General features: G+C 39.0%; 3 protein-coding genes and 1 long non-coding RNA gene across 9 annotated transcripts; 1 reads left to right on the forward strand and 3 right to left on the reverse strand.

Moving 5' to 3' along the window:
* The first annotated feature begins 44,809 nt into the window (after window positions 1–44,809).
* tmem175 (transmembrane protein 175) lies at window positions 44,810–51,155 on the forward strand. The gene is made up of 10 exons (XM_038288112.1): window positions 44,810–45,016; window positions 47,291–47,329; window positions 47,485–47,582; window positions 47,659–47,710; window positions 47,872–47,907; window positions 47,985–48,068; window positions 48,176–48,340; window positions 48,628–48,706; window positions 49,599–49,734; window positions 49,816–51,155. The coding sequence occupies exons 1-10, from the start codon at window positions 44,810–44,812 to the stop codon at window positions 50,486–50,488; spliced, it is 1,569 nt and encodes a 522-aa protein (XP_038144040.1). The 3' UTR covers window positions 50,489–51,155.
* A 3,295-nt stretch (window positions 51,156–54,450) lies between these two features.
* On the reverse strand, window positions 54,451–91,894 carry cds1 (CDP-diacylglycerol synthase (phosphatidate cytidylyltransferase) 1). The gene is made up of 13 exons (XM_038288113.1): window positions 91,551–91,894; window positions 76,910–77,067; window positions 72,437–72,533; window positions 72,186–72,283; window positions 69,366–69,505; window positions 67,495–67,553; window positions 65,527–65,609; window positions 65,166–65,253; window positions 62,655–62,723; window positions 61,080–61,232; window positions 60,793–60,912; window positions 57,658–57,761; window positions 54,451–56,316 (listed from the first exon to the last, which is right to left on the reverse strand). Exons 1-13 carry the CDS (start codon window positions 91,623–91,625, stop codon window positions 56,181–56,183), a joined length of 1,380 nt encoding a protein of 459 aa, XP_038144041.1. The 5' UTR covers window positions 91,626–91,894; the 3' UTR covers window positions 54,451–56,180.
* LOC119785433 lies at window positions 83,994–84,621 on the reverse strand. Its single transcript, XR_005281035.1, has 2 exons — window positions 84,563–84,621; window positions 83,994–84,103 (listed from the first exon to the last, which is right to left on the reverse strand). It is a non-coding gene; the product is annotated as an uncharacterized LOC119785433 (long non-coding RNA).
* A 6,254-nt stretch (window positions 91,895–98,148) lies between the features above and the next one.
* wdfy3 (WD repeat and FYVE domain containing 3) lies at window positions 98,149–237,761 on the reverse strand. Of its 6 annotated transcripts, none has more exons than XM_038288121.1 (68): window positions 237,519–237,761; window positions 202,990–203,200; window positions 202,196–202,319; window positions 200,795–200,904; window positions 194,814–195,035; window positions 194,208–194,400; window positions 192,627–192,813; window positions 192,354–192,520; window positions 184,299–184,778; window positions 181,517–181,627; window positions 180,320–180,513; window positions 177,441–177,712; window positions 175,848–176,045; window positions 174,409–174,492; window positions 170,965–171,154; window positions 170,665–170,879; window positions 170,180–170,292; window positions 166,507–166,744; window positions 160,165–160,265; window positions 152,136–152,354; window positions 151,832–152,013; window positions 146,746–146,977; window positions 146,498–146,658; window positions 145,208–145,319; window positions 144,917–145,107; window positions 143,013–143,165; window positions 142,810–142,883; window positions 142,569–142,730; window positions 141,226–141,320; window positions 140,997–141,117; window positions 140,581–140,798; window positions 139,730–139,926; window positions 139,028–139,162; window positions 136,752–136,931; window positions 136,271–136,504; window positions 136,091–136,190; window positions 134,628–134,788; window positions 127,609–127,838; window positions 127,160–127,269; window positions 126,692–126,874; window positions 125,781–125,938; window positions 125,627–125,704; window positions 125,268–125,498; window positions 123,358–123,399; window positions 122,753–122,921; window positions 122,460–122,623; window positions 121,899–122,047; window positions 118,437–118,557; window positions 117,997–118,082; window positions 117,244–117,324; window positions 116,890–116,944; window positions 116,686–116,805; window positions 116,441–116,558; window positions 112,539–112,645; window positions 111,669–111,822; window positions 111,493–111,584; window positions 111,199–111,411; window positions 110,932–111,073; window positions 108,451–108,605; window positions 106,796–106,954; window positions 106,515–106,694; window positions 106,258–106,440; window positions 106,072–106,165; window positions 105,724–105,855; window positions 105,397–105,630; window positions 105,185–105,296; window positions 100,516–100,713; window positions 98,149–99,410 (listed from the first exon to the last, which is right to left on the reverse strand). In XM_038288121.1, the coding sequence occupies exons 2-68, from the start codon at window positions 203,167–203,169 to the stop codon at window positions 99,290–99,292; spliced, it is 10,677 nt and encodes a 3,558-aa protein (XP_038144049.1). In that variant the 5' UTR covers window positions 203,170–203,200; window positions 237,519–237,761; the 3' UTR covers window positions 98,149–99,289. The 6 variants fall into 6 exon arrangements, with proteins under 6 accessions (XP_038144049.1, XP_038144050.1, XP_038144048.1 ...); XM_038288122.1 differs by having other exon boundaries at window positions 139,736–139,926; window positions 151,832–152,016; XM_038288120.1 differs by having other exon boundaries at window positions 151,832–152,016.
* Between the last annotated feature and the right edge of the window lie 6,032 nt (window positions 237,762–243,793).

The raw sequence follows: 243,793 nt of genomic DNA on the forward strand, positions 1-243,793 counted from the left end.
AGGCGATGTGCAACACTTAATAATTAGAATAAAGGACCAAAGGCTGCTCTTCAGGGTTTCATCCAACCAAATTACTACTCTCAATATGCTCACTCAGGTGATTCTGAAGATGAACTCTATTTTAAGTTTTTATGTAAAAAGCTAAAATCATGAAAAATAATTTCTATAATGTTCATAATGATAATTTGATAGTGTTAAATTGTACTGAAGAAATATAAATGAATATATTAATGCAATATATAAATTAATTTTATTAATTATTATTAAACTTAAGGATAAAAAAAAAAGCTCCTGTGTTGCTGTCAAGCTCTCAGCTTAACGGTTTCTGCCTTGTCTTCTTAATCATTTTCAAGAAATGCCCAATTTTTGTTGTCTCACATCCTTCTCCTATCAGAGACTGTTAGATTTCTGCCATTTTATTTTAAAGATTGGAGGTATACTGGGTACAGTTATATTTTCTGCTTGTCTTCCAACATTCCTCATCTCCCTACATCTGTCTGCTAATAGTTCATACTATTTAAATATGATCACATGGGACAGATGTTTTAAAATATTTATTGAAAAAGTCCATTCTATTTCACAATTTAACGTTTGCGTTAATTTTCATTTTGAGAATTTGCATGATTCTGCCCTTTTCTTGACTTTTGGTTCTGTTTACGTTTTCTTTTCTAATTTTCAGTTACACTTTGATTTATGTCATTCTAGTTGTTTTCTGGTGGTATTTGAGCACCTATATATTTCTTGTTTACTCTCTGTTGTGCCAGTCTCCTTGCCCCTAGCTCCCTTCTAGATTCTTCTGTCTACACCTGCTCCCAATCGGTTGATTACTACATTGATCGTTCTGTTCAGTGTAAATACAGTACCCCCCCCCCCCTGCAGCTTAATGTTGGCTGGATTATCTTCATTCCTTAATTTCCTCATTCCCTTGCTTTATACTTCCCTAATTTCTCCTACTTTTTGGTTTGTGGGTTTCTTTTCGATCAGTTCTGGATTATGGATTCTGTATTTTCACTTCATTATATTTGCTAGAAATAATGTCTGCCCCTTCATCTCTGCATTTCAGTCCTCAACAAGTATGCACTAATCCTGACATTATAAAACTCAACCTGTTGACTGTCACGTTCCCTCTTCCAGACATGTGTTGATTCTGAATTTGCAAGTTGTCGCTCCTTCACAGGGTTTAATTACTTTAGTAGAAATAAATCCATCCAAACAGCTAGGGCAGTATAACAAATATACATCTCATGAAGAAAAGTACTTTCACACCTCAAAAAGAGTTTTTTTTGTTTGTTTTTTACAATACCCTTAGAACATGATCTTGAATGGTTCTTCTGCGCTGCTGGTGAGCATGTGCAGTATCAATGTCATCATATTGAAGGATTATTGGAAACGTCCCTTGATGCAGTTGTTGTGGAAGTCTTGAAAATCAGACTACGACAAATGAACTTTATTTCAGTTGCATTTAATTTGACATAATTGATGGCAGGTAAGAACCAAGCATGACTGAATGTTAAAAGTTAGTTAGGAGGAGCTTCACCTCATTGTCACTCTGGAGGCTCACATTTGTTTAACCAAGTTATTACTGTACACCTTAATGTTTTCACACAGTTTATCGGTTAATTTAAAGGTAATTAAATTAGTATTTTATGTGAGACATGGTCTTTTTCCATTTTCACTTGATGGATTTAACATTACTCTGGGGAGTAAAAATCTTGTTATACTGTTCTAAGCTCAGCTTAATGAGAATACATTACATATTCAATATTGTAGGCACTAAACAAGCATTCCCTGCAGCTTTAGCCATGTTTGACAGGCACAAAGGGAATATGAGGTAAAACAAATTAATGCCTGGAGTGATGCAACAGCAGTAAAGCAACCTGCTGAGTTTGGAAAGCTGCAGCGCGCTGACAGTACAGGCGAAGAGTAATGGCGCTAATGAAAATCTGAATTTATTAAAGCGGGACAGGTGTCTATGCAGAGAGTAATGGCAGCCAACGGAGCAGATAAAACATTCTCCTCTGCAGCTCCAATAACGACCTGACAGTAAGAAAAGAGAGAGATCAGAAGCAGGAGTCTCATATTCTTTCAAAGAAAAACACGTTTTTTATGTTTTTACTCAGGATATTGGAAGAGAAAATATAGGGGGGGTTTTTATGCAGACTTTCAGATGTGGATGCAAAAAAGAGTTTTTACAGATAATTCAAATTCACTTTAGATATTTAAAAAAATGTATTTATACCACTTAAAATAAATTTACAGATGAAACAACATAAAAATGTTCATTTATTTATAGCTAAGGTTACCTGTCCCACGTTCCAAAGTCTGGCTGAGCATTCACTCCACTTTAATCACCACAAACTGAGGCCTGCTGGGGATTTATGAGCGCAGCCCTGCTGTTACATGCTGCTGCATAACATGGGTCTGTTATACAACTGAAATCAGCGTCACACAGAAACAGGAAATCAATGGAAAAAGGTCTTTTTCATGCACATCCAGTATTAATTTTCTGTGTCTAACAAAAGAGGACCACAAATCTGCCTCTGTATATGTTTATTATATAAATAACAATATAGCATGAAAGCATTTTAATGTATAGAGAAAATCCTCTAGGCGTATAGTTTGGGGGGAAAAGGATTAAATCCTAGAAGCTGTGAGCTGAAAGAGCATCATGGGGTTAAAGGATCAGGAGATAAACTCATATTTTTCAAATTGTGTATAGCCAGGTTTTGGCTGCAAAGATATAACCGATTTCTGAAATTAAACAGCTCAGATTTTCAGACACAATTTAAAAGATAAATATGTTCCTGCCTCTATGTGGGTTCTTAGACTACCTCCTGCTTTTTGAACCTGATATTTTATCCCAGCATGACTAGTAAATACCACTTTTCTTTTTACTCTGAACTGTGCCAGTGAGCTAATTGTTCCCTGAATCTGTTTATCTATATTAGTTATTTAAACTGACTCAGGCAGATTTCCATGAATGATTTATGAACTAAAGCACAGACTAATTGAAAAGAAAGAACAGATTGTGGTAAAGGTCTTTGGCTCACTCTGCTTTTTAGAATTAGTCAGACAGAAAGCTACAAGGGGTGTTGAAATAACAATCATAGGTTGATTTCGTAACACCAGCTGAATTGGCAAAAATAATCTGAATATTTATAATTCCTACCTTAGTACAGCATTCTAGAGATTGCTGTATAAGGTTTGATGAACAATGTTGGGATAAATTTTTTTCATTGTGCCCCTACTAATTGCAAATTTTTGCAACATTTTTCAAGTGAAAAATTACATTATAGGAGAAATATATATTTTTAGACTTAGACTTAGACAGATTTGTCATTTTGTTTGCACAAGTGTAAAACAAAAAGAAATTTCGTATAGAACAACTGTCTGGACAATTTCATTTTTTTAAAGGACAGCCTTGAAAAATAGTAATATATAAATAAAAACAGTACCGTAATATAAATATATGACTGTAAATTTACAGTTCTAACATTTCAGTTTTTTTATATATTTTTATATACAAAATAAAATATAATAAAATACAATACAATAACCCATTTTACAAAACATTAAGCAGACTAATGGCAGTGAGGAAGAAAATGTTGTGGAATCTGCTGGACCTGCAGCGGATGCTTCGAAGTCTCTTCCCAGAGGGCAGCAGGGAGAACAGTCTATAGTGGAGGTGTGAGGGGTCATTGATGATATTACGGGCTTGGGACCATCAGCGCTGGGATGAAATGTCTTTAATGGAGGGAATAGGAGCCCTGATCATCTTCTCTGCTGTTTGCACCACTATTCTCACTTTCTTTCAGTCTGAGGCGCTGCAGCCTCCACACCACACAGTGAGACAGCTGGTCAGAACGCTCTCTATGGTGCTTCTGTTTATGCTGGTTCTTCCTGAAGTAAACGATGATCTCCTTTGTCTTGTCCATGTTCAGGATCAGGCTGTTATCTCTGCACCAGCCCACCAGCTGGTCCACCTCTTCTCTGCAGTCCTAGTTGTTGTCGTCTCTGATGAGGCCCACCACCATGGTGTCGTCTGCGAACCTCACTATGTGATTGGTGGTGAACCTGGGGACGCAGTCATGTGTCATCAGGGTGAACAGCAGGGGGTTCAGAACACAGCCCTGAGGGAAGCCTGTGCTTAAAATAATGACATCAGAGGTGTTCCGTCCAACTGACTGCGGTTTGTTGGTGAGGAAGTCTAGCAGCCAATTGCAGAGGGGTGTATTGAATCCCAGCTGTTCCAAGTTTGCCCATCAGATGCTGTGAGATGATGGTGTTGAAAGCTGAACTGAAGTCCAGGAACAGCATCTGCAACTGGGTGTTCTTCTCCTCCAGGTGTGCCAGGCTCAGGTGGAGAGCAGCAGAGATGGTGTCCTCAGTGAAGGGGTTAAAAATGTGTGTGGCCTTTTTAACACCTCGCTGATTCCTACCTCAAATACTCCGAGCAAGATTCAAAGCTTGTAAAAGGCCTTTTACTTGGTCCTTTAATGTATTTATTTCTTCTTGCCTGTTTTTATTATTTTCCTCCTTCCTCCCTTTGCCTTAACATATTTTAAACAAGGCTCAGTATTTCCTTCATCAGATCTCAGTCTGATTTTAACCCCTAGCAATTCTCTTCACATGTCTTTTTTGAATAGACCAAGATGCAATCTGAGAGAACACTGAAGGATTAATATATTTTTTTAACAGAACTGGGGATGAATTTTAAAAAAGTTGGTCAATGTTTATGTAACTTCTGCATAGTTGCCCAGTTCAACAGGCCATCTCTTCACATCATTCTCAGAATCCAGGTCATGAATGAATCAGGCCATGGTCCAGCCAAGTGATTGTGCATCTATAATCTGAGATCAACCCCTGAATGTTTAGCTGCCATGTGGGCTGGATTTTCTGAACTCTAAAGAGGCTACATGGATGTGAAAAATTGCTTGTACCATTCCAGATTTTTCTAGTGGGTTTTTTTTTTGTTTTGTTTTGTTTTTTTTTTATGTCACCTCTCGGTGATTCAAATTATTTCATATTATACAGGGCATATACATTGCCCCAGGCAAGACCCAGTCCAGGTGAAATGAGAGATGAAAATTACTGCTGAATATATTTTTGTATGGTCATGTACCTTTGCAATATGTTTCAAATCAACCTGCCAATAGAACTTAGTTGACCTGACTAATGTGGACCTAATGTTTAAAACAAGAACAGATCCAAATAAATATCAGTGGTACTTTTAGTGTTATTCTCTTGAAGAAATTCAGACGGATGGACGTCTAAACCCTCCCTTAACCATTTTCATCTTAGCAAATATAACTAGACTGGCTTTTCTTGACTAATCTACCCCTGAAAATAATAAAACTTTAAATTTCACCCATCTTACTAAGTTAAAGATTTCTGCTGTTCAAAATTACTTTTAAGTTTCAGCTCAGTGGCTTCATGTGACCTCGAACAGAAGCAGCCAACCGGTCAGTGCACTCAACAGAAGCCAGGCAATGTGACAGTCAATCTGACATTTGAAGTGTAATACCTCATTATATCACATGGAAGAAAAAGAACATTATCTGTCCATAAAGTCCCCTGTGATGTGGAAGCCTCAGATGGCCACAGACAGTGAGATGATGAGACCATGTGATGTTTTCAGCTACAGGAGTCATTTATAGTGAACTCTGGGCTGTGTTTGGCACAGTCAGCTGCGGAAGGACATCTTGTTCTTTAAAGCGTTGAAAACATGGGATACAAAAACAATTATGTTAAGTCACATAAGGTTTCAAGTGTTTACTAAGCTGCAGAGTGGAGGAAAGGCTGAGTCCTTGATAGGGTGGATGGCTGCACTTCAGGGAGGAGAGAAAAGCATCATGAAGTTGAACTTGAAACGCACTGTGCATATACTTGGCAAAGAGGTGCTTTAGCATAAAAAGACTAAAAAGAATAAATGCATTTTAAAGAGAAACTACAAGTGTTGTGTTCCTAAAAGATAAAGAATCATTTTAAATGTATACCATAACACTTATTCTTTAAGATCAGAGAATAGAAGAAACACCTTATATTTATGGTAGGTATGTGTTTGCCTTGATGAAAAAAAATTAACTTAGAAAACATCTTGCCTTAATTTCTCCCTGACTTAATGAAAAGCTTAACATGAGTGTAATTGTGGCAAACAAGACTGGGCATCAGCTGTAGAGGAGGTGAAAACATCAACCATGAGAGAACTGCAGCAAATAGCTGCATATTGGAGTCACTGGGTCTTCATTACCATGGTGACTATCCTACTATCACAAACATAAACATGTAAAGACGGCTGAAGTCCACTGAAACTCTCTGCTTTGTTTAGCAGGTACAGAGATACAAGTATTAGTGTCAACCAAGTAGTGTCATTATAAAACACTCAGAGCACATCAGAGATTGTTCACATGTGATTTTCTTGTTGAAGGTCCAAGTCGATTCTCAAATCTTTGTGATGGAATTCTGTCTCTAATGGAGAAAGTAAACATTTTTTCCAATCCATGACATCTTGTCACCTTTGACTCTGCATCACTGTCATTCAGAAACCAAAACTTCTACCATTTATACCCAGAACCAAATGACCATATGAACATTTTAAAAATGTACAAAATAAGTCTTTGGAATGGCACAGCTAACTTCACACCAGCAACATTATTTTAAAGTACAATGTGATAATTTTGCTCAGAGGTTATCCAATAGCATTTAATAAAGCTTCCAAATGGAGAGACATTTAAGTGGACATTATTATGAAATTGTTAGGAGCTATTCACCATATTTTTCTGTTCATTCCTGCGGTACGCAGCTCAGACATCTCTACTTCCAGCATAGTACTAGATGGTGAATCAATGCTGCTGTTTATGTAGTGTCCTTTAGGTTCTCCAATAATGATTCACAGTAAGTTGCAACAAATGACTGACTCTCAAACTTGGCTGGAAGTGATGCTGTGTCACTCACTTGTTTACTGAAACAATGGGGAAGTGATTCATTGGTGCTGTCACTGTCATAGCAGGGAATTCTTTCTATGAAGAATCTTTCAAATCAGGCTTTGACATTCACTTACCTGCATTACAAATGAGGAGTAGTATATAAATAAGTAGTATTCAGAATATGATGTGTTTGCATCAGTTTTCACTGACACTGTACTGTATATATGACATTCAGTAGTTGAGGGACAGTGGCATTTCCAGCTCAAAACTAGTTTCTGAATCACTCCTAAGCAGCAGTTCAGGATTGGTACTGTAAAGGCCTGAAGATGTTGGACACAATTTAGTGCCCGGTCCAAAGGAAAATCAGATTCAATGAGGTTATGGCACTTACATCTTATAGCAAATATCTTGGGATGGTCTGACACTAGGCAGCTTGCAAAGCCCTAACTGAGGTTAGACCCCTGATTTATTTTGGTCAGACCTACACAGGAATTTGGTGGCAATGTCATGATTATAACAGGAAGGAAGGCATGGTGGCAAAAACAAATCAGCTTTGGGGAAAATACAAGGAAAACTCTAAATGGCAAGGTAAACCAGCCTATATGGCCCAGTCTGGAAACACATTATATGAATACAAGACAAATACATACAGGTGCTGGTCATAAAATTAGAATATCATGAAAAAGTAGATTGATTTCAGTAATTCCATTTAAAAAGTGAAACTTGTATATTATATTCATACATTACATACAAACTCATATATTTCAGATGTTTATTTTGTTTAATTTTGATGATTACAAATGACAACAAATGAAAATCTCAAATTCATCATATCAGAAAATTAGAATATTGTGAAAAGGTTCAAAATTGATGGCCCCTGGTGCCACACTCTAATCAGCTAATTAACTCAAACCACCTGCAAAAGCCTTTAAATGGTCTTTCAGTCTAGTTCTATAGGCTACACAATCATGGGGAAGACTGCTGACTTGACAGTTGTCCAAAAGACGACCATCGACACCTTGCACAAGGAGGGCAAGACACAAAAGGTCATCGCTAAAGAGGCTGGCTGTTCACAGAGCTCAGTGTCCAAGCACATTAATAGAGAGGCGAAGGGAAGGAAAAGATGTGGTCGAAAAAAGTGTACAAGCAAGAGAGATATTCAAGAGAGACATTCAAAAATGTGGGGGAGATTCACAAAGAGTGGACTGCAGCTGGAGTGAGTGCTTCAAGAACCACCACACACAGACGTATGAAAGACATGGGTTTCTGCTGTCGCATTCCTTGTGTCAAGCCACTCTTGAACCACAGACAGCGTCAGAAGCGTCTTGCCTGGGCTAAAGAGAAACAGGACTGGACTGCTGGTGAGTGGTCCAAAGTCATGTTCTCTGATGAAAGTAAATTTTGCATTTCCTTTGGAAATCAAGGTCCCAGAGTCTGGAGGAAAAGAAGAGAGGCACTTCATCCACGTTGCTTGAAGTCCAGTGTAAAGTTTCCACAGTCAGTGATGGTTTGGGGTGCCATGTCATCTGCTGGTGTTGGTCCATTGTGTTTTCTGAGGTCCAGGGTCAACGCAGCCACATACCAGGAAGTTTTAGAGCACTTCATGCTTCCTGCAGCTGACCAACTTTTTGGAGATGCAGATTTCATTTTCCAACAGGACTTGGCACCTGCACACAGTGCCAAAGCTACCAGTACCTGGTTGAAGGACCATGGTATCCCTGTTCTTAATTGGCCAGCAAACTCTCCTGACCTTAACCCCATAGAAAATCTATGGGGTATTGTGAAGAAGAAGATGCAATACACCAGACCCAACAATTCAGAAGAGCTAAAAGCCACTATTAGAGCAACCTGGGCTATCATAACACCTGAGCAGTGCCACAGACTGATCGACTCCATGCCACGCCGCATTGCTGCAGTAATACAGGCCAAAGGAGGCCCAACTAAATACTGAGTGCTGTACATGCTCATACTTTTCATGTTCATACTTTTCAGTTGGCCAACATTTCTATAAATCTTTTGTTTTTATTGGTCTTCAGTAATATTCAAATTTTCTGATATGATGAATTTGAGATTTTCATTTGTTGTCATTTGTAATCATCAAAATTAAACAAAATAAACATCTGAAATATATGAGTTTGTATGTAATGTATGAATATAATATACAAGTTTCACTTTTTAAATGGAATTACTGAAATCAATCTACTTTTTCATGATATTCTAATTTTATGACCAGCACCTGTACTAAATCTGTAAAACATTTCAAAAACACCGGATTTTAGTCACCGTAGGAGCTCAGAAAAACAGAAAATAGATAAATTAAAATACTCTTTGAGCTGCAAAACAACAAATGTGGAGGAAAGGGAATGTTTACAGTGGAGGCTGGCCACCAGGGGGCGCTAAGGCGCTGCCCATCCCCCCCAATAAGCTTGATTAAGACATTAAAAAAACTAATAATAATGAAATTTGAAATATATTGATATATATATTTTTTTTATGTGCAAGATAAATATTTAATCTTTAATGACTTTTACTTTTTCATCGGATTGGTGACATATTTCTGCCCTAAGGTGCCAAAATCTTTGCACATTGACCCCCGTTAAAAGTTGTACACGTACAGTAGCTCCTCTGCAATCCAGAAGTTTAGGAGAGCTCACCTTGAGGTACAGGAGATCTGCACCCTGAGCTGACAGGAACTGTCGTCATAGTCGTAGTGGAGCTGATTGACAGGTTGAGTTGTGAGAGTGAAATCCTTTATAGCAAACTTACCAAGAGAAGCTGCATGTGAAACGGTTTGAACCTGATCAGCCGAACATCAGAATTAATCAGCAGTCCAAACACAGATGGAGACGGTACACTCTGTCTTTTTCGAGAACCTGGTTAAGCTACAAGGCTTGGCTAACTGCATGCAGTGAGTCTAACACTTTATTCTGCTGCCTTCACTGCCTGCCTCCATTTTCAAATGTCTGGATCTGACCCAGCATGGATTAAGACTTTCAGGACTGATTTAAAGCACTTTTTAGAAAAGGCAAAGAATTGGAATTCAAATTGAACATAATATTATATAGTGTAGCTTTTTAAATATGTTTGTTAATTTGCATACTTGCTCATAAATTAAAACATTCTCAGAAAAAAAATTGTTTTTATATATTAAAATAATATAAAGCTGAGTAATAGCTTCTCCATTATAAAACTGGTACATTATCTTTTTAGGTCTGTGACACAATATTGGAGCATGTAAAGCAGAGATCATGATGGGGGATGCTGCATTTATATTTTGATTGATAACCAGCACAATTCTGTGACCCCGGCTCTGTTTCATTTAGATTTAAGTAAAGCAAGTGAAAACATGGCACAGTGACACACAAATCGCAACATCAGGTTACCCTCTGCAACTGGGAACCTCTTGAGATTGAGTTTAAATTTGAGTAACACAAAGCAGAACATTTTACTCACAGACATACACTTGAGTAGACCTTAAATGAACAGAGAAAGGAACAAATGACTTTGTTCACTCAAATGATTCGCTAGCCTGGACCAATCATTCAAGAACCATGCAATGCTAATTGACATTACAGAAAACAATTTACAAAAAGCAGCTACTGCAGAGACATCATCTTGATGAAGACTTGCCAACACTTGCCTTGAACACCTAAACCAGTTATTAAATATCTCTGCATATTGCTTTGTAAACGAAAGACAGAATTTTTACCTAGATCTCTAGCAAAAAGCTTTTTAAGCATTTAGATATCATTGCCGCATGATAACAAAGTCTTGCCTTTTGGTCAGTTTAGAAGCAGAACCAATAAATTGTAAACAGCAAAAAATAAATGTTAATCAACAATTTTTGATGGTTGACATTCAACTTGTTGTTCCCTCATTATTATTGGATGTTTCACTGATCATGAGGATAAATCCTTACAAACATGACAAGCAACAAAACAAACAACCATTGACAGATGACACAATTGTCTCACATAATGTGTGATGAAGAAAAAGATTTCTCCATTAAAGAAAAATCCTTTAAGCTGCTGGATGCCCCACGGACAGAGAGCTACATGCAGCAAATGCAAATGACAAATAAACTGCAGGCAGTCAGACATTCAAAGTAAACAATGTCTGACATTTTATTAGAAGCAATATCGGAGCAATGAATCCTAATGAATGTTTAAAAGGCAGAACAAGAGGCTCCCAATGGAGCTTTTTACCATGAAAAACAAAACTGATGAGCAAATAAACTGCAACATGGAGAAAACACACCGAGATATGATACACCCTGAACGCCAACATAACATCATTTTAGCTACACAATGAGATCTTAATGTGCCACCTACAGCCATAAACTGACAATGACACACACCGTTTGCAGAGCGGAAAAGATGATTTAAAACAAGCAATGTTCTCTCTCTGCAGGGACCTGCGACAGACCTCTAAGCCTACAGAGATGTGATTTTATCCAGAAGAGGCAAGAAACAAGCAGAAAAACTCCACAAGTAACCTGGCTTTCCTTTTACAAACTGTATCATCAGGAAGCTTTAAGGTGCAAATTTAAGGTAAAACCTCTAAACCCACTTTTGCTCCACAATAATGAAAGATTTATTAACTCTAAATAATTCATTAATGTGTTTTATTTTTAATTTTCACTCATAGTGGCAACATAAGGGAACATGTCTCCAAAAGCCACCATGTCCCCTGTTATACAGTACCAGAAATATCAAACAACTTGAGAAGCCATTTAATTTTTCAGCTAAGGTCTGATATTATTGATATAGTTTCAAAGTACTGATTTTATGTTGCCAACTTTATGTTGATAGTTGTCAATATCCATCAACATTGTTCATCACTGGCTAGATTTTCTCCCATCACTGCACATGTAATTCCTTAATATTGCACCAACAGAAACCTTTCCTTGCATCAAATGAGATGCATCAATTTTATATGACTCTGTTTTACAGAAATGGGAAGGGTTGTTTTTTTATTATTTGTGTTCTCCATGTTTTGAATGTGGCCCTGCTTGATGAATGACACAACCCAACTCAACTGGATGAACTGAGAAAGCTGGGATGTAGAAGATATATATATATATATATATATATATATATATATATATATATATATATATATATATACACTATATTGCCAAAAGTATTTGCTCACCCATCCAAATTATTGGAATCAGGTGTTCCAATCACTTCCATGGCCACAGGTGTATAAATTCAAGCACCTAGGCATGCAGACTGTTTTTACAAACATTTGTGAAAGAATGGGTCGCTCTCAGGAGCTCAGTGAATTCCAGCGTGGAACTGTGATAGGATGCCACCTGTGCAACAAATCCAGTCGTGAAATTTCCTCGCTCCTAAATATTCCACGGTCAACTGTCAGCTGTATTATAAGAAAATGGAAGTGTTTGGGAACGACAGCAACTCAGCCACGAAGTGGTAGGCCACGTAAACTGACGGAGCGGGGTCAGCGGATGCTGACGCGCATAGTGCGAAGAGGTCGCCAACTTTCTGCAGAGTCAATCACTACAGACCTCCAAACTTCATGTGGCCTTCAGATTAGCTCAAGAACAGTGCGCAGAGAGCTTCATGGAATGGGTTTCCATGGTCGAGCAGCTGCATCCAAGCCATACATCACCAAGTGCAATGCAAAGCGTCGGATGCGGTGGTGTAAAGCACGCCGCCACTGGACTCTAGAGCAGTGGAGACGCGTTCTCTGGAGTGACGAATCGCGCTTCTCCATCTGGCAATCTGATGGACGGGTCTGGGTTTGGCGGTTGCCAGGAGAACGGTACTTGTCTGACTGCATTGTGCCAAGTGTAAAGTTTGGTGGAGGGGGGATTATGGTGTGGGGTTGTTTTTCAGGAGCTGGGCTTGGCCCCTTAGTTCCAGTGAAAGGAACTCTGAATGCTTCAGCATACCAAGACATTTTGGACAATTCCATGCTCCCAACTTTGTGGGAACAGTTTGGAGCTGGCCCCTTCCTCTTCCAACATGACTGTGCACCAGTGCACAAAGCAAGGTCCATAAAGACATGGATGACAGAGTCTGGTGTGGATGAACTTGACTGGCCTGCACAGAGTCCTGACCTCAACCCGATAGAACACCTTTGGGATGAATTAGAGCGGAGACTGAGAGCCAGGCCTTCTCGTCCAACATCAGTGTGCGACCTCACAAATGCGCTTCTGGAAGAATGGTCAAAAATTCCCATAAACACACTCCTAAACCTTGTGGACAGCCTTCCCAGAAGAGTTGAAGCTGTTCTAGCTGCAAAGGGTGGACCGACGTCATATTGAACCCTATGGATTAGGAACGGGATGTCACTTAAGCTCATATGTGAGTCAAGGCAGGTGAGCAAATACTTTTGGCAATATAGTGTATATATATACATACACGTTTTAGGATTTAATGCAAAACAGGAGAATTCATAGAGTCTGAAGAATCTAAACAAAGAGCCGGATTAAGGAATGACGAGAAAGGAGTATTTACAGTGCTTTGAACAAGTGATTACTTACTTACTGCTTTCCTATTTCTTTTATGTATTGTGTTTGTTGAACAGTGTTTTTAACCACAAAAAATATTTAATATAGGAGAAAGATAAGACCGGAGAAAAAAGCAACAGTTTTTAAATGAAAATGTTATTAGTTTCATTTATTAGGGGAGAAGGAATACAAACAAACCTCGCTTTATTAAAAAGATCACTGCCTCCCCAATACCCTAATAACTTGTGGTGTCACTCTTGGGCAACAACTGACTGTGACAGATTCAATTCAACCCCAATGGAGGGTTTTCAAGCATGAACAGCTGCTAAAAGTCGCTCCTCTGCATCTCAGTCTGATTTAATTCTGTGCTTTGAGTAGAACACTCTAAAACTGTATTTTTTTGTCATTTAAAGGTGAATTTTCGAATACTTTTGATGATTTTTACAATTATACTTGTGAGCATCCTAAGAGCACCTTTCCTTAAAGTCATGGTAGAATATTCTCCTTCCTGAAAAATGAATGCTTCTACAAGTTATTGAAGATAGTGATCCTAATGAAGGAAAGAAGAACCTTTATTATTATTATTTATTTTCATTTATTTTTCTTACATAAGGCCACTTTGGTTTCGATAAAAATTTCCTTTAAAAAATGAAATAATCCTTTAAAAACTACTTTTGTACTTAGATGATCTGTTTCTGATAAAGAATTTGTTTGATTATGTTAAATATTCAACTCAGACCACGATGAAAAAGAAACTGTAAGGGAGCAGACACATTTCATTACACTAAAAAAAATTTGTCAAAAATGTGACACATCAATTTATAAACAATACTGATGAGCTGTTCTAAAATGAATAATTTGTCACGTGGACTCTTCAAAGCCCTGGGGTAATTTGGTTAACCTGATTGAAAGAAAATTATTACATGTTTTAAAAAATGAGGTTCAAATATATTTTTAAGTCTGAAAATAATGAGCGAATCCTGAAACTGATGCTAAACTTGAATCCGCACATCCTGGCTGAAACACTGAACGCTGCATTTTGATGGACTGATTCAACTCTGGGTCTAAACTAAAGTGTTGGAAAAAACAATCATCTTCCAAAGGACATGTCGTCTATTTTCTCTTTTCAGTCCTGCTCACCTTCCTGAATCAAAACATACAGCACCAACCTTTATTTTTACTGCTAACGAGTGAATGAGTCTATTTCCACAGATAGGGGCAGCAATGAAAAGGTAGCAGGTAACATTTCCAGGGCAGATGAAAATAAATAAAAGAAATGCTGCAAGTATTTGCTCTGTGTTTGGTTTATTGCTGCAGATGATGGCTTTGACCTTTGGATGAAGATTACATTGCATGGGAGAACGTCTTCAGAGAACTCCTGACTGAATGTATCCTTAATGGTAGATGAGGAGACATTTCAGAAAATGAGTGCCGGAGGAGAACAAAGGGACACACTGCCTGGTGTCACTTCCATCAGATAGAGAACACAGCGGGGAACTTTGGAACCCATATAGGGTCTTCACAAGATTGCCAATCCGGCGACAGTGATCCATCCATCCATCCATGCATGCATTTTCTGACACGCTTTATCCAAAGTGGGGTCGCAAAGGGGGCTGGTCCCTATCTCCAGTTGTCTACGGGTGAGAGGGGGGTACACAACACAGGTTGCCAGTCCATCGCAGGGCAACACAGAGACAAACAGGACAAACAACCATCCACACACAAACTCACACCGAAGGAGAATTTAGAGGAGCCAATTAACCTAACAGTCATGTTTTTGGACTTTGGGAGGAAGCCAGAGAACCCAGAGATGGTGATATTGTTAGTAAATACCCCCCCAGTATTTTTTCCTCAGTTGCCTGTGAGTCCTTAATTAAATCAGCAAAACTCATATCTGCCGACTCATCTTTGCATTTGGGTCCTCAAAAATATCTAAACAACCTTGGGTGTCATTCAAGTGTTCATTTTTATATTATGATAAATAACTTTAAAAAAATGTAGGGTAGCTTTTTGGGTTAATAACGCAACTTGAGCAGCCCTAAGATTAAGACTGCAATAGGTCAGTGCTTCAGTTAATTACAAATTTAATGATAAAGCAATTTAGAAAAAATAAAACAAGATCATTTCATCATTATATGTCCAAGGAAGCCAAGCTTATTTTTTAATTTTGTGGTAAAACATGTGTTGACAGTGGAAAGAAAGGATTCTTTTTAATAAAAACAAAGATCTAGAGAGTTAATCACCCCAAATAACTTTTTATGAAGAGAACAGTGCGAATTAGGCCTATTTTAGATATAAAATAAGTGTCTAAAAACAATCTTATTGTTGCCCTAAGAATTTGAACAGACTCTATTGCAGGTAAAATTTCATGTTACATGTTGGTACAGGCTTTGGTCACTCATAAAAGTCCTTAGAATCACAAGTCTTCATTTGTTTTTTAAGGAAATCTGATATAAAAGATATATTAAATGTTTGCAGGAAAAAATTAATGTCTTTCTACACAAAGAGCTTAAAAAAAAATCTGCTCCAGCTCGCAAACAGGGACAAGACACACTGTTACCAGAAATAGGAAGGTTATTACAAAACATTAAATAACTGATTGTAGGTTGCTCTCCTTGGTCTCCATCAGGCTGTTTGTTTTTTACATTAGTAAAATAAAAAACCCTTATTAAGACATTATAAAAACAGATGTTTATATTGAGATTAAATTGTATCTCTCTAGTTCTCAGGAAAATGTTTCTGATGTTAAATTGGACCCTACGTTAGTTTTACTATCAGAGCATTTTAGATGAGCTATGTTTGGCTTTTCCTTTGCTGTTCAAATATTTTTCAAAAGACAGGCATGTTTGGAGAAAACTAAACTTTTTGACATATCCTCGTTATTTCAAATAAAACTCAAAATTACAGCATTGCTTCAGCTCTCCCACTTTCATGGATTCTAAAATGGAAAAGAAAACCTATTAAGTCTGTTTTGAGCAATATTCACTAGGATGTTGTTTACCTTGTAATAAACTACATTGAAATTCAGATAGCAACACAACCTGCCCGGGCTTATTCTAAGGGGAAGTAAGGATCGTCCTGATGTGTAGAAGGTTGTAGCTCAGGTATCCCCAAAGTCGGTCCTCGAGGGCCGGTGTCCTACAGGTTTTAGACGTTTTCCTGTTCCAGCACAGCTGATTTACATAGATAGTTGATTAACAGGCTTTTGATGAACTGCAATTATCAGAATCAGCTGTGCTAAAGCAGAGAAACCTCTGACACCTGCAGGACAGCGGCCCTCTAGGACCGACTTTGGGGATGCCTGTGATAGCTGGACCCAAAATGGCAGAGGCAGAGATGGTTTCTTGTAAATTTACTGATGAAGGCAGTAGTAGAATAAATCCAAAATTAATCAGGCAAGGAACCAAAACAGAGTATAAAGGAGGTGGCTGACAGGAACCGAAAGACAAACTGTACAGGAGGGCTATATATACACCGATGAAGACATTAGCAGGGAAACGATGGGAGTTATGGTCTGAGTGGGAACAGATGTGCCAAGAAAGAACTTGAAGAAAACCAATGGTAAGGAAGGTGACTCTAGGGGACAGTAACTGAAAAGTAAATAGGAAACATAACCTAAAGATAGTTGAAAACAATGAATGGCAAAATAAAACTAGAGCAAAGACTAAGGACTGCTGAACAGGAGATAACTGAAAAACCACAAACAGGAGGTAGAAGTAATTCAAAAAAGATAAAGCTCTTAACAATAAAACAGAATAACATAAATCCAAGCCTAACTGAAAGTATAAAAGGGAAAACTAAACAGAACCAAAAATCCAAAAATGGCAGATCATAACAGGAATACGTTAGTTTATTTAGTAAATGGCAGAATATTTGTGAGTCAGATGGGGTTGGCATGTGAGGCCAATGCAGGAGACACTGCTGGGTGCATGTGAACAGCAGGGAAAAGCCCTCCCTCTGGTTCTGAATCTTATTGCTGTTCATGTGGATAGGCCTCCTGGAATCATGCAGCAGCCAGAGCATACTTACACAAAGTTTCAATGCATTCTTAAAATCTACCAGGGTTCTTTTGAAATGAAATATTCCTCACTGCATTATGCTGCCAAATGCGTCCAATGCATTTATTAAAAGGTGTAGAAGGCTCCTTTGAATAAATTGTAATTTTAGCTTTAAATGCCGATTTCTTTTTTCTTCCTCAAACTTAACTGCTGTATTTTAAAAGTCAGCTGCAGACTGTTGAATGATTTCAAACACATTGTTTCTGTTTCTGCAGGTTTGTATGCTGATTGTCCTGCAAGCATACAGTATATGAGTTATATTGATCCATTTTTGGAGAATCCAAACAATCCAGGCTGTTCTTAATGTTTGCAGAAAGCTAACATACAATGCATTATCTAATTTGAAAATAATATATTCTTTGATCATTCTGCAATGGTTAAGTATCAAAAAAATGTATTTTTACATTTCTAGGGGGTGTGTTTGCATCATACACATACAGTATAGACTTTTATTTTTATTAAGAGAGACAGCAAAACATTCTATGTACTTTGCTCTTCATCCTTTACATACTCAATGGTAGGAGGTGCTGTAGCCATTATATGCTCCACTAATAACCAATTTAAATATATTCATTGACTTAAGTTTAAATTGGATATCATTTAATAACTTCTCTTAAATATTTTAAGCCATACTTAATGCCAAATATATCCTCTGGAAACATTCCTCTTTTTTAATCACCCAAAAGGCTCATCAATTTCTTTCTTTTATTGCCAATAAATTTCTGTGCTGCTGATGCTGCACCTTTTACCCAAATCTACTTTAAATTGCTTTAATTTAGTCCTATTAAGAGCTCCTGTTTTCATCTTTATTAAAAAGAGTCATCATGACATTTCGCAATGTTTGCATTTTTAGTGCCAGAGAAGCCACTGTTGTTTTGAGCTAGACACCTCCCCCTAGTGGACACATATCAACTGATTATAATTATAATTAACAATTGGGATTTTAGTTTTTAACCTAAAGTTCAGGTATTCTGCTTCACTAGAGCAACCATCTTAACTCCTATTTACTACTATTGGGATCCCCTATGTTTCAGTTTCTAGTTTTTTAATATTCATATGCTTGCTTGTCTATGTGTACCAATTAATAGACAAAACAAATTCCCCATATGTGAAAAACACTGCTAGGCAATAAGGGATTTTCTGAATCTAATCAACTACATTTGTATGTTTAATGTCTTGTTGTATGTTCAAGTTTTCATGACAGGACAACGACTGTTAGGTAAAGAAATGTGTAAAGTCAGAGATCTTTGATACTATAAAGCTGTTTTCTGCCATCAATGACGCAATGAGTTTCAAATTTGCCAAAAGATGTTCAATTAAGTCCAAAAAGCTGCATTCTGTAAGAACATTTTCTTGTACTTTCCTAATATAGGTCTCATTGACTTCAGTTTCTATGAGCCAAAGACAAGCTGCCGCTTCCAGAGGAGATTCATAATGGTGGCCGTCACTTGATCACAAATAGCTGTGAATGACATGAAAGCTTCGGTCCCATGTTTGGCACATTTGAATAGGGCACAGCTGCTGATCATGAGAGGAAATGAGGCTTCTCATAATCATCTTCTCTGATTATAATAATTTCTCTGCCAATGAGAAAAAAAAAAAAAAACCTTCTGACAACCCTTGAACGGAACAAGCTGCCCGGCCATCTCTCCAACCTGCCTGGCCAATGAGAGATTTCAAAGCCCAGTTTTCCTTGTTTCTGATGTAAAGGGGTATTTTTGATGTCTAGATCGGACCTGATACGAGTCGCTGCTAGTAGGACGGCAGCTACTCACTGGTTGGAAAACTGATTTGAGGTATTGAAATTTAAAAGATCAGACATTTAAAACAGATTGTCTGGATAAAAACTTGCAGCCAGCTTTAATATTAGCTTTCATGCATTTAGAAACATCACACTGCTGGTAACATTTTAAATAGCAGCTTTCTTTTTATTCTGCTTTGAAGCATCCAGGCTGTCTTTTTATAACCTTTGATATAAATTTAAATCCATATTCTGCTTAGAGGGAAAATATTAAATATTTCAATATTAGAGCTGCAGATCCCTCTTCAGTTATTTGAGCATCAAAAGTTTAACCACCAATCTTTTAACATATTTTCACTCTGTGATGCATCACCAAATGGCATGCCCTTTGATTCAGAGTTTGATTTGGGTATAAAAGAAATCAGACACAGGTTAGAGACCTGTTTGTTGGCACAGATATGTAGATTATCTTTTTATGTCTTTATTCTTTCTCTGGCATTTTTAAGCTTCTAAACTGATGCATATATTTTTGGTAATAGATTAATTAAAATAGTACTTGTACAATAAATTATGGGCCTCAGATTAAAAAGAATATACAGTAGGCAAATAGATCTGCAGACCTCTAACAGTTTTTTTTGTTGTTATTCTTTTTTTTTGCTTTGTTTTTTGTTTTATTTTCTTGAAACCAGTTCCAGCACTAAACTAAGACGGGGGCTGGTTCTCAGTTGGTTTTATGACAGTTATTGCACCATCAGAATTTATATTTCTGAATTTAAACTTAAACTGCTGCAGATCCGACCAGTAGCTTCCTGATCAACCTTTACCAGCAGGAGAAAATCGTCTGCCTTTGCAGCAGGACTTCATAAAACAAGACAAAAATAATAAAAGTCATCATAAAATGTTACCATCAGAGGGTTGAATATTATTGTCCTTTAAAAAAATTTTTCTCAATCTAATTCATACCTGAAACCACAATCTTCAGACTCCTGATCTTCCACAGATTCATGGTTTAAGTTGGACTTACCACCTTATGTAATTACTATTGCATCTAATCTCTGAGTAAACAGTAAATCTGACGTGGAAGTCGTTAACATTTTTGTTTACGCAATGACCTCAGCGACGATAGAAATAAATCCTGATGGACTCACAATCACTCGGTGCTGGTGGATTATAACACATGATTGTGTGTAAATCTAGAGTCTATCATCTGGTGTTACACAGTCAAGGGTCGGGCCTAGTTTTCCAAATATAACTGCTGCTCATGTTCTTATGGGGTTTTGCCAAAGTTTTAATACTTCTTAAATGTGATGTAACATTGCAACCTTAAGATTTGTGTCAGATTTATGTCATTTTCCACCAAAATCTGGGTCAGCCTTCAGTTGCTATCATCAGTAAATAAAATGTGCAGCTTATTTCAATTGATTCAAATTGATTTAAGTGGTGAATATAGTCCACCTTTCTGCAACTTGATGTCAGTGTAAATCCAGCTGTTTTGAAAAACTCCAGAGGTTTGCTTGACAACATTAGAAAACAAAGAGATCATGAAAACCAAGGAGAGAAGGCAAGTTTGGTCAAAAATCTAAAGTTTTGACCTTCCCCACAAACCATGTAGGGAACAATATATATATTTTTTTTTTTAAACAACAAGAAAGTCCTTTAGACTTAAAATGCACCTTTTGGTCCACGTACAAAAACCTTATCTGTGGATGAAAGGCAATAAAACACGACATAAATGGAGCTAAAAACAGAACAATGATGTAGACATGTGCTACAGAAGACTCAAAGCCAGATTCAAGTTTCACCTTTAGGGAGGGCAGAGGAATTGGAAAAAATCTGATAAAATCATACACTGCTCAAAAAAAAAAAAATGGAATATAAATGGAATGTGAAAACAACACAACATAACCACTCAAATCATACTTATCTGAAATCAATTTGTCCTCTTAGGAGGCAACACTGATTGACATGCAATTTCACATTTTTTGCAAATGGAACAGACAACAGGTGGAAATTATTGCCAATTAGCAAGATAGACTCAAAAAAGTATTGTATTTCACACTCATCGTAGCACGAATCTGACTCAACAACCCACACAAGTGGCTCAGGTAGTGCAATCATCCAGGATAGCACATAAATGCAAGCTATGGTAAGAATATTGTCCAGTGTTAAGTCTGCAGGAATTTTTGCAGGGTTTTTTATTCAGTGGTGGAGCTCTCAGGCATGCTGGAACTAGTGATGGTAATTTCGAGGCCCCTTGAACCAATGGACACATTTCTAATAGTTTTAATGCAAAATGGTAAATTGATCTAACCTTATTGTTAGTCATTTACCCATTCACACACTAATGGTGGAGATCTGCACTGTGGACACAGCTCTCCTGGGGCACACTGATAGAAGCAGGGTTGCCATACACAGGTGACTACCACCAATATGCAATGCGGTTGGAGTGTCTTGCCCAAGGTCATGATGATTGAAAGAGACTCAGCTAGGATTCTAACCGGCAACGCAGTTGCAGGACAAATTTCTGCATCCTCTGCCATGAAATCCATGATAAAATGAATACTTCTGAACCATAATGCCAAATATGGCTATTGTTGTTAGCACATGTGTTTTAAGAGAGAGGTGGGAAGGTTAACTTAGCTCCGGTAGACAACAGACTATAAGTAGCCAACTTGCTTATAGCAGTCCATTAAAAAGTTACTTGTAATATACTTGCTCTCAATGCTCTAGCATAATGAAAGTTAAGTTCATTTAATATTTTGTGCATTACTTGAAAGTTTTCCTGGGGCATCGCATATTAACACATTAAGGTCCTGGATTCACATGGTTGCTGGGTGTAATTTATAGATTATAGATGGAAATTTAAATGGCAATGAAAAACTTTTTTCAAAAGCACAAGCAGCCCACAACATGTTTGCTTTATATATTTGACAACTGAATTACTGGATGAAACCTTAACTTCACAGGTTATTATTTGAGTGTGCGTATTTGAAACTTTTTCTTTCTTTTAGTTTTTTTCTTAAGACAGCCAATTATGCAATCCAAACAGCAAGTGAGTTTGAGACAATTGAACAAGACAGACAAGTAAAATAAAACATAAACAGGTGAATAGCTATTATAAAAATGAAGTTTTTCTCTGATTTATAGCTTTCATCAGATACCAGATTCACTGATGCACTGCAGTGACAGGAGTGCAGTAGCAGCATGTCTGAGACAAGTAATGTGTGGCACACTGACCCAAATACCAGAAGCTCTTTGACTCTTGGCCATTTCCTACTTGATGCCACTTTCTGGCAACACAGGCAGTACATTCATCATCAGGATGCTTTTAAGCTCGGAAGCTTACCAAAAAAAGGAACTTATCTGTCTGCAAGACCTTGAAATTAAAGGTTAGATTGATTTATACAGAACACATAAACTAATAATTATCTCTAACTGGATATTATGCATAAAATGGGGTGGGATGGATTTTGCATGCAGGCTGTGGGATTTTAAAAAAAACTCTGATGTTGCAGCAGCTTCTTTACCTTCCCTTTGTTGTGCTGTAAATCTATCAGTGCTGCTCTTTTTTCTGCTGTCTGCTTCAATAGTTGGGTCCAAACATTTTTACAATGTTGGGGCCAAAGCTGCTCCATAATAGTTGCTGGTTTTTTCTTCTTATCTGCTCAGGAGCAACTTAAATATTTAACTCTTAAAGGAACGATGTAAAAAAAAAAGTGTGTAAAGAAAAAAAAATCAAGGCGACATGATGCAAGGCATTGTTTTTTGTTGTTTTTTTTGTTTTTAATGGCAGTAGTGGATAGTTTTTTTGAAAGTAGGCTGACAGGAAAAGGGGTGTGAGAGAGGGGGAGAGACATGCAGTAAAGGACTACAGGTAGGATTCGAATCCTGGTCGGCCACGTCAAGGACTAAGGCATAGTACATTCATACATTACTTTACATTCAAAACAGTTACCAAATGTTTTTCTGCTTTTTTTCGTTGTTTTTTTTTACCATTTTATAATGCTGTACAAAATTTATCCAAGGTCTGTAAATAACCCCCAGTGGACCTGTATTTCATTTCCAGCCATTCATGGTATAGTCTTCTGCCCATAATTACCTCAAATGTTGCCATGAAACCTTTTCCAGCCTATGTTATGGTTGGTGTTCCATCCATTAGTTTTCTTGGACCCACATCTTGGATTTTCTCTGATCTGATAGATCTCAGCATCTATTGCTCTTGTGCTCAGAGCTTATTCCTGTGCTGCAATTGTTAGTGCATCTGTCCCTCAGTCCAGCCATTCTTTTGTCATTTGTAATACTTCTCTGTTCCAGTCATTTCCTCAGTCTGCTGATGGTTCATGCTTTGCAGAAGCTCATCTTTTCAGATTGGTTCCTCATGATCTTCATTCTGCTGCTGAGGTGTTTATTCTGCAGTTCCCTCTAATGTTATTTGCTGCGTAATCCCTGATGGTGACTGTGATGTCCAGTTTTGAGGTGCTGCACTTTGAGTGAAACTGTATACTCATTGTGAGAAGCTTCTTTAATGATAGTAGCCTTTATATCTTTTATTAAGGCTATTGCTGAAGCTGTGTGTAAAATAACTGGCAAGGTAAATATGTTGAGGTCCTGGACTGTCATGGTTGGACGGAGGTTTTTGAGGACACAAATGCAGAGATGAGGAGGCAGAGGTGAATCTTGCAGATTTAATGACAGAACTGAGGCAAAATCCAAAAATACAAGAACTAAAAGACCGGAAAACATCAGGAAAAAAAAAACATGGGAAGCCAGAGATGAGAAAGGACTAAACAACAACAAGGAACCAGCACTGACTGACTGCAGAGGTGGAGTATATAAGGGGAACAGAACAAAGGATGGACTAATGCACTCAATAAGGAGCAGGTGTGAGTGGAACTAAGTAGAAGGAAGCTAAGATGAAAGGAAACAAGCACAAGGAGGCAACAGAGAGTAACTAAATACTGCTTAAATAAATGGAAAATAAACCAAAGATCAACTAAATAGAACTAATAACTGAAAATTTAAAACTCAGAGTCCCAAAAGGGGAGAACATGGACTTGTTTTTTTTTTTTTTTTTTTTCAAGCTAGCTGTTTTTTTTAAGGTCTTTCTGTTTAACTCACTGTAATTACTATGTCCTGGCTGTCATCCTTGCAGACTCACTAAGATTTGTAGCTGTCTTGAACATCTGCCAGAACCGAGAGCAAAAATAACGATAATGAAGCAGGAGGAGCCTTTTTTGATATGTAAACACACATCAACTATGTCCTTATTCTGTCAGCCGTACAGTGTTTCTGTTCTCCTCCTCAAATCCGCTTCATTTTAGCATTTCTGTATTTTATTGCTTTTGAAAAAAGAGACAGATTTTTTTTGGGGGGGTTGGTTTAGTTTTTTCCTAAACAGAAGCTAATCTAGGTTGATGTAAATTGTTTTCTTAGGATTTTTTTAGAGCAGGGGTCTCAAACCATGGCTCGCAAGATCTACTGTCCTGCAGATTTTAAGTGGAGCCCTGCTCTAACAGCTAACTCAGAAAACTGAATACCTCCTCAGCATGTCATCAAGTTTGACAAAACCCTGGAATGGAGCTGTTTCTTTTATTCAGCTGTGTTGGAGCAGGGATGCAACTAAAACTTTGAGGATAGTTGATCACTAGGAGCAAGGATGGAGACCACCACTCTAGAGATTTACTTCAAATCTTTGTGATTTTGATCACACATGTGTTCTGATCATTTCTGAATGATTTCTCTCCTAGTTTTGAGTATTTTGGATAATGTTTGAGCTTCGTTTCCATCTCAATATGACCTTTCTTTGTCATTTTTACTTCGCTTCACTTCTTATTTGCAATTAATTAACTAATTGGTCTTGTGGACTACCAAGGGATTTTAGTTTACTATGCATTATATAATACATATAAACAGCAGTCACAAAATGTTTCTGCAGTGGTACGAATTTTGAGGATTCTATTTTTTTCAGTGCAAAGTTATCAGCTGCAGATTAATTAATTGCCTCTGCCAAGGAGGTTACATTTTTAGTCGAGGTTGTGTGTGTGTGTTTATCTTTCTGTTCATCTGTGTACAGGATAACTTGAAAAGTTATGAACAGATTGTAATAAATCTTTACCCAAGGAACAATCCGTAACATTTTAGAACATTTTTATTTATTTATTTATTTATCTGGACACACAATGTCACTGTTTTTAAGACAAAAACACAATGGCAAAAACTAAGTCAAAACACAAAAACCATTTTTAAAATACAAAAGCTGAAACAGGGAAATTGATATTAAAGAGAATAGGCAATCTTAAACAGATGAGTTTTCTAGTTGGGATTTGAAATGTAGGGGTGGTAGAGAGTTCCAGAGACAGAGGGCACAGCGGCTGAATGCTCTGCTCCCAATGGTGGTGAGATGAGCAGAAGGGACAGACAAACAGATGAGGATGAGGGGTGGGAGTTTTGGTAATGTTCCAGATCATGTGTGATTTTCAGCTGTAGGTGCAAGTTACACTTTATTACTCGGCGGATGTCTTTATCCTCTGAGTGCGTTCCTAGTTTAAAATTGCTTCCCACCCAGATAAAATGAAAGGTGCTAGAAATCATTGTGTAATTGTGTTTAAGAAACCAATGTGGTCATCATGACTGCGCTTCAAATTGTAACTGGAACAACAGACGTCAAGAAGTTTAGGTGCTCCTCTGCAATGTTTCCACCAGTGCAGAGCAGATCCAATCAGTGTATTGGGTTCTTTTCCAATTCTACCTATAATACTGGGTAGGGTTGGAAACAAAAACATCCTCTGACACTGACTACTAGGATCGCATGTGTGATTCTCTGCATATTTTCCTGTAAGATTCTGCAACAAGGTTAAAGTAATACAGTTGTTCAAAGTTCAGAGTTTAGTTTTGAACCTGCAGTCTGGAGACTCCCTAGATTTCAAACCAGTTTGAAACCTGTGGTCAGTTTAATGAAGGCTGATGAAAACCCCGGCAGACTGCTCTACTACCAGCACAGGCTGCAGGATTTGACTCAGAGCTTTTGGTCTTAAATATAAACAAAACTGATTGCATTTGAATTCCCAAACTGTGTTCAGTTCTTTAGTCACAGGCTTTACAGATCAGATTTTCAAGGGATATTCCTAAAACATTTAATTTGTAGAGATGGAAGGAGGGAGACCTGAACTGATTGGCCCTAAATGAGCTGTTAAACAAAAACTAAACAAAATGTCATTATAACACATAAGTTTTGCTCTGCAGATCCTATAATAGGAGCAAATTTAGGTCAAACGCTCTGCGACTCATTACGTTAAAAACGCCTTTTCTGTCCCATATTAAGCTCCCTCTATTCACTGCAGCAGCTGCCTAATGTTGCATCAAAGCCCTGGCCATTCACAACCGCATCTCTGATGGAGAGTGTTTCCTTTTTTTATTACACTCCACGGCTCTGATGGAACTTCACTACCAGTCAAGCCTCCCCTCCATCATCTGTCCCATAAACTGTTTCACAGCTCCTGAGAGTCAGACATAGAGACAGAAAGAGAGAGAGTGGGGAAATAAGTGAGATTAAATAAAGGAAGAGATAGCAGAGAGCAGCCACTGTGACCGGCTGTGCTCTCTCTGCACTGCAGCACAGCGGTGCCAGTGATTTATCCATCAGCTGGCTCTGGGAGAAGCTGAGTTTCACCATTAGTAAATGAGCCCTAACTCATCTAGACAGCAGAAAGCATATTTCCAACAGCCTTGTGGAGCTCGGCGCTGCTTTCTCTGAAGCTGACCTCACAGCGGAAGATCAGACCTTCCTTCACATATAAGAAGCAGACTTGTTTTGTACTGCGAATGCATCAAAGCAGATTTACATTTGAAAGGCAGGCCCTCCTGTGGATTCTCCTGACAGAAAAATAGGAAAACTAGTGAGAGCATCATAGAAGGAATTTCAAACAGTGAAATATCAGTTCTAGAGCCAACATCCAGTCAGAGAAAGATTTTTTTTTATTATAATAGGTATTAAAATAATGAGTAATTACTTTTAGGCAGGATGCATAATTTTAGTTCAGGAGCTCCATCAGGCTTTTTGACCTCAGCTCCTGAACAAACGTTTAGTGAAGCAACATTTTGAGATGATCACTGAAATCAGGTGTTTTCTGTAACATTCATGAAATGTTCAGTCAGACTTCAGCACCTGTTGAAAAGTATGACCAAACTGAAAAAAGTTTAGTTTGGTGTTATTCAAATTACTTGTGTGAATTTATCATTTTCTTAGATGGGCGTATTTATCAGCCTCCAAGCACAACTGTACATATTTATATAATTATTTAATTTCCCTTTGTGATTAATAAAGTTTTTTTGAATTGTATATAACTGAACTGATTTGATCTTATCTGATCAGAAATGAATTGAACTGAAATGAGCTGGTTTTAAACTGAAAATGCCTCTATTGGTTTCCTCACATGAATGTTACAATGTCTGGAATATGTTTGTGTGGGGTTGCTTTAAGATCTCGGACTCCAGCTGTAGTTCATGCCTTGTGAATATTCCCTTAAATGCTTGAAAAGTCTTTGCTTGGGAATCTTCTAAAGACCTGTTATCCATTTTTTACCACATCTTTTCCTTCCCCTTAACTTTTCATGTTTGTCTTTTAATACAGTAGTCTGTCCATTTAGCTTCATTTGACGTTTTGTTTACATATGATTAAAAGATGACCAGCAGAACACCTGGGAGAGAAAAGCACATTTGTTCAGCTATAAAAAGTTGAACAGAGTAAGAACAATAAGACAATGCTATACTATAAGGATGAGTCTATCATTGGTTTTATGCAGACAAAGACTCTACAGAAAACAGTGAGACAGGCGACAATTCCATCCCATTAGGATGTTTTTGTGCTCTTTTGTCTGGTGTGCACTGATGTTTGTGTTAATTTTAATCAAAATTTGTCTGATAAAGAAACATGGAATATGTTTATATATATATATATATATATATATATATATATATATATATATATATATATATTATAGATAGATAGATAGATAGATAGATAGATAGATAGATAGATAGATAGATAGATATATATAAGGCATTAACTCTAGAAACCAGAAATATTTTCCATTAAATATTTCATAACAACTGTTATTCTTACGATCCACCTCAAGAAATGCTTTCTTGAAATAATAATGTGGATAATGTTGAGATAACTTTGAGTCTCATGTTTTCTCCTTTAAAAATTCTTCATAGCCGTTATCTTTCTAATTGATGCCCCGCTGTCGGCTCGGTCTCTTTTCACTTTTATCTCTCTCATTTCCACTTTGAGCACAGCCAACCAATTAACTCTGGAATAGGTTATAAAAGACGAAGATCATTTCCACTGCTATCACATTGGTCCTGATAATAATAAATAAAATAACAGCTCATAACTTCTGGAAGGATTTATCCCACATTTCTCGGCCTCAGGGTTGGCACCCAACTGATGTAAAAAAGTTTAGCTTTTTTTTTATTGGGATTTGCGCTAACTACTTGTGAGCAATCAGTGTCCAGAGGTGGGTAGAATACCCCAAACTCTACTCATTTTGGAGTAAATCTACTTTAACTTTTTTTTGGCCCCCATGGTGGGAGAGTTGCTTTGAAAGAGGTTTATCATCTTTGGTTATGCAACTGAAAGTATGTGGACCTACCATACATTGCCTTTGGTCAGTACTGCGCAGGCATTACCTTCTAACGCCTTGGACACTGCAGTGTACATAATAATAGTTTGCTACCTTTTGTTTCTTTGTGGATTTTTGCTTTAGTGAAATGATAAATAATTGTGAAACAAAATCATGACAACTCTGAGATGCCATTACAGCACGTTATCACTACTACACAACTGCACAGCTGATCCAAGTGTGACTCAAACATAGGTAAATACTATTTCACTTCCTGCTACACAGTGCAGAAACTCTGCATAGATGAACATTGACTAGATTCTGAATGTTTGGATCTGTTTAAACACAATGGAGTCAATGCTTTCTAATTAGTTTTCAATCTTTTCTATGTGGGAATTGAATCAAAATCAGATCACAAACGACTTTGTGATTATATGAAACATTGTATTGTCTTCTTAACAAGTTTATGATGAAGGTGGTGATGTACTCCTCCAATAACTAACGTACACAGTATATTAAGAAACCATTTATGTGAAAAGTGGTCTGGGACTGAGTTCAGTGGTTTTCAGTTTCAGTGTTAATAATGGTAACTTGTTGACACCACACATTAAAAAATTGATCATTTGCTATCACTGATCATGTGATTCAGTTTATTTCAATAAAGTTCAATGAAATAAAACCAAATCACAACAAAGATCAGCTCAAGGCCTCTAGTGAGTAATAGTGAGCAATGCACGCCATCCCTGCAATGCACCACATTTTACTTTCTACTTGGATTTTGGACTAAAGTATCAAACTGACCAAATTTACAAACGTCACCTTTGTATACTTTAATCCACTTATGTAATTGTTGTACATCGAGTCATTAGATCTGCCCACTGCATGTTTTGAAGTATTCAAGGTTCTTTCTCCTTTATTTTCTCGTGATTGAGTCTTAACCCAGATATAATTTTGTGTCCTCCTGAATTCAATAGACATCATTTTGCATTTTGTCACTGTTCTACTGACTATGAATAAAATCCTGCTCCAATACTCTATATTTATAACATCTTCAATGCTTCTTATCCTGTCTTACCCCACTGGCGCTGTCCTTTTCTGCAGTCTGTTCCCCAGCTGTCCCTTGCCACTCAGCTGATCACATCTTATGCACCAGATGAGAGAGCAAAACCCGGATATCGGGCAGCGATTTACCTTCCATTAATGAGGCCTGCTTCAAATGGCTTAGAGGCTGCATGTGCAGCACATACACATCACACTCAACCAGCCACTCAAGTGGAGTTAAGATTAAAGCGCAATTACAGTACTAACTAGTCCACAAATCATAGATTGGAACGGGTGTCAAAGTGTAGTTGACCTACTTCAATTAGAGGGAGCATAGAAAAAAATTATTGTACTTTTCTGTAACAATTGAAGTAAAAAAAAATTTAAATTGGCGTATATGTCAGCTACCTGTGAGCAGTTAGTATCAAGGGGTGGTGTTACTCATTTAGGAGTAACAATAATTAAAAAAATGTATTCAAGTAAAACTAGACAGTACTCATCCAAGAAATTACTCAGGTAAGAATAAGGTGGTACTTGGTAAAAGTGAACCTGTTTGTTGGCGCATGGCGGTGATACAGGAGTTTAGCATGTGACCATAAACAGAGGCTTTGGTTCTGAACATGGTTGCTACAGGTTCAAGTCTGGGTCCTCTTCCCTCTCTCTCTTATCCGATTTCCTGTCTGCCTACTATCAAAAACTAGATAAAGGCTACTATTGCCTAAATTATCTTTAAATAAAAGACTATATTGTCGGCTGGTAACATTTGATTTAATGTTTAAAACTAGAAAAGCACTCCACCAAGAGACAAATTTTGCCTAATATGCCCCTTTTCCAAAAAAACTGTTTAAATCAGCGAAAAATCAGCTTTTAGTGGCATTGGAACCGCTCACTGAAGCGTGTCTACCCGGTGTTCTGTCAGATTAGCATACCCCGTCAGATCAGCATACCCATAGTCAATATGGGTATCAGATGGACATCAGATTTGAGTTTATCCCTTTAGGTTTGTATGAAAAATAGACTTTAAAGTACCTCAACAGGCATGTAGCCCTTCAGTCATGTACAAAAAAAAAACTATTTAATTACTTACTGTATGGATCTTGGGATGTAGGAGCCTTCCACCACACCTGAGACGCATCTACTCATCAGGAGACCTTCCCTTCATAAGCAGCTGCCAGACCTTCCTTCAACGCCGCAGTGTTGACCTTAGTTTGGTTAGCAACCTGAGCCTCTGTTACCTGAAAGAATCTAAGTTGTCTCTAAGTGAGAAAACTGGTTCTAACCTTCCTCTGTCTTTGCTCACAGGAAACCTGTTTCAAGCCTGAAGCTCTGGGTGAGCTTAACCTGCCTTCCAGCCCTGGTGAGCCAAACCTGAAGATTCCTATTTGGATTTCCCCTGCTGCTCTCTGTGAAGAGCCGGAAACTCTGATCAAGGTCTGCCATTCAAAGTCAGAAGCTAGATGCTGCAGCTGCTTGTATACTCTGCTGAACCAACAGTCTCTGGACCCAACGGTTCCCTCTCTCACAAGAGAAGCCTGGACCCCGTCAAGGTAGAATCAGAATTATCTAAAAGGACTCATTAATCATCTGCCTGCCCAGCTAATCAAACTATCATCTCTGCAGACTTCAGTGAACCCAACCCGGACCTGTTCCAGATCCAGTTCATGTTTTTGTGTGTCGACATCTTAAATAAATTCTGTTAAACTTTTACCCACCCTCCGTTGTGTTCTGCATGTGGGTTTGATATAAAACCAATCATGACACTTACTTTTTGGTGTTTTTTAAGCGTATGGAGATCTCACCTTAAATAGTTTTTTTTGTACATGACTAAAGGGATGCACGGCCGTCGAGGAAGTTTAGTCTATTTTTCGCACAAAACTAAAGTGATAAACGCAACTCAGAAGTCTTGCGCATTCATATTGAATATGGGTATGCTGGTCTGACAAAACACCTTGTAAATAAATATACATGGCACAGCACTGGTAAGAGGGATTCGAACAGATAATAGAGCGAAACAATAAAGCACACTTACTACTACTACTTAAACATGGCTTCCTTGCATGTTTCTCTCCATCGTTTAATTTCCTGATTTCTGTCATACTGCTGACATCACCAAAGTTAACCCAGCGTGCTGTCGTCACCAGACACAGTGAGGGGTCAAAGGAAACGCAGCAGCCAGCAAGGGATCAGACCCATCTTTTTTTGTCAGTGGGAAGGGAGCCAAATGCTGATTGTTAGTGGGTCGACCCATGTTTGAAAAACACACGTTAACGAGTAATTTTCAGTGGGAAAGATGCTTTGAACAACAACTATAGCTAAGAATTTCATGTCTGGATCATGACTTTTTGAGTCCGACACTGAGGCTGTCAATACTCATTGCTGCCACCCTCTGGTTAAGAGGGGGAGACTGCTTGCTTCCTCCATAAATCACTATCTTACAACGTTAAAGAATTGTTTTGTTTTTTTTTAAACCCTGTATTTGGATTATGATCTGGATCACATTTTTTATGGATTGTTACTTGGCATTAGGAAAACCTCTGGTAAAAATGTCATTAAAATCTGTTCTAAACATTTGAAGCTATCCTGCACACAAGACAGACAAACATACACACACAAAGTCTCCTAAATACATAACCTCCTTGGCGGAGTAATCAGACAGTCATGTGCAAATTTTTCAAAGTATAGAAATTATGTGAAAAAAAACCACAATAGAAGTTAACATAAAGTCAGGCTAAAGAAACACTTTTCCAAATTAATTTAGAAAAGTTGAAATCTAAATATTTTTTTCTTTAAAAGGGTGCATTTTTTCTTGAATTGAGACACTTTGCCAAAGGAACAAGACAATTTACATTTAAAATGAGAAAAAAATATTTGAGGTCCATATTATCTAAATAGTTTAATTTTAAGAGTTAAAATACCGATTCCATTGGCAAACAATGTTATTAACCTGCTCAAATTAAGGATAAAAACACTAAACTTAAGAATATCTTTTACATATTTCTAGTTATACTTATTTGTTTATTTCTTCTCCTTAATTCTTATTTCTAGATAATTTTTGCGGTGTACCCGTGGTGATCATAGTAACCACAATTGCTACTAGACTAGTGATAATCATAATCATTATTACTTAAGGAAATGTAAAAAAGTATATTTTAATACTTATGAAAACTTTTTTGTAAAAGTTACTTAAGTAAATGTAACTAGTTACTACTCACCTCTGTGAGTATCTCATGTCGTTGTGGTTTTATTGACAGAATGTGAAGAATTACAGAAAAAGATCTGTTCTGTAAGTGATGTCCTCATGTTTGAAAAAGTAATCAGAAATGTTATTATAAAACTAAATTATGTTAGTCAGAGTAAGTAATATTTTTAACTTTGTGAAATTTGAATCAGGAACACAATACTTTGTAAAAACAAAAAGTAGGCTACAACATAAGGAATCTATCTTTGTATGAAGAAATTCTAATTAAAGCTACAGTGTGTAATAATTATAGGGATATACAGTCAGAAATGTAATATATTATACATAACTATGTTATTCATCATCATCTACGAGCTCAGCCTCTTAACCTTAATATTTGCGTTGCCTTAGAATTCGTTATTTATAATTACATAGGAGCGGGTCTCGCAGCCATGGAGGCAGACATCTTTGCGCTACGGCAGCGCAGAGCCAACAAACTAGCGATTGCGAGATCGCCCATTACGCTCGATATTTATTATCTTAAGTCTACATGAAATCTATACCCTACACAGACTAATGAAATACTATCTGTAAAATTATCTATGTAAACAAACCTCATCACTTGAGAAGGTAGGTGATGCTGACGTCGTGGAAGACATTTTGTCCCGTAACGCTCGCCGTACTGTTGGGGGGGAGAAGCGGTGGGGGGGAGATGTTCATGTTGCTGCGGTCTGTAGTCTGGACGTTAGATGTTGCTGAAAATTACACACTGTAGCTGCCAATGTTTACCAAACATATTAGAATCACACACATCTTTTGATACTAGACAATTAGTGCAAAATCTTTCTTTTCGTAGATTTTTTTTCTCTTTAAAGAAACTATTTCTCCTAGGATTGAATTGTGCAGATCATTAGGCACAAACAGCATGACATGTTTTACTTTCCCCCATAAAGAAACCAAAATCAAGCTGCATCAGCCAGCAGGCCGTTGCATAACATTCATGCAGTAGATTGCAGATTTGAAGGCTTAAGTCTGAACTCCAGACAGCAGATTAATTCAGGTTTATTTTAGCAACAGTGGGAACAACATCCATGCTGCTAAGCATCCTATCTGTGAGAAAATCCTTGTGCACGTCACATCATTCTGTTGTTTTCGCAATTTGTATCACATTCAAGGTTAACAACACATGTTAATAATCCATTTCTCTGATAATAAATACTGCAGTGCAGTTTACCTTATACAGACCTATGAAAACGCAGTATCTACTGAAGAAAAATTCTAAAATCTTGCGGAAGACTGAGTTGTGGTTTGGTGATACCTTTGGGGGAAAAACTGCAAAATCCGATGAAAACAGCATAAAAATGCATCATTAAAAGAAGATCATACCGACAGTAAAAATGGTGGAGCTAGCATTATGTTTCTAGGGCTGCTTTTCTTTAAAATGCTGAGGTTTTTTGGAAATGATGGATAGAACTATGAAGAGTTTAATATCAATAGATACTATGCATCAGGCAATTTTATAGTGCAGGGATGTCACAGAGTTTGACCAAAAGGCTGAAAGCCCAAGCGGATTTGAGATGTGCTTTAACTAAGTAATAGTTTAACAATATTTTAACCCATGCAATAAAGTAAAGATGTAGATTTGGAAGACTTTTTATGTTTTTCTCCAGATTCATTTTCCCTCAAAATAAAACAGCACATAAAATCAGCTACAGTCAATTGCAAAGGGCTGCAGATCCACCATAAAACAGTTTCTCTAGAGAAATCCATGTGTTGGCGGACCCAGCCTGCCCAGCAGTCGTCCCACGGCCCGTTTTGAAGAAACGTCTGCATCTGTCTGACCCCTGCCCTGCTTAGAGATTGCTTTTCACCCCATCATAGTGTCACTCCTGATTCTCTGATATTGTTGTCCTCAGACAGCCTACACTCTCTTCTATAGACATGACACCTGCTGTCTTAATCAGATGTGACAGGAGAGGAGACTGCCATCACAGCCTTGCTGTCTGGATTTGCAACTCATCACCACAGGGTAATAATTCCTGTCAGACGTTACAAGCCTGCTCACTGCAGCCCCAGTCTTCATTCACCTGAGGAAACAGCTTCATTCAGCATCTTTTGAACTTTTGCTTTAGACCCTGATGTCCAAGAATTAGAACTTTGCTTAAGTAAAAACAACAACAGCACTAAATTGCTATACATCTTTAGTGAATCTATGTGCAGGAATAGAGTAAAACTCAAAGATCCTAAGAAGATTATAACTGGTTAACAAAATAAATGTATTTCACCTGGGGAGGGGTTTGGTTTGAAAAAAAATGGTGACCCAAATTATGTTGTTACTTAGGAGAATAATATATCTAAAGGTATTTGATTTTATATTTAACTTCCATTGCTAGAATATTTAGATTTTTAATTGAATGAATAACCTCTATACTTTTACTCCCTCTTCAAAACAAAGTTACATTATAGCATTAAGTACTTTGCTACTAATAAATTATCCAAAGCATAAAACATTTTGAGAAAAAGAAAATTACAACCCATAAACTCTCTCTGCTAGAGGGTAATAAATAAATAAAAAAAGCCAAAGCTTAAAGGTAAATTAAATGAGGTTTGGCTCCAGGACTCTGTCTATATCGGTAGGTGCTGCCATTCCTGCGTCTGTCCTCCTTGTGTCCCTGTACTCTGCGGTGCCTTTGGATAACTAGGGCTCTGGTTTCCTCTGTGTCAGCCCTTAGCACTTTGGGGCAGAGCTGGGGCCCCTCACACCTGCTATTGAACCCATTATCCTCCTGCTGAAGAAGCCTCATAAACCTTATATACATAGGCATACTAGCCTATACACAACCTTGGATGCAGGTTTTCATAGATACACATGTATGCAAAATGCTGAAACTTTCTATACCTTCTCTTCTTCTTATGTTTTATCCTGGATAATGGGCAATGTTTTTTCTTGAATTAGTACCACCAACTGAATTTGCTGTTGATGAATAATATCAATATTTGCAATAGCACCATAAATATCATGCTTCTATGCTGAAAATTATTTTTTTTTTTACCATTAATATCAACTCAGTACAATGTTGTTGTTGTTTTTTTGGACAACAAGCATGAACTGTCTTTTTTATAGTGTTGGCTTCAATATAATTTTTTTTTTTTATATTTTTAAGGGGTATCTCTCACTGGTTTCTTTTCCATCTCATTTTTTATTTTAGAAACTTATTTGTGAGCTGGCCTGAAGTTACGTGCCTTAAGTTGCCCGGGAAGCACTAGGTCAATACTTGAGCAGGTGTAGACAAATGAGAGAGCTAACTAGGAAACAAAAAAAGGGTAAATCTTGGTTTAAAATGGAGCTTAAATACTCTGCCATTCCTTGTTACCAGCGAGAATAAATTGCACTGTCTGCAGATATCACTTATATTAAATCAACTGCTTTTCCTTAGATAGAAAACTTTGAATCAATTTGACTGTATGATCTGGTTAAACTGTAAAGTGCCTTGAGATGACATGTGTTGTTAATTTGCGCTATATAAATAAACTGAATTGAATTCACTTAGTTATATATATATATATATATATATATATATATATATATATATATATACATACATACTGTATATATTTTTTTATATAAAATGTCAGTTATCGATATTTGATTAATAATTCCTGTCACTAATGATAAACTAAAAGGTGAAAGTTCTAGTTTAAGAAAAAGATTTTAAGATTGGAAGATTTATTTCTCCCAAAGGCAGGGTGGACATGAGAGCAGCTTGTAGTCTCACAAATTTGAATTAAAATAATCCTAATTGGAGACATAAAGTAGTGATTAAAAAGATGTTCCTGCCACATACATAACTGATAAGAATAATAAGTATGATAAATGTAGCCACAGCCCATAGATTACCATCTAATATCCCTCACAGACAATCATATAGAGTTTCTCTATCCAGCTAAAAAAAATATAGAAATGTAAAAACAGGTGAAGGCTCTGCTGCACTGTAGTTTTCAGTCTGTTGAGTTTACAGTTTGTGCTACAGCAGCCCAGCGGAGGCAAATGTTATTGATGTGTCTATCTGCGATCTGGCAGAGTTGGCAACTGAGGTCAATCCCATTACACCTGACGTGTTCTGTGTCAACACATCTCAGGCAGGGCTGAGGATGGGGGCGGGGGGGATGAGCATGATTGCTCTGAGATAAGATGAGAAAGCTTTGCTGTCTTTTGGTTCATTACTTTGACCTGCATCTAGCCACGTCTCAGATATTAGGATGTACCTCAGAGAAACTTCAGCTTTCTATGCTCAGCGCCTTTTTTAGAGTCATATAAATGCATGCTGTCACCGTCTCTTTTCAGATATTGAATTTTATGCAAACTTTATAGATTTATTTTAGGGATCTGATGCCATCTGTATTCACTGCCATATTTCAGGAAAAAATAAATAAATAAACATACTTTCCCTCATGAAAAGGTAATGCTTCCCAGTTTTTTTCTCTGGAAAACCAACCCTTTCTAGACAGGAAGTCAATGACTTTATTAGCTTTTCCAGAGTTTCTGCTCAGAAACTCTTGGACTGATTCTATAGAACTGTCTCCTTTATTTGTGGCTGCCAGGTGTTTAATCTGAACAAAAGTTGCAGAAATAGATCAAAATTGATCACCTTACCCATGTCTTTGCTGTGACACTTCCCACCCGCCACCCTGCTCTTTGTATGAATAGAAAATGATAGTTGACATTTATCTTCTTTGTACCTTATAAAAACTGAGAAAAATGTTACACAATAATATTCTAGGAGCCATAATTCATTAGGGGCAGAGATGGGAAGTAACGAAGTACAAATACTTCGTTACTGTACTCAAGTAGATTTTTTTGATATTTTTACTTTACTTTACTACTTATTTTTATGGCGACTTTTTACTTCTACTCCTTACATTTTTACACAAATATCTGTACTTTCTACTCCTTACATTTAAAAAAAATTGGCTCGTTACTTTAATTTTGAATCATTTCAATGGAGTTACCGTTATTATTTTTCACGTCATCAATACCAAATTCAATCTAATTGGATGGGAATCTACGTTGCATTTGACGCACCACTACAAGATGAATTGACAGGGTGCAGACCAGGAAGCAGAGTTGTAGTTTAACACACATCTCTGCAGCTCTACTGTTACCCACTCTTTACTCCATCCAGACAGTGTCTTGCCCACGACCAAAATCTAATAAATTAGCAAAGATTCCCAAAGGAGTAAATCATGATAATCTAATTAAAATCAAAATAACTCCAATTGGGGAAAAAGTTAAAACAATTAAATGCGGTCTGTTTAACATAAGATCTCTTTCCTCTAAAAGTCTACTAGTTAATGACTTGATTTGTGATAATCACATTGACTTGTTTTGCCTTACAGAAACCTGGCTGCAGCAAGAGGATTATGTGAGCATAAATGAGGCAACTCCTTCAAGCTATTTAAATTTTCACATACCCAGAAGTTCTGGGCGAGGAGGAGGAGTAGCAACAATCTTCCAGTCTGACTTACTCATTACTCCAAAAACAGTTAATACCTACAACTCTTTTGAACATTTAACCCTTAATTTCCCTGATCCAAATTTCAAGGCAAGAAAACCTCTTCTTTTTGTAACTTTGTATTGTCCACCAGGTCCTTACTCTGAATTTTTAGATGAGTTTTCAGAGTTCCTTTCTGATTTGGTATTAAATACTGACAGGGTCATCATAGTGGGAGATTTTAACATCCATGCTGACATTGAAGGCGATAGTTTAAGAGCAGTCTTTAATGCTATCTTAGACACTATTGGCTCTGTTCAAAATGTGAATAGTCCCACACATTCTCATCTTCATACTTTGGATCTTGTGCTGACATACGGCATAGAATGTGAAGAAATAACAGTATTTCCTCACAACCCTGTCCTCTCTGACCACTTTCTAATAACCTTCAGGATTACTTTAACAGAGTTCTCCTCCCCCAAAAGAAGGTTCAATTTTAGTAGATCTTTATCAGATAGTGCAGTTATAAATTTTAAAGAATCTGCTTCACTTTCTCTCTCCTCTGTGTCGCTGAGCAGTGCTGCAGAGTGCAAAAGCATAGCTTATTCCCCTTCACAGGTTGATGATTTTGTTGATGGGGTTGCTAGTTCTCTGCGTACTGCCTTAGACAACGCAGCTCCTTTGAAAATGAAAACCGTTAAAAATAGAAAGCTTGCTCCTTGGTTTAATGCAGAGCTGCGTACTTTGAAGCAAAATGCTAGGAAACTGGAGAGAAAATATCGCTCCACAGGCCTGCGGGAGTCCTTCCAAGTCTGGAAAATGGTTTACTGCTGTATAAGAGGACCCTTTGTAAAGCAAGAGCAGCATACTTCTCCTCATTAATAGAGGAGAATAAGAATAATCCTAGATTTCTTTTTAATACAGTTGCCAAACTCACCCAGAGCCATAGCTCTGTTGAACCGTCCATTCCACCTGCTCTTAGCAGCAATGATTTTATGGGATTCTTTATAAATAAGATTGATCTTATTAAAAATAAGATCATAAGCACTCCTCTATCCGCGATTGTACCTGAGGTAGTCATGGAATCTAAACTGGGTTTAGACTGCTTTGATCCAGTTGAACTTTCTGAATTAGCAAAATTATTGTCCTCATCTAAGCCTTCAACTTGTATGTTAGATCCAGTTCCAACCAGGTTATTTAAGGAGGTATTCCCTTTGATCTCCTCCTCCATTTTAGATGTGATTAATCTATCTCTGTTACAGGGATATGTACCTAAAGCTTTTAAGGTTGCTGTAATTAAACCTCTGCTTAAGAAACCGTCTCTTGACCCAGATGACTTGGTTAATTATAGACCTATATCCAATCTTCCTTTCTTATCCAAAATTCTTGAGAAAGTAGTTGCCAAACAAGTTTGCGATCACTTACACCATAATGAACTTTTTGAAGAGTTTCAGTCTGGCTTTAGAGCTCATCATAGCACTGAAACAGCTCTGGTGAAAGTCACTAATGATATTCTCATGGCCTCAGATAATGGACTTGTATCTGTGCTCGTCCTGTTGGATCTTAGTGCTGCATTTGATACAGTTGACCATAATATTCTTTTAGAAAGACTTGAATATTTTTTTGGAATTAAAGGAACAGCACTAGACTGGTTTAAATCTTATCTATCTGATCGAATTCAGTTTGTTCATGTTAATGATAGATCTTCAACACGCTCAAAGGTTACCTGTGGAGTACCACAGGGATCAGTGCTAGGACCAATTCTCTTTACTTTATACATGCTCCCAATTGGTAGAGTTATTAGACAGCATGGGATTAATTTCCACTGTTATGCTGATGATACCCAGCTATATCTGTCTATAAATCCAGATGAAGCTAACCCATTACATAGATTACAGGCATGTCTTGAAGACATAAAAACCTGGATGACTCTTAACTTTCTGCTTCTGAATGCAGACAAAACAGAAGTTATAGTCTTTGGACCAGAGTCTCTGAAAAAGAAGCTGATTAGCCAGTCACTTCATTTGGATAGGATTAAACTGATTTCAGATAATAAAGTAAAAAATCTTGGTGTTATTTTTGATCAGGACCTGCTATTTAAATCCCATATCAAAGAGGTTTCTAGAATATCCTTCTTTCATCTGAGGAACATTGCAAAAATTAGAAATCTCCTGTCCAGGGGTGATGCTGAGAAACTAGTCCATGCATTTGTTACTTCAAGGCTGGACTATTGTAATTCTTTACTATCAGGGAGTCCACAAACTGTAGTTAAAAGCCTTCAGCTGATCCAAAATGCTGCAGCCAGAGTTCTAATGAAAATTAAAAAGAGAGATCATATCTCGCCTATCCTGGCTTCTCTTCATTGGCTTCCTGTTAAATCAAGAATAGAATTTAAAATCCTCCTTCTCACATATAAAGCCTTAAATGGCCAAGCTCCATCTTATATCAGAGATCTGATTGTTCCTTATGTTCCTAACAGAGCACTTCGCTCTCAATCTGCAGGTTTACTAGTGGTTCCTAGAATTTCTAAAAGTAGAATGGGAGGTAGATCTTTTAGTCATCAGGCTCCTCTCCTGTGGAACCAACTACCAGTTTTAGTCCGTGAGGCAGACACCCTGTCTACTTTTAAGGCTAGGCTTAAAACGTTCCTTTTTGATAAAGCTTATAGTTAGGGTGACTCAGGTTATCCTGAGCTATCTCTATAGTTATGCTGCTATAGGCTTAGACTTTTGGAGTACATAGGGACCCCCATTTCATCATTCTGCTTCATTCTCTCTCTGTTCTCCTATTCTGCAGAATCTGTTAGTTCAATCTCTAACCTTCTGCTCTCTCTGCTTTTCCTCAGAGTAGCTTTGCCTCGTCTGTTCCTGTTTGGCTGTGACGTCATCCTGGAAAGAAACATCAGCTGTGCTGCTTCCATCAACACCCTTGTTTATAGATGTTGGAGATCGGCCTGTTTTCCAGTGTAGTCCTGTTTCTCTGACCGTGACTGGGTGGATGTGCTCTCTTCGTCCTCTGGAATGGGAACTGCCTTGGAGCTCGTCTGCCTGGCTGTGTGTTTCCTGGATGGGGCCGCCTTTTACAGCTGCTTTTTGTGTCTCTGCTTCCGTCTCCTTGAACCCCAGTCGGCCTCGGCAGATGGCCGCTCACACTGAGCCTGGTTCTGCTGGAGGTTTCTTCCTGTTAAAAGGGAGTTTTTCCTCTCCACTGTCGCTACAAGCATGCTAGTGTGAGGGATTGTATTTGAGTCAATGAGTCAATGCAATCAATTGGTTTTCCTTAGACAGAAAACTTTGTATCGATTTGACTGTATGATCTGGTTGAACTGTAAAGTGCCTTGAGATGACATGTGTTGTGAATTTGGCGCTATATAAATAAACTGAATTGAATTGAATTGACAGATTCGGCGGTATTCATTTGCGGCAAATCATTGCAGCTTGGTGGCGGTGGCGTTAGCATAGTAGCATGGACGACGAGATGATTGAAAATGAACACAACGGAGATCTAGTCCTATTGGCAGACATTCATTTAAAATGTAGGCAACGGCATAAAAAAAGTGGTTTCTACTTTTACTTTTATACTTTAAGTAAATTTACAAGCCTGTACTTTGTTACTTTTACTTGAGTAAAGAAGTTTAATCAGTACTTCCACTTTTACCAGAGTATTTTTTAACACAAGTATCTGTACTTTTACGGTACTCATGTACGGAAAGTGAGTACTTTTGCCATCTCTGATTAGGGGTGAAATTACTTGTTTAATGGATAGACCTTGTTTAATGGATAGACCTTGTTTAATGGTGATTGGAAGGAAGGATGAATGGAAGATATTTAGTTTTTTACAAAAATATATTTTACTCTGTGCTGTTGTTTCTAAAATATCTCGTCAAGGTGGTGATTAAAGGAGGGCTGCCTTTTTAAAATTTAAAAGGCCTTTACGAATTAAATCAAATGAGATGTTACTACAGTTTGTATGAGATAACTTTTTTAAAAGTCTTTTGAAAAATGTTCTGGTCTTTATTGATTCTTACATATTAAATGTAGTTTATAATTCTTTTGAAAAAGTACCAGAAGACTGCAGTTTTATTTAACAAGACAAAAATAACAAATGGATGAAAATTTGAGTTCATTTTCAGAATGTGGTTCAGTGTTTATGCTCCCATGGTGCTACATTAATGAAGACAAGATTTCTACACAATTTGTGATTGTTCATCATCAAAATTTCCCTACTTTAAACTCCGATTTCCAGATGTTAGGGGTGACTTTTTGAAAATGAATATGAAAGCTTTGTTGAGTTGTAGAAGTGTACAGGCTTGGATGGATGGACGGGCAAATGCAAGGAAAGATGGATAGATGGACGGACGGACGCACAGACGCAGGGACAGATGGATGGATAGAAAATAACCAAAAGAGATATTTAGGGGAATACATATTTTCCAATGTTTAAATCAGTGAGATGATAAATATCAGCTTTGCTTAAATTATAAACCTATTACTTATTGTTGGACATGAAGAAAATTAAACTCAAGTGTAACTTTGTTTTATACAAAAACAGCATAAAGGTACCTTTCTTGAAACAATATTAGTCAATATTTAAATGTTAAAAGGCAACAAAGTCTACAAATAAGTCTAAATAATTTATTTGTCCACTCTATTACCTTCCTTTATTCTCATTTCAATTTTTCAAAATTAAAGATCCTAAATCCTACCTGAAGGACTGGGACTTTTATGTGTCCGTAAGGAACATTAAATCACAGTAAAGAAAAATACCAAGCGGGGTTCCTCAAGGCTCCATTATGGGGCCCCTCCTATTCAACATCAACATGCTCCCCTTAGCTCAGATTATAACACACAACAAGATTAGATCCCATCACTGTGCAGCTTTACATCACAATGTCACCAGGTGACTATGAACCCATCATCAACCCATGCTTAGAACCTCTGGATGACCTAAAAAATAATCTTTAATATCTCTTAAACAAAAGTAGCACAAACAATATTTTTTTCTGCACAAATCTGCACTAACGTTGCACTAACCATTCAGTCTATTTGCAGAGTTTTTTGACATGGGTGGGGTGTCAGCTTCACTCAGCTGATCGGGGAAACAGAATTTCGCACAAGACCGGCAGACCAAACCAGATGAAAGTGCGCATTCAGCGTCTGCTCTGCCGATAATGCAAGCGTAGAAGAAGAAATGTGCTGTTTACCTGTGCAAAGAAAGAAACAACGAAAGAAAAATGTCTGAGGACTTCAGTGTTGAGGAAGAGCATGAGTTCTTTGCTGAGCTGAATGCGCACTTTCATCTGATTTGGTCTGCCGCGGTTTCCGTAGACTCGTGAACGCGCTTTTAGGAAATCCTATACACTACTGTTTATGCTCTAAAAACATTCTAAATGACTTCGTTTTGAGTAAATTCTGGATGCTACCCACTCAGGACACTTGGAATACATTGGACGAGCAGTATGGAGGAATATTGACACGTTTTTGTGGACTTTTATGGACCTTTCTGTCTCGGGCGCCATAGACCTCCATTATTTGAATGTCAGCAGACAGCAAGAAGCCTCCCAGATCTCCAGATGCATTTGAGATATCAAAAAAGTACTCCAGAGTGTTGTTCAGCTTGGGGGTGAGTAGGCTAATCATGTTTTGGGTGTACTATTCCTTTAAGTCAAAAAACAGAAACCGATCTGAAAACATCAGGCTGAGCTCTGCTCTTATTATAATCAATATTAATACCATTATCATATTTATTATTGACTTTATATAATATAACTATTCGTATATATATATATATTTTTTTTTTATGAATAACAGTCTTTGGTATTCATTTGAGCCAAATGGTGAATGAGTGTGGTCCGATTTCGCCCCCCTGAGGAGGAAGAGTCTCTGATGTCTGATCGTTCACGTATATTATAGTAATGGTAACTAAGTAATAAGTAATGATTATTATATTACATAAATGTTTATCCCCCTCGCTTTTTAATTCATTTGTATTTGCTGTTCATCATAATTAGTGACAGTTACTCGAGGTCTAGAAAGGATACTTTCTCTTTGGTTTACATGTTTATGTTTCTTCACCAGGACAGAACCTTTAAAGAGAGATAAGCAAACGTTTTCAAGGCTGAGTGACTCCTCCTGTTTTGACAGAACGATCTCTGAAGGGAGCAGACCGGAAGTGTTCGCTCTTCCACTTCTGGTTTCCCCGCCCACACTCAGCTGTTCCTCGTCTGTTTGCAAACAGTACCGGGGCTCCTTGGTCCCGCAGCTCCGTCCAGGATGGGGGAGAATAATGAGAGCGACATTATAGAGCATCACGTTGATGAGGAGATGGAGAAAAAAACAGCGAGGTGCCACACCGCGTCCTCCCCGCTGCTGGAGAGCAGTCCGTCCGAGAGAGAGGGCCGGAGCGGCAGCAGCACCCAGTCCTCCCACAGACTGCTGGCCTACAGCGACGCTCTCATCTCCATCATTGCCACAGTCATGGTGAGACACGCTGTACAACTACTTATGGGCCCTTTAATGGTCATCAAAGGAAAAACAATCATTATATCTATTTGTTTACTTTAAAAGGTCAATCTTTATTTGCACCTCTGATCAATAATACACAATTTAGTGTAAATATGTTTATGATAACAGTGTATTCACACCCTCTCACTCCATATCTGCACATTTTCATTCTAAAATTGCATTAAAAACTCAACTTATTTATCTACAAAAATATCACGCTGGTAAAAATCCACTAATTTAGTCATCCATTCATCCTTAACTGGAATATCTAAAACATGCTCCAGCTGACAGAATGACCCATCTTGAGCTGCAATTATACCAAAATTGTCAAACAAATATGTAAACATTTTATATTTAAAATAAAAATAAAAAAAGTCATCTTTCATTATCCACTATACTCCCAAAGTGGAAAAGATTTATCTTCCCCTGGTTTAATTTAGTAAAAAAAAAAAAATCTTTTTTAAGGAACCTTCGGCTATCCGATTATTAATTGATTGAAAAAGTAATCGACAGGTTAGTCTATTTGTAAAATCATCATTCATTGCAGCCATCTACAGCCTCCTAGAAGGTCTGTTTTGTCAATTGTAAGAGAAACCAATAAGATAATGAGTTAAGATTTTTTAATCCTCAGCCTATTACCTAATATTCATACACAGAGTAGTTTGCATGAGATTTGACTGCACGGGTTCCTGTATCAGTGCCAGTATTCCAGTAATAACTTGTTTGTTTCGCATTGTTTATTTTACATGAGCTGCATAGAATTATTAATGAACACAGGTGTGAAATTCTTAGTTTACAGTATAATTAAGATGCAATTATTTTAGTAGGGCCCATACTTCTTTACTTCAATTCTCTAAAAATCCCCCGAATATAAAAAATAATGTATTTTTTTTTTTTTAATGTTCCACATAACTACAGATAACTTATTGTTATTTATTAATATTTACTTTTCTATCAAAAATTCCACCTTTTGCCGCTTTGTTTTAGTTAAATCCTCTGAAAACAGACACAGATCGGCAGATCTCTGCCCAGGTCCCCCTTTAAAATGAGATCCAGATCTCAATGGGGTTTACCTGGTTAAATAAAGAAAAATGAAATGAAAAAACAGATAACCGCACCTATCCTCAGAGCCTTTTAATCTAACCCTGACAATGGTGGCCTATCCAAACTATTTCAAAATTTCACTCCAAGGTTTGGTAAAAAGTTGCCGGCCCTGTATTTTATATATATATATATATATATATATATATATATATGGGTTAAATCTCCCCATATCTACAAACAGAAAAATAATAAAACTGGGAAAAAATGCTGTGACTCAATAGAGGTAAATAATAGTGAACAAAGATATGGACCTCGATATTGCAAAGATTATATCAATTAACCGTTTGATCAAGTTTAATTTTCATGATCCACACCTAAGCTGGAGGCGGCTGATCTTTTTAGTTTACCAATAAACCTGTTTAATACCAGTGCAAGCTTCTACTAAACTTTACCGAAACTCTGTAGGGTTTCCCCTGTCTGGGAGAATTAAACAATAGGACCATATGACGTCTTTCTCACATCCTCTAAAGCAGGGGGAACCAATTAAAACTCAGTGGGTTCTGAATAAAGAAAAATCATCAGCCAGTAAAGGTCCAGAGACATTTTTAATTATAATCTGTTACTTTAAACAGAATTTAACTGTGAAATAAAAAGCAGATCTTTATGCATCCATGTTAAACATAAAATTTTTAAATATATATATATATATATATTTTTTTTTTTTTTCATTTTAAAATCTAAAGTGTTTTTTGAAGTACAGAACAGCAATCGTTCAGTTTGGTTTATAGACAATTTCCTGATTCCCATATTTTATAAAACACCTGAACTGTCTTTTTTCTGTCTTAATGTGAGCAGTGGGCTTTATGCTGCCCTGCAAGGCTTTAAACCTGGGTTTGAATGGAGACTAAGCCATTATCAAGCACATATCAAGGTGCTCATTTTGAGCCTGGATCCAGATTTATTTTTGATTATGTTCATGGTGAAGAATCCTGCTTCACAGCAGCAGGTTGAGCCAAACACTCTAAATGTTCAGGGTCATCTTTGAGCACCATTTCACTTTTCTTTCACCAGTTCACCACAGTTCTTCCAGCAGTCCACACTTTCTTTGCTCTTTTTCTCATCATCTTCTCCTTCTTTCCCATCCCATTGTTAAATGAATCACAGTTAAACCAGTACAGTCTTTTAATCCTAACTCTGTGCTTCCAGATTTTACCGGTTGCCCACACTAAATTGGAAGATAATGAGGTAAAGCTGATTTTTATTACATTGAGACGCATTTAAAGCATTCTGTAACTTATAATTGATTTGTTTCTCTTGTTTTTTCAAATTCCTAATAATTTTAATTACCAATAGTTACTTGTTTCAGTGTGAGATGTTTTCTCCTGGTTGGTTTGGTGCAGGAGTTGAGGGAGAGCGTTCAGCTTCTGCTAACGACAAAGATAGCCGTCTATCTGATGACCTTCCTGATCGTGACCATGGCCTGGGCCGCTCACATCAGGTAATCCCTTCCTACTGTTGTTAGCTTCTCTTCTCAACACCTCAGCTTGTTGCTTATTGGATCTTCAAATTTCCAGGTTGTTCCAGGTCATCGTCCGTATTGATGATTGCCTCGCTCTGCTTAACCTTGTGAGTACAGAATCGGGTTTTAGTGCTGTTCCTTTCAGATTTCTATGGATTCATAGTTTTTTTTCTCTTATACTTGTTAAAACCATGTGAGCAGATTTCCTCTGAGGTTTCTGGTTCCTTCATTTTATTAATGATGACTTCTGCTTTCTGTTCTAATTTAGGCGTGTATGATGCTGATAACCTTCCTGCCCTACACAGTGAGTACCAGTCTGATTCTCTTCCTGTCTGCTTTCAAACATGCATTAATCCAGTTTAAATGGCTTCTCTGCTGCAGTTTTCTTTGATGGCAACCTTCCCTGAGAACATGCTGGGGATTTTACTCTTCTGCGGCTGTGTGATGGTAATGGGAGTCATTCAGGTGGGAAAATGAAGGCCGTCGCTTCTCTTTTATGTATACGTGCATCCCTCTCACTGCTCAGCCTGACGTTCTGACCGACCTAATATCCGTTTTTCATGGTTTCCCAGTCGGTGATTGTGGTTTACGCCTTCAGCCGGCCCTTCCTGCTCAACGAGCAGATCCAGATCTCAGAGAACCAGACCTTCTACAAACAGCACATCCTGAAAGTCATCATGAGGGTTCCCATCATGTGCTTCTTCGCCAGCATCTTCTCCTTCATCTTCTTCCCACTGGTCAGTTATAATACGTAACTTTTTATCCTTCTGCAATACTAAAATAGTAAATCCTTGAGACACAAACAGGTATTTGTACTTTGAGATAAAATAAAATGCAATGTTTGCTATTTTTGGGATGTCTGCAGGTGAACTCTGGGTCTTCCTTAGACCAAGAGAACCTCTTGGAGCCATTCACTTTGAACTCCTCCTACCCCTTTAAACCGACTTCTCTTTTTAATGCCGTTTGTTTTATAAGGTTTCCATTTATAAACATTTAATAATCCTGTCCTGATTTTTTTTCCCAGTCTTACGTTCTTCTAGCCATCATCACCTTCCTGCCTTACATCTCCCAGTGCCTGAAGTGGTGCCGCAGCAAAGCCATCGGTAGGCAGGTCTCCTCAACCTTCTGGCTCGCTTTGCCTTTTTTGTGTTGATGAGTGGTTCCAGATGCGGGGGCCAACAGGGGCCAGAGTAGAACTGCTTCTGGCCTCTTTACTGTAAACATACAATAATTTTTTATTTGATTCATCATTTTCCTGAAATTAATGTATTTTCATTTGCTTGTAAGTTAGACAATTTGCTAATAAAATGAAATTATTTGCATTTAAATTTTTCAAGTGCTTAATGATTATCTGATTTTAAGAATAAAAATACAACAATACTCGTTCCTTTGGCAGTTTTAAAAGCAGACTAGAAAAATACATATATAAGCTGAATATATACTGAACAGCTCTGCAGGAGTTGCACACAATCTCTTCATTGGTGCGGCAGCTTTAATTTGGCAAATGCCAGTGTGTGAATTTGGGAGATTTAGCATCTGCTAAATGAAAATAAGTCCCATCTTCTCTGACTTCTAACCACTGGTGGTTAGGAAAAAAACTGCATATATAAGCTGCATGGTTCAAAGCATCTGGAAAAATTAGTGGTTTATAATCCGGAATATATGGTAGTTATTTTAAGGAAGTCTTACTTATCTTGACCAGTTTCTTGTAGTATAATGCTAAATACATGTATTATTATAACCTGTGCCAACAGAAGAGACTGATTTGTCCCTTGGACCAATATTAATATTTCCCCTTTTCAGTTTAACAATTATTTCTAAATTGCATTGCATAGATTTAAGCTTCAGTCATACAAAGATAGGATAATATTTTTTTTTCTTTTTTATCTGTTTAAGGAATCTGCAACCCTGGTTGGTAGATTTTGTCTAGAACCGCCACATTTTGCCCTGATGCGGACTTTCTCTCAATCACTGATCTGATGTTGTCTGTTTCAGGCCAGGTGGAGGACACTCCAGACTCCATGGTGTTCTACACCTACCTTCCCAACGAGCCGCTCAGCAAAGAACGGGTGGAGGCTTTCAGTGACGGCGTTTACGCCATCGTAGCAACACTTCTGATCTTGGACATTTGGTATGCCATAATTTGTTTGTGCAGGACGACTTTAATGATGTTCTGTTCCGTAACGCCTATTTTTGGCTTCCATGCATTTAGCGAGGACAACGTTCCTGACCCGACAGTCGTGGAGAAGCAGTTTGGCGGCAGCCTGGTAGCAGCCCTGAAGGCCTACGGCCCGGAGTACCTCGCCTACTTCGGTTCCTTCGCCACGGTCGGCCTCCTCTGGTTCGTCCACCATTCTCTCTTCCTCCACGTCACCAAGGCGACGCGCTTCATGGGCTTGCTGAACACATTCTCCCTGGCGTTTGTTGGAGGTTTGCCTTTAGCCTACCAGCTGACGCACGAGTTCCCGCGTAACTCCCAGAACGAGCTCGAGGCCATTCAGATCAGCTGTGTGATCATCTTCTTCGCTGGTATATTCCAGCTCTCCATTTGGGTGGTGGCGCTTTACAGCGAGCAGGAAACGTTGCACCCTTACGTTTGGTACGGCGGGCGTGAGCATGTGTTCATGCTAGCTAAACTGGCTCTCTACCCCTGCATTGCTTTGGGGACCTTTTTTCTTACCTGCATCTTGAGTAAATTTAGCACCTCCATCTTCCACCTGATGGAGATCACGGTGCCTTTTGCTTTTCTTGTGCTGAGGCTCCTGGTGCGCGTTGGGCTGGCGATTCTTCGCTTCACCTTCTGTCCCAACAGGTCCAATCTGACAACTGTGGTGGACGATGACGCGGATGAAACAAGGGTGCCGTTTAATGCTGTGGTCACCTAGAGGTTTTCTGATCAGGTTTGTTGGGTTTACTGCTGGAAGGTGCCCCCCCGGTGGGTTTAACATAAAACCTACAGGAGAATACGTCCCTTTCTGTTATTTGTTTATATCTGGAGCACAGAGCCAAACAGATGGGATAAAGAGCTTTCACCTGCACTGAAAGGGCAATCCAAGTCCTGTAGAGGTAAAGGAAGCTCTCTGTAGAGAGGAGCTAATAGCTAAGGCACTGGCGCAGGCAGCCATTCATTCATTTTCTGTTATCAGCAGCAACTTTTCTAAAGCCATATAACCGTCCAGAGATCCAAATTGGATTTTCATAGCATGTTTATATTTTTCTCTCTTCATGAGGAGCTGCAGGTTGAGTGAGTAACGTTTTTCTCAAGGCTAAACTAATTTTAAAAGCATTACCTAAGGGCAGAGTTCAGACAATCTGTGGCGAGAGGCTATAAACAGAACATATTTCAACTATGGTTAAAACCTAGATACATGATTTTTGGTGTATTTGGCAGATTTAACTTATAAACGAAATAATTCTGGGTTTCCTTCTAGTCATATTTTTGCCCGTCCTCCAAGAAACCGGTGAACAAATAAACTAAAGGCACAAAACTATTATTTCCCAACATGGTGATTGGATATATGGGATGTTGTGCTGCTGATAAGAATTGTATTTTTTTTTTTTAGACGCATTCATACCAGTCGTTATAATAAATATGGAGAGGACAGGAATGTTCACCATGTTGGTTTGTGTTTTAAACAGTTTAAATATGATTGGCAAAATGACTAATTAGTGAATCTCGATTAATGTGTGAAGTTATCAAGAGTTAACTACCAATGAGATACTAACTGCTCATAACCTCTTCATAGAACCACTCTTAGGTTTGGAAGCTGATGCACTTTAAACTCCTTACTGAACAGAGATTCGTTGCTGCACTGCTTTTCTTTATATTGTGGCCCCGGCTTGTAAGGGAGACTTTAAATCTACTGATGTAAAAATCAGTTTAGAGAATAATTTAATCATCAACTAAAAGCTGAAACATCCAGCGTTGAGACAAGACGTTTCTGAGACAAAGACTGTGAACCGTAAGAAGTTTTTTTTTTACCGTGTTGCATCAACACTGGGATTCGGAAACTGTTTTTGCTTGTAGTTCAGTTTGTGTTTTTCTTTATGTTGTTGGTTTTATAATTATATGTTTTAATGATTAATAGCTGTGGGTCAACTGAACATCAACTGGTATTCTTGTCCAGTAGGGGTCACTGTTGTCCTAAATAGTAATTCAATTTGAAGACTGCATCCCTGACCGTTTTAATTTGAACCCAAATGGATTTAATCTAACCTGCACTTTATTTAAAACCCACAAAAAAAAAAAAAAAATCACATTAAAATAAGAGTTTTTGTATTGTGACTGACTTATTTTGTTTTAACAAACAGCCGTTTTCCCATCCAGATCCTCGTCCTGATTATGTCGAGGGACCTTTTTCTATTTGACTGAGGATTAAAAGCCGCTAATGTTTGTTGTTGTGTCTTCTCATAGATCCCTATTACCCAGAAAATGGTTGTAAATCAGTGTCACCTCTCTAAAATGTGTCTATTTGTGGCGCTCAACCTTTTTCGCCTGCTACACCATGCACACGTTTCCTTTCTACGTCAATAAAAATGAACTGTCAAGCTTTATTTTGGGTGAAGTCCTTTTTGATGTATTAAAACGCAACAAACACTGAACATTTTACAGAAAACAATTTTATTCACTTCCTTAAATTAAACTGCTTAACGTCACCCCTAAAAGCATCAGCACTGACTCTACACATCTTTGTATTGCTTGAATTGCTTCACAGAGGAAACCGAAGAAATAAACTCAGGTCTTCCTGACTGCTAACAGGAAATTCATTAATCAGGTTTGAAACAATAAAAGCTTCAAATTAAATCTTAACTGGGCTAATTTGTCTTGGTGTTAGAATATGTCTTTGTAAATAACATTTGTTTGGGTTTCCTTACCATTAAAAGTAGGATTTAAAGGCTCATAAAAAATGTTTAGTTTAACTTGTTTGACATTTTATTAGTTTTGTTTGGACCCAGATTAGCTGTGAGACAGAACCGGTTATCTGACTCCAACTTAATGGAAGTTCATCAATCAGCTGCAGCTGGTGGGAGGCAGGGCGAAGTGACCAATGGGCTCATCGTTTTGAATCTTTTCAACACTTTTTCTACATAATTACTTTTTAAAAAATTTCTCAATAAACTCATACCATGGTGTTGGTTCAAAACAATTAAGCTGAAATTAACAAGCCGTAAAATATTCCTTTAAGGGGGTTTGAGACTATTTCAGTGACTTTAAACTGTCTTTTTTGTCTTCTTGTCCACTCTTTGTTAAGAAATCCTCAATTATTACTTAAATATCCCAGAGATGTTCGCCAGACTCCACATAAATGGGTTAAAAAACATTAAGAAACCTCGTTTTGGACGTTATTGGTTGCTTCAGTATCTGGATACAGCAGCAGCTTGTTTGTTTTGAGTGATGTATACAGATTGTTGCACCTGGTCCCTAGAATATAAGCTACTTCAGTAGATTTTACAGCGTGTATAATGTCATTCTATGAAAAAAAAAAAAAAAAACAGAACAGTAGGAAGTAAAAACTTAATAGACTGACATGACAAATGTGAGCTAAACTAATAACCAGCAGCTCTCCAGTTCCTGCCTTGGGTTGTTTTTGTGACGCAGCAGCTCCATGGAGCGTTTTTTTTTTTTGTTTTTTGTTTTTTTTTTCCTTTCCCAGAAAAAACGCTGATTAATAGTTATTTGGTAAACATTTCTACCAAAAAAGCGCTGGACTGGATCAGAGAATGCATCGTCAGGGCAGTGGGGTGACGCGCCTTGTCACCGATCATGTGACTCATCCCAAACGGTAAACATGGAAACAAGCTTTCTAATAAAAACACCTCTCAGAGTTTTTATACAGAAACAGATCAATGTTATTACAGGGAAACAACAAACTGTACACAAGCTCTGTGAATAGTTCACCCCTATGCTATCATCTTACATTCATTATTTACTTAAAAGTTTAATGTGCAAGAACCCCCCCCCACATACACACCACACACACCATAATCTGCTTCCAATGATCCAAATCTTCCAATAAAGGAGGCGCTACGCTCACTAAAGGAACAGTTCCACCGTTTTTAAAAGTTGGATCAGAAGATGAATCTCATACGAGCATCAGGTTCCTCCTCACTGGAAAAATGACCCAGAAATAAGTAAAAAATGTCTTAAGTGTATTTACCCTTAATTTGAGTAGGTAAATGAGAGTTTGCCATTTGCCAATGGAATAAGTATTTTTACTCTTAAAATAAGATAATTAGATAAAATGCACTTGAAATAAGACATTGCAATTGCGTTTTCTTATTTTTAATGTAAATTGTCTTGTTCTGTTTGCAAAATGTCTTTTACCTCCTCAATCCAAGAATAAATTCACTTAATTTAAGGAAAAATAACTTCTCTAGATTTCGCTTTTTCCAGTGCTGTAAAGCTCACACATCAAGTGCTTCTGGATGAAGCAGGAAAGAAAAAGCCCAGTTTTCTCTCTAAACTTGGCTCCATTTCTACAACATAAAAAGATTATGTGCACTTTACCTGCAGCCGATAAAACAAATATATATAGGCTCACCTCATTCTTTAACAGAGGTATAAAACATCAGAGCAGACTGGTAGGTTTATATTCAGATTAGGTTTTGTTAGATATAAATCCCACATCATAGTCATATTACTGAAATCTTAAATATATATTCCAGCACCAGCAAACTGGAGATTTATAGAGAAAAAAAAACATAAAAATAATTTAAAGCAGGGGTGGTTATCATCAGCTTTGAAAATGCTTGACTTAAGAGCTCAGTGCTGCCACCTACTGAGGAGATTTTAGATTGAAAATGCATCAAAAACAATTCTTTAAATAAAACATTCAATTCATTAACCTGGGGAAACAAACAAGATAATTTAATAACATATTCTTGATTAAACTTGTCAATAAAACAGATATCTTATTAAAAGAAAAAAAAATGATCATAGTTTTTTTACAATTTTACCAGCGCGGCATGATAATGTGACGTCCAGCTACATTATGGGTTTATCTCTCGGGTAATGGCTCATACATCTATGTTTCTGTTTAAATTTAATAATCATGTTTAGAAGAAATGCTTTTTGTTCCCTCCATAAAATCCCATGTTATATAAAAACGATGAATCTGAGCTGCTCTGCAGGTTTCACTTCAGCCCAGAAATCGTTAAATCATTGAATGAATGATCAAACATGAATTTTATGTATATTGAATTTCTTTTACAGATTGGATTTTCTATTAACTAATTAACCTACCATTCTTGTTTCCTACATTTTTTGCCTGTACGCATTCTTGATGAACCTTTTAACTAACTATTGGGAAGAAGAGCTTATAAAAAAAAAAAAAAGATTGAATGAAAATAATTTAGTTTTCCCTTAAACCTGCACCATAATCCACCAGAATCACAGTAATGGTGTTATTACAGCACCGGCTCATAATCCCTATAGCTGGTTTACAGTTTCTAATGCGACTTTATTGTTTTAATGCATCTAAACTAATTCAATTTAACTGTAGAAATAAATAGGAAAAAAAAAGTGAACAGTGTTGGTGTGTGAGCTTTGCAGGTGTTTGTATAAAGACTTAAACTTTAATGGGATTCAGCTTATCTATTTTGTGCCACTAGATTAAAGCTCCCTGCTAAGAAGCAGACATGAGAGCAGCGCTGATCTCCTCATCCCACCGTAGGACAGAAAGAAACACGACTCTTCATTTATACAATCCTTTTTTTTGTTTAAGTAAAGCTTTATCCACATCACCCTCTCTAAATAACGTTTGCTTAAATCTACATCGCTGCCTATTAAAGATAAAGTTTGTTGATGCTAAAAGGAAATAATCTCTTTAGTTGCATATCATTTCTCACAGCTTAAATTGTTTGTTTTTTTTAGTTTTCCCACAGCATATCTCTAAGTAAATATATATATGTATATATTAGGTATTTGTTCAGCTAAATATTTAAGTATATTTCTGTACAATACATTACTTCAAGTGTCAAGTGTGCAGTTGATGTTCTACGCTCTGCGTCGGCATGCCTGCAGACATCCGTTTGTGCGACTCAGTTTGTTCAGAATCCTAAAAGCTATCAATCTAAGGAAATGGAGACTGAACCCGCTGATCCAGCAGGAGCCTAAGGCGGGACTTGCATTTCATGCTACATGTGTCGATATGGCGTGTGAAACCGTTACCTAGAGCGGAGACAATGAACCAGGCTGTAAAGTAACGTTCAACAGTCCTGCTGCTTCTCAGCAGCCTGTGTCCAAACTGCAGCTGGTGGAAGCCTCCTATGTCATAAAAGTCAGTGCAAAGTTAGCGTCCATGAACAAAGAGTCCAGATCTAAATATCGCCGGCATTGGAAAAGCAATGTGCTTTAAAGTTCCCCTCACTCAGAGAGATATCCTCCATGTTTTAGATGAAGACGGTCCAAAGCAGACCAACGACGACGCCTTCCTGGTTTCCTTTTGTTTGTTTTTGCTTGTTTGTTCCACAGAGTTTCCTCGGGTGCAGAGCTAGAAGGTTGCTGATGGATGTAGGGATAACACACAGCGCGCTCGTGCTCATACTAACTATCAGAAACGCGGCTGAAGGCGTTTGTTACTCAGCCTGGACAGCAGCTGAGGGCAGCAGGCCTCTCTCCTGCAGGTGGGAGTGCAGGGTGTTGAAAATGTTGAGCTGCTGCTCAGGCTGAAGCATCAGGAGCTGCTGAAGCACTTTGCTGGGGTTCGGACCTCTGCAAGATAAAAGGTATCAGAGCTGAGTGGAACAATAGGGATCCAGTTTATTCTGACAACAAAACAAACATATCGATGACCAGGATAAACATGTGCAACATGCCTACAAGTAAATGCACCTTTAGCTGTGTATTGAACCCCCTAAAATGGCTCTTAATAGTAATAAAGGGCCAGCTAAGGATTTTGAATAAAGCATATTAATAAGTAGAATTCTTACAAGCTTTAGCAGTTTTTAAAATAAACTCTGCACTTTTATTTTCACTACAGAATGTCTCTGAAAAATCAGGAGTATGTTTTATATTTTTACAGAAAGAAAAATCATATAGAACAAAAACTAAAGTAATTTTTTTCTCTTTATGAAAATGTTGTTTTGCCCTTACCTTCAAATACTAAAAACAGAAAATAAACATTTTGTTGTTTAAAATGGTGAAAGATTTCCTATTGCAGATATTTAAAAAAATAAAAATGTGTTTTATTTAAAGGTCATGTTATATTTTCGGCTCTGAACATCTTATTTAGGAAGGAAAAGACACAAGGAGGGGGAAGATATAATTTATAGAAGGATGATCAACATAAAGGAGGTACAAATATAAGGGAAGAGGGGTCAAAGTGGGATGATAGAGGGAAGGGAAGAAGGGAGCAAAGGACACAAGGTATGAAGAAAGAAAAGATACAAAAGAACAAACTAACTCATTTGCATTTTTCCCCCCATTTTCTAGCTTTTTCTCTGCCTCGTGCTTCTTTTCCAAACAAACGACTTTATGATCAACCATAAGCAGCTGCGCGCAAACATATCTGACAAAAATGTATTTATAAAAGTTTTTTTTTAATAAATAACGCATTTTAAATGCCACGATAAACACATCTAATTAATTTGAATGCCAATTCAGGCCTTAATATAAAACATTATAATATAATGACTGTGATTCTTAATGACCCGCGGAAACCCTGTCAGAAAGAAGCCAAGAAGAAAGGATGGAAGGAAGCAGCATTTAAACATAAAGAAAAAACAGAGTTAATTCAGGAAATGTGCAGATTTTCCTAAAACTCAATTAGAAAATACTCTAAATTATCTAATTCGCTCTATGCTAAACTCCACTACTCCCAAAACTTCAACCATCTCCTTTCTTTCCTGTCTGTCATTACTGGGCAGACTAATTAAAACAGGTGTGTCTGGTCATTCTCGTCATGGTTACCGAGATCAGACACACCTGTATCAATCAGATGCAGAGGGTTTTTTTTCTATCCCAGGGAAGCAGACCTGGATGTGTCCCACACCTAGAACACACCCAGCTTCAATGCCGAGACGAAACCCAGTCTGATAGAAGCTCATTTCCTACCTGACGAAGCTGGCGAGATAGACGTGAGTGAAAGTGGCCATCAGATACTGACAGTCAAAGCGGTCCATGATGCCTCCGTGGCCTGGGATGGTGCTGGCAAAGTCCTGAGGGAGTAAAGACAACCGTACATGTTGAGCAACTTTTAAGGGAAGCAAACCTATCCTTTCAATAAGAGAGGATGACCGGGAGGAATAACTATGGCCAAACATACAGGTATATAAAAAAGTTTGGGCACCCCTATTAATCTTAAATTTTTTTTTATTTCTTAATATGGGGTGTTTGAAACACTAAAATTTGGTGGAGGTTCCATCATGCTTTTGGGCTGCGTTGCCAATGCTGGCCTGGGAATCATGTTAAATTGGAGGGTCGCATGGATTCCACTCAATATCGGATTCTTGAGAATAATGTTCAAGAATCAGTTATGAAGTTAAAGTTACGCGGGGATGGAGATTTCAGCATGACAATGATCCGAAACGCCGCTCCAAATCTATTCAGGCATTCATGCAGAGGAACAACTACAATGTTCTGGAATGGCCATCCCAATCCCCAGACCTGAATATCATTGAACATCTGTGGGATGATTTGAAGCAGGCTGTCCATGCTCAGCGACCATCAAACTTAACTAAACTGGAATTGTTTTGCAAAGAAGAATGGTCAAAAATCCCTTCATCCAGGAAATCATTAAAGGCTACAGGAAGAAACTAGATGCTGTTCTGTTTGCAAAAGTAGGATCTACTAAATATTAATGTCTCTTCCTTGCTGAAGTGTCCATATTTTTGCATCTGTCAAGTTTTGTTTTAATGCAAACTGCACATTTTCTGCTACTCCAATAAACCTCAATTCTCTACTGAAATATGACTGTATCCATCAGTTATTAGGTATATTAAACTGAAATAGCTGTTGCAAACACCCAAATATTTAGAAATAAAAATAATTAAGATTAATAGGGGTGCTTTTTCATATGACTGTATAACTGGCATTCATCGTTTCTACCACTGAGGAAGAACTCTTCCAGACATGAGCTGCTTAAGTTATACTTTGACTAGGCCACTCCGAAACCTTGATGCTGGGTTTTTTTATACGTTTATCTCAATGTAACAAAATCTAAGACAATTTTTCATTGGAATTAATGTATTTATAAAAGGACAAACTGTAAACATGTGCTGTCATTGGATGGGGCTTTCTGTAGAGACAGAGGGCGATCTGATTTGATTTTAATTCCCTTTTCCCCTCAGTAGCAGAGCAGAGGTGCTGAGGCAAACTTGCCAGCAGGGGTAGCACTTTTATCCCGGCAATCTACGGTGGAGAATCTGTGCTGCTGTTTGAATGATGAGTCATAAAACTCTGCTGTGCAAACATTCTCAACTAAAGCTGTACTACAGGTGCTGGTCATAAAATTAGAATATCATGAAAAAGTAGATTGATTTCAGTAATTCCATTTAAAAAGTGAAACTTGTATATTATATTCATACATTACATACAAACTCATATATTTCAGATGTTTATTTTGTTTAATTTTGATGATTACAAATGACAACAAATGAAAATCTCAAATTCATCATATCAGAAAATTAGAATATTGTGAAAAGGTTCAAAATTGATGGCCCCTGGTGCCACACTCTAATCAGCTAATTAACTCAAACCACCTGCAAAAGCCTTTAAATGGTCTTTCAGTCTAGTTCTATAGGCTACACAATCATGGGGAAGACTGCTGACTTGACAGTTGTCCAAAAGACGACCATCGACACCTTGCACAAGGAGGGCAAGACACAAAAGGTCATCGCTAAAGAGGCTGGCTGTTCACAGAGCTCAGTGTCCAAGCACATTAATAGAGAGGCGAAGGGAAGGAAAAGATGTGGTCGAAAAAAGTGTACAAGCAAGAGAGATAACCGCACCCTGGAGAGGATTGTGAAACAAAACCCATTCAAAAATGTGGGGGAGATTCACAAAGAGTGGACTGCAGCTGGAGTGAGTGCTTCAAGAACCACCACACACAGACGTATGAAAGACATGGGTTTCTGCTGTCGCATTCCTTGTGTCAAGCCACTCTTGAACCACAGACAGCGTCAGAAGCGTCTTGCCTGGGCTAAAGAGAAACAGGACTGGACTGCTGGTGAGTGGTCCAAAGTCATGTTCTCTGATGAAAGTAAATTTTGCATTTCCTTTGGAAATCAAGGTCCCAGAGTCTGGAGGAAAAGAAGAGAGGCACTTCATCCACGTTGCTTGAAGTCCAGTGTAAAGTTTCCACAGTCAGTGATGGTTTGGGGTGCCATGTCATCTGCTGGTGTTGGTCCATTGTGTTTTCTGAGGTCCAGGGTCAACGCAGCCACATACCAGGAAGTTTTAGAGCACTTCATGCTTCCTGCAGCTGACCAACTTTTTGGAGATGCAGATTTCATTTTCCAACAGGACTTGGCACCTGCACACAGTGCCAAAGCTACCAGTACCTGGTTGAAGGACCATGGTATCCCTGTTCTTAATTGGCCAGCAAACTCTCCTGACCTTAACCCCATAGAAAATCTATGGGGTATTGTGAAGAAGAAGATGCAATACACCAGACCCAACAATTCAGAAGAGCTAAAAGCCACTATTAGAGCAACCTGGGCTATCATAACACCTGAGCAGTGCCACAGACTGATCGACTCCATGCCACGCCGCATTGCTGCAGTAATACAGGCCAAAGGAGGCCCAACTAAATACTGAGTGCTGTACATGCTCATACTTTTCATGTTCATACTTTTCAGTTGGCCAACATTTCTATAAATCCTTTGTTTTTATTGGTCTTCAGTAATATTCTAATTTTCTGATATGATGAATTTGAGATTTTCATTTGTTGTCATTTGTAATCATCAAAATTAAACAAAATAAACATCTGAAATATATGAGTTTGTATGTAATGTATGAATATAATATACAAGTTTCACTTTTTAAATGGAATTACTGAAATCAATCTACTTTTTCATGATATTCTAATTTTATGACCAGCACCTGTATCTTCAAAGGTGACTGTAAACATTTACAGGACAGCATAAACTCGTCCTATTAAATCTGAGGTTTAAATGTCAGTAAAAAGGTGTCTGCCTAGAAAAATTACTTAAGACAGAAACAGTGGGGAAAGGATGGGTTCAGTTTTACTTTGATTTTAAAGGCTCGCTTGAAGCCGCTGGCAAAGAAGCCTCCAAAGGGCCCGATGAGGGAGGCGAAGGACGACAGGAAGATACTGTGGATCTGGAAGGGGTACAGGTTCACCGTTTTCTGAAATGGAAGCAAAGGAAAACATCAGCTTCTGATTTATCAACACTAAAGCCAAAGCATGATTTAAGTCAGGGCATTTTACCGAAACAGAGCACCAGTACCCTCAGCATCAAACAACAACAGGCTGCGTTGATGGAGAAGGTTTGAAATAAAGCAGCAAGTCTCACCCATCTCAGCGTGTTCTGCAGCACAGCGGGGAGGGTGTACTCCTGCATCACAAACAGATCAGACGGCTCGCATACGACCGTGAACCTGTTGGTCTCACTGTTGAACTCCACGGGACACACAAAGTACTGGAACTGCGACAGGAGGTAGGACAGCTGAGGAGGAACGAAGCGCAGGGAGACTGTGAGCTGCCATTCTGAGATGGCCTGAAAAAGATCTTTACACAGTGTTTATCTGAAAGCAATTAAAACAAGAAAGAGCATTTTGTTTGGTTGTTTAAATGCTTCCGTCACAGAACAGGCTATTAAAAGTATTTAACTGCAACTAAGAAGAAGGTGAGAATATTTGCCAACCTTATATCTATTCGTCTATTCTCAGACTGATTTACGTAACACCAGAGGTGTGCAGGTTTCACTCCTCTAATTCAGTCATTATAAATTAATGAATATCATTTTAAATAAGATTTCTTTAACTGTGAGGTTATAACAGCTAATAAGCATTGAACAGATATTGTTTGCTTCACTCTCATTTGAAGGTATCAGATACCTTCAAATGAGAAATAAGAAATCAAAGACTCTGCAGAACAAGAACCGAGTGCAGGAAGCTGCTTCATTTAACAAAGGAAAGAACAAACCAGCTGATGAATAAATGTCTGCATTTCACACAAACACTGGAAAACCATTTAATTAAAAAAGTTGGTTAATAGTTCATGCAGAAGGACCCTGGTTCAGGTATCAAACCTATGAACTTCTCACTCTAAGGCGGCCCTCCAAAAATATGGCATTAAAATATCCTAAAATTGTCCGTCTCCTCTAAGATTACATTACATCTCATTATAATGTGTTTCATAGACATTTCCAGCCCAGAAAGGATGAATGTTCCCTTCTGCAACTTCTGGGCGTCTCTACAAGACGTCTAGGAGAAATCTTTTAATATAGAGGAGAAATGGCAGCTCTCCTCACCTTATATCCATAGCAGGGCATGTCTCCCTTATGAGGGATGCTAAATCCCGCTGCTAGTATCTTAGATCTCATAATTAGCTCCTCATACCTCAGTGCCAGAGGGTTGGAAGGTCAGCCTGAACTGTTTCTGCATTACAAACGCCAGGCAACAGAAACCTTTATTTTTAATAATTCAAAGTGAACTTTAGCACTTATTATTAGAGACAGACTAAATAAAGGTTTCAGAACTCCAGAGATTTCTGTTAAAGGTCTCTGGAGTTGATCTTTTAATCCAATAAAGCGTGTGTAAATGGTTTGTCATGAAAGGTGGATCACTCATGAGCCAGGGCCAGAAAACTGCTCAAATTTAACTGAGAGTCGATTGAAGGATAAAGAATCAGCGGAAAGATTTCACCCGCTGTTCAATATTTGATCACAAAGCCAAACACTGATCTGACGACCAGCAGGAGTTGGGATTCTATCAACAAACTTCCTAAGAGGGGGAATCGATTGTGGATTTATTCCCTGCTCCTAAAAAAAAAAAAAAAAAAAAAAAAGATCTTCTCTGGGTGATCGGAAACTGTCCAGAAGGAGAGGCCGAACATGTGATGAAGCTGTGAAAACTGCCAAACTCACCATGAAGCCAAAGACAACCGTGCCGAAGTAACCCCCGATGAAGCCCTCCCACGTCTTCTTGGGTGAGAGCTGCGGGGAGAAGAGAGCAAAAAAAGGAAGGTTCAATTCAGCTACAACGCCATTTTAATCAGCTGCTTTGAGAAAAATCTGTTTTTATGCTGTAGACTGGGGTGCCTTGGACAAAATCCCACAAACATTAAATTCAATAAATAGGAGCTTAAAATGAATTGGCTTTAATTCTCAACTTGTTAGGTAGTTAAGAACAAAACTTCACGTTTCTCATAGTCTTTCTTATGGGTCTAAACCAGATTTGGTTCATTCAATACAACATATTTCAGAGACATTCAAAGAGAAAGTTTGATCTAACCTAAAAGTAGAGTAAATCTAATTTAGCTGCATTTTCTTTACCCCACCATTGGAAATACATTAAACTCTGGAAAAGCAGAAGGGGAAAAAAGTGTAAACACAATGGCATGATGAAAATACTTTTCAGCAAGGATCTTAGGTAAGCAAACACTGTAACGCATAGATCAGGTGAGGGCAAGCTCAGACTGGGAACCATGTTCGGCCCTGGCACTTTTTCATCTACACCGGCCCATTTATGGACCCCAGCCCTTCTATAGACTTCTATAATGCGGTTTTACTGGCTTTGGTTATTAACACGGCCGCAACAGTGACTGCTGCTGCGTAACATCCACACTTGCACATACTAGGTCTACAACGTAAGCCAGAGTGTTGTTAGAACACCAACATAAAACAATACAATATAGAGGCAGACAGGCAGTTCTTCAAGAATGAATACATGAAAGCGTAGCAGTGTGTAAGCATTCACTGCCAGTCTAGGTGGCATGTGGGCAATAAAATGAAACAATGTAAAGATGCAAAACCCCATCATGCACCGCAGCATATTTTTGCAAAATATTCGAACATAAGCTGGCCAAATATAAGAGGAACATCATAGCATTTCAGTTTTATTTATAATTTAGTTTGTTGGAAGAAATAGAAAATGACACCATATGCCAACCGTCACAAGGATGTGCATGACAAGGAAAGGCTATATATACTGCATGCATCATTTAGGTAGTTAACATTGTATTACTTCTTGAGCTCCTTGAGTTATTTACTGCCGGTGCTTTGGAGACTATGTGTTGTGGCAGGGATGATTTAAGGAAGACCGGCCCACTGGGCAAAATGCCTGGTAACACAGATTACCAGTCCTAGCCTGGGTAAGGGTTGGAAGGACTCTTGAAACTATTTGTAATCTATGATTCTACAGAGAGAAAGAAAATACACAAGAGAACATCTAAGATGGCTGAAGATCAAGTTATCAAAAAATGTTAACAATTAAAGTTCATGAAAAGGACAATTAGAAAGAGGTCCGACCAACTAAGTTTACTGAGGACATCAGATGGGTTTATATTAAATGTCCTGCAAACTAAAGTCAGGTTGAGCTTTACACTAAAGAAGTCTGGAGTAAAATACGAGGCCACCTTTCTGACAGCAGAAGTTCGGCCCAAAAAAGGACAAGACAATGTTTCCAAACAACAGAAAATATGATTTAAGAAAAAGAAAACCAAACAGGAAAATAACTGCTTTTGTCCAATCAAAATCAAGAGCTCAGCCTGACAGTAACTCTCCTCTTATCACTATTCTTTATAAAGAATAGTGATAAAAACTTCCTCCATACAAAATAAAACTATTTTAAGTTATAACTGGAGGTCAATAAACATCCATATTTTCTCCTAAGACTATAGCTTACTTCAACATCTGTTACCAAATGTATGCTGGTGACACTCAACTTTACACTTTTGTACAACCACTGGTCTTAGCCTACTACAGTTACTGAAGTTGTAGCTGAGCATACTTTACTGCACAAAAGTCCCAAATACAAGGATCAGAGCTTAACGTTGTTTTCATATTGGACTAAAACCTCCATCGTAGCATCCACATTAAATCTGATACTAAATCAGCATGCTGTCAAAATAAGAGGGACGTTAAAAAAAACAAAAACACAATGATGCATGCTTTTTTGCTGCAGCATCACCTAAGATCATAGCAATATACTCTTCAAACCTGGATCTAGAATGAGTTCTGACCAACAAGAGGAAATCTGATCATACAACTTCCATTATTAAATCCCTTGTTCTGTTTATAAAAGGTTATTAGAAGTCTGCTTTTTGTCTACAGGTCAAACAAATTATGTGGTGCAGAGATAAACTTCTGAGTTGCTGTTCAAGAACGAATTCCTCAACTGTCATCAGACACCAACCCAGTGATGGATTCCAAAGCTTTTCTGTACTCCTCACTTTAAGAAATAACATCCTAGAAAAAAAAGCTTGTTCAGCCCGCAGCTGTTTGCTCCTTTAAATCACAACAAAAAAAAAAAAATTTTATTCACTACTGCTTTCTATAAATGAAGCTTACTGATAAATGAGAGCTTAAAGCTTCCATTTAAGATGAGGCTGTCCTATTGCTTTGTGTAAAACCTACATTAAAGAGAGTTTGGCTTACCTTGATGAGAGGAGTTCTCCCAAAGAAGAATCCAAACAGATAGGCCATGATGTCATTGCAGATCACAATGGAAATAGGAACAATGAACCTAGAAAGCAGGAATTCCAGTTATGGTGAGAGGTAGTGAAAAGTACAACCGAAATGAGATCCTAATCTGTTCTGGAATATTACGATAAACAGAATCAAATTCCTTCTTTTTACTATACTTGATTGACTTAAAATCTGTTTATTTTTTGCATCTTGCAGCTAAAGGAACATATATATGCTGCCTCAACATAAAAAAACACCACAACAGTCAGGAAACACTCATGATGGCACACATACAACCGCGGTCTGGTCCGTCGCTCTGCGTCCTGCTTACCAGATCATTCCTTCAAACAGGTTCTGAATGACAAGGTGGGACTGAGTTACCACAATCAACAGGGTCACATGGGTCCAAGCAAACTGAAATGGCAAACACAAACAGTTTCACTGCATGGGAATGTTGCTGTGCCTGTTCACAGGTGAGCTACCGTCAGAAATGGGTGGAGTCCAAACAGACTGACGGATGGAGTAAACGACAACGATTAAGCCGTGCCACAGAGGGAGATGAGCTAAATCTGTCGGAACAGTCATGATGGAGGCAGCACAAGGGCCAAAATGGAAAAAAGCATGAGGAGACTGCATGCATACCAGAGAACATTAATCAAACATAATGGAAGCAGCACAGTACAGGAGCCAACTTTACTTATATCTTATAGTTATATCTGTCATTACATTAGCTACTAGTCCAGCCATGCATTAAAAGCATGAATGAGTTCTTAATTTGGGAGTTTTATTGTTCAATTTTGAATGTTTCTTTTTCAGTGGGGAACAATTAAAAGCCATTCAAGATAAGAGTTAAAAAAAAAAAAAAAAAGCAATACGCAATCTATTGTAGATGTTTTCATACAAAGAGCCAAAATAAGAATATTAATAATAACAAAAAGAATATTATTAATAACAAAAGGAGACACATTAATATTGGGTTAAGCAGTGAACAACTTAACAGATTATAGCACTCTTCCCACTCTTCATGGTAGAATTGATGGCGCTCATTTTAATTTGTCGGTTTCATAGAAAACTATTCTTTAGCAGAGTTCAGACATTTTCTGGTGAGCAAAGGTCAACAGTTTGGAGAGGGTGTTGGGGAAGCTTAATGTTAGCCTCCTTTATTCGTCCCAAAATAGTTTTATTTTTTATATAAGTTTTAAGATTTCCTGTTACAAAGGCCTTTTGTGCCCATATTTCTACCTTCTGACAGGAGCAGATGGAAGGAAACCATTCCGGGAATAGGGTTGGAGGTATGCATTTATCTATCAGCAGTTAGCATCAATGATGCTCACTGCCATGAGTCATTTTAATTCATATATGTTTAAAGAAAAACTAAATGTAATTTTAGCTGTACTATGTCTAACATTACATACCAAGTGAGAACCGGAGATAAAAAGTGTGATTTATGAGCTGATCAGTGGAGTTTAGCTCTTAGCAGCAGTCATACCCTGGGAAATATCCCAGGCTTTTAGATATTTATTGCAGGATAACAACCCTGCAGACACAACAAAAAATTAGCTGTTTGGCCACAAACGACAAGAAGAATCTTTGAAGGAGTCAAAAGTTGGCTTTAACACCCAGGAACATTGCGCTAACTCTTAAGTACGGCGGTGGCAGCATCATTATGTGCTGCTAATAGAACTGGTGTATTTCACTAAGTGGATGAATGTACTGAGTGCAAATCATTTATTTCACCTCAAATAAGCAGCTAAGTGGTTCAAACCTGGTTACTGATCAATAATAATAATTAAAAAAAAAGGTTTGGAATGGATAAAGCAGGATATTTGAAGGCCTGGGAAAGATGGTTTCAAGGCCTTGACCTCAACCTTGAGAGAAATGTGTGGACTATGTTTAAAGATGGGAGGTTCCAGGGAAGCTACGACCATAATTGAACATCAATTATTCAATGAACAGCAGGAGAGGAGGCCAATGTTTAGCTGGGTTATGATAGTCAACGGCTTGATGCCAACAACTGTCTATTTTAGGCACATTTATATAAATGGCTTTAAAAACTCCAATAAAGGTATTTAGAAATAAAACAAACAAATGTTTGTGCCTTTAAATGTGGTGTAAACAAGAAAAGCAAACAAAATGATGGTTAAATAAAGTTAGAGCAATGGGGCTCTAATTCTGCACCCGAATTTCAGAGACTGGAGTACAAATTAGGTCTGAAATCTTCTCAGTATGACACGATGAAAAGCAGCGAGAGAATGGATTAACGCAGAAGCAGAGAAAATGTTACTTTGCTGATACACACCATGTAAAACTGCAGGCGGTAATGTTTCTTCACTAAACTCAGCACAAACATGCAGAAACCTGTGAAAGAGTAAACAACATGCTGTCAGTTTTACTCAACAGTGTACAGTAGATGAAACAATAGTCTGCTGTGTCCTGGAGGGAGGAGTATCGTGAACCATGCATTTGATTAAACAATTCTCCACTTCAGATTTTATTTGCATGGCTCGTGTTCCCTGCAGGCTCTAGACCCTGCAGCTGGATTGTGTACTGCTTGGACGCATCTTTAAAGGCATCCTGTGTCTCTGCTGACCTTTCTAGTCACAAAGTTTTTAACTGACTGTCAGGCGCTTCTGAAACTGCCTGATGAGCCGATGATTCCCTCTGATGGTTCCTCGTCAAATACCAGCTTCACACAGACCAAGTCCTTTATGTCCCCATGTTTCAAACAGTTGATTTATACAGGAATAATAAGCAGGTATGAAAGCTGGATATTTGTAAATTATTTATGCAAAAGATGTGTGAGAGATGGAGGAGAGAAATGCAACAACCTGATGGGTTAAAAGGATTCTTCATCGACCGCTCCGCAATAATCAGGTGACCCTATGACGCCATGTTTTGCTACAGCAGACTTTGGAAACGTTTCATTTTGCTTAAGATCAACAGGATCTTCTTCCAGCTGTGTTGTTCACAGTTCAGGCATTAATCTCATTTTCTGACTTTAGACAAGAGCATGTTTATGTAGGCTGCCATTCACAGAGTTGGAAAGGTGAACACTCATGTGACTTAGCTTTAACTAACCGTTTTGAAGAGCAGCTAAACAACAGCGAAGCACTCGAAGCTTTTAAACTAAAAGCTAAAATGTCACTTAAGTATTTATTCATAATCGTCAATTGTACTATTTAATCGCCTTGTTTGATGGGCTGAACACCTTTAAATTCTATTTCTATTCTAGTCTCTTTGTTTGCAAATTGATCATAGCCCAGATTAACTTGTAGTTTTAAATTCCTTCCTTTTAAAAAAAAAAATATGATTCTCTTTTCTCTGTTTGCTGTGTTCTTTGCTTCCAGATTCTCTTGCGTTTGATAACAGCTACATAAATAAAGCTAAGCAGATCAAAGAGAAAAGTCTTGGAATCAAAATTCATAAGCCAGAGTAGCAGAAAGTGATCCACTTATGCTTTCAAAAACGTTATTGGCTGAAGGCTCCCATAAGAGTTGGGTGGAAAGGATCCTGTGTATTCCTTACTACGACAGAGTATGCGAGTGATACAGAAAAAATATCTTTCAAAATAAGTAAAAATAGGAGTTAAATTGAGATATGAGACAAATGATGCACTTAATTAGGGCACCTCAAACACAGACAGTACGACCGAGCTGGGAGCCTTTCGCCTGCTGGAGGACTTTAAGTGACTACTTCTTCTCCTCCTGCTGCGCTCTGTTATCACTCTCCAACTTTTTGCTGTTAATTATGGCTCTAATTTTATGCATACAGTCAATTTTTGTAACTGGATTTATATCAAGGCTTTTTCCCCCACATCTTCAGCACTGAATGTGGAGGGTGTTATATGTGAGCTAATATAAGATCAATCAGCTACTTAACTAGCAAAGAAAAGTTATAAACAGCACACAGAGGATATGAATGAGCTTATGTGATTGTATATCAGAAAAGGTTTCCCCTTAGGGTTACATCTGATCTTTTAGCACCACAATTAAGGCTCAGCTCCACAAAACTAACACTGTTTGGGGGGAAATCTGATTTTTCCTTCTGCAAAAGAACCAGAGACAAGAATGTATGCAAAGTGGGCAAAAGAGCAAGAGTAGTTTTCTGTTTGTTTCCTTTTTCCCCCCTTCAAGATATTAAGTACATTATCACCCTCGAGTACAAACTCACCTGCGAGATACAAAGTGAAAGAAATGAAGCGGTGATAACGAGCCAGGAACTGCAGAGGTTCCTCCCTCCGCACCAAAGCTCCAAAATAATCTGCAACCGTTTCACCATAGAAGAAGTAGTTGACACAAATCAGGAAGTACCTGGGGCAGAAAAGAAAGCTCTGTTCATTGTTTGCAATAAGTTGTAGCGCCGTTGTTAGACTTTTCGGAGCTTAGAGTATGGGTCAGTGGGTTTCTGGGTCTACTAGTGTGTTTCTTAAACACGCTGCAGGTTAATGTACAGCAGGTTACGTGTGTGGAGCTGTTGTGAGTGGTGGCCTTGAGGAAATTGTTTATTTACTTCCAGCTTGGCGGTGATCTTTGCTCCGACCTGCATTGTGTGGGTGTGTATGCAAAGTGTTAGACTGAGTCGCACGCAGACAACAAAACATGCAAATCTAACAAACTGCAATTCAAGTTTCACCCTGCAAACAACAGACCATTAGATCATGATTTATTTCATGTTAAGTATGCGTTTCTGATTGATAAGAGAAAAAAAAAGGCAGAAGTTCCTGCTATTATATCTCTGAGAAAGCTCATCTCCACCATGTTGGTGTCAGATTTTTATCTAAAAATTCACACTTTTTTAGTTCTAAAGGAGAAAAATGGTTTAAAGGTTTTCACATTTTTATTGGGAAATAGTGGGAGACGGCCTTGATTAGGAAGGAAGAACCCAATGGTTAGTCGGTCAGGGCGCCAACGTTCCTTTGTGGAGAGAGGTGAACCAGGCCTGTGAATACCAGGCCGGCACCATTCCCACAGTGAAGCACGGTGATGGCAATATCATGCTGTTGGGATGTTCTGTTTCTTTAGAAGCAGGAATTTATATACTACTTAGATTAGAGGAAAATATTAATGCAGCAATGTACAGCTACATCCTGGGTAAAAATCTGCTCCAGACTTCAGACTTGGGCAACGAACCACAAGATCGCTCCTTTATGGTTACAGCCGGCCTCTCAGTCAGTTCTCACAGATCTGCCCCGTTTTATGTCCAGATTAATGACAAATTTTTTTCAAACTGGCTTTTAATAATTAGAACACACTGTTTTATGCTTAGGAGTTTTGTTTTTTTCAATGTTTTTATCTTTCTGTTAAGCACTTTGGTCTTCCTGGTGTTATTGTAAAGTGCTATACAAATAAACTTTGATTGATTAATTCATATTAAACACGTGCGAGAGCATGCACAAGCCCATTTCTCCTTGTGCACGCTCTGCTTAAAAGTTGCTGTTCTCATAACTCATACAAGCTCACTGTGCCTGAACGTTCGCCCTGACCCTAAATCACTATATAGAGTTTATAGCCAACTCAGTTAACTGACTATTTGGAAAGATGATCACTGCTTTTTGCTCCATTGGTTACATAACTCCTCCTCCACAGCAAAGTGCCTGCCCCATCTTTGTTAATAGTCGCCGGTGTCAGGTAGCGACAGTGGGCCGTTATGCCAGCAAATGCTTTGCGAGGAGAGCTCTCCGTGCAAAGCATTCTGGGATATGTCTGCCTCTTCTGAGGCCTTTCTTTTCTTCTCATACACTTCGTAGACACTTTTTTTCTTATGACCCTCGGCCATTTTCAAAGAACCGCGGTGAGAAAGATGAGCTTCAATGACTGTCTGAAACCGTAGCTCATCACACATATAAGCCTGAAAGAACACATGCTCAGAAAACGATAGCCAATGGGGCGAGCACATAGGACTGCCAGAATGAGGACATTTAGGAGGACCTCTTATTTAGATGATCCACCCAGATAAAGAAAATCCTCCACTATACCTTTAAGCAAAGGCTGTGAATATTTAAGGAAGTTTATTTTTTAGTTTACCATCTTTTCTCAATATGCAACCACAAAAAAATATCATAGGAGGGTGATCAGAAAAGTATTTTAAAGAAACAGATAAATAAACACCATTTGGACTAAAACTGTAACAACTAAAACCTCTTTCCAACTGAAAATAACACGTTAACGCATGTTTTTCAAACATGGGTCGACCAGCTAATCGGCATATGGCTCCCCTTCCATAAGCAAAGACAGCTGGGTCTGACCACTCGCTGGCTGCTGCATGGCCCCTGACCCCCCACTGCTGCGTGTCTGGTGACACAATCCCGCTGGCTTAGCTTTGATGATGTCACCAGTGCAACAGAAGTCAAGAAAGTAAATAATGGAGAAACATGTAAGGAAGCTAGGATACTAAGTGTGCTTTATGGTTTTGCTCCTTGCTCTGTCCGAATTCCTCTCACTAGGGCTGCAGCATGTTTATCAAATGAGTCGTTTTAGGCTTATTCGATCAGAACCAAATGGCACGGTGTGTTGACGTCCGTATGTTGTGTTCAAAGGTATCAAGTAATTTAGCGAATCAACTAGGGTCTGGTGTTCCCACAGCATGCCAATCGTTTTTAACGCGGGTCGCTTGCTGAGTCGTTTGACCCGAGTATGCACACTGTTCCCACTGGCACTAAAAGCCGATTGTTCCCAGGTTTAAGTGGGTTGTTCAGCCAGTGGGAAAGGGATATAAATGAGGAAAGTGTTTGAAGCACTTCTCTGATGCACTGTATGGACCACACAGATTACTTTAGGAGGTTTATGGTCAAAAGAGACAGAACATCTTGGAGTTAAACATGGTGAGCCTTTGGCTTAATTTCTTTGTCCGTTTAGGGGAATATTTGATTTGAAGGACACAGAAAGAGAAGAGTCTAATTTAACAAGACACATTTCAAAACTGCAGCATAGATTTGTGCTCATGATGGGAAAAAAACATCTGCTGTTTACCATAAAAATCCATTTTCCTTACCAGCTCAGAGTCCTGAACCAAGGCAGCTCATAGGAATGGTAAACTCTGTAGCCGATGGTGATGATTTCATGGAAACACTTGATTTGAACACACATGACCTGCGTCAGAAAAAGAGGAGGGGGTGGACAAGTCAGACGGACAGCAGGGACTCAGTTCTCAGGGTTTATCAAAACCTATAAACTTATTCTTAAAGCTGAAAATCAAAGATACACACACAACACAGTAAAGCTTTACGATTCACTGTAACTTACCACAAAGATAAGAGTGATGGGTCCCATATAGATGATGAGGAAAAAACCTGAAATCATACAGATGGACAAAAGTCCTCGTATCCAGTAGTTCTTCCATCTGTGGAGAAGTTTATAAAGCAAACAAATGTTAATAAAACAGAACAATAAATCCGCAATTGAACTAAAAAGGCAACAATTTTACAACAGAAGATCCCCATTAGCAGAAACAAAATTAGGTAAAAGGGGAAAGAACATTTATATAAGCTGAGAAGCAGAGGCATGTAAGGGTTATAGAAGTAAAGGATTTATCAGATCAATGCGATGCCACGGCCGAGGCTAGAAGTGACCCACACCACTGCTTATACGTCTGTGCTTTTCTTCTAAGAAAATTCACTTTTTTTGTCTTTCTACAACAACATCATTTTTTGAGCAAAAGCAGACTAGACAGCTGATCAGTCATACGAGATAAAAGTTGCTTCGTCAGAGCAGATTCGAAAAAAGTGTTTCCATCTTTTTTGTGCCTTCACCCTTTTTGCAAAAGCCAAAAAACACCTCAAGCGAGGGTAAAAACCTTTCTGCAAATTCCTGCTATCTTGTTTGAATTTTGCAAATTTCCATCAACCTTTTCTGATGCAAAGCTTCAAAATGCACATAAGAAAAAGCTGATGAAAACGCACCTATTGTAAGCAAGAATCAAACAATGTGGTTAATAACAGCTAAGTGTTTATAAACCAAACCTGTCAATTTTTTTTTACATTAATCCATAAATAATCAGGTAGGAAAAGGTGCCATCAAAAAGATTGTTGTACAGAATGTAAACAGAGGGATGCTAAAACTATGCAACTTAAAATGATATTCACAGAGATAAAAAGGTTTCTCTTCTTAAATGCTAAATGTTTATACATAATATATTTTTTTAACAGTTTCTGTAAAGTAACTGCAACCATCAATGAATCACGACTAATCCAATTGTTTCAGCCAAAATAAATAGTACTTCCCAGTGCTTTATATCAAAAAAGAAAGTATTAAAATAAAATCCATTGTGATCTGAACACCTTGTGCAGTGTCTGCAGCTCTGAGGCTCACCTTTCACAGTGAATCTAAAGAGCAGTAACTGTCTGTTGGATGAATGGAGAAGAAAAAATAGCTGCATCATGAGAAAAGCTCTGTGCACTGCTGACGCTCTGCATCTCTCCAGCACAACCCCCCTCCCACGACGCAACCTTTACCTTCCAATCCATTCATCCCTTCTCTGCTGTCATTCAAAGAACTCCATTCATGCATGATTGCCTTCACTACTGTTATGTTTTCCCTGCATCAACCTCCTGATCCTGGTGTTCTGCAACGTAATACCAGGTAGTGTGGTTTGAAATCTAATCTACTCCCTCCCTTCTTCTCCTCTCTGCAGCCAGTTTATCGGCACGTCTCTCTGCAGCACTTGAGCTGCAGTGGCGCCCTTTGGCTCGACAAACCTTAAGGAGCTGTGTGACCTGCAAGTCATCCAGTGGCCACACCCTCCACTCCTTCAGCGTCACACAAAAACACTCCATTGTCAGTTTGTGCTCATGTTACTGAGGACCTTTCCACTTTAAGGCACTGATATCTCTGGTATCTGTTTATCTGTTCAGTCCTATCTTTCTTCCCATGTTTTTCCCCTATCAGACACCAGCATTTCACAACAAACATCTCATCTGGGTAAACTAACATTTCTGAGTTTTTCCAAACCATTTTTAGAAGATGACGGACCAAACATGCCTGCCTAACTGAACCAATCAACAGAGGAAGGAGATTATTGATCGGAGAAAAAGCCGAGAGGCCTAAGGTCATTCTGCAGAGATCCTAAGCTCAGACAGGGAGAATCTGCTGACATGTCAGCTAATAGAAATGCTTTATAGCTGCCTACAAACCATGTATGGGACACATTAAACATGGAGGAAGGTTCTGGTCAGATCACAATAAAAGCAAACGTTTCAAGCTGAAGGTAATAAGAAGATGCATGGAGGTTAATAATTGGAGAATTCTGGGAGACCTGATGTTTGATTTCCATCCAATATGACTGAGTCCAAGATAATAATAACCTCTGAAAGGCTGAAGCCATTGTGAGGCTTATTCTGCTCATAAAAAATTGACACAAAAAGTGAACATAGCTGTAAGGAAAAGAAAGTAAGATCATGCATAATTTTCCCTCCTTTTCTTTTTTGTGTTTGTCCAATTTAGTCAGGGAAAAAAAAATCAATTTCTCTTTACATTCCTTCAAATGCTGATGATAAATTTCTTTTTAATATAAAAGTTTCCATTTAGGCCGTCGCACACATGCCAGGCTACTTAGTGTCTGGGTGAGAGGGGTTGTTTTGAACTATTAGGACATTTTTGGAATAGAAGCTAAACTCTTTTAGACTCAAGATTTATTCAGCATTTTACTGTTTTTTTCTTCACATCAGTAGCTTGTTTTGATTAAACTGTCTGTCAGGACCTTCACAGCTCTTAGCAGATTTTAAGTTAGTTTGAATAGCCTTGTTTAGGGCAGAACATCAAGCTGTGAAGGCTGTTATGTTCTTCTTCTGGCCTTTCCAAAGACAAAGTGCTGACTGATCGATTAGCATCAATCTCCTTTATTTAACTAGATTGTATAGTTGAGTACTTTTTTCCGATAACAATAAAATACAAACAATATAATGCACTAAAGTAGATCAATGATCTTCAGAGCAGCCATCTGAGGTTTGATCAAAAATCTCAAAATTTTTACACACCACTTCCCTTTTTCTCTATCTGCCCGTTCCAGTCTGTCTGATGTAGACGTTTTGTAGATGTAGATGACGAAAAACAAACAAAGTTTAAGTGGTGCACCTGTCTGGACATAAAGCTGTGCCATTAAAAACCGAATGTGAAATGTGAGTCTGAGAATCTGTGTATTATTGCTCTTAGGGTCAATGAATCACTTAGCCAGCAAAAGTAAAAAAAATGCTAATTTAGTTTTTACACAAAAAATATGTTTTTAAAGCAAATATGTTTAAAACAATGTAATTCTGTTTCAATTGCCTAGAATTCGTTTTCAAAATATTGAATCTTATTTTAAATGACAGAAAACAGGCAATTTCTGAATTAAAAATGCTTAAACAAAGAAAATAAATTTTTTTATTGTTAAATTAAATAAATGAACAAATTACCAACAATGTTATGTTAAATGGATAAAGTATAGAAATCAGAAGTTAAAAACAAATATTTTGGTATTTTGGGCTTCCTGCATGCTGCCATTCTATACGTTTTTTTCCCTGGATAAGACAGCTGATTGTCAGTTTTCCTGGAAGCAACAAAGTTTTTTGACCAACTTTAACCATGTTTTTTTTTTTCCATTTAACATCCAATTTAACAGAATATTAACAGCTCTTGCTAAGGTTTAAAAATACAGCTGCTGGACTGATTTCTAAAGGTGATACAGAAGAAACAAAAACATTTTGATGGCAGTTTCTGCTAATAAACATCAACTAAAAGCTGTTTAAGGCATTAAAATGATTTAAATCAAACTTCCTGGCCTTTCAGAAGGATACGGTAATCAACTAAAATAAATATTCATGGTATTCGGTTTAATATAACATCAAAACAAACTAAACTTCAATTGCTATTTATTATTCTAAAACTGCATTTATCTTTTTCTTATATTTTCATAATATTTTCCTCTGTTATTCTCATTCTAAATTATGAACAACAGGCTATTTCTATGATGAAGTTTACAAATAACCCTTTAATTTTGCTGCTGTATGCCAGCATGTAGTGAAAAAATTATGTTAAGATGCAAGAAAAATGACAATATTGAGTTTAAACCTAAATAGAACATCTGAGACTGGGATATTTCTGTTTTTTGGCATTTATGTGAAAACAAAATAAGCTCTTTATGTTTGTACCGGCCTGTCTAAAATAAAAAAAGGGCGTCTGCTCTGATAACATGTGGATGCAAATATATACAGCAGAAGTCTGGACTCTCATCCTGCTGTTATCAGAGCTCCCTCTGATAAACTCTACCATCACTTTTCATGTCAAACTCAAACAGGTTCCTGGAGAGGCTGATGGAGATCAGTGTTACTGGTAGAGAAAAATGTCAACCATCATCAGCTTGAGGAAATATGCTACCCTGCAGTTGAACAACTTAGTGAAGGAGGTTGGATTGTAGGTTGCTTTAGGCTATAAGCCTGACCATAAAATTAAAACGAATAGGAATTCTCTGATCTGACATCATTATGGAGGATTTTTTTTACTAAAGGTAGGATACTGACTGCTTGAATCAATGCCACTCTTAATCTACCAAATGAATCCTTTAGCGCTCTACTGCAATCTGTGACAAATTTCCCCCAAAGTCAACTGAAATTATTGTCACATTATAGGATTCACCGATAAACGCTGTCGCACTTAAAGCCTTTGAAGCTTATTCTGGTATTTGATCGCCCATTTTAAAGGGCAGCTTCACAAATAAATGAAAACTTCTGCAGTCAGTTGTACCTGGGTGGAAGCCCCTCCAGAGCTTTGTTCAGACATTCTGGAGTGTTGTCAGTATCTGCTGTGGAGACAGGAACATCTGGAGTGTCAGTTTTGGTGTCGGCGTCACATTCTCCCTCCGCATCGCCTTGCAGGCCAAGCCTGTCTTCGCTCTCCGCCTCCTGTTGGAAAAAACAAAAAACAAAAACAGAAGACGGATTTAAACACGGACTCAAAATTAGGATTCTTTGCTTGTAAGAGTAATAAGTATCCAATATAAACTGTACAAATGTTTATGAGACAGATAAATATCGACAGTTTTCACTTTTTTGGAAAAAGATTTTACCAGAAGAGGTGAAAACACATAAAGCCTGGTTAACATGGCAACATAATCATTAGTGTGAATTGGCAAAAAATTGTCGATACGATACGTACCACAATACGCTTAATCCTGATAAATTAACAGAGACAATATAAAGCCATTTTTACAATAATATAGCTCTGGAAGATGAGATTTTGTGCTCAGCTGCAGGTAGTACAGGGCAGCTGAATAATAGGCTCTTAGCGGTGTGCTGCCAACTAATGGTCGGATGTTTAAAAGTTAAATTCAAGTTTTTTTTTTTGTTTATTTGTTTTTTTTTTTTTTTTTTGCGGCACTAATGGCTAGTTTTTTCGATAGTAGGCTGACAGGAAAGGGGGCATGAGAGAGGGGGAGAGACATGCGGCAAAGGACCACAGGTTGGAATCGAACGTGGGTCGCCCGCTTAGAGGACCAAGGCCTCCATACATGGGTCGTGCTTGCTAACCGCGGCGCCACCTGCATGCCCAAAAGTTAAACTAAAGTTAAAACAATTAAACAGATGTTTGCCCAGATGAGGGCAAAGCTGAACCCTCATTGGGATTCTTTGGAGCATCAAGAGTAAAGCTAAAAGCTGCAGGGACTTCTGAGTGGTGCAAACAGTTAGATATCCTGATAGGATCTGTGTCGTTTTTTTTCTCGTTAAAAGCTGGGATTTTTGACCATTTTACACACAAATAAAGAACCGAAGAGAATCAAAACCACCTCTAATAAAAACATCTTCCAAAACATCTGATATAATCTAGTAATGACCAGTCTGCCCTGATGATGGATATGATGGAGCACCATGTCAGAAGACAAGAAGTGGAAAGTAAATAAAAAGATCAGGACTGGGACTGAAATAGTGGATTAATGGTGATTACTGAAATAATCCTGAAGTAAATTAAACTTATTTGTTAATTAGAGCATAATGACAATAAAATAGCAGAAAGAGAATACAATTCAAAAAAGGGAATAAAAGGTGAGACTGTGCAATAAATGCATACATTTATCATTTGCTATCAGATTATGAATCCATAGAGTTAGAAAAAAATAGTCAACAGATTAAAATAGCAAAATCATGAGCTGCAGCCCTACTCTAAACAGCAAAAGTTTGGACCGTTGATCAGGAAACCATCTGGAGGCTGACCTGACGAGGAACCAGCAACCAGCTCTGGAGAACCTCATTAAACTAGGCGGTAAAACAGCTAAAGAATATCACATCGAACAATGTTACTTCAAAAGGTTTTAGAAAACAAAAATTAACTTAAAGCAAAATGACATTAAAAAGCTGCAGTATCATATACGTTATTTTCAGTTGCAAAAGAAAGCTTTCCCTTCTAACTTTCTGACTGAAGCATCAAGTGTTCTGCACTGCTGATGCTACTAAAGCTTTAGACATCAGGACCAGCAGCATCCTCCAAGGAAATGTATCTCTATGGCAACAACATGAGGCAGCATTCCAGGAACCGAGTCTAATTGTTCTGCAAACATTAAGTAATAATAATAAAATAATAATAATATAAACTTTGTATGACGAGGAACTTTAAACAAGTTAGAAACAATGCTTAATGTCAGCACTTTAAAGTTTATAACAATGTTATTTCTCAATAAGCATTATCAGAGTGGACTTTAAGACAAACATTAACGCAAAGTGGAGCTAATAAATTGACATTTAAATAGAAGTTTTTCTTGAGATACAATCATTAACATGGCGGGTTGAAATCAGCTGCACTTCTATTTCTGTGTCAGGTTTCCTTTTTAACCCAGAGAACCTCTCTGTTGCTCGTCGTCTTTTTTTTAACCTTTAATGGGCTCTTTTACTCAAATGGTGCCAAGTGTGGTTGAAAGGGGTCATCAGGGTTCAATTACAGAGCTTTAAGTCCACAGAAAGGGAAAGAAGTCTTGTGGGGAGGTGTAGCGGGGGTGTGATGTGGGTTTCTGCTTGGGTTATAAAGCACGCCTGCAGGTTAGAGGAGTACATGGCCATTTTAGATTGACTAAAATAGGAAATGCATCAGTATCTGACGGCTGCCTCTGTGCTCAAGTGGAAATAATGACAAAGACCACTCACTGCCTGGACAGTAGGACTTTTTCTTGCTCATTTTTGACAAAATGTCACCAAAGTTGGTTTAATTTCCACAAAAACATCTCCATAGTAATGCACAAGAATCTGACTGCGGATCAGTAATGGTTTTCAGTTATGTTATTGCATTAAAAACATATAAACAAGTAAGTACATAACACAGATGTTAGACACAAAGCTGTAAGAAATGTGTAAAAAAAAAAAAAAAAAACAGCTACAGAACAGGTGTCTGGGTACATGAACAATGAACAACAGCAAATCCTACATAACAGGCATGTTTAATTATGTATCCCTGTTCAAAAAAGTGCAAAATACCAGAAGAAAACATCAGAATAGCAAAAGAAATAATGTCTTGATGTAAAAAGATCTTTTAAAATCTAAACTAGTCTCACTTTGGTCACTCATCGTGTGTCCAGTTACAAAAACCGTGTGCTGATGTGAGCAGAGCTATAAGGTGAGATCATAGATCAAGGAACAGGAAGCCAGTTCATGCATTTTACATAATATCAAACGTTGGTTTCATCATCTTTAATTGAGTTCATTGAAATGTCACCTTAAGGTGTTTTAGAAGGTCAGATGGATGAAATCCTGCAGTCAGCAGAGCGTTATCCCATCACTGACATCATAAAATGCAAAGATGCATAAGAGACCTTTAGAATAGCAGTAAGATATCCAACTAAACAGATGAATAACAGTCAAGATTGCTCCAACATACCTATTCCATGTTTCAATAGAACACATTTACTTTGTCTCTTGACATTTAGCTACTGAGGGATCTATAAGACTACAGAATAACATTAAAATCTTCCTCAAACTGCAACCTTTTAGCTCCTTTTCCCGTGACCTCAGGCTTGGGGGTTAGCATCTAAAATCTTTGCACACAACAACACGGGTAAGAAAACATGAAGGCAGGTAGATTTGTAAAAATGTTGATACAGAAACAAACCCCTGACTGTCAGATGACTGAGGAGGAATGCTTTTCTACTCACCTACTTCCTCCTCCCTACAGGAGGAAGGAGAAAGGAGGAAAAAGGACAGATATCACAAGCGTTATTTAACAGCAGGGATATATATTTTATCTCTGTGTCCAAACTGGATGAGTTGATGTTATGCTGAAAAGCAGTTCAAAGAAAATAACTTCTTGATAAATACTGGCTTTGATAATGACCTGACCTCAAACCAGATACAGCTCTCATTAGTGATGAACCAGCCGATCGGCCGATGACTGGAGTTAGAATAATGTTCCTCTGACTAGTGACGGAATGCTCAAAAAATTAATTACTTTCTTTAAAACTGATTTCTTCCACTTTGTCACATGATTGAGTTGCTTCTTTTTTTTCTAGGTTCATGATGATTTTTGTAGAAACTCAGCATAGAAAACTTAGGATCAGTTTTACTGTATGATCTGGTTGAATTGTCTCTGTAAAGTTCTTTGAAGTGATGTGTTGTGAACTGGCGCTATAAAAATAAACTGAATTGAATTAAAATACAGCAGCAGGCGGTGCATATGGTACCTAGGCCTTCAATGGGCACCATTCAATTTAATCTACTTCTTATCACTAGGATAAGTAGATTAAGTCAAGGGGTTAATATCACCACCTTGACATCTCTATTCTTTTTTTTATTATTCTTTTCTTTTTTAATAAAAAATAATAATAATAATAAAATAAAAACAACAAAAAAAAACCTACATCTTCACATTTCAATAAAAGAAGCCACAGATAGTATTCAAAAATGAAATGTAACAGGCGCAGGTTTATCAGAGAGGAAGATTAATGTGAGGGTGAATACAGAGGTCAATTAAGAAAGAAGCCCGGTTAAGACAACGGCAATCCTCTACTCTATAGCCACAGCTCCACCAGATACACATCATCAGTAGCCACTCAGATTCAATATGCATCTAATTACCAGATAAAAAGGAGCATAAAGCATACAAATAAATTTATCACACTCTCCAGAGATACTGATTATTTATAAACAAATCCATCCATCTGTCTTTGTGCAGGAAGTCTTACGCCGGGCTTACACTGTACGATTTTTTTTGCCCTTTTCGGGCTGACTTTCAAGTCATGCAAGAATTTTTCTATCGGGCTTTCAGCCTGATCATACATCGTGCGCCGTGTAGTGTACAGGGGGTAACAAGAGGCGATCAGCCTCTCACAACCTGCAGCACTTACTTGCAATAGAAGAGCCCTAGAACAAAGACATATCTAAAATATGCAGGGCAGGGCTCCCCGAGGACCAGGGTTAGGAACCACTCTGCTAAGCCACCACTTGAGTACACTATGGTATTATTATAGGGGGAGTGGCAGCCTAGTGGTTAAGCAATGAGCTTGGAATCCTGAGGTTCTACAGTGGCAGTCTGTGGGAGCCCCACTCCCATTGAATGCCACTCTGGGTCTCTGAGCAAGACCCTTAACCCCCGATTGCTTCCCTGGCTGCCCCACGATGGCAGCCTACTGCTCCCCAAGGGGATGGGTTAAAGGAAAAAGGAAATTTCTCCAATGTGAGAGCAATATAGTTAAATTAAATTAAAAATTTAATTTTTTATTATTATATATAGCCTAGGGATGGAACGGATTTGAAAACCGTCCGAACCGTTCAGTTCGACTGTCTCGGTTCGGTTCGCGTGTGTTACGTTCGGTTCATGCGCTGCTCCTTTTTCTCATAGGCGAAGCGTTTACACTCCAGAGCAGAAGGTGGTGGTACTGTGACCAAAGCCAACCACCAGTAGTAAACAAGAAGAAGAAGAAGCGAAACAGCAGAAAAAAATTTGTTGTTATGGAGAATTGTGTGGGTATGGCGAGTGGGAAGGAACAGGAGTTGGAAGACGCGCCAGCAGCACTTTATAGGTCTGCTGTATGGGACCACTTTGCATTTAGAGTCACCTACGATGACGGCGGAAAGAAAGTTGTGGATAAAAGTGCAACAGTGTGCAAGCATTGTGCAACACGTTTTGTTTATGCTAACAGCAACATGAGCAACATGTCATGCTAACCCCGAAATCCCACATACTCCGTCAGCGCTCCGCCCCGCCCCGCTGCGCTCCAGACCGGCTGCTCAGAGCAAAGCATACAGCCTCCGCTGTGGCTTCCGTCCGCTCCGCTCTGAGTTCCTTGGAGATGGTAGAGAGCATGCGCGAGATGAATAAATTCAAAGCAGCAAAACATGCGGAAATTATCCATGGTTTCCGCGAATCATTAAAAATGATTACAATTCATAATTTTTTGGGGATTTTTTCATTAATTAAAAAAAAAAAAAAAATTGTATTAATTAAATTTTTTTTTTCTTTCGGTGTAACAATGAACATATACCGAACCGAACCGAAAACCGTGACCACGAAACCGTGAACTGAACCGAACCGTGGATTTTGTGAACCGTTCCACCCCTAATATAGCCCATTTATACATTGCTAGAGTGATTTGTTCCTCTACTGCAGGAGGTCATAGGGTGGGACTCCTAGGAAGGCTTCATCCGTCTGCTATGCTGCAACACAAACACTGCATATTTCTGACACCTATAAGAATAGAATGATGTCATTCTATTCCTGCGGCTCTGAGAGGAAACGTCTTTCTTAACCTTTAACTCCACCTAGGCTCTTTCTCAAAGGTCCTCTAACAGGTTTTTTTCATTTGTTTTCAGGACTGGCCTGTTTTTAACTCCATCCATCTTCTCATCAAGTCTAGCACTCACACAGCATAATGGTTCCCCCACCATGTTTCTCTCAATGAGCACAGCGTGAGAATCAGAAATCAGACCACGGGCTAACCTAATCAGAGTTCCTTCCTTTGTATTTTTCCAACATCTCTGAGATGGATGTAAAATTTAAGAGAAACTAGCGTTCTCATTATAAACTCATCCATAAAGGATGGATTGAAGAGAGATCTATACAATGTTTAAAGCCTGAACCTGCTTGAAAGTTCATCACAACCTTCGCTCTAACCTGTCTGCTGTGTTCCTTGGTCTTTTAGAAGATTATGGGGCCAAAATGGTAGCTTTAATATTTGCAAATGTGTGTGGAGAGTTGTGTGTCTATATCTTGATTTGTGTGTGTGCAGTGGGATTTGAAAATGTGTAAATAAATCTGTAAATGTGTGAGGAGATTTGTGTGTCTGTACAACAATCTGCAAATGTGTAAAACTACTTGTGTGTAATCCGTTTTGCAAATGTGTAAAAAATCCACAAATCTGTATTCAGATCTGCAAATGTGTACTGAGACTTGCAAATGTGTAGATCAATCTGTAAGCACACACAGAGACACTTGTGTCTGAAGTATTTTCGCTTCAAGACCCAGAAATACAGACAAATCATTGGTTACAAGTCAAGCGTTTTTTTGGTTGGCTCTCTTTACACATGTGATTTTTGCTACTCTTCTGCCGCGTGAGATGCACAAATGCGTAGAAGGATTTGTATGTGTATTTTCGCGATTTGTAACCCCTTGCGCAGGCTCACATGCTGCCCTGACCGCAGGCTCGCAGGCTCACAGACAGCCTCTCTCTGCTGCGGCAGTTCAGCACAACTTGCTTCACATACAGCCACATACCACCAGTTGGCGGTATTGTACAGTACGTGACGTGACTGGGGTCCTAGGGGTTGTACCTGCTAAGTTGAGAGCAATGGAATCCCGTCAGCTTTCTGTAAGTATATTTCTTAAATTTTTCCTATAGTTTGCATTAGTAAAACTGTTTCTTCTTCTTCTGCTTCTGTTTTATGGCGGTTGGCAAGCAACTTTATGATGTGCATTACCACCATCTACTTCAGTGGAGTGTGGATCGGGATGCTATGTATTTTCCCACTGAAAAATAAAAATAAATATTAACAATATTTACATAAATAAACTTATATCCTTTCTACCAATTTCGTTTTTTCAGGATTGTTTATCAAATTACAAAAATAATCATAAGTAGATTCCCCCCCCCCCCAAAATATCTTGTATATTTAACTGTAATTTATTTTCTTGTAACCCTTCTCTCCATAGAATATTTATAACAAAACAACAAAACATGCTCCACCGTCTCCCCTTGATAACAAAAACCACAACCTCCTGTTCCCATTCTAAATAAGTTTCCATTTAACCCCGTGTTTCCGAAACTTAATCTAGATATAACCTATTTTTTATTCCTTTCCGTTCTCCTCATTTCACCAATTTTCCTTTGAATACTATAAAGCCAACTTCCAGTTATATGCTCTTCCCACAGCTTCTGCCATCTTTCCGTAACCTTTTGTTTAATAATAGATTAAATTTTTTCCTTACTGAATGGTATCAATATATCATCCTTGTCACGTCAACTCCCGCAGCGGAGGAAAAAAAAAGGTAGAGGTTGTCTGTGAGCCTGCGAGCCTGCGGTCAGGGCAGCATGTGAGCCTGCGCAAGGGGTTACAAATCGCGAAAATACACATACAAATCCTTCTACACATTTGTGCATCTCACGCGGCAGAAGAGTAGCAAAAATCACGTGTGTAAAGAGAGCCAACCGAAAAACCGCTTGACTTGTAACCAATGATTTGTCAGTATTTCTGGGTCTTGAAGCGAAAATACTTCAGACACAAGTGTCTCTGTGTGTGCTTACAGATTGATCTACACATTTGCAAGTCTCAGTACACATTTGCAGATCTGAATACAGATTTGTGGATTTTTTACACATTTGCAAATCTCAGTACACATTTGCAGATCTGAATACAGATTTGTGGATTTTTTACACATTTGCAAAACGGATTACACACAAGTAGTTTTACACATTTGCAGATTGTTGTACAGACACACAAATCTACTCACACATTTACAGATTTATTTACACATTTTCAAATCCCACTGCACACACACAAATCGAGATACAGACACACAACTCTCCACACACATTTGCAAATATTAAAGCTACCATTTTTGGCCCCATAGAAGATGTTTGTTAACAATTGATCACCCTATGAAGCCTTAACACAGCAGCAGGGTTTGGATAGACTCTATTTTCCTTATTTTTATTTGGAAAAAGAGTTTCAGGTGCTTTGGAAACAGTCTGATTTAGCATCTAGGTTTCAGTCCATCAGATGCCTTTCAATGGTTGGGATACTAAAGGACCAATCTGATTAAACTACAGCCCACACAGGTTTCCTAATCCTGAGGGAGGGAGGATAATCAGCAGCAAACACTGACCTGAATGACTCAATCAGAGCAACGGCTCCCTTTTTGACAGCTCTGCTTTTCTCTGACAAACTGCAGCTTGAAGCAATAAGAAGCTTTCAGCTAGAAACAAAGCCAGGTGGGAGTTCAAAGCACATCACAGAAATCAATAGTGCTGGATCAGGAAAAACTGGGAACGGTGGGCTGCTATTCAAGCTCTGATTGTTTCTTTAATACAAATTCCTTTGACCCCTGTCTGCTAAACGTCCTCTGTTTTATTCCAAAGCATCTGCCCCTCAAGTCTGGGTGAATCTTCCTTCAGGTCATTTTAATCAAGCCAAACAAAAAAACAAAACAAAAAAAAACATAACAGTTAAAGGAATAGTACACCCAAAACATGATTAGCCTTCATTTTCTACTCACCTCCATGCTGAACAACACTCTGGAGTACTTTTTTGATATCTCAAATGCATCTGGAGATCTGGGAGGCTTCTTGCTGTCTGCTGACATTCAAATAATGGAGGTCCATGGCGCCCGAGACAGAAAGGTCCATAAAAGTCCACAAAAACGTGTCAATATTCCTCCATACTGCTCGTCCAATGTAATCCAAGTGTCCTGAGTGGGTAGCATCCAGAATTTACTCGAAACGAAGTCATTTAGAATGTTTTTAGAGCATAAACAGTAGTGTATAGGATTTCCTAATAGCGCCCCCATGCGCGCTCACGATTCTACGGAAGCCGGCAGACCAAACCAGCGCATTCAGCTCGGCAAAGAACTCATGCTCTTCCTCAACACTGAAGTCCTCAGACATTTTTCTTTCGTTGTTTCTTTCTTTGCACAGGTAAACAGCACATTTCTTCTTCTACGCTTGCATTATCGGCAGACCAGACGCTGAATGCGCACTTTCTTCCGGTTTGGTCTGCCGGCTTCCGTAGAATCGTGAGCGCGCATGGGGGCGCTATTAGGAAATCCTATACACTACTGTTTATGCTCTAAAAACATTCTAAATGACTTCGTTTCGAGTAAATTCTGGATGCTACCCACTCAGGACACTTGGATTACATTGGACGAGCAGCATGGAGGAATATTGACACGTTTTTGTGGACTTTTATGGACCTTTCTGTCTCGGGCGCCATGGACCTCCATTATTTGAATGTCAGCAGACAGCAAGAAGCCTCCCAGATCTCCAGATGCATTTGAGATATCAAAAAAGTACTCCAGAGTGTTGTTCAGCATGGAGGTGAGTAGAAAATGAAGGCTAATCATGTTTTGGGTGTACTATTCCTTTAACTACACATCTGGAATCAAGATAAATTTCGGGTTTTTAAAGGTTAGTTAGAGAAAAGACTGGAAGTTTTTATTTATCCCCCTAACCCTGGGAAAAATATTTTTGGCGATATATAGTGATTTTCGGCTACCCGATATAATATTGATATTTCAGCTCCTAATATCGATTTTTAAAAAACTAACCATTTTTACCTAAAAACAATGAGGGAAAATGGGATCTCTTTGCACCGCCACTGGCAGATAGCGCAGAGGAGCCGTTTACTGTGCGCCGCAGCGCAATATCGGTAGTTGAGGTAATAACAGTGGAAGACGTGGACTGACAACATGGATACCAAATAATTAAATGATCAATATCTTCTGATGAACATTTAGAGCATTTGCTTTTTTATCTAAACATTTAATTTTAATAACTGGGAAAAATATTGGAATATTTAATGATATAGAAATATCACTATATATTAGTGATATTATAGATAAAATGGCGTATTGGGACCCAAGTATCCTGATGCGTATTGTATATCAATGATGCCAATACTCACCCCTAGCTGACACCGATTCATTAGCACAATCAGCAGTTTAGATTTAGGCTTGTGTTATGTTTGTTATTATTGGGTAATTTTTAATATTGTTAAAGGAGAAAGATAATAGATATAGGCCTAAAGAATCAACATTAAAATAATAACACTTGTATTGATCACCAATGCAAAACTTTTTTTTTTCCACCCTGTAAATGTGAAAAAGGTTCATTTGGGATTTAGCTGCAGGGTGTGAACCAAAGCAAAGTAATCGTCTACACGCCCCAAAAACACGTCCTGAGTCTCGCCAGTGAGAAACGATGAGAAACTTTGCTTTGAAACAAGTTAAAATCCCCAAGTTAAGCATCTCCTAACCGCAGAGTCCATTTCCTCTAATCTGCAACCATTTCCCAATAAAAAAGTGGAGGATTCACACTAAAGTAACAACTGGAACACCTTGATGTAGTCGGCTCTGCTTGAATCTAGAAACGTCTTGCCCAACGCGCTTTACTATGGATCACAGCTAAACTCTCAAACCCTGTTAAAGTTGAAATTCAAGTTCTACCATGTTTTCAAGTGACTACAAGAAGATAATTAGACCTATAAAGGCAGCTGACTGGTTTGGTTTGAATCCCCATCTAATCCCATCAAAAACATTTCTTTCAGTGGAAAAAAAACAAACTTTTCTTAACCCTTAAAGATGGTCTGGGTTGCTTTCTAAAAGTGCTTCAGTCGAGCTAGGATAACCGAAAATATCCCAATTTTCCAAATGCCAAAAAAAAAAAAATAATGGAAATATGCAGAAATTTTTGTGTTAAAATTTCCACCTTCTCTTAACCCATCACGCCTTTAAAATTGTGACGATGCTATGAATCCATCTATTGTTTACTGATTGGTTAAAATCCCTTCATCTGAGTTAAATTACCTCAATGTTTTTTTGTTTTTGTTTTTTTTTAAAGAACAGTTTAAAAAAAAAAACTACTCCCTCATATTGACATCACTGAAAAATCAAATGAATTTAGCCACAATATCAGTGGGTTATTGCCAATATTTGGCCCACATCTGCATGAAAATATCACGTCTACTGCTCAAATGGTTAGATCGAAGTACGAGCGGATATTAAATCAGCTATTATACTCCTCAGGATGAAGATAGGTTCAGAATGAAGGCAGGACACCTTGTGTTTATATGAACAGTGAAAACAGCCTAGTGCCCACATGGGCAGGAAAGGTGGAGGAAATTATTGCTCTACTTTTATATTACGGGATGTTCTGAAGGAGGAGAGTCTTCTATGCTTCACAGAATAGATGCTATCTTAAGGAAGGAACGCTTAAAGTGTTTAAGCAGCCAAATGAAAATATGGACTTTAGTAGGAACTACACATATAGAAAAAGGATAGAAATTAAATTTTATTGATCTCACAATGGAGAAATTCACTCTCTACATTTAACCCATCCCCTTGGGAAGCAGTGGGCTGCCATTGTGGGGTGCCAGGGGAGCAGTGTGGGGTTAAGGGTCTTATTATTAAACAGAGAGTCCTGGCTGTGGGGATCGAACCGGATGCTTGCAACCTTCTCAGAGCAAAAGCGCACCGCTTACACTGCAATGACCCTAAAGGGCGGATTATACTTCTGCAACCGCACACATCAAATGTCGCTTGGGTCTGATAGCGAACCAGTTTTGCAGGTATTCTTCTGCACCGTCGGTCTGGAATTTCTTTGGACACAGCAGTTTCCCGCCAAAGCGCAAGGGGGAGCCTATTCGAGAACTCGCAAGAACTTCGGCGGCACCAGTGGGAGTGTTTATCTTCCAAAACAACAATGGCGCGTCTGCAAGATATCACTGTCACAGAGATGGATCTAGAGTTGCTAGAAATTGAAGAGGAACAGGTTCTGTTAATGGAGTTTGCAAAAAGACAAAGGAGGACATGTAGGATGTCTTTTGTAGTTATTCCTCTGGTTTTTAAAAATGGCGCGCCGAGGCACCGAATCAAGAGGGACGACCACACAGATACCAAGGACCAAGGCATACCAAGGACCAATCACAGTAGAGCCTCTGCTCGGGGGGCGTGGTCGCGTACAGAGACAGATTTGACGGTTGCAGAGGCTATGTGTCATAAGCATAAATTGGCCTTAATTATAGTTCCAAAGTGGCAAGAAGGCTGGAAAATCTAAAGAGCTGAGAATGTGAGAGATGCTCAGCAAACCTCAGCAGTTTGGACGGCAGGAATGAGCCAAAGTTCCAAGAGAGAGAAGCTTATCAGAGATTCTCAGTGTTCGACCCAAATGTAAAAACAATACTATGGAATAGAAAGGACAGGTGGATATTGCCTAAATTTTATCCAATCATCTGGTCATAATAAAATTTCCTAAAACATAAAAAAGTAGGATGCATCGATTTACTGTATCTGCCGGTCAATTGATCTGTCTTGATTTCCTCAATTTCAGGAGGTCTGTGATCGACCGATACTTAGATGTAAAGCTGATGTTTTCCAACAATCTTATCCACCCATGCAAAGGTCTGAAAATCACCCACTGCCAATGCTCTAAACTGTGATTTACATTCCAGAAAAGTTCATTCAGAAGTTATTGTTTTTTAAGGGTATTTATTAATGTATTTCAGTAAGATAAGAATGAAAACATTGGTACCGGTCAAAACTGGAATTAATCGGCCTGTCAGGTTTTTTAAACATTGAGAATTGGCAAAAACCTGCAATCAGTGCACTAATTGAAAACTTAACCAGATTTAATCTGAAGTGGATATGAATCTGTTCTTTCTTGTTCAGATTATTTATCTGGAAAAGCTTTTAAATGTTTTAAATGTTTCTTTTATCTCCTCAATCTAAGAACAAATGCATTTATTTTAAGAAAAAAATGACTAATCTATATTTAAAATTCTTCCAGTGTTCAAGCCAATAGTGTTATTGGAATCCAGGACAGGACCTTATTATACATTTTGCTGGCAAAATGTCATGTCAATGTATTGAAAAATAACAAAAGCGCGTCTATAAGAAATTAATGAAAAACAGAGTGAGAAATCCATTTTTTTTGTACAACATAACCTTAGACGCACTTATGGAAGAGGATTAGGGTCACTGAAAAAATTGAAAAAGTTAACTGATTTTTTAATTATATTTCAGTATAATATGAGAAAAAAGTCAGAATTCTGACTGAAATCTGACAGCTAACAAACATGTTAGCATCAAGCCATAACCATGTCTGTTTCAGAGACTAACCTAGCTCTCTTGTTTTAATCACCTTCTGCTCTTCCATTAATGAAATAGCATCACCAGGGATCCCTCATGCACGTAAAAAGTAGCTTAATTCGGTAATTTTCCACCAATGTGTCACTGGCCCTACCAAACAACTCACATCTTTGTCAGTGAAGCTCAGTGCTCCCACATCTCTTCCTTCATGGTGCCCATCTACAATAAGATCCACAATTCTGAGATTAAGGTCAGAATTCTGAGAAAAAAAGTCAGAAATCTGAGATTAAAGTCAAAATTCTGACTTTTTTCCCCATAATAATGTTATGTATATATATACATACATACATATACACACACACATATACAGACATTTAAAAATGAGTTAACTTTTTTTCCCCCAGTGGCCCTAATCCTCTTCCGTAGGCATTAATGCTGATACTGGCACTTACATTTTTTTAGGTTATAACACTAAATATAATTGTTGACTAAGCTTATTAACTTTTTAACTTTAGCTTTTAACTTTTCGACAAGCTTTTTACCTTTTTTCTTGGCTTGTTATTTATTTTTATATTTTTTTTAACTTAATTTACAGCAGGTAATATATCATTCAAGGTCTCATCTAATTGGTCAAATGCCAAAATAAGATGTACAGATGTACAGCCATGTAGAAGTATCTTTGCTAAATGGCTGCATATAGATCTGGTGCTTCTAGACCTCACTGAGGGAGGGGGGGGGACTCCATTTGTAAGTGATCAAAAAATAACCTGCCCTATAAAGGGTTAAAAAGATATAGAAGGCTTCTTATCAATCAGAGCATTTAATTAGGTCGTGTTTTAATTGATTAATTTAATCAAAGATTACTTCACGGTGTTAAATTCAAAGATTCCTTTTCAAAATTAAAATGAACCTGACATTTCAGAGTCCACCTGAAGGCACTCAGCCGTGACATGCAGCTGATCGTCCCACTCAGAGCCGTTTCCCTGCGGCTGAAGCTGGATTAACCGGACAGCTAACTAGCCCGGCTAACCCTGCTGTCCGACAACAACAACCAGCCGGGACCGGTTTCCCAAACGGTGATACTAGTGTCTCCTTCCAGCCGAAAGGTGTAGCTCACCTTGTCGCTGATATTCTCGGCGGTGTCCGGGTCTCCTCCTCCGCGGCCGCCGCCTCGCTTCCTCAGCTCAGTCATGTTTCGCTCGTCTCGCCCCCCGGGACGCTAATGTGTCACATAAGCCGACTCACAGGGCAGGGAGGTGGGGAGGGCGAACCTTGGAGTCTCGGCAGTCGGAGTTCGGGGGGATTTTAGAACCGGTTTGAATTCCTCCGCGGTCCGTGAAGGAGGTCAAATTCCCTGAAAGTCAACCGTTGGCGACAGAAGAGCTCCGCTGTGCGGGGCCGCTTCTATACCTGTTTGTTTACCACCGCAGTCCCTGCTTCTCCTCCTGCTGGTGCGAAGACACGGAATATATAGACAAACTACTTCCGGTAGGCTCTTTAAAAATAAAAGCTAAAAAAAATCTGTAAAATTACAGTTTAGGCGAGAATAATAAACTAATAACTAAGCTAAGTAACTAAATTGTTCATTTGTTTTATTTAACTCTAACAATAATTATTTAACTATAATTAGGAAAAGCAACAGTCGTCATCACAAAGAGTTAGATTTTGCCTATTTCTTACATTTTTATAATAACTAAGACTCTGTCAAATTCAACTACCCAGGACCACGGGATTTTAAAATAAAACAGTAGACCAAAAATTTGCTTTTTAAGTCAGAAATGTTTAAGGTAGTGTTGCACCGATACCAGTATCGTGCGGGGCCCCGATCCAGCTCTAAAATGGTGGTATTGGTATAGGCGAGTACCAACAAATAGGGCACCGATACCATTTTATGAGCCAAAAGTTTATTCAACTATTGTCAACCATTCCAGGTAGGCAATAAAAACTTCTACTTGATTCACTTTGTATTTGTCTTTTTCCTCTTTCACAAAGGTAGGCAGCAGCTTGACAAAGCCATGATCCAGGTATCGGGCATCGGTGCAACACTAACATGAGGAGGACAGTTGTTTAACAGATATTCACTCAACCCCCAAAAACAGAAAGACACACTTGGGCCATTAATGAATAAGCTGGCTGCCCACACAGTTTAGCATTCATCATATTAAAGGAAAGTCATGTGGAAGGTAAATCTGTAGTAGAAACAGAAGTGAAAGTAAATGGGAAATCATTCAGAAATTTAGTGGAGGCTCCAAAACTGTGAATTGCAGCTATAGTTGGTGTTTGACAGATATATCTAGGACATGCACCTAGATGTCTGTTTCATTTTTCAGCAGCAGGTGACTTTTAATGAATTGGTATTACTGTGCTGTGACAGCGAATGTAGGGAGCATGATCCAGAAAAGACAACTGAGCCAAAACCACAAACAGTCTATCACTATAAAGGCTGATTTGGAGTATTAAACATGTTAGCAGAAACATGGGCTGATCATCGTGGCACTGGAACAAAATAGTATAAAGTACATGACATGTCTGAGTTCAAAATTCTATTTGTATTTTTCTACAAGTTGTTTCTTTTCATTCTCTGCGGGCCACAATAATTCAGTTTATTGTTCAGACCTTTTCGTCTATCCACAGTGATTTTCAATATTAATTAACTTTTTTGTACTTTACTCTGAATGGAAATCATTTCTTAATTGATCCAGTGTAAACAGATTTTTATTAAACTTGCACACTGGGGACTTAATTTCATAATAGTGAATAGTAAAATCACAGACAGCTTAAAAATGCTGAATATTAAATTCCCCTATTATAATTATATAATATACTGCAAAAAGATAGATAAAATAGAATTGCATACTTTCATTTGTACCTATTTAACCTTAGAGGCCATTAAATGATCACATTTGTGCTATTTTATTAACTGTGGTACATTTGGGCATTATAGATTTAGTAAATATGCACTATTGGAGGATTTGTTTTACTTTGAGGTGCAGGAAATCTTAGTTCCGGTGTGAGTATGTTTTTATTTTTTTTTACTTTATCCACTGCTGCAGACTCACCCTCCATTCAGTTCATACTGGGTTAACCTGCTTGGCTTCTCTCTCTGCAGTAACAAGCAGTGAAAAATGACTTCAGAACACAGACACACATTCTGCATAAAACATAAAATAAACTAAAGATAAAAGCTGTTCAGTTAAGGACTGACTTCTTTAAATGCAGCAGTTATACTCAGATTTCCTCATATTGCTCCAAATAATATCTAAAGGAATAAAAAAAACTGAACTGAACTGAAAGATCCAATCCAGAAGAAAACACATTAAGCATTCCTGATCAAGCTGTACAGATTATAACTCAGTTCAATACAATATAGTTTTCAGTATTAGTTAATCAATTTACACATTTGAATTATTGAAACTTACAAGTTCTGCAAAATGAACAGGACATTTTCATACATTCTACTAGAGTCCTGCCTTTAACCGCATCACATGCTCCATGCTAAGCATGTTGGGGGTAGTATCATGCTTTTGGCTAATGTTGCATCATTTAAACCAGAAAAGTGCTGGATTTTTCAAACAAATGCTAGAAAAACCACATATACATCCTGCATTTTAGAGAGTTTAATATGCTGTATTAAAATTCAAACCCAAAACATAATGAAATTTAATTTCTACCATGTCTCTTCTGTGTTTCCTGATGGAAATCTGTATGTGCTTTAGCTATAAATAAATACGTTTACAAAATAAAATCCTAAAGCACATGATGTGATAAAATCTAAAAAAAATCATACAACATGAGTTGTGATTGTTTAAACACTGCATTAGTCATAGGAAACACAACTTCTTTTGATTGGTTTTGTCACAGTTAAATGTTGTATGTAGCTGAGCCAAACTCTTAAATCAGAATTAATAAGATCAAATGCAAGATGTTTTTTTTTTCTCATAATTTGGTTCTTAAGGTAAAAAAAAAAAAAAAAAAAAAAAGCCTACTGAACCTACCAGGCCTTGATTAACTGTACAAACATGCCATCCATCCATCCATCTTCTGACGGGGAAACATTCAAACTCCATGCAGAAAGTCTCCATCCCGGGCCGGGATTCGAACCTGCAACCTTCTTGCTGCGCTACTGAGCAGCCCATACAAACATGCATTTATTTATATTAACGCTGAAGAGCCAAACTTCTTTGGTTAACTTGACCCAATTATTGCAATAAAAATCATAAAATCCCCATGAACAGAACCTCTCTATCAGCATAATCTGGTAAAGGGTTAGAAACCCATTTATCAGGCTTCAAGACTTCTAATTGAAATATAGAAGATCCTCAGCACCTTTGGGGAAATATTCTGTGGACAAAGTCAAAAGGAGAACATTTCTAAAGGTGTGTCCTTTAACTTAAATTAAGGAGCATCCCCGTCTTTACATCAATATCTATTACTCCTAGAGGCTGTGATGCCCTAAAGTAAATTCAGTTTTTAACACACCCCTGTGTATGCATACTCACATACTGATACTAAGGTTTCCTTGAAGCGGAAATCTGAAAACAGTTTAGATTTTATATTAAATCCAATATATATATATATGGATAAACTGAGGAAACATACCACAAAGAGGTTTAATACCTGAAGTCAGACTTTTTCATCCTTTGGTTTATACAACCACATACCTTGTCCAATAAATGCACAGTATATTTTACCTTATTATGCTTTGAAATAGTCAAGTTGAACGACTGGGCACTAATTCTTAGAAACAAAGCCTCTGAACATCAAACATATGAAGAATACACCTGTTAGTGAAGGTATGTGCTTTCACTTTAGCGCCTCTAGTGGCAGAACAGAGTGTTACAAATGCAAAGAAATGCAAAAATTAGCCATTAAATCTCTTTTTTTTTTTTTTTTTTACCTTTCAGGGCAGAAAAATAACTAACAAAAAACCGGTGGAACTTTACTTATCCAGATTTGTTTTTTCTTATGTGCGTCTTTGGGCTTCCTTATCAATTTTACCACCCCTGGCCAATAAACACAAGCAATTCTGGTACTACAGTAACATCTGCAATATTGCTTATACTGTATACCCCCGTCTGATGTTAATATCTTTGTTAACACCCCTTTATTAGCTGGGGGCCAGGGGTCCCAGATGGGAAAATGAAATCAGAAACAAGGACCTTTGGTGGTAAACAGCAATTATTTATTGAACTCAAATGAAAAAGAATAAGTGCCGGCTCTATTGCATTATTGAACCATTTTGCTCCTGTAACAGGGACGTGGATGTTACTCTACTTTTTTTTTGTTTTTCCATTTTTCTTTTGTAGGATGTAGTGAACACAAAGATACAAGGAACATTCAGCTATCACAGATTGCACACCAGATACTGTAGTAACGCAGTCTAATACAAGACCACCAAAATAAGTCAGGTTTTTCTTCTTTATTTCATAATCAGTTCATAGTTGTTGTTTTTTTTTCTTTCGTAAAGAGTACAAAAGTCCACCCGGAGCCGGGGATGGGATCTGTGTCGGTCGGCTGTTCATCAGACAATGCCTCAGAGTTAAAAAGCATAATTCCAGCAAAAAAACAAAACAACAACAACAAAAAAAAAAAACAATCTAACATGTACAATACACTGACACAGAAAGTCAGCTGTGTTAATAAAACATGCAACAAGTAACAAAACTTGCTGAAATCATAAAAAAAAATCTAAACGCAGTTATAATTGCATAAATTCTCTGTACAGTTCATTTATCTGCAGTGAAATGCACCTCTCTATTGAAATGAAAACGTAAACCTGCTGCAGTAAAAACTCCTGATTTCTTTTTGCTCGTTTTTTTTTGTTTTGTTTGTGCAAAGGAACTCGGCCTTTTTTTGGAGCGATGGCGTCACCACGGTGATGATAATGATTGCACTATGAGCTACAGTACGGAAACAACCAAAGGTAACAGGAATGAGTGACTTTATGACGAATAGTTGGGATCTGTGGGAGATCGGATTTCTCCAAAACAAGCTTTCACTGAATGTAAAGCTGAAGCATTAAAAGGACACTGATAACAACAGGAAACGGATTAAAAAAAACGAAAGGTATGGAAAATAAAATGAAAATAAATAAAATAAAAACATTTAACCAGATTCTTGACATCAAACTGCTGAATCACACACTGCAATAAAACAGCTCATCTAAAGTAAAAAAATAAACGGCAGACAAAATTAAATGTGGGATTATGTTAGATTTGGATTAGGGGTCATCTTTCTAATCCAAAGAACTGTTTCTATCCTGTAAAGGAAAATGGTCTAGATGAGGGATCTGCAACCTTCAAAATCCAAAGGGGCACTTTGAACTTTTAACCCTCAGTTCCGCTGAAAGAAATGTTCAAAACATTACACAATCTTTAAAAAGATTTTATAAATGCCAATTGTATCTTTATATTTGTTCTCAATTTTTAACAAAAGCAATTTCATTTCTTCATTTCTTTAAAGGGTCAAGCAACATAACCCTCAGTTTCCAACCTAATGGTAATTTTAGGGTTATTCTGTAGTAAAGTGTTATAATATTAAACCAGAATTAAAAAATATCTCTATTTAGACCCATTAGTTGGTTCTTCAAATCATTTTTAAAAATCCAAAGAGTCACTTACAGCTCAGGAGCAGCAGGTTTATAGACCCCTGCTCTAGAGATACAAAACCTGCAGGTACCTTTGAAAGAAAAAAAAATAAATTTATTAATATGAACACAGAGAAAGTATTAAAATAAAATTTCTATTTTCATGTTTTATATAAAATGTTAATATTTATGTAAAATAAACACGGAGCACATATCATTAGTGTCCTTTTGTAAATCCAAAGCAGATAAGGAATGAAAAAAAATACAGATAAAACATTTAAACTCTTGTCCTTTTATTAACTCTACATCTAAAACATTTCACAGTCACTTGTTATATTTGCTATTATGTTTTTTGCCACCAAAGAGTTCAAAGAGCCTAATGAGGCTCCAAAATCACAGGTTGCAGACCCCAGATCATAACTTTTTGGGTTAAATTATCTTTAGCTTTCCTTATTATTGGTATGGTGATAACACTTAAAGATGGCGACAATCTTCAGTTTATTCTGAAGGATCGCAAGATGTCTGTACTACAAAATAGATGTATGGTCTCACCAGCAATTTTTTATTTTTTTTACCCTGGTCTTCTAATAGTAGGAAAGGTCAAGTACCGTAAAACCTCCAAAGAGACTCAACCTGATGAAATACCTGAATCACCTGAGCAGAGGCTCTGTTCTGACGTCCGGCTTTGGAAGTTCCTCACTGGAATTTGTTCTCACTCACTCTTCACCTCATAGTTATAATCATTGGTCCGAACCTGGGATTAGTAACCAAAAGTTTTTTAGCTTTAAAAGTCCAGATGGTGGATTACTTAATGTTTAAAAAATATGGTTTTGTCATCAGCAAACCGTTGTACCTGTCAGATCCAACTCAGAGCAAATAAAATTTCAAAACAATGTAAACTAAATAAAACATCATCACAAGTATAACTATGGATAAGCTGGGGATTCATCAAATTTTGTTCTTTAATTTCAAATTTAAAAACGGGACATTAGTGGAATAAACACTGTATTTAATAAAAAAAAATTTGTTAAAATGTGGCAACCTTTCCTGTTTTTGGATAACTTTGAACTGATAGAAGTTACCAAATAATGATTTTTAAATCATTATTTGGTTTAAAGGAATATTTAAAATTCCCTTCTCCATGTCTGCTGTGCTAGGACGACAACATTCGACCACAATAAACTTATTCAGGATCACTTCATAACAGAGTACGATAACCCATACATTTTTGAACACAGCGGTTTTTGTCCAAGCTATTTAGATAAAACATATTAATGATGGATCTTTTATGTATGCTTTTAAATTTGGCTGCAGCTGGAGCAGTAGCCAACACAGCTTGTGTTGAGAGCTGAATACATGTAAAGGTTTTTTTAATGTGAAAAAAACTAAGATGCCCCTTTTTCTATGTGCATTTTAAAAGCTACTTTCATGGCAATGTGAAAAAACAAAAATGTCAGGCTTTTTGAAGAACTCCTACAAACAGAAGAAACAAAACTGAGTGATATGTTGACAGTTTAAACTGATAGCATCTAGTCTTCAGAGAAAGCAGCAGCAACCATGATAAAGATCCTCCAAATGGAAAACATATAAGGACAGAGGAGATAAGTTCTATTTGGCAAAAAAAAAAAAAGGGTAATTCTATGATCCATCTCGCTTAAATCTTGTAAACAACATCATGTGGAAATTAATTGAGTATAAAAAAAAGATTTTTGCATACCTCGACCCACAGACTAAAAACTTTTGACATTCATCTCCCTCCATCTCTGGAATCGCTGTGGCTTGTGACGCAGGTTACACACAATCTGTTGTTTTTCTTTTAAAGCAAGGAGTGGTTAGTCACATCGCTTAGTTACAAGCAAGCTCTTGTTTTCCTAAAGAACTTAAATTTCCATCGTGTTTCCAGAGTTAAAAAGGCCGTGGTTAAGTATTTACACTATAAACAAGTCTTTTACTGTTTCCCGTGACTGAAGGACGATATCTGCTCCCGCTGCTAAGTGAAAATGGCGCGTGATTGATTCAGACGAGCCTCTTTGCTCTCTTTTCCTCCTGATGATGAGTGCTTGTGGTTAAAGTGATGGCTGAGTTTCTTTCCCACATTTTCCTTTTGATCCGGCTCCCATCTCCATGCAAACTAAACATTCTTACATTTGAGAGGGTTAGAAAGGTTGGATTCGGGGATGTTTATATATTACATGGAGGGCAGATGGAGGGATGAAGCACTCTTTAAGCGGTTGCTCCCCAAACAGAGGCAGATGTAAAAGAGGCGGGGCTCAGTTTCTGCCGCCGTCGTCGACACTGCGCTCATGCTGAAGGTTGTAGTAGCAGTTCTGACACACTCGCACGGGAGAGGAAATCTTCAGCCTTTTGATTTCAGATTGGAAGCGACTGCACCTGCAACACAAGGCAACAAAACGTGGAGGTTTTTCCATTACCAGCTCCAACTCTTGCCTCTTTCTTACTGCATTTGCAAATGTTTCTCTCTATTTCTACTAACCCCCAACAATGTACAATACCAATAAAAAAGAAACCTAATTTATTACCTTTTTAACATAAATTAAATACAAAATAACAAAAGGCAATTAGAAAGCCCTGAGGTGCACCAAAACCAAAAAAGCCACAAAAAAAATCAAGTCCTTAGAAAGATCTTGTCGGTCTTCGACTGAATCATAAGAAGAATAAAATCTAGCACGGCAGCAAAGCTGGTTTAGGCAGATTTGCATTTTTAAAAGCTCATCTGATTCATTTAGTCATTCCATTTTGTTTATTTCAGGTGAAATATTGTGTGGTTAAGTTATTGTTCAGCGAGGGGAAAATACTAGAGATTTATTTTGGGTGTAAGTATTTTTTACTTGATGGTTTTAGCTGTTTTAGCAAAAACAGGGTTTATACAGGAATTAGTAACTGTATTTTAATGCTTTTTAATGCTCTTAGAAATAATTTTAATGCTATCAACAAGTACCCATGACTCTCATATATAACACGGCGAAATCCTCCGTCATCTTTACGGTCGACAGGCTGCAGCCATGTCCCGCATTCCTCGCTTTCCAGCCACTTTTGTTGAAATTAGCATTTTCCGATTCTCTAGCTTTTTCTCAAGCTTCTTTTCTGAAAATACGGCTTTATGATCAACCGTAAACATATCAAGATATAGATCTGTAAAAAATGTTTTCATAACCCTTTTTTTTTTTAAATAAAGCATTTTAAATGCCACAATTGTCACATTTAATAAATTTTAATGCCAATTCAGGCCTTAATTTAAAAGATAATACTTAAATGAGATAATGATTTTTAATGACCTGCGGAAACCCTGAAAAAGGCTCAAACTGAAGCTAGATAGTTTAAAGTTGGGATACAGGTGGGCTTTCCAACATGATAAAGGTTAAAAACAGGAGTAGATAAAGATTAACTTTAAAGCTCCTAAATGTCCTTTAAGACCAGAGGATCAGTGGATCAAAAGAACAAAGCCTGTGAGAACTGTGATGGGTAATCGTCTTACCTCTGACAGAAGAGCTGCCCGCAGTTCCTGCAGTGGTGGCGTCGCTCTGTTAAGGAGAAGCGGACCGTGCAGCCAGAGCAGCTGTCCACCACGTCGTCCTTCACCCAATGGTCAGCCGCCGAGCGGCCAGGCTGGTCGCTCACAGACCAGATAAACACCCGACCGCGGCCGTCGCCAACCAGGATCTTGCTGTGGTCCCTGTAGGAAGGAGGAAGCAGGGAAACACAGCAGTGATTAATGGAAGATAAGGGAAACAAATATGAACCTTTGCCACAGGATGGATATACCAACAACAGCTTAACAAACTGGTTGAGCTATAAAATAAAATAATTATATGTACTATGAATAAATACATGCACCATTAAATGGCCCATTCAATAATTAAATGTACCATCTATTCATTTAATACACCATTAAAAAAATCTAATGATTATTTTAAATCAAACTTAAAATAAATAAATGTATAATGAAATAAAGAAATGTACCATTTATTTATTTAATAGACCATTAAATACATGACTAATTAAATGAAACACAAAATAAAACAAATCTACCATAAGATAATTAAATTTTACATTTAAATAAATAAACATTTTATTAAATGTTTCCTCAAATAATTAAACGGTCCTTCTATGAAATACAGCAATAAACAATTAAATGTAACATTAAATTATGAATTATAAAATTAAATGCATAGCTAAATTTCCAATTATATAATTAAATATAAATGTCTAACTTATGGCAATCAATAGTTAAATGTCATTTTAAAAAATAGGTTAATTTATATTTCATCATTTCACTAATTTATTTCACATTTATGTATTTATTTGATGCCATCGGCGCTGCAGATTCATCATGAAATCCTTTAAAAATGTCAACTTCACCCATCAAACTCGGTGGGCGGGACTATAGCTGCTTCCATACAAACCTGACTTCTGATTGGCTGCTACTAACTGAATTTTTTTTTTACTGGACTCAAAATGATCGCTGAGATATGGAAGCCCGTTTCCGCCACGCTGTAAGAAAAAAAAAAAAAAACTATCTCAATATAATGAGATAGTAACTCAATATAATGAGATAGTATCTCATTATAATGAGATAGTAACTCAATATAATGAGATAGTATCTCATTATATTGAGTTACTATCTCATTATATTGAGTTACTATCTCATTATAATGAGATAGTAACTCAATATAATGAGATAGTATCTCATTATATTGAGATCGTTTTTTTTTTTTTTTTTTTACCAATTTTTTTAAGTTAAAATTGAGTATTTTTGGTCAATAGCTCCCAGGTCATGTGACCTATTGATGCAAAATCAGTGTGAAATTGTTCTACTAGTCTCTGTAGATGGGGCACACTCATTTGATTTTCATTTTAACTCTTTTTCTATATTTTAGCAATTTTTTAAGTTAAAATTGAGTATTTTTGGTCAATAGCTCCCAGGTCATGTGACCTATTGACCCAAAATCAGTGTGAAATTGTTCTACTAGTCTCTGTAGATGGGGCACACTTATTTGTTTTTCATTTTAACTCTTTTTCTATTTTTTAGCAATTTTTTAAGTTAAAATTGAGTATTTTTCTTCAATAGCTCCCAGGTCATGTGACCTATTGACCCAAAATCAGTGTGAAATTGTTCTACTAGTCTCTGTAGATGGGGCACACTCATTTGATTTTCATTTTAACTCTTTTTTTTATTTTTTAGCAATTTTTTAAGTTAAAATTGAGTATTTTTGGTCAATAGCTCCCAAGTCATGTGACCTATTGACCCAAAATCAGTGTGAAATTGTTCTACTAGTCTCTGTAGATGGGGCACACTCATTTGATTTTCATTTTAACTCTTTTTCTATATTTTAGCAATTTTTTAAGTTAAAATTGAGTATTTTTGGTCAATAGCTCCCAAGTCATGTGACCTATTGACCCAAAATCAGTGTGAAATTGTTCTACTAGTCTCTGTAGATGGGGCACACTCATTTGATTTTCATTTTAACTCTTTTTCTATATTTTAGCAATTTTTTAAGTTAAAATTGAGTATTTTTGGTCAATAGCTCCCAGGTCATGTGACCTATTGACCCAAAATCAGTGTGAAATTGTTCTACTAGTCTCTGTAGATGGGGCACACTCATTTGTTTTGCATTTTAACTCTTTTTTTATTTTTTACCACATATGGACACCCTTATGCTTGAACATGGTGTTCGTTATGGACAATCCATGACGAGCACAGAAGTCCAACAACAGAACACCACTCGAGTTCAGATCGGGGTGACCATTCCTCCCAACCATGCCCCTCCAGGTCTCACTGTCATTGCCCACGTGAGCGTTGAAGTCTCCCAGCAGAACAAGGGAGTCCCCAGGAGGGGCATGTTAGCACAGACAACAGTCAGAACCTGTCCCCCCACCCTTAGGCGGAGCCCTCTCGTTCACCGGGATGAACCCCAACGTACAGGCGCCGAGATGGGGGGCAACAAGTATGCCCACTCCTGCCCAGCGCCTCTCACTGTGGGCAACTCCAGAGTGGAAGTATGTCCAGCCCCTCTCAAGGAGACTGGTTCCAGAACCAGAACCATACGTCGAGGTGAGACAGACTATTTCTAGCCGGAACCTCTCAGCCTCACACACTAGCTCCGGTCCCTTCCCACCAGCGAGGTGACATTCCACATCCCAAGAGCCAGCTTCTGCAGCCGAGGATCGGACCACCAGGGTCCCCTCCCCCGGCCAACACACATTGCATACGACCCTTATGGCCCCTCTCACGGGTGGTGGGCCCATGTAAGGGGGGACCCAACAATTCACACTGATTTTGGGTCAATAGGTCCCATGACCTGGGAGCTATTGACCAAAAATACTCAATTTTAACTAAAACAATTGGTAAAAAAAATTAAAAAAGAGTTAAAATGAAAATCAAATGAGTGTGCCCCATCTACAGAGACTAGTAGAACAATTTCACACTGATTTTGGGTCAATAGGTCACATGACCTGGGAGCTATTGACCAAAAATACTCAATTTTAACTAAAAAAATTGGTAAAAAAATAAAAAAAGAGTTAAAATGAAAATCAAATGAGTGTGCCCCATCTACAGAGACTAGTAGAACAATTTCACACTGATTTTGGGTCAATAGGTCACATGACCTGGGAGCTATTGAAGAAAAATACTCAATTTTAACTTAAAAAATTGCTAAAAAACAGAAAAAGAGTTAAAATGAAAAACAAATAAGTGTGCCCCATCTACAGAGACTAGTAGAACAATTTCACACTGATTTTGGGTCAATAGGTCACATGACCTGGGAGCTATTGAAGAAAAATACTCAATTTTAACTTAAAAAATTGCTAAAAAACAGAAAAAGAGTTAAAATGAAAAACAAATAAGTGTGCCCAATCTACAGAGACTAGTAGAACAATTTCACACTGATTTTGGGTCAATAGGTCACATGACCTGGGAGCTATTGACCAAAAATACTAAATTTTAACTAAGAAAATTGGTAAAAAATATAAAAAAAGAGTTAAAATGAAAAACAAATAAGTGTGCCCAATCTACAGAGACTAGTAGAACAATTTCACACTGATTTTGGGTCAATAGGTCACATGACCTGGGAGCTATTGACCAAAAATACTAAATTTTAACAAAAAAAATTGGTAAAAAAATATAAAAAGAGTTAAAATGAAAAACAAATGAGTGTGTCCCATCTACAGAGACTAGTAGAACAATTTCACACTGATTTTGGGTCAATAGGTCACATGACCTGGGAGCTATTGACCAAAAATACTAAATTTTAACAAAAAAAATTGGTAAAAAAATATAAAAAGAGTTAAAATGAAAAACAAATGAGTGTGTCCCATCTACAGAGACTAGTAGAACAATTTCACACTGATTTTGGGTCAATAGGTCACATGACCTGGGAGCTATTGACCAAAAATACTAATTTTTAACGAAAAAAATTGGTAAAAAAAAAAAAAAAGAGTTAAAATGAAAATCAAGTGAGTGTGCCCCATCTACAGAGACTAGTAGAACAATTTCCAAGTGATTTTGCGTCAATAGGTCACATGATCTGGGAGCTATTGACCAAAAATACTAAATTTTAACGAAAAAAATTGCTAAAAAATAAAAAAAGAGTTAAAATGAAAAACAAATGAGTGTGCCCCATCTACAGAGACTAGTAGAACAATTTCACACTGATTTTGCATCAATAGGTCACATGACCTGGGAGCTATTGACCAAAAAACTATCTCAATATAATGAGATACTATCTCATTATATTGAGATAGTAACTCAATATAATGAGATACTATCTCATTATAATGAGATACTATCTCATTATATTGAGTTACTATCTCATTATATTGAGATAGTTTTTTTTATTTTTTTTACAGAGTGGCGGAAACAGGCTTCCATACTGAGAAGTTGGAAATAACTTCAAAAAGTTTTTTAAATTTATTTTCACCACATTAATGAGAAGCCCCAGCCTCTATTTATTTTGTCACCTTAAACCTTCTATACGCAGCAACGCCTTTCAGAGTTTAGTGTCCTGATAATAGAAAAACAATCTGCTTTTAAAGGAGTTTCTTTAGTTCATTTCAAGTTTTTTTTTTTTTTCTTTGTAGGTGTTTTTAGATTGCTTAGGTATCAGCTTTATCTGTAATATTAACACAAAAACTCCTTGCTCTCTTACTTGGAGATAGAGAGGGAGGTGATCTCAGCTGGGTGAGCATTATCCTTGCGATCAAACGCTGTGTGCATGGTGAGTTTGCTCCGGAAGACCAGCTGCCGCTCCCATCTGTATCCTACAAGCACACAAATAAAAACACTCATCAAACCACCTTTCTCTGGAAGGGGTTAAAACATTGGGAGAAGGAGGTAAAATAATTCCAGAGGGCCTCCCACCTGCTTTGAGCTGGTTATACGGCCGTGGCTCTGTGGCCGACGAATGGGGAGGCTGATTGAGGGGTCCATGGCCTGGATGACTCTGCTGAGGGTGGGGGCCTTTAGTTTGGCCCTCAGAGTAGTTGACGAACACAAAGCCGTCCTTCTCATCGATGCTCAGTGTGTCTGACCAGCGGTGAGAGTCATCAGAGCCGCTGTCCATTGACCATGACGCTCCAGCTCGAGATGGCGGACCTTATCAGGGAATATAAACAGATAGAGGTCAGTATGGTTAACAACATTTTGTTTTAACATCCCAGTACTTAAGCAGAGCCGTTGGTTACGTACCTCTGGGTCTGTGGACGGCGCTTCCCGGCTGACTGCTGCTCCCTCCGCCAGCTGATGGGTTTCGAGGCGCCGCAGGTTCCTCTCCATCTGACTCACTACTATCGTCATCGGCGTTGTGACTCTCTGCTCCCTCTGAGATGAAGGAGAAGATTCAACTTTACTCACTGTGATGAAATGTATTCATTAAAATCCAAAATAAAGTAGCTCAAAGGGGAATCAAAGTATTCTTCACTTTTGGCTAATTATATACAACAATACCAAGAATACGAATAATTAGTTTTTTGTGTGTTTGTAATTTGACACACAAAAAATTAATTAAGGCATGCTTTTGTGAAAAACATTTCTCACCAATCTTCTCATCGGCACAGCAGTCGGGTACATCCGGCTCAGCCGGTTCTGGAGCAGGGGTTTCTGGGACCTGAAGGAACTCCATCCTCCAAAACTGTAACGCATTTTAACCACACGCTAATAAGAAAAAGGTTAAGCTCCTAAAACAATATCAAAGGCTGCTTCAGAGAGATGAGGTTACGTTACCCTGACGACTCCATCAGAGTGGCCGGTGACGATGACGTTCTGCGTGTCCCACTCATTCATCTCCGACACGCAGCAGCAGAGGATCTGCTGACTGCGGCCGGTGAAGGTGTTGGCGCTGGCGATGGGGCTGCCGTTGATGCTCCACATGTGAATGTACGTCCCCGCACAGGACACGATATCCCCCTGTGGAAATCATTTCACCTTGTCTTTATCACAGCAGGAGGGAAGCACGTTAGGTCATCCAGGTAGAAACTCACCGTCAGCTCGTTGATGCACAGGGCGGAAACGGGAGCGCGGTGTCCCCGAAGCTGCGTGACGAAAGAAAGCTTGTTGAGGTCCCAGATGATGCAGGTTCGATCGCGGGAGCCGCTGACAACGATGCGGTATGCTGACGAAGCTGTCAGACATGTTACGGCGTCCGTGTGGCCGAGTAGAGCCTAAAACACATATATAGAAACATAGAAAAGTTTTCTTTTAACAAAGTTGACCTCACTGACATTAGTAACCTGATGATTCGGAGAAAACACCGCATGTTCACCTGTTTGAGCGTCAGAGATTTGGCCTTCTCCTTGGAGCTGCCCGTCTCCCACACACAGATGGCAGTGCTGGTGCCCCCGGTGATGACGAGCTTCGGGTTAGGACATATGGCACAGAGGATCTGACCCCACTCGGACAGACACTCGTACACGACCATCGCCTGAAACAAGGCAGGGGATCTCAGATGAGACGATGGTTCAAAAGTACGGGGTTCAATTTGTGTCAAACATGTGCTCAAGCTTTAAGGCAACTGCAATGAGCCCCGTGTATTTATAACCCGTGATGAAGCATATTTCTACAGTCGTAGGAAATGATTAATTTTGAAAAAGATTATCTTGCAGTGAGTACATTTTTCTTCTGCACTTTAACACAATCCCTTTTTTAGGGAGCAGTTATCTGAACACCGATTCACTAAGACGATACTGAGGGGAACCTAATTTCTTCTAAATTAAAGTTTGCAGCAAACAGGAGTTTGTGCTCGGGTCTCTTACTATGAAATAACTTCTGCACTTTAAACTAGAAGTTAACATGAACATGGTTTTATCTTGACCAATGTGTTCGGCGACAGGTAATTCATAAACCAAAAAATTTCCCGTAGGTAATTGGAATACAAATGAAATTCGAATGAAAAGGGTGAATTGCCGTTGTAACATAATAAACATAAAACAAACTACTAACAAAAAAGGACAGAACAGAGACACTGGCTGATGGAGCCAAGCGGCATCAGGGGACAAGACAGCCAGACAGAAGTGAGCTCACGATGCATTTCGCTGTGAGGCCCGACGCTCTGATGCGATCTTACTACGGCCGACTGAATGTTTGATTTTCTCCCAACCGTAGGATTCCAGATCAGGACGTGGTTGTGAGAGGCTGATCTTTCGTTACCCCCCGTACACTACAGGACGTGATCTTTACCCTGTGAAACCAGCTTTAATGCAATGACGTATAAATGCTAATTTACGCTGCATGCAGCTCTGATTGGCTCTGCTGTGAAGCCCAGAGGTGTTTACAGACACATGCAAGGATTGTCCAAGAAACATCACAGATAAATGTGGATGTCGGACTAAAACACCTGGAATGACGAAGAATAAGATAAAGGGGCCTTTTTTTTATTTTGCATCCAGCTTAGTTTGCTCCGGCAACCTGCTGGGGTGATTTATCTACTTCAGTTGATCATAATTGGGAGATTTACAGAGGAAAAGTGTCTGAAAGCCACAAAGGAGCTTAAGTCTGCTTCCTCTTAGTAAGGAAACAAAACACTGATCACAGACTATGTTTGACTTGGCGTCTAATAGAGAAAATAAAAGATAAGTAATGTATGGCAAATATATATATATCAAGGCAGGAAAGGTCCTTTAAATATCTGTATTTGTAATTGAATTGTAGAAAACTAATTCAGGACTAGAATTAAAGCACTCTGCTAAATTTTTACACTCTTCCAGACATGGGAGATGATTATAACTGATTTCAAAAGAAAGAAAAAAAATAGACCTGCAATAACCGAAGCACCAGCAGGGGAAAACATTGCTTTAATGATTCACTTCTATTTAAGGAGACCTCAGATTAACTTAGCATCCTTAAATAAATCCACCTCTTTTAAACATAAAAATAAGGAGGTCCCTGAGGAAAAAAGGCGTTAAGAAGCTTATTACTCACCTTATCAGATTCATAGTTGGCCAAGCGGCAGCTGAGGTCGGCGTAGCCCCAGGCGAACGTTTTGCTCCAGGTAGGTGGAACCAGAACTTTGTTTTGCTCCACAGCTAAGATTCCTTTATCAGTACACACTATCTGTCCCACAGGCTCCTTCAGCTCTGCACAAACCAACACAAAAGTGCATCTGTTTATTGATGCTAATAATCTGAAACTTCTGATAGTCAATGATGATGAAGAGGTGCAACCAAAGAGAGGTTGTGTTGAAAGATGCTGACCTTGGTCTGATGCTATACTATTGTGTTGCCTTTGAGCTCCAACAGGTAAACCATGGTTAGATTAGATTAATGAAAAGACTTTTAGCTGCTTCTTGGGCAGTAGAGCTTTCTATTGTAAAGTACTGTGTTGAGAAGAAAAATGCTGGTCAGAACCAGAGGATCATTTAGCACAATCGGCTAAATCTCAGCAGCAGATTTTCCTATGACCTTTTATCCTTTTATCTTATGAGCGCACTATGTCATCCTGTAGTTCTGGTTCAGTCTTCCTTAAATAATGTCATGTCTTTTCTGTAAAAGTAACATTGTATTTGCTTATATTTGGGGGTTTTTTCCATTTTGGTTTTGCTCTATAATTCTTAACATTTGACACAGAAACTGTCAAACCATCTAGAACATCCGACATGAAGGTAACTAACCAAAACAGAAAATATTTTAAGATACAAATGTCCATCCATCCATTTTCCATCACGCTTATCCCAAGTGGGGTTGCGAGGGGTGCTGGTGCCTATCTCCAGCTGTCTACAGGCGAGAGGCGGGGTACACCCTGGACAGGTCCCCAGTCCATCACAGGGCGACACAGAGACAAACAGGACAAACAACCATTCATGCACACCACTCACACCTAACGAGACTTTAGAAGAGCCATTAAATCTAACAATCATGTTTTTGGACTGTGGGAGGAAGCTGGAGTACCCAGAGAGAACCCACGCATGCTCAGGGAGAACATGCAAACTCCATGCAGAAAGACCATTGGTGCAAAACCTTCTTGCTGCAAGGAAGCAGTGCTAACTACTTCTCCACTGAGCAGCCCAAAGAGAAAAAAATACAAATACATGTTCTTCAAAATGGCCGCCTTCTTCAGTCACTGATTCCTGCTCATTTTTTCAAAGCTTTTTGCAGCTTTTTGGACTTTACCATTTTATGCATTGAAGGTAACCTGTGGAAACCCTTTAGTTTTGTTTATGATCTACTTCTCTGTTCAGCATCATTATTCCTCCTTTAATATTATTATTATTATTGAAATACTGACTGAAGGTAGATCTATGACAGGGTTCCAACATATTTTCCAATCTTTTCCAGGATAACACTTCTAAAGTTTTTAATCTTTTATTTGGTAAAAAATGAGTGTGCTAATGCAAAACACAATATTTTTGTCAGATGTTTTTTTTTTTTTTTTTTTGAACATCAGTGGGACCTTAAAGGAATAGTACACCCAAAACATGATTAGCCTTCATTTTCTACTCACCTCCATGCTGAACAACACTCTGGAGTACTTTTTTGATATCTCAAATGCATCTGGAGATCTGGGAGGCTTCTTGCTGTCTGCTGACATTCAAATAATGGAGGTCCATGGCGCCCGAGACAGAAAGGTCCATAAAAGTCCACAAAAACGTGTCAATATTCCTCCATACTGCTCGTCCAATGTAATCCAAGTGTCCTGAGTGGGTAGCATCCAGAATTTACTCGAAACGAAGTAATTTAGAATGTTTTTAGAGCATAAACAGTAGTGTATAGGATTTCCTAATAGCGCCCCCATGCGCGCTCACGATTCTACGGAAGCCGGCAGACCAAACCAGCGCATTCAGCTCGGCAAAGAACTCATGCTCTTCCTCAACACTGAAGTCCTCAGACATTTTTCTTTCGTTGTTTCTTTCTTTGCACAGGTAAACAGCACATTTCTTCTTCTACGCTTGCATTATCGGCAGACCAGACGCTGAATGCGCACTTCCTTCCGGTTTGGTCTGCCGGCTTCCGTAGAATCGTGAGCGCGCATGGGGGCGCTATTAGGAAATCCTATACACTACTGTTTATGCTCTAAAAACATTCTAAATTACTTCGTTTCGAGTAAATTCTGGATGCTACCCACTCAGGACACTTGGATTACATTGGACGAGCAGTATGGAGGAATATTGACACGTTTTTGTGGACTATTATGGACCTTTCTGTCTCGGGCGCCATAGACCTCCATTATTTGAATGTCAGCAGACAGCAAGAAGTCTCCCAGATCTCCAGATGCATTTGAGATATCAAAAAAGTACTCCAGAGTGTTGTTCAGCATGGAGGTGAGTAGAAAATGAAGGCTAATCATGTTTTGGGTGTACTATTCCTTTAAATAGAAAAACTTGCCAAAAAACACAGACTTTAAGATAATGGTAGATGTAACCTCTCCATTGGCTTTTAGTCGTGATGTGAGGAAGATGATGCTGACCTTTAACAGGAGCAAGAGAAGGTCTTAGATTGTCCAGATGATGGAAGAAGATCTTGTCGTTGTTGGAGCTCGGAGGAGCAGCTGTTAAGTCGCCGTTAGCTTTGCTGCGAACACGTTTAGGGGGATGAGGCTTCTTAAAGAGCTGAAATGAAGAAAAATCCGCCAAGAAATGTGATTTCAGCATCTATTAGAGTAACAGCAGTGTGAAATGATCAACATAACCTTATTTCAGACAGCCAGAGGTGAAATAGGGAGCGGGTTTCTAACCTGTTTGGGGATTTGGCCAAAGTTATTGATAAAGCCGATGGTGGCCGTCTCTTTCAGCGGGTCGTTGATGTTGTAGATGTCCACCTGACCCTCGTAGAACAAGTGGTGGAAGACATTAACGGCCTCTACAGCTGGCGGTCCCTGTTGCTTGTAGCCGAAAATCAAGTCGATCCACTCATGGAGGTGAGCAGAGACGTAGTCGCACTCCAGAGCCTGAAAGTAAGTTAATATATCAACAAGGGTTAATATTTCACACTGTCTCTGATATTTCAGATGGTGTGGGGGGTGGCCTACCTCTCTGTGGACCCGGATGAACTCCCGGGGGTCACCTTTGGCCCAGGGGGGGAGGATGACATCACCCAGCTTGGTGCCATTTTGCTTGGCACCTGGAGGCCCAAGAAAGAAATAACAGGAGAGGTTAAATCAGAGCTGAGAGCAGCTGACAGAAAGCAGACTCCCGGATCACCCACCCAGATCAAAGTTGTTAGAATTCAGCAGGAATTCAGGCAGATAGAAAAACTCTGGAATCAGCTCCTTGACGTCGGCCATGTTGTGTTTGGAGGCAGAGAGCCACGCTTCTCGGACGCTGTGGAACATCCTGTCAGCCAGGTCGAAGTGACCTCCCTGAGAATCACACATGGATAAAGACCAATGCATCACTCAGGATATCAGCACCGTCACCCCATTAGAAAAGAGACAAATTCTAGTAAATTAAAACATTTTAGAATTTGAAGGAAAAAAACTGAAATTTCATCCTTGAATGGATCCTTTCTTGTTCTGCTTTATTTCATTCAGTAAATAATTTACTGTAAATTTGTTAATTTGTTGAAAAGTGAACATTTCTATCAGTCACAAAACATGAAAGGCTGTCATATTGAAATAAACAATTGTCCTGTCTGCAGCCAGTCTCCAAATGAGACTCCAACGGTTTGCAACCAGTAAAACTAGTAACACAAGGTAATATTAGGTTAAGCTACCAATAGAATAAGGCTTCAACGGAAATTAATATTTATTTTCCCTCTGCTCCTCTTCAAAGACTGCTTTTTTCACACTTTTTCCAAATGAAGCAAATTTTACATTACTGCTCTAGTTCCTCTTGTTCATGAAAAACGTACCTTCCTAGATCAATTAAATGTATTTCTATGAATAAACAAAACATAACAGTTAAAGACATTTTTCACTTTTATTGTAAATGACACTTATTATTAACACTTATACCTCTTTGCAAGGATGCCGTTATTTTATTTACCATGGTGTTAAACAGAGTGATAAAGGCTTGAAAGATGCCTAAAGCTAAAAGGAAAGATACAGAGGAGAGGATCTGGGAGACTGGATCACACCTGAAGTCTGAGGAAGATCTGTGTGAAAGGCTCCATCCGGACCAGATAGGAGGCTACAATCATGGCGGATGAGTAATGGGTACCATAATGGTATGCTGGGGTTTCACCTGGTGAGACAGAAGGCAAATGTTACCTAATTCAGTAATGATAAGAGTCTATTTATCCAGATAAGCAACAGTATTTAAAGGAGAATTCCGGTTTTTTACACTTTAAGCCCATTTTCTGTAGTGTCCAGGATGAAATCGAATGATCGACACCAAAAGTTTGACAATTGCTCCTGTCTCTGCTTTTTGGCTCATTTAGAATCCACCCCTGGCTGCTTCATAATGGCTGCCATAGTGCATGTCCGATAATGTCCTTAAAACAACCTTAAACATTCTTTTTTTAAAATATGCTACTCACCGTGTCGTCAGCGCTGTTCAATGACGTTCCAAAAAAAGTTTCGTGAAGAAAAAACGTTCCTGTAGTGTTTTATTTAGCATTTTGTAAATCCCATTGAGTTCTGTTGGAATAGTCAATATTCCCCTGCCACCGGAAACGGAAATGGGGCCTGTTTACACAGTTGTAGTCTTTTCGCTTCACTCTGTGTACTCCGACGTCGAGGTGCTAACGTCTCTGTTAAACACTTTAAAAAACTCTGAAAATGGAAAACGAAAGGTGGATTCTTGATTCTCGACGTCGGAGTACACAGAGTGAAGCGAAAAGACTACAACTGTGTAAACAGGCCCCGTTTCCGTTTCCGGTGGCAGGGGAATATTGACTATTCCAACAGAACTCAATGGGATTTACAAAATGCTAAATAAAACACTACAGGAACGTTTTTTCTTCACGAAACTTTTTTTGGAACGTCATTGAACAGCGCTGACGACACGGTGAGTAGCATATTTTAAAAAAAGAACGTTTAAGGTTGTTTTAAGGACATTATCGGACATGCACTATGGCAGCCATTATGAAGCAGCCAGGGGTGGATTCTAAATGAGCCAAAAAGCAGAGACAGGAGCAATTGTCAAACTTTTGGTGTCGATCATTCGATTTCATCCTGGACACTACAGAAAATGGGCTTAAAGTGTAAAAAACCGGAATTCTCCTTTAAAAAGGTGGGTGGAAGTGGGAACTTTGCATCCTACTCCTTCGCTATGCATCATCATCATCATCATCATCATCATCACTCTTTACTGGTCTAATTTATGTAGTAACTAGATTATACACTCACCGGCCACTTTATTAGGTACACCTGTCCAACTGCTTGTTAAAGGCATACTATGCAACACTTTTTAGTTAATTAATGTGTTCCATAACGTTTTGGATGATTAAATGAGTCATTTCAGGTTGAACAAAGGTATTCTCGGCCGCCCTGGTGGTCTGTGGGGGAAATACCGCACTCGCAATTGCAGGAGCACCGACCCGCACCCACAGGCTCAGAAGTCTCGCGAGAGTCGGTCTTGCTTTACGGCGAGAACTGCGACACCCCCCAGTTAAAAACATGCTCGTTGCTAGCACAGTGGCGATCTTTGTGCAGTTATGCTGCTTTCACACCGACGCAGCAAAAGCGCGTCTGCTGCTTCATTTTTACTGCTTGTACCAGTTAGTTCTGACGCGCGGCTGAAGCAGCTTTGCTGCTCTGGCTGCGCTGTGCAAAAGTGTGTCTGACACGCGTTGGGCAGAGCTTCACTATCCTTTCTCTGCCTTGCATCTATATTTGCTGTGATCAGTGGGAATAAAGTAGTTTTAATATGTTTTAAGTGAGAAAATACACCTGAAAACGTAATCAGTGCCGTCAGTTCATTCAGATTATAATCCTGCCTTACAATATTTTTTCTGTCGGAGCCGCTCAGACCCCCACATACCAGCGGTGCGCGGACAGTAGGAATCCCTTCATCAGCAGCCTCTGGCCGGGTCGCCTCCTCGCGGTTCACCGTGGCAGCTGGTAGGTGTTTTTCATCTAAATAATCCAAACTGCAGGCAGCAGGATAGTAAAAGTGAACATATTCTGCCGGCAGATTTCTGCATTTTAAGTTAATTTAGGCGTCAATAAACTGTTTCAGAGGAGTGATCATCAGCGCTGTCTCTCTCCCTGCCAGCTCCCAGATCAGCTTCTCTGATTGGTTGATGCGGCGCGTCGAGCAGCAAAAATTCAATTTTTCCATCTCGAGCAGCAGCGCGTTTGCAGCGCGTCACGCGCGTCAGATGCTTAGTCATTCGTTGCGTTCTCCTGTCTGCTAAGCTCAAAACAACCGCGCCTGGCTTGACGGAGAAACCAGGAGAACAGCTGTGCATATTTACGACTGTGCACTTTTACTTTCGCCCTCTGGGGGGAGCCTCGCTGGAAAATCAACACCGGTTGCATAGTGTACCTTTAACACTTAATTTCTAAGCAGCCAATCACATGGTGGCAACTCAGTGCATTTAGGCATGTAGACATGGTCAAGACAATCTCCTGCAGTTCAAAGCGAGCATCAGTATGGGGAAGAAAGGTGATTTGAGTGACTTTGAACGTGGCATGATTGTTGGTGCCAGAAGGGCTGGTCTGAGTATTTCAGAAACTGCTGATCTACTGGGATTTTCACGCACAACCATCTCTAGGGTTTACAGAGAATGGTCCGAAAAAGAAAAAAACATCCAGTGAGCGGCAGTTCTGTGGGCGGAAATGCCTTGTTGATGCCAGAGGTCAGAGGAGAATGGCCAGACTGGTTCGAGCTGACAGAAGGGCAACAGTGACTCAAATAACCACCCGTTACAACCAAGGTGGGCAGAAGAGCATCTCTGAACGCACAGTACGATGAACTTTGAGGCAGATGGGCTACAGCAGCAGAAGACCACACCGGGTGCCACTCCTTTCAGCTAAGAACAGGAAACTGAGGCTACAATTTGCACAAGCTCATCGAAATTGGACAATAGAAGATTGGAAAAACGTTGCCTGGTCTGATGAGTCTCGATTTCTGCTGCGACATTCGGATGGTAGGGTCAGAATTTGGCGTCTACAACATGAAAGCATGGATCCATCCTGCCTTGTATCAACGGTTCAGGCTGGTGGTGGTGGTGTCATGGTGTGGGGAATATTTTCTTGGCACTCTTTGGGCCCCTTGGTACCAATTGAGCATCGTTGCAACGCCACAGCCTACCTGAGTATTGTTGCTGACCATGTCCATCCCTTTATGACCACAATGTACCCAACTTCTGATGGCTACTTTCAGCAGGATAATGCGCCATGTCATAAAGCTGGAATCATCTGACTGGTTTCTTGAACATGGCAATGAGTTCACTGTACTCAAATGGCCTCCACAGTCACCAGATCTCAATCCAATAGAGCATCTTTGGGATGTGGTGGAACGGGAGATTCGCATCATGGATGTGCAGCCGACAAATCTGTGGCAACTGTGTGATGCCATCATGTCAATATGGACCAAACTCCCTGAGGAATGCTTCCAGCACCTTGTTGAATCTATGCCACGAAGAATTGAGGCAGTTCTGAAGGCAAAAGGGGGTCCAACTTTGTGAAGCAAAGGTAGGTAGTGAACTAAAAGTTTATTAACTTTAGAAGAAATAATAAAAATGTCTTACATTGAATTATTAGGACCTTAAACATTTATTACACCTTTATTAGCTGTACTATTAGTGAAATAGCAAATAATGGAGAAGGTGGGAATCTAAATAACATCACATCAAAGGTTTTTAAGCTAGAATCAAGAAAGTTAAAGTAGAAATTATTACATTTTTATTTACACAAATATTACATGTATTTTTGAAGCTTTACCTGATGGAATAAAATGGCAAAAAAAAGTTACCTCTGAACAAAAAGGCACTAGATTTAACAGCTTAAAGTCGATTATGCACCTTATCTTTCTATTGGAGCTTATATGTTACATATGAGTCACCTGTTATCTTCTCTCTGAGGTTCTTACCGTTGGGATCCTCCCAGTCCTTGTATCTCTTCTTATACTGCGTGAGCCGGTCGTCAGTCTGAGCGCCCATCGGTTTGGCCAGGTTACGGAAAGTCTTGGGGTTGTTCAGGTCCAGTTCCTGGTTCAAAAACAAAAGGAACAACCCAGAAAAATAATACTAAACATTTTTCTCCATTGTCTCTGTGTGGTGCTTCAGCTTCTGCTGAGTCAAACACCAAACAGCAGAGAGTGAAATGCTGGTTCACCTCTACGTCGTAGTCGGCCAGGATCCAGGGGAAGACTGGATACTGCATCAGGTCGTTGTATGAGCGTCCAGCCAGCGTGTTCAGATGCATCAGGTACTGAAAGTTACTGATCTCTCCTCGCTGGAACAAAGATCACACGCTCACTCATTAGGGTTTCAATCCAGTTATAGATGGTGTGGATCAAACATGCAAACAACTGCTTACCTCCCATCTTTGAGTGACTGATTTCTCACCAACCAACGTGCTGAGAAGTCCAGACCTGATGCACACCAGGAGGGAAAAGATGATCGGTTTAGTAAACTCAGTGACTGCTTTACTTTTACTACCCTGGGCCGTAATCGTAGCTAATTACTCAGCTGTTAATAAACCAGGTTTATTCATATTACTGGTTCATACAATATATAGCCTATTTATTTAATGGTATATAATGAAGAAAATGATAAGAATTAATCTTTTATAATATATTTGTTATATTGGATTTAGCTCCTGTTGACTATTATTCTGATGAGCTTTGCCTTAATAACACTAAGAAATATATAATGCTTGTGAGATAGTTACCCTTGTTCAACGCTGGTGTTTGGCCTCTGACCTGAGACCGACTCTGAGCTGTCTGCCAGCGACGGCACCACTGCCAAGAACCTGCACAGAACCAAAAGTTTACTCCACAACAAAAAGTAGACTAAGTAATATCATACGGATCGGACGGATCTATTCATTGGCTCATCTATCCATCCATTTGTAAAGAGACAGATTTATATAACACCATCAGGTTTCAGGTCTGCCTCAAAGTTACCTCCCTGCTAAAGATATGCCTGATTCAGCAACTCCGAGGCAAAGGAGAGTTTGTCTGGGTCTGATAACTTCTAACTTAAATGGATCAGAAAACCCAGGACTTTACCCCTTACTCAACTGAGTAAAAGCTTATTTCAGTGGATGAGGCCCTGATCCCTTCCCATTACCTGCTCCACTCAGCGCAACCCCTTAAAGAGACACTCGGACACTTCAACTCTTTTCCTTGAGGCACACACCCCTGAACCCAAGGGAGCGTTTATAGGCCCCATCTATAGATTACAGGCTGAAGGTTAAGGCCTAAACATGAAAGCATAACTAAATCATCTGTACAAACCCAAAGATGGGACCAAAACAAAAAACTTTCCCTTAGGATCCAGTCAAAACACAGCTGAAAACAAATGCATCTGTATGCCAAGAGGATTGATTCAACATCCCCTTAGAAAGGAAAACGAGTTTATTTCTCTTCCATTTTGACCTGCAAATAATTGTGAAAAAGGCTTTTAAATTTGAATCCTCTACCTTTGGTAAACTTTGTTTCGGACTCCCTTCTGGAAGGCCAGCAGGTAGTTCCTTCCATCTGCAGAAAAGACTTCTACTGCCATCGGCTGGAGGGAAGGAAACAAAAAACAGGTTTTAACACTAAACTGGGATCTTTAACGTTAAAGGTTTGAGCATCGATATCATTATATTTATAAACAGTACCATAATGTTACAATAAGGGTTTTCCTCTTTTCTCTTGCCTCATTTGGCTTTTTGTGCATAAAAAAAGCCCAGGAAGGTAGATCATCCTAATTGGACATATTTCTAATCTAAACCCGTTACAGAGAAATAACAAAATTTTTACTGAGATTATTCTCCAATTACAGCAAAATACAGTAAATATATTCAGACAATAAAAAAAAAACATATAGTATGTCTTTGTGTGGTTTCTGGTTCTTGTTTGGACCGTTGATGCTAACCTGTAGCAGGTATCGCCTCTTGTGAACCTCCTTGATGTCCTCGTAGGCAAAGATGCTGCAGGTTCTCTTCAGCTGGCTCTGGCCCTGCCGCGCCCCTCTGGGGATGATTGCTTCATGCAAACTGGAAAGAAAACACAGACCCAAATTTATTCAATTTTCTTCACAAATAAATGTATCCCCTAAAGGTTTAGCTTGCATTAAAAAACTATTACAACATAAAAAATAAAGGGAAAATTAGGACTTTATTTTCTGAACTTTACACAGAAAAATCTAAATAGCACAAAACTTGTAAGACAAATAAAACTGCATTCAAAATATTGTAATAAGGAACAAATGCAAATTCATTGATTCGTCACTGAACAAATACCATAAATCAAATGATTATTAATAATGTACAGCTTTAAAGCTACAGTGTGTAACTTTTAGCGACATCTAGCGGACAGACTGCAGAAACATTAACATCTCCCCAGTACGGCGAGCGTTACGGGACAAAATGTCTTCCACGACGTCCACATCACCTTCCTTCTCAAGTGATCAGGTTTGTTTACATAGATAATTTTACAGATAGTATTTCATTAGTCTGTGTAGGGTATAGATTTCATGTAGACTTAAGATAATAAATATACCCGTTATTTTTTCTACATCGTTGTGACGTTTTGGCGATCTCGCAATCGCTAGTTTGTTGGCTCTGCGCTGCCGTAGCGCAAAGATGTCTGCCTCCATGGCTGCGAGACCCGCTCCTATGTAATTATAAATAACGAATTCCAAGGCAACGCAAATATTAAGGTTAAGAGGCTGAGCTCGTAGATGATGATAAATAACATAGTTATGTATAATATATTACATTTCTGATTGTATATCCCTGTAATTATTACACACTGTAGCTTTAACTGCCAGATTTATCCTGATCAATTAAATAGCAAACAAATAAAAACTTCCAGAAAATAAAACAGCTGCAGTAACCTGCTGATAAAAAGTGTGTGCACCATCAGATCAGACCTTTGGTAAAGCAGTTCTGTCTGTCTGTCTGTCTGTCTGTCTGTCTGTCTGTCTGTCTGTCTGTCTGTCTGTCTGTCTGTCTGTCTCTGCATTGAGTCTAATCTATAGGCATCGATCAGGATGCTCCACCTTGACCTCACAGCAGGAATCCACTCTAACCAAGTTTACACACTCTACTTGGCGCATGCAACAGATTAACTGCTCAATGGACTTTGACTAAGCTGTCCCAAAACTAAAGTCCTTTACCTGTATAAATGAATGGGGCACTATCATGGGGGCACTATCAGCTACCTCCAGCACAGGGATGGCATCAAGCTGTATGCTAAGAGTAAACAAAACACTGACTTGCTGATCCACACCACCAGGATCTGCAGCAGGGACATTGGAATGTCATTCAGGCTGGAGAAATGTGGCCGGATGGTAACAAGGAGAGGAGCAGGTAAGCCGCCCATATGGGATGTACCACCGACAGATAGCTGAAGTGGCTGATATGACCAAATCCTACCAATAGCTAGAGAGGGCTGGGATGAAGGAAAGCATAGAAGCACCGATCATGGCAGTACAGGAGCAGGCCTTGAGCACCAGAACAATAGAGGCCCAGATCTACCATATCAGGAAACACCCCAGTTTTAGGCTCTGCAGTGAGGTCCCAAAAACAATCCACCCTCAAACAGCAGAGTGTAAGACACTGGCAGCAAAAGGAAAACATGGAACATTATAACCAAGTGAAACATCTGTGCAGAATACGAACTGATGACCCCCTGGTTCCGAATGTGGTGGAGACTGACAGAGTTAAGGTCCTGTGGCACTTTCAGACACCAACAGATAAAATGGTGGTGGCCGACCAACTGGACATTATGATCAATGATAAGCAGCAGAGGACAGCAGCAGTGATCAATGTGGCCATTCCATATGTTAGAAACATAAAAAAATAAACATGAGAGATTGGAAAAATACCAAGGCCTGGATGGTGACGGCAACGGCAGTGCCTGTGGTCAGTGGAGCATTCGGGGCAGTAAGCCCCACATCAGAGCTCTCAGTCCAGAAATGTGCATTTCTAAGGAGAGCTAAGAAACTCTCAAGCTCCCAGGCCTACGGAAGAGGACCCAAGCTTGAGATGAAGGAACTAACCACCATGCCCAGGAGTATTAGGGGTGGCTGAGAGAGCAGTTATGTAGTAAACAATCCAAATCGAGATCCTGAATTCAGGCAATCACTGAAATCAGGAGTTTTCTGTAATGTTCAGGAAATGTTTAGTGAAGGGCGGATTATACTTCTGCATCTGCACACATCAAATGTTGGTTGCGTCTGGTCGCGAACCAGTTTTGCTGGTATGCAACGTCGGTCTGGAATTTCTAGAGACGCACAGCAGTTTCCCGCCAAAGCTCTAGGGGAAGCCTATTCGAGAACTCGCGAGAACTTCGGCGGATGGTCACGTGAACTTTTTCGGCGGCACTGGTTTATTTTCCAAAACCACATGTCTGAAGCATCTCACAAGTGGTTGTACTTCCAAACCTACTTGATAAATCTTTCGTTGTGGTTATCCATTGTTATTAATACTCCTCAGCTTATAAAGATGGCGCACCCTGGCACCGAAGATCATTCTACTTACCTGTTCAAATTAAGGGCAAACACACTGATTTTAAGTTATTTTCACTCCTTTCTAGATCAATTTTTACTGCATAACAGCCCCACTAGCATGATGCTGCCACTACCATACATCCCTGTTAAAAATGTGTTGCACAGCACTGGTTTTGTGTGTAGCTAATGATTGCCTTCATAAGAACAAAGCAAAGTATTGTGTGATTAAATATGACATATGTGAATTAAGCCATGTCAGGATGTTTCCATAGGAAAAAGATGTTACCATCTTCTGATTCTAAGATGAACTGGTCATCTTAGAATAGCCCTAATCAAAAATTTCCATTCAGTTTTTACATTTTTGCTGCAAGCACCTGCACAGCCTCGCGCTCCAGTTTCCAACTCATACAGGACATATGTAGCATTAAAGCTGGAAGATGTTTTTTATGATCAAAAAATGGCATCAACTAAATCTTTGAAAGAAACTAATTAATTTCTTCACTCTCTTATCAATAATGTATTGCCTTGTGGGATCATAGGGAAACCATAGGCAGTACAACCCTTTTAAAAATAAAAAGTGCAGCAACCATCTGCTGTCATTTCCTTTCCTTTTTTGGGCTTTTGGCCAATTGTGTCTCGCGGGAAAAGGCAGAGTCGGCATCCTCAAAAAGACACATTTATAAAAAGCTTTGTTGAGTTTGACAACGCATGCTCCATCCGTAGCATTACATCATCCCAGCAGCTGCGGTGTCCAGAGGGATGATGTCATTGTGAAGGGGTAGTGCAGTCGGAGTGCTGCCCGTCCGTCAGCCGCGGTTCCAGACATATTAACAGTTCTGGAGGTGTTGGTGTACAGCGGCAGACAGGGAGGGGATGACTTACTTGGGCGGCAGCGTGTCGATGTCCCTGATCTCCCTGGAAACAGTCATGGTGTAGCCGTCAATGACGTAGAAGTGCTCCTTGCCGAACAGCAGCAGGCCCTCGCTGGTGTCCAGACCCTGCACTCTGGCACAGCGGTACATGTGCTGAATCTGCAGGAATGGATGATAACAGACAGCGGCTTAAAAAAAAGACTTCAGAGAAAGGACACTCTGAGCTTAGATAAACAGTGTTCAGGGAAAACGTCGGTGAAGGAAAGATGAAAGGGAGAATCCACTGAGCGCACAGAGAAGTGTCAGTGAGACAGCTTTGTGCAGAACATCAGATACGTCTGATAAGATGCTGCAGCGACCCTCAGAGAGAGTCCCCCCTTCTAACATTTTATATGAAAAGGAAAAAAAAAACAAGGAGGGAAAAAAACAGGAAGAGGAAGAAAAGATAGAGGAAGATGGCAAAAGAGTAACAAAAAGATGAAGAAAATGATAAAGCAAGAGAAGCTATATAAGGTAGGAAATAAGGGAAGTATGAAGAGAGAATTTAGATATTTCAGTGCATCTTCTTTACCTTCTCCCCTTCCTCCAGGAGGCGCAGCAGGGATGTGTTGTCGGTCCTCTGCTCCTCTTCCGGACCTCCTGACTCCAGTAGCTGGTCCTGCTGCTGTTCCTGGCTGTCCTCGTCTGCACCATCTGCTGTGGACCGAGACCTCTTCAGAGGGGCCTTCACCAGACCTGGAGATCACAGGGGAAAAAAACACACCTCAGGGGCAGATCACATAAACATTCGGTTACACTAAAAATGCCTTTTATCGTGTCCGGGAGCTTAACGTTCATCAGTGAGATCTCAGTCATCACAAGTACCTTTCACTCTAGCGATAGTGTCCTCCCCGTGCTCCGGTTCATGCTGCGTGGTCTCCCCCTCTGTGCTGTGCTCCACAGAGTGCTGGTACATCCCCGGATTCCCTGACAGCAGGCGCATGTAGTATTCCTTACTGTCATAGCTGATGGCTCGGCGGTACCGCAGAGGCTTCTGGATGGGAATGAAAAGAAGGTGAGAATCTGAGGCACAGAAAAGACTTCTGAAAAGGACATTTAAGTCGTTTCTTTCTCATGTTGATTTTTTTAACAAGCAGACGTATTCTCTTCAAATATACTAAATCTGATAGGAGTAGCTTGAACTAAATCAGTTTGCTTCCAAATCCATGTTTGTGATGTGAGCAACAGGGCAAAGGAAGAGAAAGGTTTAGATTGTGTACCAAAGGCAAGCTGATAGGTCTATACATACTTTCAGCCAAAACCACAGACAGGTGCACAGTGCAAGAGAGCATGTGGTCATCGGATGCTGCAACCGCGTAAAGCCATGTTTTAGATTCTTTTAGCTGTAGAGTTAAAACATGCATTCACACCAGACAGAGCTGAGCACTGGGTTATTCTTATTATCATTCACAGGGACATCAGGAGGGTACCTGAGCTGAGGGGAACAAAGGCACCAGAGGTGGGGAGGAAGGCTGGAAAAGGTACAGAGAGGAAGGCTGAAACAGTTAATAATAGCTGGGGTGTTCATATTTCCACTTAAATATAGATTCTTAAGTATACAGAAAACGTCCAAAATACATAGCTTTCATTTCTTCTCGGTAGCTTACAGCAACTAGTGGTTTATGCCTCTTTGCCACCGCCATTTTCTCAGGTTTGCCTATCTGGGACAACATTGGCAATTGCAGGTGCTCCCATTTGGCCCCTCTCTTTTGCCGAGGGGGTTTACTTGGTGCGTGAAAGCGGCTCTCTCTCCTCTGCAGACGTCAGGCATCAGGGTTCTTCTGTACCTTAATGATTGGCTTCTTTTTAACCCCTCACAGGCCTCTTGGGATACATGCTGGCTCCTTGCCCATGTGTCACGGTTGGGCTTCAAGGTCAACTTGGGGAAGAGCTGCCTTGTTCCATCTCAGACATCCACTTTTCACGGGATGCAGATGGACTCAACAGCCATGATGGCTCATCTGTCTGTTCACAGGGTGAACGACATACTCAAGCTGGCGGTTTCCTTACATCACCTTCTTGCAGATGCAAGGCAAACTGACCTCTGTCACTTATGGTGTGCTCTTGGGTTTGCTCTTTCCTTTTCAAAGGTGGCACAACAGCTTTCTTCTTGATGACATCGTACACATACATCACAGGCTCACAGTGACATGGATGTGCCTCTATGCCCTGGCCACATGGCGAGACCGGACTCAACTGTTCAAGGGCGTCCCTATGGGAATAAAGGTGTGGCGCAGGGAGGTGGCCACCACAGATGCCAGTCGCATGGGCTGGAGTGCTGTGTGGCAATGCGCAGTGGTTTACGGTCTTTAGGGTCGATGGGAGCACAACGAACATATAAATATAAATGTTCTGGAGCTGCGTGCACATGGCTGTCCTACCTAGAGGGGAAGCATGTGCTGGTTCAGATCAACCTCTGTGTTTTCCGATGTCAACCATCAGGGAGGTCAACGGATCAGCACAACTTCTGAAGGTGTTCAATGATCTCCTGACATGGGCCTCTCTTAATCTGTAAACCCTACCAGCAATGTATTTACCCGGGATGTACCCGAGGTTCAATAATATCTTTAGTTAACATGAGATACAATGTTCCATAAAGCGCATTTAAATGACCCAGTTTATATAAGGGACATTTTCTGGGTTAGGGTTTTTTTAAAATAAATCAAAGTGAACTGAATTCAGCTCCACATCCAAAGAACAATGTATAAAAAAAGACATATATTTGGCAAACATAAAGTAAAATGGGTGGCATTTTCCTCATGGGATACGTTATCGGTATGTGGTTCATGCACAATCATGATAAAATATATCCCTACTGTCTGTCTAAATGATTCAAATGTACTGATAAAAACTACAGTGATTTGATTTCGTAAGGCCTAGATTTACCTTGTATCCATTCATGTGGTGAAGTCCCTCCAGGTAACATTTGATGTGAATTGGTGCTCTGCGGTTTAAATGAATCGTGTCTAAACTAACCTGGAACCTTTTAATCAGCTGTGTTCAGCAGAGAACTAAAAGGAATGTCTTCTGGGTATATGTTACCAGATCTCGGCTTACTACTACGGGATAAAGAAGAAGAAGCTGGATTCTGTCAAATGTAAGAATATAGGATGGAGATCTAAGACTCTTTTTTATTTTATCTTTGTTGGGCAAGTAATTCAAGTCTTGTCTCTTAAACTCAAAACACCCTGTTAACAATTCTGCAAGGGATTAGAGAAACCTTTTAGCTTACACTTATTGCTTTTCTGTCTAATAAAAGCACATACATTGAATCTGAAAAAGTAGAAAGTTTGTAAAACTGGTTCATCAGGGAGGATTTTCTTGTTGTAGAGCTGAGTACCTGTGCAGAGTTGGTGTTTGTTTCGGTCTCAGGGATGTATGGGTAGTGAATGTAGAACATGTCATTGCGAACCATCTTCTTCCTCATCCTGCACGGCCCCTCCGTCATCTCCAGCGTGAACTTGTCCAGGTGGGAGCCGATGGGCGGGCCCCAGAGGCCTCGCTCCCGCAGCAACTCGTACTCGATGGCCGCCCACTCTTCGGTCACATACTTCAGGGCATTCTGTTGCCGCTGGCGGACAGAACAGATGGATGAAAAGCTGACGGTCAGTCACTTTAAAAAGGCTGCTATGAATTATAAATGGAACTGCAAAAATGCTTCTGTAAAGTCGCACTGCAGTGTCCCTCCTATTTGGGTACCTCTTGATACTCCTTATACTGCATGGCAACAAGATCCCGAACCACTGCGATGTGCGTGAACATCCACTGGAAAGTCTCCTGTTGGTCAGAAATGGAAAATGAAACCCGACCTAATATGGGTTGAACTAAGTGACATTCGATGCGACAAATTTACCAGAGCAGACGGGCTGTTCTTGTTCAGGCTGTTCTCCTTCTTGTTGCGGCGCACACCGGTCAGCTTGGACAGGCCAAAGCCGCTGCTAACTCTGGAGAGTTTGGACTGGGCGGCTGGCGCTGCAGCTTCCCCGCGACTGATGTACTTTTTCTCATGAACTGATAACGCAGAGAGAAAGAGTCCAGATTACAGCATTTATTTAAACTTTAAGCCCTCAGGATTAATATTACCTAATCTTGTGGTAAAGGTTCAGACAGCAGATTAAACTTGTAAACCAACCGCTTAGATCTGCTCCATGAATGGATTACACAAGAACAAAATGCTAAGTGTTGATTTTTAGGAGCATTTCTACGTGTCTTTAAATGATGTTAGCATTGTTTTTATATTTGGACAAGCCGCTGTACGAGCTGTATTTGAACGCACAATAAAATTCTAACTGTAGGGAAGCCTACCTGGTCAGGACCGTCACCCCAGAATCTCATAAGCTGTGAGGCATTTTGGACTTTCTGTTAAATGCCTCAGGCTGCTTGGTTTAGTCGTTCTCCAGTATCAGTCTGTTTTTCTGCTGTCGCTTTTTAAAGTTGCGTTAAAGATTGTTGTTTCTGTACCCAAATAATTCCAAACTACTACTTTCCATTTTAGAGGAGCAGATTACACTTTTTGTTTGCTGGTTCTTCATGGATTTTGTGTCACTGAATAAATAAACTTTAAAACTTCAGAACATCTGGTTGTCTGCCAAACTCTCTGGCTGTAAAACAGAAACCACTTTAAAATGTCAGCAGTAACCTGCTTATATCGATGTGAATCGACACAGAAGTCAACGATAACAGAGTTGTTTTCACAAAGAGCCGTACAGCCATGCCCTTTATGAGTACGATTGGGTTGAATGTATTCTGAGTTTTTTCCCTCACCTAGGTGGTTCTGCCAGCTCTTCAGAGCAGGTTCCTCCAGAGCAGGGCGGGCGGTGCTGATGTCCACATGTCCTCTGTCATTGCATGGCAGAGACACTTTGAAGATGTCCTCCAGCATCTGACGCTTGCTGTGCATCAGCTCCGTCCACACGCGGTTCACGGCCTTCAGCAGCAGCTGTCGCCCTGCAGGAGGGAGAAAACTTATCACGTTAAAAGTGGTGATGTAAGGCTGCTTTTCTGATCAACTACCTGTGTTCTGATTGTAGAGCTGCACAAAGAGTCTACCTCTATTCAGACGGGACTTTTTAAAATAAAAATCGATACAGGAAGAAAACGATTCCATAGATAAATGTATGAAAACCTTCTGTTTGGATCTTGTTTTTAGGGGAGGATGAATAATAAGAACAAGAATAAATCCCTCTGCGTACAACAAACCCACACATGAGTAGAATGAGCATAGTGTCTCACCCTCGCTGACATCGTGGCTGTGTGTTGAGTCAGTTTCATTCTCTGCGGTCATCATGACGTGCCAGGTAGTCATCCTGGCCTCCGCCTCCAAACCGAAACCTTCCACGCTGCTGAGGAGAGAAAAACAATCATGGAACAACACATCCTGCAGGTAACTGTTTGGTTCTTAGGTTGTAGAAACATCACATCTCTGGGGTGGGATGGCATGAGACTCTGAGGGAATCTGATCACACCTGCTTTAAAGTTCATAAAATGTCACTACAAGCTGCACATCTGTTACAGATAATGTTGTTTGTCACCAAATCCCACATGCAACACAATTCTATGTGGGATTCATTTGCTGCATATTCAAACTAAATCTGTTCAAAAACACTATGCTTTTTTTCCCTCTAAACAAATAAAAACATTCCTGCCCCTGTTTGCAGATGTCTGGTTTTTTTCCTTCTTACCTCCCGCTGTGCAGGCAGATGAAGCAGTGAGCCAGGCAGGCCACAAAGTCCTGGTCGTGGTTGCCCGGGCCGAGCACCAGATTGCGGTTGACCGTCAGGACTCGCAGGGCGTCCAGCAGGGCCACCTGCTGAGCTACCGTCTTGTGGGGTCGACAGAGTTGGTAGAGCACCGTCCGGTTCAGACAATGGTAGATGGTGTCCAGCGACAGACCCTGGGACCGTCTCTTAGACTGGAAGCAGACTCAATCATTAGTCGGCTGTGTACACGCTCTGGTTGTTAGCTTTTGTTGGTACAGCCTTCTAAACTAACTGCAATGAGGCTTTGAGTTGTAAATACACAAACTTTACTAGAAAACCTGACTGTTAAAAACAGAAATAACTGACAATAAGCAGGTGGACAGAAATAGCACTAATCACATAAAGATATTTAAATAGCACTTACCGGTATACTGCAGAGATGTACTGACCTTATGTAACTGTCTATAAGGTCAGTACATCTCTGCAGTACAAGTGCAATAATCCAAGTCAACTAATGTGTAGTCTTTCATTAGCTCTCTACTGTGCAGATATTTTTATATTTAAGGGAAACATATTTTAGGACATTACAACTTTTTTTATGCTTTTCTGTACTATATACACTTTTTTTATATTGTCTGTTGTATTTTTGATCTTTAATGGAATCTTGCTTTATCTCTGCCATTTGTACTCTACAGGTGCTGGTCATAAAATTAGAATATCATGAAAAAGTAGATTGATTTCAGTAATTCCATTTAAAAAGTGAAACTTGTATATTATATTCATACATTACATACAAACTCATATATTTCAGATGTTTATTTTGTTTAATTTTGATGATTACAAATGACAACAAATGAAAATCTCAAATTCATCATATCAGAAAATTAGAATATTGTGAAAAGGTTCAAAATTGATGGCCCCTGGTGCCACACTCTAATCAGCTAATTAACTCAAACCACCTGCAAAAGCCTTTAAATTGTCTTTCAGTCTAGTTCTATAGGCTACACAATCATGGGGAAGACTGCTGACTTGACAGTTGTCCAAAAGACGACCATCGACACCTTGCACAAGGAGGGCAAGACACAAAAGGTCATCGCTAAAGAGGCTGGCTGTTCACAGAGCTCAGTGTCCAAGCACATTAATAGAGAGGCGAAGGGAAGGAAAAGATGTGGTCGAAAAAAGTGTACAAGCAAGAGAGATAACCGCACCCTGGAGAGGATTGTGAAACAAAACCCATTCAAAAATGTGGGGGAGATTCACAAAGAGTGGACTGCAGCTGGAGTGAGTGCTTCAAGAACCACCACACACAGACGTATGAAAGACATGGGTTTCTGCTGTCGCATTCCTTGTGTCAAGCCACTCTTGAACCACAGACAGCGTCAGAAGCGTCTTGCCTGGGCTAAAGAGAAACAGGACTGGACTGCTGGTGAGTGGTCCAAAGTCATGTTCTCTGATGAAAGTAAATTTTGCATTTCCTTTGGAAATCAAGGTCCCAGAGTCTGGAGGAAAAGAAGAGAGGCACTTCATCCACGTTGCTTGAAGTCCAGTGTAAAGTTTCCACAGTCAGTGATGGTTTGGGGTGCCATGTCATCTGCTGGTGTTGGTCCATTGTGTTTTCTGAGGTCCAGGGTCAACGCAGCCACATACCAGGAAGTTTTAGAGCACTTCATGCTTCCTGCAGCTGACCAACTTTTTGGAGATGCAGATTTCATTTTCCAACAGGACTTGGCACCTGCACACAGTGCCAAAGCTACCAGTACCTGGTTGAAGGACCATGGTATCCCTGTTCTTAATTGGCCAGCAAACTCTCCTGACCTTAACCCCATAGAAAATCTATGGGGTATTGTGAAGAAGAAGATGCAATACACCCGACCCAACAATTCAGAAGAGCTAAAAGCCACTATTAGAGCAACCTGGGCTATCATAACACCTGAGCAGTGCCACAGACTGATCGACTCCATGCCACGCCGCATTGCTGCAGTAATACAGACCAAAGGAGGCCCAACTAAATACTGAGTGCTGTACATGCTCATACTTTTCATGTTCATACTTTTCAGTTGGCCAACATTTCTATAAATCCTTTGTTTTTATTGGTCTTCAGTAATATTCTAATTTTCTGATATGATGAATTTGGGATTTTCATTTGTTGTCATTTGTAATCATCAAAATTAAACAAAATAAACATCTGAAATATATGAGTTTGTATGTAATGTATGAATATAATATACAAGTTTCACTTTTTAAATGGAATTACTGAAATCAATCTACTTTTTCATGATATTCTAATTTTATGACCAGCACCTGTATATAAGCTACTAGAACTAGAATTTCCCTGAAGGAGTAATCCCAAGGAATAAATCAAGTTGAGGTTGAGTTTATGTCCAAGTCTAATGCTACGTTCACACCACAATGTTAGGATTATTATCATTGATGATGTGTGAGTTTATAACACCTTGGTATTGGCTGCCTGTTGCGTGTCAGAACTGATGTTTTCCACAATAGTCTAATTAAGACAGTTCCTCTGTCTGGACATACAGTAATAATCTTCATTCTGTACTTGGCAAAGATTTGGAAATGGAATGAGAGCTGTGTCCTTCAGCTGAGAACGAAGTGTAATATTTTGATAAGGCTGAAGCAATGAATGTATAATCATCTGCTAACGTGTATGATGTAAAATGTGATGAAGTGGTGATCTGGAGTTTTATAAAATGCCTTTTTAACTGTTAATCTGGGCCACTTCCTGAGAGGTGAGCATGGACGTGAGTAGCTGCCTTCTGCACACTCAATTTCTATCAAAATCAGTTGTCATGTCTCCTGGTTATTTATTACATATAAGTTATGAAGTGTTATTTAAAGAGTTTGTCCCGAGTGATCTCTTTTCAGGAAAAAGAACCTGGGAGATAGAGCGCCAAGGTGCATACATAGAGCCTATCTTTAACAACAAGCAGCAAAAGTGCTGCTTCATTTTTTATGCTTGTACAAGTTTAGTTCTGATGTGCGGCTAAAGCCTCTTAACTCTAGCAGCGTGGTCGAAAAGTGGGTCTGATGCACGTTGGGCAGAGCTACCCTATCCTTTCTTTGCCTGCACAATGACAGCCATATTTGCTATAATTAGTGGGTAAAAAGTAGTTTTAATGTTTTTAAATGAGAAAGTCCACCGGAAAACAATCTGTGCCTTCAGTTCATCAAGATTACAATCCTGCCTTCAAATATTATTTAGCTGTCAGAGCAACTCAGACGCCCGTACACCGGCGGTAATCTGTCACTAGAAATCCCGTTCAACAGCAGCCTCTGGCCAGGTCGCCTCTTCGCGGTTCTATTTCATCCCTACTGACCGCCAGAGGGCGGTGCTGAAAGCACTGAATGTTCCCTTCGGGCATGCGCAGTTCGAGTAATTATACCAACAGAGTCACACCTGTGACACCGGATGACCACTCAGAAGCTATATAGCCTGGTGTCATCCTTTGCTCTGCTCCTACAGAATCTTCTCGCAAAAGCAAGGATTCTGAGTGACAGAGAAGCTCTGGCGGTCATCCGGGATTCATAGAACCGTAGTTACATACGTAACTTTCGTTCTATTTCATCCCTACTGACCGCCAGAGGGCGGTGCTGAAAGCACTGAATGACTAATGCCAACGATGTCACAAGGAATCCTGAGCACATACCTCACAGAGGAGGCCCAGCAGAACCTTGTAAAAGGACCTGACCCAGGGGATGAGGGGCAGCCACATTGACACTGTAGAACCTGGTGAAGGTGGTTGGGGAAGCCCATGAAGCAGCAGCACATATAGCTTCCAGCGGAACCCCTCTCAAAGCAGCCCAGGAAGCGGTGACGCTCCTGGTGGAATGTGCTCTCACACCGACTGGCAGGGAGCAGTGACCTGCAGCGTAGGCGTGGCAGATGACACTCACAATCCAATGGGACAGACGCTGTTTAGAAAGAGGACAGCCTAACCTTGGACCCCCATAGCATAGGAAAAGCTGGTCCGAGCGTTTCAGATTGGCGGTGGCTGCAATGTATGCCTCCAACGCTCTTACTGGGCACAGCAACTCAGACTCATTCTCAGTTGTACCAGATTGAGGCTGAAACCGAGCCAGCCGCAATGGCTGGTTACAGTGAAAAGGAGACAACACCTTAGGCACAAACGCAGTATTAGGCCACAGGGTAACACCAGAGCCATCTGGATTCCACCTGATACACCTAGGGCTGACAGAAAGAGCATGTAGCTCACTGACCCTCTTAGCTGAGACGATAGCCATCAGGAAAGCAGTCTTGCCGGCCTTCACCGACTCATGCATGGCAGCTAATACACGACCATCCGATGAGAGAAACGACAGCGCTCTCGGTTCCCGCCAACAGGCGTGTAACTCCTTCAAGTACTCCTCTGATGGAGGTACAGAAAAAGGAGTAGGAGCCCTTCCATGTCTGAAAAAGGCACTGCCGGAGCTGGATGCCTCTCCTTGTGGGAGTTCCAGCTGCAGCTGCTTCAGGGCCATAGACATGACCTCCCGCATGGAACCATCACCGGCCTCTCCAACCGCACTCTGAGATGAAAATGAACCAGCCTCAGAGGCTTGAGAGGACCCTGCCTCCTCCTCATCTCTAAAATGAGAAGCGGAAGCAGCCAGAGAGATAACGTCATCCTCTACAACCAGCTCGGGCATTGGTGGGGAAGAGAGCCCAACCACTGGGAGCGAGGGATCAGATTGCCGTGTCTGCAACAAGGACTTCATCTCTGCCAGCTCTGCTGACAACTGCTCCACCCTTGTGGACAGGCCCTGGTCAGGTTTGGCCCGCTTCCTCCGGGGGAGGGGCACAGATGCTGTGGTCCCACCACGGCGCTTAGAACGCTTGGGGGGAACCACCTGCCCAGAGGGCGGAAGGTCCGAGCCCTCCTGAGGGCACAACTGGGCCAACCGGGCCACCCTCACTGCATGGGGCATAAAGCTGCAGTTCATACAGGGGTTCTCAGACAGCGCCTCCAAAAGGTGCTCATGTCCAAGGCAGGTAGGGCACAGGTCGTGGCCATCCTCTGCCTGCAGGGCAGCCCCACAATCCATGCAGCTGTGGGAGCCATCCATGTCGAAGGCCGACAAGGCTTAAAGAACAGAAAGTTATCGAAAATCGGGAGAGGGGGCGCAAACGCAGCCGTCAGCAATTACAGCAGAGAAACGAAAGAGGCTGCGAGCACAAGGCAGCCGATACTGGGAGAGGGGGCGAGAACCGCTACCGTCACCAGGTATAAAACCAATAAACCAAAAAAGCTAACAATGTTAGCTGTATGGAAACTTAAGTTGGGAGTAGGAGCGAACAACGCTGCCGTCACCAATTAAGAGAGCAGACCAACGAAAAGGCTGCAAAAAAGGTTGATTTTGGGAGAGGGGGCGAAAACGCTGCCGTCACCATTCATAACTAAGCAGACCGATGAAGAAGGCTGCAAACAAACCAAAAAAGGCTAACAACGTTAGCAGTCTCCAACTTCGGCAAACGAAGTAGACCACACTTGGTTGGGAGAGGGGGCGAAAACCGCGGCCGTCAGTAATTATAGCAGCGCAGACAGGTGAAAAAAAGGATGCAAAAGTAGGGAATATACTGGGAGAGGGGGCGAAAACCGCTGCCGTCACCAGGTATAACACCAACAAACTAAAGAAGCTAACTATGTTAGCCGTATATAACTTCGGCAGTGAAGTTATTCACACTGGGAGTAGGGGCGAAAACGCTGCCGTCACCAGTTCGAAACAAAACAGCACGAAGCTGTAGGTAAAAAGCTAAAGTCGTGAGCCGGGAGAGGGGGCGCGGACGCTACCATCACCAGCAAACAACTCACTTACCTTCCGTAATCCTCAGAATCGACCCGTTGCAGCCCTGGGAGGGCGGAGAATAACCGCAACTCCAGTCAAGATACAGGGGCTTCAGACAACGGGGAAGTTAGCGAACCGCTTGCGAGAAGAAAAAAGGAGCAGAGCAAAGGATGACACCAGGCTATATAGCTTCTGAGTGGTCATCCGGTGTCACAGGTGTGACTCTGTTGGTATAATTACTCGAACTGCGCATGCCCGAAGGGAACATTCAGTGCTTTCAGCACCGCCCTCTGGCGGTCATCCGGGATTCATAGAACCGTAGTTACATACGTAACTTTCGTTTTCAAGTACTGTTCACAGCGGCTGGAAGTAGATGTTAGCGTTTTCTTGTACGTACACCAAACTACAGGATAATAAAAGCTAAACGATCACTCCCCTGATCATAGCGCTCTGCATCAGCAGTGCGGTGTCTGTCTCCCTGCCAGCTCATAAATTAGCTACTCTGATTGGTTGATGTGGCACATCGAGTAGCAAAAGTTCAATTTTTCCAATCAGCAGCAGCTGCTTTCGCAGTGCGTCCCGCACATCAGGCGCTGTTTCAGCTGCTCAGACGCGCTGCGCCTGCTACTCAAACGCATGCTGTGGGACCTTTTGCTGCACCAAGATGCGCGTCAACCATTGACTATGCATGTAAATTAGCTGCGTCTGCTTCCTCCGCTGTTTTACATGTGAACGTAGCATAAGTCTAAGCTACTTTGATGATCCAATCTTTATGTGCTGTTCAATAGCCACAAAGTCATGTTTTATTTTGTATTATACTCTGCTTCAAACTCCCATGAACAAATTATATCCATCGTGTGTGAACTAGATATGTTTACCTCAAAATACCCAAATGTCTGACAATTCAGGCTTTAATGTTAATGTCATTTTTGTCAAAATGTTTCAATTGAAATGGACAAATATGGTTTATAGTTACATCCATGCTGCTAATCTAATGGCATTTTCTAGATGGATTGGTTCAGTTAACTTGACAAATAACTAAATCAACCAGTTTAGGAGGTACAAATACCCCAGTCTGTGTCTCACAATCTGCCACAGTGATTCAGGATGAAATAAATTACCTGAAGCTAACAAATGTAGGATAAATACTACTGCTACATTTTATGGAAGAGATTCAAATGAGCCATTTTTGGACATACCTGTCCAATCAGCTGCACAATGAAGTCCACCACCAGCTTGGAGTCCTTGTTGAACATTCCCTGCCAAAGCTTGTCCACCACTCTCTGGGTGAAGTAGAAGACGTTGTTGACCAGGATCTGATAACTGCCCCCAGTGCTGAGAGGCAGAGAGGCGTCTTCACCTTAAAGATGAGAGAAATTTGTATTTTCTTTATTTAACATGTGAATTTAGGCATTTACCTACATTTCTGTCTAATTTTGTTACTAAATTAACCTTCAGTGGAAATAAAAAAAAATGAGACACAGAAAAAACATTCAGATTTAAGAATTTGTTAAAAATAGAAAAGAAAAAAGGCCTCAACTATCAGTTAACTCAGTAAATGCTGATAGGAAACTATGCTGAAAATCAATGATAAAGCCTAAAGCTTCCAGTTTACTCTGCAGAACTTTATCATGTTTAGAAAGTTTCCAGAGTTCTATCCTGGAATCTACAGCTTTTGTTCCTAGTTACTCTCTCCAAATGTACAAATGACTTCCTGCGACCATCAGGTCACATTTCCTGCCCAGAGGTTTCTTCCAGGTCAGTTATTTTTTTTAAATGTTTACATTTTACCTTCTTAGAAGTGAAATATTTGAGAATTTCTGCAGTAACACCAAACTAGAGGTGCTTTCTCAGAAACGGTAAAGATGATCAGTCAATGGATTTAAATACTATTTTCCATGATGTAACTTTCTAGGGATTACAAGTTACATGTTTACTGTAATTTGTAGTTTTAGGAATTTAAAGACTACTTTAAGGAACCTGCAGGCCACTCCACCCAAACTAACAGGCCACCATCAGAAACTTACAAGTAGCTTTTGAGAAACTTTCCCATTGAAGAAATTCCTTTAACCTCTAAAGTTTCAGAAACAGTCAGCCAACTCTTGACTGTATGATGACACCTGTTCCCTAAAATTAACCTGAAATCTGGATACGGTGAAGTTTCAGACGGTTTCAAGTTTCAGGTTAACCTGTATTTCAGTTCATCGGGAGGCTTTTTTGTGTTTAACCATCAAAACAATCAGTGAGGATTGTAAAGTTATTTGTGCATTTCAGTGTTCAATCTGGAAAGCTGAAGTTTCAACCCGAAAGTTCATTTAGAAATTAATTTTAAAAGAAGAAAAATTGTTTTGGGGCTTTAGTTTCAATCTTGGCCTTAATTGCATTCAGGTTTTCTGAAAGTTTAGAATGAAGAAGCTATTTGGACGGAAACCGTTGTTTAAATATGTGTGAGGGTAATTTCCTTTCTTGTGAAACACCTATAAGGGTTCATACAGAACTAAGGGATGCTCATCACTGCTTAAAACTCGAATTGAATCACTGGAGGTTCTTGCTAATTGAAATGTGTTGATTTTCTATAATTAAGCAGGTAATAAATCCCTGAACTGAGAACATAAAGCTGTGATAGTAGCATAAATAAAGGAAAATGCTGGTATGCTGTTACCTAGAAGGACATCTGCGGCCAGGAGATGCTCCATGACTCCATCCAGGATGCTGGACTGAAACTCCTTCTGCTGAGTTCTGGTGGAGCGATCTGGGGAGGCCTACAGGTTAAAGCAAAAACGTGATCAGATGTTATCCAAAGATGATCTAAAGGTTTGGGTCTGATTATAGCGTCCCGAACCTCCAGCAGCATGTCGATGATGGGCGTCTGCTTGCTGGCGGGGGTCATGCACATGTTGTCCATGATCAGGACCCTCATGAAGTCAAAGACATATTTCTTGGCAGGGTGGTTGGTCAGGGAGGTCTTAGAGCCCACGTTGCAGTATTCAGACTGGCTGCGGTTCATCCCAGTGTCTCCAGCAAAGGCCTTGAACTCTTCGGTTGGAGAACTGGTTTCGTCATCCAAATCACTCACCTTAAAGCAACAGAGGGAAAAACAGTCTATACAGCTTCAGCAGAGAGAGGACGAAGAAAAGCAGCTTCTATTTATCCTTTTCGATCGTTGCACTCTGCTTTTATCGAGGTAGTTTTAAAAGAAAAACATTAAAAAAACCTTGAAAGTGCTCAAAGGCAGACAGACCTCTTAAACATCATTACAGACCTTAAGCAGAAGAAAACACACTGATTCAGGGTAATTTATCTCTTTTTGCAGAGAGTCCTACCATCTCAGAGTACGGCCTGATGTTAAAGGGGAAGACGGTGGCTGCCAGGGCGCACAGGAACTCAGGGCTGTGCCACATCGGTGAAAGGTCCGGCACGTTGTGGTAAAGGTACCTAAAGAACTGCATGAGAGTCACTGGGTACTCCCGGAGCCAAGAACCTTCCTCCTCAGACTGCCATGGCTGCAAGGAAACACAAATCAAACATTAAATATTTGCTCAAAGCTCACATTTTAAATCCTTTATTTCTGAACAGTAAATGAAACTCCCTCAGCAGACGACTTCTCAGAGACTGAGCCACTTAGTCAGCAGGGGGCCGGAGAAGCCTCTTAACTCACAGAGGAGCAAAGACACGAATGAAGAGCACTGATGGATTTACAGTCATTATTCTTGGATTATTGGATTTTAAGAAGTCGAGAACAACCTTTTTATGTTGAAATCAATCTAGTAATAATTTGATGATTTGGTGCACCAAACTGCTTTTGTTGATTTATTAAACGGGCCAAGGTACAGTGAGCTTTTTCAATAGGGGTGGCCTTAATCTGTTTTTTATGGGGGGGGGGGGGGGTTGCCAAAAACTGATGAATTGTTTTTTTATTAAATATATTAATTAAATACAATAAATGTGTAAAAAAAAACACTTATATAATCAAATAATAATTTAGATATTCATTTCATGCAAAAAAAGGTTTACTATTTTTTGTTTAATTAGAATAATGCATGTCAAGTTTATTTTTGGGTAAGTAAAAAAAAAAGGAAAAAAGAAAAAAAAATTTAAATCTTTAAAATTTAAATAGGTTATTTTAGGTTTAATAAATGAATAAATAATTTTTTAATTTAAACGTAATTTTTTTACAAAAAAGCTAAAAAAGTTTCCAAGTTTGAAGACGTTTCGCTTCCCATCCTGTAAGCTTATTCAATTTTAAAATTTTCCATAGCACAGTCACATACTTGCAAAGCAAAAACTAAACGACTAAAGTTGAGGATGTGGTTCCAAGTTAAGATGTAATTAGATTACTTTCCACAGATATTCTTATCTGTGGTAGGAATACTTCACTTTAAAACACTTATTTCAGATAATCACTGTTATTTTGCTATAACAATTCAGAGCTAATATAGCTGTAAAATCAATATCATATGCAAGGATCCATAACTATTAGAGGTAAAGTTTGAGAGCAAACCAGAATCAAGGTCAGGAAAGTATAAAATCAACCTTTTAAGAAAACATATTCCACGTAGGTCTGGTGTAAACCAAAAAGATGTTATGGAAAAACTTCTATTGGATCTGTGATAAGTAGAATCTATTTGTTTTTTTTCAATGATCTTAAATATCATTTATACTTGGAAAAACCAGGACATATTTTTCAAATCAAAATAACTGTTTGCTTCTCCCAGAAAGCTAAAAACAGGTCGTCGTGTCTATCAGCAGGACAATGATCGATAGCAAGGCGCAAAATCCACCCTGATAGTTCTCAAGATACACAATCGTCTCTACTCTAGTCTCTGGGGTAAAACACAGGATCGGATAGGAACTCAAAGCTCTGGGGAGTCAAGAGGTATGTGATGATCAAAGCTGACAACATGGGGACCAGTAATTGTGGTATTTTGCAGTATTTGGCAACATAGTTGTTTCAAGTGTTTGGTTTATATTTGATATCTGTGATCTGAGACACTAAAGCTTCAGAGCAGTGATTAGAAATAAAGATTAATTTTATCTGAAATATATGTGTTAGGTTAAAAAATGTAGGTTCGTAAAAGAAGGACTGAGTACACACAGAAAGGGATTTTCAACAACAGCTTCTGCAGAAGGGGAAAGAGCCAAACCCAACGCTCCAACTCTCTCTCCCTCGAACCTCCTCTGCAGAGCGTTTTTATTAACAGAACATAACAAAAATGGTTACAAAATGGTTACAAAACAGAGTATTGTTCTGACAGGACAATTGATCAGGTCATAAGACAGGATGCTCCACTGACTGAATCACAAGACAGAGCGGTCTTCTGATTGAATCATAAGACAGAGTGAAGCATCTAATTTCTCCAATGTTTTATATGTACATACATTAATTTTATAATCATCATAACAATATGACAATATGTTACTGCCAGATGTGCCAACTATTTACAGCCCCATATTATCTGTTGACGATGCTGGGCACACTCAACCAAGACTAAATAAAAACATTTTGCTTTTTAGCCACATAGCTACTAGAAAATACTTGTGCAGTCACGCTATGGTTCTGGTTTTTGCAGAAAACCGATCAAAAAACGAAAGTTCTTACCAGATTGAGCATGCTGCGCAGCATGGCCAGCAGCAGGAAGGCCGCCTCAGTACACACGCTGTGGATGGAGCCCACCACCGCCCCACTGGAGGCCGGCATCCCAAAGATAAACGTCCAGATGGAATCCAGGTCAAACTGAGAGGAAAAACACACAATCTGGGTTAATATAGACTCAAACTGACACATTTAATTTTTCAGTTGCTTATCTGCATGGAGGCAACACAAGATAAATGAATAGTCATTTTAGTATAATTAAAACCAACTAAAAGATTTTGCATGCATGTTCTGAGTTAAGTTGGAAACATAAATCATCCCCAATTTACAAATAATCTGCCCAAAGGAATTATTACATGGCTATGGGTAAAGCACTCTTTAAGTGGCCTACAACCATTGTTTCAGTTTCAGAAAGCCGGTCTTTCTTTTTTAAAGTTGGGATCATGATAGGTAACTTCAACACTCATAACTGAGCACTGCTACAAAAAAAGAAAAAAGAAATCCAGTTATAAAAATGACAGTGGGTCAAGCATTAACCCTTGGGGAACCTCACAGGTTAAAAAAAAAACCCTGTCAGCAGTTTTTTACAGAGAGCAAATTTTATTTGTACAGCAGGAAACCAGTCTAGTGCAAAGCTAGAAACACAAAAGAGTAATAATATAGTAATAGTTTAAGTGTAAAAAGAAAGTAGAAAATGGGTATACTAACATGTACCTGCAGGCTGTCTGGCAGCTCAGTGACAGGCTGCTGCAGGAAGAGGGCCATAAGCAGGAAGTACAGCTCAGGAACATTGGTGTGTTTGGGTAGCAGAGTCTGCAGAACAGGGAATCCTGGAAAATGGCAGGCGTCCCTGTTGATTTCTCGCACCGTGGAACGACCCCCGGCACTGCGACCCACGTTAAAGCCTAGGGAGGATTTAGCAGAACAAACTGAGGAGTGAATAAAGTGGGTTTGCTGAAGGGTCTTCCTGTGACTGAGGCACCTACAGGCAGCTCTAAACAGGACTTCTGCACCTGGTTTTGGGTTCAGAGGAGCTAAAATATTTACCAAACACTTGCAGTATAAATCAGAATGAAACTAAAGGGATCCTTATAGCACAAACTGTGAGTTACTGGGAGAGCTTTTAAAGCAGAACCAATGGTTCTCAACCTGCAAGAGGGCGAGTTGATCTAATTATTTAAATAAAGTCATCTAGGTCGAAATCTGACATTGGGAGTAGGTTGAAAAGCACTGAGCTCAGGAGGAACTATGAGATCTGCAGCAAGGGGAGGCAGAAGGGCGAATAACAAGAGGACAAACCCTTGGCCGTGCGACGCACAAACTGTGCAGCTTTCTGTTTACTGAACGACGGCCAGCTCCGACGGAAAGCGTTGCCAGAGTGAGGAGCGTCGTCTGCTGGGCCATGTTACAACATAAAGGGATTTATGCTAGACATCATGACTGCAAACCTCTGAATGTTTCTCTTCATGCAACAAAACAGCCTAACTTTAACCAAACTGAGGCTCTCATCTGTGATGAAGTGTCAGTCATGCGATGGGGGGGGGGGGCTTTTTGCTTACCCAGAACTGTGCCGATCTTATTGGTCAGGACGGAGTCGGTGTGGTCCAGCCATCCGCCTCCACTCAGGCCCTCTCTGAAGCGGTTCAGGATGGGCTGGTTTGACAGCAGGACCACCAGGATCCGGAGCGCCACCGTCACCGTGGTGGAGTGGAGATGTTCCTCCATGAACATCAGCAGCCAATCAAAGCCGAGGGTTCGCACAAGCTCCTCACACGCCCTGCAAGAACATATCTTTCTAATCTCCTTGTTTGAATCTAAAAATGCAGCTGCTATTTTGTTGTATTTGCTTTAAGGTCACACATTTACACATTAGGCACTATAATAAAATGTTTTCCATGTAAATAACCTGAAGGCATTTTCCACAGGGCTTTATGATTAAAGCTTTTACTTCATTTAAAAACAAGACGGATCTTACTGGACATTAACTGTGCACTTCTCTTTGGTGGTGAAAAGCAGCTTAAGGAGGTTATCCAGAAGTCGATTTCTCAGCAAGATCAGGCTGGCTGACAGGAGGCCGCTGAAATCGTCGTCATTACCTGCAAATGTTCCCAAAGACTTTAGAATAACTTCTCTAAAGATTCTCCTAAAGGATCCCTTACAAGAGGGACGCTAAAGATCAGCGATTCAATGGGTTTCACCCTCACCTCCATCAATCTTCTCCTCGTTGTTGATTTCCATGACAACAAACTTCTCGCACACAGCAAAAGTGGGAAGAGTCGAGGAGATGAACTGACCAAACCTGTGAGGCAGAGAAAAAAATTCCTCATTCCTCACTCTGTCTGTTGGCTCTTCTAGTAACACCACGTTTACATATTTAGCTACTGCCATGCAAATCAAGAGCGCTGACTAAAAAATCCTAACGTCCTTCTAAAAACTGTAAAAACGGAAGATAAATCGTTTAATTTTTTTTTTATTTTAGTTTATTGAAATACATTCCCTGCACAAGGCAACTGTAAAAAAAAAAGCAAACCTGCTGCAGGTAAGATAAAAAGGTTCAATAAGCTGGTTTTTGTGTATAAAGCAAAACTGATATTTTATGAAACTAACATTAATTCAATTGCAGGATTCAGCTTTTCCGAGTCATCTGCCATCAACTAAAGTTAATCTCATTTACATTAAATAAAGCTCAGAAACTCCAAAAACAGTTTTTCCGTCTTATGCCTATCAGAACTTCTAGCTAAACTTTTTTTCAGAAGTGCAGAAAAAAAAAGCCCATAGCAACATAAAATGCAACTTTCTCAAAATGTTTATAAAACAAGACAAAAGCTGTTCAGGGACGCACCAGATGCAACAGGCATTATAATTCTCTATTCTTTAATAAACTGTGCAAACAGAAAAATCTACCGAAACTCTGATTTTAGCCCTTTGCTTTAGTTAAACACCCACAACCCTTTGCTGCATCACAGTCACCGTCATATGACCAAACAATAAAACATGACTTATCCTAAAACATCAAGAGCAAATTGACAGAGATAAATCCCAGCTGTTAATATCATCCCAGTTAACTCCAAAGCAAAATATCCTCACTGAAATCTTGAGGTGTAAACATCATTGTGATAAAAATCATAATAGGAACTAAAACAAAACTTATGTCATTGTGGAATAAGTACATTTTTTGAATGGCTAAACAAGCATCCAGTGCTAAACCGTAAAAAAAATAAGTAAAGTCTTTTGATGAGGATTGTGGACAGAAGATATGCTCACAATCTGGAAGTCTTGAAGAACTTTAGCAAAGCACAAATAGCAAATCAGACTAAAGGTGAACTACAAAGGTCTTTAAAACATCTCAGCTTGGGCATATTACCCACAATCTCACAGATTAATTCATTTTCCCTGTGGAACTCAACAGATTATTTGTTATATTGAAAAGTGGAAAGTTTTTTAAAGTATCTACATATTAATATCTTATTACTGGACAGCGTTGCACAATAAGAGCTACTGAACATGAAACCTCTGAGCTCCAGGGAGTGTGAAGGTGCGTGCTCACCGCAGCAGGTCGTAAGGGTTTGGGAAGCCCTGTAGCAACAGGCTGAGGACGTTGCTGATGGCGGCCACTGTGGACTGCGACAGAGAGGTGTCCCGCAGCGTCAGCAGCAACCTGGGGATCAGCTGAAACTCCCGAAGGAGTTTAGCATTTTTGGCTGCTTCACTGTGTAAGCAAAGCAAAAGGATTTTAGCTTATGTGGTATGCCTACAGGAAATAAAACAGCTAAAGTGTTTGTTCTTGCCTGGATTCTGTCAGCAGTTCATTGAAATGTTCAAAGAGAGACAGATGGAGCTCATATGGAGCGTGAAGCCAAACCTGAGGGGCAGAACAACAAAAGCAGGAGCTTTTTCAGTGTCGGGCAATTACAAGCATCAGAAAAGGAAAAACGACAGCGTTAAGGAAGAATGGAGCCTCAAAGCTAACAGTGACTCTGCATGCGCTCACCTCAAAGTCACAAAGTAAGTCCTGGAAAGCTGTGGAGTTGGGAATGATTGAGGTTTCGTGGCCGCTGTCGACTGTTCCCACTAGGGAGAAGGTGAGGTGGAGGATGTGGCTGTTGAGTAGTGAGCGTTTCTTCTTCAGCAGCATAGCCAGCAGCTAAAAGGAGAAAACATGAGGAATCGATGTTAAAAAGTCATTCTCCCGTATAAAGCCCCAAATAACTACGCTCCATCTTATATCAGAGATCTGATCATTCTTTATGTTCCTAACAGAGCACTTCATTCTCAATCTGCAGGTTTATTTTGGTTCCTAGAATTTCTAAAAGTAGAATGGGAAGTAGATCTTTTAGTCATCAGGCTTAAAACTTTCCTTTCTGATAAAGTTTATAGTTAAAAACAGAGTGATGTTTGTTTAGTTGCTGGGTCATATTTCAGTTCGGACAGACATTTCTACTTAGCTCTATATTTCCCATACCTCATCTAAAATAGTAATTTATCCTTATGTATTTTCTATAGTTATGCTGCTATAGGCTTAGACTGCTGGAGCACATAAGGACCCCTTTTCATCATTCAGGTTCATTCCACCTCTACTCCCCCATTCTGCAGTATCTGTTAGTTCCACCCATAACTTTATATTCTCTCTGATTTTCTTGCTGTAGTAGCTTCATCTGGTCTGTTCCTGTGACACCATTGCGGAGAGAATATCTGTTGTGCTGCTGACATCAACACCTTTGTATGTAGATGTTGGAGCTTGGCCTGTTTTTCAGTGTAGTCCTGTTTCTCTATGTGCCCTCTTCATTGCTCTGACGTGGGAGCTACAGTGTAGCTCAGAGCTCATCAGCCTGTCTGTTTGTTTCTTGGACAGGCCGCCTTTGGAGCTAGCTAACAGTTCCCTTTTATATCTCTACTTCTTTCTGTATGTCTGCTTCTACTTCCTTGAACCCCAGTTGGCCTTGGCAGATGGCCGCTCACACTGAGCCTTGTTCTGGTGTAGGTTTATTCCTCTTAAAAGGGAGTTTCTCTCTCCAAAATGCAGAGAAAATTGTTGCCAAAAGTTCATCGAAGAGGAGCATATCTTGTAAGTCAATGACTGGATGCAATCAACTACTTTTCTTTGATAGGAACTTTTAACCAATCTGACAGTATTGTCTTCTTAAAAATGCCTTGAGATAAAATGTGTTGTGAATTGGTGCTACATACATAAAATGAATTTAATTGAGTTTATTTAGCTTATAATACTCAGAAAATCTGACTATTTACACTAAAGCTGCACTTCTATTTATTTTTTTTGTTTAGGGGCGACTCATGAACAGAGCTAAAGGAGAGCATGGTAAGGATGATTCATAGATGTCTGCTTGATAAACAGGGCAGGTTTCACTCTGCTGGGTTTGAAAAGATACTGTCAGGTGGTGGGATAAGTCTGCTTCTTTGATTAGGGAGACCAAGATCTGAATCCTGTTTGTGTCAGAGGGGCATGCAGAGAGAAACTTTTTCAGTAGCATAGTTAGTAAGTAACAAATGAGTGTCCATGGGGTGTCCTCATCAGAAGCTCCTACTGCATTCTGACAGGTAAGATTTAGAGTAAAATTTGGACATTTTATTCATGCAGGTCTTAAAAACAGGACACTGGTTTTCCCTTAAATGGATAAAAAATGCAAATTTAAAGCTTTAGAAAAGGCTCTGACTATTGTTTTTCAGTTCAATAAAAAGATGAAAAGAAAAGATGAAAGAACACTAGTCTGACTAAAAGAAAACTAAGAGTTAGTGAGAACTTCCTGATCATATATACGGTGACTAATAACGGATTAACCATGACAAAGAAAAGCTCCATCTGACTGCAGTGCATAAAAACATCAGCTGGAGGACCATAAAGGACAGAGCGGTAGTCCACAGTGTCAGCTGACCCACCTGGTAGCCATTGATGCGCTCCATCTCCTTACTTGCCAGAGGGTTGCTTTTCACAACACAAACTAAAGCTTTAACTGCCGCATAGAGCCCCTCCACATCTGACGCCATGGCAACCAGGCCCAGAATGGCTGCGGCTCCACCAACATACTGCAGGTTAGTGGCGACGGGTTTGGGAACGAAGGTACGGACACCTGAGGGGAGACAAAGGAGGGTAGATGTACTTTTATCCATTCAGAGAAGAAGGGAGCAGCTTAAGTAACTGGTTTTAGGGACACATATGAACAGGTTTACCTAAATATCCAATGACGGCAGCTCCAATGGTACGTGCCGGCCCATTGAGATGGCCGGCAGCATTATGAATCAGCTTTACAGGAGTGGCGTTTTCATGAGAGGACACCGCAAGCTAAAGGGAAGGAGGAAGATGAGTTTATTTCTCTTAGCCTGAACAATGGAACGCTAAAAGAGATCCTATATGACTACAGCCATCAACAACTCCAACAGCTCGTTAAAGAAAGAGCTACAACATTTATTTCCCCTCAGGGTTAACAGAATAATCCAAATAGGGTATTTTTTGACCAAATGAAAAACTAAATGTTTGGGGGGGGGGGGTCACTGGTGCCACAATCTAAGCCAGTCATTGTAATGTAAACATGTGGAATAGGGTGTAAATCAATCTGCTTGTCTGTTTTTCAGTGGCGTGAAAAAGAAGCTTGTTTGCATCATGGAGCCTTAAAGATAATAAAAACAAAAATTTGTGGCAGCCAAACTAAAAATAGGTTGTTACTCGTCTTTTTGGCAATAATGTGAGTCGAACCAGTTGGCCAAATGATAACAGAAGTGGTAAATCAGACCTCAGCTCTGTAGAAAAAACTGTGGGCTAAGCTGAAGAGAACAGATCATAAGAAAAGACCCAGGACTCTGATTGAGCTAAAGTTGATTAGCTTCAACTTTGCAAAATGTTCCTGAGGATCCGGTGCTGTACTTTTAGCAAGAATAGGTTGTACCAAGTAATGACAGCAGGGGGGATTTGGAAAAAACTGCATAATATACGATTTTGTTTACAGAACAAATGAAGATATGCATTTATTTACAGTGAGTGAATTGAATCCCTCCACACCAGCATGTAAATGCACATTAGTCTGATGTGGCTGTCTTTTCCTTTGGAGACGATGTGAAAAAGAAGTTTGATAGGTTTTTTTATGCTCCTTTAATCTTTTTTTTTTTTTTTTTTATCTTTGCAAACGTAGCACTACTACTACGTTTCTTAAGACCCTCCACATTTTAGATCATCTGATGACATTTTGATAAAAGCAACAGCAAGGTTGATGCAATGGTTGTACAATAGATTCCACACCAAAAGAAAATGTCAGAGAATAAAAGGTCATAAAGGAAACAGGACGATAATGAAAATCCACCTTTTTTCCCACGAAAACATTCTCAAAAAAGCATGATTTCTATTTCTCTGCACACATGATGAAAAACATCGTCACGAAGGAAAAAAATGTCTGAACATTAATAATGTTTTGCCATCTGTTATGACTGCTTCTCTTATACTTTTGCCTCCAACTTTACTCTCCTGACCTGTTTGGCGATGGCTTTGCTGTCCAGTTTATTGTAGACTTTTCTGATTTTAGCCACTGTTAGCGTAGAGACAGAGAGCGCATAGAGGCTGAAGGACACTTTCTCCTCTGGGACCAGAGCCACCGGAGTAGCAGGGGACACCTCCGCCTTTGTGTCTTTACCTGCAAAAAACAAAACACAAGTGATGTGGTGTAAAAAAAAAATGGTTAAGTTTGAACAAAATGTGACATCTAAGAAGGATCACCCACAGGGCAGGTAGACAGCCTGAAAACTGCCGACGTAGTCAGGTCCCAGTTCAAAGATGGCAGCAACGCTGGTGGCTGGTAAAACCTCCTCCAGGAAGTGGCTGGGACCCAGGCGCCACACCAGATTGGAAAGTTGGCGTTGAGCGGGCGGCGTGCCGATGTACCCGTAAACGGTGCTCACCACGGGAGGGTTGGTGGAGCCTGAGCCGCCCGGAGTGCTGTGGATGTAGTGGAGCTGGAAGGAGGTAGAAACGTGGGGGGAAAAAATTTTTATGAAATGGAATGATAAACAGGACATACAATACAGACAGAGACTACATACAGACTGGAGGCATTTCTCCACAGCCATTACATTTATTTCTAAGGATCCTCATAGAAATGGACTTGGGATCAGAATAGGTAGATTTTCAGTTTGACCATCCCCCACAGATAACAAACAGCCAGAAACTCAAAGACTCCTCTTTTCCAGTCAGAATGGTACCAGGGTGTGCTACCAACCACACTCATCAGAGAGAGAATCCAAAACAAAACAAGAACACAGGAGAGTTTGTTATGTTAGGCCACACTTAATCGGACCGTGTTAGCAGTGTGGTCATCTCAGGTTAAAGTTAAAGATCTATACTATTAAAATAAGATCTATGGAGAAAGCTGTTTTAGTTTTCCTTCTCGCTCCGTGACAACAGCTTCTACAAGAGCCTAAAAGACCTTTAAATGTTAACACCACATTAAGGTTTGTTTTAACCTTCATGACACTTTTGCAAAACAATTTAACAACTTTTATAAATAAACAATTATTTTGTGATTTTTGCAAGTCTAATTTGAAATCCTAAGGTTTTTTGCATGATGTTTAGTGACATAACACTTATTACACACTCTTCGGACTTATCCACTGACTCAATCTATAATGGTATGTTTTTAAAGGTACCTTAGTCAGAACAAATCAAAAGGAATTTTATTTAAAAACCTTCAAAATCTAATCTAATCAAACATTGGGATAAGAGAGTTTTAGAGGCAATTGCACATCTAAGCCACTGGGGGCAGCATAGCTTATTCATGTGATGAAATTCAATCGCATAAAGTCTTTTTTTTAAGTCTTGAATTGCATAGTAACTGTACCTTTTTTGATTGCTATGATCTGAATGACTGAGAATTTCCACAGAAAAATAAAAATACAAATTGTTTTTTCTTTTTATGTAAGAAGGATGGTGTAAAATTGTGAAAAATATAAAAAGAAAAGAAACTTTTTATCTACTGTTAGAACTCTTTAGCTCACCTCTTTATGAAAGTTTTTGGGCCGCAGGGTTAAAAAGCAGATCTAATTTTTTAACGGTGCCTCAAGGTTTGAATAAGTATAATCCGGTTTGCATGTGCAGTGGAATATCACCTAAATAATGATCCCTCACTGCGAGTGAAAAAATTCTAAAAACAGCTCTTTTAACCTCTTATATCTCAAAAGAAAATGATAATTTGATAAATTTATATCAGATGATCAAAGATTTTAATCTGCTGCAACGGCTGATCCGATCATTCATGTTAATTTATGTTAATGGCCAACATGGTTACAACTTCAGCTGAGTTAAAACAAGCATCAACCACAAACACAGAGCTACATGCAGGCAGAGCTATGGAGAGATCGCTGTTTCCTGTCCTCAGCAGGAAATGAAACCGCTGTTATCAGTGTTGCAGGGAGGAAGCTGTGACTTGTGGTTTGTTGTTTAATCTCAGGAGAAAAATCTTAAGTCACTCCACCGCAGACCACATCACAGTCTGCTGACTGCTGTATGACACCGCTGCTGATTAAGAGGCAGGTTTCTGTGTTGAAATTTGGGGGGGATCAGAGAGGAAAACACTAAGGCCAGGTCACAAGTTACTTCCCTTTGAGCACCCATGAGGCTCTGATCTGAATAGAAGGGCTTTGGACTGGACTAATTGTACCGGTTTAGTTACCGGTATACCTTTAGGTATTCATTGGTAATGGTTAAGTTTAGGTTTATTGTCAGGGTTATAGGGCATAAGAATGGTTGAAAAATTAATGAATGGACTTTTCTTTTTTACTCTGTGGGGATAGTTTAAGGCCATTTTTTTTAAAGTTTGCAAATGTTTTCTTCTTAGGTTTGGTGTTGGGTTTAGTTCTAAAGTGGTGAATTTCAGTTGAGGTTCAGGTTAGATAAATGTTGATAATGGTTGGGGTCTGGGTTAAGGGTGTGCAAAATAATCGTCATGACGATGCATCGCAATTCTAATTTTTGTGATTTACTGCATCGATTCTTGAAGGCAAGAATCGGTTATAAAAAAAAAATGAACAAATAAAATACATGAATGGTTGGCGCACATCAGCCAAATCAAGTTGAATACAACTTCCAGTCCAGCAGATGTCACTGTGGATGTGTTGACGCCTGCTGCTTTGTGTCACAAGAATGTCCGGCCGCAGGATACTACGATGAGTCATTCGTAAACAAAACATGGAGGACACTGAGAAAATTCGCCCCGCGGCTCGATCACATTTCAAGTCAGATGCTTGGATGCATTTAGGCTTTAAAAACAAAGAAGGTAAAAATGAAATTGATATGACGCACGTCATTTCCAAAAGGAAATATACATTTGAATATTCTCGTTTCATTGGTTTAAAGGACCACTGAGGCCATGTAAACGGCACTGATTATCCTTATTTTGTTATTTTAAGTTTCATGAATCCTAAGATCTTTTTGTCAGTGTGTCCACGCCAGTAATAGTAATATTTCTGTCCAGTATTTGTTTTCATGGCAACACCTCAAAAAGTCGTTTCAATAAATACAGCTATGTATGAATTCAGTTGCTTTCATGTTATGTTTATGCACTGTGGGGTTGAGAGGACTGAAATTTCATCTGTGTTGTATGTTTACCATGTAGCACATTTGACAATAAAGTTGAGTTGAGGTGAGTTGATGTTTCAATTGAAGACAATATCCAGATCATACCCAGCCAGTCAGCCACTGGTAATGGCTGTATCTTTTTCTTACAGTGTTCAGTGAAAATATCGCAATGCATCGCAATATTTCAAGTATCATGATGCATCGTGATAGAATCGCATCGTGGCATGTGAATCGTGATTTGAATCGATTAATGACTTCTTTGCCAATACTCACCCCTAGTCTGGGTTAGGCAATACAAATGAATGGGAGTCATTGACAAGGACCATAAAACATGGAAAGGTGATATATATGGGTTTTATATTTTATGTTCTTTGAAAATCATACAAGTTTTGTATCACAAATGAAGCACTCTTATTGCCTAAGCACACTCATTATCCAAGTTTCTGTTTCCTTGAGAGCATTATATAATGCTGTAAAAAGTGGGTTCAGGGGATGCCAGAAACATATTTTGGTTTGTGTAATCATGCGTTTGTGTAATCGTGCACCAGCGGTTGGCACTTGCAGAGTGTGCTACGGTTCCGTATGAACGCCTAGCTGCGCATGTTGCTGCCCTGCCGAGGTCGACCGGCCCTCCGATCCTTTGTGTCATGGTAAGGGGGACAATATAATTTGTATTGGAACAATTTAATTTGTATTCAGCACCGTGCCTTGATTGATGTGCTTGCTTTGCTGTTTTCTGTGGCGGAATAAAACGACACATTTTACTCTAGCAGAAACAGTGTAAGTGTATCTGTGTGTCATCTTTATTACCGACTCATCCCGATCCTGCCTAAATTTAATAATACAAATGGAGAGTGTATTAATGTGGGTGGTTGGGTGTGTAAAGTCATATTTATTAGTTTACAAGCTTTAAAGCTGGTAGTCCAGAAATTTTTTCCACAGAGAACCGGTAGGTTCAGATTTATTTCAAATAACTTTTTCTGCCCATATATTTGAATTTATAAAAGACTTTCCACTCTCCCAAACTGATTGTTGTAAACTCATATAATCAGCTGGTAAAGCTGTTAAGAGTCTAAAACCCCTTCAGTAATCTAATGTGCAACACTATTTCTGTAAAAGCGGGCAAATGTAAACAAAGTCATATTTCTGCAGTAAGAATAGTTAGTCTTCTTTCTAAATTATTTCACATACAGAAACTTCCTGCTAACAAAGCTACAACTAGGACAAATCAATTTCTAGATCATAGAGGACTTCAAAAGAGGTGTAGCTGCAGAAAATAAAGGTTAAAGGATGTCTAACAGCATCTAGACCTTTCTCCTCTTGAGGACTGTACGGCTGACAGTGTCGCCACCACTGCAGAGCTTTGGACGCATTGTCAGCCTGTGGCTGCGAGTGCAGCTGCACATACTAGAATGGTAAATGGAGGCGATTTGACCAAAGTGCTTTACTCTGCATTTCCCCATTCACGCACACACGCACACACTGATGGTGGCAAGCTACATGGTAGCCACAGCTACCTTGGGGCTCGATGATAGAAGCAAGGCTGCCATACACAGGCACCACCGGGCCCTCTGACCACCATCAGTAGGCAATGCGGGTGAAGTGTCTTGCCCAAGGGCACAACACTGAAAGCCGGAGCTGCATTTCAGCTTTTCGAATATCTTTTCTATGTATTCATGTACAATAGTTGGACTGGCGACCTGTCCAGGTTGTACCCCGCCTCTCGCCCGTTGACTGCTAGAGATAGGCACCAGCAACCCTCAAGACCTCACTCGGGACAAGCGTGTCAGATAATGGATGGATGGATGTACAGTAGTATAACCATGTGCTATATGCAGCCAATAGAGAACTAGTTTATTTTGGGGGGAAAATCTAATATTTTAAAACTATCGAGTTAGAAACCAGAGAAACACATTTTTGAACATATAAAACTAAAAGTTTTGGGGCATGCTTCGGTGGCACAGTGGTAAGCGTGCATGACCATGGTACAAAGGCCTTAGTCCTCGACATGGCCGACACAGGTTTGAATCCAGCCTGCGGTCTTTGGCCGCATGTCTCGCCTTTTTTTTGTACCCCCTTTCCTGTCAGACTACTATACAAAATGAGCCACTAGTGTCTCAAAAACCTAAAAAAAAAAAAAAACTAATAAAACCTTTGAAACTTTTCAAGCAAAGGAAGTCCTGAGTACCGATGGCCGACTGCCCGCCCTGTGAATGCCATTCCGTCTATAATGTTACCTTGACAGTGCTGACGAGCTGGCCGTCCAGGTACAGCGTTGCCATGCTGTTTTTCAGCATGCCTTTGCTCATGACGAGCACCAGGTGATGCCACTGGCCCTCGGCGATCAACTCTCCACAGCGGAAACGGGCGCAGCATGGCAGGATCTCGTAGAAGGAGGCGTCTTCACTTGACTCATCCGCTGCTTGGAGGGCAGGGGTGGAAGCAGAATCAATGAGCCACAGAGCTCAGCTAGAAGGTTTATTTACTAAACAGCATCTATACTGCTTGTGTTTACAACATGGAAAAGACTTCTGCTCTCACTGTATGTCTGCAGCAGCTCCTCCTTGGTGGAGACGGTGAGTGAGCGGTCTTTGGTGGAGAGAACTACGGCCAGGCAGACGTAGTGTTGCTCTGAGGAGGTGGCCCGTCGGACGAGGGTCAGCAGACGCACCGGGTGGGCCTGAGGGGCCGCGCTGAATCGCTCCACGCAGAACCAGGTGGAGAAGCTGAGACCAGAGGGAGGAGGAAACGGGCGCTCACCTGGAGGAGAGAAGAGAGGACTGTTTTTAGGGTATGACCGGATGATGAATCTCTGATCAGTACCCCTACTGTTCTATATCATATGTTAGCAGAGCACACATAAGGTTTGGTCAAAGGGTGTCGGCTAACATCCTGTCGGCCGCTCAAGAGGGGAAACGGAACAAAGCAAAACCCAGAAAAGCTACTGAAGCCATTTTCTCCCCTAACATATGGCCATCGGAGCCAAAAAAAAAGCTCTAAATCTAAACAATTAAACGTTTTCTAATTAGTTTTGTTGTTTAAGCCTCCTTATCTTTCATTACTTGGTGGTATCCATGACAATGTTGAAAACACCACTTAAAAGAAACAATCCTGGTGCTGGGAGTAACTTCAAAAGACAGCCTGCTTTCAGCTGGGCCATTTAAAGTTGGACAATTTAAAAACCAATAACATTTTCTGATATTTATGTCTGATGGGATTAATAATGCAATGTAGAGACATAACTATAAATCGGCCAGTATTTTTTTCTTGTATGGTAACAACTGATATGTGCACGCATTGACCGATTCATTAGTGCATTCAGCAGCCCCGCCTTAAGATCATGTGGAGTGCATGCATTGCTGCTCCCTCCATGTGCTATAATAAATATTCTTAATGCTTTAATAAATTTGTTAATAAATAGTTTTTTTTTTTTTAAACTGAGACCTGGTTAACATTTTTTTTAATCATCATGTCAATTTTATCATGTAAAAGATAAAGCAATATCTCCTCCAAGAATCATAGAACCAGTGACTACCCCTCCTTAAGTCCAGATTAAAGTTTATACCACACTTAGAACCTTTTTCTAACTCCTTATAACTCTTGATATTGTCAATATTAATTCAATTATTTGTTATTAAAAAGGCTTTAATCTAAAAACCACATCTCCTGTAAGCATGAGGCTTTATCTTTACATAAGTGTAAAGTAGCGTAGATGTTGAAAACATGCTTTTACATCACAAATGGGCCTCACTCAGTTCTGAATTCACATACTGCTGAACACGGACCAAAAAAAGATGGTACCGGTACTAAAAAATAAAAAATAAAAAAGGTATAGAAACCCTGGCAAAGCACGTCTGGTTGAGTAGAGCCAGGTCAAGTAGAGCCAGTGGAAAAGAGGATTTCTATTTCTGGTGCAAAAAAATCATTTACTCAGGTTGTTAACATTAGTAAACAATACAACCTTCCATGGATCAGTCATTTAAGCTAATCAACATAAATCTATTCCTTTTTGAGGAAAATTATTTTGATGATTTAAAATTCTGTCAGTTGGTAAAAACATCTTGAAATGTGAGGAGCAAGGAGACATTTTGGATGAATGAGGTGAGAAAAGGGGCAGAAAGCTAACAATGAGAATAGATGGATTCAAGGCAGCGACAAGGAGGAGAGGAGATTAGATATCTAGATAAAAAATGAGAGGGACACAAAGAGGGAAAATATGAGTTACAGAGAAACAGAGCAAAGTCTATAAATAGAGCTAGACAACAGGCTGGAAAGGACAAGGAGAGGATCAGCACTGGATGAGAGCTCAGAAAGATTAGAGCCCGGTGGAGCAGGAGAATGTAATGTAAGAGAAGACGGAGAGTCTCTCTGTGCGTCATAAATATTAAATGAGGACACATAATAGAGCTCCATCTATAAAGTCATAGATTAGATTTAATATTATCTCAAAAAAAGGAGCATTAAATGATCGCTTCAATCTGCTTTTGTTTTAGAAAATACATTGTCAACTTAAAAGATTCTTTGCTAAAAACCTGGAGAGCAAATTCACTGATAGCTGGTTCAATTTGGATGATCTGAAGGTTGCTGATCACATGTTGCTTTTAGCTGCTAGCTTCTCCTGTTTGCAGGGAAGGAAAAACATGATGACACGTGAGAAAATTACATCTTAAAAAAAGTTAAAAAAAGTTTAAAAAAAATTCATATCAAAAGGTAAAGCGAAAAATTTCACAAAATTCCCCCAAGAACTAAACAGATAAAGCAAAGCAACTCCATTTGAGTTAAAACTGTAAACATTTTTATTTGTACGGAATTCAAATATTTTAGATTTGAAAACTTTTACATTTTTAAGTCAATTTATAAAGGCTGCAAACGCAGCAACCTTAAAACCCAGCACTCACCGACTTCCCTTTATTGGCCTTAACATTAACGTAGGAAAGAGGAACCCGCTGATTAATGCAAGAACTGAGAACATGCTGAGTCACTGGTTGCTGGAGTGATTGCTGCAACTTTTGTGAAAAACAGAGGGACAGCACTCGGCCCAAGCCGATCTAAGTCCAAAACAATCATTCTGTTAAAACTAAGTCACATCAGAAAGAATGATTCCTGGCTGTGAATTTAAAAACCTCCTGTTGGCCACAGAGGCTCATTTCTATGTCCTCCAGCATCGCATGCAGGAGACAGAGCAGCTTCAGGAAACTCCTCACTTCCTTTTTTCACTTCCAAACTGGATACAGTGAGGGTGGATTAGAGTTTAGCAAAGAACAAATAATATTCTAGTTGGATTTGACAAAAAAAAAAACTAAAGTCAACATATAAGTCTGCATTTACCTGCTGTAAAGATGTTCATCTATCTTACCAGTTACAGTTATTGTGTATTTAATTTTGATTCATTGTAACGATGATAAATCCTAACTAATGTTTTTTTTTACCATCTTCTCCATTGTTGGTTTTATGAGAGCATCATTAAATATTAATAATTTCTGTACTTTTTACAGGCTTAACTCTGGAGTTTGAGATCATCACGCTATAAAAAAAACAAAAACAAAAAAACAATGCAATCGTATAAAAAAATTGTACGAGGGATGAGGTCATCTGTTCAGGTCAAATCTAACTTTTTTACGGATACAATGTAGTGCTAATAAATGGAAGTAGGGTAATATTCTTGCTGAAACGACATTTTTTTAAATGCTTGCTTTTCTCTGGGTTTTCCAACACTACCAGCAGACGAGAACTGAAAGTTATTAAAATAAAAAAGGGCTGATTATTAAGTACATGGAGTGAATGTGTGAGCACTGGTGCAAGTAAATATGAGGAATCAGGAAAAACATGGAATTAAATGCTGGGTCAGATTTTTACAGTTTCTTTGACCTGAACCAGCTTTAACCCTTTATAGGGTAAATTACCATTTTTAATCACCTGCATAACCCTTACAATTGGAGCCCCCCCCCCCCCCCCCTCAGTGAGGTCTAGAAGCACAAGATCTATATCCTGCCATTGAGCAAATACTGCTACATGGCTGTACATGTTATTTTGGCATTTGACCCATTAGATGAGCTCTTGAATTGTATATCAGCTAGTACAAATAAAGTTTTTATGAAAAAAAAAAACTAAAAAGGTAAAGAGGTAAGGGAAAGAGTTAAAATGTTATTAAGTTAAAAAAGTAAAAAAAAAAATTATGTGCCTGTAACAGCACTAATTCTCTAAGGCGGAGGTCTTCAACCGGGGGTCTGCGACCCCTAGGGGATCCCCTAGGACAGGCATCCCCAAACTCGGTCCTCAAGGCCCCCTGTCCTGCAGGTTTTAGATGTTTCTCTGCTCCAGCACAGCTGATTTTAATTGATAGTTGATTAACAGGCTTTTGCTCTACTGCAATCATCATAATCAGCTGTGCTAAATCAGGGAAACCTCTAAAACCTGCAGGACAGCGGTCCTTGAGGACCGAGTTTGGGGATGCCTGCCCTAGGAGGTACTGCATGGGGGTCGCAAATGTTTTGGTTAATTAAACTTTTTTTTTTTATATTCCCCCCTGCAATTTTTTCCATTAATTGAAATGTCTTTAAATCCACATTAACATGAATTTAACACACTGTAGTAAACAGATAAATGGAGGCAGTAGATGTCTTTCAGTCATCAATGCACACATTCAGTGACACACAGGAGCTCTTTCAAGCTGGGCACCGTGTCACCAACACCTGTCCCATCAACCAGGAATCAGATTCAGAAATACGTTAGTAATCCCAGGGAGAAATTACTTTCGTTAGAATAGATTAGTGACTATAGGACCAGTTTGATATAACACGAGTTCATACATAATTAGGGGTCCCCGCTCCATCTCACCATCAGTTTGGGGATCCTTGGCCTGGAAAATGTGAGACCCCTGCTCTAAGGTTATGCGGTAACAGAACAAATTTGTTTATTTCACTCTGTGTTTGTCATGAAATTGTTATGGAAGCACTTTTGTCATTTTTTTTAAAATATAGTAGAACAAGTGGCCGTTTCTTATTGTTACATTGACCTTAATTTTTGCCATCAAAATATCCATATTTTTTAGAAGGTTCCAAAATAATACTATCTTGTCCTTTCCTCCAATGACTCTTTTGGCTTGAAAGTTTGATTTTCAATGTGTTTCACTGAGTGACCTGTAAAAGATTAAATCTGTACTTGTGACCCTTCCTCTTCTGTGTTCCTTCATCTTCATGTAGATCCGATTTTAAACCTGTCTTTATTTAGGGAATTCAAATTAAAAGGTGCTGAGTAAAAACAAAGTTTTAAAAGGAGGTATAATTTCACTCTTTATTTATTGTTCTGCTTGACTTTCATACCTTTACTTGCACTGATTTTTCAGACGATCACCAACCTTTTAAAAGCCTGCTGCGAGCCACTAGTGCTGTAAAATCCACCCCCCATAAAAAAATAAAAAATCCTTCGGTCGCATCAAACATTTTATATTTTGCAAAACTGCATTTTTATTTTTTATTTTTTTATAACACTCATGATCTGAAACCTAAAGCAAGAATTTAAAAAAGAAGAAGAAGAAGACTGGAAGTAGACGGAGGATGATGGTGTACCATATTTGGATTCATGAGGAGACAAAGTACTTTTTGACATTTAGTTTGCGACAATAAGCCTTAAGAGCTGTGGTTTAAATATGTATATCTCATGTGTTCAATCCACCGCTGCTATGTTATTTTCAAGAGTTATTACATTGGACAAAAACATTCTTATGCAATTTTAATTATTTTTCTTATTTCACAGTTGTGAAAATTTGCATTTTCATAATAAGCAGAATACTGACATAGCTTTGTACACATCTGTAATAGACGGGCAACCAATGCATGATTATCAAAGGTTAAAATTCAACTTCAGTTTTGCAATCTTATTTAAATGATGAACAGTAAACTGTACCTGTGAAACAAGAGAAACTTATAATATGCATAATATAATATATATAATAATATAATGCATATAATGCACAAAAGGTAGGAGTTTCAGACCTTTATATATTTAGCTTAAATGTATAAAGTTCTCTTGGTTTTTTTAAGTGGCACAATACCAAATTTTAAATGGGTATAAGTATCTCAAAAAAATGAATTTAAAACCGAGGGAAACCCCAAAAACAACTGGAACTAAGAGAGAACTCAGAGCAGACCTCCACCAAGCAGTAAATTTAGCCCTAAACACTGACCCACACCTACAGCTAAAACATAATCTGGATCATGACCAAATTTAAATGAATTGTTCCTTGGCATGTAGTACACCTCTGGTAAAACATTTTCATTAAAATCCGTTCAGAAGTTTTTAATTGATCCTAACAAACCAACAATGTTCCCTTTTCTCTTGTTTTCTTCTTCAGTAAAATACCTCTGGACTTCTTGAGTCCGACACTGAGGCCGTTTACAGTCACTGCTGCCAACCTCTGGTTTAGTGGGGAACTGCTTTTTCCGCCATATATCTCACAATGTTAGAAAATCTTAAAAAACAATTCTGTATCCACATTATGATCTGGATCATCACCAAAATCTAATGGATTGTTCCTTGGCATGAGATGACACCTCTGATAAAACTTAAAATTAGGGCTGTCAGTTTTAAAGCGTTATTAACGCGTTAACTGCTTTAGACTATAACGCCAAAATTTTTATTAACGCACGTTAATCGCGCATCAAAACAAACGCACCGTTCGCTTGTGTTCTTTATTTTTCCGCAGCGCTCTCTGTACTGTTTGTTTTACCCTCGGCGCTTTCCGTAGCTTCAGGAATGCTAAGTTTGCGGGAGAGAACGCAGCATAACAGACCCGTGCTTTGAATGGGCAAAAATGGCCAGCAGACAAGGTATCCTGAATGATACGTTTCTTTTTTAAGTTATGCCAGAAGTTTCTCTTGACAAAACCCAAGTCGTCTATCTATGTTGTCCAGAAGAAACGAGCGTCTCACTGGCTTAGTGCCAAAAAGACAAAGAAATGAACTAAGTCATGTGGACTGCACTGCTGCTGCACTTCCTGTTCAGACCAAAGGAATATTAAAGCATTTTGAAAATGTTCTACATGTAAAATATTATGTTGCTGAGATGACTGCAAAGCCCAGTTATTGTAATTTCGTCAGATTTATTTATTATTTTTGTGAGTAAATTCATTTCATTTTAATTAAGTCTGTATTTCATAACGGAATGTGCACTTTATTTTAACATTTTTATTTTTGTCCTATGTTTGAGAAAAAACTTAAGCTTACGGAGTACTTTGAAGTACTGTTTACTGTTCTGTAGTTTTGTAAAGTTTTGATGGAAGCATAACGCCTAATTTAAAATTTAGAATTTAAACCAGGATATTTTTATTCTAGTTTCTTAAAAGTGCTTGAAAAATTATGCTAATAAAAAATGTTTGTATAAGCATGTGTTTTTTACATTATTGCACAATTGCATTTTTAAATGGCCAAATAAAATAAAAAGATAAAATATGCGATTAATCTCAAGTTAACTGTTGATAATATGCGATTAATTGCCGTTGTCGTCGTCGTCTCCCGCTTTATCCGGAACCGGGTCGCGGGGGCAGCAGACTAAGCAGAGACTCCCAGACTTCCCTCTCCGCAGACACCTCCTCCAGCTCTGCTGGGGGAAGCCCTAGGCGCTCCCAGGCCAGCCGAGAGATGTAGTCTCTCCAGCGTGTCCTGGGTCGTCCCCTGGGCCTCCTCCCAGTGGGACGTGCCTGGAACACCTCCCGAGGGAGGCGTCCAGGGGGCATCCGAAGAAGATGTCCGAGCCACCTCAACTGACTCCTCTCAATGTGGAGGAGAACCGGCTCTACACTGAGCCTCTCCTTGAACCGACACCTTAACGTGGTGGAGGGGTTTCAGCGCCTGAGTGATCCCAGAGGCTATGTTGCCCCTGGTAGGGTCTCCCAAGGCAAACAGGCTCTGGGGGACAGGTCAGACGAAGAGCGGTTCAAAAACCCTTATGACGAGGACTACAGCGAGGCACGTGACGTCGCCCGGTACGGCGGAGCCGGGACCCCACCCTGGAGCCAGGCCTGGGGTTGGGGTTCGTCGGCGAGCGCCTGGTGGTCGGGCTCTTCCTCGCGGGACCCGGCCGGGCCCAGCCCGAAGGAGCGACGCGAGGCCATCCCCCAGTGGGCCCACCATCTGCAGGGGGAACCATGAGGGACCGGTGCATAGAGGATTGGGTGGCAGTCAGAGGCGGAGACCTCGGCGACCTGATCCGCGGGCGCTTAAACTGGCGATTAATTGCGATTAAAATTTTTAATAGTTTGACAGCACTACTTAAAATCCATCCATAACTTTTCACGTTATCCTTTACACAGACAGACAAACCAACACCCCTAAAAACATAACGTTCTTGGCGAAGTTAACACCCAACATATTATTTCACGTTAGTCAAACAGAAGCCCAGTTCTGCATGTCGGATCCCTCAGAAAAAACGGAAACAATAAAGAAACGTAGCGCATTGCTCCTATCTGTGGCTCGCTGCTGCAGCACCTGCATGTCACATCCTCATAGATTTGGACCATAAACAGAAAAAAAACAGAGATAAACGATGAGCCACCACAGAGAATCCATTTTACCTGTTCCCATCCCACTAAGCACTGCTCCGTCGCTGACCCCGGAAGCGTTGGTGTTGTTGGTGGGAGCGTTATGGGGCGCCAGGCTGGGCAAAAACAGGCACCTGCACAGAAAAACAAGAGACAGATGAATGCCCCATCTCATTTATCTGAACTGCTGCATTTTCTGAAATATGGAGCTATTGTTACATAATTTAATGCATGTCTATAGATGATTGCTCAAGATAAACCTGCATTAAATAAACTTAGACATGAGGATAATCTATAAGCAATGAAGCATATAAGCTTTGAGGTACGATAGAGGAATCTCAGTCCTAAACAACAACTAAAATGGATTATTTAAGGCCTTGAGAGGGAAAGAATACCTTTTTTTTTTAATGATGAAGTTTCAAAATAAACACTGTTCTCTCTAATGCATTAGCTTCCCCTGAAAGTGAAGATAATGTGGAACTTTTCCAAAGATTTGCAGAAATTAGGACGATCACTGAAGACATAAGCAAGCCAACCATGACCTCTGCAGAACTTAAAAAGGAGAAAGAAATTTCAGAAAAATAAACAAAAAAATTATACTTGTGGCTCACTTGTGTTCTGCATATATGCTATTACTTTGTAAGGGTAACATCTGTAAATATATAAAGTTTTTATTTTCTAAAAAAAAAAAAAAAGGTTTTGAAGCAGCTTCATCCATTTAAACAAATAAAACATCCAAGAGGCAGATTACAGGACAGCCTTATTGATGGTTGCTGTTGACAGTAAAATGTCTCTTACATTCCTCTCCGCCATAACTATAAAACAACATAACAACAGACTGCATATGTCCAAAAAGAAGAACTAAATAAATCCTGTGCTTCTGAGGGCATCAAAGCTTTGCGACTCCTCAGTAAGGAGAACAAACATCTGGGAAAAACTGCCTTTATATTAGTTTAACACATAAATCAGAGCAACGAGTAAGCAAAGAAAACCGTCTTTTTTATGTTGGTCTTATTTCATGTTTTCCTCCCTTGTGAAAAAAGTTTTATTTCCGAACATTCTGACTCCTGGAAAACGTCTGGATAGAAAAGATAGATTTGACTGTTATTCTTTAATCAGATAAAAACCTGCTAAAGATCATTACTACTTCTGCCACCTAAGACCAATTTAACAAATTTAAAATGCATTGATAAAAAAAACGATTAAAAAAATACAAAAAATCATGCTGTTACAGGCTGTTTCAGTAAGAAATGTCTCGTCATTTGAGGCATACTTGGTAGTCAGTTAGTCAGGGTTTGCTAATTAAGGGTACTAATTAAAAAATATCCACAACATTTTGATAAACTTTCTGTAGTCTTAGTTTTAGTTATTAGGGAGTGGTAACCAAAAGAAGCAAGCCATTAGAGTCCCAGTTCGAACCCTAGAATGGTTTCCAGGTGCCACTCATTATTAACAGCCAGCACTTTTCAAAGTATGGGAGCCAAATTTTTCTTTTTTTCTGTTTTTAACCTTACACTTGGTGCATTTAAATTGTTTAAAAGTGATTTATGTCCCTCACCCTGTAAATCTGCCTGCTTAAATGGAAAAAAAAGCTTTCTAGAATTACTCTCAATTCTCTGAACCCAGCAAAAATCACACAGATAAACAAATCGTGCGCCCTATCAACACCCGATGTTAATTTACCCACTTTTATTTGGTCCTACATGCACCCGTATGAACGTTCATTACAAAACAAATTATGGAAGAGAAACAAAGCTTTCACTGTTTTGTCTGTAGCTGTGGAGTAGAGAACATATCCTGAGTTTTGAAAGAAAATATCTGCAAAAAGATATGGCGCCCCCTATGGGAGGCGCAAATATACACTGGGTTAAAGGCAGAGGACAAATTGCCCCACTGAGGGACAATGAAAGAGTATTGAGAAAAGGGATGGATGGATGGATGGATGGATGGATGGATGGATGGATGGATGGATGGATGGATGGATGGATGGATGGATGGATGGATGGATGGATGGATGGATGGATGGATGGATGGATGGATGGATGTGCAGTTTTTCAAAATGTTTCAAGGTTCAATGATCCACATATTCTGTTTTAAATTGAACTGTTCTGCAATCAGAGGCTCACTGAGCCCATTAATGACTGCTTTCTGAGCTCTTGTTCCCTCTTAGCCAGGAGGTTCAGGGGTCAGGGTCAGCTGCAGCACCGCATCTTAAAGCTGCCAGAGTTTTATTAAACCAAATTTTTTCCTCCAAGGTCACATTGACTTTGCTGATGTTTAAAAACCAGCCTGTCAAACTAACGAGCGCACCCTCCTGCTGTTTCAGGAACATTTTCTCCCATGTTGCTCATCACCTCGCTGAGATTATGCCAAGAGAAATATCTTCAAAAAGAAAAGTCTTCCACCCTCCACCCCCGTCTCTTCCCACTAATAGCATCTTTCTCGCCCCTCGTGAGATGCCTGGCTGGAGGTGTGTGCATTCATGTGTTGTACCGTGTGTGAGTGCGTTTTGCCTGATAGAACACGATATTTGGTGGATCTGTGTGTGTGTGTTCGTAAAGGGAGTGCGTTTGATTTCTAACAGCGACAGGAGCATCAATATTTCATGCTGACAGATGGGAGCGAAAGGAGGGGCTGTGTGAGTCTGAGTGGGTTTCCTCCTGTGTTTTCACTGCGCTGAAAGTGGGCCACTGCCTTGTTGCCAGAGTGATTCTTCACTCTGTGTTAAGGAGAAACTCCAGGCTCTATTCTGAGGTTCTTGCGACGAGTCCTCGGGAGTAGAAAGGAAGCAGCAATGCTAAGGAAAGCAGATCTAGGTGTTTGATCACTAAAGGATTTCCCAAAATGGCGACAAACAAAAGCCCAAGTTCCTGTTTGATCTGGATTATCTAAAGGAGCATCAACACAAAAACAAAGGAAGTGTAAGAACATGACAAGGCTTTTTTATGAAGTCACAGCTATGTAAGGGGATTTTTTATTTCCTGTTGAGCTCTGCTGCAATGGTGTGACACTTTAAAACAATAAATATTTAAAAGATCAAAAACTCACAGAGGAATTTTTTTATCAAACACAAAATAATTAAGACCAATCAGCATTTGTGATGTCAGAATTGTAACGAACAATTTAATGGTTGCTCACTGCAAAGCAAAGATTGCTGAGAAACAAAATGACTCACTGCTCTTCCCTGTTTGTTTTCCAGAACGCCATTAATTAATTTTTATTACCGTTTTGAATAAATACAGAAAAAAACAACCCAATACAAAGCAAGATCTTTTACTTTTTCATATCAAAATGACAAACATTACAAGACTCAAATTTATGAACTAACATATGACTGATGTGTTTATGCTAACCAGGGTTTAGAGGTTTCAATGAAGTTTCTGCTCTAAATAGGATACCAAGCATTAGCACTACAGATGCCATCATGTGCTGTGGTTTAAATATGTATATCTCATGTGTTCAATTCACCGCTGCCATGTTATTTTCAAGAGTTATTACACTGGACAAAAATATTCATGTGCAATTTTAATTATTTTTCTTATTTCACATAATTAGCAGAATACTGACATAGCTTTGTGCACATTTGTAATGGACGGGCAACCAATGCATGATTATATACGGTCAAAATTCAACTTCAGTTTTGCAATCTTATTTAAATGATAAACAGTAAACTGTACCTGTGAAACAAGAGAAACTTTGTATATAATGCACAAAAGGTAGAAGTTTCAGACCTTTATATATTTAGCTTAAATGTATAAAGTTCTCTTGGTTTTTTTAAGTGGCACAATACCAAATTTTAAATGGGTACAAGTATCTAAAAAAAAATGAATTTAAAACTGAGGGAAACCCTAAAAACAACTGGAACTACTCTAACACTGACTCACACCTACAGCTAAAACCTACACTTGATCTGGATCATTACCAAATTTAAATGAAATGTTCCTTGGCATGAAGTACACCTCTGGTAAAACATTTTCATTAAAATCCGTTCAGAAGTTTTTAATTGATCCTAACAAACCAACAATGTTCCCTTTTCTCTTGTTTTTGTCTTCAGTAAAATACCTCTGGACTTCTTGAGTCTGACGCTGAGGCCGTTTACAGTCACTGCTGCCAACCTCTGGTTCAGTGGGGAACTGCTTTTTCCGCCATATATCTCACAATGTTGGAAAATCTTAAAAAACAATTCTGTATCCACATTATGATCTGGATCATCACCAAAATCTAATGGATTGTTCCTTGGCATCAGGGGACACCATCCATAACTTTTCACGCTATCCACGCTATCCTTTACCCAGACAGACAAAGAGCAGCAAAGCTGCTTCAGCCGCGCGTCAGAACTAACTGGTACAAGCAGCAAAAAGGAAGCAGCAGAAGCGTGAACGTAGCATTACTTTGAACGGCCGGTTCACACCGTTGTCGAGCGGTTGAAGTTCCTTTGTCTGACCTCCCGGAATAACAGCGAGCACAGCGTTCATTTGATTCACCATGTTTTTCACATCAGCTGTGAGATGGGCACGCTAGGAGTCACAGATTAACAGCGATGGTGATGCGTGGAAAAAACCACCTGGTCTCCTTACATTCACCTCCCTCAGCCACTCTTTCATCATCTCCTCAATGAGGAGATGAGGCGTTCTGCATAAAGCACATACCTGTTCTTTTATACACAATCCACGCCCACACTTCCCCCTTTAACGTTCTCATGGTGGTCTCAACAAGGTCCGCAGTAACAACACACATAGGGCGCACCGCGCTATAGGGGCGCGCGGCACATTACCGTAAGTGCCTTACGGTAATCTAAGCAAAGAGAATACCCCCCCCCCCCCGGACATCAACTAACAGGTGTCTCATCCGTTCATCGATCAATAACTACAGTTGGATTGGCAGAAACAATCTCACTTACATCCTCAGAGCCACCAGAATCTAGTTAGGTTTCACAATAAAACAACCCAACTACCAATCACACACTGATCAACTCCTGATCAAAAATCTGTAAACTGGGAAAAAGCTTACAAAGCACCTTGGGACACAGTTGTTCAGCAAATATGGTATCAATAGCACAGAATTTGGAGAAAAGAAATAATGGCTAGAGTAACACGGTTTATAAATAAAGCTTTCCGATCATGAGAGATAATTGGGGTTGCTCAATTTTGCTGTTTGAATCCTGAGTGGTTTCTTTAAGGTTTTGTGGTGATACAATTTATTTCTATTAATGGCGTTTTTGCAGAAATGGTTTAGCCGTTAGCCATGTTTCAGTAGACACTACACATGTCTATGTTTAACAAAAGGAAATGGAAGTTAAAAAAAAAAAAAAAAAAAGGAATAAAATTAAATTTATGGCCAGGTATGTGCTTCTATATAATGTATTGTAATATCTTTATTAAAAAGTGCTGATTAAACAAGAAATTTTTCTAATTTTATATACATACATATAAACATACATATAAATATATATAATTTTCAGCCTTAACTGTGTGTTACCACTTTGTAGATTCAATAATAAGAAGCCAATTTGTGAGGCATGTCTACCGTAATGTGGAAGCAAATCGCCAAGGTCATATTCATAGGAACATATTTTATGCACTAACATCCACTGGCACCAAACACACTGTTAACTGTGGGGGGTATGGAGGTGGGGGAGTGGGGTCTGTCAGCAGCACACGCGGAGCGGCAAAAGGGAGTCGGCGTGACATAAAAAGCAGAAAATAAGCCTATTTGTATGCGGAGCTGCACCACTGCAGGCCAATAACAGTCTCCTGATGAGACAGTTGAAGCTGCTGTGAAGTAAAAGAAGAAAAAAAACATGTTTCATCGTAGGAAGAAATAACGAGGCGCCCTGAGGCGTGTGTCACCGGTAACAAAAAAAAACTATCTGTTTGGAAATTCCAAGAATGAATGGACAACATCTGCTGCACCAATTCTATTTTCAAAAAGTAAATCTGAAGTTAATAGGAAGGACTCAAAAGTTTTCATCAGCCAACTTGATTTCTGGTGTCCAAAAGTGGGGACTTTTCAGTCATTCATTACCTGGCCTTTTTAAAGCTGTTCAATGTCATTTCGATTTCCAAAATAAAAGGTCACTAAGCGTTCCTGATATAACTGCTTAACTAGCTCATTTTAAGTGTTACAATTTTGTTGATTATTGTAAGCATTATTATTTAACAAGGATCTTTTACAGCTTCAATTTCATTACCCTTTAAATTAAGGTAAATATTGAGAGAAAAAATGGATTCACTGGATTTGGTTTGAGATTAGACCTTAAACCCATATCACAGAGCCCTAGCTTCAACATAATTGTTTTGCACCAACTGCTTTATTTTATGTATTATTCTGCAATAAAAAAAATTTAAAAAATGAGGGACGATAATGTTGACTTACCCAAAACCTTCCAGCGAGCTGTCGAACTCTACAAACGCCGGAGTGACGGCTGATCCATGCAGCCGGATATCGTGGGGCGTAGTCATGGAAACCAGGCACTTGACTCGGGTGAGGGGCACGGTGCTGTCCTCGGCGGAGCGCACCAGGCTACGGCTGATGCGGTATTGACCGTTGTCCTCCGCCGGTGTGGTGAAGACGCTGTCGGGGCCGAAGCCCTCCATGGATAGAGTCATGCTGTCTGAAAAGCCAGAGAGAACAACGGGACAATCAGCAGCGTATAAGGGACGACTGAACGACTTAAGAATAGATAGTAAAAACTGATTATTTAGTAGTCTACATTGATTCTTAAAATCAAAAAAAACATCCATGATTAAAGCTGAAACAATTCTTTTGCTTTAGTTTCCAGACACTTTCCATTTTGACTGCCCAAGATGTCTTCTTATTATTCAAACTTAAGCTCTTCCTCCTAGTCTCCAACTGTCCGGCTCCACCATCTATCCTAGTCCTGAAGGCTTTTGTTGAGCCTTTTCTCTTAAAATGCCCATCACCTTTGCAAAAAAAGTGACTCAAAGGTGATCACTCCTACCATCCACTACTCCTAACACACACCTCATGACTGCCTCACTTACCCTTGTGAAGATTATTGACATTTTCATTAGCTTTATGTCAGCAATCTAAGCACAACGCATTACAGTAGGAGCCATAATAAAGGACCACATAAAATCACTAAAATAAAACAACAGAATCATTACCTGGATAATTTCTGGTAAAATAAAATATTATTAACCCCTTAAGCCCAGAGGGTCTTAAGAGCAAATTCTGCCTGAAATTACATTAATGAGTTAAAGCAAGTACAGCTCCAAAACTATCAATTGGAAATACAATTGTTTGCATTTGTATGACAGAAAGGCATTGAGGAAAATTTTTCTGGTGGAACCACTATTTTAAATGTCACCATATTTGATTTAAGGTGATTAAACCAAGAAAGGGAAAAAAAAAGTATCCTCAAAAAAAATTTCCAAAATAAACACTGCAAAACACCATGAAGAACCATTTGAAACTTGGCATGAACCCTCAGAATTGAAAATATATAGACGTTTTAAATATATCGCCTCTTGAATATAAAGCTAATATTGACTGAATAATTGATTTTGGCACAGTGGTGCCAAAAGTGGCAAAATTGTGCACAATACATTTTTTTTCACTCATAAAAGGGAATCTGGCCAGACAAATATGCTGATTTACATTACTGGAGACCTTCGGCATAAGACAAAGCCTTTTCTCCTAAGATTTAGCCGTTGTTTCATTGAAATTTACCAATAATATCAACAAACTGAAAAGAAAATAAGAATAACAGAGCAAGCTTATGTAACGCATGCCTGTTACGTCATTTGAAATATTCACACAATTCCCTCAACCCGTTCTTGGACAGGTCTGAGCCTCAAGTTTCCCATGATTCCGGCTGTTAGGGGGTGCGGCTAAAAATGAATACCTGTTGTTGCACTACTCCCGCAGAGTGAAGCATGTCAGGTGGAATTTTAAATCTCATTTTATTTGTTTACAATAAAATGTTTTTTGTCTTGTGGATGAAACACCATGTGACCATGTTTTGGCCATTTCTAACATGAGCAGGTGCAGGATGGGCTCGCCCGGCTTAACTTTTAATGGTTAAGTTGCAACACCTACTAATTGCTAACTCTGTCATAACTATATAATAGTAACATATGGGGAGCTCCCTATGTCTACGAACTGCAGTTCAGTCTTTTGATCCTTTTGACCCTCTACAATGGCTCTTTATATGGACTAAAATCATTAAACCACCAACTAATTGTTTAGTATATTGAAGAAAACGATCTTATACACTTTAGAAAGACAAGATAATGACTTCAAAGAACCAGAAATGTGTTTTAGATCATTGGTCATTAGTTTAAAAACATTTTTTTCTTCTTTTTTTTTCTTTTTTTTTTTTTTACATAAAATAGTAACTTAAAAATAAAAATCCATGCTTCCTCTTTGTGAAACATTTATGTTTTTCCTTATTTTAACCCCAATAAACCATGGAACACAAAAAAACTAATGTCATCAAACATTCAAACAAAAAAATGAATAATATAAGTGAGAAATTATTTGTGTCATTTGTGATACATTAGGCCTTTCTAACAACTTATTATGGATTTTATGTTTACTACATGTGTCTGATTGTGTAAATCCGTTTTTTCTAGAACAAAACACACTCATGATTTAAAGGTCGCAAAAACTCAAATATGACACGTTTGGTGCTAAAGAGTTAAAAACTAAAAATGCAAATAAAATGTTTAATGTCAACAGATTTCCTATAAACGAATATAAACGAAAATGGCTCTTTGCGTTTTAAAGGTTGCAGAACCCTGACCTAGGTGAAGCCATTTTGCTGAAAATATGGAGGATCAATCCATGAGCTGAACGGCCGCATGCTTCACCTTCACGCACTATGAAGAGTGTGAAGAAACAAAGCTCAAGGCTACCAGGAAGCAGCACAGGCCAGAGGTATTTAACAATCATCAAACACTAAACTAAATTTTCAACATTCAATAAACACAGAAAAGATTTTCCTGGCAGGTGTGAAGAATCCGACTTAAAGCTGCCTCTTGTAACTAAATCAGCCAGGATCCATGTGAATGTCAGGTCTGAATGGCTCCACAGGGAGCTGTAAGCACCTCTGTTAGCAAGCAGCTCTAAATCATCTGTTTATTTTCCCAAAGTTCCAGAACAAACTCCTGGACAAAGGTTTAATATTTCACCTTCCTCTGAAAACAAAATCCATTATTTATCAAGGATTAGCAGTAGCGACAAGCACAGATTAAAGCTAGGGAAGACTTATAGGAGCTAATAACCCAAACAACAACAGAATGCGCCCAACCAGAGGCTGTTTGCATACAGCAGTAATTAGAGGGGACTTATTATCCATTATGAACCGGGAGGAGACACAATAAGCAATTAAGACCTGCTGAGGAGCCCAGGAAATTACAAACGCTACCAGCTGTTAGCAGGAAACGAACCAAAGTATTCAGATCAGATCCAGGCAGATCTTTATTTTAACAGGCAGATCTCTGATTGGCTTTCTCTTATCCTAAGAAGGTTCATCTGGCTTTCTACCAGGCTGAAAAATCTTCTGGAAAAATCCACCTCTCTTTAAGTCCATCCAACATGTTTTGGAGATAAATGTTTAGCTACTAAGTCAAGTGATGATTTCACAAATCGTGTGCTTCAGCTGTGAAAATTACCAATTGCATCTTATTAAATTAGAATATAGCAAGACAAAAAAGGTTCCTCTAAATTCTAATGATTATTCAGGATTGATAATGCACCTAAAAGGCTGAGTAGTGTTAAGACAGAAACATTATTTCTACTTAATTCTATCCAACAGTGTAGACGTCGTTCATAATTAACCTATCCTTTTAGGAAATGCATTAATTAAAACATTAAAACACTTTTTTTTAATTAATAAAGGGCTTAATAATATTCCCTTAAATCTAACTAGATTGTTTTTAAGGATGATAAACTGAGGGCAACAACTTTTTTAAAGCTGCATTCTACTGTGAAGTCTTTATAACTTTCTGCTCTCCTGCTCTTTGCATATGCATCCAATTAGGAACACTGGAACAGATTGGGAGGACGTAGAGGAGAAACCTACTTCTCATTTCCGCATCATAGCCAAGGGAGCTTGGTTTGTGGACCCGGTACTGCTTCAGGAGCTTCTTGTCCCAGGCACCGCAGTTCAGAGGGTTTCCGAGACGTAAAAATTCCCTGCAGGAGAAATTTACCAGAACATCAGAAGAAACAAGAAAAACTGTCAACTAGAAAAGCATCCACTCTGCTGATTTAATAGCTTTGCAGAAAAATAACAAACTGAGATAAGATCACTGAGAAAGATGAGAGGTTTGTCGCAACAATAGCAAAGCACACACAAGATTAAGTAAAAAAAAAAAATGAAAGAAAAGATGCTTATTCCCATCCAGCACAATTCAAGCCAGAGATGCCTACCTTAAACATTTCCAGAGAAATCTAGCATATCTCACTGCTCCTAAGCTGCTTTATCAGTTCATCATCAATGTGTTTCATACTTGAGTTGGAAAGAAGCGGAGGAGTAATTAAAACACCAGAAACTGGTGGCGGTACCTGAGTGCGATCGGCTGCAGGGCCTGCGAGGCCAGCCTCTCGAACATCCTCTGCAGTGGAGGGTGCAGCGGGTGGTCTTCATCCCCGAGGGCCTGACTACAACGCTGCAGCAGCCGCTGGTGGAGGCAGGCTTCACACAACACCTGCTGGTTCCTCTCGCTGTTCACCAGGAGCTGGAGGATGTTGGCAACAGCGAGCTGGAGGTCGAGGGCATGCTGGAGGAGAAAAGAAGACTTAGAAACTGAGAAAAACTCTGTCGTATGTTTGAATTTTCTTTTATTCTGAAGTCTGCTTTCTCACCTCCGGCTGACTCTCAGAGGAGACAGAGGGGAGGAGATCCAACATGGCTAAAACGGCCCCTGGGTGGATGACTACCAAATCGGATGAGGATGGGAAAGAAGCAGGGTGGGAAGGGTTCACCAAGTGGAGTTTGAGGTCCGTCAGGGCTTTGACTGGGGCAGAGGGGCCCGATGTGCCATAGTAACCATGCCTAAGAGCAAAAAACAAACCAAGAAGTTCAGTGATTTAAAAGGAAAAACGTTCCCCTGCCTCAGAATGTCACTCCTCTGCTGTTTAACTCAATGCATCCAGCATAAATCCAAAATCAGAGCCCCACATTTCAAAGCTCTTCAGCCCCAGACGGACTGGTAAAACCCCCTGAAACAACCTGTAGAGCCCAGAATGAAACAGGAGTCACATTTTAGCTAAAGTTCATCCAAAAAGATGCAAAAACTCAATCTTTTGGATTAAGTTACACTCCCTAACTACATATTTATACTTCTAGATGTTTTTTCCCCACTTATTTTAACACTAAATTTGCAAACGTGTACAGATTTAATAAGATTTAAGAAATAAGTGAATCTATAGTGGAATGAACCCGATCCACAGTTTTCTAAATGTTTTGAAAAACAAAAACAGAAAGGCCTCGAGAAAAATCTGAACGAGCTGCAAAGGTCCGCAGTTCAAGAGCGACAATCAGTTAATAGATAAAAAAGCAATACAAAAAGAAAAACGTGGCAATGGCAGAATCGTTCAGTGAGGACGCTGGTCTGGGTTTGCTGCGACAGTCGTGGAGCAAGAGACCCACGCTGCAACATTTGCCTCTGACCATCTCATTTAAAGGCAGCAGCATCACTAACCTTTTGCCAACATCTAAAACGCCAGTCTCTCCGGGACAAACGAACCTGAACTGACCAGCAAACCTCAGCTAAGAAACAGTTAACTGTAGAAGCATCTTTTGCGCAAAGCACCGCATATGACAGGAAAGGAACAGGGTTGCTTTGCACATAGCCAAGAAAAAATTCCCTGTTTGTACTTATTGCTTTCCTTAATAATTAGGGGAGAAAATTAAAAAGAAAAATCCTTAATCGAATTAAAAATAAGACCATATCCCCCAGCCCTACCAGGAAGAAAACCAACAGAAGAATGAGACATGTTCCCATTGAATCAAGACAACATCAACGTACTCAGAGCAACATAATGAGCGCATGGAATGGCCTAGTCCAAGTCCAGACTTTAATACAGCTGAATTTTTTTAAGACTGCAAATATCAGAAACATTGAAAATGGCCTCCTCCAGTCTGACTGAGTTTGTGCACGTTTATATAAAAACCCATTACAAATATTGTGTTTGTAGTTGTTAACAGCACAAAAATTAGAGAAGAAAAAAAATCAGAGGTACAGACTCAGTAACGGTTTAATGCGTTCTACATTTAGGTTTGAACGGTTCAGGTCTCTCCAGGCACCATATGAAAATATCCACATACATTTCTTTGTAACTAGTGAAATGTAACTTTTTAAACCATGAGTCAGCATTCCTCACACCACGATGGGTCGGAGAGAAGATCTGCAGCGCTTTAATGTCACACATTTAGAAAAGAATCTGCAAATTACAGAGCAGCAGATTCCTGCCTGAGGAGATACAGAAACAGTCAGCAGAAAGTTCCGGGGGGAGCTGGCTGAGCAGCAGAGAACTTTAAAGGTAATAAGAGCTTCTTAAAGCAGCTGATGAAACAAACTAGGGTTTTTATTTGTTTTGTTTTTAAAAGTCACTAGTTAAAATAGGCTGATATATATATTTGGATATATTTTCCACACCTTCTGAGACTGAAAGAAACATCATTTCCTTTTAGCATCCACATAGCCATCTATAGAGTAGAGCTTTAGTAATGTAATGCCTCTCAGGATGCCACTCCAGCTGAAAAGTAGCAGGGAAGAGTCATGCAGAGGACTGTGATGGAAACCGCAAGGCTGCGGAATACTCTAATGTTGCTAAAATGCTGTTAAAATATGATTTTTATATTTTATTTCTAAGATATGTCATTTTTGTCAAACCTCAGTTAACGCTGCCAGAAAAAATTATTCCATTTTGCTCCTAGCTGTTTAGTAATAAATTAAATTGTAATAAATGAAATTGCAATAAACAGATATTGTATCCCTAATAAAAATATTTCCTTAGCTTCTGAATTTCATTTAAAATATAGTTATACCACAAAGCAGGTTTTCATCTTGATCAAGCCAAAGTGTTTTGTATGTTTTAAACATTTGGGACCGAAAAAAAAGATGTACAGGATCAGTTAAGGTCCCGTATTTTGCTACATTTGAAAGTAAAAAATATTATCAATGACACCCACAGAGCTTTTTTTTGCTCTCTGGATGAGCTGTTTTGGCTTTCCATACCCCTGTTCTCACAAAGGCCAAGTCCCTGCAACAAGCAATCATGACAACCAGTCAGAGTTTGCAAAGATAACAACTAGGAGCTCGGAAGGCTGTAACTTGAAAGATGGGCTGCTACAGACAGCCTGTTTCCCCTTATGACATCATAAAGGGATTGAACATTCAAACAATCGGCTAAGACCAGGCCTCAAAGGTCCCATATTATGTTAATATATAATATAGGAACATAATGTATGTCCAGAATACAAGGATGTAAGTGACCCCTGGCTGTTTGTACAGATTTTCTATTTACTGTATTGATTTTGTTTTGTTTTTAATTACTTGTTTTTACTATATTTGCTCATGACACTTCCTGTTATACATATACAAAAAATTCCCGATGTATCTAGCGTATGCTAAGATGACGCTAGTATAACACTGAGCTAACCTTAGCACGATGTTACACCATATTCTATGACCGTCGTATATTGTGACTTAAGGAGCCGCCATATTTATTTCAAAGTGTTTTAACAGACTTCCTAATGAGTGCCGTGAGGTTAGGGTTAATGGTTAGCACACATTGAGTGAAAATACACAAAAACATATAATAAATCAAATAGCATAGCAGTCTATGGAAAATAAAAAGTCACAAAGATACAGATTGTGATGTTTACTTAAAAAAAAAAAGGTTTTGAAGACAAAAAATCTAATTAAAATAGTAAAAGTAAATTTAATTAATGTTATAAGAAAAGCCAAAGGCAGCAGCATCAACCATGTTGGTCAAATTATTTATGTTGTTATATTGATACTGTTATTAAATAAATGGTATATCATTAGTTTAGACTTAACAAGAAACATTTTAAGATGAGGTTTCAATAAATGTCAAGAGGGTATATAACATAGAATAAATACTAAACAAATTATTCTACTCTAATGCAGTAACAGATCGTTATCTGTATAACTATTGAAGAGAGAGGATTCATTAAATTCTCAAAGCCCAGAGGGACAACGGTGTGCTCTGAGCGTCGACAGAAAGAAAATGGAGAGGAAGGGATGAGGGTGAGGAAAGAAGGCAGAAAGCTGTAGCTACCTCTTTCTGGCGAGCGCAGGCGTGCCCCACGGGGAGGGCAGCGAGGTTTCATGAGTCAGGCAGGGAGGCACCTGCTCTGCACGACTGCATGACAGCACATGCCCGCAAACAATGAAACAGGTGACACACACACATACACAGAGCATAGGGTTCATTCATAGCCCACACACACATATTTATGTGCAGCCGTGCAGGTAGCCCAGACCGAGGATGATCAGCCGGTCAGCACCAGATGTTAGGAGGAGAAAAGAGAAAGAGAGGAAAAAAAGGAAAGAAGTTGTTAGTGGAAAGACTACAGAGAAAACTAGATCAAAGTTCCGGTTCGGAGAACATGCACTTAGATCTGCTCATGGCTTTTTATGTAACGATTGTTGAAATGACAGGGAAGAGGTTCCAGTGGAGAGAAAGCATTTCAGTTCAACAGCTTCTCCTCCATTTGTCAGAATAAACACATGAGCTTCGTTTTGTTTACCCTTTTTAAATTGTCTAGCTTGCCAGCTTATCTCGCACCAAAACGAAAAGGTTCAAAGCAGTGACCCTTTTGGCATCCCTGTCCAGAGTACGCTTCACTCTAAACTACTAGGAGCTTCATGACTGACAGAGTTCAGATAAAGATCTCTGTGGAGAATGGAGGGGGGAAAAACAGCAGAAAAACCTGTAAAGAAACTGGAGAATGTGAACCTAAAGATCCCTTTTACAGCAGATACCCTGAGCTGTTCAGATGATTTCCACTTCAAAGCCTTCCTCTGTTTTCCCATTACTGATAGGAACTTTAATGTGCATCAAATGACATTGGTTGAGGCAACAATTAATTAAAAAAGTCAACCAAAAGCTCTGCAGACTCAACACAGCTAATTATAGGACTCATTATTAGCATTAGATTGAATGTTATTCAATTAAACTGTAAGTAAATAGATATATTCTCTCCTTTAGCACTCTGAGATTGCTAACATTTCAAATTGGAACAATACTATTTGAGCCAAATTAAATAACATTATCATTTCTCAGTAGAATTGCTATGAACTGTAATAGCATCTGTCGAAGCACAAAGCTGGCAGCAGAACAGATAAATCACCGGCCATGTTGAATAATCAGATAAACCCTGTGATCTAATGCATCAGAAACATCAGCAGTCCTGTTCATTGCTCAGCTAACCGCCCTCTGTCACATGGCCTCTCCTTTATTTGCATGAGAGGCAGGCAGTTGTGTGGTATGAGCCGTCTCTGACCCAGAGGAACTCAGCAGACCAAATGAATAAAAATCAACAGTAAGCTCAACAGACTTTGAGAACATTTTCTCTACACAACCAAATGGCTTCACAACAAGCAACATCCAAGCTGGTCTCCAAGTCTAACAAACAGAATATCTGAACTTAATGTTGGATCATTCCAATTTGAACCTCTCAGGGTGCAGTATGAGGGCTTTCATATGTCACCCACCTGTCGAAAGAGTCGGTGGCCATCTTGTACAGGTATATGAAAAGCTTGCTGCAGTGTTTCAGGGTTGGACAGACGCTGTCTCCGGAGCAGCTTCCTGAGGAAGCCTCGTCCTCCAGCAGCCTCTGGAATGGCTGAGCGTTGGACGGGAACACTCCTGTGGGGCCCAGCTTCTTCGTGTCAGAAAAGCAACCCAGCAGCCTGGAGGATAAAACGAAAAGAGAAAAAAAAGTTTATGATTAATCATTTTAGAGGGCTCAAAGGAAAGATTTAGGTGTTAAATAAAAAAAGGAGCCATTGGAGTCTGCCCTACTTTACTAATCATCTAAGATGGATCTTTGTATGTTAGAAATTAAGCAAAGTCTAGCTATATTTATGAGGGGAAAAAAGCTTTTTGGAAAAAAACACTTCTAAAACTTTCTAAAAACAATAAACATAACTATGAGTGTTAGCATTTTCTTAGCCCCCTGATTTAAAAGCATAATCAGACTAACAATTTCCGCAGAAAGAGAGTTTCATTTGTGCCAAGAAAAGAGGAATACTGCTGAGAAGATACCATTTATCGGATTTAAATTATTTCTCAGAAATAGTTCAGCTATTTATATACAGTTACATAAATATATTGATCAAATTATACAAATGATACTCGCTACTAAACACCAGCACTTAAATATTTTTGCTATTGTTAGTTTCAGATTTCTGGATTATTTGCACATAAAACGTCAGATAAGCTTCAGATATTTTCTAATTGTGTTATATTCTATACATTATCTATTTACACACTTAGTATCTGGGATTCTGTTGAGAAAGGACATCTGTGTTGAGAATGAAAATGGGGAGTTTTAATGTTGACAAAATTACTTTTTATTTTAATTAGCCACCATGTTTTTTTATATCCATAGTGTTGAGCATTTAAAAAAAATATAAAAAGACCCCACTTATAGTGATAAAATAAAGTTACGGATATATCAGAGTAAACAGACATGGCCAACAAGGAAGAAGCAATGGGGATGCAGAATGAAAAAACTAGCATAATAAAAGGTATTTGTTAAAGGATTGAGACTGTACTTGCTAAACTGTTGTGTGTGGGGTTTTTTTTTTTCCTCAGCAAGGCTTTCTGATTGGCCACACGTTTGCTTCTGTGTGCTGCACATCTTTTTTGCAGACTTTACAAGAGGCAACTCGTGGGGTTTGTCCCCGTTTAATCCATAATTTGTATATTTCATCTTCCAGCCAACGTTCATTGAAACAACAACCTCCCGGCATGGTGCCGTAGTTGTTTCAAGGGGGCGGAGTCTCATATTGAAATAGACATATCCCAGTCACACATAAGCGAGCAGGTTTCATTTTCGGGCTCTCCAACATTTTATTTCTCCATTTAATAAACACACGATTCAGTTAGATAGGTATTTGTTGCGAAAGAAATGGTTACAATTTCAAGCATTTTCAAGCATTTCAACCAAAATATAAGCACTTTTCAAACCTCGAAAACACAACGTCAAAATTCAAGCATTTTCAAGGATTTCCAGCACCCGTACGAACCCTGATAAATGTGCAAGTATAACTCATACATGAAGGCAGACTGGTCAGGATTACCTCACAGCATCGGCCAGCTTCTCGTACTGGATCTCCGTGCGGAAGAAGTTGGAGTTGGCCGGCTCGTAGCGCATGGCCGCCGTGAGCGTGCAGAAAACCGTGAGCAGGAGCTCGAAAACTTGGTTCTGGTTGACACGTTCCCAGCCGTGACGAGGAGGCTGGCAGAGCGAGCGCTCCATGGCCACCAGGAGGGAGGTGACGTAGACGAAGCCGCCCACTTTGCGGAACACCGTCCGAGTGCGGTGACTCTCACGCAACACGGCCAACAAAGCCTAAAGACAGGAAAGATCACGTTTGGTGGTCACATTGTAAAAACTTCCTTTAGGATAAAATGTCTACTGTTTAATATATTCTGATTTTAAATAAGCAATAATTTTTGCATTTGTTAATATTTAATACATAGTCAAATAAGTTCTTATCAACCAACAGCCTCAATGTGGCCTAAGTGGCCCACAATGAATGCCTGCTACAGCTTTATTCCTCCTAATAATATAAATGGGATAGCAGAGACCCATAAGAGCAAAGAAGAAGTAAAATGGTGATGTGTTGCGTCACTGAGCCAGCTGTTTCCCGCTACATTAAAAAATACAGCCAGAGTCAGCAAAAAGTTTTATGAAACCAATCATAGGATGTCGCAGAGGTTCGCTTCCTCCCAACTCCATGCTGGTAAATCACCACCAGGCTGCACTGATAAAGCCACTGAGTGAGGCTTCGATTTCCACAAGCACCGAGGAAGCGTGGACAGATTAATGCAACGCATCCTTGATAGATTTTCCCTCACATGTAAAAAGTGAAATGATGACTTTCACAAGGCTAAGCCAAAGATTTATCTGAATTATTTTAGTGTTACAGAAAAGAGCATATTTTCATGGACTTAAACAGGATAGGAGCTTTATGCTGATAATTAAAATCAGTGATTAGTGAAATGAAAAAAGAAAAAAAAAATGCTGACGAGCTAATCCGAGCGAAGCCCTCAGAAGGCATGAGATTCACTTCATCTGGGGGGAAGGAGTTTAAAAATGCAATTATGCCTGAGAAAATGAGCTGGCCTCTCATCCTGGCTGGGAGTGTGCGGAAGAGTGTGTACTGTTTCAGCTTTTATGTGCACCTAACTCTGAGAGATCCTGCTTTGAAGCAATTACTGTGTACTGTGCTACAAATGCATATTGATTTTTGAAATCACTCGCTTTCTTGTTTCAAGGTTCCTGCTAGAATTACTGACGAGTTTGTGTAGATGTAGACTTTAGTTTGCTCTATTCCCTGTGGCTGCATGGTAATTAAATATGTAAAACAGTCAAACAATTAAAGGTAAAACAAGCAAAAGTATAAAACTACCAAAATGCATTTAAATAATAAACAGAAATTATTTTTTCCCCCTATTATCTGATATTAAATAAGAATAAAAACCTTTCCAGATTTAAATGCCCCTATCTAAACAATTACTATTAGCTAAAAGCCAGCAAGAGAAAGTCCAAGGTACAAATGCATTACTTCAGTGTTCATGTAGTCCTGCTCTTTAAACTGTATGCCTTCAGTTGCGTGTTTTGAGGGGTTCTCATATGTTTGCTCTAATTTCAACTTAATTTCAGATTTTCTATGAGACATCAGGCCTTTTTTGATGACCATTCCAGAACATTGATGTCCTTAAGTCACTTGGTAAATAACTTGGTAATATGCTAAAATTAGCTGTCCATTCGGAAGACCCTTTAATCCTAACTAATATTTTACATTGAAATGCTTCAATTTTAGTTTCAGCAGAACAAAGAATCAGCTCCAAATGTGTGTCTCTTTGTCCCTTTAAGTATATTTGAAAACTTTAATCTGGATTTGTGTGTTTGGGAGCAATGGCTTCTTCTTGCTGAGTGGCCTTTCAGCCCAAGTCGAAGGAGGTCACATTTCAGGGTGTGTTCTGATAATGTCTTCACAGCTTCTAACAGTTTCTTTGCAGGGTCATTTCCTTTTCTTCTGCAGTAGATTTACATGTTTTGCAACAAAACACACTTCAACTGTGTGACAGCAAACCTTGTTCTCTTTCCTGAAAGGCATGAAGGAAATTTCTGTGATGTTTATATATGGATCAAGCAACTGGTACCCAAGTTAATCCTGACCAGTTGAGGTCCAGATTTCTCTTCTTGATGTTTTATCACATATTTTGATTATACACAAACAATAACAGGTGTCTCTTCAGTTAATCCAGTTAGGTGCATCTCCATAAATTATGAAATTGTGTAAATTGTCATTGCAAAAATAAATGTGCTAAATGGAAATACTGCAATTTCAGAAGAAAAAGAAACTCACGTTTCTCGACAAAAAGGTTTTATGGTTCGGTTAGGCGGTTTTTCAGTCATATTGAAGTTGTCATATTTTTTACATATCTGCAATAGAAAAGCTTTTTTTAAAAGCTTCTTTTAAAAGATGACCAGAACAATTTGGAGAATGTTGGTGCCCACTATACATGTAGATACATGTGTGTTTACATCCACCGCTGCCATGTTGCTTTCAGAGTTACTGCATTATCAAATGTATTGAACAGGCAATTCTAACTGTATTTGTTATAATTGGAAATCTGCAACTGCAAAATTTAGCATTTTCAAATTCAGCAAAATATTAACATTCTTTTGCGCACATTTGCAATGGAAATACAGCTAATTGTTGGGAATCAGAGAATCAGAAACTTACAAAGCCTTGAAATCATCATCAGGGCATAATTTTTTTTATGTATAGCAATATAGGTACCTTTTAAGGAACTTTTAAGAAAGTTGTAATTTTTGCATTGAGCATTAGAAATAATTTAGTAGCTGTCCATTTAAATAGTGTCAATGCATCCTAACAAACATTCCTGTAAATGGTCTACAGAGAAGGTAGGTTTGTGTCGTTACCCTCAGTATATCGGTCTTGAGCTGCAGCTCGCTGGGTGGCGCCGAGTGCATGAGGCCTAGCAGCGTTCCCATGTCATCATCACCACTGGGGGACAACACCAGCTGCTGGATGATGAGCAAGGCGTGTTCCCGACATTGACGGTACTTCACGATGTTGTGGACGCAGCGGGCGCCACCGAACTCTCTGAACAGCGCTGTAAGGGAGTGAGAGAGAGAAGGAGGAAAAAAAAAAAAAAGAGGTCAACATAATGCAACAACCTGCTTTCTGTAGTTTTCGCCACATTATGTGAAATTACATAATCGAGATATAGATAAGTTAGCTTAACTGATTGAAGCTCTCTGTGAGGCTAACACTGGCTTTAGAGCACAGCTACACTTTTTTAGTCCAAATTATTGTTTAGTTTAAAAAACAGTCAGGATTTAAAAGTCAGTGCTTTTGGCACAATGTGGCTGCTTCTGAATAAATTCAAAGCAAAACGTGTGAACCAGGATGTCGAGTTTTAGCAAAAAGGCAAAACGGCTGAGTTACAGAAATATGCCAAGAGTTGAAACAAACAGCAGTAGAATTAATGTTTATTAAATCAAATCAGCCAGAATCCTATTTTCATTTTTAGCTGTTCACAAACAATTTTTTCTGCAGTTAATGTTTGATTAGATTTACTGATAAAAGCAGCCTTCCATTCTCGAGGTTAGTCTATAAAGCTGCTTCCATTTCTATGGCTGTAAATCAGATTGTTTCCTACAGGCATGACCTTAGATTTTTTTAAATGCAGGATGAGGAATGAAATTCTTGAACTGTCAAACATTTGTCCTCGTCAGAGCGCCAGCTAAAAGCTGCAGCTGCGTGATGCAAATGTAATCAGAGTGAAGAAGCTGCAAATATCTCCCACGTCAATGATGACAAACATTCATTAAGAGGGTCGCAGAGAGCCGAGCTGCTGGATGGTTATTTCTGTGACTCACCGAGTCCCACACACAAGCAAACACAGGAGGTCTGAATGATACTAGCTTTTCAGATTAACATTTTGTAGATTTTCTGCATCCCTGTTTTTAGGGTCTTTTCAGGGGGATTGTGAACATGACATGCTAGTTCCGGAGATTTGAATATACACCCTCTGCCTGGAGTCTAAATCCTTTTTTTCTATGACCACTGAGAAAGATTCTGCATGTGTGTTTGCAGGGTGTTAGTGTGTTTACCTGCATTAGTGTTGGTGGTGTTGGAGCCCTGCAGGAGCACAGTCAGAGTTTCCATCACCAGCCAGGCCAACTGCTTCTGCTCCTCCGCTATGGGGTGGTTTTTACTATCAGCTAAGTGGAGAAAGAAAACAGCCAAACACCATAAACAGATGGAAATAACCCACACATTAAAAATTCTGTGGTTTTCCCTGAAGATACAGTCTAATAAAATTAAGTTCTGTCTGACAAAGGCACAAAGTTAACTGCACTTTTAGTGTAATTCAGCCAATTCCAAACAATCTGTTTGGATTTTTTTAAATCTAGAACATAATTTTTTACATAATTTTTACATAATTGGCATAAATCTGTTTGATAGAGATGTTTTATTTCGCTACTAAGACTCTTTTTTTCTGCTAATTCCTGTTTATAAACCCGCTAATCTAAAAATAGGAAGCAACGCTTTAAGACTTTGATAAACAAAGAGAAAGGGCAATGTTCCTAGCTTCTCTGTCCCTGGAGGAAAGCACCCCCACATCATGATGCCACCGACACCATGTTTCACCATGGGGATTGTGTTCAGAGAGGTTGGTCATTTCAGATTTACATTTGCAGAGTCCTAAAGTTTAGTTGTGTAAGAAAAAAAAATTTATTCATTAAAATACTGCGATATTTCATAAGTTGACTTTTGTATTAAGATCCAAATTAGGGCTGAAACAATTAATGGGATTAATCGATTAATGAAATAATCATCAACTAATTTAGTCATTATTTAATTATTAACTCGAGTATAGAGACTCTAATCGTGTCTTTAGCTGACAGAGCAAGCCACTTAGAGCAGTAATAATGCCAAAATCGTAAAAAAAAAAATGTAAACATTTTGCATTTAACCCCTAGAACCCTGCGGACCCACCGGTGGGTCCAGCTGCTACATGACCTCGTAATTTTAACAAACCCCCAGTATTGATGTAAAAAACAACATTTGGCACAGTTTGGTGACATTTATGAATAAATGTGCCAAAATGGCCTCTCCGCCTAAGAAATTTCTCACTAATACCATTCTAAAATAAATATGATTCATCTGATTGAGTCCAAATTTGGTATATTTTTACACAACATTTAGATTTAAAAGTCTGTACTACTTTTTCGTGCTATAAATAATATTTTGGTAGCGTTTTGTAATGTTTATTTCAAAGAAAATTTTGGCGAGGTTCAAAAAGTGCAAAATATTTTGTATTTTGTCCCTAATATTTCAGGCAGGGTCAAAGCTACAATGGTGCTGACACCAGAAAACCATTCTATGACATCTTACCTTTACAGACGTACCAAAAGTTTCTTCTTAAATCTAATAGCTGTGAGGCTATAAGTGATTTACTTTTGTGTGTTTTTGTCAGGCAGAAATTTATTTATACCCCCTTAGGGTGTAAGAGGTTAAAAGAAAAAAACATTTTCGTCCATCAATATGCTCTACCCAGAACTGATAAAGTTGAAAAGTTTTATTTCCACCTGGTTTAATTTCAGAAAAAGGCTTCTTTAAGGAACCTTTTCTTATTCGATTATTAATCGATTAAACAAAATAAAAATCATCAACAGATTTATCGATTTGCAAAATAATCAATATTAGCACCCCTTATCCAAATGGATCTTACACATAAAAAAATAACATTTATAGGCAATCATCCATTTCATGGTCTTACTTTTATATAACTCCTTACCCTCCAGCCACTAGTTGGCAGCACATCATCCAAAAGTCTATTATTTAGCTGCACTGCACTCTCTGCAGCAAGATATAAAAAAGATCTTGTGAGGTTTTCCAAAACTATGTTACTATAAAAAAAAAAAAAAATCAAAATATATCATCTTTGTTAATATATCGCAATACATTTTGAATGGTATTTTGATACGTAGAGCATCACCAATAGATATGGTGCTTATTATGGTGCTTATTATATTTTACTTCTGCAGTTCACACAGGAATAAAGTAGTTGCTTTATTTGTAAGTAAACTTCAGCATTGAAAAGATCGCAAGATCACCAATGAAGTAATGGGATGAAAGAAGGTAGCGTTTTCCAGCATAGCAGTGAAAAGAAATAGTAACAGATCAAGTGATAAGAAGAAGGGAAAAAAAACGGAATCCAAGAGAAATAAGAGAAGATGTTGGTTCTGATTTTCTCATTGGGTTATTTTCTTATTGGAAGCTTGAAAATGGGCCAAAAAAACAAACAGTTGGATAAAAACTTTCACAGCTGATACAGTTTCAGATCTTTTTAAAAAGCAAGTCTATGATCAAAACTCTCCTTTTTTAATGTATATGAAAATAGGAGTTTGTACTTTTTGGCGTGTTGTTTTATTACAATCTTTTCCACTTTTCATTCAAACTTAAGCTTCAAATTAATCTGAACTGTTGCAAATAAAGAAACAGGAAATAAATCCTTGGTCTAGACTGAAAAAGTAATAAACACATTTAAATGAAATGTATTTTTGTTTTTTGTTGTTTTACGAAATGCTGCTGAATTTTCTTGGTTCATTCAAACAGAATTAATCAAACAGAATTAATCAAAAACTGTCTTTAGGATGAACTAGTTTTTGTCTGTGTGTGTTGTTAGATCTGAAATTCACCAATATGTTTTTTGTTTGGAGAAAATCCTTCTGAGTTTCTCAGAAATTCCTGAGAAATATGGAATTGCAATGTTTTTGCAAAAGTTTTTTTGTTTTTTGTTGTGTTATGAAATGCTGCTGAGTTTTCTGGGTTCATTCAAACAATAAATCAAAAACCTTATGATCTCTGTGAACCGATTCTTCTCACCTTGGTCATTGTTTTGGGGCTGGTGTTCAGAAGCTGGGTCCTTGAGCAAGGCAGCGTACTTGTGTAGCAGGTTGACCATTACCTCCAGCAGGCCGACCTCCCGCAGCACGTCGCTGAACACAGGGTCATGCCTGGCCAGCTTCAGCAGCGTTCTCACGGCGGTGATGCTGCAGGGGAGCGACGTGCTCGATTTCAGCAGCACGCAAACGCTGAAGAGCTCCTTACACGGCACGTAGTTCAGGCTGAAGACAACAAACTCCAGGAGTTCAAAGTACTTGGCCTGTGCCTCTGGGAGCTTGGCCACACGCTCCGCGAACTGTGACAGGGTGTGCTGGGACTCCAGGATGAAGTAGTTGGCCGGCTCGGCCGCATAAATGTTCCCGATGGCGTCCAGTAACATGCAGGCCAGACGGCTTGTTTTGGCCCTGAGGAAGGCGTTCTGGAGCACGGAAAAGGCCTGGATATTTCGAACTGTGTGACCTGCGGACAACAAGGGCAACTATTTAGTTGGGAAAAAAGTTTATTCGAGGAAAAATATCAGAAACCAGCAACCTCTGCAACAAAAAACACAATTGCCTTAGAGAAACAAAGACCTAAGCAGGATATTTGAGACCTTTCAAATCATTTGCACAGAGCGCTACAGGCTGGAGGAAATTTATAAGACCTCCTGTAGTGGCTATCATCAGACACAGCACAAAAACCACACTGTGAGGATAAACATTCAGGTTTTGGAATTTATCTTAAACACTCTCACCACTTTTTCTGGATAACTATTTTTTTCTTTTGCATGAGGAAAACTGATGTTCTGCACCATAATAATGAACAATCATAATAAACAATCATATCTATGTCAAGGATAAAACAACTAATCATGAGCTCTAGAACCCATCTTTAAAGTCTCTTTATGCCTACATTTGGTCAGAGAGGCCAAAGAAACATAAAAAAAAAGCTAAATCTTTAAATCAAAATTTTTTTTCGGCCAGGTCAATTGAAGCATCCTCTGCAGACAGAGGATCGGTGTTTGACTGTGTCATCACCAGTTAGTGGAAAAGTCCTCAAAGACAACACAAAGCAAAAATCTGACACCTCAGTGTAAATTAGTAGAACTACTGCCTTTATGGTAACATAGAATTATCTTATCTTAAAGCTATAAAGAAGCCTTTTCTGTAAAACCAACCAAGAGCAGACCACACAAAAGGTTAAGAAGTTTATGTTCAGGAGTTCTTATTTGCATTCAGAGGGGCTCAGCAGTGTGACGAGCAGCATGGTGTCTGCCGAACAGGTTGAGCTTACTGGGATCAGCCAAGCATCAAAGTCATTTCCAGATTAAGATCAGGCAGGGAGATAAAAGCAGGAGGGAAATGCAAGAAGAATTTTCTGTAAGTTGGCGCTTTAACTAATAAGTCTAAAACCCTGAAAAAAAGGGAATATCTAATTAGGATGGATGGAAAAGGGACATGAATGTCTTCACTTTGGACTTTGCAGAAATAAAAGCATATTTCTTGCCCACAGGCTCTTCAACTACAACCCAAAAACAAACCCAGATCAATTCATTGACGCATGTACATACAACATAAAAACAATGTTTAACTCTCAGGGGAATATTTAGCTTAATACAACTCAACCCTGATGAAAAACTTGTTCACTATTGGGAGAAACCAAACTGCTGAGTAACAGCAAATATCTTAGTACTGGACCTGATGCTTCTATCTTCATCATCATCTTTCCAGGATTACATATGTATGGGGAAGAGGCCACGGATCAACCCAACAATCAGACTCCATGGTCCCCCACTGCTACAGGTCACACTTTGACAGATTTCTTTCCAGAAGGGTAAAAGATCCAACTGACAAACAATAGAGAATACGTGTCTCTCTTCCACATGGAGAGATGTCAACAGATGTCAAATCCATCATGTCAGATCAGGTAAAGCTTTAACATTGGTGAACAAAGCCTGCTGCACAATAATCGCTCTGCAGCTCAGCAGCGCTGTCTCTGAAGATTGTCGCCAGGGAGAGTATGGGTTTATCAGAGAGTTATAAGTGTGAAAAACATTTAGAGCAGAGAAAATGATTCCATATGGTTACAGTAATAAGAGCTGAGAAGACAAACTCTGCTGCTGAGCTACTGCCATGATGGGCATTGGCTTCCATAACCACACCCCTATGTTCGCACATCTGCATTACTCCAGGCACAATTTCCGCATGTATATAATACATCAGTTGCACAAATGTTAACTCCTCTGCCTGCACAATGTTCAAGTTTATGTAGATCTGAAGCTTTTTATCTCTATCATATTGCTTGCTTGTACCTTTTTTTTTAATATCTACATGTATTTGATTTAGACTTTCATTACAGCATTTGATGTGGACAACAAGGTAAGAATTGCAGTGTACAGGTAACTTGAACATCTGACAGTAAACACTTTAATTAACCTGAAAAATGGCCCATAAAAGCTCGTGGATTTATCCTTTTTAAACCTTTATCTGAACTTGGACGTCTAGGGTTAAGAGAAGTTGGCAGCCTGCTGGAAGATGAACTGAAGCTTTTTTCCAATGATTAAAAAAAATTTAAAATGGTAAATAAAAAGGAGCGCTGTTTGTTTTTTATTTGATTAAATTAAAGTTACAAACTTTGCTTTTATTGAGCCATTTGGCTCTTATTGTCTCAAGCCTACTCTATGCAATACGGTCTCTGCTAGTTAATAATGAATGACCGTTCTAAACAGAAACATTTTTTAAGGGAAACAGACACTGACTTATGTAGTTCCTGAAAGCAGACGATTTGCAGACATGCCTGTGTAAATTCTCAGTCATCAGGGTCATGGCAACTAGCCTGGGTGCCATTCCGAACTTAGTCCCGCCCACAAATTTTGAGGTCTGGGAAGTTCGGTCTGGCTCTGCTCCATAGTAGCGCGAGTATTATCGCCCACTGTCAGGCGATCCAATCAAATTGTCAGGGCGGGCTTTATACGATGATGGACAGATGACCAACAGTCAAGTAATCAACCACGTGACCAATGGCTGCCGCTGGAGAGTTTAGGTGAGTAGATTCTGCTATTAGGTCTGTTCTAGAAGATATCGACAGCAAATTAATTTTAAAAGAGGAACAGAGAAACGCGATCAAGTCTCATCTTCTTATTATAGGCGTGCAATTGCACGCTTTGATTTTTGTGGACAACAACTATGCCTCGCTTAACATACGTCACGCACTCCGTTGCTCTTATTGGTTGTAGGTCTATCCAATTGAGTGCAGAGGCATTTTTTTTCCTGGTTCATTCGAAACACGCCCCATAATCACAGCTCTATGGAGCAGTATCAGACTCATATTCTGACTAGAATTGAGTCGGACTACGTCAGGCTACATGGCAACAACAAACAGGCTTAAATTGGAAGGCAACCGGACCTTCGCTCAGTTTTTGAAGACGTTTCGACATCTACCCAGGAGTCTTTGTCTATTCTGTTGGCTCGCACCAGAGCCAAGAGCGCTGAGGTACTTAAGCAGCATGGAGGTTCATCCTGCACTCATTCCAAGTTGGATACAAATCAAATAGCCACATTTTGTTCTTCTGGATTGTTGGAGCCTTTTGTTGGGCATGGACTGTTATTGGTCTTTTGAAATCTAATGGGAGTGCTCATGTAACTTCTTGGGAATTCCATGACTAAATTGTAAATGCTTCAAAGCTGAAACCAGAATCCTTCTCCTATGTTCAGTAAAAGCTTTTCTCTTTTCACAAAGATGGCCTCCTTGACCCTTCTTTCAAGCCATCTGTCCTCCCTGTCCAAAATATGAACACTTTGGCCTTCAAAGTTGTTTCCTTTGTTCTTGATGTGCAAGTGTATAGTTGAATCCTGCCCAGAGCTACTGGCTCTCCTATGCTGTGCCATTCGTTTATGAAGTTGTTGTTTGGTTTCTCCAATGTAGGAGGCTGTACAGTCCTCACTGCAATGGATCACAAAAACAACGCTGCTCAGCTTAGGTTTGGGTGTTCAGTCTTGAGGATGAACCAGTTTTTGTCTGAGTCTGTTGTTGGGTTGACATTTACTGGTATGTTGTGTTTGGAGAAAATCCTTCTGAGTTTCTCAGAAATTTCTGACATATGGAACTGCATTGTTTTTGCAACTCTCTGTTTTCTCCTCTGGGTTTCATGCAATGTCACAATGCTTCAAGTGATTTCCTAACATGTTTTTGATCCTTTCGTTTCTCATCTGTCATTTAGAGAATATTGTAAGCCCTGTAACTCAGAGTTGTGATCACAGAAATTGTATGTTCCAGCAGATGATGCAAGTCAAAATGAAGGTAATGGTTGGTATGTGTAAACCTCAGTATTAAGACTTTCATTTTCCTCAATGTGCACATCACAGTCTAGAAAGGGCAACATGTTGTTCTTGGCATTTTCTCTGGTGTACTTGATGTTTACATCCACTGAGTTGATGTGATTGTGAAATGCCTCAAGTTCTTGGTTTTGGATTTTGACCCAGGTTTCATCCATGTATCTGAACAAGTGAGAAGGTTGTGTCCCCTTGTATGTGCTGAGTGCTCTGCTCTCTGCCTCCTCCACAAAGATATCGGCAACTATGGGTGAAACTGGGGAGCCCATGATATACTCATGTTTCTGTCGTAAAAGTTATCACTGTATTTGAAGTATGGGGTTGATTGGCAGAGGTCCAACAGGTCACAAAACTGGTTAGGTGTTAAAGTGGTCCTGTCTTTTAGGGTTTCATTGTGTTCCAGTTGTGTCCTGTCTGTGTTTACTGCCTCTGATGTGGGAATGCAGGAGAAGAGAGAGATTACATCCAAAGAAACCATGGTTTCACATTGAGTATGTCTCAAATGCTGGACTTCAGAAATAAAGCCTGTGGAGTTTTGTATGTGGTGTGGAAGTGTTTCCAACCAATGGAGCCAAACTTGCTGCCATGTGTTTTGTGATATTGTGTGACACGGAGTTAATACTGCTGACAATGAGCATGAGTGGGACCTTTTCTAGGCGTTTTTGGGAGACCATATAGGTGTGAACCTGAGTACAGTTTACAGTACAGAGAGAAACTGGTGGCTTTCTCTCGTTCCAGTTTTTTGAGGTATTCTGTTACTTTATTTGTATAGATGTTAGCTGGGTCCCTTTTCAGGGCTTCTTTAAGTATTAAGGCCTGATTATACTTCTGCAACCGCACACATCCAGTGTCGTTTGAATGTGACCACGAACCAGTTTTGCTGGTATGCTTCTGCACCGTCGGTCTGGAATTTCTAGGGATGCACAGCAGTTTCCCACCAAAGCGCAAGGGGGATTCAATTCTAGAACTCACGAGAACTTCATTGGATGGTCACCGGAACTTTGGTGGCGCCGGCAGGAGTGAATTATCTTCCAAAACAACAATGGCGCGTCTGCAACATGTCACGGAGATGGATCTAGCATTGCTAAACATTGAAGAGGAACAGGTTCTGTTAATGGAATTGGCATAAAGACTGATTAACCATTCGTCGTAGTTGTCCATTGTAGTTGTTCCTAGGTTTTTAAAAATGGCGAGCACCGACACTGAATCGAGATGTAAGGCCACATAGACAGCTGGAAAGGCATACCAAGGACCAATCACAGCTGATTTTTGTCTGCGCACTTCCGCTTGAGGTTTGTGCAGCTTTGCGACCGACCGACGCGTAGTCAGGATATTCTGAGGTGCGCAACGACTGTTGCAGAGCCTCTGCGCGGGGAGCGCGGTCGCGTACAGACACAGATTTGACAGTAGCAGAGGCTATGCGTCAGAAGCATAAATCGGCCTTTACTATCCATATGTAAATTATCTCATGTAAGTCAGTCATGTAAGTCATTATTTTCTCATTTAAGTCAGTTGTGTTGAGTACCCCTGTGCATCTACCTCTGTCTGCTGGCAAAATGCTGATATTGTTATCTATACCTTGAGAGGTAAGCCCCAGGATTTCCTGTTTGATAATGTTGGAAATGGGCAATTTTGCACTAGAGTATGCAGCTGTAACTTTCAACCAAAGTTTTTCCACTTTTCCCTCTGCCATGTTGTTATTTCTGATGGCTGATAGTGGCAGTAATCAGTTCTGTTACTGGAAGTTGCTTAGTGGTTACTGCAAAAAACTGAGAGCCTCTGAAAGAACATTCAGTTCTGACTGGGTAAATTCTCTATTTGAGAGATTTTTTTTTTTTTATCCACAGGCTTTAGGTGACTTGGTGTGAATTGTCCCCATGTTCATGTCTGCAATCTGCTGGTAACAGAGGTGTCCCTCATTTCCACTAGAAGAGACTGGAATTTAAGCTATTTGTATTTAGTTGCTCTTCGAGTTTTGTGTGAGCTGTGGCTTTTCAGTGAAACCAATAACCTCTTGCAGAGTCGCTTCTGGGAGATGCTCTGAAATTTGGACATGGATTTTACCTCTTCTCTTTGTGAGTGCATCAAGGATAAAATAAAATCACCTTATATTTTGCTGATGAGCTGGATTTGCACTCTCGAAAAGATATTTTCTGCTCTGTGCCCTTTGATTGTAGACTTAAGGCGTGTGCTGTTCGGAAACTGTTTTTGTTCCCAGTCATGCTGGTCATGGCAACAAAAAAAGAGGCTTATTTGCCTTCCAATTTAAGACATTTTCAATCCATAAACAGCAGCAGTACCCATCTCTACATGATTCCATTGAGTCTTAGTTTCTTTAACTCAGGTAGAGAATCATTCTGATGCCCATCATCTGATCAAAGATCAGTCTTGTGACTATCAATAAAACCACTTATATGCCTGTGCTGCTTTTTTTTATTGCCTACATTTGTTTATATAACAGTACCCTAAAGAAAAACAGTTAAATTAAAAGTGTTAGAACAAGTATATCTACAGTCAGGAAAATAATTTTTGAACACCCTGTTATATCGCAAGTTCTCCCACTTACCACAATCACAGAGGTATCTGAAATTGTCATTCCAGGTGTATGTTCACTGCAGACAAGATATAATCTTAAAAAAAAATGACTTCAAAATGTCCACCTCCACTCCACTTATTATCCTAAATTAGATGCACCTGTTTGAGGTTGTTAGCTGCATAAAGACACCTGTCCACCCCATACAATCAGTGAGAATCCAACTACTAATTTGGCCAAGACCAGACACCTGAAAAGAGCTAGGACCACTGTTTCCAAGGTTACTGTTGGTAATACACTAAGGCACAGAAGGTTCCCCTGCTTAAACCAGCCCATGTCAAGGCCCGTCTTAAGTTTGTCAATGACCATTTGGATGATCTAGAGGAGTCGTGGGAGAAAGTCATGTGGTCAAATGAGACCAAATTAGAACTTTTTGGTCATAATTCCACAAACCATGCTTGGAGGAAGAAGAATGATGAGTCCCTATTGTGAAGCATGGGGGTGGTTGCACCGTGTTTTGGGGGTATTTTTCCGCACATGGGACAGGGCAAGTACAGTGTATTAAGGAGAGGATGAATGGGGCCATGTCCTGACAGATTTTGGGGAACAACCTCCTTCCCTTAGAGCATTGAAGATGGGTTGAGGCTGGGTCTTCCAACATGACAATGACCCGAAACACACAGCCAGGATAACCAAGGAATGGCTCTGGAAGAAGAATATCAAGGTTCTGGCGTGGCCAGTCTGCAGACCTAAACCCAAAAGAGAATCTTTGGGAGTTCAAACTCAGAACCTGACTGATCTAGAGAAGATCTGTGTGAAAGAGTGGGCCAAAATCCCTCCTGCACTGTGTGCAAACCTGGTGAAAAACTACAAGAAATGTTTGACCTCTGTAATTGCAACAAAGGCTACTGTACCAAATATAAATGTTGATTTTGTCAGCTGTATTAAACAAATAGTAAAAAAATCATACATTGTGATTTCTTAAATTAATTTTTTTTAGATTTTGTCTGTAACAGTGGACATGCACCATCAATGTCAATTTCAGACCCCTCCATGAATTCTAAGTAGGAGAACTTGAAAAATACCTGGGTATTCAAATACTTATTTTCCTTACTGTACATTGAGATAAAAGCATAAAACTAGGATCGGAGAAACTTTGTCTAGAAATCCTTGTATGTTCTGGTAGCATACCTTTCCCAGACGGCTGAGGCAGAATGAATCCTGGCAGCAGGAAAGGGGCTCCGGTTGTGAGGCCCGCAGGTTTCAGCTCCGTCACACCATACGTACACAGACAAGTGACCAAGTTCACCAGGTCCTTTAGTGCATCTTTAGATTCATCCTCTTTAGCCTGTTCTAGTCTGGAAAGAGAACAATTTTTGTTTGTTTTGGGGTTTGGGCAATTTGAGTAAATGTGTGAACAACTAATAAAAAAAAACAAAAAAAACAAGGGTTTGGAGGCTGTACCTGAGCATGAGGTCGCAGAGGAAGGCGTAGCCCTGGCACATTCTGAAATCATCCAACAACGTCTGCGATACGTCGCTGGAGTCTTTGAGGAAGCATGACAGGCCGGCAAACATCTCAACGATCTCCAGCGGGGAGAGATCGTCAGACTGCTGCATGTTTTGGACACATGTGGACAGACATTCCTTCTCTGGAAAGAGATGGAGGGTGGAGAAGTTGGGAGGAAAACATGAAAGTTACAAAAAACATACTGCCTGTTAGCTTTCATCATGATTTCACAGAAAGTTTTTTTTTTTTCTACCTGCCTTCATGTAAGAAAAAAGAAGCTGGAAATTCCTTTTCAAGAAAGTCACATGAGTATTTTTTACTACTTCTACCTTTTTCATGGATTTGCTTTTATCTTTCAAAAGCCTCAGGTTTCCTGTTGGTTTTTAAACTGAGCTGAAACAGGGTGAAGAGTCGGTTTTCATTATGACCATCTTTGGAGCAACCTCCCTAAAGCCTAAAGGAGAACAGCTGTGTTGCTGAGTTTAAAAGAAAAACTCAACTTTAATAATTCATTATCAATTGCTATTTTATTGCAAATAATTATTTTATTTTCTCTACTTTTAAAACTTTTTTTCTGACTATGTGTTTTAATTTGTAATATTTTAGATTTCAGCAAATATATTGATCTTTATTCCTCTTTACAGTCTATTAATGTTGTTATATTACAGCTATACTTAATAATTACATTTTGCACACTTACTATTTCTAAGGTGTATAGTGTATTTAATCCATCTACCCTCCTGTTTTGGGCTCCTTCATAGTCCAAGGATCAATCCAGGGGTCGGTAAAAGTGAGAAAAATCCCACCTACGTTCAGCCCGATTTTCTTTCACCCCTAGACTTTTACAACGGACTGAACAACATCATGCACTGGCAACAAATCCTTCTTCTAGCAATGCACTGATGGATGAGAAGAAGCAGGAATAATAAAAGGGTTTCTGCTGCTATGCTGTTGTTTACATGTAGGAGTATACGTCACTTTTCCACCAAGCCAAGGTTCTCTGTCACCCTGTATTACAGCGTAGTGAGAGGCTATGTTAAAATTTGTCTCAGTATGCTGACATTCAGTCTGCTACACTCATTCTTTATGAGCTTATCAACCCTTTGACATCTAGGTTCCCTTCCCTCAATGCTTGTTACACCGACATGTTTTAAATGGCACAGAAATTAGGCCGATACATTGACTTTAAATAAGCTTAACAGCTGCTGACACTGTTTTTTTAAACACATCCTTATAAGGGCAAACACGCAAGAAAAGCGCTAAGAAAACATGAACCCTGCGCCCTTCAGATGCTGTCATTCATTCTCCCTGAGTGTTACAGGTAGCTGAATGCATGCACTACAACCCTGCTAGCAGATAGAGAGTCAGCTTTGAAAGAGGGATGAGGTCTCCAGGTTTGGAAGGATTCTGGTCTAATGAGCTGAACCGATGACGATCAGTGCTTTTTTTCCTAGCCAATAAATAGCAGCATGAGCTGCAGCTGGGTCAGAGCAACATTTCTGGGTTGCTTTTATTTGAGCATCATAAATGTCCTACCATGTATGTATTTGACCACATTGACGCTGAGTCCGTGTCGGGAGATGGTGCTTAGCACCTCGCCTGCACTCCTCCTCCAGGGCAGGTTGTGAGGCGGGCACCAGGAGGTGATGGCACTGAACAGCAGCTGCAGGTCGTCCTTCTGGGCCAGCTCCTCCGCCGGAGACACAAAGGTGCAGAGCTTCACAAGGATCTGTTGAAGCAGAATGGAATCTAATTGGAAATGTTCTACCCTTTCCAAGAGTGGGAACATCTTTCATCATGAGGAAAGTTTCCTCCTGCAGCTGGCATCATTGATCTCCAAAACACTTTAAATCAGCAATAACATGAGCTAAAAAGATCTGCAAGTTGCTTCTTCTCAGGTTAGTTATTTGCCACATTTAAGTGGATCTTATTTTGATTTTTTTCCTTTAGACCAAAGAGCGTAAGCATTTTCTACAAACGAGAAAAATACAAACACCGGGCCAATTAGGCTCTAACAAATTTCTGTTCTAAAAGTCTGCTTGCACGTTTTTGGGCCTTGATGGTTATGATGAAAGAGATTAACTGATTGCTGAAGAAAAAAAAAAAAAGTGGTTGTAAAAAAATGTTTTAGTTTTTTTCTACCTGGACAAAGACTTTCTGCAGCAGAGCCCGGCGGTCCGCCAGTGGCAGCTCAGGCTGAGTGTGGGCCTGGCCTGGAGTCTTCTCCTGGTTGGGTGGGGGTGGTGGCGGTGGAGGGGTGGGGCCTGGAGGGGCGTCGGTCATATGGGGAAGGTCAAAGAACAGGTAGAGGCATTTGACCAGTGTGGAGGGGACGGACATGGTTGTCATGCAGTCCACGGTTTTCTGTTGAGGGTCAGACAAAAGAGAAAGGTTGAATGTTAATTAAAAAGGAGTCAGACTCAGAGGGAGCTAACCATAGAGAAAAACATGTCAACACTTTGTGGTAAACTTCCACACATCCAAACAGAAGGACTTTCAATTTAATCATTTAGTGTTTAAAACATAAAAGAAAACCATTCCCCCTAAATCTTTCTCTTTAATCCTTGTTTTTTCTTTTTTTTTTCTGGAAAAAATAATAAGAAAACAAAACTAAATGTAATTTTCTTTGATCTCTCACAATGGGAGCATAACGTTTATTTTTTTCATAAAATAACAGTTATCATTTTCAAAAATAAAAATATAACCAGATCAATCCAATTATACAAATAAAATGACTTACTTTCCTAATCTGTGTTATAATAAAGTACAGTGAAATAGAGTTTATGATGCGGGGTTAGGCCATATTGATGCTACTAATGTTAACTGTTGGTTGTAGGGTCCTATAGTGGTCCCATATAGTTTACTGTTTTCAGAGTCCCAAAAATGCTGCCATGCTAACAACTTTAAAGTTATGCCAACTCGATCATAGCTTTGTTGCATGGCGTTATCATACAAAATTCATATTAAAAAAGGAAATATTATCCTTGTTTATTCACTATTGCACACATTGACCTGCATTTAGAGGTTTCTGATCAATTCGCCTGTGTGCCGATTGTAACTCAGGGTTGTCATTTCATTCCCACCTTCCGTTTCACACCACTTTAACTTAAAACATTTCATATTGATTCATCATTTCCTGCAGCTCGGTTTCTACATGAACTAAAGATAACAATTTATTTTCAATTAAACTCACAAGTCTGCAATTCATGCGATGCTATAGCCCCATCATTGAGACATTGATATCAACTCACAAAACAACTCAGACATAATTTTAGTTCTCAGATCCCAAAAAGCATTCTTTTAAATTATAAAAATGATTACAACAGATCACCTGTTTACTGTGTTGAAGAAGACGATGTGGGTCGATGATTTAATTTTGCTTTGATGTAATTGGATTGTTTAACATTGCTTTAATGTCTAGATGTGGCTCCATGTATTTTTCACAAACCCTAATAAATTTGTCCTCAAAATAATCAGATCTCATATGATATTTTTTTCTATTTCAAATGCGTTTTATTTTTGAAAACTGTGTATTAACCCTAAGAAAGCGGGAGATGATGAGCTCTAATTACAGCAAAATGTCTCCAAGCAACCACCTGCTTCAAGATAATATGTACTGGGAAAAAAGCACCCAAAGTTCACAGCATCAACACATTTTGGCAGGTATGAACTGACCCCTTGTTGGCATGAAATGCTGGGCTTTTCTCAGAATATTTCAGGAGCCAATTAAACAAAACTACAAAGGAAGAAAACGGTGAATGGGAAAATGTCCAGCTCCCATCTGTGAAATAATTAAAGCAATTTAAAATAGAGTTTCCAGAATTATTCTGGTTTGCGTTAACAGCCAAATTAGCTGAGCAGTAGGCGTGTTCCTCCACATAACAGAAATAAAGACACAGTTTCTTATATTTAGTGTGACACTGAAAATCGCTTTTTTGTGTTTTTTATATATGTGGGTTCTTTGCCGAGGAGCTGTGAAGAAAACATAAGCGAGAGTCGCCATATAATAGCCTGAAGAGTGTTTTGTCACGAGTGCGTTTTACAGTTTGCGTGATGATGGGAAACTAGAGGTCTGTATGAAGAGATGAGATCTGTGCTCGCTCAGGCAAACCATCGGTCTAATAAAACGCAGCCTCCTACACACGCTGGAGAAAAAACTCTGTGACTAAATCAAACACTTTCTAAATGTGGAAAATTGTCACATTCAGAGACAAAAAAAAAAATACCTTTCAGCTGATCGATAAAGGATTGGGGGAGGGAGAGAAAAATGGTGAAACTAAAAAAAGGCCAGAGAAGATGGAGGATGGAGAGTCAGCATAATAGAAGAATGGAGCCTCACCTGCAGAGGCCCTAGATGGAGAGGTGTGTGCGGATATTTACAGGGGGAAACTGACAAATTAACTCTGCAACAGCAGCACAACCACACAGACGAGTGGAGACAACACATTGAAAGAGTCACTCTGTGTCAACAAGAGTGAGACGCAAGGAGACTGGGAAGGCCGTCCTATGAAAGCCGGGTGTGTGAGAAAAGAGCTGTTTTAGCAGGTGAAACAAGAGGAGCAGGAGGCGAGACGGAGAATAAGAAAGGTTTACAGAAAAGCTGCTAGAAGAGTCCTTGGAGGACCATCTGAGACCCAAAGAAAGGATCAAATTATGATCTTCACTCTTGCACAGACAAACACAGAAAAAGCAGAAAATATGGTAATTTTTCTAATAGTTTTTATAATTTTTTTTATATAACAGTTTTCAAAAAGTAAATTTTTATTATTCGAAAGACATCACACAAAAAAACTGATCCTTACTCGCATATCTACTCTATTTCACACCAGATATAACATTTTATGGTATTCTTATACAATATAAGCTGAGCTCTAAGACTAAAGACATACTAAACCCTTTTATTTAAATTAATTTAACAACTGTTTTTCCTACTATCGCTCTCATGTAAGTGAACCTAAGTATTATTGTTCCCATTATATCTACTGAGTCATAAAAACAGCCTGATCCAAAACATTAAGGTTATTATTTCCACTTTCTAGAAAAAAAAAGTCCTTATTGACCTTTTGACTGTATGATTCGGTAAGTGAGAGTTTTTATTTATTTAGTGACGTGCAAACACAGTTCAGTCCCAACTCATTTATACCCTTAGCAGATTTAGATAATCTGATTTAGAAAATCTTTTAAATCTGCCAACAAACGTCTTCAAACAGGAAACTATATAATGTTTAGGAGCGAGCCAGCAGGAGTCCAGAACTAAATCTGATACAGAAAACGCATGTAGGAGGCTGATTTCCAGGATGAGGCTTGATAAAAACAGAATAATTTGTAAGATTAAAACTTCATTTTTATTTAAAAAGAAACTTGTTTTATTTTCTAAAAGAAATAAAGTTCCTGCTTGAATGAAACAATATTACGTTTGAGCTCAACAGACTGTAGAAATGTCATGACAGCAGTTCTTTTAACTAGAGCCAGATGAGGGTTTCTGCCTCTGGTTCATAGTCTCAGCTATGAGCTTCTTTAATTACGAGGTTGGAACAGGACCAATGTTTTAAAGAAACTTTTTTGTAAGGCAGCATCACCAGAATTTACATCAGTGTCAGTCATATGGAAGATACAGTATGTATTGGATGTTAGACGATTAAGAATTTAAACCATATCAACAAACTAAAACGTAAGGACAGCCTTAAGTAAACATACCAGGATGATTGACAATTAGTTGGACCACTTATTTTGATGATCCAACCAGAAAAAGAACATCCTCCACTATACCTTTGAATGCAAATGATTTTATATATATATAATTTTTTACAATTTTGATATAATTACTGCTCTAAGTGGGTTGCTCTTTCAGCTATACACATGTTAGAGTCTCTATACAGTTAACAATTAATCGATTATTCCCGATTAATCTGATTAATCTAATGAATCCAATTAACTGTTTCAGCACTAAATACTTTATATTATTTACATTGGGAACAAAGAGGAAATAACATTCAATAAATGCTAAAAACGTGTTTTCTGACCATGCTGGGCTCTGATATTGCAGGCTCATGGTATCAGTAAAGAACAGACATGCAAAGCAGAATGAGAAAGCGGTTCATCACATGTCTTGGAGAGCGTGTTTGAGTGGGAAACAACAGCGGTGAATTTCTGTTGTGCAACAGAGCAGGAAAAGCTCCCAGCCGTCTCACGCCAGTGCTCAACAAAAAAAAACTTTCTAAGGAATTCCTTCTGAAAAGTTCAAAAGTTGTTTTTTTTATGTCACAAGCATTGCATTGCATTTTGGGAAGAAAGAAAACATGACATGCATCTGTTTTGCCCTAATAAATTCTGCTTTCTGGAAAGTGCTCGGTAAAAGAAAAATCACCAGAAAGAGCAATTGAACATTTCTGTGTGGAAACAATAACCCTGGACACCCCATCCCCTCTTTGACATGGTAGAGGCACCATTATGCAATGGGAAATAGGGCTGTAACCGTTCATCAAAGGATTCAGGGACCTTGATTTCTAAAATTCATTGAGGCTACTCATCCGCCTCAATGCTTTGTGCAATGTAACAAGCAATGTGTTCTGTGATGATAGGTACCGCTAATGATTTCCTGCTGGGTGGATGCAAAGTGCCACTATCCGTAATAAAGGGACAAAAAGCCAGAAAAAGAAAGTTTTAAAAGTGTTGGTTTACTTTAAAATTCAAAACCAGAAAACTCTGTAGTTAGCCGGCTAGCGACGACCGAGCTTTGGTCGTAACAGCTTAGGGCTTCAGCGCTACTTAAAGCTTTTATCACTGCAAGCACTTTCAGCAGAAGTTTTGTTTTGATTGGTCAGCTGCAGGACCGTACCATTATGTTAAAACATAGAGGGATTCAGGCAGCTGCAGCTGTGAGGATAGTTTTTTTTTTTTTTTTAAAGCAGGTTACCTTTTTAATAACTTGTTGTCTTTGTTGCACCAAAAATAAGAGTGTCAGTGACCCTTAAGCTAGAAGAATTCTGTTTTATTTACATAGATCTATGCTTTATAATGCAGAAAGAAATAAAAGTCACAGTACGCAAGTGCAAATTTATCCCCCCCTTTTTTTTTTTTTTTTTTTTTTTTACATTCTCATTTCTGCACAGAGGAAGCTTGTATTAATGTTTAGTCAAACAGAAACAGCCCAGCTTTGTAAATATTGATGCCGGTATTTTTTTAATTTTTTTTGCTGCAAATGTATCTATTTTTTTCTTGATCAAAAAAAGGAACTGAATGTTTTGCATTTTTGGTCAAGTTTCCTGCAGCTCATAAAATAAGCTTATGTAACTGAGTGGACAATCAACAAAATGTGACTTTTTTTTCAGCTGATTACTCTATTAGGTTTAATATTAAACGATTACTAAAATAGCAGAAGGGAGGAAACTGTTCTTAAGCAGAGACTGATCCAGGAATACTGTCTGAATGAGCCTTAGCTATTTGTAAGGAACAAATAAATATAAAATTAAAGAAGATATAAATTTATGAAAGGATGCTTTACAAACAAAAGCAGAATGTCTTTTGGTAGGGTTTAATAAAGAACAGTGTGAATCAACAGCACGTTTAAAAGAAAATCTGCATTTAAAAAAAAAACTTTTATTTTTTTTGCCAATAATATGTTGATAAGAAGACATAATGTATATATCTTTGTGAACAATAAATCTCCTAGAAAAAAAAAAAAAATGTTTTCAACTTGACACAACTCCCCTCTGTTACAAAAACTAATGATTGCTTTGAACTAGAGCTCTGACTCCGTAACCAACAAATAATCTTTCTTTTCCAAAATATTAAATGTTGTTAAGGTAACTCGCTTCTTTTGAGTCCTGCTGTTGGTTTTCTGCATTCTGGCCAAAAAGATCATCTAAGCATCCTAATGTAGGCTCTCTGAAATTGTATTAGTGTGTGTGCACTTTGGATTTGGAGGAAAATAATGAAGAAATAAAATCATTATTCAGGTACTTAGCAAACGCTATTAATTTTGTGAATTTATGCTGATAGGCAGAGATCCATCTTGTTAAGTTCGTGGTTGGAACGTGATGGATTCAAATTGGCCCACTTTACTTTTTCCTGTCTGCTGATTAACTGGACTGTTAAACCAGCCCAGTGGTCTCTTTACTGACCTGTCCAGAGGAGGCCACCAGGTTAATGGTGGTCAGAAGCATCCAGCCACGACTCGCCTCCTCGCTCTGGTTCACCTCCAGGAACTGGACTATGGCTCGACTGGCCGCTTCTGCAGAAAAAAGAACAAAATCATGTGGTGAAACAGATGGACAGTGACAGCACAATGTTGCAGACAGATGGCCGCCGCGACGTTAAACAGATCTGGAGAAATCATTGTGCTGGACGTGACGCGGGGCAAGAACACAGCTGAAGGTTCCTGGTGTGTCTCCAGTAACCCCAGATATAAGATAGAATCAAGCCCAAAACAGGAGCTTAACTGGAGCTGCCCATTCTTATGACCAAACGGATAAACGACCAAAGAAGACAGAGAACTGCTGACTCATTATGACATCCTGACTCAGTCTGCAGAGGGCTGCAGACCAGCTGGAGAAGTCTGTTACTAAGTTAGAGATGTTTTCTGCTTGACGACAACACAGAGAGAGGGGGTGCGTGTGCAGGCGTTCTGTGAGGAGACATAACTGCTGGAGTTCAGGGGATATGATTCCAGTCACATGTAGAGTCACACAATTAGGTCTGGGTTAAAAAAAAATCGATTTAATCGATTTTGAATCGATTCCTTTACATCTTTGCAAAATCGATGTGTAGGGAATGAGATCGATTAGTTTTATAGTGATGTGCATGACATTCACATTGAAATGAGCAGGCGTGTGCAAATGCTGACCCAAGTAACACACTGCTCAAAAAGCTGTCCAAACTGAAGTCTGATGTCTGGAACCATTTTGGATTTAAAACAGCTAAAGATAATGTGCCGGATATATGACATTAAGGTGACTTCCCACTACATTGATAATGAGTGGCACCTCGCATCTTGTGCTACAGACCACCAAGATGACTTCAAGCCAGACAGCTGCAGATATAGCCAATAGGTGGACTGAAGGTATTAAAAAAATGGGGGCTAATCAGCACACAATTTTCACTTTTCACAAACAGGTTTGCACTTTTTAGACAGCTTCGTTCACATCTCAAGTTTAAACTGTCTGATTTACAAGTTTGCACTTTGTGTTTAATATGACAGGAAGAAAAATAAAATACATGAGTATTTTGAAACACAGTTGAACCATTTTCATTACTGTAAAAACAGATTGAATCGAAATTTATCGATTTAGAACGGTATGAATCAAAAATGGAATCGATTCAGGACTTTGGTGAAAATACCCAGCCCTACACACAATACACAGGAAAAATGTAAAACACAACAGATACAATCGAGGGGAGAAGAAATTAACAGATAAAACAAAAGAAAATGAATCAATGATGGCAAAGAGATGTTTGTCTTTTTTTTTCATTAAAAATTAAGATAGTTCAGTGGCAGGTTGGTAGCTGGGAGTCGGGGGTCTTACCTGTGGATTTATTGGAGGCTCTGCGTCTGATCTCAGTCACCATGAGTCGGGACACCTGGGTGGTGAACTGCAGCAGGTCGGAGAACTTTTCCATCATGCTGCTGGGCGGAGCGTTTCCAAACACCTGAACCAAATGAAACAGAAACAGATTCTTCACTTAGCTTTTTTCTATAACAGCTTGAGAAGAATGAACGTGTAGTAGGAGAAACATGAGGGTGGCTCTCTTGTTTTACTCAATATTTCATGTAAGACTTTAAGGGAGAGCGGCTCAAAGATAAACCACACTTCATCAAATAAAGACTCCTCGCGTGTCTTCAGTAAATCTGACAGTAAAGTAGGTCTGAAGAGACCCGCTGTATAGGAGCGCCACTGAAATCTGACAACAAATCTTGCCGCTGCTGAGTGAATCAATGCCCGTGATGGATAATTAGCTGGCAAGTCAAGGTTTCTTAGCGTTGTTCTTTAGCCTGATGAGAAAAACCCCACCATGCCTCCTGCAGAGGTGGCTAAAAAACCAAAAGTGGAAGATTATTTAATAACGACTGCATGAAGGAGAGCAGGAAAAACTAACCTCATTCCACTGAACATGATGTTCTCAGCTTTTATATGAATACGGGGGGAAATCCCACTAATTTAAACCAGTACTGGCAGACTGGTGCAGCCAGAAGGAAGATAAACATAACACTTAATCCCTTTCACCCATCATGACGGATGTCAGCCTTACAATAAGATTTGTATTTATTGACCCGCCTCTTGATCAGCTTGGGCCTCTCTGGAGGATAGATCTGACTCACCCGGTTAAATACAGGAAGCATCATGTAGAGCTTCTCCTCCTGCTCCTTCTGGGTCATGTGACGAGGAGGGTGGCACAGCTCGGAGAAGAGGCGTCGCAGGTGCATCAACCCGAGCGCGTTGTCCTGCGGGCTGCACTCCTCCTGCCGCGGCCGCCCCATGATCCTTTTCACCATGTTCATCTTGAGCGGCTTTGTCAGGGCAAAGGCAGCCCTGTGGGGGGGAGACATATAATGAAGGTTTAATGTCTCACAGCATGTTATTCAATACAGACATGGACAGATTCAAATAAGAGACTGACGATATTGAGAAAAATAAACCTTCTAAGCAGAAACGCTGTTTCTATTCTAACGTAGCTTGATAAATGACACCGAAACATGTAAGAACTAACTAACCCTAACTCGGTTAGCTAGTTTTTCCAAATTAAAACACTAGCCTCAGTAGCAGCTCCAAGTTGGATGATTCTGTGGTTAGTAAGGTCTGATCTTTTTTTAGGGCTGCCCAATATGTAACAGATAGTCACATTCATCATCGCATTATCAGTGCATGCAGCACTAGCTTGGAGTGCAGTGGTTGGTGGCTAATTACATTCACTTGCATTTAAATGTAATGTTCATTGATTATTTAACATATGATAACAAACTATATATATATATATACCATTTTTTAAGAGTTCCAGGTCAGTAACAGTCAACATTTCACACTACAGTGATTATTGATTCAACCAGCGCTGTTTACGGCAGGGCTGGAACAGATCAGCAGGAGATGCAGTCATCCTGTTCCTACACTTCATGCCTTAACACCTCAACCACTCTGTGGCAAACATCATCATCCTAAATGATGACTTCAGCTTTTAATAGCCTCAATCTGACCCAGGCAACATTACTAGTCTCTGACATGGATCATCAGCTTCCAGGCTAACTGGCAGTAAAGCAGCTTGGGATGCATCCTTTTCCGCCCCAGGGCCATCAACACTGGAGCCCCCCCTGGGTGTGTCCTCTCCCCACTGCTTTTTTCTCTGTATATAGATGCTGTACCTTAGTGGACCTGTGTGTGAAAATCCATACGTTTACAGGTGACACCACTGTCACTGGTTTGATCCAGGACAACAACATATCTGCATGCAGACAGGAGGTAAACCAGACCTGCTCCAATGGTAAATTTAGACTGACTAGAAGCTTCATCCACTAAAAATGGAACAAACCCCCTACTGCCCCCCCTCTAATACTTGGATGTGGTCATCACAGATAGACTCTGTACAGAAGATGGTTCTGCAGAGATCGTTCTTTTTAGAACAATTTAGGAAGTGCAACTTTCCACTAGTCATCTTCTACACCACTAATGTTCAGTTTGTTTAGTGAACATCCATCTTTGTGTGGATTGGCTCATCATCAAAAACAAACTACAAACAAAAAAAATTATGTCTGCAAAGAGGAGCATCTAACTTGACCTTTCTTAAATCCACAACCTGAATCAGTCCAGAGCTAAAAAAATGATCTAAGATAAACGACAAACAACACATGTTCTGGTCATTGCCTGTTAAAATGTTGCCTCCAGAAACACAAACACAAAATGGAAATAAACACTGTTTTTGCTTTTCTTCCATTAAAAATCCACATATATTTTACTTAGTTGACTGATAAATGAAACATCCAACATGAAACAAATGTTATTGCGAAAACATTTATCTGCCCTAAAATAAACATGTTTATTGTACTTATCCAATGATGTTTTCATTTGCCGCCACCTCCTCTTGACAGGGTAATAAAACAATGTTTAACACCATAAGGTTTTAATAAAACAACCAGTGATTTTTTTTTTTTTTTTTTTTTTAATAGAAAGATTTCACCAAACAGTTATCCACATGAGCTTGTGAAAAAAAATCATAAACAATTGTAATAACATTCCTGGTCTACAGAGGGTGATATGTCTGCATTAAATATGTAATTATATCATAGAAGAATAAAGTGTGCATGGCTGTAAAGCCTTAGCCTGACGTAGTCCGACTCAATTCTAGTCAGAATATGAGTCTGATACTGCTCCATAGAGCTGTGATTATGGAGCGTGTTTCGAATGAACCAGGAAAAAAAATGCCTCTGCACTCAATTGGATAGACCTACAACCAATAAGAGCAACGGAGTGCGTGACGTATGTTAAGCGACCAAGGGAGCCAGCTGATAAATTAAACTTTTGCCGAATCCCGTAGGAAGGACGCCAAAAACATCTTTCTTTTCAACAAATGCCTTGATCGCGTTTCTCTGTTCCTCTTTTAAAATTAATTTGCTGTCGATATCTTCTAGAACAGACCTAATAGCAGAATCTACTCACCTAAACTCTCCAGCGGCAGCCATTGTTGTTGTCACCCAAGCTCGCTTTGGTCACGTGGTTGATTACGTTACTGTTGATCATCTGTCCATCATCGTATAAAGCCCGCCCTGACAATTTGATTGGCCCGCCAGATATTGTACGAGCATACTCCCGCTACTATTGAGCAATGCCAGACCGAACTTCCCGACCTCAAACCTTGTGGGCGGGACTAAGTTCGGAATGGCAACCAGGCCAGTAAAGCCTGGGGGTCCTGGTTAATTCAAAGTATCAAGTAGATGCAGTAAATGGGTTTTTCTGTTAATATAAAGAATTTGCAAATGAGAAGAGATTAGATAAGGGTTTTTCATTATTATATCTTCCCAATACTTTTTTTTTTTTTTTTTTAGAAAATGACAGGTTTGTAAGAGGTAATTTAGATCCCCTAAATGCATGTCATTGCAACCTTATCCTGGAGCACATTTAACTTCCTGTCATTTAAGGACTGTTTTTGTGACAGTATAGAAATGGGCAAACAAACATCGCTGGGATCAATCCTGAGCTCCTCTTCCCATGGGAACGGTTCATATTCATTATATTCAGCAATTTGTTCCATTTGCCAACTTCTCTCTGGACTATATTAGCTTGTTGCTAGGAGATCGTGGAGCACTCGTTGAGCCTAAGTACAGTACATAAACATACAATGATAAAACCAGAAACAGCCTGCTCTAAAGAACTGATAATTAAACTAAACCAGAAATCCTCCTTTTTAGCTTTTAGTTGAGATTACTTTATTGATGGTGAATATTTGCATTTTTTTATTCTTTTTTCTAGATTCAATTCTCGTTTCACCTCCCTAAAGTAATCTTATTTTCTCCAAGATATTTATATTGATTAGCAATTTAAACCCTTTTAAATTGTAACACATCTTCCTTTAGAGGCGGATAGATCCAACATTATTACTGTTTGTTTGTGTTTTTCTGATTTTATTTCCTTAGTTTTTTTCTGGCTGTGTTTTCAGGGTTTATTTGAGAGAATATTTGGTCAAATATGTTCTTTAGAATATGCTTCATATAACCTAGTCCGTGTGGTTTAAATCCTGTCTTAAAAAGGTGCTAAATGCATAATATTCCAGACTTTGAAAGTTAAATGCAAAGATGGCTGGACAGCACTGAAAAAAAGTTATATCTTTTTAAAGACCTGTTGTAAATAAGTGAATTTCTAAACCAAGGCTTTGAATATATATTCAGAAACAACTTTAAATGCTTTCTTCAAACAGGGAACGTAATCATCTGATTACCAAATAACCCTTCAGACAGTCAACCAGCTGATCTGAAGCCTAGGGGTTATAAAAGCTGCAGAGTTTCATGAACTTATCGCAGTTCCTCTAACCGCTTTCAAACGGGAACAAGGAGAGCAACAGCATGAAAACATCTGACAGCTGTTTCTGCACAAACGTCTCTTCTGTGACGGTAACTTAAAAAGGATTTTAGAAAGTCGTTCTATCGGAAGCTTCGGCGCTGCCAACTGCATGAGCTCAGACCATTTAACACTCGTCATTTGCTGCTGTTTTATTCCCAGAATAGAACATTGGTCCATAAGGATGTTATGTTGGAGGTTGTTTTTTGGTTTTTTTTTTAAAGCAAATGCTCTGTATTTAATTAGAGAATGCAAACAATCACAATGTCTGAACTGGGTCCTCTGGAAACAAACAAATTGGGTTTTAGACATCAAACAATTGCAGTTAGTCGGAGAGAAAAAGACCAGAAAGTCAGAAATGAAAGGAACAACAAGTATTGATGTAATCGTGTTGTGAGTCACTCTGTTCTGTCACATTAGAGCTTTTGGCTCCCCCCCCCTGCAGCTTGGCCAAAGATTTCATCAGAAAATAACTAGAAACAGGATGGATGCTGCGTTGGTCTCAGACACATTTTTTTACACGCATGATGGAAATCAAAGCAGAAGACCTTAAAGGCGAAGGATTTGACATTTACAATACAGCGGGTGTCTGGAAGCAATATGCTGCACCGTTTGGCCATTTCTAACCTGCAGCCCTGCCTGTCTGAGATAAGGAATTAAAACAAGTCCAGCAATATAAGTCTGGGCTTTTAAAAGAAGGCTATAACCCTGCCTGGAGCAGATAGAGATTAAAGTTAAAGAGATGACATTAAAGTCACGTTAGCAGTGGAGATAGGCCTGAAGAGGCAGCCCTTGAAAAGTGCACCGCATGAAAGCTTTACCACACATAAAGACAGAAAAACAATATTATCAATTCTACTTTTAAAACCAAAAAAAAAAAAGAAAAGAAACATAACAGCAAATCAGAGCTGCTGTCCCTCCAGCAAATCTAAAAATGTTTGCATATAAATGTGAATAACGATAAAGAGGCAAGACAGAGGCTGCGTCCGAATGTCCGCCCTGATCACTATATAGGGCACTATATAGTGGTTACACCATTTTAGATTTGTCTCAGAATGTCTATTTCAGGGGTAACCAATTAAAAATCACTGTGGTTTGAATAAAAAAAGCCAGTAAAGGTCCGGAGACATTTTTGATTATAAACTGTTACTTTAAATAGAATTTAACACTGAAATAAAATTAGGTTTTTATGCATACATGTTACAAATTTATTTTTAAATCTATTTTAAAATCTAAAGTGTTTTTTGAAGTAGAGATCACAATCATTCAGTTTGGTACAGAGAAAATGTCCTCATTAACATATTTTATAAAACACCTGAACTAACTGACTGTTATTTTTTCTCTTTCTTTTTTCTGGCTTAATGGGAGCAGTGGGCTTTATGCTGCCCTGCAAGGCTTTAAACCTGGTTTGAATGGAGACAAAGCCGTTCTCAAGCACATATCAAGGTGCTCCTTTTGAGCCTGGATCCATATTTATTTTTGATTATGTTCATGGTGGAGAATCCTGCTTCACAGCAGCAGGTTGAGCTAAACATACACAAAATGTTCAGGCTCACCTTTGAGCACGCCATTTCACTTTTCTTTCACCAGTTCACCACAGTTCTTCCAGCATTCCACACTTTCTCTGCTTTCTTTTTATCTTCTCCTTCTTTCCCATCGCCCGGTTTGCCATGGGTTTGCCTGCTGTGTCTAAAAGCGTGAGCAGCAGCAACCCAGACTGACACAGCTCATTGGCTAATGTGTATCACATGCAGCCTGGTCCTGGGGGCTCTGAATGGCTTTACCGTATTAACAGGAGAAGCAGCGCAAGAGAAGTTAGACACTGTCGTGGAACAACATGTGGTTAAATGTAAATGTTTTAAATCAGGTTGGGTCCGGCTTAGCCTGCAGGTGGGTCCTGATCCGGACTGTGGTCCGCTAATCCGTGACCTCGGATCTAGTGGATGAAAACGTAGTGGACTTGAAATTTCCCACAATGCACCTTGAAAAGTATTGATAATGCATGGTCAGAAGACGAGCAGATATATCCCGGAATGCTTTGCAAGGAGAGCTCTCCTCGTAAAGCATCATGGGATTTATTGTCACAGCGGCCCGCTGTCGGCTACAGCTGTCGCTACCCGAAAACAGCGTCATTTAATAAAGATGGTGCAGGCACAATGCAGGGAGGCGGAGTCACGTGATCAACGAGGAATTATACTTGTCTCTGGAAGTTCACTATAAACACTACGAGTGCCCCCAAGAGGTCACTCAATTGAAAGTTCATCTTACCATTAATGGTGAGTATTGGCATGGGTGTTCCAATAAGTTACATATCACAACACTCGATACAATATTATCCCAATATTGCAAAATCACTATATATTGCAATATTTTTACCAGCTATTAAAATTAAATGTATAGATAAAAAACAAGTGCTGTATATGTTCATCATATGATATCGATCATTTAGTTATTTTGGTATCAATGTTTTTTGAGGTTTGAGTCAGTCCATGTCTTCCACTGAGAATGCCTTAACTACAGAAATGGTGCATTGCTGCACAGCAAAAGGCCTCCACAGCCCTATTTGCCAGATTAGCGGTGCAGAGGTAGTCCATTTTCCCTCGTTGTTTAAGGTAAAATATTTTTAAAACCAATATTAGGAACTGAAAGATCGATATTATATTGGGCATCTGAAAATCATGACATATAGCCAAAACGATTTTTTTCCCACACCCCTATTCACCATTTCACTCACTTCAAGCAGTTGGCATGCTGATGTGAGTGACTCGTTTACAGAGCAGGGGTAACGAAGTCTTTGTTTCAGCATCTGGATAGCTTTCACATAAATTCCATGACTGTGGTTGAGTATGCACTTATGGTATACATTGTACTCTTTCGACTCTAAATTTAATGCACAAAAGATATTTAGCTCTTTAACAAAACCAAATCGTATTTCAATCACACTGCCTGTAATGAAAACAAGGCAACTGACAGCAGCCAACGTTGTGTCGTCCAAACCAGACAAGTACAACTTCTCAATCTTTTTCAGGTTACTGTTACTACATGTCACTGCTGCTAAAGCGTAACAAAGATGGCAGTTCCAAAAAAAAAACTGGAGGACACCAATGACATAATAATAGGATTTTGATGCCTACACTGATAGCAGTTCTAAAGAGTGTTTGCTTCTGTCTGTACCTAGTGTCCGCACTAAAGCTGGAAAGACAGCTTTTCAGTACGCTGCCCCCACAGCATGGAACAATCTTCAGAAAGACTGGAAGTTTAAGGATTTGATTCCAATCGGACATTTTAAACGATTGCTCAAAGGTTTGGAAATGAGATCTATGGTTTGTAACTGTTTTATGAATTTCTAAATATAGATTAATGTAACTGTGAACTGTAATGTAATTTGTAATGTAATCTTTTGCCGCTGTCTTGGCCAGGACTCCCTTGAAAAAGAGATTGTTAATCTCAATGGGACTTTTCCTGGTTAAATAAAGGAAAGAAAGAGCAGTAACTGCACTTAATAATAATCAGGACTTTTACTAAATCAATTGATACCGTCATGGAAACATTGGTGGAGGAAACAGAAAGAACAAGTTAAGGTTTTGAGAGATCCTCCATGAAGTAACAGCATTTTAAAATTCTTTCAAGTGCATTTTTTATGTTAGACTATAAAATAAATCCCCCTTCCGGGACAGATTACTCTAATCACTGTCCTTGCACACAGCGACATACAGAATATGCTCTGTTTATTTAAAGCTACAGTGTGTAATTTCCAGCGACATCTAACATCCAGACTGCAGACCGCAGCAACATGAACACCCCCCCCCCCCCCCCACCCACCCCCACCCACCGCTTCTCCCCCCCAACAGTACGGCGAGCGTTACGGGACAAAATGTCTTCCACGACGTCCGCATCACCTACCTTCTCAAGTGATGAGGTTTGTTTACATAGATAATTTTAATACTGCCACATATTGTTCAGTACCGTCTCAGTTCATCTCTCTCAACTTGCCGTAGTTACTTTCGAGCGTAATGGGCGATCTCGCAATCTCTAGTTTGTTGGCTCTGCGCTGCCGTAGCGCAAAGATGTCTGCCTCCATGGCTGCGAGACCCGCTCCTATGTAATTATAAATAACGAATTCTAAGGCAACGCAAATATTAAAGGAGAATTCCGGTTTTTAACACTTTTAGCCCATTTTCTGTAGTGTCCAGGATGAAATCGAATGATCGACACCAAAATTTTGACAATTGGTCCTGTCTCTGCTTTTTGGCTCATTTAGAATCCACCCCTGGCTGCTTCAGAATGGCTTCCATAGTGCATGTTCGATAATGTCCTTAAAACAACCTTAAACGTTCTTTTTTTAAAATATGCTACTCACCGGGTCGTCAGCGCTGTTCAATGACGTTCCAAAAAAAGTTTCGTAAAGAAAAAACGTTCCTGTAGTGTTTTATTTAGCATTTTGTAAATCCCATTGAGTTCTGTTGGAATAGTCAATATTCCCCTGCCACCGGAAACGGAAATGGGGCCGGTTTACACAGTTGTAGTCTTTTCGCTTCACTCTGTGTACTCCGACGTCGAGGTGCTAACGTCTCTGTTAAACACTTTAAAAAAATCTGAAAATGGAATACGAAAGGTGGATTCTTGATTCTCGACGTCGGAGTACACAGAGTGAAGCGAAAAGACTACAACTGTGTAAACAGGCCCCATTTCCGTTTCCGGTGGCAGGGGAATATTGACTATTCCAACAGAACTCAATGGGATTTACAAAATGCTAAATAAAACACTACAGGAACGTTTTTTCTTTACGAAACTTTTTTTGGAACGTCATTGAACAGCGCTGACGACCCGGTGAGTAGCATATTTAAAAAAAAGAACGTTTAAGGTTGTTTTAAGGACATTATCGAACATGCACTATGGAAGCCATTCTGAAGCAGCCAGGGGTGGATTCTAAATGAGCCAAAAAGCAGAGACAGGAGCAATTGTCAAACTTTTGGTGTCGATCATTCGATTTCATCCTGGACACTACAGAAAATGGGCTAAAAGTGTTAAAAACCGGAATTCTCCTTTAAGGTTAAGAGGCTGAGCTCGTAGATGATGATAAAATAACATAGTTATGTATAATATATTACATTTCTGACTGTATATCCCTGTAATTATTACACACTGTAGCTTTAATTAGTGCAGAAGCAGGTTTTAGTTAAAGTTCTAATTTTAAAAAGGGAAACTTTTTTTTTTCATTTGGGTTTTAAGGGAACCATAGCCTCAGCAAGTTTTCTGTCATTAAACCAAGCTCCGACTTCCTGTTTTGCACTAATTAAGGCGACAAACATCCTCACACTTTTCTCCTCCCTTTGACCTTTTTAGAGATAATCTTAACCAAATCAAAAATGTTTTGAGTGTTTTCTTTAGCTTTTTATTATTTTCTTTTAGGTCTTAAAAGAGAATTTACTTCTCTTGTAAACACGTTGTGGTCTATGTCCTAATGTTCACCATTTGACTCACAGTTTAACCAGTAGAAAGAGAACTGAGTTTCAACTCATGATGGAAGCTGTGTTTGTTGAGAAAGTGGAAGTTATTGTCAAGCATATTTTTTTACCGAGGTAGTGATTGAAAGTATAAAAAGCAACAAGTTCAACAACCTGAGGCAGACATCCTGCAACAGCTCTCTTTGCTGCAACTGACCCTCACCTTCTCATAGTCAGTTTCTTTCTATTTTACTCGTGTTGATAATCCTGGTTCTGATAAAAAATGTAAAAAAAAAAACAAAATAACTCTCTGCTTATCCTCATAAATGTATTTTTGACTTTTCTGATTATTCAGAGAGAAAATCTCAGGGGATTTAGGAAAAAAAAAAAAAACACAGCCTAACAACACATTTGACCTAGCCAACTATCTACCAGTGGGGTTACCAAGTGATCAAGAAGCAGCTTTAGTAGCATCAGCACTAAAGTCTAGACTATAGCCGCCAGCTCAGATGGAAAATCAGGCCGAGCCAGAGTGGTGTCCTGTTGAAAAGCTTTCAGTTAAGCAGAAAAAAAGCACAGGATGTCAGAAATTAGGAAAACAAAAAGCAGAAGTGGTTTAAATATATCCTGGCCAATGGGCCAAAGTCGTTGTTCGAGGATGTAGGAATCATTATGGGGAAAGCAACTGGTGAAAGGTCTTTCAGACAAAGATCACCTTGGAGAATCCTGGGCAGAGAGGAGCTCAAACTGATTTATTAAACTATTCTAGAAACATTTTATTGGCCTAAAAATTCACCAAAGTTTAGCTGCTATCATTTAAATATTTTGTCAGAGATTATGGCAATCTTGTTGAATAATAAACTCTAAAAAGAGATCAGGAAAGGCCCTTCTAAAACCTTGAATCAAAACTGCTATAACTAGGCTGTATTTGAGGTTAACTTAGATCAAAGGAAGATAAAGAAAATTAAGCACTAAGTCAATAACAGGTCATTTAAAAATGTTTTAAAAGTGAACATCTAATGGGCAATTACAGCGAGCATTGCGATTTACAGCTTCAGGGTTAGCTAATCTGTTTTGAGATCAATTATTTTTGTGGAATGATGACCTAAAATATTTATCAGTTTAAAAAGTCGAAGAATTTTCCCTTAAGATGTCCTTATGCTGAAACAGCCCGTCTATTTTGGTCCTGTAATGTAGCCCTGAACAATGCTGACTGTTGGCTTTGCTGCATGAGCCCGATGTAACAGAGAGTCAGTGAAGCAGATAAGAACGGAGAGAGAACGGTGGAGTCAGAGCACAGCGAGGCCGGGACCACAAACTGGGGCAAACACATGTCGTACGGCTTTAGCATAAGGTTGAGCTGGAAAAATCAACACAAGGGAAGGGGGTGACAAACGCACGATGGGTGCTCACTTCACCTAGCGAGAACCAGAAACACTGTTCTCTAATTTCCTAAGAACAGAAGGACAATGCTTCAATAACTTTGTTAGGTTGGCTAGATCAAGGGATTAAAGTTGTAAAGAGAAAAACAAGATCTGTTTAGCACATGTACAATCTGTGGTTAGGTAATATAACCTAAAATGGAGATTGAGGATGGAGATCATTTTTGGATTCATGAGGATACATAACATATGTTTAAAAATCCATTGATCATCATTATAACATTGTAAAACCCATTATGCAACTACGGACCAGGAGAACAAAAGCAACACACTTTGCATTCATCTTCCTACCTAATCCAACAGGCAAAAGAGACTTTTAAAAAGGTATAAAGGATGATTTTTTATTTCCGGGTGGATCATCTAAATAAGTGGTCCTCCTAATTGTCAATCATTCTGGTGATATGTTTATGTAAGGCCGTCCTACATGCTCGTCCCGTTAGCTATCTTTTTCTGTGCATGCTTACTTTCAGGCTACGGTTTCAGACAGCCATTGAAGCTCACCTTTCTCACCACCGTTCTTTGAAAATGGCCGAGGGTCTTAACAGAAAAAGTGTCTACGAAGTGTATGAGAAGAAGAGAAAGGCCTCAGAAGAGGCAGATATATCCCGGAATGCTTTGCACGGAGAGCTCTCCTTGCAAAGCATTATGGGCTCTGCTATTAAAGCGGCCCATAATCGCTACCCGACAGCGGCAACTAGTAACAAAGATGGCGCAGGTACCGCGCAGTGGAGGAGGAGTTACGTGACCAACGTGGAGCAAAAAGCAGTGATCATCTGTTCGAACGGTCAGCTAAGCAAGTTCGCTATAAAGCCAATATATTGTCCCCGCTCTCTATAGTGATTGAGGTAATTAGCGGTTAGGGCGGGGATTCAGGTCTTTAAAATAATTTGCAAAATACTCCACAATACCTTTAATCAGTTTCAAAGCAAAGCTGCACCGCGGTTGTCTTTTGTGAAAAAGTACATAAAAACAGGCAAATGTAGGATGATGCAACCAAAAGGTTAAAGATGAAAGGTAATAAGAGAAGAAGGAACAAGGAAACGGTTGGGAACTATTGTTCTTGATCCTAGATGATGGACTGCAGAGATAGAAAATGAATGTACTTCTTACCGTGAATTTTTTTATAATTGTTATTCTGAGGCAACTTTGGCCTAGTGGGAAGATGCTTGCAATCTGATAGTTGTGGGTTCAATTTCCGTAGTTCTGTATGAATTTTTGTGAAAAATCCCTCTCTCTTCCTCCCTGTCTACATATAACACCCAAAACCATTACATAGATTAACTCTATTTACCATTCCTACCCCAGTGTGCTTCCTTGTTTGGCTTCACTTGCAGGCTATTATCAACTAACCAAAGCCCCCAAAACAGCCCCCAGATGCAACACACCTTACACTACGGCAGAAAGAGCAGCATAAAACATCTCTACTTCCATGTGTTTTATTCTAACCGCGTATCAATGAATGCTTGGTTCAGTGGCCTTTAATCTGTGTGTGGCACCTGTGAGTAAAGTGCAACTGTGTAAAGTGTAGCCCATGTTAAAAAATACCCAGAGACGTGCCTCTGAGCTACACTTTAAACTGTACTTATGACCTAATGTTGAGCTATGATGATGAAAGGCTGTTTTAGCACAGGCCATTTGAACCACTGCACTTAAAGCAGCATTTTAAAGAAAAACACTGCAAATCTAAACAAGCTCATACGTAAAGTTAATTTGTGTGACAGTGAGAGTTGCTAACAGAAATAAAATGCAACTGAAAATGTTTTTTTTTTTTTTTGGCCAAAGAAAATGAGTTGGTGGCATCGATGGAATGTTAACTCCCATGCAGTTGGAAACTATGCCCGTTTTCTTGGCCCTCAAGCCTTTTTCTTTTTCTTTAAGCACTCCCTTTAAGCAAACGCCAGCTTCAATGAACGTCTTACAGAGTTAACACAAACTCCTGGGAGATGAAGGCAGCCAATGGCCTGAAAAGATCCAGCTCTTAAAAAGCCTGTGTGGTTGTTCCTCTGGAAGACAGTGACGTCATGTCAGTCTCTTGTCTGACAGTTCACAGGGGTAGGTGGAGGCTGAGGAGCTACACACAAAAGTAGTGAGATGAAACACTAACTTTTTCAGCAAAATGCTAATTTGCAAAGTTAAAGGCTAAGCTAGCAGACTGCTGAATTCACACCAACCCCCCCACACACAGAAATGCCGGTAAGTTTGGTGTTTTTCTCCTGAAACTTTACCAGCAAAACTAATTGGTAATGACATCCAGTACATTGTTAGATTTATAACCTACAAGCTAACTTCATATAATTAATATTTGGCTACTGACCAGAACTGGCTGAATTCATCTCACATCAGCTCAACTGGGGAGTGAAAAATCCCTTTTATTCTGCATCAACACATAGAAGGTTGACGGGTTTTACTGCTTCTGTAATGTGTTTAGCGTTGGATTGAAAGGAGCGCAAAGGTGTGAGAAGGTCCTAAAGCGAGTTATGTCTACCCCTCACTGTACTATAAGTAGCATTTAAATACAGCTTCTTATTACAGCAAATGGTATCATTGAAACAGCAAGCATTATATAAGCTTACTTTTAAAGAATTATAAAATTAAAAACAAAAAAGGAAATAAATCACTGTCCTTATACCCCCTCTCAGTGGCTGAGGTCACAGGACCTGATCCTGCTCATGGTCCCTTGTATTTATTACAGAACCAGGGGAGATCACGCCTTTCAGGCGGTCGCTCCGGCGCTTTGGAACAATCTCCTGCTTTCCTTGTGCTTACTTGATTCTGTTGGTGTTTTTAAGAGCGAGCTTAAAACCTATTTGTTTTAGAAAGCTTTTTAATTCAAGTACATTAAGGGCTGTTTTATGAGCATATGCTTTGTCACTGTATATGTATTTATAGACTATGTCTGTGAAAGGTGCTATATAAATAAACATTACTTACTTACTGATCACGGTTTTACTAGTGCACACAGTTTCATTTTTGTTTAGAAATCCAATTGGTTGGGGTGTGCTTCGGTGCCGCAGTGGTTAGCGCACCCCACCCATGTATGGAGGCCTTAAGGGCTGGTTATATTCCCCGTAGCAGTGTGTTGCAGTGAACTCGTTGCAGATATTTTTGATTTATGCCCAATTTTGAAGCGTGGTCTGCACTATAGTAATCCACGGCACACCGCAAGAGGGACAATTAGGAACTAGCTGTGGGTCTAGACATGGCCGAGACGGTGAGGAATTTGGGGCAAGTTTGTGTGAGAATGAAGGGACATGAGGGCGAAAAAGAGCGGCGATCCAGCTGGAAAAAGGGTCCCAGCATTCTCGCGCACCTCGCTATTCTAGCTGGTCCATCTTCAGGAGTCGTTTTCCGTAATGGCGATCTTACAAACAAAGCAAGTCTGTATGGTACCAAACAGGAAATACGCATAGTGTTGAGTGAATGTGGATTTGAACAATCAGAGGCCTCCTGTCTGCGGTTACCTACAATTTTGAAGAGGTGCACCAGAGTGTGTCTGCGGAAGGGACGGGGCCACATTTGCATTAACTACGACATATGCAGACGACCTGGTTTCTGAGTATAAATTAGTGTTGCGCCAATGCCATTTCTTGGCCCCAATACCGATACCTGATACCTGGCTGTGCAGCATGGGTCGATACCGATACCATCTGTGTGAAATTGATGTGTGTGTGTATATATGAAGAACTGCATACTACTTGGATGTAAAATAATTGCCATCATGGCTTTGTCTGCTGCCTACCTTTGTTAAGCAGGAAAAAGACTAACACAAAGTGAATCCAGTAGAACTTTTTATTGCCTACCTGGAATGGGTGACAATAGATGAATAAACTTTTGGCTCTAAAAATGGTATTGGTGCCCTATTTGTCAGTACTGATACCAACATTTTAGGGCAGTAGCGGGGCCCTGCCCGATAATGGTATCGGTATCGGCGCAACAGTAGTATAAATCAGCCTTTAGTCCTTGATGCAGCCGACCCGGGTTCAAAACCAGCTTGTGGTCCTTTGCTGCATATCTCTCCCCCTCTATTATACTGGTACTTCATTTCCTGTCAGCCTACTGTCCAAAAAAACAAGTTACTAGTGCCATAAAAACCTCAAAAAAAAAAAAAATAGGAATCAGATTGGTTGATTGTTCCTTTTTTTTTTCATGCTATACTGAAAACAAACTTGTTTGGCTTTCATTTTTTGAGTTACAAACAAACATTAGAGGCCAAAAAAATACATCCAGCTAACTCATATTTAAAAAAAAAGATATGTATTTCTCTGGATGGAAAACCCATGTCATTAAAATCTTAACATGCTAAAAAACCATTAACTCCCTTTTTTATTATAAGGTGAAAAAAATCTTGATTAGCATTCCAGCAAACAAGCCGTTCTGGCAACAGGGTTCCCGCCTAGCATATTTCAGTGTAACGGAAAGCTACGCTGTCAGTTGTCAAAATTATACAATTCAGCACAGTGACATGACAAGAAATGTTACTTTTCAACACATATGTGAGAAACCTGTCTGTTGGAGGACCGTGACTCTAGCGTTAGCCGTTAGCCTCTCTAAGCAATGGCAGATCATCTTGTAAGCTATTTCTTTCAATTTTAAATTTCGTATGAAATGCCAAGCCTGACCGAAGCTGGATAAATGTACATGGCCACTGACTGCCACTGGCCATGTGCCCTTGCACACATTTGTGTTCCCGCCAGCAGAGAGTTCACCCTTTAAAGGTAAGGTGTAGGGGCCATAAGGAAGTTCTGAAGCATTCCCAACCAAATGATGGTCAGAGTTTGTTTTTTTTCCCCTTATAAAAAGCAGCAGCATTGCTGTACTGATACAATGCCACATAGTGGCTCAGTACAAGGTCAGATTGTATCAATCAGATTTTTTGCATATTGAGGGAAGATACAAATGGCCCCTACCAATATTAAAAAGAGACTGAGGAACAAAAGAGATAGGAATGGTTTATATTAACAAATATGCTAAAATTAAAGGAGAAAGAGATGGGGGCCTAATCTTTGGCTCTCTACAGATTCACCAACTAAAACTCTGCCACATCAAAAACAATAATTTTCTTTCAATTCAAGTATAAATTCCTATAGCAACCATTGCCTGTGTGGCTTTAACTATCGTTTGGCTGTTAAACGGACTTCAGGATGATATGCTTCTTCCTTACTGCCTTTTTGAGTAGTAGTGTAGTGTAGTGTAGTTGTAAATAATTTGCTCAGCATTTTTAATATTTAGTAGTTCATTTGAAATCTGTCATTATTTCACTAATACTATTTTCTACAAATTTCCTGGTCACAATGTATCTAAAGTATATAATTTGTTATGGATCCTATGTATCCGGTCCAGTATTTGATCCTTTCCAGTGCTTGGCAGGGTTTTTCAAGCCCTTTGTTTGACTTCTAATATGAATAATGACTGATTTGAATTTAATAAGATACATTCCTGATACTTACTTGCTCACACCCTTTATCTGTATTTATTTGATAAATTATGGCAAGAGACATTAGTGCCACCAGGTAAATATATTTACCAGCTGTCTTTACAGAGAATTGTCGGTGATAAAATCTACAGAAAATGATGACTTAGATAATCAATGACCTGTAAGATGGTCTGTTTCTATATTGGTGAAGTAAGTAAACAAGCCAAGAATCACCACGGAGACAAGCTTAGCACCCAGCTCTGATTTCCCCTACCTGCTGTTCTCTCTGCGCTGGGCCAGCATTTCAACTCTTCAGTACTAGAAAAGACTAAATTATTCCATCAAACAGCAAAAACCGGCGGCTAGGCTCCCTTTGACAATGTTCCTGTCCGATATGTACAGATGATGGCGGCGTCATGCTTTTCCCTCTTGCCAGCATCAAAACAGTCACAGTCATGCTAAGTACGGATGCATGGAGCGTGGAGGCAGGGATCGTCTTCCCTGGCAGTGCCAGAGGCTTTGTTTTCCACTAAGCATACCGTGTGTGCGTGTGTGGGTGTGTGTGTGTGGTCTGCCGGGACTGGCACAGCTGATCCCCCCCTGACACCGGGTGGGGTGTAAAGGGCTTTAGAAAGAGAGAAGAGGAGGAAGGAGTGGGGCAAGTACCATGGTCATAACAGGAAGGAATGTACCATTTTCTCAGTGAAGGGGGGTTTATGACAGCCAGAAATTAGCAAAAATTTGAAAATTTAAATCATTTTGAATTTAGTCTTAATTATCCACCTCCTTAGATTAGAGTTCACCAAAACTTGCTTTCACTTTAGGGAATTTGTTAAAATAAATTCAAAGATTCAAGAAAAAAAGGAAAACTATGTTTAACAATAGACACGTTATCAATATCAATACAAAAGAATGTTCTATGATTTTGGTGAACTTTGATCTTAGACTACAAGGCATTCTGGGGTTTGTATGCAGAGGAAAGAATTTAGCCTCTCAAAAGACCCCAGCCAAGTTAAGCAAGGCTGGTAGAAGGGCTAATCTCTTTTTACAGGTAAAAGCTAATATTTAAATAGGGTTAGAATTACAATTTCAGTTCAGCCCCTTTTAGTTCATTATCCACACAATTAAAAGACTAATGTCTTGGCTGTGGTTAAAACAGCCCCGATCTGCATACACACACAGTGGACAGAGCAGGTCACAGGCAGAAATCTGAAGCTGCCAAAAGTAGGGATCTTCCTGCCCTCCCTACTTAATAAAATATGTGACTGATCATCCTCTGCTTATCTATCAAGATTTCATTTCTTCCTGCTTACAGGAGGTGATGCTAAACTAGGGCTGGGCGATAATTCAATAACGATATATATCGATCGATAGACGTGTGGCGCAATAGAAAAAAAGAGAGTCGATAAAAGTTCGATAAAAAAGAAACGCAGTTTTCCTTCCTTCTCATTGTAGCCTAGCATGTAGGTTTATGCTAGTCACTGCTTCCTCCCAACCAATCACAATCGCGGACCCAGGCACGCCGTCACCAAGCGCCGCCCTCTCAAACCACAACACAGAGCAGATGAAGATGTGCAGCAAGGAGAGGCGGAGGAAATTGTTTCAAAGAAGGGTTTCTGTAGTTCGGCAGTCTGGCAGTATTTCGGCCATGGCAAGTCGGACCAAAAACAGACCACAGTCATCTGGAAAATGTGTCGGGAACCAGTGAAAACGAAGTCTGGTAACACAACCAACTTTTTTTTTTTATCATCTCAGCCGCTCACACCCGCAGGAGTACGAGCTGTGTAGGCCCCGGCGCGGCTCTCCTCCGAGGAATCTTCAGAAAATATATATATATTTTCATTTCTGGGCAGTTTCCCACGTAGTTCTAACAATTGAGATAAAAATGCTGAGGGGTAATAACAAAGTAATAACTCAGGTTAAAGCAGGAAACGGGGGCGGCGGTGGGGGGGCATTTATTTATTTGTTATATTTATTTTGGTCACTTTTCTGGTCACTTTAGTTTATTCTTTGTCAGTATTTAATAACATAGCTCAGGTCTCTTAAGTTATTTTTCTTTAAAACAATTCTGTTATGGTTAAAAAAGTTGGTTAAATAAATATTTAATTCGAAGTCTGTGTTTGTGATTTTTATTAAAATTTAATCATTTAGCAATATTATAAAAAGTCCAGGCAGAGCTGCACATAAAATATGGTTTCAAATCTTTTCAATAATTATCGATATCGATCAATATGCATTTTTTTTTTATCGATAAGCTTTTTTTCTATATCGCCCACCCCTATGCTAAACCTCTCATTTCTACTAAAAGTAATTTCCCTACATTATATCCAAAGCAAATATTTAATTGCATACTGTTTATTTTTGGATAAAGACCCAGATGCTTTTTTTGCAGTAATGAAGACTGATTGATCTGTGTGTAATGCATAATACGTAGTAAATCAGGAAGTGTTTGCTTTTGTATGGAATCCTTGAATGTCTAAAACTATTCCTTTATTGTAAATTAACTGCTATTTTAACTAATATGTGTTGAACTAGATACTTTTGTGAGACACTTTTGTATGAAGTAGGGCATTAATTCATAAAAAGGTTTATTTGAATTATGGAAATCAGTTTTCTGCCCAACAGCAATGATAAACTATATTCATTGCATTCTATACCCAGCAATCGTAGTATCTAGGCAAGAGCTGTCAGTCTGACAAAGAATATGGTTGTTATTCAAAATAAGGGTTAATTGTTTTTCGAATTGCAACATATAAAACGGATTAAAATTAGACTAAAACATTTTGGAGTTTTAGTTGACTAAAACTGACAAAAACTATCAAATAGGCTATACTAATGAGTAAAATGTGACTAAAACTAATAGTTTTCGTCCTGAAGAAAAAGGATTAAATCTACGATGGCTGTCAAAAATAACACTGCAGCTGATCAAAAACACTGCTGCTCTAGTTCTCACTAGAGCTAAGAAAGTAGAGTAACAGTAGCCCTTTTAATCTATAAAGCACTTGATGGATCAGCACCTCAATAAAGGTTTGTTGTTGGTGTATTAACCTCCCAGACCACTCAGGTCTTCTAGTTCCAGCCTACTATGTACACCCAGAACTAGAACCAAACAGGGAGAAGAAGCATTTAGTGCCTATGCTCCACTAATCTGGAAAATGCTAATCCTCTGGTAAGTGGATCGTTGATGGGCTCTTAACTAAATCTGATCTTGAGTAGTTTTTTAAATTTTAGCAGCATCAAAAGAGCAAAAACAAAGAATAAAACAAAGAAACTGTAAATAATGCACCAGCAGGATGAAGTAGTCTTTCAGACATACTTTTTTATGCAACCACATAATGTCACTATGTTCCTCTAGGTTATCTCGTAAATTGTGCCAATTTAGCCATTTTGAATAGAGGAGCAGTATCAACTTATCTGCTGAGCTCAGAAGGCAAAGATGTGATGATATAAAAGTGAAGGGAATAACGCAAAACATTAGCACCGTCATAGAAGAAGACATGATCGTCATAAGCACGGTGCATTTCACAGATTTTATAGTTTCCTGTATTTTTATACATTGTAAATTCAACACAGCTGGCACATTAAATAAAAAAAATATAATGATGTAATAATGTCTTTTTAATTCTGCATACTGTAAAAAAAAAAGAAATCTTTATGTTATAGGTGTAAGTTTGGGCCTGTTTGTTCCTCTGTGGTTGACCGTTGTCTTTGTCTTGTGTACCGATTGTTACTGTAAATTGTTGTATTATGTTGTGTGGTGCTGTGGGGTGGGTTGGGTTGGGATTCTGTCAGCGTTGATTCTTCCTTCCCCTTTTCAGACTGTATGTATGAAAACGTTTGTTTTCTTTGTTGCTGGTGGAGCTCATTGTAATATGTTGCTTGTAAGTTTGAAATAAATGAATACAATGAAATAAAAAAAAAATGATAAAAGAAAATACTCAGATTTTTTTAGAAGATGGCCAATTATCAAGCGATGATTGGTCAATCCATAAGATTAACAACTTTAGATTAGTTATTTAATCGATAACTTGCATCCCTGGAACTGACTAATCAGCTTGCAACCAAAATGAATTGTTTTACACTTAACATGTGATAAATGAGTGAAAAATGAAATATTTCATCTGCCTCTGCACATGACAACACCTAAAAATTGCACTTTTTTCAAGTCGAACTGGACATGCATGTGTCAGCGCTTCCTCAAACTGTCAGTTTCAGTTTTTTTCTGGACAAGGGGTTTTTCAAAACACTACACTCCAAAACCTGTTATCAAATCTTCTGGTTTTTGATAGAAAACCCACGTCGTTGGGGAGAAAACAAACAACTGAGTGAAAAAAAAAAAAAGTTTTCAATGTCATCTAAAGAAATCTGAGCAATTAAACAGGGCCTATATGCTAAAAATAATCAATCCAGACATTGATATTAACAATGCAGTGTCCGATGTGCGTTGGAAGCATCTGTAATTTTAGTGTGTCATTTTACTTTATTGATAAAAGACTGAAAAATTATGTTTATGGTGGAAAAAGTAACTGAAAGAGCGTGATATAAAGGGGGAGAACTTGGTATTGCTGCGGCTAGCTTCGCTCAGTAGCTTACAGGTTAGCCATTTTTAGCTCGAAGAGTTAGCCATATTAAGCTACAATACTTTTAACTTAATCAACATTAATTTTAACATAAAAAAAAAATGTTCATTTTCTACAGGTAGAATAACTGTTGTTTTCTTTGTCTAAAATCTCCAAGAAAGTAATTTTTTTTAAGATGTTGCATTTGTCCTGCCCTCAGATCTTACTAAAAACAATAGGAAGAAACACTGAGATTTTTTGTGTGACCTTGTTAAATGAGTCCAGTCTGCCTTAAGGACTGGTTATCCTCCCGTAGCAGTGTGTCGCAGTAAGCTTGTTGCAGATATTTTTGATTTATGCCCTATTTTGAAGCGTGGTCTGCGCTATTTTATTCCATGCCGCAAAATGGAATAAACGCAAGAGAGACAATCAAGAACTAGCTGTGGGTCTAGATATGGCCGAGGCGGTGAGGAAGTGGAAAAACACAAGGGGCAAGTTTGTGCAACAATGGAGGGACATGAGGGCGAAAAAGAGCGGGGATCCAGGTGGAAAAAGGGTCCCAACATTCTCGCCCATCTCGCTGTTCTAACTGGTCCATCTTCACGAGTTGTTTTCCACAATGGTGGTCATACAAACAAAACAAGCCGGTAAGGTACCAAACAGGAAATATGCATAATGTAGAGCGGATGTAGATTTGACCAATCAGAGGCTTCCTGTCTGCAGCAATGTCTTTAGCCACCTACAATTTTGGAGAGGTGTAGCAGAGTGTCTGCGGAAGGGATGGGGGCACATTTGCATTCACTGCGACACACGTGCAGAGGACCTGGTTTCTCAGTATATATCAGCCTTTAGAAGGCAGTTCTTTCCTCTAAGACAGAGAATGATTGATTGTTTTCTACTTTCACCGATGAAATTTAAAACAATAGCAAGTACAGGAAATAATATGCTGAGACTCCAAAAGAGATTTTATTCCTAGGAAACGGGTGCAATACAGTTTGTCCGACTCGTCCTGCCATATGATGATGTCATAAGGAAAACAACAGGGCCCCAAGCAGATCTGACCACCTGAACCCCTACAGCGGTTCTACAGACCATCGTAGTTAATAGCAACAATTACAGTTCATCAAATTATTTGCCGACCACTTCTCTAAAACAGGCGGCTGTTCTATTTTTGCAGGTTGCTGCTTAAAATCCACGTCAGTCTGAAGCAGAGCAGATCGTTCAGGCAGGAAGTCAGCTGATAAAAAAAAACAAAATGGTAAGGTGATCATTTCAGAGCAGGCACACCAGACACTGGTAGCACTGGCAAAACAAACACTTAACTGTGTTGTTGTTCTATTTAAAGTCTACAACTACACTACTTTGTGCGATGATGCAATCCTGACGTGATTAGTCACTCAGAAAACGGTGCAATAGGGTGCCCAGCAGGAGCACCTAAATGCACTGCCACCACATCAAGTGAACCCGAGGTGTTATGAATAATTGCTTGGTTTGATTTCTAATGGAAGGATATCTGATAACCTTTCAGGGTTTTCTGTATTCCAGTGATGCATTGGGGTGGACGGCTGTTTGCGTTGCTCTGGACGAATCACTGTCATATTTGACAAAAATCTGTTTCTTTTTGTAAAATAAACATGCTAATAGGTCTAATAGGAAAAATATTATTTTGCTTAAATTTCCATTACGAGGTCAGAACTTTACAATTTGGGTGGTCAGGAAATTTGGCCATAAATCCCAGAACATGAAACAGAGTTAATCTTTAATCTGAAGAGTGATGTTGGTGAAAAATCATGTGGATTATCCCTTTTAAAACACACCCTTTCGATTTGTTTAGTTTTTTATTTGTGAAGAGCATTTAAGAGGGCTATAAAATATAGTTTCTTTTAGAGGCACACAGAGGTGTTTAAAGTGAGTCCAGCAGGGAAAACAAAACACCCTCCACTGCTTTATGAAGCCTCCAATACATTTTCACAATAAACACACTGTCACTATTAAAATATAGAGCTGGAGATTTGTTTGTCATAACAAAAATATAAAACAACCATCAGTCTCAAAGGCTTTTTATTCTGGCAAGAGAAAAAACCTGTTGAGTTATACATTCATTATAAACGTCCTTAGTAGCCAGAATTTCTTTGCAGTCAGGATATAACAGGAAGCATTTTCTGACAAAAATAGGCTCAATGTAAGAACTGAAACTACATGAGAATACTTTATATGAGTATGCAGAGAATTTGACAATCGGACCTATAATGGCCACATATTGGAGTTTACGAAAAACCATCTCCAAATAAAACACAGCAATAAACAGAGGTGGAATATCTCATTTTCCATCTGTCCAATAAGAAAGAGCAACTATTACAGCAGGCGGGCTATAAATCAATACCCTGCAACAACAACCTAAAGAATAACCCTGAAGCCGACATTCAGCTTCAAAACATCAAAATATAGAGACTTGTTTAAATGGATTTTTTAGTTTTGACTTTTACAAGCATATTAAATCAACAACAAGAACTAAACGCTAATTCTACACACGACTGCACGCCTGACTTCCTGTTATCCTCAGCACTTTTAGTTCCTTCTAATAATGATTAATGGTTTTGAAAAAATAAACCTCATTAGTCAATTAAATTTTTAAAGAAATTCCAGAGTCTCCTCAAATAATTCTGCAAAGTAGCTCTAAAAGCATAATAACGGAGTCAGCAGTAGTGGTCATAATGGGGGGGGGGGGGGGCAGGGGGTGTTCAGATTAACACATATTTGGTGTAGCAGTGTCTAGCCTGATTGTGGTTCAACAGGCTGACTCAAAATAAACAGCAGCACCCTTGTTTATGGCAATAAGGAAACATAACACACCCACCCTGGTTACTGCTGTCTATATTTGTTCCAACAGCCTTTAAATAACCACAAATTTCTGCGGTGTAAAATAAGATTACATTAAGGAATGTAATCAGATGTTTTTAAATCAATGAAAAAAGAGTGAACCAAATGCACCCTCACGTACATGTTTACTGTACCTATGGCGGCTCTAGTGACGTGCAGACCGTTTCCCTATGGGCTAATTAATCAGAAAGTTCATCAACATGAAGGTATAGACGCATTAAAGTCATTGAAGCCATTTTTTTTTCATATCTGTCCCTTGAGTAAAAATGCTGATTTAATAAGCAATGTTTATGTCTATGTTTTTACCGTTTGTGTTGGTAGTAAAGGAGTTGTAGGTTTTGTTACCTGCAGCATAGAAATACAATCAGAATTGTGGTGGTTTCCTTCATGATTAATAAATATTATTAAAAGTAGGTAAGAGTAGTTCCAGTCAATATAAATGTCAGATATTATTATCAGCCTGAAACCTCATATCCATGCATCCATACGTAAGAATAACAACTTGTTTCATCTCAGACAAATTGAATCTGGTAAAAAGCTGCAACAGTCTGTATCTTTACAAAGAGGAAAACGGCGCACAATCCACTCCATCGTCCTCTTTATGATGCACTTCACTTAGCCCCATGAAGCTCTTCTTCTCTGAGAGGTAAATTAGCAGCAGACTTGAGCTGCATTATCCAGGAAATTTAAATGCAGCTTCATAGTTACTCTTAATCGATAATAACAGCCAAGGAAAGCAGCGAATTCAAAGTGCTGCAGCACAAGGAGGGGATTAAATAGAGAAAATGTAATAGCAGATCATAAGATTAGTCTGTGCAGCATTAAGCTTTGATTTCATTCTTTTCCATCAGCAGCTACATTACTGAAATGTTTTACTTTACATTCAAGTAAAGGACCTTAAAAATACAATTGAAGTATAATAAGAATTCGGTTGATTTTTTTATTGGAGTGTTTAAACTTTTGACAAAATATCTTTTATTAAAATTGAGGGAAAAAAAGCTGAAATACGGATTTCTGTTCCAACCCATTTTGGGCATCGTGTTGCGATCTGTTCTATTTGCTTTTTTTTTTTTTGCAACAGTAGGAATAAATGCTGCTTTTCCATTTGAGATTGCGTAGGTTTGGTCAGGCCATAAAGTTAAGTGAAAAATTATTAAAATCTCTGGTAGATTTTTATCTAAATAATCTTATAAAAGTATCAACATGCTGCCTCTGACTAGAAAATAAACAATAAAACTATGAATGGCAATAAGAATCTGATCAATATTATTAGAAAATACATCTAATAGAGCGATCTATAAATTAGCTGTATCCTAATTCTGAACCACATGGCATTCTGGGGGATGTAGGCAGAATAAAAAAAAAAATGTAGACCCTCAGCCTCACATAGCCAACCAAAGAAAGTTGACCTTGTTTTAAATGTTAAAGGCACAGCTTAAAGAGGGGTATAGTTGCATGTTAAATTCAGCTATTTTCCCCGGCCCTCTTTCAAACGGTAAAAAAAAAAAAAAAAAAAAAAAAAGATCGACATGAAAAAAGCTCACCTATGTGTGTGTGTGTGTGTGTGTGTGTATATGTATATATATATATATATATATATATATATATATATATATATATATATATATATATATATATATATATATATTTAAAAGTCTCCTTAAAATCAGCATGTGCCTAAAATACAGAGGAACTAACCACAAATCGTCGTGGCAACATTCATGTATACAATATCATTCTGAAAGACTCCTCTGATCCGCTATTTGGTATGATACCATAGATGATGCATGCAAATGCACTTCCATGATGTATGTTTTAGCAGCTGAGGTGCTAAAGCTCAGAGAGAAATGTTGGGAAATTGTGATGAAGAAAAGAAGACACGAAAATGAGAGTTAATCATAATCGCTATAGCAACAGTACAGAAATTACTGCATCCCTAGATGGAGTCTGAAATAAAAGGCTGATAGCTCCATGGACAATAAAACAATTGTATAATGTCTGAAATACAGACTGACGCATCTAAACACATTAATACATTTTCAAAATCATAAAAAATAAGGGGAAAAAGACTGTATTTTCCTATTCTTGTACAGAAAATTTCAGCATTTCAACTATAAGAAATTTCTGCACCTTTTATTCAAAAAAATCAAAAGTCTATGAAAACAGAGGGCTTATTCTATCCACCTCTTACCGTGTCTGTTCACATGCATATCAATCCCATTATTTTCTTGCATAACTTAAAACCATCACACCGCCTCAGTGATAGTTTATGATGTTGGAAGATTAAAAACCACTGCTTTCTAAATCAAATCATTTTTATCTTTATGACTATTTAGGAGTTGTAATTATCTCAAAGATTAATTCTATAACCTTCCATCATGTCATAATAATAACTGAAACCTGCAATGCATTGATTCCAATCAATTCACTGAAATGTGAAGCTAAAAAAAAAAAGAACCAGAGCTATAGCTCTTTATTTATAGTCTCACTTAATTACAGATTCAACCAAAATTTCCTGTTAGCTATTTCATTTTATGTTTTTCCCCCTGACTTCTAAAGATGATAAACAGATTTTTACCACATGTATACAAGATCTCATCATTGGAGTTAGTTAAAGGAATACAGTAGTACACCCAAAACATGATTAGCCTTCATTTTCTACTCACCCCCATGCTGAACAACACTCTGGAGTACTTTTTTGATATCTCAAATGCATCTGGAGATCTGGGAGGCTTCTTGCTGTCTGCTGACATTCAAATAATGGAGGTCTATGGTGACCGAGACAGAAAGGTCCATAAAAGTCCACAAAAACGTGTCAATATTCCTCCATACTGCTCGTCCAATGTATTCCAAGTGTCCTGAGTGGGTAGCATCCAGAATTTACTCGAAACGAAGTCATTTAGAATGTTTTTAGAGCATAAACAGTAGTGTATAGTATTTCCTGAAAGCGCGCGCCAGCGCGTTCACGAGCCTACGGAAGCCGGCAGACCAAACCAGATGAAAGTGCGCATTCAGCGTCTGCTCTGCCGATAATGCAAGCGTAGAAGAAGAAATGTGCTGTTTACCTGTGCAAAGAAAGAAACAACGAAAGAAAAATGTCTGAGGACTTCAGTGTTGAGGAAGAGCATGAGTTCTTTGCCGAGCTGAATGCGCTGGTTTGGTCTGCCGGCTTCCGTAGCGTACTGAATGCGCTGGCGCGCGCTTTCAGGAAATACTATACACTACTGTTTATGCTCTAAAAACATTCTAAATGACTTCTTTTCGAGTAAATTCTGGATGCTACCCACTCAGGACACTTGGAATACATTGGACGAGCAGTATGGAGGAATATTGACACGTTTTTGTGGACTTTTATGGACCTTTCTGTCTCGGGCACCGTAGACCTCCATTATTTGAATGTCAGCAGACAGCAAGAAGCCTCCCAGATCTCCAGATGCATTTGAGATATCAAAAAAGTACTCCAGAGTGTTGTTCAGCATGGGGGTGAGTAGAAAATGAAGCCTAATCATGTTTTGGGTGTACTATTCCTTTAAGGCCAGTTACCCCTGGATCTATTTAACCTGCTTCTTTGTATAGAGTCAAAATGATGAAGCAAATGTTTGTTCCAGGGTGCAACCTAAACTTTTGCAAATGCAAATCTCCTGATAAAGATCTACAAAGGCGGAACTTCATCAAGCCTAAAAATGACAGGTAAACACAGAATTAACAATAGATATTTTTGTTTTAATAAAAAAGCACCAATAGCTTTTAGGAGTACACTTTCAGGGAATTATTTCCCTAAATATAGGTTACAATCAATGAAGCATCTTGAGAATCCTATCTGATCATTTTAATTAAGATAATCTATTGCATAACCCTCACTATTGAGTAACAATCAACCGCCATTAAAAGCAATGTTTAAGATAAAAATAATGAACCCAAAACAATCTTAATGAAAGTTCTAAGTAACACGGAAATAAAACCTGGTGGTAGAAAAAAGTAGAAGGACTTAAAGAACTATAAGCCCCATTTACACTACCCTTTTGAACCCGTGTCGAGATCGGTCCGAGCACAGTAACCGAGATAAGGGTTGAGTGTAAATGGCACGCCAAACTGAACCGGGCCATGCCAGACAAAACCCAACCGCGCTAAACTGGTACTAGTTCATCAGTAGGGCTTGGCACGGTTCAGTTCTGGCTCGGTTCTCATATAAAGAGCGCATGAGCAGACCGCGACTCTCCTTACAGTCAGTCTAAGTAATCATGAAATTTCAGAGATTCATAAAAATATCAGCTTCCTACCGTGCCACATGATTTCCACTGATGATTCTGCTTAGCAGTGTGATGAACCTCAACATCTGTTGATGTTTCCTGAGTCTGTAAGCCCTGATTAGACCATCGTTTGTCGTATCCACTTCCTAAATGCCGACTGTCAAGTACATTATACCAAAGGCTGCCTTCTTCGCCTGACTCTCCGCAAACTTCCTGAATGTTACGGGCGCCGCCATGTTGATTTGCATGTTTACCTCTGGAGAGCAGTAGTACCGTAGATCGTCACTAGGAGGCGAGGACCATGCTAGGGTAGGAACCGTGCTCGGCACGGTCAATTGATCCAAGCTGAGCATGGATGGAGGGTAGTGGAAACAGGGCCCTAGTCTGAGTTCCTACATGTTTGTAGATTTTCCGCATAAAGAAAGGTCTAATAAACACAACAAAAAGAAAAGAACCACACAGTTGAGTTTAAAATAATAAAATAATCCATATTTCAGCAGGATGAGTCATCACCCGTTTCCTGTAGATGAAAACTGAACTGAATGATGAAAAAATACAATCTTTAATCAGATCAGTGAATGCACCGCGCTTAGGGGCTATTATTTCACATCAACAACAGCGTTATGTGTAAAAAGAAAGAAAAAAGGTTAAAATCCAAAAACTATCCAAAGTTGAATCATTTTTCAATCAGAAAGGTTTTAAAATTGAATAACAAGGGGGGAAAAACACGCAAGCTAAGAGGAACCTGTATTTTCTACAATGTGTTAAGACATGTTTGTAGTTTTAAACGTAGACAGGAAAGTATTTCCTTTAAAACCAAAAGTTTTGCTCGACATGAAACATTCTGGATTTAGAAATAAAAATGTACAAATTGATGTACAATTTTGCAATGATAGTCAAGGTCATCACTAATACAAAAAGCAAAAGACAGCCTAAACAATAAAGTCCAAAATAATGTGTTAAATTTAAAATATTTGAATGAACAGTGACCTAACATACCCTTTGACCCCTAGGCAATACCTCATACCTCATAGTAATACTAATGGTTGAGGACATATGCATTAGTAATAAAGCAAAAGTTATAAAATAAGGCTAATTGTATTTAGCTTACCGTAGTTTGTCAATGTTTATCATTGCTGTACGCAAACAAAACGGCTCACACTTTTTATGTTTATTTTACGTCTGCAACTAATGTTTATTTTGCACAAAATTATTAATATGTTCATTATTTTTTCGATCAATCGATTAATAATCGGAAAGAAAAAGGTTCCTTATAGAAGACCTTTTACAAAATAAAATGAAAAAAAAACATTTAGTTTTTTTATCTAAAATGCAAAATATTTCCTTTTTTTTTTTTACAATTTTGGTATAATTACTGCCTTAAATGGGTTGCTCTGTCAGCTAAAGGCATGTTTTGGAGTCAGTTAATGATTAATGGATTAATTGTTTCAGCCTTAGTTTACTTAAATAATTAGATAAAGTCAATCAATCCTTTTTCTAGTGTGTTACGTCAAAGTTTTAGATGGACGGAAAACAGAACTGGAGGCCGCCAATAAAAATAAAGCAAAGGGTCGGCTACACAGGAAGCTTAAAATGCTATCTTGTTGTGTTTTTGCTTGCCAGAGTCGACAGATTAGAGACAATTTAAAATGTTATCACTCCACTGCTTCCACTGACAGTTCTTTCATTTTTTTTTTTTTTTGTTCATAATGACCTACATGATTGTTTTCTGGCTTTGGCCCAGCTAGGTAGAACTTTGGATTGCCCTCGGTTTCTCTTAAATAGAAACACCAAGTTTTTAATCATAAATGTCAGGCTGCTAACCCAACCAATTATGTTAAATGTAACCTTTTTCAATAAATGTCCTGGTCCAAGAAAGTGACTAAGATTACATATTCTCCTAAAATCTGTATTTGTATGGCTGATGCTAAAAAAACAAGCTAACTAGCCACCGCTTTTAAAGTCCTCAGGCAAAACATCCTGCTCCCAGAAAAATACATTCCAATGTTTACCAACCGAAAAGCGGTCAATAACTTGTGAATTGAACATGTACCTATATTCTTGTGGCACGAGGGTCAATTTCCATCCTCCACAAACAGACAAGTAAGAAAGAAAAACTAGGCTAAAGACTAAAAAATTTGAAATTTAACTGTATTGATCTCACAATGGAGAAATTGGTTTGTTGTCACATTGTTCCTTATGTCCCTTACCGAGCACTTCACTCTCAATCTGCAGGTTTACTGGTGGTTCTTAGAATTTCTAAAAGTAGAACCGTTATCAGTCATCAGGCTCCTCTCCTGTGGAACCAACTACCAGGTTTAGTCTGTGAGGCAGAGACCCTGTCTACTTTTAAGACTAGGTTTAAAACTTTCCTTTTTGATAAAGCTTATAGTTAGAGTGGTTCTGATTATCCTGAGCTATCTCTATAGTTATGCTGCTATAGGCTTAGACTTCTGGAGGACATAGGGACCCCCATTTCATCATTCTGCTTCATTCTATCTCTATTCTCCCACATTGTAGAATCTGTTAGTTTAATCGCTAACGTTCTGCTCTCTCTGCTTTTTCTCATAGTAGCTTTGCCTTGTCTGTTCCTGTTTGGCTGCGACTCCATCCTGGAGAGAAATATCAGCTGTGCTGCTGCCATCAACACCTTTGCTTATGGATGTTGGAGATCTGCTTGTTTTTCCAGTGTAGTTCTGTTTCTCTGACCGTGACTGGCTGGATGTGCTCACTTAATACTCTGACATGGGAGCTGGCTCAAAGCTCCTCTGCCTGGCTGTGTGTTTCCTGGACGAGGCCGCCTTTTACAGTTGCCTTTTGTATCTCTGCTTCTGTCTCCTTGAACCCCAGTCAACCTCAGCAGATGGCCGCTCACACTGAGCCTGGTTCTGCACGAGGTTTCTTCCTGTTAAATGGGAGTTTTTCCTCTCCACTGTCACTACAAGCATGCTTCATGTGAGGGATTGCACTAAAGTCAATGAGTCGATACAATCAACTGGTTTTTCTTAGATAGAAAACTTTGAATCAGTTTAACTGTATGATCTGGTTGAACTGTAAAATGCCTTAAGATGACATGGGTTGTGAATTGGCACTATATAAATAAACTGAACTAAAACTAAAATGAATTGAGGTTAAGGGTTTATGTTATTATCCTTTCACAAATCATACACATATTCATGCAAAGCATCATGAGTTGTGTTAATAAGATATCCAATCAAGAATGTGAGAAAAACATAACGAATTTAATTTCTGTTCTTTTATCTATTAATATTTTTTATAGAGAAGCTTAGAGATTAGTTAATTCAATACTTTGCTTTACAAAAAGAAGATTAGAAATGGACCAAAACTCTATAGCCGCTTTTCCAGTGAAAGTCCTGAGATTTAAAACCCAAGACTTTCAATGGGTGATGAAAAAGGGGCTTAACCTGTGTTGCTTTTTTGTTTTTTAACCTGCCTATTCGAAATGCTCAAATGTTACTTCAGAGTTGGTCTAGGCCAGCTTACTTCATTCCCTTTTTTTCAAAGCTGAGGCTATGAAAGTGCAGAAACAGGAAAGAGAAAAAGAAAGTTCATGAAATCAGAGCCTCCTACTTTCAGTACAAAAACACAGTGACTCTGCTGTCATTTCACACACAGCTCTCTGTGCAGAAATAAACTCAATTTAAGTATAAAGTTACAACGAGGCGGAACAAGAGTTAGAACAGAGCATCGTGCAAACTCCTCCAAATTTCTCAACATTAACCACCACTTCAGATAATCTGGTTTTCATATTAGATCTGACTTCAAATGATTATCACGGTGGAACGTGCCGACCACAAGTTAACTGCATTTTGTCGGGCTTCCATCCATATTCTCAGTCTACATGGACCCTTCTTCTATGCACATATGCAACCTTTATCCTGAGGGGATTAAAGGTAAATAGGTTCAGCAGGTATGCATGTGTTAATGTAAGGAAAGGTAGTAGCTGCAGAAAACTGATACCAAGAAGGGCTTAAACCTAATTTATGTTTAACTCAAACCCTTCCTTGGGGTGTGGGTCTGAAAAGTGCTACAGCAAGAAGAGGAATGACAAGGTCTCATTTTCCACATAATTTCCTGGTAAACGGACAAGTGGAAACGGTATTTCAGGAATGTTATCTTAATCATAGACGATTTAATGAGTAAACGATCAGAATCTTAAAGAGTCCAAATGTATCTTAGGCTCCAATAATATCAAGGTTTGGTTAGAATATGCAAAACATATGCCTTAAAGTATCTCTTCCTAAATGCCAGTGGAAATGTATTACCTGCAGCTGCTTCACTTCAAAACTCAGACAGATGTCAGTATCTTTTGGCCAATATTAGCGTTTTTTTTCCTTGTATCAGCATCAGTCAATAAGTGGACACATTTGCCAATTATATTAGTATATCAGTGCATTCAAGCAGCCATTACTTGCGATGACGTGAAGTGCTTGCATTGTGGCTCCCTTCATTTTCCATTGGTTGTATTTTTTTATTTATTAATACATTTCTGTTTTAATTCAAACTCCTGACAATTGTTATCTGATTTTATATCATGTAAATAGTAGAAAAAATAATATCAGCTTTAAAATTCACCACAAAAGAAGAGGCAGCACATCTCTGGGTTCAGTTAGACTTGTAAAGGTTGATCTCTACTTCAGAATACAGCAGACAAATAATAGTTTTCCTCACAAACTTTTAAATGTCAGTCTAACGCATTTCAAGGCTGTTTTTATTATTAAATCAAAACATGAGAGGGATTTTAGTCAAACCTTCTATGTTGATTCATACAGAATCATGATCTACGTGAGACTTTTCTCTTTCTTCATTTAGATTTTTTACCATATTTTTAACCCAACACATTTGAATAGATATCACAAAGTGTTACATCATTTTGCATTTCCAGATTTTATTTTCGGTGATCCAAGAGAAGCAACTGTTGCTATGCTTCTACATTTGAGAAAGGGGATTCACAGGTGGCATTCCCACTTCTGAGGTGGCTAGGTTTGAGCTAAATCACTTTAAGGTCAGACTGGGCAAGGCTCAGAGAAATTAGTTTAAAAAAGACATGAGTTTTGTTTAAGACACCAAAAGCCTCAGATGTTGGCATCCTAAATGTTAAAGGTCGGGGATAGTAACAGTAAGATGAGGACCGAGAAAGCCTAGCTTGTTTGAGGGAAATAGGAAGAAGTTTGCCTCTGTCAAAAGCTAACACTTAATTAGGTTGGCAAAGCTGAATTTTAAATAACCATGAGAATTATTAAGAAGATAAAAGGGCAAAAAAAAAAAAAAAATCACATAGCAACTATAAAGTTTGGTGGTGGATGTGTGATGATATGGGCTTGTTTTGCATCCACAAAGCCAGGGCACTTTGAGTCACAGCAGATTTGTCTGTGTGCAGCTGTATTCCAGAGTCAAATGTGGGGCCATCTGTCTCAGAGTGAAAGAGTGAAATCCTGGCTCAAACTGGGTCATGCAAGCAACCAGATAAAAGTGCTTTCAAAAGCCATTGACAGTTATTAATGTAAAATAATAACACAAGAATAACAGAGTAATGACACTTTGGAAGATGCCATTCCTGTCTTTGACACTTTGATCATTTTGGAACCTGCAGAGAATTATTCTATTAACTACAGAATTATTCATTGGGGTTATTTCTATTACGTTCATAAATTTCACTATTTTTTATTAATCCAAACACAAATAGATTCAACTACTTCAACAAATGCATTAATAAGGTATAGAATCATCAAAAAGGGGACATATTGGAAACAAACAGTTTTTATTTTACTTTTTAAAATAAAACAATCAGAAATCATTTATTTTAAGCAAGGGTGTTCCCTGTTTTAAGTTAAAAAAAAATATTCCACAGAAACTGAATGAATAATAAACATCAAAAATAAATAAATAAACAAATAAGTTAGAGATCAATTGCTTATATGTTATTTGGTGATGATTTGGAATCACAATTTTCCATAAAGCAGATCAAAATCTCAGCCCTTTAAACACTGTGGGTGGCCCAATTAAAAGCATACACAGATGATGAGAATCTAAAGTGACTTTAATGTTTTTAAAGGTTTAAATCGTTTGGTTTGACATTGAACATCAAATAGATTATAGCAGCCAGGGAGGAGGTTGCTGTTTGCTCATTAAATGGTGTGCAGTCATCCAGATAGTCGGCCCTGCACCCAGAAACAATACCCTGATCCCAAACACTCTTGCACCTCTGACCTACAGCATGCATCAGGGATTATAACCACCAAGAAAATGCGAAACATCAAAAATAAACATTTCCCAGCCCTGGATGCTTGAGGAGTCGGCTCTTTAGCCATGATTTCCTAATGTTGACGAGTAAAAATATCCAACGCCGAATCATAACAGAACCTGTCAAGGTTATGCATGTCAGTGTCCTTGTTTTTATTCCGTTGAAGTCATTTTTTCTTTATTTTTTTTTATTGCCATCAATTCAAATGAAAAATCGCATGATATTTAGCCATATTCCCAGTTATCCGTGCTAGCTCCCAGAAGCTAACCAGCTGATCGCACTAGCATCAGAGCGACAACTGTCAAACTAAACCGTGTCGTCTTAACATGAATGGATTAGAAAATATTGCAAAATAAAGATATAAGCTAACAGTGTGCGTAACAGTGCGGCAGAGGGGTTCGTAAAGTCGCTATAAATGATATGAATGTGACGCTTAGAGCGGCTGAACCGTTACTAGTGCCGTTTAACTGGCGTGATGTACATTCCAGTGTGTGCTAACTGTGCTAAGCAGGCTAAGCTAACTAGCCGCTCCAGTGTATCCAGTCTACTCACCAGCGAGTGGAGTCCTGTGCTGAAATAGTTCGGTGGGAACGTTGGCGATCTGCTCCAATGTGTCACTTAGGTCGCTCGCTCCGTGTACATCCATATGTCTCAGACGATGCGTAAATCTAAAATTGGTGAGCGCTTCCTCTCCTTCCTTCTACCGGTGGCCATTTTTCCTCAGGATCCATATAAAGCGGAGTCCGTCCCGGTAGCGATGAGGTCCCAGCGCCGAGTTTCCTCCAAACAGCATCCTCCTGCCAGCTGCAGCGGGCAGCCACATCTGCAGCACAAAGCTGACATCTGTTGGATGAACGGAGGAAGGCACTCAATGACTTGCAGAAATAGACACATTCAAAATATCTATCTGCTTTCTTGGACTAGATATAGTTTCATCTCAGAAAACTAAATTTACATTAAAAAAATCATTATTGTTGTTTTCTAACTATATATATATATATATATATATATAGGCAGCATGGGATTCACTTCCACTATATCAGCTGTATCTGTCTATAAATCCAGAGGAAACTAACCTATTATAGACTGCAGGCTTGTCTTAACATAAGACATAAGAACCTGGAAGATTTTACACATTATGCTTCTGAATGCAGACAAAACAGATTTATTTTTCTTCAAACCAGATTCTCTGAAAAAGAAGCTGATTAGTCAGTCGCTTCATTTGGATGAAATTAAACTGATCTCAGATAATAAAGTGAAAAATCTTTGATCAGGACCTGTCATTTAAACCCCATGTCAAAGAGGCTTCTAGAATTTCCTTTTTTCATCTGTGGAATATTGCAAAAATTTGAAATATCCTGTCCAGGGGTGATGCTGAGAAACTAGTCCATGCATTTGTTACTTCAAGGCTGGACTTTTGTAATTCTTTACTATCAGGAAGTCCACAAACTGTAGTTAAAAGCCTTCATCTGATCTAAAATGCTGCAACCAGAGTTCTGATGAAAAATAAAAAGGGAGATTATATCTTTCCTATCTTAGCTTATCTTCACTGGCTTCCTGTTAAATCCAGAGCATAATTTAAAATCCTCCTTCTCACATATAAAGCCTCCTTCTCACATATAAATGGCCAAGCTCCATCTTATATCAGAGATCTTCTCCTTATAGTTAGAGTGGCTATAGTTATAGCTAGCCTGAGCAATCTCTATATTTATGCTGCTACAGGCTTAGACTGCTGGAGGACATAGGGGCCCCTTCTGCTTCATTTTAATATCTCACTCTAAAGAATCTGTTAGTTCAATCTCTAATGCTAAGCTCTCTCTGCTTTTTCTCATAGTAGCCTTGCCTTGTCTGTTCCTGTTTGGCTGTGATCCCATCCTGCAGAGAAATATCAGCTGTGCTGCTGCCATCAACGCCTTTGTTAATAGATGTTTGAGCTCAGCCTGTTTTTCAGTGTAGTCCCGTTTCTCTGACTGTGACTGGCTGGATGTACTCTTTCATCCTCTGACATGGGAGCGGGCTCTGAGCGTGTCTGCCTAGCTTTGTATTTCCTGGACGGGGCCGCCTGTGGAGCTGGTTGGCAGTTGCCTTTTGTATTTCTGCTTCTTTCTGTATGTCTGCTTCTGTCTCCTTAAACCCCAGTCGGCCTCGGCAGATCACACAACCTGTGGTTGAGTGAGCCTGGTTCTGCTGGAGGGTTCTTCCTGTTAAAAGGGAGTTTTTCCTCTCCACTGTTGCTACAAGCATGCTTGGTGTGAGGGATTGCCTTCAAGTCAATGAATCGAAGCAATCAACTGGTTTTCCTTAGATAGAAAACTTTGAATCAATTTAACTGTATGATCTGGTTGAATTGTAAAGTGCATTGAGATGACTTGTGTTGGGAATTGGCGCTATATAAATAAACTGAATTGAATTGAATAATTTAAATTCAGCAAATTATGCAAGCCAAGGAATTGTTTATAAAACGGTGAGAAAATATTTAAAATAATATGACATGAAGAAAAATAAGAACATGAAAGAGACATGTTTGGAATTTTGTTAAATATTTAAAGGTAAATCATTGTTATGAAAAGTGAAATTTAAAACAATCTGGTTGTGAAAGGTGTCAGAAGGACCTGTCAACATAAACCTTTAAAACTTTTACAGAATATATCCAGTTAACAGTAAGTTAAAGGAGTTGAGGGTATATATCCCATGTTTGATGGAAGATGGTTTCACAATGAGGACTATTTACAGTACACAGTTAAGGAATAATAAATAATAGGGATTTTGTCCCTTTTTGGTGACTAAATACTTCATATCCAGTAATGCAAGGACTTTATAAAATAATTGCCTACCTGGTAATGAAACTTAAGAGAACCTTCAATCTGGAAGACTCTTATCAGCATCACCTGAGCCACCTGTGATGTCCCATGTTCAGTTCCAGCCAATCAACTCGAGGGCCGCACCTTCACTGAAGCCAATCATTTTGCAAGATCCCCTTCATTTATCTCCTAGCCTAGCTTCTCTCTCCCGCACTGAAGTGAAATTTCACTCACCTCCACCCCATCTCCTCCCTCATTCTCAGTCCCACTCACTCTATGGCTTATTTCACCACAAGTGTCCGGGTCCTGACTGAAGACTACTCTAATCCTTTTCTAGGTTACTCATCCTAGCAAATGTTGATTCACAGCATCAAAGTCTTCTGCATGGGCCTGAACGTCAAATAACTTATTTGATTTATGTCTACTTCTGTCTCATTGAACCCAAGTCAGCCTAAGCAGACAGCCGCTCACACTCAGCATGGTTCTGCTGGAGGTTTTTTCCAGTTAAAAGTGAGTTTTCCTCCCCACTGTCGCTACATGCATGCTCAATGTGAGGGATTGCAGAGAATCAATGAGTCCTTGCAATCAGCTGGTTTTCTTTTGATAAATTTATTATGAATATGATTGTGTTACCTGTATAAATAAATATAATATTATTCTAACTGCAGCTTTTCTCTGTGTGAGTTTCTTCATGTTGAAATAAGGTTTAAGCAAAATATTCTTTAAGAACAGGAAGTTGTAAATGCGGCTTCCAATGATCCTAGAAACAAATTGGAGTCAAGTAAACACTTGAAACTAATTAAGCAAATGTCCTCAACTGTTCTTACACACTTTTTGCTCTGTGAGAGGAGGCATCCTGCTGACGGAGAACACACTCTTTAAGGAACATTTAGTAAAAAAATCTATGTCTATCTATGTGATAATCCATAATTGTTTCTTTCATGGTTTGTAAACATTGGGCTGATGGAGCCTGGTTGAACACTAATGAGGTCTTTTCTATGTTAATCTAAAATTTTTTTACACTCATCCACTTGTATTATGGGAAAAAAAACTAATATTATTTGTAAGAGAATGTGGCCATTTTTCGACACTGAAATATAAAGCAAAATACAGGAAATGTGTTGTATTACCAAATTCTTTGGTTGTATAAAAACACATATTCATAATTCTTTTTAAAAATGACATGAACACATGGAGCGATACAAATATGATAAAGAAAAAACTAAGAAAAGACGAGTTTGCTAAATTCTAGATGCAGAGAAGGATTTTTAAGGTGCAAAGTACAGGAAGTATGATTGTGTAAGAAGAGGTGGAGGCTCCATGCAAAATGGTCTAATTATAGCCCTTAGTTCTTGTCCACAGCTCCCCAGACCTTTTTATAAACCTTTTCTATTGTGGCTATGAAAGGAGCTCTGGACTGCTCTGCTGATTTCTAACAGCCTTTAACCTGAGTAAGACTTGCCTTACCTTACCTTACCCAAAATGTAGCTAATGACTGAAGCCGTCCTTTACACAAACCAAAACATTTAAAGTTGTGTACATCTGCATGTATCACGCAGTGCAGGTGAAGAACTATTGTTACTGCAAATAGCTTTAGTGTTCCTTTTTCTCTCATAATATTTTCCATAGTTTCAGTGAGGTGGACTTTGCTTATATGTGATGTTCTGCAAATGATTATGGGATTCGAACCTGTGAGGGACCTCACAAGCTCCCTATGCTAAACATTGAAAGGAAGCATGCATGCTCCTTTTGCTTCCTGCTTCCTTACTATAAGTATTATTAATTAGGACTTATGTTGAACACTCCTCCACTTTGCATAAAGAGTATTTACCGATTAGAAACAAAGCCTAGTGTGGGGGTAAATTATGTAAGGGTCAATGGAATAGAAATAGACAAGGACAGTGAGAAAGTGGTGAGGTGAGGGGTATGGGTGACAAATAAGTGTGTGGGGGGGGGACTCTCAGACCTTAATTTGCAGTTTTCAATGACTTTCAATACTGTAACACTGGCTTTTTTAGTATTATTAAGTTTGAATCCAGAAATCTTTATTTCCTTTTATTTTTGTTTTTTATTTTTAAAGCTTCATACTTTTTACTTTTATTTGAATAAAAATATGTTAAAGTATCACTAATTCTGGCTGCTCCATCCAATATAAGTAACTTCACTTAATGAAAACAAGCTTGTTCTAAACTTGTACTCAAGACTAAGTGAACATATGGTAAACAGTATATTGTAACTTAACCTATTGCATACAGTAAATATTGATTCTGTAAGTTTTATAGCTTATAAAAAATGTATTCAGTTTTATGATTATGTGTATTTACTAAATAAGTTACTTAAGTAAGTAACTTATTTTATTATAAGTACTTGAGTAGCGTTTTTACAAAATACTTAAAAAAAATCTTAATTGAGTAATTTCTTCAAAGGCTACTTTTTACTTAAGTAAAAGTATGATGAAGTAGTGCTATACTTAAATGCTGTTTTTTTTGGGTGCTCTACTCACATCTGATTAGAAGTAAGAATAAAATGAGTAAGCTGATTTTTGGTCATTTATTATTATATTTTAATATGAGCAATATTTTTCATCCATATTTCAGTAAAAATATGATTTTTATAATAGAAAAGGAATTTTTTGTCAGTTTTTAAATCCTTTTTTTGGTAATATTATTTTATGACCTGCTGCCGGGTGGAGCAGTTGGTGGCACTGGTGCCTGGCAGTGCAGACGTCCTCAGGAAAAGGAAGCAGGGACCCTAAAGGGTTGGAAGCTGCAGAGCCAGCTCCAATGATTCACGTGTGGAGGATGATTGTATAGATAAATTGACACAAAAAACGACAAATATAAAATAAAATCAAATATAAATAAAACCGAAAAGTGAAAAATCTTTTAAAAATACATTATTAAGTGATGATAATGTATTAAAAATAACTACCGTAGGTATATCAAAGGTTAATATTTTACTGCTTTAAAGGACCTATTTTTAGATATTTCAATCATGTGTTCCATAAAGTTTGAACTTAGGTTTAATACAAATGTAAATCAAAATCCTGTTTAATTTTAAAGCTTATTAAATCCAGCAAGTTCGTTAAAGAAAAAAATAAATAAATACAATATAGAAGACATTCAAAACACATTTGAAAGCTCTCATAAAATAGAAAAGATATATAAGAACATGTCATCTTATAACTAGTACTATTGAAAATAATGTTAATAAAACGAGAAAACAAAAATGCTGACTATGTTGACTGGCAGTATGCTGGCTGGATCTCCTCAACATTTCAACATTTTAGGCAACTTAAACCAGCTGATTTAGATGGAATTATTTTACAAGACACATTTTGCTCACCAGAGGGTGCTCTGGTTTAGCATTTCAGTTTATCACTTTGGGATGAGCAGATGCTTCAGGAGCCATTTCCAGGGGCGGATCTAGAAAAATATTTATGGGGTGGCGAGAGGGGGGCATGAATTATTTGAAGGGTGGCATTATATGACATTTGTTTACACTGAATTTAATAGTTTTGTGAGAATAGTATGTACAGTAAGTGTTTAATGTGAAACAGTTCATATTAGAAATACATTGTACAATGTGATATGACTTAATACGAGAAAGAAGAATTATAACACTACTTCTAGAGGGGCATTATCATAGGAAAGGTATGGCGTCGTAGATGTGTGAGATTGACTGTCAGAGAGGCAGCTTTGCAGCATTTGCACAAGAAGAAACTATAGAAAGAAAAACGTACCCATCAGAGATCTATGGACTGAGCTGTACTAAAGTGAGCAGAACTACACATTAGATAAATGGGTCAAGGCACACAAACAAGGTATCGGACATCTATGTATTGTTTACTCTGAACATACATTTACCCCATTTGTTCCTGAGTAACTTGACATACAGCAGTTAAGGCAATATGAAAGGGACATTTCATGCATGTAAATATGCTGTGGATAGAGCTGCTGTATCAACAAATCAACAAAAAGGCAAGTACTGTATGTTACATCAAAATCTCCACAAATCTGAAAAGAA

This window comes from Cyprinodon tularosa, unplaced genomic scaffold (genome assembly GCF_016077235.1).
Source record: "Cyprinodon tularosa strain WSP-4 unplaced genomic scaffold, ASM1607723v1 ctg249, whole genome shotgun sequence".
NCBI classification, from domain to species: domain Eukaryota; kingdom Metazoa; phylum Chordata; class Actinopteri; order Cyprinodontiformes; family Cyprinodontidae; genus Cyprinodon; species Cyprinodon tularosa.

What these genes read in the sequence shown, in the direction of transcription:
- wdfy3 (XM_038288120.1), bottom strand. Translation starts at nt 203,169, where the DNA reads ATGAACATGGTGAAAAGGATCATGGGGCGGCCGCGGCAGGAGGAGTGC. An exon ending in TAAGATCGGCACAGTTCTGG is followed by an intron (nt 139,927 to 140,580) that starts GTAAGCAAAAAG and finishes AATCCTCCCTAG; the next exon opens with GCTTTAACGTGGGTCGCAGT. An exon ending in ATCTGCCTGCACAGCGGGAG is followed by an intron (nt 127,270 to 127,608) that starts GTAAGAAGGAAA and finishes TTCTCTCCTCAG; the next exon opens with CAGCGTGGAAGGTTTCGGTT.
- cds1 (XM_038288113.1), bottom strand. Translation starts at nt 91,625, where the DNA reads ATGACTGAGCTGAGGAAGCGAGGCGGCGGCCGCGGAGGAGGAGACCCG. An exon ending in CTGTTTGAAGGAATGATCTG is followed by an intron (nt 65,254 to 65,526) that starts GTAAGCAGGACG and finishes CCTGCTTTCTAG; the next exon opens with GTTCATTGTTCCTATTTCCA. An exon ending in TATCTCGCCAGCTTCGTCAG is followed by an intron (nt 56,317 to 57,657) that starts GTAGGAAATGAG and finishes TTTATCTTGCAG; the next exon opens with AGGTCCGAACCCCAGCAAAG.
- tmem175 (XM_038288112.1), top strand. Translation starts at nt 44,810, where the DNA reads ATGGGGGAGAATAATGAGAGCGACATTATAGAGCATCACGTTGATGAG. An exon ending in GCCTCGCTCTGCTTAACCTT is followed by an intron (nt 47,711 to 47,871) that starts GTGAGTACAGAA and finishes GTTCTAATTTAG; the next exon opens with GCGTGTATGATGCTGATAAC. An exon ending in TGGTAATGGGAGTCATTCAG is followed by an intron (nt 48,069 to 48,175) that starts GTGGGAAAATGA and finishes ATGGTTTCCCAG; the next exon opens with TCGGTGATTGTGGTTTACGC.